Genomic DNA, 220,790 nt, shown 5'->3' on the forward strand with positions numbered 1-220,790 from the left:
GCAAATACAATCAAGAACATAAAGTATTTTCAAACCACTGTATCAGATATTCAAGCAAAAAATGCAATATGACTTTTGTTATAGAAAAGTCATGGCAAAGCAAGCAGGACCAACCAGGTTTATTTCTCGGCTAAAAGACAAGTTTCCAATTCAGAAAGCGTTACACAAATCAGGCTGAACTACCTCTCATGCCTCCTTGCCATAAAGCAATTGGTTAGTCACAGAACAAAAACCAAAATGGTATCCTGTCTCTTACAACTGGATAGACTCACCATTTTCTTTCCTGGTCAGCAGGTAGAGCAGGTGGCAGACAAAGGGGCACTGCAAAGAAAAGGCAGAAATGAACTGTCCTGCTGGTGCAGATGCAAACCAGGATACCTTAAAAGCAACATCCAGGCTTCACAAGCTGATATGGTGCCATTCAGTTGGCTGCCTCAAGTCATCACTGCGTCCCCACCAGGGCAGAGCAGACCTTACTTCCCTTAGCAAGTAGCATGTTTTTTTACATATTGCATATGTCAACTTTATCTAGAAACATTATCTGCACTGTGAGCAGTCCCTATAGTAATTCAAGCTATTCACTGAGCTTGAATCTTGTTTCTTGGGACATGGTATTTCAGGAGTCAGCAGTGAAAGTACAACTACATTTTCAAAAAGAAAAGCACCTTTGAATCAAAATAATTTATTACATTAGAGCTTCTAACTACAGTTGAGGCCGTAAGGAAATCAATTTCACATCAACTCTGGTGCACTTTCCAATTGGTCCATCATGCCTGAAAATGCTATAAAACAGTAAGAACTTAAACCCAGTTTTAAGAAAAGATTATCATTAATGTTGACTTAGAACCATTAAAAACCTTACAAGAAACATAACTCAGAGCTTCAGGAACTTTAGGAGTCAACCACAAAATATCCTAAATTGAAAGAATATTAACAATTTCATATTTGTCTAACATGACTGCCGAGATCACATTAATATGAACTGAATCAACTCAGCATTCTAGCACCTGAATTTCAGTTGCTGTATAGCAGAAATCTGATTGCTTGTTCTCATTTAAGCTACATTTCAAATCGATTAAGTAGAACAGCACTTAGAGTTTCTTACCATTAAATAAATATTGCTCTAAAAGGGTTTTTTTCTTTTTGCCCAAGGTATGCAAATCACTTTTTCCCCAGGAGCGGGAGACTTTGCCTGCTGATGTTTGACAACAAAGGCAATCCCAGAGACTGCAGCATCATTGTTACTCTTGGGAATTTAGACAGAATATCCTACTGCTCTGTCATGGGGAATAGTAATTCCTTGAAACATGCTTAACAAACCAGACCACAGCACTGAAACTAAAATAATCCTACAGTACTTCACAGTTTGAATCTAAATTACGCAAAATGCAAATGCAAAAAAAGGCAAAATGAAGAAAAAAAAGAAAATAAATTCCAGCGATTAGAAAATGCTATCTAACCAACAGCTGCTCCAGACTAATTCTAACATTAATGTGCATACTACTAATGAACATTCAGGTTTATTTTGTCAGTTCCATGTATTCTTCAGCTCTCCTTACCATCTTCTCATCTTGCAGGAAGGAAAAGAAGAAACCATAGAGGGCATGAAGTTGTTCTTTGTGATCAATGAAGTCAAACACTGTGATCAACCATTTTAAAAAAAGCAGCTGAAAATAAGAAAAAGTCATATTACATTAAGTGATGGGCAAAAGCTAAGACCAGTCACTAGCCAATTTAAGAGACAATTATTAAGGATACATCTCACTCTCAAGGACAACCAGATAGCTACAGATGAACAGTACAGGGGTAATTCAGCTGTGGAAGAAAGCCTGCTAAGAGCACCAACTGCCACATCAGAATGGAAAAAGCAACTCAGTTCTGAATATGTGCTAATCCTCAGATGTGATCTGAGGGCTCCTCACTACAAGAAAGACCTTGAAGTGCTGGAGAGAGTTCAGAGAAGGGCAGCGAAGCTGGTGAGTGGCCTGGAGCACAAGTCTGATGAGGAGCGGCTGAGGGAACTGAGGCTGTTTAGCCTGGAGAACAGGATGCTGATGGGAGACCTTATCACTGTCTACAACTACCTGAAAGGAGATTGTAGTGAGGTGGGGGCTGGTCTCTTTTCCCAGGTAACAAGCAATAGGACAAGAGGAAATGGCCTCAAGTTGCACCAGGGGAGGTTCAGATTGGATGTCAGGAAAAATTTCTTCACCAAAAGGATTATCAATCACTGGAACAGGCTGCCTGGGGAAGTAGTTGAGTCACCATCCACGGAGATGTTTAAAAGACATATAGACATAGTGCTCTGGGACATGATCCTAGAACCAGCATCAGGCCACAGGCAGGAGAGCAGGCAGGATCCTCCTCAGACACCAGCCATGGACCAAGAGAGTCCAAGACCCTCATGATCTCCCAGCTTTAAACTGTGCATGACATGGAATACCTTGTTGGGCAATTTGGATCACCAGTTCTGTCCGCATCTCCCTGCAAGTACAATCCTTTTATGACCCCTCACTTATTGGACATAATAGGTCTATCAGTGACCTTGGCTGCTATAGCAACAAAATATAAAGCTGGGCCTTTTCTGCATTCCATTCTTACGGTTAGCTCAGCAAAACTGTAAACAGCAGGTGTTGTCGACTCTGGAGCAAACATTGTTTGAAAAACATGCAGCCAACTTCTGAAAAGTGCAGTTACTTAAAAGAACTCCACTAAAAGGAAAATTCACTAAAAGAGAACCGGTCCTGTTTTTACAGTAGTGCCCTGGTTTTGGTTAACATGTACTAAGTTACCTGGACATTGCCTGAGCATTTGCTGACACAGAGCCAAGATACAGATGAAACCACAGAATCTTCTGGTATTACTGAGGCTGGAACCAGACTCTTCAGTAAACGAGTATTCACTGTATCAGCTGAAATCCAAACAATTTAAAATAAGATGGTGCTCATGTACCAGGTTCTTTGATACGGTTTTGCAGCTTAGGTCAAAATTCCCTCTAGACAAGATTATTCAGAGCTTCATTGCTTAAAGTAACAGTGCACAAGAATCTAGTAGGGACTTACCTATACCTCAAAAAATTATGAGAAATGTTTTTTCCAGCTTAAAAAGAAAAAATTGAAAAATCAAGTATTTTAATACCAAAATAGCCTTTAGACTCTTGGCAAGACAATCAAAAGTAACACAAATTTCTGGCAATATTAAACAACCAGTTCCTTCAGCAAAAGAGTATATGACTGTCAGCCAAATATCAGCAGATTACTGTTCTGAAGATAAGCTAAGTAATTTTAAATCAAGAAAAGTAAACTACTTGCATAATGCAGAAAGAATCCCATGTGCACCTCTTGGATTGGAGCGAGAGGTTTTTTTAGAGTTTTTTTTTTCATTGAATATTTCATTATTTAGAAGTATAAATGGTGGCCGCTATTTCTAAGAAAGTGGCATGAGGGTAGCACTAACACTGCTGAATTGACTGTTGGGATGATATTTTAATTTTAGAAAGTTTCACTAATATGTCAGTTTGTTCAATTATTGTGAACTTGGGGACAAGAAACCTACACAAACAGTTACAACAAGGAAAAGACACAATGGTTGCTAAGGACACACTTTAAGCCTTTCAGAGACCTGCAATTACAAACAAAGGAAATAAGCTTTTCAAAAAGTATTTGTAAGAAGCCGTAATATTTTTCTGGGTATCACTACCCTGTAGCAAGAACTGAGATTATTTTTAGCATGAACTTAGAAATTCCACTGAAGCATGCCAGAAAGATTAACTTTACACTAAAGTACCTAACAAAACAGTCACCATAAACACATTATCTCAAGCAGGTTTGATTAGAAGGGAAAGAGACATTCACAGAAAACACACAAGTATGTATATAAACATTTTACCAAATTTTCCACTGAGTGCCACATTTAGCAATACATTAAATCCTTCAGGGGGTAACCCTCTTTGCAGGGCAATGCTTTCCACAGTAGTCAAGTGTTTCTGCAGAATACTATTTTTCAGTGAAACACGGTCTTGAACTAGGGAAAAAAATACGACAAACGTAAGGATGAAACAATTTCTGAACTTAAAATGAACTATTTGGAAGTTCTCTGAACTGTCTCTACATATATTCCTTTTCGTTTGGTTCTTTACATAGTAATATAAAGGGGAAAACCTTTGAACACATTATCGAAACATTACAAAGCTCAGGCATTAAAGAGGGAAAACAGGTGGTTTTTAAATTCTTAATAACAATAATTTAAATTATTATCTTTTCAATCCTGTATAGCTAACCTTAAAACTGTTCTTACCTTCCTCAAAGTAGCAGAAAGCCTGCTTAAGGGAGTCTTGCTCATTGTCATTTTTCTGATCATTAGGAGATTGATCCTGGACACTTTTTTCAGGGTCAGTTCTCCCTTTTTTTCGCCATGCAGACAGATCAGTTTGATTTGTATCACGAGATTGCAGAGGCCGCTTTGGGGTCTTAAAACTATGACTTCGCTGCATCTTTTCAGACTCCCAGCGGAGACAGGAGAATTTTACTCATTTGTCATATGGGTTCCAATCCTTCACTATGAAGAGGCAAGAAAATAGGTCAACCTCCAATACCTGAAGAACATCAGAGGTGGTTCCCGCAAGTAAAGAAAAATTTATTCTCCTAAGAGATTTTAGAGGGATCCCACATAACAGAGTAATTTCAGAGGAAATCATTTAGAGCCATCTGCACCCAAAAAGATCAAACAATATACTCAGAAGGTGCACAGACAGTGTATAGAAACTCCATCCTTTCTTACGGTAAAAAAATTGAAGAAGAAATTCACAAGTAAAAATTAAACTCTCTTCAATTTAAGTTATTTGATAAAATTTTATATAGTATTTTGATCCAAAAATTAACATAAGCAGAAAGTTAGCAAAACACAACCAACAATTTTCTTCTGAGTTTATTTTATGCATTATCAGTTTCAGTACTTGTATTGTGTATGCCAATGTAATCAGTCAGCAGGTCATGATTTCCTGAAAGGTAACACACAGATTTTTAAAGGATCGTAACAACACTTATCTTCCTATTTTAAAAAAATGTAGGTTGTTCTGCAGCCTTTCTATCTAGTAGCTAGGACTGAAAAAAAATGTCATTTTGGTAAACTTCCGAATGAAGGCAAGAGCTACCAACACTGAAAAACTGCCAAGCTCTGGGTGAAATACAACCATGAAAAGTGGCATTTTCTCCTCAATATGCTGGAGAGATCAAACTTTTACCCACAAAATGTGAAACTTTGTGTGGATTTGGTAGCATATGCATGCATGTCCCTGGATCACTGTAACCTATCTTTTGTTCCTCCTCTTTCCTGATGCACTAAACCAGAATGATTTTCAAGTCATACTCACTCTTCAGCTCCCACTTCCTTGAGATGTTAGAATCATCTTTATGCTCCTACAGCTTTGTTTGTCACTAACCTCCCTGCGCAGCACACCAAGAACAAGTCTCTTGCTCACCCTGTCAAGACCTCTGAAGCACATACTGATGTTCACACACAGGGCATTCACAAGTGAAATCTACTGACTGCAAGTGAAATGCTCCTCCTCAGCATTAAAGGGCAACACAAGCACATCAGAACTCCCACAAAGATGTGTTGCATATCAGTGACTAAGAATAACTGAGGTGCTTCAAAACAGTGAAAATTCCTGATAGCGGATGGTTAGATCGACATGAGTTGCACTGACATGTAAGATTTGCAGAAAACCCCAGAAAACTCTGGAATCTTGCTTGCTGCAGTGCAAATCACCTGAGCACACTGAGCAGTTCGGGAAGCAGATGGAGCTGACAGGCCTCGGTTGCCACACTCTGGAGCATAATGAGCTTTCTCACAGACTCCTAGGCACCTGCCCTATCTGTATTTTTTTTTTCTTTGTCTTGCAGGAGTTCTACCAGAAAGGTTTGGTAGAGCTTAAAGCAGAACTAATAGACAGGCTGGAAGGCCAGTTCTAACAGCGAGCCCAGCGCTGCACAGCTCTTCAGCGCCAGACACTTCCACACGGGTATTCGGCACGGACATGCCTTGCCCTCCTCCCCACCCGAGGCACACACCCCCTTCTCCCTCCAGTTCCCCACAGCGGCCCCGCCGGACGCCCCCGCGGAGCTCTGTAGAGCTGAGGTGAGCGGCCCCGGGGAGAGCCGAGGCCTTCCCGGCCCAGCCCTACCGCCACGCCGGCTCCGGGGCCCCAAGAGCGGCAGCAAGGGCCCCTCTCCCCACGGAGCAGCCGCTTCAAGGGCGCCCCCGGGTCCCGCCGCAGTTACCTCCTCACACAGGGGACAGCTCCAACCGCCGCGCAGTTCAAACCTCCGCGCCACTTCCCGCGCGTGCGCACTTAAGGGCAGGCGGGGCTGCGGCGGCCAATGGGCACGTCTCTCAGCCGCCGGGCCCCTCCTCCTTTTGCGCATGCGTAGAGCCACCCACTGAGGGCGGGAACGGCGGCGCTTCCGCCCCGTTCTGGGCGATCCTGAGCATGCGCGGTCTGCCCGGCGGCGGCGCCTGCGCAGTGGTGTCGGCGTCTGTACGGAGATGGTGGCGGGCAGGGGGGCGGTGCTAGAAGGTGCGTGCCGCGGCAGGGGCTGCGCGAGGCTGGGGGCGTGCGGATAAAGAGAAGAGACGGAAGTGCAGGGTGGCGGGGGGATGCGTTGAGTAAATTAGCATCGTGCTTTTGCAAAAGGACTAAATCGGTTCTTGGCGCCTTATGACCTCTAGCAAGCAAAGAGGACTGGTAGCTTGCAAAAATAGTTTGCGAATACTGGGGGGCAAAGATGGAGGTCAACCCGATATAGATAAATACAGAATTCTTGTTACTGGGCTCCGAGAAGAGTCTTGTCTTCCTCTGTAATAAAGAACATGTAGCCAGTGCTGCAGAGCAGTAATTCACATTGTTGCAACAGGGAAAAGGGGACGTTTCTCAGAATTCACAGCCTGAAGCTTTTGCAGGGACAAGCTTTGCTATGCAGAAATTCTACATTCATTATTAAGGCATCGATACAGGTTTTGGTAAAGAACGTTACAAAAGACAGACACTAGTTTCCAAAAGTTCACTGAGCCAGGCGCACACAGGAGGCCCAAAGGCTGCAGCAATTCAGCTGAGTACTTTGCACAGGAATGCCTGTCATGGTGTAACTTCGAGTTGGTGGTGTTTTAATTTGGTTTTGAGTTGAAAGGTGATGAATAACTCCAGTCAGGGCACGGTAGATGAAGTGTCTTTCAGGAAGTACAGTAAATTCTGTATACATTTGGGATGACCTGGGGGTAGTCTGTGAAGACGAGAGATTGTCTAACAAAGGTGGCCGGTCGGTAATTTCCTTTGTTCAGGGTGCACGTCTGATAGGGGATAATCAGTCACTCTTTGGGGCTCTAGGAGGAAGATTTTTCAGCATATATGTATTCAGGACTACATCTGTTTCAGCAGCAAACTCAACATAAGAAAACTGGATATACTGCATATGAACATCCATCATCAATCATATAGAAATGTAATACTGATATTTTACTGGAGTTTTAATATCTTTTCTTGCTGCCACATTGTACAGAAGTGGAAATTTATCTGAGACTGTTTCTTGAAAATGTTCAAACATCTCTTTTAAATTCCTATGGTTGTTAATTTATAGCCCAGTACTGTTCAGATGGCTCCCATCCTGCATCACCTTGTCTTTGAAATTCCCCTGATGTGAGTCTGCCCATTTTAGGTGCAGTGTTTGAGCAGTGGAAAAATATTTTCAGATGCATCTCTCAAGAAAAAGAAATTTATTTCCGTCAAGACATTTTTCTCCAAATTTCAAAAACTTTATTGTCATGAATAATTAAGAAAATGAGGAAAAACTGAAAACAGACATCAAGAAAAACAAACATACTCAGAGGTAACACATGCTTCTTGTGACACTCTGTAAGATTTCAGGTAGAACACACAGGGATTCAGGCTCTGGTGACAGGACTTCCCCCCACTCACCAAAGCTGCATGTGGAATGAACTGGACATACACAGACCCTCATCTATCAGCAATAACCAACAATTCTATAAAGTTGCAGTAGTTGTGGAAAAAGGGATTTTTCCTCTTGCATGGAAATAGGGAACATGATGCTATTTGCCAACAGCAGGCATATTTCGGAGTTCTTTGGGCAGTTCTGCTCCCCCTCACCAGGGATCCTTACTCTCTGCCAAGAGGGGTAAAGAGATGCCATTGCCTCATGTGATGCAGGCAAAAAAATTACTGTTATTGGGCCCTTGTCCCAGTTTTAGAGCCTCTGCAAAGTGTGGAAATCCAGGAAGATGCAGGTATCGCATCCCCCGTTTTCCCTGGATAACCAGTCCAAAGAAAGGACTGGGCGCAGAGGTAGCAAAGGCTGAGGGAACCCTCTCACACACAACAAACAGCACTTTTGTGCTTGGTAGGGTCCTTTTCCCCCTTGGCTATGGAGAAGGAAACGTGGATGGGGCCGCACAAGCCCCATCCCAGCGACATCGGGTTGCATTCTACCAGCTGCTGTTGCCGAGGCCGCCGTGCAGCAGAAGTGCATCCAGGCCAGATGTCGCTGCCGCGGGGCTCGGGGCTGGTGCTCAGGGATTGATCTCCCCGCTGCAGCTGTCCCAGTTGGCACCACTGCCTGCCCAAGGCCCTGCCCGTGCTCTCCGGCTGGTCCGGCAGCTCCTGCTGGGGCCAGCGCTCCTCCAGCCAGGCTGCTAACTGCCTCCGAGCTGTCCTGCTGAAAGCTAGCTTGTGTTTTTCTACATAACAGGGCAGCAGCAAAAGCAAGACTACAGTGTAGACATACCACGTGTCTCTCAGACCCCAAGTGCAACTTTATTTAGACAGACAAAAAATATAAATAGGTAAATAAAAAAACCAAATTTTCTGGGTGATTTTGGAGAGAGCTGCCTCGAGGGTCCGTATTTTTCACACGCACTCAACTAGGAGACCTTCATTTTGCCTTTTTCAGGAGCTGCTTCATCAATGAGTGGCTGCTCATCCCCATTCATGGACAGGATCCTCTTTTCTGGCGGCTGCTCCTCAGGCTGGCGGGCAATCAGCAGACGGCAGGTAAGCAGGATCCCAAAGACCAGGGCATGGGCGTAACGCTTGAGGGGATCCCCCACAAGCTGGTGGAAAAAGAGCACAGCCAGCACAAGGAGGAGGAGGAGAAAGTTGGCCACGTCTTTGGGGCGACCAGGCACCAGTGTCATGACAATGCCACACGCCACTTCTAGGGCACCAATGCTCTTGCGGAGAAGGATGGAGCTGACTCCCATCTTCTTCAGCATGGGGAGGGCCCGCACGTAGCTTTTGTATGCTCGTTTCTGAAATCAAGCAGCAAGAGTGTGGGACACCATAAGGTGAGAAAGTAAAGGCAAAGGTGACTTCCATTGAAATAGATTGATGTGCAATATGACCATTTCAGTCATCACAGACCCCTCTGGCACAATATCCAGTCTGTACCCCTAAAGCTCCTGTTGGAGGGGTATTAATACCATCAGCCTGCAATTCCGCCTTTATAAGCTGTTGTCTCCTCGCTGGAAAAGTTCTGCAACCTAGCACCCGTCTTTGGAGCTAGGAGCAGGCCAGCTATACCTTCTCCAACAACTGAAGTTATTAGAATTACAATGCAGAACCATGTTGTTAAATTAAAGTACCTCTCTCTAAGAGTAACTCATCCTTTATAATTAAATAATACACCTAGTCCCTGCAAAGCCAAGGCACAGCAAGTAAAAGCAGAAGTCTCTTCCTACCTCAAAGCAACTTAAAATATCGCAGTGTTATGGGCAGTATGACATTCGCATGGGACTATCCATCAAAGCTGAGACTCACCAACCCTGTCCTGTGCTAACATACCTTTATGATCCTTTCTTTCCTCAGATTAAAGCAAGCTGACATTTGACATCCTTTGCTCCCTGGTTTATGCGGGATTAAGCAGCAGTATAAATTGCAAGACTCGGCCTCCTTACACATCTGCCTCATTGTTTCAGAGAAGAAACAACCTCTGTCCTTACACACATTAAAGTTCTTGCATTTGAACATTGGGTGCTCGTGGGATCATTGGTTTTTTGTTTTGTTTTCTTTTTCAATCAAGTATTTCCTTTATATTTTAATATAGCTTCTAGTTATTGGAGACACTGAAACTATTTCCACTTACACTTCAGTATGTGATCCCTGCAGATGTTCTTGCCATTGTGTTCTCTGCTTTCTAATCAGGGAGAGGGAAATGGAAGCCGAATCTCAGGTACAGAGTTGTTCAGCTCTCACAGGCACTGATCACATTGTAGATTTCCTTCCATGTGATTTTGGAAACCTATACTACAGACACACAGAACTTCCCCACTTCTTTGTAAATTTTACTGCTTCTTTCTAAGAGGAGCCAACACTTCACATGCAGTTAAAAATATACAGCATTGTCACTCTTGCTGCTAAATAATTGAAGATGTCATGACACACTCTAAGTGTATGCATTGTAAGGATGCATTTTAAACTTTCAGTGAATAAAACCTCTCCTCAGAGCAGAGTATTTTTAAACAGTTGTGAAAAATACAGCTTTATAAAGAAATGTACAATCAGCATGTCCTAGAGTACTCTGGTATTTTAGTAGACAAACTAGTGTGTCTGGTTTTTGTTGAACGAAAAACTGCAAGTTCGGTGCTGTGGGTAGATGACAGAGGTTCTGTATTTGCTCAGGGCAAGAAGCCATGCTTATTGATTAGGAAGATCAGGTTTTCACTGTCTCCATTACATGACAGACTACCCTGGTATGCAGCACAGCAAAAGCATAAAAGCCTAATGAGCCATGAATATGGTACAATATGCGCTATTAGGAATGATGATGCTGTGTAATATCCAAGTGCCTTTGCTTTCTCTTTGTGAAAACGGAGATCATTCCTACCTGTAGGCCTGACACTTGGTATAGCAGAAAGGGACAGAAAAGCAAAATATTTTACAGAAGAAGGGGGTTGCAATGCTTCTAAAGTCTCAGTGCTTTTTTTCTGTCCCTTATGTAGCAGAAGCTTAAAAGCTCTGTTTTCCAAGCATTTTGACTCAGTCTCTAGCTCCTGAGTTACTTCTTGGTGATTTTTCTTTGTGAGATCCCTGTGCTGGGCTGCAGATGAGGCACTGTGATTCAGATGTTATTTGAGAGCTAAGGAAAAGCAGCTGGCCAGTTGGAGCAAAAGGAGAGAATAGAATGTGCTGGAAACTTCCAGCGCTATTTTTTTTTAGGGGCATAAAAATTATACCAATGCTTTTCAGCCACTGCAATAAATATGATGGGGGTCGGGGGGGGGGTGGCAGGAGAATAAACAAACACAGACAAGGAAGCAAAACATGGCAGCAAGTCCCCTGCCTGCAGTTCCCAGCCAGTAGAGCTCTGCAGCAGGGCTGGCCCTGGCCAGGGAGAAGCACTAACTGGCTCAGCAGCTGGGAAATGCACAGCGACTTCTCTTTCCTCTCCTCGCCCCTTTCCCATTAGGCAAGAGGAGGAGAGGCTCATTTCCCACACTAAAGAGAATAACAGGACAACCATTAATAATATTTTCTTCTGCTAGCTAAGAATCTTAGAGCATTTCACGGTCATTGATTAATCCCTGCACAAGTCGGGTGAGGTAGGGACAGCCAGTGACATTATCCTTGCTTTGAAGCACAGAATTCTGAGGGTGATCATCTGGCTGCCAAAGCAGGCACCTGCTTTTCCTACCCCCAGTCCATAGGGTAGTTATTCTCCCAGGGACCAGCTGTACCTGCCTGCTACATGGCTGGCACTTCTTCAGACTTGGCTTTTCAGAGTCCCTTGTGTCCCCATCTTTTTTGCAGACATCGCCATGCTGTGCTATCCCATCCTCCTCCCCTCCTCTGCCCGTCCTTATGCACAGAAGGTTTCTCTGGGGATAAGGCTCAGACAGAGCCAGGATATCCTCGGCACTGCGTATCATTTGTTTCTTTCTCCATCAAATAAGGAGACAGACAAGCTTCTTCCTTCTCGCTCCCATCGCTCAGGGCTCCGGAGCGGTCAGCCTCCGTGCATCCCCCCACAAACACGGATTCTGCTGCAAGGTTGAGGGGAGAGAGCCCAAATGCATCTCCGTCCGTGCTGCCGCTGCCATACTCACCATCTCGTTGTAGGCATCTCTACTGAGCCGAGGGGTCAGTTTGATGGTCCCCATAAAGACGAAGAAAAGCCCCAGGGCCACGGAGAGGGCGACGATGGTGATAGTCCTGGGAGATGCCATGGAGCCGCCAGGAACCTGGCCTGGGAGCCGGTCCTAGCGAGGCTTTGTGGCTCCGGCTGCCAGGCTGGTTGCGAGGTAGTCAGTCACCATTGAGGGAGGAGAGGGATAAAGCTGCAGAGGCTGCGGGGTGACAGCGGGAGACGGATGCGGCCGCCTCCGCTCAGCGGCCGCCGGGTCCTAGTGCCCGGCAGCTCCGGCACCTGCCGAGCCACAGGCGCCCCCGCCGCTCGGCCCGTGCAGTCACCCTCCTCTTCCCTGCACGGGCCGTAAATCACCCACAAAAAGCTGAAACTGAACCAGTTCTAGGGGTGCGGGGTGGCAGCCAGACGCATAGCATTGCTCACTAGTGGGAAAACGAGACATCGAGATGCTGGAGGGAGTTCAGAGAAGGGCAACGAAGCTGGTGAAGGGTCTGGAGCACAGATGTGATGAGCTGCTGAGGGACCTGGTGGGGGGTCCAGCCTGGAGAAAAGGAGGCTGAGACCTTATCGCTGAATGCAGCTACCTGAAAAGGAGGTTTTAGCGAAGCGGGGGTCCATTTCTTTACCCGGGTAACAAGTGATATTACGAGAGGAAATGGTCTCAGGCTGCGCCAGGGAAGGTTCAGATTGGATATTAGGAAAAAATTTCTTCACGGAAAGGGCTGTCAGGCATTGGAACAGGCTGCCCAGGGAAGTGGTGGAGTCACCATCCCTGGAGGGGTTTAAAAGACATAGAGATGAGGTTCTGAGGGATGTGGGTTAGTACCAGAGTTAGGTTATGGTTGGACTTAATGATCTTAAAGGGTTTCTTCCAACCAAAATGATTCTATGATTCTATATTAGCAGAGGGCATGGGAGTAACCTGCTGTGGAGGGAGAGTGGTTGGAGGTCTCTTGTACATAGGCTGCTTTCAGTTTCAGATGCTTTGACACTAATACACAGCAAACAACATCTTGCTTAATATATTTGCCCCAGAAAAGTAAAAAAGGTGTCTTCCCCCTGTGGCTCTCCTGGAACCTGATGCCCGAAAGGGACAGTGAGGCCACTGTGCCACCCTCCTCCATTGCAGATAAAACCTGTCCTGTATATTTAGCTCTCCAGAGACTAGTAGAAAGGTTTCCTGATCCTCTGTTATTTTCTGATTTCCAATCATTATCTCTCCCCCTCTAATTTGCAACAAATTTCCTTTTGGCAAAAGCATAGCCTGGCTAAGCAGAAATCCATTCAGATCTCACAGCGAGAAGCCATGGTATAATTACACAAACCAGAACTGCTGGAAAACTGCATCCCTCCCTATAACCTGAAAACATGAAGCTGTAACAGTGTGCAAAAATCTTACACTCATGGGATAGTACCAGAGAGACACTTCCCATGCCTGTCAGGGATCTCCTCATCACCTTTGTTACTGGTGTAGCAAGTCTCAAGCCCTAAACCCATGTATTTTAGGCCCCCATGGCTGAAGAACTGGTGGTTGTTATTATTGTTCCAAGCTCAGTGTTCCTTAGGACTGTCATTAGAAGTCTGAAAAATACAGGCAGTTTTCCTTGTTTCCTTGGGAGCTTATCAGCCATGGTTCACCCACATCAGATAGAGAACTCCTCTTTCAGAGGAAAGAGTCAAATTTAAAAGCTTGACTGTAGAAATAGGTAATTTCAATACCACATAAAAGTAAAAATTAAAAAATAAAAGGAGCCCTCAAAACAACATGGAGTCCACAAAACAAAAGGGAACTCTGCTCACCTGGACCTACCTCCAGGTTGTAGCAGCTCCATCTTTTGAAGAGTTGGAGAGAACTTCACGTAACATTGAAGTTCACAGCTTGCCAGTCAGTGAGCAGGGCAGGACTGATACAAAACACACTAAATTTTTCAATTGGCTATTGCAGAGCAACCTGATGAGGAAATAACTTGTTGTTGCTGCTATTTTCACAGGGCACTTCATATTTAGTTATCAGCAGGCATTAGTGGAGAACGAGGAGGCAGGTGTGGAATGAGAGACACTGAAATCTGTTGTCCATTTCATTTTATAGCAAAATCTGTCTCATTGCCTCCAACTTATCCACATGACTGACAGCAATTCAATATTGGTTTTGGAAGTTTATACAGGAAGTATTTCCCTGACACCAAAAGTCAACATTTTCCCAGTGAGGTATGAAGATTTCTAGTTCCTACAGTTTCTTCATAGCAAGTTTGCTGTCAACTTGAAAAACACCTGAAATATCTTTCAAGCAAGCAGAGAACTAATGGCATGGCAGTATTAGAAAATACAGTGGATCTCAGTATTTCATATTCACATTTTGATGGCAAACACTCACCATCAGGCTGAGGGTATTTTCCAGGCTGCTTTAACCAGCAGCCCAAGAAAAGGTTTGTCGGGGAGGGAAGGGTGGTGAAATGCTACGGAGAACTTTTTCACCCCAGAAATCCAAGTGTTTCCTTACAGAACAGCGTCATTAGGCAACTCTAAGTAAGATCAAAAGCAAAATTATTTATTTTTATACAAATTTCAAGAAAATAAGTTAAAATCCTAACTATATCGACTCCAGTCTTCAGGACAGTAGGAGATTGCTTCCAAGCTCTCAGAGCTGGTGTACTTGCTTCCTTGTCAGCGGGTAAACAGCAGCACCAGCTCGCAATGAACAGTATGAGGAAACATGTCAAAAGGTATAACCAACGTGGGGGTAAATGGCGCTCCTGCCAACTTCTTCTGTGGGTCAGGTGGGCAGCACAGCCTGTGGAAAGCAAAGAGAGCATCCTTTAGACCAGCAGCAGAAGCCTTCCCACCATTATCAGTAGCACAGTAACACAGAGGATGCACTAAGGCAGTATCATGTGTTTGCCCAATATCCCTCAGTCTGCAGCTGACACTGGCTGAGATCTGGAACCATCACTACTGAATCCCAAACCAGCTCTGAAAACCCCATGGACAAGCTGAAGAGTCCGTGGCACGTTTAAAGCTCCATTTCTCACAAGCCATCCCTGCTGAAAAACACTTAATATCCTTAGGAAATAATCCTCTGTTCTACAGTACCTTCATTGGTTACCTGCAGACAGATTTATCACCTTTAAATGGGCCTGCCCCGGATAAAGAAGTAGCTATATGATTAACACTGAGCAGGTGACTAATCCCCTTGGCTTCACTTCGTTGGCTCGGGGCCAGCCTTCCTGCAGTGAACCCAGTGGACTCCATATCCCATCTCCAGATGTGCTGTTTTGTTGGGGAGGGATGCACAATGCCATTGTAGCACGCTTGCATTATTTGCTGTTCCTTACTGATGCACTAAAGCATCCTGCTGGAACATAAACCCCAAAGAATACCCATTACCTTTAAGCGAGCAAGTACAGCTTGCAGGTAAACTCAAAGTAAGGCAAAACATAAACCACTTCTGACCACACACTGCCTAGTCCTGGATTGCACCTGCAGAACTCACCCAGTGAAATTCAGTCGCAACAAAAACCTTCCCAAGCCAAGGTCAGATATTTACATCCTTCCCTGGACATAATAGGGTCTGTCACTAAGATCAGCAGAAAGGAAGAGAGGAAGGTGCTCACTCAAGAAAGTTCCTCATGGCTTCACCCTCTGGCTTGCAGGAGATGTAGAGCAGCCTTCGGATGGACTTGCAGTTCCGGATGGCTCGCACGACTCTGTAATCTGCAGAAACAGACATCATGCTTTCCCACTGACCCACTACCACCATGCACTCTCCAGAAGGAATTATTGCACAGCGAGCATCACAGAACTGCACTGAACTGTCTAAAATACGGGGAAAAAATAACACAGGCATTTTGCCATGTCCAGTGTCAGATGCAGGCTCTTAGAAGGCCAAGGACATGACCCACGCTGCTAACAGCTCAGCCAATTTGGCAGGGTAGAGCAGTGGGAGAAATCCCTCTGCTTCCCAGGAGGATGAAAGATGAGAGAAATATTGTTACGTAATTAAGCAGAGGCACATAAAATCTTCCACACGCACTTGTGAGACATCTGGGTACCAGGACCAGCTTACACTGGAGTAAGCACAGTGGAGACCACTAAGACATTTAGAGGGCTGGGGCACGGCATGCACAGGGAGAGTGTGAGGTCTGGGGTTATTCAGCCTGGAGAAGAGAAGGTAAGCAGAGATCCATCTTCTATCTTCAGGGGCCTCATGGAGGATTACAGAGAAGATGGAGCTACAATCTTCTCAGAGGGGCAGGAGAAGAGGATGAGAGGCAACCGATGCACTGTGGCAAGGGGAAATTCTGATTAAATATATTAGGAAAAAACATTTTCAGAAGAGGATATCCACCCTTGGACATATTCAAACCTCAATTGGCCTTTACAGCCCTGTGCAATGCTATAAAACTCTGAAGTTGGCCTTGCTTTAATTGAGAGACCTCCAGAGGGTCCTTCTATCCTAAATAATTCTGTGAGCCTATGAAAGATGGAAAAAAGATTAGAGCTGTCTGCTTTAAGCAGAAAGCAGGATAAGGGCACTGAAAACTGCAGACTCTATGGGATTTTAACTGCTGTCAGCAACAACGTAAGAAACTAGTGACTAAGCAAGCAGAGGGTTTGGAGCGAGTGTAACAGGTCTCAGAGAACTTGTTCAAAATTCTCTGTTTTCAAGATGAAAATAAATAGCATATTCTCTCACGGAGCCCAGCCCGAGATGGGTTCACCACAGCAACAAGGGGTCGGGCACCCTCCCACGATGACAGGAGTTGTGGTAACACGGCCTCTGCTTTTCCTCCGTGAAACTCACAGTTGGAAATTCCTGTGAAGCAAAAAGCAACCACATGGACCGAGCTGTGTCAGTCTCCCGAGACATTAACGTATAACATGAAGTACTGCCCTTTGCTGCCTAGAGGTAACCTGTTAGGATCCCTCCGCTCACTTCTGCTCTTCTGCTTCCAATTTTTCAGCACTTAGTTCGAAACTTTCTGCCACAGCAAGTTTGAACTCACCGTTGAATGCTGCATTCCACCTGGCATCCTCGATTGCCTTTGCCACCACCTCAATACCGATAACCTTGGACACTCGGTGAGCCAGAGAGAGACCAATTGTGCCTGGAAACAAGGGATACAAAAATACTCCACACATCCATGCTGAAGAAACAAGCCTTTAGATAGAGGGGATCATTGTTGGGACACAAAGCACCAGCCCTGGGAGCCAGGTTCACACAGCTACTGCTCACCTGTTCCACAGCAAATGTCGAGGAGGACGGTGTCCCCACCAGCCTGGCTCAGCTCCCCAACCGCCTGGTACAGAACTTCTGCTCCACCTGTGTTTACTTGGAAAAAGGCATCCGGAGAGATGCGAAACTTCAGGCCGAGCACTTCTTCAAAGATGTGCGGTTCTCCGTGAAGGAGCTGGAAGGGGGACTGCTCATGGGAGCAGCGTGTCATGGTGCTAGCGGAGCACACAAAAAACAGCTCTTAGAAGGCCGCAGAGAGGCAGCTGATGTCCTTTTCCATTTCTGGGTGCTCATGGGCAAGGAAGGATGGTTTTTCCCCCACCAACTTTTATTTCACGTGAACCTTTCAATAGGATCAAATAATTTTTATTCTTTGTAAGGGATCTGTAATTTGCACAGCCTAGAATTCATTAAAAGGATCAAAACTACTTTGTAGAAGGCAGCAGTCCTAGGGTCTATTTCCCATTTTCGCTGCTAATGTGATTTACTGTCTTGGGAAAGACACTGTAGGTTTCTTTAGTTTCCCAGGCTCATAACTCCCATGAAGTAGAGCCATAGTGTATTCAAGTACTTCAGGTCTGGAAAAACAAAAGATGTGGCCATCTTAAAACCATGTCTGCAAGAGGCATCCAAACATCTGTCATTCTCTTCAAGCACTCCCTGAACAGGTAGAATTTGAATTTGATCAGAGACGGGGGGGTAAAAGGAGCTGGCTTGGTTTCCACTCTTTCCCTCCATCAAGACATATACCTCTCTTGGAAATAAAGTGAAGTCAAGGCACAGACTCTTCCAGGTCCACAGGTGAAGAACTCCTTAAGCAATGCTTTCTGCATAGCCAGTGCCTCCTGTCAAGAGTGAGAAAGGAAAACCTGGCTGTTTGGGTAATCTGATGAAACACCTCAGCCAGACACCTGATGTGTCTCTTGCCAGGGGCCCTGTTCCCCACGTACTCACCTGGCCCAGCTCCTGGGGGTGGAAGGTGATGATAGCCATGGTGTGGCCATGGCTGGTGGTGCGCACCACGAGCTCCCGCCAGTGTCCACCTTCGTGGAAGAGGATGCAGGAGTCCAGGGGGGAGTGACGGATGAAGTCCTCATAGCACTGAGAAGAGGGGAAACGGCACTTGTAGGACAGCGGAGACAACTGCCCTGGTCTTAGCATAACTCTGTGGACCCCAAATGGGTGGCACTTCCACCAGCATCACCTGCTTTTTCTGTTTGATTCCAATACACTGAGTGAAAGCTCTTTCCAAGTTCTTGGAAGACAAGACATTTTAATAATGTCAATTTGTGATTCTTCTGTATTTCAATAGATTGGCAGGAATTCACTGTCACTTGATTAAATTCATTTGTTAGGACAGTTTAGAGGGCTGCAATATTAATATGCAAGTTCAAAAAAAAATATTTATCCATCAACCAGAGCCAGGCCTGAAACTTTTCAGAACATGAAAATGGACTGGAAAACCCAGCATAACTAAAATTACAATGTTCTCCCAAATAAGAGTTACAGCAGTCCCTCTATTCCACAGTCTAAGGACAGACATGACCTATTTATTTACCTGGGCTACTTGTTTATGTTTTGAGGGTATGTTCTCCATGTGGTTGGCTTTCACACAGACAATATTTCTTGCTGGAGAGAGACAGACAGATATTTACTTGTATTGTTTCAGGGCATGTAAACCGCTGTAGGATCTGACATGATGAACTTTCCCCTGAATTCTTCCATTGTACAAAAAAAAAAAACCAAAAAACCAAAAAACCAAAAACTGTTATGTAAGTGCCCTACTAAATCCTGTGATGTTCTGGGTACCCACAGCCTGCAGGACCTGCCAGAATTCCCTTTGCCAGTGACAACTGTCATTAAATGCCATGAAGAGACCAGAGCTCCAGGGGCTTTTTAAATATCCTCTAGCAACTCCCAAAGGAGCCTCTGCACTGTTCTTAAACTAAGGGAGCCAGAGCAGAGCAAGCTGGTTTTCTAACTGGAGAATAATGGTGTGGGCTTCCAGCAGCAAAGCAGTTGAGGTTGCCTGGAAGACAGCATTCCCACATCAGTTTAAATGCTAAAGTTTGCTGTCAGAGGTCAAATGCATCCATGGAATTATTTTTTTTCAATGAGAAAAGTACACAGTGACCACCCCAGAGCCTCTTGCTATGGATGTTGAGAAGCAAAATCTAGTATCGATGGTGTGAACAAGTTCACCACTGAGCAGCTTGCAAGGGGCACGTAGCTCACATTTGTTGCACAAAACCAAGCTGCCTCATGCACCCCAAACACACAAACCTCACTCTGCTGCCTATGGACATGTGCAGTCCTACATGCTCTCCCTGCTCAGCACAGGCTCCTGGAACATGCCAAAAACATGCAAATAGCATAATTAAGAATAACAAAGCAAAATCCTGGAGGGGCTGCTACCACAGCTGTCATCCTTACTGCTGTATTTAGCAAACTAGAGAAGCTGGCGTTTCTTAAGAAGCTAATGAACTGAGGTTTTAAAATTGCTGCCCCGGACTCGGTGGTGTTTCTGTTGGCAGTCCCCAGGATTCAGGCTTCTGACTCCGGTGCAGGCTGTCACAGCAGAGCCTTGCCTCAAAAACGCCAGCAGTTTCTACCCAGCTCCTTGTCCTGCGCTGACCTCTGCCAGTTCCCACATACAACCCCACGGTTTTGGGGTTCCCATCTGGTCCTCGGTTCACAGAGAAAGTAGATTTGTTTCGGTAGCCAGTAATGACGGGCTGAGGGAGAAAAGAAGGAAAAGTAAAGCCTTGGATGTAATGGAGTAAAAAGTAATGGAGAAAAGCCAAACCCAGCCTGGTTGTTCTGGTGGCAACACGGGAAGATACACAAGAACATGCAAAACGCAGGAACAGAACTTGTGCATGAAACCTCCAGTACTTCCCCTTGGGAAGAAGAAATGGCTCTCTATGGCAGAATGGTAACAGGTTTATCAGGGAAGGCTTGGGGACAAAAAAGGGCTCCTAAACACTGGGCTTGTCTCACTCTGCAGCAGTCACAGGCTGCAAAGCAGAAGCTAGCAAGGACTGCCACAGCCACATTCTCTGCAACCAAGCAATCCCCACCATGAGACTCTTCAAGAGTTGAGTGACAGATGGTTAGTGGCTCAGAGGAGACAGCGTTCCCATGGCATACTCACCGAAGGGACTACAGGCTGGAGAGGACAGCAGAGTCCGTCAGGTTGCTGCACATCTACACCCAGCTCCTTAAGACGAGATGCCAGTGTCTGCAAAATCTTCCTCTGGCTTTCATATTTCACCTGCAGAGGAGTCCTAAGCCAGTAAGACTCTCACGCAAGCACGCGATGGCGGGCAGCAATTCATCACCCACCTCTGGGAAGGCCAACAGGAGGGAATACTGCAAGTGGGATACAGACCCAGAGGAACCCTGCATTTCTCATCACTGCAGTCACTTGGAGCAATGGGGAGAGAGAGGAATCTTGTGTCTGTGGTCCCCAAGTGCTGGCCTGGAGTGCCTGGTCCAACTTGAAGCCCCAGTGAACCAGCTGTCCCACACTGGACACGATCACTGTGCAAGTGCCCATCCTCTGTGCTGTTCGTGATCACACCCACCACCCACAGGGAACCCCCCAGTTCTATCCTCCACAATAGCTGAAGAATTAAAGCAGCAGTAAATAGGGTCTGAAAGTTTACAGCATTAGGTGACTAAGATGATAGGGGCTATTGCTCAAGGGGAATATGAGGGACAGTGGGGGCAACATGACAGAGAAAAGTCCAAGCAAGCACATCTTACCTGCAGCTGCTCTTGATAGGGAAGTCTCCATAGTGGAGTCACCGCATTTGCTAACCTGGAAAGCACAACATTGTGGTAATGGCCAGAGCTACTCACCTTCTGATACTTATGGCATAACATTCCTGCCAGCTGCTTCCTGGGCAGGACCATTCTGGTAGAAGTTCTGCACCAGGGCTGGCTGTGAACATACAAACTCCCTTTTCATGGCTCCCTCCTGGTGCAGAATACTTGCGGCTGGAAGAGGGACCCAGGAACCACAATTACCAGCTCTCCAGAGGACAGCCTGAGCCTTTGGCAGAAGATTGACCAGTGATGCCCAGGTGTCCTGGGTAACACAGTTCTCTTTCTGATCCCCCTTTAGAGGACAGGAACAGCATTTCCCCTGCACAGGGACCCAGACAGGCCAGGGGAATGAGTATTCAAATGTTACTGGGGTCAGAGCAGAAAAAACGCAAAGTGCAGGCAGAGAAGGGGGGAGTGGGTAGGGGGAAGAGACCATGTTGTGGCTTCAACTGTACTCTGTTGCTTTCTGCCAGTGAATCAGAGGCTTTGGCCATCCCTTGCTGCTCTGAAGACAGCCTGAGTCCCATCTCCCCAGAGTTTTCCCCTAAAACAGCAAGATGCTGCTCTCATCACTCGACGCATCCATTTTGCATCATCTCCCTGCTCACATTTCCAGCCACTACTACCTCTTTTTTGCTAATGTTGTACAAGATTAAATCCACCACAGCGAAATGCACAGTTTGTGTGTAGCAGGTAGGGAACTAGAAGCTGCCCACTCTCACTGACCCAGCCACCCATGCAGTGGCAGTTTAGAGATAAACCTCGGAACTTACCATTAGTGTATCTGAGGCAGGGTGAGCAAGAACAAAACACATAAAAATTTAAAAAGACAGAGTAAGGGGTGAGGCTGATATGATCATATCAGCCTCATAACTACCCATCAACTACTGACTGATTGAACCCACGGAGAACCTCACCCCACAGCGGGATAAGCTCCTGTTATTTCTTACCGGGATTTTTGGAGCTGCTTCCAAAGCGCCCGGCACCAACTGCTTTCAGGCACAGAAGTGCGATCAAATGGACCATTACTTTTTGCTTGCCAGTATGGCAACTGCTCTGCTCCCAATCCTTTCCTCTTAGACCTTTTCATTCGTCTTTTCCATTATTCCTGCCCCCAGGCTGAGCTCCAGGGAAGCCAGCTGAGCCCTGGCTCTTCTATTCCCACTGGCAAGAGCTGTGTGGAGGTGAAACGCCCAACCCGCTGCTCTAACCACTACAGATGCCCGGTGCTTTAGAAGAGCGCTTGGTCAGTTTGGAAGAGCCATACCTCTCCTCCCAGGACGAACCTGGCAGGCTGCAGCCCTCCCTGGCCTTTTTCTTCTCCTTCCGCTTGGCTGCTCTCTTCTCTCTCAGCAGGCTGTGGTCCCCACCAGGCAGGCTGCTCAGGAGAGCACTCAGAGGGCGAAGGTGCCGGCACGGTAGCCTCAATGCCCAGGACAGAGCCATGGTAGGAAGGAGATGGGCTGCACCCCTGCAAGCAGCACGGCGAGCCCACCGTCCGCCACCACGGCAGCTACACACCTGGAGGCGGGACGAGAAAAACAACATATTTGTGGCCAGCTCTCCTTCAGAAAGTAAAACACTTACTTAAAAAAAGACCAAAAACCAAAACCAAAACAAAACCAAACACGGCCGGTCTGGCCGAGCGGGTGCATTTTCGCGTTACCGAGAGCTGCTCGACAGTGCCTGCAGCGCACCCAGAGCCTCGGCCGGGAGCTGCGGGGGGGACAGGCAGTTCCAAGCGGCACCAAGTCCGCACCGCCCGCTGCCTGCCCGGCGTGTCCCGGGCCCCGCCGGAGCCCCCACCGCTCCGCTCGCGAACACCTCGCTCCCCCCGCTCCCGGCCCATCGCCCGCCCGGGCGCTCTCCCCCCGGCGGCGGGACGCGATGAGCTGAGCTCCCCGGAGAGCTCCCCGCCGCGCTGCCCGGCGGCCGAGCCCGCTGCCGGGGCGCCGGGGCCAGCTCCCCAAACCCCACGGGCATTTCTCGGTGGCGAGTCCCGCTGCGCTCCTGGGGCCCGTCCTCACCTCTCGGCGCAGCGACCGGCGCCCTGCGCTTCCCGGCTCCCGCAATGGGCCCGACCCGCTCCCCTCGCCGTGCCCGGCGCACGCCAGCCCCGGTGCGGCTCGGGGCCGCCACGCTTTGCGCATGCACAGCGGACCGGTGTCCCGGGAGCGCCTCTCCGCTGGAAACGCTGCAAAGGGTGCGGTCAGGATGTGAACCCACCCTACGGAACAGGGCGAGGGGGCTCCTGCTTATCCCCACCCGCGGCGGCGGCACCCGTGAGTGTCACCGCAACTTGCCCCAAATGGTCTCTGCCCACTTAGGCACCTGAAACTAAGAGGGCAGCGGCGGGTGCGGTCAGGCTCCGATCCGTTCTGTCCCAGGATTTAGGCGTCCTGACGAATTCTGCAGAACAGCCGTCGTGTAGCTCCCGGGATTGTAGGAGAAGGAAACTGCCCCGAGACATCCACCCCACCTTGAATCCTGTTTGGGGCCCCTCATCATAAGAAGGACATTGAGGAACTAGAGAGAGTGCAGAGAAGGCAATGAAGCTTGTGAGGGGCTGGAGCACAAGTCTGATGAGGACCGGCTGAGGGAACTGGGGCTGTTCAGCCTGGAGAGCAGGAGGCTGAGGGGAGACCGTATCACTGTCTGCAACTGCCTGAAAGGAGATTGTAGCATGGAGGGGGTTGGTCTCTTCTCCCAAGCAGCAAGTGATAGGACAAGAGGAAATGGCCTCAAATTGCACCAGGGAAGGTTCAGATTGGATATTGGGAAAAAATTCTTCCCGGAAAGGGTTATCAGGCATTGGAACAGGCTGCCCAGGGCAGTGGTGGAGTCACCATCCCTGGAGGGGTTTAAAAGGCGTTTAGATGAGGTTCTTAGGGACATGGGTTAGTGCCAGAGTTAGGTTATGGTTGGACTCCATGATCTTAAGGGTCTCTTCCAACCAAAGTGATTCTGCGATTCTATGATTCTATGTGGGTGAACTCTTATCCCTCGCACCCGGCCGCCGTTGGGTTCACCCGACAGCGCGTGCTGCCCTGCGGCGGGGCCAGGACCTCCCAGCCGCGGGGGGGAGCTGCGCTGCCAAGACCCGCCCCGTGTCTAGGGCGGGGCCCGCCCCGCACAGCCACGCCCTCTAATGGGCGTGGCGCCGCCGAGCCCACGGATCTGTTTGCCGTAGCCTCGTCCGCGTGACCGCGGCGCAGGCGCCGATTGGCCGGCGGCGCGCGGGGCGGAGCGCAGCGCAGAGCGATGCTGGCGGCGGCGGGCGGCAGCTCCGGCCCCGGCGGGGCGGGCGGCTCCGGGCCGGGCCTCGACGGGGACTTCTTGTCGCGTTACCGGCTGGTGTCGGCCAAGCTGCGGCGGCGGTTCCTGCGGAAGCCGAACGTGGCGGAGGCGGCGGAGCAGTTCGCGGCGCTGGCGCGGGAGCTGCGCGCTCAGGAGAGCCTGCCCTACGCGGCCTGGTGCCAGCTGGCCGTGGCGCGCTGCGCCCAGAGCCTCTTCAACGGACCCGCCGAGGCGGCCGCCCTGGCCGAGGCGGCGCGGCTGTTCCTGCGGCAGGAGCGGGACCTGCGGCAGCGCCTGGGGCTGCGCGGCGGCTTCGGCGAGCACGTGGCCGCAGCGCAGAGCTGCGGCGCCTTCGCCGCCCGCCTGCACCTGGAGCGGGGGCAGCCGGCGCTGGCGGCCGGGCTGTGCCTGGAGCTGGCGGCGGCGCTGCGCGACACGGGCCGGCCCGCCCGCGCCGCCGCGCCCCTGCAGCGGGCGGCCGAGCTGCTGGCGGCGGCGCGGCTGCCGCTGGAGGCGCTGCGCTGCCTGGCCGAGCGCGCCTCCTGCCTGCTGCTCGGCCGCGACTACGCCGGGGCGCTGGCGGCGCTGACGCGGGCGCAGGCGCTGGCCGGGGCCGGGCTGGGCGGCGCTGGGGGAGGCGGGGCCGCGCCCGGCGGCGCCTTCTTGGACGTGCTGGCGCGGTGCGAGGTGTCGCGGGTGCTGCTGCTGCTGCTGCTGCAGCCGCCGCCCGCCAAGCTGCTGCCCGAGCACGCCCGGACGCTGGAGCAGTACTGCTGGGAGGCGGCGGAGGGCGGCGCGGGGCCGGGGCCCGGGGGCGGCCCCGGGGCGGGCGGCGGGCTGCCGCCGGCGGCGAGCTACCTGCCGGCCGAGCTGTTCCTGCTGCTGCAGTCGGCCGTGCTGGCGTGCCAGGAGAAGGACGCGGAGGCGCTGAAGGCGCTGCAGGCCGAGCTCTGGCCGCTGCTCAGCGCCGAGCAGAACCACCTGCTGCACCTGGTGCTGCAGGAGATGCTGAGCCCCGCCGGACAGGGGCTCTGAGCGCCACCGCCTGCACCGACGGGCCTCGCCGGGCTCCTGTGGGGCGGCAGGGCCGGGCTGGGACTCGTTACCTGAAGCGCTTTCTGTACCAGCGCACCTGTCAGCTCTTTATTTATTTTTACTACATATTCTGTGACAGGCAAGCAATAATTGATGAGCGAATGTGTTCAGCTACTCATTTATCTTGTGTCTTAGTAAACTACTCACGATACATTCAGAGTTGTCAAGCTTGAAAAATTCCTTTGTGGTGTTGGCCCATCACGTGGCCAGCCTGACTAGCTGAACATTGTTGGGTATGTGCCGGTGTGTACGGTCAGGCTGGGTGGTGTCATGGTAAAACACGTGGGGGGATGACAGCAGTTGTTAACCAGATTGAGAAAATACGGGCAGTTCCAGGAATACACATGGCAGAAAAAAGGATATTGTGAGGTTTTTTTCTCACATGGTGGAAGTTTTCTGAAGCAAAAGCCGAACAGGAGGTTGGAGAACAACTGTGAGCATACTGCCCATTCCAAAGACTGCAAATTGATTATGTTGATGTACCTCCTGTGATTGGATTTAAGCCCCTGCTGGGAATTGTGGACCAAACCTCATGATGGGTAGAAGCTTCTCCCACCAGCAAAGCTGATACTGCAGGAGTGGCCAAAGCACTTTTGCAGGAAATCATTCCTGGATACAGAATACCTGAAACCATAGAAGCCAATAGGTGTTCTCGTTTTTCAGCATGAATACTATATATATTTAAAATTTTAGGAATACAGCAACAACTACATGTTCTGTATCATCTTCAGCCATCAGGACAGATGGAAAGAATGAACAGGATTCTCAAAAAGACAATTGCTCAAACTTGTAAGCAGATAGGTTTGAAAGAATAAGAATAGTGCCATAGGACATCAGAAGTAGCCCTTGCCAACCTCGAGGGTTTTCACTAGCAGAAGTGTTTAACAGATATTTAGCTGTACTGGGACCATTGTCCCTGCTAGGAACAGCTGCTTAAATGGAGATGAATGAGTTACCAGATTTGTATTCGGGATACAAAAAAAACATGGACAAGAAAATAGAGCACAAGCCAGATGGTTTCAAGCAGAACCAGCAGGACTGCGAGTATGTGACATCCAAGTATTGATTAAAAGTCCACTCTGGCGAAACAAATTTGGACCGTGAATGGCAGGTCTGTGTGCTGTGTTACTAACTTTGCTGTAAGGGTTGCAGAAAAGCGCAACTGGATTCGCCGTTCTCACCGTAAACGACGGCCGAGCTCTCAGCGCGCTGCTGCCGGCGGCCGAGGAAGGAACCGCCGCTTGTAGCCGCCTGTTCCCCCCGCAGCTCCCGGGGCTCTGGCTGGGTCGGACCGGTGGCGGCGGGAGGGGGCGGGGCCTGCCGGGGGGCGGGACCGAACGTGGGCGTGTCCTCATGGGCGGGGCGGTCGGTACCGCGGCCGCCGGCAGGGGGCAGCGCCGCGCTGGGCGGGGAGCGCTCACGCGCTGCCGCGGGGCTTGTCGGGAAGGGGCGGTCCTTCCGGTCCCTGCGCGGCGGCGGCGGCAGCACGCGGCGCGGCCATGGCGGACGGGGACGGTGCGCAGCGGCGGGAACCGCGGGGGCGGCGCCCCGGCCCGCCGGGCGCGCTGGGGACAGGCGGGAGGGGGCTCCGGGGGCGCCGGCCGGCCGGCGGGGAGGCAGGCGGCCGCGCGGGGCTCGGGGTCGCCGTGGCGCCACGTGGGGCAGGGTCGGCGGCGGGCCCGGCCCGGCGCGGCCGGTAGGGCCTCGGCGGGGGCGCTCAGCGTGTCGCTCCCGCAGGTTCCATTGTGAAGAAGCGGCGGAAGAAGGACAAGCGGGAGCTGCCCGATGAGGACGTAGCGGTGAGCGCGGGGCTGCCCGGGGCCGGGCTCGGGGCGCCCGTGATACCGTAAAATCGGCAAATTAATAACCTCTTAAACCCACGTTTTTGGGTTTTAAAAGGAGCATTTCTTTATTCGGTACCGGGGCCGGACAGGGGGTGTCCCTCCCTATGTCCGCTGCCGACCAGTTGGTCATACATGGCATATATTGACAGAAAAATTACATATTCATTACAATTTTTGACAACCATTAACGTATTCCACGCCTGTTCTAACACAAGCTATCTTTTAGGCAATGCTAAGCAACATTTGCATGTTTCTCAGTTACTTCTCAGTTACCTATTTTAAAACAATACATAGTAAATCTATGTCAATTTTAAGAATAAGGTAGGACTATCAAGTGCAAAGATTCTGTGGTTACAGGATTGGTTGATCTTTAAAGGTTGCCACCTTAATATTCTCCTAAACGATGAGTTCTATAATTCCTTAAAATACAGTCTAATAATTAGAAATGCAGGTATCACCCGGGCCTTCCCCAGCGCGGTGGGACGGTCCATCGGGCGCGGGGGTCGGGCGGTGCCTCGCAACGTGCCCAACGGGCTTCCCCCCGCGGCACCTTGGTTCACGGGCCGCGTGGCAGCGGGTGGGAGCGTGGGCTGCCGGGTTCTCTCATCTCATCCCCTGTAACCTCATCCGCCCACAGGACATCCAGCACACGGAGAAGTTTCTCATCAAGCCCGAGTCCCGGGTGGCCCAGTTGAACACGTCGCAGTGGCCCTTGCTGCTGAAGGTAGAGCAGTTACAGACACCCTGGGGGCCTGGCCCTGCTCCTCCTGCTCTCAGTGTAGGCCTGTGGAGGCTGCAGCTCCTTCTGTGTGTAACCCTGCTGCTAAGAAACCACATGTGTGACACTCACAGCAGGGGCGAAGCCTTTGCATGCAGAAATCTTATTATAAAGTTTATCCAGCAATATTATTTGCATGCCTGCTTGCTGAGTTTACCATCTCTTGTAAAGACCCCACCAGATTTTTTTTTAGCTATTAATTTTGGTCTGGCAGTAGTCTATATAGAATTCTGAGTTGTTTGTGCTGAGTTTCTGAGGCACACTGGGTTTATTCTGCATTGTAAAGGTTGGTGTTCTCCTGCTTTCCCATCTCATTCAGTGCAGGATTTCTGTTTTTCTCTTCCTCAATAAACATGGTGATGGTTTTGTTGTCAGGTCATTTTCATTTTGGAAGAGGCTCTTTCACTTAAATATACAAATCAGATGTTGTGTAACTTGGAAGATGTATGGGGGCAAAGTAACACTGAAACCAGGGTGAACTCAAGAACACATATCTTTCGCTTGGCTTTTCTAGAACTTCGACAAATTAAATGTGATGACAGCACACTACACACCTCTTCCTTCTGGTGCCAATCCCCTGAAGAGAGAGATTTCTGACTATGTTAGGTGAGTGCAGTAAGGGCCAGAGTGGCTTATTTTTCTTTCACAGTTAAGATCTTCAAGTTTCTGTTCTATATTCCCCGTGTACCTTCCTGCTTGACTTGGTGCCTTGTCACTAACCAGTAAATGTCTAAATAAGACCTATGGGTCACTTCCTGTAAAGTTTGTTTTGTTCTGGGGTTTTGACTGGTCTGTGGACAGACATGGAAATACTTGAGGAATTTTTGGGGTCTAATGGAGAGTCCTTTGGCCGGCTAGGCTTTGAGACTCTGTGGAGTTTGTTCATAGCATTTGGTTTAAGTACAGAGCAGTCTGGGAAGAAGAGAATTCTTTGACTGCGGAATGTATCCCTTGCTGTGCACAGAGCAGCTGTGAGGCTCAGCTTCATTTGCTGTATAGAAACACATTTCTTTGCAGCCATGACAGATACTGTCAAAGTTTTTGTGCTCTTGCTGGGTTTGCCCTGATGCTTAGCTCCTACTCTCCATTTTCCTGCTCTATAGGTCTGGCTTTATTAACCTCGACAAACCTTCCAATCCATCTTCCCACGAGGTGGTCGCATGGATCCGACGCATCCTTCGGGTAGAGAAGACTGGACACAGTGGCACCCTGGATCCAAAGGTGACTGGGTGCCTCATTGTGTGCATTGAGAGGGCAACGCGACTGGTCAAATCTCAGCAGAGTGCAGGTATGTTCGTTGCCTGGGACCATGTACAGTCTAAGTCACTGGGAGTCACTGTGGAGTTCTTTTGGAGACAAAATGGATTTCCAGGCTTTGAAGGGACTACCCTTGGTCTTCAGTGCCTTGAGCTTACAGATTGCTTATCCTTCTCACTCTAAACCAGTGACAGCACATCCATGCTGTCACGAGTTTTTTTTCTTTTATTGTTTCTGTGAGGCTTGTGCTGTTTTAAGTCAGTGAAACACTTCTGACAGACTGAATTCATTTAACTAACTAAACGTACGGCCTCAGCCTCCACCAATCCAGTGAAATAAAACTTGGTTATTCTTCCAACAAAATAAATCTAAGCTACGTTTATTTGTTCACCTACTCCATAATAAACATTGCTATCGTGGTTGTGAAAATTTCCGGGCTCTGCGGGTGTGTGGCTGTGAAGCAGTGTGGACCTTGAGGTCAACATTAAATGCAAGTGGCCACTCCTGACTGCTCTTGTCGTTCTTTCAGGCAAAGAGTATGTGGGAATTGTTCGGCTGCACAATGCAATTGAAAGTGAGGCTCAGCTTGCCAGGGTAAGTCTGGGCATGTCTTAGCCAAGCTAGCACTTTGCGTGCAAAGTGTTCAGCATCGGTGGGAGACGAGAGGGTAGGAGCAGAGTTCAGGTGCACTCTGTGTGAGGTGATGACGAAGTTTATCCATTCTCTGAGTGCAGTGGTGCTGCCCTCCTGCAGCACCCTGATTCCTGTTCTAGGGTCTGGGTGTTGTGCAGCCTCCAGACACCCTCCAGTCTCCCAGTGTCCTGCTGGGGGCTGCTGTAGTATGTGTGGGGCTGCCTGCAGGAGGGAAGTGGTGCCGGCAGGATTGGAGCCCCTCTTTGGGGGGCTCCGTCCTCGCTGAGATGAGGGATGATGTCTGATCACATACTGCTACCTGATGAAAAAGCCCAGCTGTGCTCACTGGCAGCTGGGGTAGCATTTTGACCACATCACTGGTTCAGATCGGCTTTATTAAATATAACATCACAAATTATGATGAACCTTGTTATTTCTCACTCATGGAAGTGGTTGTAGTTTCTGAAGTTTCCAAGGTGCTTCTACATTAGGCCACAGGTATGAGCTTTTACTTCTGTTTCTGCCCTCAGGCAATAGAAACTCTGACAGGTGCACTGTTTCAGCGACCACCCCTCATTGCTGCTGTCAAACGACAACTGAGAGTCAGAACCATCTATGAAAGCAAGCTGGTGGAGTACGATCCTGAGAGGAGATTAGGTAAAGCAGAGATTTCTTGCCTTCATATTAAACTGACAAAATTTCCTGTGTGATGGGCAGATTTCTATTCTTGGCAGATGTCTTAAGACATAAATCCTTGTCATCATCAAGCAGTAACTGCTTCATGCATTACGTTGGTGTGCTGAGAAGCAAATCCAATCTATTTTTTGTACTGCTGTATCCTTCACTGAAGAGCCAAATGATGTCAATTAGATGGCATTAGCACTTGGTGCAAAGATGACCTTCATCTATCACCCCAGGCTGATGGCTCTCTGAAGGGCTGGACATACAGCTTGTCTCAGAGGCAATTTCTAGATGTGGTTCATTTCTAGGTATGTATTTAAATACTCTTCTTTCCTGCATTTCAGGTATCTTCTGGGTGAGCTGTGAAGCAGGCACATACATCCGAACACTTTGTGTTCACCTTGGTTTGCTGCTTGGTGTGGGGGGCCAAATGCAGGAGCTCCGCAGAGTGCGCTCGGGCATCCTGGGAGAGAAGGTAGTGGTAGCTCTAACTATAACCAGCAAATCTGAAATTGTCATAATTACAGGAGTTCCTTGGGGCTGCATTAGTTTTCCAGTGTCCGAAAACATGGGAGCTCTTATCATGAACAGTCTGTAACCAAAGCGTTGAGTTCAGTTCAGGGTGTTGTCCCTGTTCTGGTAATTAAGCTTTGGGACAGTGAGTGACTGGGAAGTGCACCATGGTGACTGAAAGTTTATTTCATGCGACCTGTGTTTCTCAGCCTACAAACCACACGTGTGCTGTGAGTTTGGGCATGTGAGCTGCTGCATAGCAACGTGACCGCTTGGTGTCAGGACACAACGCAGGGAACATGCTTCATCGAAAAGAGCCTGGGAAATGCGAGCTTGTGTGACTTTGAACACCTGGACAGTCTGTCTTTTCAATTTGGTCATAGCCGGGTCCTGCTGCTTGTCCAAACTCCAGAACCAGTTTATTTCCTTGCAAAGCAGGAGTATCGGAGTGCAAGTGCCTCCCCACCCATCTGTGCTCTTACCACAGCTGTAATCACTGGCAGTCATTTCTGAATTCCAGGTGTTAGGTGCTTACAGCTGCTTCAAGAGTTTATTCCGTGTCACAGATTGAAGAGCTGGTTAATTTAGACTTCTCACTAATTTTTGTCGAGATGTCCCAGGTATATGTTTTAACTTCAGTCATATTTCAAAGTTTCCTGTGGACAGACCTTATGTCCAAGTGCTGTCTGAGATTAGGAAGGTTGATGTCTGTGGTAGCATAAGTCAGGCTGACCTCAGGCTGTTGATGAAAAGTGCTCTTGCCTCTTTTAGGTTGCTGTTTTGATGCTTCCGAGTTGGGCATCTGTTTTCTCCACTCCCTTTCAGCACACTATTTTTATTGGACTTTAGCTGATTTCTCTTGTGTGTTTGGAATTGGTGACTGGTAGGAGAGTTCAGAGGAGTTGTGTCTCTGCAGGACAACATGGTGACTATGCATGATGTACTGGATGCACAGTGGCAGTACGACAACAACAAGGATGACAGCTACCTGCGAAGAGTTATCCTGCCGTTGGAGAAACTGCTGACTTCACACAAGCGGATAGTCATGAAAGACAGTGCGGTGAGTTCTGAGATAGTGCCAGTTGACAGCCAGAGACTGCAAAGTGTCCTCCTAACTTGGACAGTTAATTTAATAAATGAGGGATCAGGATGGACATGGCGTCCAGCACTGTCCTGCTTGTGAGCTGTGTAAGAGCTAGTGGCAGAGAAGCTGCTCTCCCTCATTTCAGGAGGATGCTGATGGTTATGAGATCTGCCTCACGTGTTGTTTGCTGTGATAGGTGCTGTGCTTCGCTTACTTTTTCCAAAGCCACCAAGTGTTATAGTAGACAATAAGAAATAGATACATAGGGATGTAATTGCTGAGACAGTAATGGGAAGCTAAAATAATTATTAGAGGGACTTCTTACCTTGTTTTTATTCTCTAATAGTTTGTAAGCCCTCTTGTTCCCTACATGTTCAGGTTAATGCCATTTGCTATGGAGCCAAGATCTTGCTGCCTGGTGTCCTGAGGTATGAAGACGGTATTGAGCTTAATCAGGAGATTGTTGTCATCACCACGAAAGGAGAAGCTATTTGCCTAGGTATGAAACTCCTAGTTCTTCTGATGCCCAGCTAACTGCAGAAATAACAGACTGTGTTCCAGTAAATGCACAACAGAGTTCCCATGCGCAGAAGGTTTAAATAGTGCTTCCTGACGGGGACTGTGGTTAGTATGGCCCGAGGTGGCTGGTGTTGGGCAGGATGTTAAATAGCGGCCACATCAGTCCTTAGCAAGGTGTGAAGAGTTCTTCAGCCTGATTTCAGCTGCGTGATGCTCAGGTGCACTCTGTGTGTGAGGTGATGACGAAGTTTATCCATTCTCTGAGTGCAGTGGTGCTGCCCTCCTGCAGCACCCTGATCCCTGTTCTAGGGTCTGGGTGTTGTGCAGCCTCCAGACACCCTCCGGTCTTCCAGTGTCCTGCTGGGGGCTGCTGTGGTGTGTGGGGGGCTGCCTGCAGGAGGGAAGTGGTGCTGGCAGGGTTGGAGCCCCTCTTTGGGGTCTCCGTCCTCACTGAGATGAGGGATGATGTCTGATCACATACTGCTACCTGGCACATCGCACTTTCTGAGCAGATCAGTGTAAAAGCACTTCAGCAACTACCGTCTTCTGTCAAGTGACTCCAAAGGGTGCTTCGTTCTAACCAGGGTCTTCAAAGAAGCCGTGTAGGTGGCATGTGCTGACGTACTGTACAGATTGTCATGGCGCTCAAGTGATGCATGGCATCAAGCTCTGTCCAGACCCATGGGACTGAGTGGCCTTGAAGGTCTAACACAGCCAAGCTGTTTGACTCTGTTGTTAGGACAGCCTGCACTCTGGCCATCTTGGGAATCTGGCAAGAAAAACATAATTTATCAGTAGGATTAGTTTCCTCTAGTTTGGCTGTGCAAGTTTTTGGGAGCTGATGAAGGAGCAGCACTGCTCCTTTCTGTAGTGACGTGGTTCCTTGAGCTGCCTGGAAATGCTTCAGCTGCTGCTTGTGGAGTTCTTCTCCATCCAGTTGTGGCGATGGTGCTGTTCTGGGAAATGGTTGGTCTTACTGTGTTCACTGATCCAGAACTTGTCTTCTGGTGTAAGCCGGAGAGGCCCGTGGTTAATCCATCACTGACGCACTTGCTGCCTTTGAGCAGGGCAGCTCTCTGAGGCATTAGTCCAGAACTTATCTCCAGTGAGGTTTTGGGGTGAAATGTCACTTGCAGGGGATGTTGCTCCTCTTTGTGCTGACAGAAGAACAGGCTGAACGCAGCAGGTTCCTGCATCGCTGTCACAGTTCTTCTGTTATACAGTTAATGAACTCTTTCTGCTTCTGCAGCTATTGCCTTGATGACCACAGCAGTCATTTCTACCTGTGACCACGGCATTGTGGCGAAGATCAAGAGAGTGATCATGGAGAGAGACACATATCCCCGCAAATGGGGTCTCGGTCCCAAGGTGAGTGGAGTGGGGGTGCTGTCTGTGGAGCCCAGTGGTTGGGATGTGGGACTCTGGGCCCCTTGGGCAGAGCTGCACCTCTGTCTTCTCCAGGGGCTCACTGTAATTCTGCTGTGGTTTTCTGGAGCCACGATAGTGGTGCTTCCCAGTGCTGGAGCTGTGCCAGCCCAGTGCTGATGGGAGCAAGGCTTTCCTGGGAAGGCTTTCCCTTCCAGCAGCTCTACCCATGGCCCAGCTGGGGTGGCCACTGGTGCACAAGCGTGGGCTCCAGGTCTGTACAGCACCAGCCCTCGCTCTGGTAATGAGCCAAATGATGTGAAGTGGATGGCATTAGCACTCTGTGCAAAGATGACCTTCATCTATCACCCCATACTGATGGCTCTGGAAGGGCTGGGCAAGGAGCTGCTTTTCCTTCTGGTGCAACTGCAACAGTGCCAAAGTGCGAACTGTCTTGTGAGACACTGAATTGTGCTTGGAGGACAGGAGCAGCGGGAACACCCATCCATCGTCAGGTTCCTCTCCTGTCTCAAGCATGTGATAGTCATGGAAATCAGCAGGTCAGCAGTAGTAGCTTAACTGCAGACAGACTTGAAGCTCAGTGTCAAGTTGCTGTGGCTTATTCCATTCCTGTGGTTCAGGTGAATTGTAGGAAACTGTGGGGATGCATGCATGTCTATCTTGCAGAAAATGTGAGGTAATGCAGGCCAGGTCAAGCATCTCAGAGTCTTTAGCAAAGCCTTGCATTTGCAGCTGCAGTGGTTCACCTGAAATGTGACAGGTAATTAAGCTGGAGAAACCCAGTCAAAGATCTGAGCTTCATGATGTGCAGAGTCATCTTACTCTGCTGTTGTTACTTTCCCCACAAATTAGCCCTTATTTACTGATGAAGATGCCTTCTGTCTGAGACTTGTAGGCTGCTGTGCAGGGAATTTTTTGTGTGATTTGTTAGAAGGTCCTTGGAGAAATGTTAAATCAATAATGCTGTAGTTGTTGGCTTGGCTTGTTCCTGGATTAACTCCTCTTAGACTGAGTGGCTGAAGCCCCAGCCCCTGGAGCTGCAACCTGACTTGCTGCATGTTGCTTGCAGGCCAGTCAGAAGAAGATGATGATCCAGAAGGGTCTGCTGGACAAGCATGGAAAGCCCAATGAGAAGACACCGGATTCCTGGAAGGAGGATTATGTGGATTACAGGTGGGTACAGAGTGTGTGGCTCCTGCATGGTGGGCGGGGTGGAGCCCCGTGCAGCAAGGGCAGGGCTGGGTGCTGCCCTTTCTGCTCAGATTATGTTAAGCCTGGCCCAAGGCTGTTGGCTGTCCGGACCCATGGAGTGCAGTGGCATTTCTTGCAGTCCCAGGGAATGTGCTGCTGGTGGGCAGTGCTGGAGGCAAAGGCCCTGAGCAGACAGTTATCCCTTTCTAGCCTGTGCTGGTGGTTTTAGAGGGAGTCAGTCTGCTAAATTAAATGGGGGGACCTTGCTGTTGCCCAGCCCAGCTGGCCCTGGTGCAGGCTGCAGGTCTTCCCCACACCAGTCTCCCCACCCAGCGCCTGGTGCCGGTTATGGAGCCATTGCGAGGGGAACAGGGCTTTGTACTTGTTCTGCTCAGCCTGGGGATCTTCTCTTGCAGGGATGCTTCCAAGAAAGAGGCAGCTGCCATTCCCCGAGCTGTTTCAGAGACGGAGCGGGCTCCAAAAGTGAGTATTAGTGCTTTCTGGCTGTAAGGTTGGTTGGGCCCTGATGAGGAGTGGATACACACCGGTTCCTTTAGGCAGTTGGTATCAGGCGCTGGATTGTGTGCTGCTTTGGTTGGTTGTTTCACAAGGGAAGATGTTTCATATTCTGGGAGCCTGGTGCCTAGTGTGTGTTGTGGTTGCATGGCGCATGAGCTGCCTGTAGGGTGACCTGTTCAGGGCCTGACCACTGAGTGTTTGTCTCTATGATGTTGTACTTTGGGTACGAGTCCTGTTGCACAGTGGGAGAATGAGGAGCTCTGACCTGTGGTGTACAAGCTGCAGCATCCAAGGAAACACAGGCTGAGAGAGTTGGGGTTGTTCAGCCTGGAGAAGAGAAGGCTCCAGGGACACCTTATTATGGCCTTTCAGTACTTAAAAGGGGCTGATGAGAAAGATGGGCACAGACTTTTAGCAGGGCCTGTTGCGATAGGACAAGGGGTGATGGTTTTAAACTAAAGGAGGGAAGATTCAAGACAGACCCAAGGAAGAAATTGTTGCCCCTGAGGGTGGTGAGACCTTGGCCCAGGTTGCCCAGAGAGGTGGTGGATGCCCCATCCCTGGGTGGGACTGGATGGGACTCTGAGCAACCTGATCTGGCTGAAGATGTCCCTGCTCATGGCAGGGGTGGGACTGGATGAGCTTTGAAGGAGACTACTGACTGTTGCAGAAATGTGCATGCAAGAGTTGCATTTCAAGTTCCCTAACTCAGGGCTTGTGCTGTGATCTAGGGATCTAAGTTGGGGCTTGTGCATGCTCTTGGAAAGGCACAGCAGTGTTTCAAACTCTGGAGCACTGGGAGTACAGGAAACACTAAGAAATACGGGGTGCAATTCCGGCAGAAGCAAGTCCTATACAGTATATGCTGGAGTCTGTAGTTCACCCTCCCATTCAAAGTATTGTTAACTGTGAAGTTTGAATGATTTAGGCAAAATAGTTGCAGTGGCCTTACAAACATCACTTGAGTTCCTTTGGAAGATGGCGTGTCTGACAATGTGTTCCCTTATCAGAGGAAGCGAGAGTCGGAGAGTGAAAGTGAGGAGGCTGTGACCCCACCATCCCCTGCCACTCCACCACCAGAGGAGCCGAGCAAAAAGGAAAAGAAAAAGAAGAAGAAAGAGAAGAAGGCCAAAGAGGCAGCAGAGAGTGGGGGAGAGCAGATAGAAGTGGTATGTAACCAGGCACTGCCATGATACTGTCCACACATGGGAGAGATTGCTGTTTCTCCCTAATACCTCCAGGATAAACATACCAGTGTCCTGCTGTGCACGTCCTCAAAGTGCCTGGCTTCCCATAGGCAGAGAAAGAAGTCTATATAGGTGCATTTGGAAACTGAACTGGTTCAGGAGGTGGGAGATGAGGCAGGTGAGGCTTGTGGGGGTGGGTGTGCAGTTGGGTGGGGGTGGCGTGAGCAGCCACCTGTGCCCCAGGGCAGTTGGTGGGTACATGTGGGTAACACCTCTGTGCTCTGGTGCCCTGTGACAGGCCCTGGTGGCAAGATGGTGCCTGGCACAGTGGTGGCATTCGCTCAGTGTGGTCGTGAGGGAGGAGTGCGGCCACGGGGAGTCTGCGCGGGGTCTGGACTGGGGTTGTTCCTCCTGAAATGAGCAGCATGGTGTTCCTTTTTCCGATTGCTTCCTGACCTCTCTAACCTCTTCACAGACCAGTGAGACTAGCACCAAGAAGAAGAAGAAGAAGAAACAAAAGGAGGTAGAAGAGAGCTCGGAGTAAGCGACTGGATCTGTCCAAAGCAGGCGACCTCGTCAGTAGGGAAGGAGGAGTCTGAGGCCTTGAGAGAAAGAGGACTGGCTGCATGGCAGAGGGGCGAGCAAGTTCCAAGTTCCTTTTCTGCTGTGTGTATGAATGAGCGGGTGTGTTTGCCCAGGACACACCTTGCTCAGATACCCCTCCTCATCCTGTTTTAAGGGTTGCCAAAGGAGTGGAGTGTCTGACTGCCCCTGCATTGGATTCTTCTCAAAAGCAGAACGCCATAATGCCAGTAGAAGTAGTATCTTCAGGGAAGCTGTAGCTCCTGGCTCTTACTTGGTGTCTCTGTTTTCACCTCGAGAGGGAGGAATAACATTTCTCCCCACTCCTGTCCTGCCTCTTTCTTCCTTTTCTTCGAAGGTTGGAGCTGTTATCTGACAGTCGCAGAATGTGGTGTTTGGAGGACTGGCTTTGTCACAGCCCATCTGAATGGATTTGGGTGGGGACAGTCAAATTGGTTATTTGAAGGGTTCTGGTTTGTTTTAACCTGGCCATATGCTTGGCTTGGCCCTCAGATAGACAAGATCAAGTAGTCCACCCAGAAATTCTTCAGTACTTTTTTAAAACTTTATCATAAATTGATTAGAACATTAAATTGCTGCTTTTTGCTTTTTAGTGCGGGGACCTGCCTGTTAGTTGTAGGTTGATCCCCAGCCCCAGTGACCTTGTCACTGCACACCTCTTGCTGGCTCTTTGCTCTTTTCTACCCAGTTGTTGGAATGGAACTGCAGCGCTTTCACTTGCCTTCCCTGGTTTTGATATCTCATATGCTCTGAAGGCTAGAAGCAGGGTTGCTGCTGGGTGGCAAAAGCAAATTGACCAGAAGGTGGCTGTCCAGTTTGCTTTTCTAAAGGGCTGTAGGGACTGGAGTCCTCAGGAGGAAAAGCTGGGCCAGAGGCAGCTCTGCAAGGGGCACTGGGTGTGGGGAGAAAGACTTGTCGTAATTTCCTTATCTTGGGTGGCTCACTGCGGGCAGGAGGTCTCTCCTCTGTCACAGGGGTAGTGCTGAGCCAGGACTTCAGCTCTTTTTATTGGGGAAGGCTCCAGGCTGCTTTGTTCTGAGCTTCATCCCTGCATAGATTCTGTAACATTTGTCTTGGCCTCACGCATTGCTCATCTTAATCATCTGACTCTTCTACCTTCCAATGCGAGAGAGACACACCGGTAGTGGGGCCAACCGCTGGTGGCTGTCAGAACCCGAGCAGAAAAAAAAGTCCATTTTTATTTACTCTTTTTTACATAAAAATAAAAGCCCTATTTTTGAATGGGTGATTTTCTTGCTCATCCAGCTCCTCTAAGAGGTCAGTGGTCTGTTTGTGGGGAGGGGAGGCAGATTAACATGTGCATGCTGCAGCTGAGCAGGTAAATTGCTGCCCCTTCTGCCCAGCCTTTGCTGCTCTCCTGAAGAAGCTGTTGCTGCAGAGAAGTTCTGTTGACGTGGATCATGGCTAGAGGGGCCTTTGTTGCTGGTCAGGACTTCGTGGGTGTTTGGGGCCACCCTCTACTCTGGTAAAAGCCACAGGGATGTGTGCCTGGAAGTTGGGTGTTTTCTTTCCTCCTCGGTGAGCTGCTGGAGAGGTCTGGCAGTGGCTGGAGGGACCGTTTGGTCCTGGCCTGCGTAACCTTGAGAGTTCAGGGAGGTGGGACAAGCTTCCAGCTGTGAGCAAGTGCTCAGCCTAAGAAGTAAAACACCAGTCATGGCAATGTTTCAGCACACGTTTATTGCTGCTCATTGTTTCCCTGCAGTGGATCAGAATGAAGGTCCCTATTGCACATCAACAGATTTTATTTTTTGGCATCCTTAAAAAAAATTGCACAAGACTTTGTAGCCCCCCTTCCCCTAGCTGACTGCTGAACACACAGATGAGATTCTTTCACCTAAATGATGGCTATGGTTTGTCCAGGAGCCATGGCAATGCTTCCCACACATGGTCATGGTGTGTTTGTGCATCAGTGCACTCCTGTAGAAGGAACCCCTTTGTGTAGGTGGCTTTTATGTTTGCATGCAGTTTGCGAGACACCTTAGACTCTGGAAAACACACCTGGATGATCTTTGTAGAGACACTGTTTCTACTGCATGCAACAGATACTTATGGTTGGACCTAACTGACCCATTGAACTGGCTCTCTGGGGTTTGGTCTGTGGGACTTCTGCAGCTGCTGCTGAGTTTCTATGGCCAGACAGTAACAATCCAAGCTGCATGGTGAGAATTTAAATACAGTGAGTTTCTACAACTATAGTTGCACAGGGTGGATCAGAAAACTCCAACCTCAGAACGCAGGGTGAGATCTGCCTGGGGGTGGTGTGCTCTGCACCACCTTTGTCAAACCCACATGGCTTTTTCTGCTCTAACCCATTTGTGAGAGGAAACCCTTGGATATAGGAGCTCTGGTGTGGTCTGTGTGAAGCCTCCTAAGCTGTTGGCTTCCTTGAGGACACCAGCCAGGCTTTTGAGGTGTCTGTGGCATAGTGTGCACTCTTGCAATGGCAGGGGATGCCTGCCTGGAAAGCCCCCACTCTACCACTTCTCTTGGGACTGATGCAGAGATCAGCCGGGTGCTACCACAGAGTTGTGCTTTCCCTTGCCCAGTGAGGCAGGGAGCTGTGCTTGGAGCTCGTGGAGAGCCCTGGGCTCTGCTGTCGCTTCTGACTTAGCACTGCAGCGCTTCAGGAGGCGGCCATCCCCTGTCCTGCCTTCCCCCAGGAGAGGAGATCTGAAGACCCTGTGTGCGTGCCAACCAATTGAGACCATGTCCGTGGAGCAGCAGAGGAAGGGAGTTGTGCTGGGCTGTGTGTGGATCAGGGGAAGCTGAGGAGGTTCTCCTCACGGCTGCAGGATGGTTGATGGGTAGCGGCTGGGGCTGGGTGCCCTCTCAGTAGACCCAGGAGACGGGCACCCACTGTGGAGAGTTGCAGGCCTGCTCAAAGGCTTCCTGCAGCAGCTGGAGGCTTTCTTCCACCCCGTTGTTGACCAGCGAGAGGTCAAAATAGTGTGCGTATCGGCTCCGGATGCTCTCTGAATCCTTCCGGAGCTGCTCCAAAGCTTCTGACTGCTAGAAATAGAAGAGAGTGCTCAGGAGGTGGCTGAGGAGGGGAATTTCACAACCCACCCCTACAGGCAAACTCCCACCACCAAAACAACTCAAGTGATTGCTAAATATCAGCACAGAGCATCCCTGCAGCTTGTCGGACAAGCTGTTGTGCAATCTGAGTGTCTGTGGGTCTGGGGCTTTTGCTGGACTTTATGCAATGCTGGGAGCATCAGGTTACCTGCTACAGCGAGGCCAGACCTGCTTGGTCTCATATTTATCTCCTTGGAGGAGAAGGTTCACTGAGCCAGCAGGCTGCTCGTTGCTTGCTATGCAGTGTAGCAGCTCAAGGCCTAAGGCTGGTTTCAAGGTAGGATCCCTGCAGGCTGGTCCGTCCCCACTGGCTTTTGACCAGAACAACATTGGCTGGCAGAGCCACAGCAGCCTCACTACTGGTTTTGGCTGGGAAAGGGTTACATTTCTTCATAGTAAAAGCAAAGCTTCCTGTCCCCTCCTGCCACTGTAGGCAGTTGCACAGCTCCCCAGCTGGCAGGGGCATCCCAGGAGTGTGTCCCTGCAGGCAGCTGTGCCCTTGACAGCACATCCAGACCAATTTCCACACTTCTCTCTAATGGAGCTTGAAACGCAGGCAGCTCCCTGCTCCTGTGCCTGAGGGGGGTGAGCTTGGGGTGCTGTGCTGGCTGCAGCTCAGCCGTGTGATGCCTGGCAGCCCTTGGGGATAGAGAGGGGAGAGCAATGGGAGCTCTGCTGGGTCATGTTTTGGCTCTGCTGCATCTCTGTCTGTATGTATATAGTGCCTGCAGTGCTGGGGCTGGCCCTGCCCCTGCAGCGGGAGGTAATTCCTCTGGCTGGAGGCAGCGGGGGTGACAGGATGGAGGTGGGGGCAGCAGGCTGCCTGGCTCCCCTTTCTGCTCTGACACTTGCTCCTTTTCTGACCCCAGCCTGCAGCATCTGGTTTTACAACCCTCTGCAGCTTAATGTGCCTCTAAATGCCCGTAAAATGCTTGCTCTGAAGGCTGCATAAATATCCTCCCTGCAAACTATCTGTGTCTTAAGCTTTATGAGCCCCCAGTTAATAGGTGGGAGAGGTGGCTTTGGCTGGCCATGAGTCCAGGAGGGCCTAGCTCTGTGGGTTTCCCTGTTCTCCCACGGCTTCCCATCTCCCCACGGAGGAGAGCCCTCTGGGAGCTGGTCCAGGCTGCAGCAGGGCAGGGTGGGCAGCACAGCTCCATGTCAGGGGCTTCCCGGGAAATGGCAGCGTGTGGCTGTCAGCACTGCGGTGCTTGGCACTGTGTGAGTTAACTGCACTATCGGTGCTGCTTTCATCCTAATTTTGGAGGGATGAGCATCTTAATGAGGCGAGGAATGAAAGGAGCTGCTGTTTTCATGTTCCATTTGCATAGCTGATGGCAGGATAAATGTTCCTGCTCTGCAGCACTACTGCAGCTGGAGATGGCGCTGGGCTCTATGCCCCACTGCCTTAGTGGCTGATGATTATGTGGGGATGGTGGTTACTGGGGGGTGTCAGTCTGGGAGAGAGTCTACAGCTGCAGGAATCATCAATTCCTGTTTCTCAGGTCTGGGCTGAGGAAGTTGCCCTGCTCTCCTGGACCACGAAAATCAATGCAGGCAGGAAGAAGCTGATGTGGAACAGGGAGAGAGCCCTGGGCTGCTGCAGCCTGCTCTTCCCCCCTGCCGTGGGCAGGCAAGCTGGACCTGGGGAGGCTCAGCCTTGGTGCCCTGCCACCCACCTGCTCTGCCTTGTCTGTTGGAGCGATGAAGACTATGAATGGGGAGAGCTCGGCCGTGCGGATGATCTTCAGGGTCTGTGGAGAGGGGGGTGTAGTTACCAAAATGTGCCAATTCCTCAGGGTGGGAGCAAGTGCAGCTGCCTGGCTGCTGCCCCCCACTACTCCACATTGCCCCCCACTGCCCCACCGTGCCCCCCATCCAGGGTGCAATGGTGCCCATGGTGCAGTGGTTGGCTGAAGGGGCCAGTTCTAGTGTGGTGCACGGGCTCCCTGGGTGGACTCCTGAGCCTGGGGGTCGTCGGGTGATGTGGGGGCGGTTGGGTGAAGCTGGAGCAGGAGTCCCAGTGTGGCTTCCCCTGCACCTCATGGGGGAGGATATGAGGGCACCCCCAGCCCTGCTCTGGGCTGGCTGCTGGGCACAACTGCCACTTGGCAAAGCAGAACCCACACGCTTGGTGTTGGAGGGGGAAAAAGGTCCCTGTGCGGGGCCCGTGCTGGCCCTGCACCCCCACGGCAGCCTGGCCCTGGCCTTGCTGTCACAGCCAGGTGTGCGCTGTGAGGGGGAACACCCTCACTGCACCCGTGTCTTGGGAATGGAAATGTCACCCCAGCAGTGGCTGTGTCTTTTGGTAGGGCAGGTGGGCAGTGCACTGTGGAGGGCAGCGACAGGCACACCCAGCACACAGGTAGTTCAATCTGTGCCAGCCCATCTCCTGCCCACACCTTGCCCTGCTCCCTACCTGGGGTTCAATGTCCAAAATAGCGACTTTGTCCTGCTGGTGGATCTTGTGCACTGTTTCAAACTTGGTGCCAAACATGTTTCCCTGGTAGCTTCCAAACTCCAGGAACTCATTGGCTGAGATGTCCCGGGTCATCTCCTCAGTGGAGACAAAGTAGTAGTCCTTCCCGTCCACCTCATTCTTCTTCTGGGGGCGTGTGGTGTCTGGGGAAGGAGAGAGATGGTGAGTGCTGGTCCCCAGGACTGGGGAACAGAGGAGAGTGGGCAGCCTCTGCTCTGGGTGACCTGGGCATCTTGCCTTCTCTTTTTGAGCATGGAGGACCTGTCTACCTCAAAACTATGCCATGCTAATCCCCTTTCAACTCCTGCTTGGGACAAGGAGGGATCTCAGCTAGCCCAAGGGGAGTCACTGGGATGTGAAGAGCAAGGTGTCTCCACAATATGGGCAGTAGCAGCCATCTGTGGTTAGGTGCAGCCTGTGGGACAGCAGGCAAGGAGGCCCTACAGTGCCCTGTGTGGTGGCCTCTGACACTAGGGCCTTGGTGGCACTAGAGGAATATCTCATCTCCCATCTGCTGTCAGAAGGTCCTGGCTCAAGAAGGTGAGAGAGAACACACCCTGGACCGTGCCCTCCACCCTGGCTGGGTACTTACATGGGGGTGGGTACATGAACTTCTCTGGGTTGTTGCTGAGCAGAGCATTCTTGATGTGGCTACGGCCCACACCGCTGGCCCCTGCAGAGGAGGAGGGATGGATGCTGGAGCTGGGCTCAGAGAAGCCTGGCAGGAGATGCTGGGGCCCCTCTGCAGTTCTGGGTCCCAGCCCCGGTTCCACCCGGGACCCACCACACGCAGCCCCTGCACTGCAGAGGATGCCTGGGGCAGGACCTACCGATGAGCACCAGAGTCTTCCTCTTGAAGGCAGGCAGCCTCACCACCTCCTCATACGAAACCACATCCAGCTGGTCAAAAACTGTGGTGGAGATAAAAACGAGACAGTAAGTGGTCAGAGCTGGCTCAGCTACAGGAGCAGCAGCACCGTGCGCGTGTCTGACCAGAGCCAGGTCCTTGGGCAAACTGGATGGAACAACCAGGGCTGGGAGCTCATCCCTGTTTGCCTGCTGGGGTAAAAGGGCAGCAGTGTCAGCAGCAAGCAGCACAGGAGGTGTGGAGGAGATGCTGGGGAGCTGGACCAGCAGCTGCCAAAGGAGAAGCCAGGGCTGCTCTCGCTTGGTAATTCTACTCAGGACAACAGGACCGGGGAGCTGCGGGGGGGACACAGCAGGATGCTGCAGGGAGCTTTATCTCACTGATTTATGGCCTTGTTTGTTGCTGGTTGGAGCTGCAGGCTGGGCTGGGGGCCAGCACATCCTCAGGCACCCACCTTTGCTGGCCCGTGCATGTTTAGCATGGGGTGTCTGCATGAGTGGCTGTGGGGCTGGCTCCCTGCCCCACCAGGGACACAGCATGGCAGCCATGGGGAGCAGTTTGCAGGGTTTGAGGGCCCAGGAACCCAACCTCCCAAGGAGCTCAGGGCCAGGAGTGCCAGGGGTTGTCACCACAGGAGAGCGATGGGTGATCGGTGCCTGGCTCCTGCCTGAACCAGCCCCAGCTTTGTGCACTACAGAGCTGCAGAGGACACAGCTGCAGCCACCTGTGGGGCATGAGGACTTTGGAGAAGGGACTCAAAAAAGCTGCCAACACAGCTGGGCCATTTGGTCTGAGTCCCATGGAGGCCAGACCCATCCCTGCACAGAGGCAGGAGGGATGGCCAGGGCTGGGCATGGAGCCCATGGCCCTGCTCACACTTACTTGAGCTGTGCTTGGCCAGGTATTTATCTTTGCACTTCTTCTTCTTCCCAAAGGGGCTACAGCTTGGAGATTCAGTCTGACTGGACTGGGTGACGCTCGCCACACGCCTGCCAAGAGAGGACACCACCATAGTCCTGCTGTCACCCCGAGCCCTGGGGGAGCTGCAGGATGGTCCCTCAGACATGCAAGGGCAAGAGGAGCAGGGTGGCTGCTGGGACAGATAAAGGCTCAACCTGCAGCAGATGAAGGGGACGTTTGCCTCCTTTTCCCAGCAGTGATGCTGGTGTTACCCAACACAGTCACTCCTGGTAGCTCATGGTCACTGTTCCCACTCTGAATTTGGCCAGAAGGGCTGGATTTCAGGGACCTACCACTCTTGCAGCTCCGGAGAAGGGATGAGTCCTGCCGACTCGGTGCAGGAGCCCTCCACCCGGCCCTGCCACCAGTTGCTGTCATCCTTGTTTATTATTTGAATCACATCACCGATCTGAAACTTCAGCCCTGCTTCCTTGCAGGGGATCAGGTTGTCTTTTTTGGGGTCGTAGTCAAACTGTGCCCTCATGAACATCTGCAAAAGAGAGTGTGCGCCCGAGTCAGCATGGCCATGCAGAGTGGCTGAACTTTGCCATGTCCAGCTCCTGGCCCCACATTACACCCCCCAGCAGTGACTGCAGAGCCAGCTCCAGGCACAATGTCCCTGCTCCAGGAGGGACCCCAGCTCTGCTGCTTTCCAGGCCCCACGAGGCTGGGTGGAGAGAAAGGAGATGCGCAAAGCCTTGGGGGAAGCTCCTGGGCATGGAGCTGCCATGAGATGTGCTGGTGGGTGAGGGAGAGAGACCATTATCTTGGCCCTAGTGGGAGCCAGTTTGAAACCGCTGCTGCCCCCAGGCAGGCCTGCACACCCCACACTAGTGCTCAAACCCCAACATGTAGCCCCTCTGCAAGTCCCCTGGGTGCTGCATGGTGCTGCTGAGCCAAGACAGCTGGAGATGAATCCCACCACCCAGAGCAGCACAGTGCACAGCCACTGGGGTCTGCAATGGGGTGAGCAGAGAAGAGGCATCGCAGTGGTACACCCCACAATCTCATGTCCTGGGGACCCCACAGAAGGCCACATCTCAATCCCCAGCTGCTGTGTGGCCTCTCCCCAGCACCGGGCACGCCCCTGCACAGCACGGGGCCCTCGGGGAGCCAAGGCTGCGCTGTCACGTCCATCCCTGCCTGGATCTGTCCTGGCCTCTTCAGTATCAGCTACTATTGCTACGTTACGTCCATCACAGCTGCAGCTGGAAAGAAGCTGCTGCCACTTCCCAGGCCACTGTGCCACCCTCCTGGAGCTGGGGGAGCCCTAGGGACCAGGAAGGCGTGAGAAAGTGGCCTTTCCCTGTCTCTTCTGCTTGCTCAGCCCTTCCAGAGGGAGACTACAGCACCTGCTCCCACCGGGGCAGCCCATCACACTGCCTCCTCCTGCCCGCAAACCCTCCTGAAGCCAGCAAGCAGCCAGGCACCCCGGGCTCTCGCTGCCCCTGAGCATTTTTGGGAGGTCAGGAGAGAAACAGCACGTGGCTTTCGCACATGGACCTTGTTTTCCAGGAAGGCTGTTCAGGAAGAACAGACTGTCAGAGAGCAACAGGATGGACGAGAGTCACCTGTCTCTGGGAGAAGGGCAGACCACGCGTGTGCACCCAGCGCTTTCTGCGCTGCCACTTGCTCTCGGTGCCTGGATGGAAGGTTTCTTGTCTAAAAAGCCACTGCAGCTGCAATTTGTCCCTGGCCAGCATACCCAGCAAGATCAGGACCAGGTCAGGACTAGGGTGGGGGCAAACCAAGGCAGAGTATGGAGGGTGAAAGGCAAGGTTTAGGGAACAAAATCAGGCTGTGGCTAAGTACAGACCTCACACTGCTCTTGTTCCACTCCACGGGCAGGAGATCCTTCTACAGGGGCTGCAGCACTACCAGACCCAGCCTCCTGCTCACACTAATGCAGGCTTCTCCTGAGCACAACACTATCAAGTTATTTATCCCAAAAATGCAGCACATAGCAAGCGGGCAAAGGGATTCACGTGGGGTGACGCCTACGTCCTGTCCTCAGATGTAACAGGCAGGGCCTGGAAAGTCATCCTCCCTGGGCAGGATAGATCATACTGTCCTTGTTCCACATTAAAACCATTTCCCACAGTACGTCCTTCTTCAGCAGTGCTGCTGGAGGCACAGGGCCAGCAGGACACAAACACAGTTCCCTTTCACTGCCAGAAAAGCAGAGCATATGGATCAAGCTGTGACACAAGATCTCTCACAATGGAAGACAACAAAAGTGGAATCTCCTTTCAGGATAAGGACTGATGCTTGCTTTGAAAGCACTCTCTGGCACCAGGAAGCTGCTCATCAACACAGACACACAAGGGACAGACAGCAGGTAGTGCCCGGGCACCTGCACCAGCAGCCCTGATACCCCAAGCCAGACGTAGCCAGGTCACTTTTGGAAGGACTCTCCCTTACACCAATTAGAAGTTCGCATCAAACAGCTCCAGGCATCGCCCATGGACTGCAAAGGGCCAGCTCCAAATGCAAGTGATTTCCCCGCCTGCTGCCAGCTCGCTCTCTGGGGCTGGAAGCCCAGGTACTGAGCAGGCTCCAGCATGAGAAGCCCTGGTCTTTAAAGTCAAAAGGCTGCAGTTTGCACCTGGGAACAGGTTGGAGGTGACCTTGAGAGCAGAGTGCCCACTGCGTCTTCTCATTAGGATCCCCCCAAGCAGACCTGCTCCAAGAGACACTCAGCTGGCCTCAAAGCGGCTGCCAGGTTGTGGGGAAAGCCAGGGCAGGGGGGCATCCTGATGCCAGGATCTGCACTGTCCTGCTTGCCAGGCCCTGAAATAGAGCTGATTATGGGGATCCAGGAGCTGAAACAAAATCAGAAGTCCACTCTTGGCAGTGGACTGCAACAAGCAGAGAGGCAGGCAGGCCATGAGCTGTGGTTCTGGAGAGCAGACAGCACCACAGCCCTGGACACAGCACGAGGGAGGACAGCTGTTGCTGGGAAGGAGTTTGTCCCTGAGCCCATGACCAGCCTTGGGTGAGCCATCAACTCTGTTCTTCTCAAAAGTAACTTTTCTCCTGGCACTGAGCTGGCTGGGTCAGGCCAGGGAGGGCAGACTGCCAGCAGGGAAGGGCAGACATGGGCCAGTGTTTAATAAACACACACATGCAAGGCTGGTTGAGCTGGAATGGGAACAGCATGGGGTGAGCAAGAAACCAAGAGCTTTTACTTGCCACCATGTTCAGAGACTTCAGCTTCTCTGGGTAAGGAAGGAGGGTGATGTGGGCTCCCCAGCCCATCCCAGCACCATCCAGCCCCCACCCTGCACACAATGGCCAGGCTGCGCTGGGGCTGGCTCCTGCACCTGGAGACAGGACAGCATCCCAGCTGCCATGCACTGAAGTTCTTCCCCACTATCCTTAATATTTTGGCCACAGCAGGACTTCAAAGGCAAAGCCAAGCAGGTGTCACCCCCTGCCACAGCATGTCACCCCCACCGTGGCAGTGGCAGCAGGCAGAAGGAGCTGCCTTCCTCTCGCCCACCGCTTCCTTCCTCCCGCTTGCTGCTCACAAGCGTGCTGGCAGCGTCCGCACCCACGTCACCCTCCGTGCAGCTGATGCACCGGGCATCAGTGACAGCAGGGAGCAGCGAGAGCCCTGCAACGTGATGTGGCTCTAATGGCCGCGGCTCTGAAGGTGGCAGGAAACTCTCTCGTGCTTCCTGGTGAGCCCACACTGCTGCTTTCCGGTCACCAAACACGGCACACAGGTATCACTGTGGCTCAGGCATCCCTGGCCCACGTTCCCACGTTTGCGGATTGAACTAGATGATCTTTGGAGGTCCCTTCCAATCCCTAACATTCTGTGATTCCAACATACACACTGGGTAAATACATCCACACAGGGCCCATATGTGCTTGTTTGCAGTGACGTAAGCACAGGACAGATCCCTTCACCTTCCAGCAGCTCAGGCAAAGTGACTGGGCAGCCGTCCCCTTGTCCTTCCCCTGGCTCAGCACAGCTCTCTCCCCAGCACTGGTCCCTCCTGGTTTGCTCTGGTCCCACCCGGCCCCACAGCCGTGTCCCTGCACAGCGCGCAGGTCTGGAGGCTGCACTTACCTGGAGAGCAGGGAGGCGGCTTTGTTGGTTGGGAATGACTTTTATTGAGACCATCCCCTTGGTTTCTTTCTAGTGAACAAAGGAAGGGGAGAAAGAAGAGTTGGAGGAGGTAGTGCCTGGAGGCAGCAACAACCTGTGCAGGGAGCTGCTGAGTGCCAGGACCGGCAAAGGCAAAGTTCCTGGGTGCTCCAGCCATGCGGTGATGCTGGGGGATGCCACAGCCTGGCCAGGAACAGCTCTGCTGGGGCTGGGCTAAGAGCCATGGCAGCATAGCTTTGCCATGCTTATCCCATCCCCATGGGGGGACACCAAGAGCCCCAGCAAGGGGCTGGCTGTGGGCACTGCTAAGCATCATCGGAACAAACATGGAAATCTGTATCATCTCTGGCCTGGCTGCCCCAGTGAGGAACCTGGGAAGAAAGGCTGGTTCTGCCAGGTTGCCTCCATCTGTCCCCTCGCTTCTGCCCTCCTGGTGACATTAGAGACACAGCACTCCCTTGTCTGCCACAGGCCAGATGCACTGTTGTCCCATGTGCTTCACAAGACCTACATAGTTCCTTGGGGACAACCACATTTGAAGGCTTGGAGGGGCCTCCTGGGCCAACCACTCTTCTCAGGAGGCAGACAGAGACAAGCTCCTCCTTGGTCTCCATGTTTGGAGCAGGGACATCCCAGCACCAGGCAGGAGAGGACCACAGCAGTGCAGCAGGGCCAGGCTTCCTGCTTAGGCTGCTGTTGGGTGTCCTCAGCAGCACCACCACCTCCCTCCGGCCAGGTCCCCTGTGATGGGTATTGACCAGGATGGCCTCAGTGTGTGAACCCAAGGCAAGTCTGAGACCCTGTGCAAAGCTGTAACTAGCAAGGGCCTGGCAGGATCACCATGACCTCAGCAGCAGAAAATGGCACCAAGGTAAACTGCAGGAGCAGCTTGGGTCTGTGAAAGCAGCTCACCCCTGGGCTGGGGTTGCACATCAGCCTTGGCAAGCAGAGGTGATTTCCAAGCCCGACACACATCAGCACATGCCAGAGACCAGCCAACAGCCTTCACTGCTGCTCTCAGGAGGCCAGAAACAAGCAACAAGCACAGCCCACCCAGCACTTGGCCACATTACAGCAGCCCAGCACAGCAGCCCTGTCTCCTGCTGCATCGCACGGCTGCAGGCAGCTGCATGTTGGCTCCGGTATCTAGGAGGGGGTGAAGGCTCAGCCAGCGTGCACATCTGCAGGCCAAAGGGGTCTTTCCCAGGGAACAGCCTCACCAAACACAAATACCTACCAGCATCTTCTGCAGCTGGTCAACCGAATGGTTGCTCACACTTTGCCCATTGATTTCTATGATTTCATCACCCACATGAAGCGAGCCTGCCAGCAACAGGAGAAACACGAAAATGTAGGACTGGACAAAGTCGCTCACCAAACCCAAACTACGCAGTTCCACCAGCCTCCCAACCCCCTGAGCAAGCTGCGGCCAGGACACTGCGGTGTTTGCCTGGGCAATGCTGGAGCCACATGTCACCTAAGCACAAGGGGAATGAATTCTTCCCCCTCCACCCTATACACACACTTCCATCCAGTCTAAAAGTCACCAGGTTGCTTTCCGCTGTGTGTCCTTCAGCGCTTCAGACTGGTCAAAGCACCTGTTTCAGAGTTATTCAAATCTAACCCCAAGTACCTCACCTGAAGCCAAATGACAGCCTCCTTACAGGGCCCTCAACACAAGCATTCTTGACTTTGTGTGTTTTCAGTTTATATACCCAGCCAGATTACAGCCTCAGATATGCTGCTATAAATCAGGCTCCAGTAGTGTTATTGGAATGGCTCCTGGGTTATTTTGGCAGGGGTAAGCTCTGACTTCCCACTTGGATCCAAGGCTGGAAAAGGGGCCTCTTCTTCTAAGCACAGAACATCTCATTTCCATGCCCCCTTGGCAAGGACCAAAACCAGAAAATAGCACCTATTAATATCTTTTGGCACCTTCTTTTGATCTGCAGAGCCAACCCACAGCAAGCCTGTCCCACCTGTGCACTTTAGGAACAGGAAGAGCTTTCCCCACAGTCTCTGGGGTATGATCCATCTCTTGTTACAGTGACCCCGTCACGAGACAGAGACAGATGGTCTCTGGTTCTTTTTTGGGAGAGCCCTTCCCCCAACCCTTCAATTCTCCCTGAAGCCTCCAGTGTATAAACATGACAACCATGCAGAGAGACCAGTGAGTCCTGAGTTCCTAACGTATCCCTAGCAGAGGAATGGACACGAATGTCCACAGAGGAAGGCCAGCAGCGCCGGGGGGCTGCCTTATCTCTTCACAGACAGAAACCAGCTGCAGACAAGCGCCCCATACGCTGCCTCTACGAGGGCCTCGTTACCTTGTCTGTGAATCATGCCCCCGTGGAAGATCCTGGCCACCATGCAGCTCTGCTTGTCGTTGAGCTTCAGTGTGATTCCCTGGAAGACAGGAAAATCCATGACTGCTCTCTGGAGGGAAGAGCTCCCGCACCCTCAAAGTCCTCTCCAGGCCCACGTCCACAGAAGGCTGTGCAGGGGCTGGGGAGAAGCCCCTGGCTTGGCCAGCCCAGCCTGCTGCAGCTCCTCTTGGCACAGGCATCACCACCCGTTGATGGGGCTCGCTCCAGGTCCCCAGGCAGCAGCCAGCACCCTCTTCCCATGGCCGAGGTCTCCAGCGATCTCCTGCATCCCCTGAGGCCAGCTCGTTGGCATGGCTCTACCTGCCCCTCCGCCCCCCTGGGTGCCATCAAGCTTTGGGATCTTGCCAGCTCTCACCATGGGCTCCTCCGTGACCTTCTCGAACTGGACAAGGCGTATCTTCCGCACCTCACGGCTGTTGCTGTGGGAAGGGCTGCCCAGGGTCGCTGAGCCATTGGTATAAATGTCCTCAGTCATGGCGTTCGGGGACTGAGTGATGGCCTGTCAGGGCAAAACAAAGACCAGGATTTAAGGGCTCCAGCTGAACGGGGCCTTGGAGTGCTGGATCCCTCCTGCGGGGCTGAGCTCCTCCACCATGTGAGGCTCCTGGGGCACAGGTGGGACACAGGGAGAAGAGAGACCCATGTACTGGAGGATTGGACAGTAAGAGCAAGAAAAGAAAAAGAGCAAAAGAGCTTCACCCTGGAAGATGCAGATGTGGGCTTGATCTGCAGTTTTCCTGCCTGGGAAACACAGGAGGTAAGAAAACTTCGGAAAAGCTACAGGTAGCAGAAGCCAAAAGAGTCCACAGCTGATCATCTTCTGCAGCAATGAGTCCCAAACACTACTTGTGTGTCACAGCAGCACTTCGCCCACAGCTGGCTTGTTGCAGAGCATAAAGCCCAGGACAGCTTCACCAAGTGAATGGAGCAGTTTGGGCCTCACCTCTGAGAACCGGGGCCAGGCTCTGCTCTTGCTCAGTTTGCAAGTTCAACATTTTCTCATCTATGTCAACGGGCAACCGGCATGGTGCAGAGCCATGTCCACATCTGAAGGCAACATGCTCCCGAACCAGTCAGAAACTCCCTGTTCCCCTCTCCAGCTCCCAGCTACAGGCCCGTTCATGCTGGCTGGCACTGGGAAGTCAAGTAGGGGCTTTCAGCCATGGGGAAACCTCTGCTCCTTGTCTCCAGCAGGCACTGGCACTGGAGCAGGTGGAAGATGCATGGGGTCCCGGGCAGAGACCTCCTGCTTTGATCTGCAGCCCCTGCCCACCTTGTTAGCAAGCTGAAATCCCCCCGCCAGCCCACGAGGCAAAGCAAACACTCCCGGCTGCCCCACTCCCCACCACGCTGCCAGCTTTACTGCCCAGTTTGCAGCCTGCACCCTCTCTCCCAGCAGCACCCGTTGGGAGCCACGGCCAGCAAACCTGCAGGGACACCCAGCAAGGTCCTTGCTGGCTTTAGTCCCACATCAGCGAAGAGACACTTTATGCCCAGCCGGCAGAGCCAACACTTCTCCCCGCTGCACCCTGACTCGTGAACACCCAACCAAGCACCGAGCCCTGGGCCTCCGTGCCAGTGGCTGGGAAGCAGCAGTCCCATGCCACCAAAGGCCAAGCCATGGGGAGGTTTGCGCAGTTGTAACTGGGGTGAAGAGCATTTGCTGGCGGGGTGCAGCCACAGCACTAAACCACAACAAAACTACTTTTGGTAGGGATGTGCTGGAGTGCTGCCGGGCTGAGGCAGCAGCCCAGCCCTGTGCAACGGCCAAGAGCAAGGAGGGAGCTGAAGGCAGGAGCAGCAGAGCCAGGACTAGCCAGGCCAGCGGGAAAGGTGCTGGCAGAGAAGGACAAACAAGCATCGAGGCACGGGCACTGTCGCAGCCTTGACAAAAAGGGCACTGGTGGAGCTGGGCCAGGGCAGCAAGGGCGCAGGGAGCCACGTGCCCACGCTGCAGCAACAGGGAAGATGCAGGATTTATTTTTAATCCAACTACTTCTAAAAGAGCCAACCAACCGCCTCCTCAGAGGAAAAAGGCAACCACATGGGCTCTGGCTGCCAACGGCTTAAAAGTGGAGGAGGCAGCTGAATCACAGCCCGGAGCAGCGCCTGGGCCAAGGACTCGCAGGGTGGAAGGAAGAGTGACTCGCAGCCTCCCAGCCTGGCCTGCCAGCGCAGCAGGACATGCTGCTACCGTGCCGTTCGCAAGGCAGAAGGACAGATACAGCAGTGCGGGTGCCTAGAGCTGGCCCTTGGCTCTCTGCCAGCTGTCCCAGCTCTGCTGAGACAGTGGGTGGGAGGAGGAAGAGGAGGATGAGGAACTTCTCCAGCCCTGCCCAGGGCCAATGTGCCCGTGAGACTGTTTGAGTCAGCACAGATCATGCTTACCTTGGTCATGCCTTGGGAAAGTGTTACACTGTGCAATCCTTGGCTTCAAACCTCTAGGCTCAGCAGAGCCCGATGACCCAGGACACAGCACAGTCTGCTCCAGGGGCTGGGAGTTCCCATCCCCACCAGACCTGCCAGCTGAGCCTCCTGGCCCTGACCTTTGCTTTTTGCTGACAGCTGGAGAAAACACCCGGCCCTCGATGCTGACGCAGCACCCGTGTCACCCTGGTGACTCCCAGAGAGCAAGTCTTGTCACCAGAGACTTGCTGCTGTGACTGGGGACAACCACAAGTCACCTGACGGCAGCTCTGAACCCAGCAGGGTCCTTCAGCAACTCCCTCTGCCCCAAACAGAGCCACGCTGGGATGGCGTGGGCTTTTGCTGAGCGCTCCGGGCGGCTGGTGGATGAGGATGGGAAAACGCCCGTCTCACGAGGAGGACCAGGACCCACAGGGTGGTAGATTCTGGCCTCAGTGTTGGGCATTCAGAAGCCAGAGACAGAAGGCATGTGCAGCTCTCACGCCCCGTGCACGTGAGCCAGCCGGATCACCTACCCTGCGCTCTCCTGGCAGCTGCCACACTCTCGGCTGGCTTGGCCCGGCATAGCCTGTGACCTCAAGAGCCTTTCAAGTCACGCTGGTGGCGGGCCAGACCCTGCTACTTATGTGCTGCTCTGCAGGAAACATCTGCGAGCGCTGCTAAGAGCCAGCTCCACGGCCACCAGCCACTGCCGGTTCTGCACAGTCCTGGGCTGGGTCACCGCTGGGACCAGCCTTGGGGCAGACATGGGGTGAGGAGGTTGGGGGGCTGAGCACTGCAATTGGGGTACTGGGTAGGGCCCGTTTGGCCCTGCCCAGCAGCCTTGGGGGTGCCTTGCAGCTGGCTGGCAACGGTACAAATCCTCATGCACAAATCCTGCTCCAGGTGGCAATACACAAAGGAGTCACCAGCTCCATGGGTCAAAGAGCTGCACCCCAGGTCCCTGCTTGCATTTTCCTCCAGACCCCAGATTTCTGCCCTGTATCCCAGGGCAGAGGGAAGGGCACCAGTTCCCCAGGCAGTGTTTGCCAACAGTGAATTTGATGAGCGTGGAGCAATCCTCAGTGAGGACCCCAGGGCTTGGCATCTTGTCCCCCAGTGGGGTCAGCGTCGTCTGCCAGGGTTGCTCCTGCTGCTGCGCTGGCTCAGCTGGGCTGCACACCACCGAGCAAATTAAACATTAACTGGGCAGCTTGTTTGCAGGAGGCTTGGGGAAAGCAGCACTGTAGTGCAAAGGCCACATTCAGTGGTTTGGTTCCTGGGCTTTCCTTGCTGCTCTGGCCAAGGGACTTCAATATTAGGTGGCCTTGGAAGAGCAGGGCTTCCTGACGACCATGCAGAAAAAGGTCAGATGCTGCTGGGTCAAGTGGGCCCCCAAAGTACAGCAGCTCGGATGCAGGAGGGAACCCTGAAACTGGGTTCCCCCAGGACTGCCCTCTCACCTGGTAGGGAAACACATTCTGCTGCCCACAGTGAGACACAAAACCCCAGCTCCCTCCAGGAATCATCACCCCTCACACAATAATCACCACGGGTGTGTGCAGGGAGGCTGGGGCACTGCTCGGTGCAGAGATGGGCTGGCCCAGCAACCTCGCCCCCCCTCGGCTAGTGCTCCAACCTCGCCTCCCCACTGTCCAGCAGACGTGTGCATCACAATCTCACTACAGCTTGAAAAACACAGCAGTGTGTAAAAAGAGCAAACTAGCTGGGGAGCAAGCGCCACGTGGACATTTAGAAGTAATTCATCTCTGCCTTCTGCCAGAGGCTACTGCCTGCTCAGGTCTGCCAGCAAAACCACAGGAGCAACCTCACCCCAGACCCCTTCCAGCAATATGATCCAGGTTTGTTGTGTTTGTTCGTTTGGTTTTGGTTTGGTTGGTTGTTTTTTTAAAAAAGGCATTTAAACCAAATAGGATTACATTGCTGACACTAGAAAAAGGCCCAGCAACCCCAACAGGGCTCAGTGAGAAGGGGAACAGGGAAATAGGTGGGATACAAGCGGTTGTGGAGGCCAGAAGATGCCGCTGGCTCTGTGTGCCTTTGCACTGACTCCACGTCATGGAGTGCTGCAATGGAGAAGGACCAGATTTTCAAGGGAGCACAGTTAGTTATACTGAGGCACCATCTTCCCACCAGGAAAGGCTGATGCAGCCTTCCAGATGTGTTTGTAAAACTGGTCACCTCCAAGGGACAGGCAGTAAAACCACAACACTGACAGAAAAAATCTTGAGGAGCTGCCCAGCTGCTCCATCACCACCTTCCACAACAAGCCCTGTAAAATGGCTTTTCCCCTGCAGCCATTACAGACTGGAACATGGCAAAATGCATTTGAGATGAAAAAGTTGGGACCAGCCCTCCCCACTTCATTTTGGTTAAGCCCAGAAGTTTTGCTTGGCTTTCAACCACTAGTTTTGCCCACAGCCACTTCAGGATTTGGTCCCTGGGGCCTGTGGCCTCAGTCTGTTGTGGAACTGGTGCCGGCTGGATGCTGGGAACCACTGCCCACAGGGAAGCGCAGTGTCCCCTCTGCACCCTCACGCTCAGCTCTCTCTAAAAGTAGCCCCCTTTTCTCCACTGGGTTCCCAAAGGTCACATTCACTGCCCGTTTTAAGGCTGAGGAACTGAGTCACAGCTGATAAGGGGACATGCTTAAGGCCACCCTGCCAACCAGGTACACAGCTGGGAATAAAGCCCACATCTCTTTGGTAAATCTGTATTTGCCAGCTGGGAGATAAGGCAAAGATATGCAGGCATGTGGTGGAGCTCAAGGGAAGAGGCCAAGCCGCTTCCTCCACTTCGGCTTGTTTTCTAGCAATGACATGGCTTCCACTAGTTGCGTGTTTGCGTGCCCTGCTGCCACGGGAGGAACGCAGGACGGCACTTCCCGAAGTGCGGCTCTGCCAGAAGAAATGGGGAAGAGAAACCTCCTGGCCACCCTGCCTGACTCCAGCCAAAGAGCAGCCAGGCAGATCCAGCACCGCTCCCGAGAGCTGCTGCTGGGCGATGTCCCTGCTGTCCCGCAGCATGACCCACAGCCACCGCGGGCCAGCACTGTCTCTGCACGCACGTGACACGAGGACAAACGCATGAGCGACTGGCAAGCTCAGGACATGTAAACCCAGTCAGTTGCCAGCCCTACAGACCTCTTCCCAAAAGGCCCCAGGCAGATCCCAGTTCGCAATCTCTCTATCCCTAGAGGAATAAATATACCATAACGCCAGGGAGCTGCAGGCCAGCTCCAACATTTTCCATTCCCCGCGGTCACTGGCGATTTACCCCTGCTCTGCCTGTGGCCAGGCAGGCACCCTCTGCCTGGATCCTGCAGGCAGAGGGATGGGAGAGCTCCTCCCAGCAGCTGCCTGATCCAGGCACTTTACTTTTAAAAGCTTTTTCCTTTTTATTCTTACAGCACTCTGTCAGGGTTGAGCCATAAAAAGCACATGAACCGCTGGTGTGGGACAGATCTGGCAAGGCTCTTTTGGATGCTGTGGTGTCCAACAGGGTGGGCCAAGGACAGTAGTTCAGGGACATTTCCTCCCTGCTCTCAGAGGTTCCCCATCGCCACAAGAAAAGCTCAGCCCAGGCATGTTATGCCATGGCTCCACCAGGGACTCCTGCTTTTCCCCTCTGCTGGGGGAAAGGCACCAGCTGCTTAGCACTGGGAACTGCTGACCTCCTGGTTGCACCCAACCTACCCAAAATGACACTGGCTGGGGAAGGAGCCCTCCCAGCACAACCGAGGAGACCGGCGCAGCCTGCCCTACTTTCATTGGAGATGGGGTGTGCGCACCCCCACCCCGGCCCACTCCCTGCCCTGGGGTAGGTGTGGGAAGGACTGGTTGCATCCTCCTTCTCTGGGGCCAAGAACCATCACCACCACCCCTCCAGCCCGTGCTGTGGATCTGGACGATGCTCAGCAGCTGAATCTGCTCATGTGACAGGCAGTTCCAGTTCAGATCAGCTACAACTTTGCAGCAAAACAAGCACAAGCTCCTCCGTGGCAGGATGCTGAAGCCTTCCTCCCCTCCACCCAGCTGCTTCTTCCCTGCCTGGCCATGCTGGCCGACTATTCCTCCAAGGTGCCCCATGTCCCCCAGCAAGGAGACCCGCTCCCCGAGTGCTGGGGACCAGCAGAGCCACATACAGGGCACGTACTCGGATGCCCACCTCCTGCCCGCCGTGGGGTCTCTGCCTTAGGGGCCCTGCTCCCCCATGCGTGTGCGGGAGGGACGGGATGGCGCGGGACCCCCGGGGGCTCCGTGCCGGGCCTGAGCTGGGTGCTGGGTGCTGGGCTAAGGGCCTGCGGGGAAGCGGGGGCACAAGGGACGTGGGATGGAGGGGACACCCCGGGGCTCTGTGCCCGGCCCCGGTGAGGAAGAGGGCGAGGGGGGGCAGAGGCGCGCTGTCCCTGGGGGTGCCGGGGCCGCCGCGGGGGCGGATCGGGGCTGGAGGACGGCGCTGCCCGCCGCTCACCTCGGGCTTGGCCCGGTTCTGCAGGAGGTGCTCCAGGTAGAGGTCGGAGAGCGCCGTCCGCATGCTGCCGGCGCTGGCGCTGCGCCCCGACTTGAGGGTCATGCCGCCGCTCCGCCGCCGCTCCGCCGCCGCCGCCAGCAGCTGCAGCCGGTTCCGTTGGCTCCAACAGAGCGGCCCGGCCCCGGCTCCGCCCCACGGCCCCGGCGCCGGCTCCAGCTGCGCCGCGGGCTCGACCCTACGCTCCGCCCGTGTGGCAGAGAAGGGAGGCGGGCGGGAGGGCGGCGCGGCGCCGGGCGGAGCCGGGGGCGGGCCGGGGGAGGGCCGGGGGCGGCTGTGCGGGCAGCGCCGCCGCACGGTGCTGTGTGCCCGCTGCGCCTCCCCCGTTGTCTCAGTGTCGCTGCCGAGCAGCCGGCGCCTGGCGATGCGGGGTGGGGGTTCCAGGAGTGGAAAGATGGGGCACGGCGTCCCCGCACCGCCGCTGCCGCTCGAGAGTCTCGCCTCCCTGCCCGCCTGGGGGGCTCTCCCCCCGTGAAACATTGTCCCCGTCGTGTCTCTGCTGGGAACAGCCCCTGGCCCTGCCAGCCCCTGGACGTGCCCGAGCAGCCGCAGAGCTGGCAGCCAGGGAGGGTGCTGACACGTCTGGACGCTGGTGGGACTCCACTGCGGGGAGCTGGCTGCACCCCTCACACCAGCTCACCTGGTTGCCAAAATCAGGGCAGGAGCCTGGATCTGAGCAAGGCTTTGTCCCCTCACAGCCAAGGCAGAGGCCCAACAATGATCCTGGGAGCACCTCTCCAAAGCAGCACTGGTGCACATCTGGCTCTCACAAGGTGACAGTCACCCCCAGGCCCCACTAGCGTGCAGAGCGAGGTGTGCTGGGCTCTGAGGTGCCTCCAAGCTGAGGAGACCCAAGGACTTCTCTGCCCTGCAGCTGGACGGCCCTGTTCGTGTGCTGTTCTCAGTCTTCCACCTCCTCATGTACCTGCCACTCGCATGGCTAGGGCTGGGATGACAGATCCCTGTGTTCATGAGCTGTGTGTGGTAGGAAGGGCCGTTGTCAAACTCTTTGTGTGCGTGCTATGAGTCTTACACACCTTGCTGGGGATCATGACAAAGTGGCAGCAGTTTATCCAGCAGTCAGTGTCCCACCAGAGCCTCTGGAAGCCACGGGCACCCACAGAACTCCTCCAGTGAGCGAGCAAGGAGGGCTTGCTGGAGGCAGCCATGGAAAGCACGATGGTGGCAGCCAGCCACAGCAGCAGGAGCATTACGGGAAGGAGATCATAGACTCATAGAATCATTCTGGTTAGAAGACACCCTCAAGATCATCGAGTCCAACTGTTAACCTAACATTGTCACTAAACCGTGGCCCTAAGAACCTCATCCACGCGTCTTTTAAACCCCTCCAGGGATGGTGACTCCACCACTGCCCTGGGCAGCCTGTTCCAATGCCTGACAGCCCTTTCCATGAAGAATTTTTTCCCAATATCCAATGCAAACCTCCCTTGGCGCAACTTGAAGCCATTTCCTCTTGTCCTGTCACTTGCTACTTGAGGGAAGAGACCAACCCCCCTCCATGCTACAACCTCCTTTCAGGTAGTTGTAGACAGCGATAAGGTCTCCCCTCAGCCTCCTGTTCTCCAGGCTAAAAGTGGAGGGCCAAAGCACAGTGCTGGGTCAGGTTGAGCAAGCACTGCCTCCCTGGAGCCACCAGTCCCCACAGATTGTGAAATGGATGCTGGGGCCTGGAGCAGGGCCTCCTCCCCCAGCCCTTATCTTTGCTGCTTCCTCCTCCTCCAGGGCTCTGCCTGGGCATGGCAGTACATGCAAAAACAAGCTGAGAAGCTCCGAGGCTAATTAATTACTAGCTGCTGGTATTGCTGACTGAGCCCCCGGGGACTCCAAGGCCGGAGCAGAGGAGAAAGTGCAGACAGATATTGGAAAATTACTGTTTAATTCTTCAGCATTACTTCTGACTATATGGCATCTGGTAGATGAGGGACAGGAAGAGGATGATAATGAGTTAGCCATCACGACAGCTCTGCAGGCCTTCTCCTCTCTGGCAGCAAGGGTGGCCAGGGTCCTGCAGGGCTGGCTGTGGCCCCGGTGACAGTTCATTAACCGGCTGGACGTGGGTCCTCGTCTGGTGCTGCCCGTGTCTGGCCCCGCAGCTGTCAGTACTCCTGCTGAGTGTCACAGCCAAGGAATTCTATCCGCAGGGCAATGTGGTTGTGCCACTGGCGGGGGTGTATCCTCACATAGCGGGCAAAGAGGGGGGGCTCCAGGGTATTCATCACTGTGCTGGTGTGGTCTTGGTTTGCCTTGAAAGTCTGGAGAGGAGAGAGAAGTCAAGGGTGCACTCTTCTCTGCTGGTATAGTGAGCCCATGACTTGAGGACACAACCAACCCACCACTTGGGAATGCTTTCGGGAAGACAAAGCACAGCCTGGCTCACTGCTCTTGCAAAACCTCCTGTGAGCATGTTTGCTGCCAAGGGCTGTTTTTGCTGCCCCGGGGGTGTCCATGGGTTGCCTCTGGCCACGGAACAGCTCTGCCTACCTTCTCCTTGCCGTCCTGCAGGACCGGGCTCCAGTCCACACCATTCTGGCTGCTGGAGACAGCAAACTCCTTCACAAACATGTGGGTGAAGACAGCTTTGGCACCTTGGGTTATGATCGCAGTCACTTTCTTGGTTACTTCGAAGTCCACCTGCAACCACTCACTGGGGCTGTTGCTCTGGGGAAGGACAGACTTGCCTTCAACCCTTCAGCAGCAATGAGAAAGACATGATCATTGCAGCTGAAGCCAAGTTAGCCCTGCACATAGTCCTGGGCCATACCTGACCTACCAGGCCTCTGGTTGGAGCTGCTGGGTGCTAAATCAGTGCGATAACTCTCCTGCTTGCCTGCAGGCAGCTTGCACAGTGCACGTGGCTGTACACGCTCCCCACACAGCCCTGGCTAGGAGAGGCTGCAAGCACCAGCCTGCCTGCTGGGATCCCACCTGCCTGCCCATGCCCCAGCTGCCTGCCTGGGCACCTCCTGGCATGGGCTACCTTTGGTCTCCACGCGTTGGTCCTCCCCTGCAGGTTCAGGCGTGCGTGGGAGGGTGACCAGCTGGAGAAGACACTAGTGCTGTAAGAGGATGCGGAGATGCGCTGGTCAGGGATCCCTCTGTCCTCCATTCCTAGGGGCATGGAGCAGCCTGGAAGAGAAGAGTGATGCTTGTCAGAGGGGGGAACAGACCCATCACCAAGATGCCTTCTGGCTGCTCACTGCTCCAGCCACCTTCCATGCACTTTCCCTGGTTACGGGTTCTCCTGTGCCTTGCTGCAGTGTCATGGTCCCTGCACTGCTGTGTGCAGCATGGCTCTGGCTGGCGATTGCCAAACTACACCTGCCATTAGTCCCACCTTCTTTTCTCCCTGGAGATTTTATCTAGTAGGAATGTGATGAATTTGTGCAACTGCCAGGACATAAGGAGAACCTGTCTCCAGGGGAAGGACACAAATACCTGGCAGGGAGCCACCCTGCACACGGTATGACCGGGTGTGCATGTGCACAGCTGCCTCAGAGCTGGCTGGCAGGCTTGTAGCATGGGGTGACAGCACAGCCGCTGCTGCTTGCAGCTGCTTGACAGTCCGTCCTGCTGGTGTGCGAAGCTAAAGAAAGGATCCCAGAGCACCACTGCCCCAGGTCACACAGTGGGCCAGAGCAGTCTCACCTTGGAGTGGCAAAACCAGAGGAAAAGCCAATAGCATCTGTCTCTGCTTTTTCCTTGCTCCCCCAGAATGAGGCAGCAGCTCCCCAGCTATCAGCTTAGCTGCTGCTGGAGGTTTCTGGTCGTTCAGAAAAAAGTGGTGGTGAGAGCTGGGCCCATGCTCTCCTTCTGGTATTGCTGTCTTTAAGACCATAATGAGATTTTCCAACTTTGGACCCCCAACATCTCAATGCCATCTCCAGCCTACTCCCTCCCCCTCCACAACTGCCTGGAGTGTCCTGAAACACATGGAATTGCCACTCAGGACCCCACTGGATCAGGTCCTGGGCTTGGGTGCTTGGTACCCGGAGGTGGGACATACTGTTCAGATCGCAGCCAATGAGCTCCATGCGCAGCGTGGTCCGGATGCTGTAGTGAGTGGGGTTAATGCGGATGTACCGGGCTATGATCGGAGGGTTGAAGCGATTTTCTTTCACTCCAGTTGCATCCACATTTGCAAAGAACAGCTGCAGGGAAAGGGAGAAAAAGGATTGTTGCACCACTGGAAAGAGAGCTAGATGGGACAAGGATTAGTGGGGAGAAGAAGATTTCTGTCTGTCACTTCTGTATCTTATCACTATCCTTACAAGGGAGAGGCAGCTCAGGGAAATGATTTGAGAAGTGGTTTAGACCAAAGAAGTATGAATGAGCCAAATTGGTGTGAACCACAAAACTGGAGGAGGAGAAACTTAGGGTCCTTGAAAATTGACATGTTTTTATATTTTCAGTAAACAGAGGGGAGAAAAAGAAGAAAAAAGTCACTCCTGGGACTTTTGAACCTGGGAAAGGTTTTGACCACAGCTGGTATACATGGTGGAGGCTTTTCTGGATACTTTTCTTCTCCTACTGGAATGATCAGCTTATGCATATTTAGGTTGTGGGTTTTTTTCCTAGTGAGTAGAGATCCTCCAAATCACCTGCATCTACACAATGTTTTTAGAAAGCCAAATTTGCCTTTGGGGTCAAGAAAGATATTCAGACAAAATCTTATGCCCAGGTCTAAGTAACATGCAACATAACATTAAGTGGTGGATCTCACAGCCACCTAGGGTGGTGGAAAGAAATAGCTCAGTCACTTTAAAATGAGATAGATGGACACAGACAGCAAGCCCCTTGTGGATCTGTGATCTGCAATTCAGTCATCCTGGCAGTGAAAGCTCACTGTTCCTGCCCTAATGAAGTATCTCAGGGGCTCAAGAGGCCTCTGCCTTGTATACAGAGCTCCCTGGTCCTTGTCAGCCCAAAAGACTCCATTCTGGGAAGACATGATCCTCAAGACCCTTTTGCCTTACCATCTGGGTGCTGGTGGCATTCCCCTTGTATTTCCTCCACCTTTGCCCATCAAGGCTGTAGAAGACAACAAACTGGGAGGTGTAAAGGCTGGAGAACTTTTGTCGAGCTCCTTGGGTTTTTATGCCATGAATAATCGTGAGATGCAAAAGGTCCACCTGAGAATGAAAATCAGGAATTCATTTCTGACAGAAAACCCAAAACATGTTCAGGGAATGCACTATGAACCCATGGAACTTGCTTCCTCATGCTGTAACTGAGCACAGGTTATGGAAGCAGTTAAAATAGTCGTTCATAAGGGCACAAATCACCCAACATCTGGGAGAAGGCAGGGGAGAGCTGTTTGGAGAGGTGAGCTGTTCTCTCTTGGTCTTTGGGGGACTTTTGCACAATCCAATGCTGCAGCCAGACCATCAAGTGACTCCTCTGAATGATGGATGCACTGAGGATGGATCTAGGGGTCAGGCCAGTTGCAACAATGACCAGACCAACTGCTATCACGGTCTCAGAGCTCCCCTCCCAGAGGAGAAGCAGGGGAAATAGCAGGACGTAGCTGGGGAGACAGTGGACAACCATGCGGGTCCTTCTGCACAGCTCAGCAGCCACGCGCGTGCCCTTGCAGTGCCCCCAGTGGTGCTTCCAGCCGTGCGGCCCCTCTTACCTGGATCCAGGCATTGTTGCCGTTGGTGCTCCAAGCATTGATAGAGCCAGTGTTGTCCAGCCTGGCCAGGTGAGGAGCCCACTGACCTGCAAGGAGAGCGCACAGATATGAGGCTGCTGCTGGTCCCTGGCACTGCCCAAGGCGAGGCAGTGAGAAGTCCACCTGCAGGAGAGTGCCTGAGGATCACCCTAGGCTTTAGTAGTCATGTACATGGTGGCAGAGCACTGACACAATGGGCCAGACATGCGAGAAGACACCTACAGGTCCTGAGTGGGACACTGACATGGGTGGGCATGGATGGAGGAAGGACCCTGCCAGGGACCTGGTGTAGCAGAGCCTTGGGCAGGCAAGCATGGAGCTGCCCCAAACTCACCTTCCTTCCTCACACAGCGACAACCCCTACTCACCATACTGCCCCGACGCTGTGATCTGAGAGTCTGCAATGTGGCCCGAGGCCAGGCCGAGGGCGTTCCGGCAGTCTGCAGCCAAATAATGAGAAGGAGGGTGAAGACCAGGGAGAGTTGATTAGATAACAAGGCTTTTGAAGGAAAAGCCTAGGTTGGGTAGCATCCTCCAGGCTCAGGGAGGTTGTCTCAAGCCTTCAGGAGCCCCTGGGCTTGTTTGTCTCACACCAAGTAGTGGGTTTCAGATGCTTCCACATCCACTCCTGAATTTTAGGAGTGCTGGAAGTTCTTGCTCCCGACCCCAATGTCAGCAGCAGAGAGTTCCCAGCATCAGCCACAGCAGCCTCTTGCCAAACTCCTGTCCCTGAGTCCCCAACCTCTCATTCCCATGTCCTGATCCCCCAGCAATGCTGAGGAGCGTCTCTTCCTTATACCCATGTCTTGCTCCTGGGCCTTTTCATTGCTAGGCAGCATATTTTAAAAACAAATACCATGTCGCTAAAGGAAAGTCTGCCTGACTGACTGTTTCTCTGTGGCTCTCTTCTGGTCTGCTGAGCACAGGGCTGTTTGTCTCTTATAATAACCATTATTTTAGTGACTTTTCACATCTTGGCATCTCCACTGCATGGCAAATGCTTCTGGGGAAAATGCAAATTCGAAATCTTAAGCACCCCAGTGCGTACTTATGGTGAGGTAGAAATGTATTGTTCTGGGGCTGTTTCTATCAGAGCAGCCTGTAGTCAAACAGTGTCACTCACTGCCTCCTGCCATCACTCTGTGCCTCAGTTTACCTCTTGACGTGTGGTCAGGCAGCCAAGCACTGTACCTTCCCAACAGTGCAGGCAAGCACCAGCAGGTGCATGCAGTTGCTGACGTAAGTGGGGTTTACGTGAGGTCCCAGAGACTCTCAATTTGGGAAAAGAAGAGCTCTGGGAGCAAATATTTGCAGGCAAATGAAGCTGGTCTCACAGCCTTCACCCCAGCCATGTCCCTGACTCTGTGCTCTCTGCTGGGATGCGTATGGTGGCAAGGGCTGAAGTTGTGACTTTCTTTCAGAGTGAAAGCCCAGAAGACCCCATTTGGGCCACCCCAGGGGAAACACTGAGAGCCCTGGGGAAGGGAGCTCAAAAACATGCTGGCTGTGGCCATGGCAGCAAGCAGTCCAGGGCGCAAAGAGGATCACTCACTTGAGTTGTACACGAGGAAAAGAGCGCTCATCCCGGCTTGCTGGTGCTCTCCCACTTTGCACTCTACCCGCCAGATCCCAGCATGTGAGGGCCACATCTCCACCGTCCTGAGGACACCTGGCCATGAATGGAGAGCGGACCAGAGGGCAGTTACTGGCTGTAATGGGATGCCACAGCGCCAAGCGCTGTGCAAACACAGAGCCACACTCTTCCAGATCCATTTGCCCTCCTTGCCATCCCCCTGCAGGCTTGGCATGTCCTGATGGGCATGGACATGAACCTCTGGCAGCTGGGATGTGCAGTGCCCGTGCTACATCTCACCAGGATAAAGGTTGTAGACTCCCATGCGATACTCCTGGCTAGTCCTGATGCTGAACAGCTGCCCATGAAAGTGGACGGAGTGGATATCCTCAGTGCTGCCCATGTTCAGGAGGTGCCATCGGACCCGTTGTTGCTGAGCCATCACCAGCCCGGGCAGCGTGTCACTCACGTAGCCATTGATGGCTGGGGAAGGCAGCGGTCAGGAGCGACTCAAGGCTCCAGGGTTTTTCCATCTCAGTATAGACTGTGGGATGGAAAGGGCAAGAGCAAGGGTCCTCACCGTGGAAGGAATGGTTTCTCTTAAAGTCAGGGTTGTCCTGCTGGATGCGGCAGGGAGGGCGGCAGTTCCTCTCCATGTTCTCCTGGAAGTACCAGCTCTTGGTCTCGTCAAAGATGGTGAAGAGGAGGGAGAACTCCTGCACAGCCAGCTGCCTCCTGAAAACGAAGCTCAGCACCCCGCGGCGGCAGATGATCAGTGGCCCAATGAGGCCTGAGTGCAGGTCCTTCTCCTGCCAGGGAGCCGGGAAAGAAAGGTTTGCCTCAGAGGGTGAGGCAGCACTGACACCCACAAACAGCACGGCAGTGAGGAAAGTTGTGGCTCCCTCTGCATCCCTGCCCCAGCTCCCACTCGTGCACAGGGCATGGTGTGTGCAGGGTGGGAAGGACACACTGGGTTCACTGGGTGATGCCCAATCTGTCTCTAGCTATGAAAGGCTGCTCAGCAATTGTTTGTACGTGCTTTCAAGAGAAGTGGTATCTGTCTGTCCAACAGTCCCTACCCCACTAACACTGGAACCTAGGGGCCAAAGTCAGCCAGATTTGGAAGATGGGTAGGAGACTACAGAATGCTAGTTCCCTGCAAGTCTCATAAGCTGGTACAACTGGGGAAAGAGGGAAAAACCCAATGAAGGGAAGGAGAGGAGGAGAGGAGAGGAAAGAAGAAGAGAGGGCACCAGCGTGCGTTCGTCACTGCATTAGGCACCTGAGAATCTACACAGCCATGGGCTGCTTTCAGCACGGCACTGTAGGAAAAGTCTTGACCTCACAGCCAGGACCCAGGCATGCTGTCCGTCTCTCCTTCCTGAGATGCCCCACGGAGCAGGCTCCCACCTACCAGGTCCGTGTTGGAGAAGTAAGCCCAGGCCTTGCAGTCAAACTCCTGTGTGGTGGGTGCCATCTGGGGCAGGACTTTCCAGGAGTACTTTCGGAGCTCACCGGGCTGCACCACCTCTCCACCCTGCATTGCACCCTCTGCCTCCTCATAGGCTTGCAGTGTGGAGTGGAAGGAGAAGGGCCGTGAGGCCAGGTTCTTGAATGTAACCTGCATCGGAGGGAAGGCAAAGCAAAGGGAGTGTGGGAGGGTGCTCAGTGCAGCGCTGAGAGTGCCCTGGACCTTGGGGTTAGATCCAGCAATGTCCCTGGTGCCCAGACCTCCACGTGGGCCCTAAGCAGTGGCCAGTCCCTGCTGAACCACAAGCTGTGGTTGTGCAAGTGTGATCCCCAGTAGAAAGTGCATCCTGATCGTGTCGGCAGGATGAGGCTTTCTCCTTGCTCAGTGGGAGCAAGATCAGCTACACTCAGGAGCCCAAATGTGCTGAATCCATCCTGGTGAAGATTTCAGTGAAAACTGGGCAACTTCTCCAGGCATATGAGTCCTGAGGGTGGTGAAGAGCCTTTCACCTCTTCCTTAGGTGGGTGCTGAAGGACCTTTGGTGGTGAGGGAAGCCCGAGCCTGCCCTCACGTGGAGCACCCAAAGAAGCTGTACTGAAGCCTGCTTAGCTTATTACCCTTTTTACAACATCTTCAACCAAAAGGTTTCCCACAGAGCCCAGAAGATGCTCAGGCTGTGCTGTTACGGGGTTGGGTCTGGCTCAGGTCCAAGGTTTTGCATGTGAACACTGAGGTTCCTGCTGGCCCATTCCTCCAGCCACTGAGGTCCCTCTGAATGGTGGCTCTTGCCTCCCGGTCTGGTGCCATCTGCGTGCCATGCAGGGTGCCAACAGGGCAGCTCCTGCCCCTGAGCCCTGAAGGTGAACCTGCAGGCATCCCAGAGCCTGCAGGCTCACCTCAGCGTTCCCTCTGGATTTCAGGTTTTATAGGAAACGGGAATTTTCAACTCACCATGATGACATCTTCAACTTCTGCCCTGATGTATGGCCCAAGGATGCCCAAATGCTCGTCCAGCTCTCCCCGCAGCAGCGGCTGAGTGAAGGAATCATCTAGGTACTCTCGGAAAACCACCTTGCGGTACTGCCGGAAAGGCTTCCTCCTGTCACTCCAGGGGTCCCTGCTGGGGTGAGGAAAGTCAAGCAAGTTGGTGATACTGTCTCATAGGGAGGGCAGCCATGGCAGGCCTGCTGCGGGGCAGGGGTGATGCAGAGCCTAGAGCATCCCTGACCCACTTGCAAGGAAGCCTGAGGTTGCTGGAGTTACAAAGCTCCCCAGGTGGAGGGTAGGTGTTGGGAGAACCTTCTCCTGGGCTGCTTGGCTGTGTCATGCGGTCATAGACCTGAGATCCTGCCTGCCAGGACATGCCATACAGTGCAGGAGGAATACATGAGGGACGGTCACACTTACGTGGCTTTTAGGAAGTGCTGGGGTCTCTGGTTCCTGTATTCCCACATCACCTCCACCGCTGCAATGAAGTATTGCCGTACTTCCCCCTGGAAGGAGCGCAGGTCTTGCTCCTCATCCTCATAGATGTCAAAATCCTCCATGGAGTGCTCTGTGCCACCATACTCATCATAGTCCAGCTTGTCAGCCTTTGGCTTCAAGGGGCTGGAATGGGTCCTGTTGTTCAGTGCCGGTCTCTCCATATGTCCTGTGGCATGGTCCCTCTTCCCAGCTGTGCTGTTGCTTTCCTCATCCTCCTTGGGCTCTCCTAGGCCCTGGCCCTCTCTCTTCCCCATTTCTCTGAGGACATCTCCCCCACTGAGCACCTGCCGTCCGTCTGGACTGGCTTGCACATTTTTGGCTGGTTTTTCGGTAGTGCTGTGGTTGTGAGCAGGACTGCCTGGAGACAGGGAATAGTTCTCTTTGGAAGCTGGTTGCATAGGGATTTCTTCTAGGCTTTGCTCATATGTGCTCTCAGGCACGTAGTCCTCTGTGGCATTGGCCTTGAACTGCTGAGGCTGAGGACTGAACTGACCCAGCTGCTCCACAGAGTTTGTCTCCTCCTCCATCTGGCTTCTCCCCTGACCTTGCATGCTCCCAGAAGCCCCCCAGACAGCACCCCTGCCCGGCTGCAGCTCAGCCAGAGCTGGGCTCTGCAAGCCCCCGGCGTGTCCCACTGCTCCCGGGGAGACTGGTTCCCAGTTTGAGGCCAGGTCTTCAGTCGCAACAGCAGCCTGTGTTTCTGAGCTGCTTGCTGCGATCGGCACCTCGCTCCCCAGTGCTCCCTGCGTGGGGAAGGAGCGTCCGCTGTGCTGGGCCCCCTCACTGCTGCTCCACGCAGCCCCATCTTTGCTTGGCCTCCCCTCAGGATGCCTCTCATCAGCACTACCTCCAAGCAGAGCCTGTGGAGCATCCCTGCCTGGGGGTAGTCTGTCCTCAACCATGTTCAATTTTTCTTCCAGGCTTTGCAAAGGCAAAGCATCTCTTGATATCAGGGACCTCTTTTTGAAGCGAGCACTGCAAAAAGGGGAATAAGGTCCACATGCCTTTGGGGTTTTCTTATTCACTGCTGTCTCAGCAGTCTGACTGGCCAGATTCTGCTCAGCTCTGTAACCCTCAGAGAGGGCGTCCCTGCTGCCAGGCCAACTGGTGTTGGGAAGATCCAGACCATTCATCAAGCCTTTGCTCTCCAGTGACCTGGCTTGTCGAGGCCTCCAGTCGGGGCTGCTCACACTTGGGGCTGAAGCTCTGTGTCTCAGAAACTGCTCAGGGCTGTTTAAGAAAGCACTTGGGAATGGCCTTGTGTCATTTGCTATGATGTTCGATTCAGAAAAGGCAAGATTGTCCATCTCTGACAATTCCTTAGCAGCTGTAGCATCCTGAAACACTGCCTCCATGATTAATTCATCCCTCTCTTCTGTCATTACATAGCTGGAAGGCTCAAGGTCATTGATGTGTGCAAAGGTGGTTTCTAGAAGGCTTGTTCCTTTGGCAAGCTCACGGGCTTCTTGTTCCATGCCACTTTTTGCAGGTAAGGAGTTACTCTCATCTGTGAGGTTTTGTTCTTGTACAGGTTTGCTGGCTCCCAGGTCTGAAAAAGAAACATTTTTCCCTTCAAAAGATTCATAAAAACCTTGTGAAACCACTTCATGAGGCCTTTTTTCCAGCCTAGCATTTAGCTCATTTGATGAATAATTGCTTTCTCTGGTGTGACTGTGAACCACACCATGAGAAGTCCTGTTGTCTTCTGTCTCATCTGAAGATGCAGAAGGATTGTCCAGTATCAAGGAAGAGTTATGATCGGTACTTAAAGCGGGTTCTGTATTGATTGTCTCCTTTGGCTCATATAGATTTAAGGATATTTTATCAGCCCCTCTTAGCAACTTGTCCTCAGCACCCTGTGAAGACGTGTCTTGAAGTCCCAGATTGTGCTCCAGGTGATTCTGGTGAAATGAGCTCCTGTTCTGTTGAAGAGGAGCTTTGCTAGAAGCAGAAACAATTGAGTCCCATAAGCTTGTTGCATGAGTCGTTGTCTTTTGAAGTTCTGCTTCCAGGATCTCTAATGTACCACCAGACTCGACCATTGTCCTTTTTACTGGCTCCTGCACCCCTGAGATTTTTGTCACCTCCTTTCTTGCCAGAGCATCTTCTGGAGCTGGCGTGGCTTGATGCAGCCATTGCTGACCTTCTTCTGAGCTCACAGTACCATGGACCCTTCCACTGAAACTCGCCAAGTGTTCTTCAGGTGGGAGAACTCCAAACCTTACATCCTGGCTGATGTTTCTTGACAATTCTTCTTCATCTTCCAGGAAGGATTCATAGTAGACTAGCTCATAGTTTGTCTCTGGCAGAGAAGACATGGAAATATCAGGTGGATGTGGGATTGTTCCTGAAAGTGTCGATATGTCATTGGAATTGGGATCATAAATCCTGCCATTGTTCGGGAGGGCCCCAAGTCTAGGTTCTGTCAAACACAATCTTGGCTTCTTTGTCTCATTTCTTGAAGAGGTGATGTTCAGTTGCTCATTCAAACATGGCCTGCGCCATCTCTTTCTTTTAGAGAAGCTCCTGGGTTGGAAGTCAAAGGCACCATCGTCCTCATAATCCATATAATCTTCCCCATCAGAGTATTGCTCATACTGGCACTGTGAGACCGTAAACTTGGCATGCATCCCTCGCTCTCTGAAATCAGGATTCAGGCACCCCAGTGTCCAGACACCTGTCTCAAGAGAGGACAAGAGGACACCATCAGCCCATCACAATGGGAAATCAGAAGAGCTGCCATGCCCATGCTGCTCCCTTGCTAGTGCAACCTGTATTTTCAGGCAGCCTCTGAATCATGGTAGAGATTTCATGTTCTCATAATCCCTAGAGTATCTTACAGCTGGACTCACAAGATATCAAGGTTGCTGGCAACATCAGAGCTGGTCCTGAGAAGCACCATCAGCAGGGCCAGTGTTTCCTGCAGAGCTTAGTGAGCTACACACACCTGCGAGATCCCAACAATAGCTTGGTGAGAACAGATAATGCACTGAGAACCCACAGAGCCTCCAGGATTATTGCCAGCAGGAGAGTAATCACCATAATCCACCCCCAAAGACATGCTGGTGCTGTCAAATACACCTCTCTCCCAGACACTCTCGTCATGTCTCTCCCACGCGAGGAGGAAGAAACGCAAAGGCTGCCTCTTGCTCACATCCCCAGCCAACGCGTCTGCTCCCTGCAGCGAGTGCCTCTTCTACAGGCACCACGAGTGGTGGTGTAATAACAGGGCTCTGACGCTGGAGAAACCTGTCACCTGCTGCTGGCTGAGCTGCCCTCCTGCTTCCCATCAGCAGGCAAAAATCAGAGCTCAAATGGATGCACTGTTTGGCTGGGTTTTAGAAAACTTCCTGGGGTATCTAGAAACCCTGTCAGCTTGGCTCAGGGTACAGCATCCATGACCATCATATCAGTGTTTGCAGTCACGTGGTAAATTCTGTGTTTCTTCTGTGAGTGAAGAAATAGTTAACAGCACCACTTTTGCAAATGCTAAGGAAAAAATGCTGAGAGAGGGAAAATAAGACCAAACTTTGAAGAAAATCCTTCATAGGGCTTCTCCACAGCTGCAATTTCTATCTTTGCAAATGTGTGGAGATAAATGGAGTGCTGTGACCCATGGCTGAACCCACAGCAGGGACAGCACTGCTGTTCCCCTTGACCTTCGAGCTTGGAGCAAAGGATGCAGATGCAAGGCGCTCGCATTACTGCAGCCAGCTTACTGGCTTGGCAGCGTGTATGGCCTTAACACACCCTGTTTATGAAGTAAAATACAGTAATTTAATTTCTTTGATCTAAGTTTTAAAAGGATTTAATCATTGTCTCTCACTTTGCTTTTCCAACAGGTTGTGCATCCCTTTGCTCTCATGGCTGCCCAAACACGATCGGGTACCAGAGATCTGGCTGGAAGTACTCGGTTATCTCTGCTGTGATGCCAAGGTTTATGGAATAGCCCATGTTACCAACCTGGCTTTTCCAAACTCATGAAGACCGTCTCTCCAGAAAACGGGAAAAGGGTAAGCACGTCCTCAAAGACCATGTTGCGCTTGAATGTGTTTCCAGAGAAGAAGATGGAGAGGAAATCTGTTTGGGCCCCAACGCTCAGGACATACCAGTACACAACATCATGCAGGCAGAGTTTTGATTGGAGGTTGTCAAACGCAAAGCCATTAATAGCTGGAAGAGAGCAGGGGTGAAACATTTCATCAGGACCTGATTCCCCCATGGCTGCTGAGCTACCGTGTGTTCCCTGGGGCAGGGCTGAGCCTGTGTCTGCTGGGGCTTTGCAGGGAGCCCCTTGCCAAGCACTCACTGTGCATCAAGTTGGAAGCATAAAACTGGGGGTCCTGGGTATCCACATGGGCTGCATCAGTGCAGAACCGCCTGATGTTCTCCTCCAGGTACCAGCTGCGGTTCTCATCGAAGACCGAAAACAGCACCAACCTTGTGTTGTCTGACATTATCTGGAAGGTGGAGAGGGAAGCCATTATTCCTGCTTTGATCATAGTGACCCCGGTACCCAGAGTAGCTGCCGGGTCCCAGCCTGGATGCACGGGGAACAGTTTACTGCTATTTCACAGGAGTTGGGGTCCAGGCTTGGAGAGAAGGTAGCATGCACAGGAGAATGGGGAAAGCAGGGGCAGTGGCACTGAGAACAGGACAGATAGATTTGGTTTTACCCAAATATTTCACTCACAGCTATTACTCCAGCCTTTCAGCCTGGCAGTTGAGGCAACAAAGGAAAGACCCACCTGATTTCCCCTCTGATCCATGGTCTTCTTAAAGCAGATCAAGAGGGGACCGATCAGGCCTGAGGCTGTGTCTCGAACTGGGTTGATGGAGCTGTAGTAGAAACGGGTGAGGCAGCGAGGATCTGCCTGGGTTGGTCCATCCTCAATGGTGATGCTCCATCTGTAGGTGAATGACTGGCCAGGGGGGATAGGAATGTCCTTCACTTCCTTATCTGGCAACACAGAGGCCAAGGGCAGATCAGTTAGGTCTGGGACGCTCCTGCCAAGGGTGACTCCACTTTTTAAAAGAGCTCAGAAAGGAACTTTTCTGACCATACAAGTTGCATAGAGAACTACCCAAACCCATGCCCACCCCAAGATGGCACACTGGCTGCTAGCACCTGCTTGCGTGTAAAGATGATCTAGACAAAAAGAGCCTCTGGGACCAGGTGAGAATGGAGAAGCATATGCTTAATTTTGAAAGTCCTTAGAAGTCCTGCAAACTGGAAAATTTGCCCAGTCTTAGCTGTGTCTGGGCTCTGGGCTGCCTAGAGAAGTTTACAGATGAAGGCAGAGAGCTGGGCAGGGATGAAATGGGTGAAAAACAAAGCAAGGAAAGAAATTTTTAAGGAAATACAACTAGACCATGAGAAAACCAAGGAGGAGATCTGGAAGGAACTGAAGAAAAACTCAAATGCAATTAAATCCCCTGAGCATTCAGCAGGATCTTGCAATGACGTAGCTTTAGGAAAAGACATTTCTCTGCTCCAAGTGCCCAGCTGAGCTGCTGTCAGAGCACAGTTTGCAAAGCTCATGTGTCAGTCAGGGTAAGAATAGCTCTTTTTATTTATACTTTCCTAAAGAGCATCATCCCTGTGGCTTCAGGACCATGACTTGTCCGCTTTCACAGAGCTGAATCGCTGGCAAAGCTGGTGAGCCATGTCTGGCTGGGGAATGTTGACAGAGGGGCAGGGACAGGACTCCCAACTCCCTTGTGTCACTTGGCTCCTTTAGTCCTGCCAGACGATGGGCTGCTTTGCCCTTTTGACTCTCCTGAAGGAAAACCTTAATTTAAGTAGTAACAGGTCACAAAGCTGACCTAGCTCGCTAAACTCCTTACCAACTGCCATCCTGGTTTTGCCACCTCTCCTGCAGCAGAGGAGCTTTTCTCCAGCGTCTGTAATTGCTCTCATCATGGTGATGCACCCAAAAGAGCAGAAAGGAGGAGGGGAGAGGGATGGGGCATGATTTTGGCCTGGTGGGATGTGGGATGGCCTTGCACAAGCCATGATCCTGGGAGCATACCAGCAGGGAATGAAAGCAATTCTGGGAAAGAGAGCTGGTAACTCAACAACCCCACAGCAAAAACCCTGAAGCTGCGAGAGGCAAAGTCCAAATCATAATGAATCCCTCTGCTATCTTAAAGCAGGGCAGGGGGGGCCCTAGGGAATGAGGACTGTGAGAAAACTGGCAAACACAGGCAGGATCACCAGGGTGGTTCCTGCCTCGTCAGAAAGTGGAGGCCCCCAGGATGGACCAAACAACATGGTCCCAGTTCCCTGGTTGACAATGGTCCTTCTTCCAGCCATCATCCAAGCTTTCCTTAAAAACAGAGTTACATGGCACCAAAGGAGACATGAACCAAGAATCATCATTATTTGGGATACAGGGTTCAGGCACTTGCGTGGATGGGTTAGACAACCAGTCTTACGACGGGCTGCAGGAAGCTCTCCTGGCCCAGAAGAATGGCAGTGGCCAAGTGATATCCCAAATTCTCATGGTCTGCCTTACCTTGAGAGGGCTTCATGGTGTAGTATGGCCTTACGCTGGTAAGGCCATGAGGGTAGATGTTGTACGGTCGGCTTGCCAGGTTCCTGAACACGATCTGAAATAAGGACAGTCAGCAGGAACGTTTAATCGAGGCTGCCCTCAGTGTCTTCATAGGGAGGGAAACACTGGGCAGTGGCTACCTGCCAGTGTCCAGTGAGGAGGAACTCAGACATGTCTGCGACCACAAAGTAGGACTCAGAAGAAACAACTATTTATTTCTCTACAAGTCTACACTGTCCATCTTTCCAGGACGTGCCCATTTTAGGAAGGGCATGAAAATATCATATATATTAAAGGGAAAGTTGCTGTCTTCAGTCTCACTTTGTATATGAGACAGAAGCAGTCTGTCAATCCAGGAGGCCTCAGAGGAACAAGACACTAAGTATGCACAGCAGTCAACAGCTTCAAAGTGCTTCTTACTTCACTGCATGAAGCCCTTCATTTATTTCTCTAAATAGCTCTTTCAGGGCTTTGCTACCTTCAGCTCCATGCCCATAACAGCACAGAGAACCCAAGGCAGGGAGCAGAAGCGTGAAGGTCCAGGACACCATCCCATTCCTCCTAGCAGCAAACAAGTCAAGTAAGTGGTCAGTAGAGGCACTTGAGACAGAAGCAACGGTCCCCAATACTGTATGGTAAGCGAAGGCAGATAGAGAAGAGTGGAGGATGAGAGGGCACTCGTGCCTCAGAGGAAGGTACTGGATGCCCTTTGTCATTGGTTGATTCACATAATTCCTAAGATGCCTGCAATGAAGTAAAATCAACAGGATGGGGCCATATCCTGTGCATCTCTGCTGATCTCACAAAGAATATTTAGCTTTAGCTTTCAGTAATATCTGCCTTTCTGGTGAACTGTGGACATTACCAAACATGATAGAGCACCTCAAGGACTTATATCAGATCTTAGCCACTAACTTAGCTATTAGGAGGAACAGCATCAAGATTTGAAGTTTTCCCTTCCAGTCCCTCTTTGTGGAAAGCAATCTCTCTCTTACCTTAAATTGATCTCCAACCTCGCCCTTAATGACAGGCCCCAGAATTCCCTTGTCCGGTTGATCTGACACCTTGCGCTTCATAAAGGTTGCATCCTCGTATTCCACAAACATCACTTTCTTATACTTTGAACCAATCCGCTGAGGGCCAGCCTCCAGGAACAGGCTCGTGATGTTTCTGCAGACAAGGCAGAGAAACAGCAAACAGCCACATGTGGAATGCTGTCAGAACCAGAGCAAGACCTTCCATTGTCCAAGGACACACACAGCCGCCCAGGGACTACTACTAGTGCACAGTGGGGACACCCATCCCTGCAATCACAATATGCATCCTGGGGAATCATGTTTCAAGTGATTCAATGCTTCTTTAATGGAGAAAGCTTCAACTCGGTTGCACAGTAATCCTGTCTTGGAGGTGACTGTGAGAGCTCAGAGAATGGCAGGTTGTCCTCTATCAGGGAACACCCCCAGCATGCAGGCAGAAGGCAACAGAGCAGCTGCCTTTTCTTGACCAATGCAGTTCCTTCCCAGGAGCAAGACCAGCCCTAAGCTGGAGAGGACCCCCTCTAGCTCACCCTGCGGGGGGCTGCAGGGGGGATTCCTGCCCCGCATGCCTTGCTCCAGCGGCCGCTGGCTGGGATCCCCATCCAGGGCAAAACCCGGTGACTCCACTACCAAGCCAGCCCCAGCCCACACAGCCTGTGTGAGCAGAGTGACATCAGGACTGGTGACAACTGCCATCGTCATGCAGTGCTGACTAAGGTACTTCTGCTGAGATATTGCACGTGCATCACCTCTGTCTCCAAGAAGTGGAGCAGCAGCGGGTGCTAATTGCCTCTGCCGTCTAGAGCAGGTCCTTCCAAATGGGGCAAGGGGACTCACAGTTTGGGGCTGTGGGCACATGACCTGGCTGTACAGGGCCTCCTGGCTGGAGGAGGAGAAGTATCACCAGGAATTGCTGCCTGCTGAGAAGGGGCGGACCATGGAGACATGGGCAACAGAGAGACAAATGCCCTGAAGACAAATGCCTCTGTGGGGCATTTGGTAAAATGGAGCAAAGCGAGATCCTGCCTTCCCATGGCCTCCCCAAGACCATCCTTGTCCTGCATCCATTCTGTTAGTGTTAATAAGAAAGAACAAAACTGTCCAGGTTGGGCAGAAGGAAAATAAATTTCTGGGGAAAAGGGGAAGAGCTGGCAGGGCTGCCTTGAGGAGCAGCCTCATGGGCACACGTGCCCAGTCTCACCTGTTCAGAGAAACTGGCTTCACAGGGGCATAGTCCCAGTCCAGTTCCTCAGCTGCGATGTAGTGAGTCCAGGTCACAGGCTTCTCTTTAACAAAAGACCGCACTTGGATGACGTGAAAAGATTCCTCATCTTCTTCAGGGTAGTCCATGTCCTCTGGCTCATCTGACAGCATCCCCATCTTCATCAGGCGCTCCTCCGGACACTCATCCACCTTCACCATGGCCTCCATGCCAGCTGGGTTCAGACAAACCGGGCAGAAAGGATCACACTGACATGCCAGCACCAGCACACGCTCCCCCAGGCTCTGCCTGGGACACGTCCTCTCCACTACTGTCCCCATCAAATGAACCATCATGTGGGTCAACCTATGCCATCCTGGTCATGGACCACGTTGCACATGGACATAACACTATGGAGCAGGAGGGGCCTTGGAGCTGCAGCACTGCACAGAACCCTGAGCCCAAGCCATCCCCTGAATTTCTTTTCCCCTGAGCTCTTGCAGAATAACGTTACCTTGCTGATGGGAGAGTATCTGGCAGAACACCCGAAACCAGCCAGCTGTTCCTGGCATGATCTCAGCTGTGAGATACGTGGCAGGGGAGATTTCTAGGCTGCTGAGACGGTGGCCTCTCACCAGGAACGTGTGGGCTTCGAAGAAGATGGAGTGGACTTCTGGCCCAGTGCCCAACCCGATCACGTGCCAGTGGACCTTCTTCTTGAGGCACAGTGTGAGACCTGCCAGGAGAGAAGGAAAGCACTCAGGAGTCAGCACCATGTCCATCCCTTGTCCCCTCTCTTAGTGTCATGGACTCGAAGCCTGACACGTGCTGAGTAGAGTCCCCTGTCCTGCCAGGTGATGGCTTCACGCTGGAGAAGTAGCACGTCAACGTGGAGTGTCTGAGCAAAACAGAGGTGCAGGCTACACCATCTCCCTGAGATGAGACTGTATTTACAGAGTGGTGGACTTCAGCAGGGACTTTGGGAGGCATGCTGACAGGGGCTCGCAGTGGGATGCAGTGCCAAAAGAGATAAATGTGCTCCTTGACTCTATAAATAGGGGAACCAGGAACTGGAAAGGGGAATCATTTGTCCGATGATAACACCGGCAAGCCTGATACTAAAACACTGCATCTTGGGCGGGGCTCCATCACATCCTCAGCAGTAGCTGAAGTACCCCACAAAGGGCAGAGAGGGGTCACCAGGATTACTTGAAGGCTGGAGAAAATTCCTTCCTCAGAGACACTCAAAGAGCTCAGTGTGCTTAGGAAATGGGAGAGGACTTGACCGCATTGTAAAAATATTTTCCTGGAGAGAAATCAGTGTGTGCTGAAGCGCTCTCTAATCTAGCAGGAAAGTGAATAACAAGTTCCTGGAAGCTGAAGCCAAACAAAGTCAAATACAGAGTCAAGCACTTGTTTTCAACACTTAGTGCGGTAGATGACTGGAACAGATTCCAATAGCCTGGGAGGAGACAGGGTGGAGGCTCCGTCCTGAGGCCCTCAGCTCTCCATTGCCACCCCTCCATCAGACACCTATCAGGCCAGGTCCCACAGCCAGACAGGGGCTTGCTGGGTGGAGGTGGATAGCTTCTCAAGGGGAAAGCCACTGTGCAGACAGAGCGGCTGACTGTGAGGTCTACATAGCTATTAAGCTCCATGGATCCACCAGGACAGGGAATTCAGGGGAGTTTTGCTTTTGCCTTTTATTGGAGAACAGCCAGACCCAGGTGGGAGCTTTCACAGTGTGGTTCACCAGGGTTGCTGATGGTAATAACTCTCCTGACAGTGTTTCCCAGTTTGCCTTGGAGCTTCTTTGCTCTCAGGCAGCTCTGGACCTTCTACCAGAATAAAATCATAAAATGCCAACTTTTGTCTTCACTGAGACCACAAATGGCCTTTTCTTTTGCTTTTCTGGAGAAAAGAAGGCTGAGGGGAGACCTTATCACTCTCTACAACTACCTGAAAGGAGATTGTAGCAAGATCAGTGTTGGTCTCTTCTCCCAAGTAGCAAGTAATAGGACAAGAAGAAATGGCCTCAAGTTGTGTCGGGGGGATTCAGATCAGACATTGGGAAAAAATTCTTCACTGAGTTATCAAGCACTGGAACAGGCTGCCCAGGGAAGTAGTTGAGTCACCATCCCTGCAGGTATTTAAAAAAACATGTAGATGTGGTGCTTAGGGACATGGTTTAGTGATGGACTTGGCAGTGTTAGGTTTCCATTGGACTGAATGATCTTAAGGGTCTTTTCCAACCTAAATGATTCCATGATGCTATTCACCAAATCCTACAGAGGTGTGTTGTCAGACCCAGGCTAGTGAGACCTGAATTTCCCCCTCAACGCTACCTCCAACCTTGTTCACAGGTTTACAAGAGATGAAACTCTTTGCTACCAGCACTATTCCTGGAGACCTCCGAGGAGGTCAGCTGTACTTGGCAACACAGACAGCCAGAAAAGAAGTCCTGCCCCACTGTAAATGGGCAAGGCAGATCAAGGAGTTGAGATGTGATAGTCCCTCTGGGGTGAACACAGCCTAACAGGTCCATCCCTTGGAAACTCCTCTTGATGTCCCTTCTCACATCCTTTCACAAGCTACCTTGAGTTTCCAGACCTGGCTGCTCCCCAGTTCCTAGCATCTCCCATGCCCTCCATCCCAGTCCCTGGCACACCAGGACTCACCGGGCAGTGAGCCATTGATGTAGCCATTGATGGTGTGCAGCTCTGTCCTGTTGTGATGCAGGGGCTGAGGAGCTGCCAGGGAGCCAGGCTCAGAATACCAGCTTTTCCCTGTGGAGAGAGGAGGACACAGACAGCTTTTCAGTAGAGAGCATTTCAAAGAAAAAGGAAACTTTCCCACTGGGGTGAAACAGTATGAAAACCAAAATGCAGTGAGGTCAGATGTGCGGTGCCTGTTGGAAATCCACAGCAGACCTGGCCACAGCTCTGCATGAATGTGGTGGTTGACCATTGCATGTAACATGGCTTTACTACCCCACAGCTTTAGCTTGTGTGATGGGAACAAGGCCAGGGCATGGATGGGGAGAGCTGGGGGGGCTGCAGGCTCCCTGCACCTGGGCCACAGAAGAAGGCGTGGAAGTACTGACCAGAAGCACATTGGCTGGGGGACTGTAAAAGGCTCAGACCCTTGGGAGGCAGACTGGGAGCTGAACAGCTGTGCTCACACCATAGCCAAAGCATGCAGCCCAAACAAGGCTGAATTCAGGGTCCAACATGGGTCAACATGGTAGTTACCTTCATCAAACACTGCGAAGAGCATCACAAACTCTTGCTGTGCGTCCTCATTCCAATTTCTCGCCAGGGTCCCTGCAAGATGCCATAGGACAGATCTCTTTAAAGGTCAGCAAGCACCATGCCTGTGTCCCCAGGGAATTCCCCTTGTGCCCTCCAAGAACTGGTAAATCAAGGCCAGGCTGTGGATCCCAATCCCGTCCCAGGTACACTTCCCTGTTCAACCTCTGGAAGGCATCTTTGATTTTTCTGCTTTTGATTCATGATTGCATGTGACCTGTCCTTACCAGGTCGGCACACAAGCAGGGCTCCGATCAAGCCAGAGTTGATGTCCTTTACGCTGTCAGTATTGGAGGAGTAGGAGTAGGTCAGACATGATGAGTCGCCATCCATCGGACCCTGGTTTTGCTGGATTTCCCAGACGTACGTGTGTGTCTTCCCCGGATCCACTCTGTCACCCTCCTTCTCTGGCTGACTGGTCTCATCCTCATACCGGGCACCTAAAGCCAAAGGAACGGCCAGATGTCACTGAAGGTTCATCCCAAACATACTGTGGCTACAGAAATGCATTTTCCTCCAACCCAGAGCACAGCATCTCTCCATCCCAGCCCCCAGGGTCAGCCCAACTCCCATGGGCAATGGCTGGTCTCAGGGTGGTGAGCAGAACTGTGCTGGAGACTTGCGTTTTGGGCTGTGCCCCCACCACCTGCCCTGATGCTGGAAGGCACAGTCTCCCTGGCCCTAAGCATCCAGCCTCAGTTTTAACCTGTGTATTACTCCATAACTGATATGGGTTTGCTCTGGTCTGTTTGCTCATCTCAGCTTGTTTCTGGGCTGGGCATGGTCTTGTTGTTCCCCCAGGCTAAGCGACCTCTGTGACCGTCTGTCCTCATAGAGGGACATGAATAGCAGGGCCAGGGAGGGACGTGCTCCCTCCCGGCAGGCAGGCAGCAGAGTGGGAGGTGCTGTGCAAGGACTTGCAGCACCTGGTTATTGCCCGACTCACCCTCTGACGCCTTCCAGTAGGACACCCCGATGGCATGGAGGTTGTACGGGCGGGAGGCCAGGTTCTTAAATGTGATGACCACTATGTCATAGACTTCTGCTCGGATGGTGGGGCCCAGGAGACCTGAAGGGAGGAACACAACAGGGTCAGGCAGCTGGGGTCAGGCAACTCACACCCAGCCATGGGCTCCAAAGGGTCTGGGCTTTCCACCTGCACAATTAGCGGTTGTCCCTCATGTAGCATGGCAGCATCAACTGCTCCGGCACCAGCAAGGCTCCCTTCATCCCCAGCAGCTCTGCCGTACTGGGACTCTGCCCAGGTCCTTTCCCATTCCTGACTGAGGAGCTGCCAGCAACCAACCCAGGATGAGTTTGGCTGCTGTCAAGGAGAGCTAGGGCTCACCACGCTGCAGGTGCTTCTTACCCATCCACGCTGGCTTGGGCTTGGACTGCGTGAACGAAGCATCGGTGTACTCCACAAACACAGCCTTCCTGTACTGGGGAGGGACACCAGGCTCGAGGGGCCGGGGGCTGGGGTGTCCTGACATCCTGCAGGAGGAAGAAAAAGCCAAGACTGATGGTGCAGCTCCATTCACGGATGGGCAGCAGCCATCCTCTTCCTCCCCTCCTTGCCAACTTCCCTGTGCTGTGCCAGCCCAGGGGATTGCTCACCCTGTTGTGTCCTTGGAGTTTCCTGACAACTCCCAGGTGTGTTTGGAAATGTTTTGCTCAGCTCATGGAAGATAATGTGGCTGTGATTAATGTCACGGTGTTAGCCACGATGGAAGAAGACACAAGGGCAGGTGGCACAGCGCCATAACCAGCTGCAGCCGGGAGTGGGCACAGCCACAGGCATCGCTGCCAGCCTCCCGCTTTGTGCCTTGCCCGGCTTCGTGCTTCCCTGCCAGCAGAGACCCAGGGCACGGTGAGTGCTGTGACAGCAGTGCGATGGCAGACACATCACATATAAACTCAAGCATCCTCCACAGCTGCCCCTGGCAAAGAGACTGTGTTGGGCTGCATGGCAGGTCATGGCAGTTTGCTCTGCCGTCTGAGCAACACCCCCACATTCGCTTAATTTCTGACCAAACTGGGATTTACAGCCAGCCCCTAAAGAAATTACTCCTTGCAGCAGGAGGATAAAAGATCCTTGAACATATTTCACACTCCACTTATCTTCACTGGACACTTTCTATCTGTAAGCAGCTTAACAAATTCATTTTCCAGATGCAATCCAGCACATTTATCAGGATGACAAAGCCATGAATTTCTCCAGGGATTTTAGAAGCTGGCTTATCAACCCTGGGACTGAGACCATTTCCAGTAACCAGATAGTCCACTTCCAGCCTTGTTTCATTTGGAGCAAGAGCCAGGTGTTATTTTCTTCCCTCTGATGAAGCAGGTAGGATTGCTCTCCCCCTCTGACTAAGCCTTCATTCAAGCAGCGGTTTCCTTTGTGACTCTTCCTCAAATCGAAGAGGAAGGAGACAGAGTGACTCAAATTTAGGAAAGGGCGATGCACACTCTCCCCCACGCTGCCGGCTGGAGGCCACCTACAGCTGGAGGATGCTGTGGGGAGAGTGGTGTTCACACTCCCTAGGGGCAGAGCAGGATGGGCGCCCACAAAACCCCCCCCACACCCAGCTCCTGCCTTTCCCATCATGGCTATAACTCCATGTTTGGGCTGGCAGGCTTGGCCCCAGTGAGCAGGGCCAATGCATTCAACTGACTTTGCCCATGAGCTGTTACCATTCCTGGCTCAATGGCAGGAGGGTCCAGATCAAGCTTTGCTCCCAAGGATGACCGTACAGTGGGAGGTGGCAGTGCCATGGGGTCACTGGTACCAGGCTGTCCACTGTCAGCTGTGCCTTAATCGCTAACTCACAGAAAGTCCAGCTTTGAAAATACATCCCTGACATATGAGGGTCTGGTCCTGCAAATCCCATGATGAACAAGGCAGAAATCCTCTGGAGCCAGAGGGATTTTGCTGGCATGCAGGAGTACAGCTGGGAGGAGACTTGGTGACACCAGGGCTCAGTGCTGGGTCCCACCTGGCACAGCAGAGCCCTTTGCAGGGGACGAGGAGCCAGAGCTCGGCGCAGAGATGTCTGATCCAAGTGCTTCTAGCCAGTCCTCTGCACTTAGGATCCTGGTGGACTTCCTACCCTGAGGGCAGCTGAAGCCAAGGCAGGGAGAGAAGTTCCTGGCGCCTTGGATCAGCATTGTTAGCGGCACTATCTCTTCATCTCTCGGAGCCAGGAGATGGCCAAGGTAAACACCCTGCACTGCCGAAGCACTCAAACACGGCTGCTGCTACACGGCTGCCAGCTCCAAGCCAGAGCTGAGATCCCAGGGGCTGTCGCAGGATGTGCTGCCCCTGGCTCCAACCCTGCCAGCAGGGTTGTGTTTGGGAGGAAGAGAAACTGAAATAATGGGGAAGGTGTAAGCAGGTCTAGCCTGATGCGCCGTAGCCCATTCATTTGGCAGAGCTTTCCACAAACGTTCCAGAGAAACCACTGGATACATACAGGGGGTTTGGAGGTCCTGCCTGGAGGTGCACCCTTGGGGGCTGCCATGAGATGCTGGTACCACGAGGGAGAATGGGTGAAGCAGAAGACATCCCACACACAGTTTGGAGGCACCCCAGCTCAGGCAGCAGCTCTGCTCCTGCCACGCTTTCCTGGCTCGCTCCTGCATGCCTCTTCTCCCCAGCCGCGCTGTTTTCCTGTGCCCTCCCCACATGGGGCAACTGGGCTGATGCTGCAGGGCCAGGGAACAGAGAGCATCATCCAGCTGCGAACGGTCACGCTCATCAAGCCTCGGTCCCCTGGGAGCTGCGCTGCCCAGGTGTGCCCTGCCTCTCTGGAGTAGAGCACACCTCCAAGTCTCTCTGAGAAAGCCAAAATCATCTTTCCCATTTTAGAGAGAGACAGGTGACCTCAGACTGCCCGCCGATGCCCTGCTTGTCCCTGAGGCAGAGCCAGGTCCCTGAGTCACTCCTGGGTCAGAGACAGTGCACGAGCACATCATTAAAGCCAGTGCCAAAATGGAAAGCCACAGGGTTGAATTATCAGCACGAGTGACCTCACCTCCACTGTAGCCTAATGGATCTGAGAGCATCCTTACTAAAAGCGGGGTGGGGGGGAGCATTAGTAAAACAGGGGGTGCTGGATGCAATTTTCCTACTGAAATAACCAAAGTACCTCTGATACAATGACTACTGCAGCTAGTCAGGCTGACCTGGCTCATCGCCGGAGGTCTGGTTTTCAGTGTCTGACCACAGCTGCTCAAGCCAAGGGTCTGAGATGGGGCTGTGGGCTGACATCACCCCAGCACAGAGCCTGGGGAAGGGCATGTGGCAGCAGGGCAGAGGGTCTGTCTCGGTCCACAGTGGATATAGCCCCCAGCTCTGCTCCCCACGCTGAGCTCAGAACAGCCCGTTCATAGCCACGTGTGCCCAAGCCAGCTTTGTTTCCAGACAACACTGTCCTGATGCCTGAGCAATGCAACTGACACTTTTCCTTCCTACTCCAAAGTCTTCGGGCAAAACCACCATGCCTTCCTCCCTCTTGTCACTGCGTACAAACAGTATTCGTTGCCCAAACACTAAAAATTATTTTCATTCCCTAAAGGAAAAAAATTCAGCCCCAGCAATGTAATGTACACAAAGATATAAATAACTAAATCTGGGTTTTACCAGGGCCAGACACAGTGGAGAGCCTTTGCTGCTCTGAGTTATGTCAGGGGGCAAAGCCAACCTCCCCCTGCAGCCCCCAGGCAGGGAGGCACAGGACCTCATCTCCCCTCGCACCCCGCCAAAGCTCCTAGGTTGCAGAACAGAAGAGAAAGCACAGGCTGGAGAACCAGCTCTTGGCTCTAGACATAGGCTTTCAATAGCCACAGACAAACAGCATTAAGATAAAGCAGGGTAGAGCAGTAATACAGAGCAAGTCTGCATCTCTCTGCAAATTTATTCCACCTGTGCATTATCAAGGCTTGCACTTAATGACACCCATTCCCAGCTTTACCAGTAGCTCAGTGCACCCACTGTGCCATGTTGCCCCCATGCACCTGCCTGGACCCAAACTCACAGTGCCAGGGTGGGAAAACACCCATAGCAGCGTGCTAGAATTGCAATAGAAAGAGCTTTACCCTGCAGGCGCTTGCAGCTCGGAGAGCAGGTCGCTGTGTGTGTAGTCCCAGGCGGTTTCCACTGCTCCGATGTAGTATCTTCTGACTTTGCTGATGCCCTCCTCAAGCAGGCAGAGGAACAGGAGGCCACGCAGGGCTCCCACCAGCATCCTGTGTGCTGGCTGGGAGCTGCTTTGGCTTCAGAAGGAAAAGTGAAAAGGAAGGAATGAGAAAGGAAAGAGAAGAGAAAAGGTTTTATCTTCTCATTCAGCTGTTGTAATCCACAGGAGATGATGATTTCAAGCCAGCGCCCACAGGCTCAGTCAGAGCCCTGGAGAGTTTCTCAAAGACATCAGGAGAGGAATCGCTCGAGCTGGTTAGTGCAAAGAGGAGTGTGCGAGCAATGGGCTCTCCCTCTCTTCCTCTGGGGTGGCAGTGACAGGAGGAGAGGAAAAAACAAAAGGAAAGGGAGGGCAAGCGCAGCCCTAAGCTCCGCTGCAGGACCCAGCTGGCTTGGTGTCCTGGTGTGTCTGGGAGTGAGGTGAGGAAAGGGAGGGTTGCAGAGGAAGGGGAATTTAGGTGCGGTCTCTGCCTGGTTCCACCTTCCCTCTCACCGCAGAGGGAAAGGAGGAGAGCGAGTTGCAGACCTGCTGCTGCCCAGGCTACAGGAGCCTTTATTTCCCTGCAAGTCAATATCTGCTCATATCTGGGTCTGGGGCCACTCCAGGAGCTGGCAGCTGCCTTCTGTCCATGCTAGCCCGCATAGCTTGAGGAAATGGTGATTTAGGGGAAAATTTGCCTTCAGGCTTATCGCTACAAAGCAGGAGAGACTGCCCCGTGCTGCCGAGTGCTGGGAGCCTGCAGGATACTTTGCATCTGCGCAGGCAGGGCGGGAGGTGAGGAAATAGCCAGAGATGAACATATGCACGTATATAGGTGGGTGTCTCTGTCCCTCAGGTGCCTGCACCCCAAGCAGTGATGATTTAGCCACACAGCTTCACTTGGAGCCACATGGGAAGGAGAGGGTTGGGGTGATCCCTGGGAGTCACCCTCCTGCCAGCTGCTCCTCACCCTTCTCCCCTCTCCCAGGGTCTTGCAGAACAGTTCAGAGAAGATACACTGAAGTGTTTTTGCAAATTTCTTCTGTTGTAAATTCACAAGTTTTAATATCTCTTTTTAAAAGCCCAGGAAATCTTTATCCCCACCAAATGCACATACGTGCTCATGCACACACCAGCATGGGGTTGTCCCTCAGCTCAAGAGGGCAGGAAGAGGAGGAGGAACACCCAGTATGGTCCCGGCGTCTGCTGGGTGAGCGAGGTGGGGAAATGTCACATAAATCACGCTGTAGGGCAGCAGAAGTGCAACAGGGGCAGTGACCTCTTTGGTGACAGACCCAGTGTGTGCAGAAGCATCCATGTCACAGGTCTTGCTGCACGGGCAACAGAGGGAAGCGGTGGGGATGGTTGAAGGATGGGTGCTCTGGGATCCCAGGTGTGAATACATAGCATAGGGCAGGTGGGATGGGTAGGGGATGGGACAGGAGACAGGAGCTGAGCCCCCCGCGTAGGGACAATCCCAGTGGATGCAGGAACACATTTCCCGATGTCCCACTGCCCCAGGTAGTCCAGCATAGCCTGGGAACGACCCTGAGCATCTCAGCCCACAGGCTCACAGTGCAGGAGCACTCCTTGTCTGTGGAGTTGGTGACAGCTCTCTGTCGCCCTCCCTCACACAGGGGCCAGTTCTCACCACCTCACTGGGGACACCCCCACTCTCTCCACCCCAGCAGCCCCGGGCCTGAGGGGGAAAACCATTCTGGGCATCTGTGTCTGGCCGGGGTTCCCATGGCAGCAGCAAGGAGCACCTGGGGGGACTCCCCCTTGGCCTGTGTAAAACCCCAACCCGCTGAGGGGTTCCCACTCCTTCCTGCACCCACTCAGGCGATGGCTGATGCAGCAGGAGCTGGGGCAGAAAGTGCTCCCCGGTCTGTCCCCCCCCCAGCCTGCTCCCGGAGAGGCAAAAAGCCAGTGAGAAACACATTTCCTCCAGCTCCTGTGCTGTCAGCTGGCTCAGTGCCCAGCCTGGGGCTCCTTTTCTTTGCAAGGAAGATGGGCAACAAGCTGCCCCATGTTTTCCAGCAAGTATTTGGGGGAAAAACAAGTGGTGTGTTTGCACTTGGGGATGCCCTGGGTACTCTGCACCACCTGCCCAGGCGTGTGAAGTACAAGGATATTATTCAGTGCTGGAGGGGAAAGGGTTGGCCAGAGGGCTGGGAGAGACGTGGGAGATCTGGGCTGTGCTTCTGGCACCGGTGTCCCCTGCAGCATGGACGTGACTTTATTCCAGTCGTCCCGTCTGGGAATCTTCCGCTACTGTACGACTGTGCTCACCCGGAAAGCCTGGAAAAGGTGTTTATTCCAGAAACGAGCACATAGGGAAAACGTCGCCAAGGAGACAACGTGACTGTGAAGAGGGCAGTTGGGGGGTGGCAGCGTGGGATGGACACACAGGGAGAGTTGGGGCTGGCTGTCAGGAGGGGTGCTCCAGCTCTGGGTGCTGGAGATCTGCATGGGATGGGACAACATGGGGATTTCTTGCCTCTAACCCTGGCAGGGATGCTCCAGGTGCTGTGGAATGACAACATCCATGGATCATGGAGGCGAGTCAGACAAAGCTTCCCTTGGAGGCTGTAGTGGCAGGAGCCTGGACACAATCAGAAATTAATGATTATGACACCGGCAGGTCCTGAATTGCTGGATTTAACCATTTTCAGCTACCAGGAGGCAGCTCCATGTTCCCAACCTAGAGACATAAGAGTAAATTGGAGAGATGGGATCTAACCTGAGGGAGCAGAAAGAAAATTATATTATAAAGATACTCAAGGCTGTGGGAAGGAGAATCCAGGTGTAAAACTGGAGGAAGGCCAGATCCTGGTGCTTGCTGCATGCAGTGGGTAGCTTTGTGCAGACACGCGGGAGTCAGAGCAGAGGAAATGCGCCAAGGACAGCGGGGCATCCACGGGGAGTCCGGCTGTCCCCCCGGCACAGCCTGCTAAACCAGAGTCCACACGCCCCAGAGCACGCATGGCCCCAGCAAGGGGGTTGGCATTAACAGCCCTGGCGCTTCCAAGGGCTCTGCAAACTCATGCGGGTGCCACTGCAAATCACCAGCATCGCCTGTGCCCAGCTGGGCAGGGCTGGGCCAGGCAGTAGCAGATAGCTGGGCCTTTGAGAGAGCCGTGGAGAGGCATCGGCATCCCCATCCTGCCTGGAGCAAGGCACAGCATGAGCGCATCTGCCCATCCCCAAACCTCTACATGAGACAGCACCAGGGCACTCTTCTCCCGCGCAAATGTGATGTGGACACCAGGACAGGCTCCTACCAAGAGTCCCAGAGAAACCTGCTTGGCCAGGGCCAAGGATCCACGTGCATGCAGAAAGTGCTGGTTGTTTCCCCGAATTGTGCAGTTCTTGGCTCAGTGCAGGGCTGGGGCAGATAAAAATGACTCAGAACAAAGTGAGCCATGTCTAATCTCTCCTGGGACTTTTTTTGTGTGTATGTGAGAGAGCAAGTGACTCATGGAAGCTTCTCAGGAATGCAGAGCGTCTCAGAAGCAGCAGCCACCCACGGGGCACTCACCCTTCCCAGCACTCACATGGGCAGAGGGCACCAAGACATGGCACTGGTGATGCAGCAGAAGGACCAGCCATGCCCCCTTGCACCAGCATTTTGGAGCTGGAGCATCTCCCACTGCTGCCTGTATCTCACCTGGCCCCTGCCTGCCCTGGGGAGGGCTCAGTTTTGGTGTGCGGCTGCTCCAGAAAAAGGAACGGCAGCCCGAGGTTTGGCAGGACACATCCCTGTTCTTCCACAGACGTGCCCTGGGCAAGTGCCCGCCGCGTGGGTTTGCCACGCTTCCTTCCTGTGCTGCCGGGCACGCGCTGCCAGCTGGCTCCTGCCCAGCCCACATGGATGCGTGCCATGCCATGCTGACCCATTTCACCAAACACCGCAGGAAATCCCTGTCACCTTTCCAGCGCCTCCCTGCACAGCTGGAGGGAAGGATGCTGCAGGGGTTTAGTCACAGGGGATGTGTTTATCCCGTGCAACCAGCCCCACTGCACTCTGCAAGGGCAGAAGTGCTTTGGAGGAGCTGCTTTTCTCAGAACCCACTGTCTCAGTTAGGAAGAAAAAAAATATTAAAACAACCCACCAACCCACCCGTGAATAAAAGGCATCTCTCCTGGTGCTTTTGTCTCCATCCAGGCTGCTGCAAAACCAGCCTAGATGGAGAGACAAACCTTGGTCCTAGTGCAGATGAACCACAGAAGGAGCAAAGCCCACACTTGTCCTTGGGGGACGAAATCCCTTCTTTGGAACCAAAGCTCCGGGCTGGAGGAGAACCTGAAGGCAGACCTTGCTCGGCTGCTGCACCCCAGCAGTGACGGAGCAGAGGGGCTGCAGCCCTGAGCAGCTCACAGACCGGCCAACCTGCAGGCAGCAGGACCCTGAGGGAGCAGCAGCACAGCGGGACTGACGGCACCAACACCCCTGAGTATCCAGCAAATCCAGCCCTGAGGTTCCCTAGCCCCGGAGCAGAAATGCCAATGAGGAGGTTCCAAAAATAAGTCTGGTCTCCTCCCCTGGCTTTCCCTGCAGTAAGCGCGTCAGTGGAGCATTTTTCCTTTCTCTGTCATTTCTCGCGTCAGAGGTGTCTTTGGATGATTCAGGCAGCGGAAGCACAACAGCCACACTCCTGACAGAGGATGCCCAGGGGGCTGCACCTGCAGGAGCTGGGGAGGACAAGCATTCAGGGGGTCTCACCAGCCAGAGGATGATCCCCACGGCTGTTGGCTTTACACAGCTGTTGCTAAAGGATCTTTGCTCCTCAAGTGCCAGAGCAGCCCAGGGAAAACCAGAGAAGCCTCCAGGCATACACATCCTTCATAAGTCATCTAATTACCCTGGCTGATTCAATGAAGCTCAGAGGAGTTGCTGTCCCCCAGGCTTGCTTTGAGGGTTGCTGCTGTTGGGTCAGCCTGGAGATGGGGTCACGTTCCCAAGGGATGCCTGGTTTTTGGTGTCTGTTGTGCACTATGCTTAGCTCACGTCCTGAGACACCCCAGCTGCTGCAAAAACTCCTGGAATAAGCGCCAAGCCCACAGAGCTGCTCACATTCAGCAAAGCTCCCCCTGCACCCCTCAAGAAGCATCTCCTTTCCACAGATGCTGTGCTTCAGGCTGCAGGGAAGGGACACGGTGATGCCTTGCCTTACCCGTCCCCCAGTGCTCACTGCTGCTCCACTGCATCCTTGCACCAACAGACCTCCTGGCGAGCCAGAAAAGGGGATAAATTTAACAATGTGAATTTAACAGTGCTCCAAAGGAATGTCTGTTAAAGAGAAGCACTGGCCCAGGAAACTTCTCTTTTGATCATTGCTGGGAAGAAAGGAGAACTGGATGCAGGGAGCTGTAGCAAGCTCCTGCGCAGCTTGAAGCTCTCCCCCCGCTGTCCCCAAAGCCCGGGCTGTGCCTGTTGCTGGGGCAGAGCCCTGAGCCTGAGGAGGCTGTGACAGCTTGTGCCCATGAGTGTCCCTGCACTGTGCTCCGCTTGTGCCCACATGCCCAGCCCAGGCTGCAGGGCTGGCAGGGGTGCCTGCTGGCCAGGCAGCGACAGGAGAGGGTGCAGATTCATGAGATGGAAGGATTGTTAGGAAAGATGGACCAGGATCCTGGCCAAAGGGGCAGAAAATGGGCAAGAGTTGGATGAGGAGATTGTGGCACATCCAGGAATTGTTACGCACCTTTTACAGCTTGGGAAGCTGCTGCAAGGAGCAGCAGGACTCACCCATGGTCACCTGCAAGGCAGCAGCAAGTCTGTGTCGCCTGAGCAACCATTTGCTGGGCTGCAGGCTGGCTGCGTCCATTCACTGTCCAAAATCAGCACTTCTGGGCAGGAGGGACGGTGCGAGGGGCAGCTGGGGGCTCACCACTGCTCTCAGCTGTGCCTGGCACCAGGCTGCTCAGTCTGCTCTCCTGATCCCTAAACCTGGCCAGCAGAAACCTCAGCTGCTGGCAGGAGGGAGCAGAAAGCCCCTTCCTTTGCAGTGTGAAAGTGGGGGAGGCTGGAGGAGAGCCCGTTTGCACTGAAAAGTCCCCACAGCAGCTGGGGGGGAGGAAAGGAGAAAGGCTGTTGCCTCCACCCGTACACACCAAGTAGCATGAAAGGCTGGAGCCCCAGTTTGTTTCATTTCCAGAAAATGAGAAAAGACAGAGAGACAGCAGCAGAGAGAGAAACCTTGCTGAAAATCCCCACACTCTTGCTTTGACGGGGCTGAGCTACAAATTTCCTTTCTGCAAGCTGCAGTGTGCCCCCGGCCAGCCACCGAGCCGGGGCTGTCCCCGTGCAGCTGCGTGACACGCACGCAGATGTCCCAGACCGGGGGAAGGGGAATTCAGACGTTGCTTCTCGCCATACTAAAAGCAGCGACACGGTGTTGGCCTCGGCAGAGCACTGTGCAGCCGGGACCACGAGGCTGGCAGCATCAGGGCCACATCACACTGAGACGCTGGAGCAGCAGCTTGAGAGCCCTAGGACACCGAGTCCCCCAGGTCCCCGTGCACTGGGGACACATTTCCTATCGACGAGGGACGCTGGCATCTGGTGGAGATGGCCAGGTATGGTGCCTTGCTGAGATGCCCAAAGGGGCATTGTGGGTTCATTTACAGAGCATTTTTGGGGGCTCTGCAAGGGGGGGCTTGCCAGGGGGACGTAGTTTTGCTGACCACGTTATTGCTCAGTACTGCTTGCCCTGACCGTGCATGGCCACTGGAAGCCCATGTGGGCTGGTGAGCTGTGGCTCAGCCCGGCTGGGAGGCTGTGGTGGTGCCAGGAGGGAGGGGAAGCCTTTGAGATGGGGAATGGCTTTTCGTGCCTGTGTCTCCTGAGCTGAACAGGGCTGCTTGCCAGGAAAATGCCTTGCAGGGAGCCCCAGTGGCTGTGGGGTGCCAAGGTGCTAGTGCTGGGCTCTGCCCACCAGCTCCTGTGCCACCCTCCATACCAAACTGAGCCTGATCCTCCTGCATAGCAGCCCCCAGCCCTGCAGCCCCTCCAGCTGCTTGTCAGCCCAGCTCCTTCCCCACTGCGGCAGGAAGTCGAGCGCCTGCCACAGGTGATGGTGCACGTGTGCCAGGAAAAATGGGGCCATGCTGCAGATGCCCAGGCCAGTGGGCGCCCCTGGGACCACGTGTGCAGAGAACCCCCCAGCTGGCACCAGGGTGGAGGCACAAGAAGAACCCTGCCTGGTCCCAGGGCATGGGGGCTACCTTTTGCCCAGGGCACAGAGACAAACCAGGGACACGTGCTGCATGGGGATGGGATACCACCACGTACCAGACATCCAGGAGACCCCAGTGCCCTGTGACATCGGTGTTCGGATGGGATTTCCAAGGTGAAACACTGCCGTTAGGCACCCACTTGCCCCCAGCCACCCCTCCCCACTGGCCATCCCCTCCCAGCCACCACATCTTCTTTTCCCAGGGAAGCTGCTCTGCTCGCTGCTGGCTCTGCCCAGAGCCGAGATGGAGACCCCGCAGAGACAATGGTGCTCTTGGCTGCTCAGTAGTCGGTGTAGGATCTGTCTGACAGTCTCGCTAACAGCTACATCTGATTACTGGGTCACCAAAGGGTGACCACACTGCACCCACAGGAGCTGCCCTCTGATCTGCTGGGGACAGGATGGCTGGGGCTCTCTGGGAGTGTGGTGGGAGCAGAGTAGACCCCTGATCCTGAGCAATGCCACGGAGCTTTGCCTGTCCAGGAGAGCAAATGCAGCAGTTTTCAAGTTGCCAGAGTGTAAATAAACCTTTGTGGAGTGCAGTCTCCTTCTCCGGGTGGTTATGACAGCAAAATCCACCTGGAGCATCCTGTCTACGGGGTCCCTGGGGCTCAAGGGCTGGGCACGGGGCTGGACATCCAGCTTCTCTCCTCCTGCACCCCCACGGTGCCCATCCCTCCAGCCGTGCCTTGTCTGGCCCTCGCCACCTCAGATGGCTCAGTCCCAAGGCCCAAAGTTGCTGTGGGCAGCAGCCACCGGCCCCCACGAGGTGACTGTGTGCAAGACATCATGCCTTGGCCCCCAGGGAAGCGCTGTCCCACCACTTCAGTTTGGGTGCACAAACACTGCTCCAGCCGGTTCCCCTTATCAGGGCAGCGCAGGAAACACGTGCGATGCTGCTACGGCTCCTGACATGTCCCCGCCTGCCTGCGAGGGGGAAGGAGGTGCTGGGCTGTTTGCGGGCGGGATGTCCCATCCACCACAACAGATTGCTGCTGTCGCTCCCCAGAACATTGTCTCTTCTCCCACCCAGCCTGTGCCGCCTGAGCTCCTGCTCCCACTCTGGTTTCTGTTAACCCCATAGGAGGGTCAAGCCCGCTCCTCCTTCACTTACAATCTCTCTAGGAGGATCTCTTTTTTTTTTTTTTCTGTTGAGTCTCAGGCTTTCCAACTTTCCAACTCCCTGGGCAGCTGCGTCCCCAGGTGGGAGGTAGGTGGCTTTTGTTCTGCAGGAATTCAAGCAAGTAATGGTTCAGAAATTGGAAGGATGGTTGTTTCAGGGAGACAATAAAATGTGTTCCAGCCAGGCAGCAAGCCTGAGCTGCCCAAACCAGCCCGCGGGCACAAGGGCAGAGCTAGCTGTGCATGCTGGACGCAGTGCCACAGACATGGTGCTTGCAACACATCCCCGGCCCCATCACACCCCCTGAGCCAGCATGGGAAGAGATGGCCTGGCCCGTGTGCCAGAGCTGCCCAGCACGGTTGTGTTTGTTGCACACGAACGGCAAGAGCCGCGGCTCCTGCGGCGTCACAGCTCACAGCCGAGCAAGAGCCTCCCAGTCAGAGCGAGTGAGCTGCCGCGGCCTTTAGGAAGCTTTTCAGATACCCGTGGAGCCGCCTCTGTCCCTCCCCTGGATGCCAGAGGCCCCCCGGTGCTGCAATGACACTTTGTGCCCCAGCCGGTTCTCGTGGGTGACCCCGCGGCAGAGCCACCCACGGCACCAGGACACCGGGGCTGAGGGGACCCACGGAGCCGTCCCTGAGCAGTGACGCTCCTGCAGCAGCAGCGGGGACAGACACCCGGGCACAGACACCCGCGCACAGACACCCGCGGACCCCGCCTGCCGCACCGCCGAGCCGAGCGCGCCCCCGCCCCCGCGCGTGGCTGGCCCCGCCCCCTCTCTCAGTGACGCGCGCGGGCGGGGCGGGGCGCGGCCACGTGGGGCGGTGGCCGTGCGCCTGCGCAGCGTGGTCACGTGCTCGCGGCGGCCCGGCGGCGGCGAGTTGAGCCATGGCGGGGTCGGGCGGAGGTGGGCCGGGCCGGGCCGGGCCGGGATGGGGGGGGTGGCAGCGGCGGGGGGTCCTACCGCTCCTCTCCCCCCGGCGGCGGAGGCCCCAGCTCCCCGCGCTCGCCCCCCGCCCCGGCGGAGAGCGGGGCCTGCGCCGTGCGCGGCGCCGTTTCCATTGGCAACGCGCGGCGGGCGGTGGCGGGGCCGGGCACCGCCTGAGGGCCCGAACCGCCGCAGGGCGCTCTGGGGGCGGCCCCGGGGCTGGGCTGCTCAGCCCGTTGCCTTTTCCTCAGGGCCGCGACGTGCGGGAGCACCGGGAGTTTGGGGAGTCGAAGGCCCTCGGGGGAGGGCGCGGGCCCGGAGGGTTCCCAGGGGCCCGGGGGGAGTGGAAGCCCCGTGGGCTGTGTGACTGGGCGGGGGTCCCGTGTCCCCGGGGAGGCTCCGGGCAGGGGGCGGTGGGGCGGCAGTCCCAGCACTGAGCCTCTGCAGGTGCCTGCAGGTGCGAAGGAGGACGCGGTCAACGTGCTGGACCTGGCGGAGTACACCAAGAACCGGCCCTGGTGGCGCAAGATCTTCGCTCCCAGCTCGGGGTCGAGCGCTGAGAAATACAACGTGGCCACGCAGCTGGTGATCGGAGGGGTCACAGGATGGTAAGATGTGCCGGGGTTGCCATTGCTGCTGCCTGTGGGTGCTAGCTGGGCTTTGGGGAGCGTGGTGACAGGTGCAGGGTGGTGAGCTGGCAGTCTTTCAGAGAAGGCAGGTGTCCAGCTTGCTCAGCCCACTGTGCCCTGGCTCGCTCCGCTGAACTGTGGGAGGTCTTGAACGCTGTTTGTAACGTGGAGCTGAAGAACTGAGACTAACTCCTAGGGAAGAAAATGGCATCAGGCTTTAATTTTTGAGGTGAGATAATTCTCTTTAACTTCTGGCATAAAGTGGTGGTGTTGGATTTAGAACAGGCAGGTATGAGTCTCTTGGAACAAGGATTCACTGGAGCTGGATGCGCTTAAAAGCATCTGCAAAAAAAATCCTGTAGAGGTGGTGTACTGTGGCTGTGGGCACGGTTCCTGGGGCTTCGTGTCACTTGTAGCAGGTGCTGGGGCTGGTGGCTTGTGGCTCTGTTTGCAACTTCATTCCCACAGCAGCATTGTTTGAGTTGAAAACTTGGTCTAATCACACTACTTTGCTTCTTTCTGTGCCCATTGTCTTCATCTGGCACAGAGTTACCCATTTGAAAGTATATGGCAGATCTTCACTTTCTGATAAAATATGGGCTGTCCACCTCTCTTTTGTACCTTCACTAAATGTATATATTCAGAAGTGGGTAAGAACAGGTTACCGTGTTGTTCTGCAATGTTGAGAAGGAAACTGTGGTCAAAGTCAAGTCTGGTTTGGGTGATACAATACACTTGCCCTTTGCTGCATGACTGAGCAGTGCGGTGGCACCTGATGGAGTTCTAGTGACTGCAGTGATGTTTTTCATGTTGAGAGTGTGTAACCCAGTTTGGAGACCAGTATAGCTTTAGACCACTGTTGTCAGCTTGTTTCAGCTTTTTTATCCTCTGAGAAATGAAAAGGAAAAGTAAGTGGTTGTTCGGGCATGAAAGAAGCTTGCCTTGTGATTTGCTCCCCGTGTTCTACCATGGAGCAGCAGCAGACTTGCTGCCTGATTTCCTTTCAGAGATTATACCTGTTAAAAAACAAAACCCCCTGAAAAAACTAAAATCACATGTTGATTTTGGCGAAACGATGTGTTTCCGATTACTCTTGTGGAAGAAGGTTGACATTGAATAGATAAGAATCAAAAGGCTGGCATGCACTAGTGAGAATTAAAAAGCTATAAAGCTTCACTTTTGGCTGGGCGCAAATCCTTTCTCTTTCTCTCTGGTTTTACGTGGGTTTCTTCTGCCGTTCATCAGGCTGTCTCCGAGTCTTGGGTAATTACTGCCAACAGCAGCCTTGCCTGTGGGAAGCATGCCGAGGAGTGTGTGTTTGGTATCTCATTCTCCTGACTGGATCCTGGTTGATTTGTAGGTGTACTGGATTCATTTTCCAGAAAGTTGGAAAGCTGGCAGCGACAGCGGTGGGAGGTGGCTTTTTCCTACTTCAGGTGTGTATGAACAGCGGACTGGGCTTTCCAAGAACTGTGCTGGTGGGGACAAAGGGCTGTCTAGTGATCGGTACCTGTTGGGGCGTGTGGGAACAGATCCCCGCTCTGCCAGGAGCTCTATGTGGCTGTGGATGTCACGGGTGTGTGCTCCCCGGGGTACACAGATGCAGCAGCAAAGCGGGATCAGCGTGCGTAAACTTAAGGATTGCCACAGGGCGCTGTCTGCTTGGGGTCTGCAAATAAGGGCCAGGCCCAAGGCAGGTGGGGCTGTTTCTGAGTGAAGCGGGAGGCAGCCTTTGGCCGCAGCAAACCACTGCTGCTGCAGGACCGCCTGATCAGAACTGGCTGCTGTACTTAGTCCTGTGCCTGTGGAGATGTGTCCCTGGAGGAGCAGCCGTGAAAGCCAGGAGCGATGTGTCCATGTCTGTGGTATGTTTCCTGTCAACCTGGCTACCTGAGGAGTCAGGCCAGCACAGATGGGGCTCTCTGTAAAGTGTCGGGGATGAGGAGAGAAACAGAGATCTCTCTCTGTCCTCAACCATTTCTCCCGGTTTCCAAGAACTCTGGTGCTGAGGGGAGCTGCTCAGATGTGGGGAACTAGTTCATATGTCCTGCAGGAGACAGAACAGCTCTCGGGCCTCGCTCAGCAGCCTTACATGTTTTCTTCTCAGGCGCTGTCTTGCGTGACTCGTTCTCCCCACTTTTCTGGCTCTGCTTGTTCTGCTGAAAGCCAAAGCTTGATCTGAGCAGGGCGAGTTTCACTGCTGAATCATCTTGACCAGATAAAATATTTCAAGAGGAACAGGCTATTAATAGCTGCGTCCACCCACGGCAGCGGGAGAGCTGCAGAGAGTCCCAACAGTATACATGGCAGTTGTGAGGGGGAGGTGATGCCAGCTTTACATTAGAGAATAGAGGCTGAAACAGGCTAAGCTGCAATGTGTGCCCTGCTCTTAGGGGATTACTGTGGGAGGCAGATGTTGCAGGACAGTTAATACAGCTACAGGGGTGGTCCTTCATCCAGTTTTTAATCTAGTGTGCTCATCCTCTCAGCCCACTGGACCAGTGTGTGTGAGGTGGCTGTGGTCAGGGAAGGTGGGTGGGCAAGAGGGATCTGTTTAGCCCTGGTCACTCAGGACTTCACTCCAGGAACGTTCTTTCCATGTCTCAAAACTCCAGATTGCAAACCACACAGGATACATCAAAGTGGACTGGAAGCTAGTAGAACGGGACGTGAACAAAGCCAAGCAGCAGCTGAAATTTCACAGCAGTGGTAACAAAATGTCTCCAGAAGTGAAAAGCAAAGTGGATGAGGTGAGACAACTCTCTCAGGGCATGTGCAGGTGCTTGGCTGGAGAGACAGCAGAAAATGAGATTGACTTTAGGGCTCTTATGGATCTTACATTGTGCCAATACAAGGAGGGAGTGCTTGCATGACGGCACAACTGGAGAGATGGCAAAGCTATCTGTGTGTATTTGAGACAACCAGGGCAGCTTCTAGACATGACACCATCTCACCATGTGTTGCTGCAAATTTCTTGGGGTTGGGCTAAAACCTGCTGGGCTTGTGAGGAGAAGTCTCTTCAGTCAGACAAGAAAAGCCAAGCAGATCTGGCAGCAGAGTGGCCTAGTTAACCTGGGCTCTGCTGGACCTTGGTCTGGCACACACAGCAGACTGACCGTGCGGGGTTTAGAGAGCCCTGGAGCACGTCAGCTCGGGCTGCAGCTCTCAGAGGATCCAGACTGCTGTGGGACTGGGTCAGTTCAGGAACTGTATGCGCAGCAGGGAGATTGGGGAAGGGGGAGGTCATTAGGTAGGATACTTCCCACGCCCGAGCAGTGGCCTCTCTCTGAGCATCACTCACCTTGGAGAACAGCATGAGCAATGTATTCTTATGGGGAGGGTGGGTGGGTGACCTGCTGTTGTTGAACACTGTTGGCTCTTCTCTGCCCTGCTTAGGTGATCATATTTATGAAGAAGAATGTTATCCTGACTGGAGGGTTTGCTGGAGGATTCCTGCTCGGAATGGCATCCTAGAAACTGCGCTCCACTCTTCCTTCATGCCCAGCCTGCCCTGCCTTCTTCTATGGCTGTTCTCTCTCACTTAGAACTCAAAGGATGTTGCTGGCAGGCTCAGTCCCTTCTGCTCACAGGTTCCAGCCCTTATTTTTTACAGCTCTGCTTATAATTTCCAACCTTTTCCTCTGTCTGGACTGTTAGGGTGCTGGGATCAGTCTTTATGTATCATTGTGATTCCTTTCCCCACTAAATATGCCCAGTCCCAAATTTTCTGATGAGTTACAGCCTCATAAACATGTAGTGGCAGAGAAATATCTTAAATGCGCTTCTCCTCAGGTGCTTAGGGCTGTTACATGTACCTGTCTGCCAGTATATGTGTACAACAGCTGTCAGCTGTTCACTGCTATTTAGCTTGCACTTTTTCTACCCTGGTACCTAGAAAGCTCTGTGATGGTGTGCACAATTCAAAATGTGCTTGGCTGACCTTGAGTGGCAGCAGAAGTGTCTGAGAACAGTCTGGGCTGTGTCCAGGGCAGGTGGATAAGGAACGAGTTCATGCTATGCGTGATGCTGGGGGTTCTGCTCTCCCCCTGCCATTGCACTGCACACAGATGGCTGTTTGGCTTCTCCTTTGCTGTTATTTATGCCCCTCAGTGGAACTGCAGCACTGGCACCACTGGTGGAAACTGAGTGCTGTGGGTGACTCTCCAGGCCCTTTCCTTATCGTGTGTTCTGAAATTCAGCGAGCTTCCTGCACTGTGGAGGTCTTTTCTGGCTTGCTAGCTTACTGCTCAGCCTTTGAAATGTGCTGAGGTGCTCTCTTATGGTGGGCAGCCTTCCAGCTGTCTGTGTCAGGCAGCGTGCATTTCAGCTGCGCCGCTTACTGTAAATCACCTCGGTCCTCAGACTGGCGTTTCAAGGTCTACCATGACCTTCTCTGGCCACTTTGGCATCATGATGCTTTTAGAACTGTAACCATGCAGCACGGGATTGTAGACAGGAAATGCACCCCTGTTTAGGGTACATTGCACTTCTCCAGGGTCCCTGTTGCCAGCTCAACTGGACTGATGGTGGGGGAAGATGTGCAATCTGGAGTGCAGTCCTTTACCTGCCTCTGCGGAGCACAAACTCTGTCCCCTTGGTCTTTGCAAGCAACTGAAATGACAAAACTGTTGGGAAAGCCAGGTTGTACTCTTGTGTGAGTGGCTGATTTTCATACTTTCTGTCTTGGTTATGTTCCGTCCTTCTTTGCATTTACCATTTCCACAAAAAAAAAAAAAAGCTGCTTGCCTAATTCCATCAGCCGCAGCTCTTCTCTTGCAGGGGGAGAGGCAGCCTAGATGCAGAGCTCAGCTGGTTTTGGACAGTCTGTCCCAGTGCAGCTGTGTGCAGAGCAGAACTCAAACCTACAAGAGAAAATTCAGAAAAAAACCCCAAACCAAAACCTTCGAGGTGTTCTGAGGTGTTCTGCATTGGGTGTGCTGGGCTGGCATTGCCACTTTGCAGAGTGTGTGGGCTTCCATGGTGGTGGCGAGGTGTCCTCCAGCAGGTACAGGTAGGAGTTCTTGCCAAGAATGTTTTTCTTATGTGAAAGTCAGCTCATCCTTCAGTGGGAAACATGCCAGGGAAGGATGATGTGCGTGGGTGATGGGAATGCAGCACCTGGCTCAGTGGCTGCACCCCATCTCCAGTGCTGTGTGTTGCCTTTCTGATCATCGCTCCTGCTCGCGCTGTGGCTATAAATGGGGATCTTCCCCGAGAGCTGCTGGAACGGTGGGATTGTCCACCAGAGGTTTTGGGATGAGCGCTTGGAGTTGTTAATTTTTTTTCAGCTCTGTTGATTGAAGTGCCAGTGTAGCAACACATTGATTTAACTGAGGTTTTCTCCCCTTCGGGATCTGAAAAGGGGCTGCAGGTAATCAGGAAACAGAATTTGATTTCTTTGCTCCTGTTCTGCCGTACGTGGCAAAGGAGAATGAAGGAGCAGGTTGGCTCATGTCCTTTTAATGATGGTCTTCCTAAAAGCTGTCCAGGAGTGATGTGATGCAGCACATAGGTCTTCAGTAAATTGGTGTTTGGGAGTTGAGTGACAGGTGGTGGGGGAGTTTTTTTGGTGTTTTTTGTTGGGATTCTTTTGGTTGGTTGTTTTGTAGGAGCCCTGCAGGGCTGAACATGCATGAATTAATACATTTGTATTGCAGGGCATCTCTTGTTCCTGTAGGAAAACAGCATTGCTGCCACTCTACCTGGTATACTGCATAACACAACTTCTTCTGAGATGCACTGAAGTCCACAAAGCTTTCTCCAACGACAAAGCTCAAAGTAAAATCATTAACAGACCTTAGGGATGTTTTTCAGGCTCAAATAAGTCACTGTTTCTGCCCAGCCCCAGGGAAGGGTGCACTGGGTTCTCCACAGGGTCCCGACTTGCTGCTATGGAGGGAAATGGCCCAGAGAGGGAGCTAAAACGCCTCAATTGCTGCCGGAAAGGGAAAACAAGTGACAAAATCATGTTGAGTTTGATGCGAATGCAGGCAGGGAACAGACAAGGACATCAGGATCTGGTGAATCTTTCTGCTGTGCCAGTGTTGGGCTGGTGGCAGGTACCATTTGGTGCTGCGGGCCCACACCGGGAGCTTTGATGCTGCATCGGCCTCTGCGGGGATGCGTTTTCACTGTTGCAGGTGCCAATATGAGGTGTTTCTCCCCCGCCCCGTCCCCACCCCTGCTCCTTTGGTCTTGTTTCAACAACTTCTGGCGTTGGTTCCAGTGTAAGAACGTTTAAAACACACTAGGCTTTTAAAGTGTTTTTATATATTGTATGTAAATGCTTGTTGAAGTGATATTTTATTAAACAGTTTTGCTCTAATAGCTTCTATGTGTGAGGTCTGTTGACTTCTTGGGAGCCAGCATGGTTTTATCTCGCCCTGCACATTGCATTGGACTCATGGGAGCAGTTCCAGCATGAGGCCAGCAGCCTTCCCCCTTCTCTGCAGGTAACCACGGGCTGCCTTAACAAATGCCTCTCTTGGTGAGCCTGGCACCAATCCTTCATGTTCCCAAAAGGTGGGATGCTTCTGGGGCAGGAGGTGATTCTGATGCCAGCCTGGCTTCAGAACCTCCCTGCTGAGCAAGTTTGCTCCACCCAAGTAGAAATGGGCATGGAAATGAGGCTTTTAATAGGTGTAACAGATGCCTAAATATTTTTTTTTTAATTGTCTATTAGTGACTTTCTTTCCACTGCTCCTGTTCAGATAGCACCAAAGGGAAAAATGAGCAATGTGTCAAGTGTTTGAGCTGCTTCAAAACCTTGTCATCACTTTCCCCTACTTTTCAAGAATCCTAAACCTGCTATTTTGTCTTAAGGCTTTTTTGGTTTTGTTGTTTTTGTTTGTTTGTAGGAGGAGGTAAGGGGGGAAAGGCTAGCCCTGAATTATTCTTGAGCCTGGTTATAAAAATATCAAGCAGCTTCTATTTAAACGTGATGATATCACATGAAACTCTGGACTGTGAATGGCAGCCAAGCCGTCCGGCTTGCAGCTACGTTGTATCCTCAGTAAACAACCAAACTGAGACTGCAGTTTGTTCCAGTAATTTATTTTGTATTTCAGAGCAGTGAATACAGATGGTTTGCTTTTCTAGGCTTCAATACACTCAACTATTGTGCCTAGACTACAGTGGTCTGTTTATAGAAGCTGTATTTTGTAAGTAAGTTGTACTTGATCACAGCACAAAAGTCCTTTACGGCTAGATCTAATGACAGAGTTAGGAGCCTAGTGGGTTTGAAGTCTGAGATTGGGGTGCCTGGCCCTACAATGGACCTGGCACCCACTGTGGTGCCTGGACTCCTGCTACAGGGGACGGAGAGACTGAGGCAACTCTGAAGGGTGATGCAGGAACCTGTCTGCTGAGCTCTTCCTACAGGTCACAGGAAATTCTGCTGCAGGGGTGAGAGCTTCTGAAAAGCCATCTCTCCCTGGAGTCCCGACACAGCCGGCTTGTGAGTGAGTCTGGAATGCTGTGTTGAAACCAAGTGCTACAACTGCTTATTCAGTAAGCAGCGCCTAAATCAGTTCTTGGATCTAGCCCAGGGCTTTGTGACAGGCCTCTGGGTACCAGCAGCTTGAACTACGCTGGGTTCGTAACATATTGCTTAAAGGTGTTCAATTGTACATAAATTTATAAATTTTATATCAACAGTCAGATCTTTCAAATGAATATTGCTTTTTTAAAAAAAATCCTATTCCTGTAGCAATCCCTGAAATAATGTTCCTGTAACATCTTTGTCATGCAAATAGCAGCGTGTAGGCAATTCAAATATAAAGTAAACAAAAGTCTGTCCAGTGGGAAAGTGAGGCACTTAGGCAAAGTGACGTGTAGTCACTCGTGATCTATGCAAGACCTAGGAACAATCCCAAGACCTGATTCCCATTCTTGAGCTTGAACCACTGGACAGGCAAATGTTGTCTGGAACTACTGCACAACGGCAGCAATACCTTTGCTGTGTCAAGATGGGCTTGTGTCATGCTTAAACTCACTCACTCTGCTGAGCTTATTTCCTGTACCTCTCGCTCCAGAAGCCAGAATAACTTGGTTCCAGTTCTCCATTTTGTGAGCAAGGATGGATTAGAGTAAGGTAAGCATTCTAAGAACATCAAATTGATTTTCCACAGACACAAGTGCGATGCAAAGACAACGTAGAGGATGTTTTGGTACAGAGAATAAAGTCTGTTAACCAGGCCATCTGTTGGTACTGCGTTATACTTTTTGGTGTGCCGGTTGGTGTGTTCCAGGAGCGATCTGGCTTTCCTGAAAGTCTAAAGAAGGCTTGAAAAAACACACACAAGCTCTACAGGTGAGTCTGTGCTCCGGCACCTGCTGGAGCTGCATTGTGTTACTGAGGTGGTGGGGGAATTCGTTCTGAAGTCGCCTTAAGCTTTTCTCTCTCCCTTTCTTCTTTCTCAAACCCTGAACAACAGATGGATCTGCCCTTGGGGTACCGGGCACAGCACTTGCGCATCTCCTGAAGCACGGTTTCACACTTAGACTCCATGTAGTTGTTCGCTGGAAAATAAGAAGGAGACACAAAGTCTGCAGATGGGAACAAGTTTTATCCCCAGAGGGGACACATCTAGCCCAGCCCTTCAGCTGCTGCGCAGCATGTTTTTCTGAAAAGCAAGAGCTGCTTACAAGCATTTCATCGCTTTCTCTGCCTACAAAAAAATCTCTAGTTTCAGCTGTCTAAAGCCATGCAAAGGCAGCCTTGCTGTTGTGGGTGGGAGCAGCTTCGGTCCCCCAGTTTTGTAGCTATCACATCTCACTACAGTAAGAATGAGGTTTCCCTTATTGCTGCCCTTTAGTGTGCGTGCTTTTAAGCTGGATCTTGTCATCCATGGTCTTCAGCCCAGCTGCCATGTCACTATAAGGTTTACACCTGAGTGTAAATATAAGAGCATCCAAAGAGGACTTGGTATAAAAAGGGACAGCCCTATGGGGTTTGTAAAAGGAAGGGGAGAGGAGCACGACTGCCAACCTCCTCCCGGCAGCCTGCTGCGGGCAGGCTGCAGGTCTGCGGTGTAGCCAAAGCGGGCAGCACACTCACAGGAACACTCAGCCAGGCACCAGCAGCCGAGCCCAACTGCACAGAGCCAGCAACACGACCACCTTCCACACAAAGGTTCCACCTCTAGCTCAGGAGGTCCCTTAGCCAGACAACTGTTACTTGACCTCCTCTCACTCTCCTTCCTGGAGTTCTGCTCTTGGACACTGCCAGAGCTGGGACATGCGGCTAAACAAGCTCCTAGTCTGACCTGGGATCCCTGGGCTCACGTCTTTGTGCACAGAACAACTACACCCACCTCTGTACTTTCTCCGTATTACCTTTGTTTCAGGCTGGGAGAGATTTCACAGCCCCGGCAGCTTTAGGCACTGCAGGACACAGATGATTTCTCCAGCATCCTTTCTGCCCTAGCACTTTGCTGGCTGAGGTGGCAAAGCCCACAGTGCTTTGCAGGGCTGGCTACCAGGCTCTCGGAGAGAAGCCCCAAAGGTATGTGAGCAGACTGAGTCTGTGGCTTCAATTAACAACTACCTGCCTGTCCGCACAGAAGCACAGGGCATGCAGAGCTACCCACTCTGCCTTGAGTGAGCTATGCAACCTCTACACAGCTGTACTCTCCCCCAACCTGCCACTGATTTTTAAAAGGCTAAAAGAAGCAAGAGCAACCCAATGTCAGACAAACACAGCACCCGTTAGAGAGCCCAGAAAGCAGCAGTGAATGCCGTTAGTGAGCAAGCCAGCCCGGTCTGATGGCTGGGCTATGAATTCCCTAACTGGGTTGGTGAGTGACCTGTAACACAAGCACAGAGGTCACCCCTGAGAAAAAAGGTGATGGTGATGTTACTTCTCTGCGCAAGCTGGCAGCCTGGGAGGCAGGGCAGGCCCTTGGAAAGGACAGCTAATCTCTCTCCAGAATAACCTGCCGATTATGAGCACTCCAAGGTTCTCCTAACGGTTCCTCTGTCTGTGCAGGTTTGTTTCTAAAACCACGGCTACATACAGGCACATCCTGCTATTAATATCTGTCAGGAATGCATTCCTGAAAAGGACAATCATTAGTTGTACAATGGATAGCAAAACAGAAGAGAGATTTACAGTGGCATTCAGTCTCACAGAGGAAGCAGACAAGATCTTTTGGAACACTGACCCACTCCAAAACCAGCCTTTGAAAAGCCAGCATCTCCCCAAATTTCTGCTTCTGCCCTCTATCCTCTGCACTGTGTACACTCTATGTATTTGTCAGCTAAAGCTCTATACACGTCCTCTATGGCATTAATTCTTACAGGGAAAAATTACTTTGCTGTCTGTCAACTCAGCTGCTTCATCTGTGCAACTCAGACATCTCAGTAGCACAATAATCCATGAACAACAACAGCAGTCCAAAATGATAGCTAGAGAAGCGGTGAACAGTGGAGTGTGCATGTAGCAGAGTCACAGAGCTTCTTTGCTAACACTTAACCATTCAGAGCAAACCAGTACACAAACCCACACAGGTAAAACGCTAGGAATAACGTCCATGAATGTTAAAAAAGGAACACTGTCACAGATGGGACCCAAACAGGGTCAAATATTAGCTTTTAAGTACAGTTATTATGGGGAGAGCAGGCAGCCCTTCAAGGGAGAATGCTCCAAACCTGAAGACAGTAATAGGTACCATCTAGACAAATGCTGGGGACATGTAGAGGACGTGTTACTTGCACAGATTGCAATCACTGTGTTTGCTGCAGCTTGCAAAGCCATCCCTCTACTTCCCCAGCAAGACTCCCTCCCTGCTATATTTTAGCTAACCTGTTTGTAGTCTGTTAATAAATTAAAGGCATAAATGAGGTGCTGTGGAACTGGCCTGGCTGATTTTAGCATTGCTGGTCTCCCACCCCATTGTCCCAGGGCTAACACTAGGAGTTATCTCGTAAAGCTCAGAGCCCAGTGGCTCAGGGCTCCACGAGGAGAGCCAGGAAGAATTCCTTCCTATGTTGCTGAGCTGCCTTGGCACAGAGGAATGTTTTCTCTTACTCATTCTACAAGGCAAATCCTTTTTCAAAAAGCAACAATTAAAAAAAAAAAATTGTCCTCTGCAAATAACAAGCCTGCTCTCCCCAACTCAGGCTCCCAAAGCACATTATCACATACCCTCCCTTGGCCATACAAATATTTAGCTAAGCTAATACAAAACAGCTGTTAAAGGTCTCCAGAGGGAAACAATCTCATACCTTTGGGCCAGATCACATATACCTAACCTGTTCCTGACAGACATCTGTCTGACCTGCTCTTAAAATACTCCTGGAGCTAGAAGCTCTGCAGTCTTTTCATACAATCCACCCACTAACTCACTACCCACTCTGTAAGAGTTTATTCTCATGTCTCGCTCTCCCCGCCTACAGCTGAGTCCCAACACTACACATGGGATCTCACTACCAGCACGGAGAACACTGAAATAGGCACAACATTATTGTTACAAACACTCTGTTTTGTACTAACGGTGTCTCGTTATTTACGATCAAGCACAAGGGAATTCTAATAAAACCAGACATTATAATTTTGTTTGATTTGCAAGCAGGTGATGCTAATGTGCTTGCTTGCTTTCAAGGCGAAAGGAGAAAAGGGTTAAGCTAAAAGAACTAAGTTCCACCAAAAATCAAGACACCAAAAAGACAAAGTGACACTTGGTACCTTGCAAGCATTTCTGTATTTCACAGGCTTGTTTCTGGCAGGGATCCTTCTGGGACATGTTCAGAGAACTAAAATGATAGGAAAATGTTACTGTAGAAACAACATGCTTTCCAGGGGGTGGGGGGGCAAGACACTGTCTTAAACCCAAGGCTTTTAAGAGCTCCCAATTTCCCTCTCTGTCACAGACAGTTCAGAAAAATGTATATTGCTGCTTGCAGATGCCTGCCAACATATGCAATAATTCTCTGTGTCTGGCTAAAGGATGATAATGTGGACAATGAATACAGGAAGTTTTATGTTGCTAGGCTTGAAGGCCTTTTTCTTTTCTCTGGTCAAAATACGTCCTTTTCCACTTGGATGCACAAAGATACCAGCAAAGACCCAAATTAACACGGCTGACCGATTTTTAACAGTTCTGTGCCTCCAGACCTTAAACTAAAACACGTATGTGCAAAAGCCCTCCCTGTGAGCTCTACACAACCAAGGATTTGGTGTTAGTCGTATATATGCAGCTGGAGGAGGCATTTAAAAACGAACAAAACAACTTAGTTGCGTATGTCCCAGAAAGACAACGATAAGGGCTTTTTTCTTTTTCTCCCCAGGATAAAGTCTCTTAGAAATCCCGCCCCCGAAAAAACAGACCAGAGGACAGCCCCATCTTGTTCAAATCCCTACAAAGCAGTATTTCAGACACTCAGTTTGACTCTGCAGCTGTGACACCTCCAACTGTGATCTTCCCTGAGAGATCAAAAGACAAGCAAAAACTGGTGGTACGAGTAGTTGGACAGGAGACCTCTCCAGGAAAGCACCGCTGCCACCGAAAGCAGTGGTGGGACTTCAGCTCCTGCCCCTGCCCAGAGCCAGGCAGGTGCTGCCTTTCAGATTTCTGATAATTCCCCAGCCCACAGCACTTTTCACTGTTGCTAGGACATTATTTCCAGCATCCTGGCCAAACTCCACTTGGGGCAATTACATTCTGCCTACCTAGAACTCCCCCTGATGTTTCACTTGGACACAATACTCCTCTTCACTGCCTGTCCTAAACTCTTGTGTGATGTTGCTGTGTGTTGTTTAACTGCTTCCACCTCAGAGGTGGCTGCATTTCAGTGGAGAGAGAATCATTTATTGTACAAAATATACAACGACATCTTCCTAGAGCCACTGCTCCTGAAAGACAAAAATTCATATTAAAGAATGACTGGGAATAAACAGAGCACAGTACAAAGCAGGGGTAATGTCTACACATACCAGATTAATCACCAGGCACGAGTTTAAGCAGCAGTTCTTCAACACCACCAAGCTGTAAGCGACAAGGAAAAGTTCAATACGTCTACAGGTACTGTGGCTGAGCTAATGGACTTCAACAAAATAACAGTCCTTTGCTGTCCCTCAAGGATCTCAAATGACTTCACAAACAGGCATGACTATGGTCTATTGTTGCCACCATCCTTACCATGAGATGGTGCTCTATCTCCCAAACGCGAGAGTTACTATCCCTGTACTGCTCACCCTGGGACAGCTGCCACATATGAGGCAGCCGGGATGGGGGGAGCTGGCTGGGTCGCAGCGCCTCACCCAGGGGAACCTGAACTCTTTGGATCCGAGCCCTCAGCATACCTTCCTCCTGGGGGAAAAGTAACAAAAAGAGCAGGCAGTTACTGGCAATGCAGTACAAGCACCTGCAACAGCAAAGCTACAACCACTGGGAAGCTCAAAGGACACTTGCCTCTTCCGCAGCCACAAGCCACGTTTTGCGGTGCTCGTCGCAGTAAACACCTACGCGTCGCACCCACAGCCGCACGGGAGGAGCGCCAGCGTGCCCTCCCGCTGCCATTCCCTCGGCCGCTCCGGGACGCTCCTCAGGTGGACGGCATCAACCCGCAGGATGCGCGCATGGTCTCTTTAGCTCTGAATACATTCATGGAGAAAGCTCTCAGACCTGAAAGGCACCTCTGGGTGACGTCTGTGTGAGATGCTATGTGCTGAAATGTCCCTAGAAGTCGGCTTGGGAAACTAAGGTGGTGCCTAAGCGAACAGAAATGTCGTGAGAGGTTGTACGCTGAGATGCGCGTGCTGCGTGGCGTTTGTAAGGCATTCTGGGGCAAAAGGTGCTATAGGTACGAAGTTAAACCCTGTGAATATTGGCTTTGCTTATTCCACTAACAGTCCTAATAACAGTCTCTGTGTAAAATGGGGGGGGGGACGGGGGGAGAAGAGTGATTTACACAGGAGTTCCGTGGCTACTGATGGTCTAAATCCCAAAAGCAAAACTTGTGACAAGAGGTGAAATTAGCTTAACAAGAACGAAGATCAGTCTGGAGACAACGCATGAAACTCCATACGCACGACTCTCATATTTGGAACTTGCAGAGCTGTCATTGTGACGGGTCCTTCGTCTCATCTCTCAAGGGGACGGCAGCATTGTCCATTCACATACAAGCTTCTTGGGAACAGCTCTCGTGACTTTGCGTAGTTCGGCTTTTAGATGGTTACAGGGAGCCACCGGCATCAGCAGGGGCAAAGGAATTTTGGACATTGAGGTGGTTCTTCCTACCGGAATTTTTGTTTAACAGCAAGTTTATCTGTGTACCAGTTAGATCAAGCTGAGCCATTAGCAAATGAAGGTCAGGGGAAATGATTCTCTCTTTGAACCCTAGAAGAGGTAATCAAAATGGTACAGACAGTCTTCATTCTTTATCTAGGTTTAAAGTAGAACAGAGTTAAGCTGTAATACATATAACATCCTTCTGCTACGAAGCAGATGCAATATTCCTATCCCAGTGAAACACAGTGGTCTTCTGAAAACTTGTAAAGTTACAAGGCACATTTCAGACAGGAGCAAGAAAATCTGGGTACAAAATAAAGTAGGGAAAGTCAGGGAGAGAAAAAAATTGTTATACATTGGGGTACATATATAACAGGAAATACATTTCTATGTTGCCTTCTGTATCTTACATCAGTGCTTCTCTACCTTCTCGAATCAAATGATCCCTCAACCTTTTTGAAAACAAAACACCAACCACGGATCAGCCTGAACAACACTGTTTCTAACAAACTTTTGAGTATTTCTCTATTATTTCTTTTTCTCCCATTCTGTTTGTCTTCTTGCTTGATGTGTGGGAATGTGTATGTGCATTATAAAAAGCATCACTGCTCTGAAGACCACCCTGTGATTTGGTACAGCCATTCCAACCAATGCCCCAGCAGCTGGATCACTGGCATTTAGAGGGATGTGACAGCAGACTGACACGCCTCACAAGGCCTTCAAGAATAAACTATGAGGGTTAAAGGGACATTCCTGTAAACCTTTTTCACTCTGCTTTACCCTAAGTCACTTAACAAATTTAAGCCCATGTCTGGAAATCACTTTGCCCAGCAGCAAAATGCAGCAAGCACCACTGCTCGATTTCAGCCAGCTGAATGTAATCACCCAGGTTGGAATTCGGCCAGGATACTCTCCTACTCTGCAGTAAACTGCCAAAAGCTCCATCACGACCAAAAATGCCCAAGGACTTGCTTTTATCCCGTTCAAAGCTGGAATTTCTACAGCCCATCAGCCCCAGGCCAAAAGACTCAAGACTCAACACTTCAGTGCTGGGAAAATATTACTCGTTTAGTGAACACTATTTCCTACAGCAAGTAAACTCTCCTGGAAGGTCTCTTATCCAAATACTGACCTGGTTCAGTCTTGCTAAACTACAGCACAGCATGTATGTTTGTGTGTATTGTGTATGAACATGGCAGCAATGACAGGCATAGGACTGACAGAACAAGGTCTCATGCAGAGGACAGTGCAGAATGGGCAGCAGTTAACATGTGTTTTCACCCTTTGCCCCGCTAATTTGTCCCAAACTTCCTCCGAACTCCACAGCTCTGAGTTCAGTTGCCAAAGTTCAAAGGCCCAGTCTGGCCTATCTTTTCAACAGTCTCAAAGGCTGACACAAAGGTGCCCAGTTAGTGCCACAAATAAAATACTGAAGTCAGGCAAAACCGTCAATTGGGTTTGAACTAAGACAGGTCTGTCTTTAGCAGTCAAACATACAGAAGAAACAGGAGATTTGAAAAAGCACGCGCTTAGACATTTGCACCTGGAACTTTAAGAAGAGAAAAACACAGACAATTCCTATTATTGCAGACTTTATCAGAAAGCAATAAAAAAGCCTGAAGGAAGACATAGACGAAAGGAGAAGTAAGCTTACTTATATTTAAAACAAGTTGTAAAACCTGTTTCTCACATTGCTTGCTTCATAATCGATGAAAAAACCCACCATATCCAACAAAAAACAATCAGCTTAAATTTGGAAGATTGCAGCGTCATCCTTTGACACAGATTTTAATGTTCCCATCAACATAATTGCTGTTTAAAGTATTGATTTGGGGAGATTGAAACCCCAACCCCCAAGGACAGGACCATGACTTGCAGGTATTCTGTCCATCTCTCTCCTTAGGAGTTTAATGCTGTTCTGGGACCTGGGTGGATTTCTGAGCCACACAATATACGAATAAATGTGCAAAGGGCCAGGAGGAGGACTGCATCTTGTGGTGAAGACAATTTATTTCCTTTTCAATTAAGTACATTAAAATATTTTATGAAAACAGTTAAATAATTTTTTCCAGCTGCTGCTTGGACCATCCTGAGAGCTGGAGCTCAGCGTGCTAAACAAACTCCACCCTTTATTACCTTTTTTTTTAAAAAAAAAAAAACAGGGGGGGACTGATTCAGATTGTTAGAATTGTTCAGCTGCCATTGAGGCGCCAGGGATCAAAAGCAGTGCTGAGGCTCAGTGGCCCAGGCACAGCGCTGTGCTAACAGCGCTGACAGCACTAACAGCCTGGCAGTGTTCAAGAAGAGACTGGACAACACCCTCAGACACACGGTGTGGACTGTGGGGTTGTCATATGCAGGGACAGGAGTTGGACTCTGATCCTTGTGGGTCCTTTCCAGCTTAGGACATTCTATGATTCTAATGGGGCTGCAGAGCTCTGGACCCAGGCTGGCCCGTGCACAGCTGCCCACACACCCTGTGCAGGAGGGGGCTGAAGGGGAGATGAGCTTCCCCGAAACACCCAGCAACAGGTGAGGGATGGGATGGGCTCCCTGCCGGTGCTCGGTGCTTGGGCGGGTTCATTTGCTCTGCAGCTTCCCCCGGGGGCTCGGGCTGTGCCCCAAGCGAGCAGCTCCGGGACCTGCTCTGCCCGCCCTGCGGAGCCTGCGGGCTGCTCACCGGGCAGCGCTGGGGAGGGTGGGCTGGCTGGGGATGAACAAAAGAAATAGGAAGACAAAAAGAATCATAAAATCATTTCAGGTGGAAGAGACCCCCAGGATCATCGAGTCCAACCATAACCTAACTCTGGCACTAACCCATGTCCCTCAGAACCTCGTCTAAACGCCTCTTAAGCCCCTCCAGGGATGGTGACTCCAGCACTGCCCTGGGCAGCCTGTTCCAATGCCTGACAGCCCTCTCCGTGAAGAATTTTTTCCCAATATCCAATCTGAACCTCCCCTGGCGCAACTTGAGGCCATTTCCTCTTGTCTTATGGACAAGTGCCGGGGGAGGGCGTGGAGAGCGGGGCGGGAGCCGGGCCCGGTGCAGGGGTGCGGGGAGGGCCGGGCCGGGCCGGGCAGGCCCCGCCGCCGCGGCGGGCGAAGGGCGCAGCGCGTCTCCATAGCAACCGCCTCCCACCCGGGCTGGGCCTGCGGGGCTCGGCGGCCGCGCCTCGGCGTGAGACGGCAGCGGGCGGAGCGGGAGGCGCCGGGCCGGGCCCTCGGGCCGCCCGCCCGTGACCTACCTGCAGCCCCGCGCAGGTGACAGCCAGCGCCGAGTGCACCGAGCAAAGCCTTCCCCGCCCTCCCCCCTGACCCCGCCGCCTCCCTCCGCCTGATCGCAGGCCCCAATGGCCGGCGCGCAGCGGAGCCCCGCCCCGAGCCGGGTCAGGTCGCGCCGCCCCGTCCCGTCCCGTCCCGTCCCCCTCCGCTCCGCCGCCCGGGGCAGCGGCCGCAGCGCGGAACCCCGGGGCCGCTGTTCGCGTGGGCGACACGGCGCTTCCGCCGCGCGGCACCGCTCGCCTCTCCGGAAGCCGCATTGCAGCTGGGGCCACGGTGATTAGCTGGAAGGGCCAGCGGGCAGCGCTGGGATTGGTCCTGCTGCCGATCGTGGGCGGGGTAAACGGGGGGCCTGGTTCCCTCCTACTTCCGGGGTGGTGGGGTGAGGCGGCAAGATGGCGGTGCAGGCCGTGTACTTGGAGGCCGACGCGTTCCTGGTGTGCCTGAACCACGCGCTGAGCACCGAGAAGGAGGAGGTTATGGGACTCTGCATTGGCGAGGTGCCGGGGCTAGGCGGGGCGGGGCGGGGTGGGAGAGTCAGCGGGAGGCAGCGCTGCCCGGGCGGCGCTCAGGGCCTGCGCCGGTGCGGGCCGTGGGGCAGCGGGCTCGGGCGGGGGGCGGCGTGCGGGGCTGGGCTGGGCTGGGCTGGGCTGGGCGGGGCTGTTCCCGGCACGGCCGGGCCGCTGGGCCTCGGGCCACCCCAGGCCGGGCTGGTGCCCACTCATGGGTTCCAGCTCTGTGTTCAGTTTTGGGCCCCTCATCATAAGAAGGGCGTTGCGGTGCCGGAGAGAGTGCAGAGGAGGCAGCAAAGCTGCTGAAGGGTCTGGAGCACAAGTCCGATGAGGAGCAGCTGAGGCAACTGGGGCTGTTTAGCCTGGAGAACAGGAGGCTGAGGGGAGACCTTATCACTGTCTGCAACTACCTGAAAGGAGGTCGTAGTGTGGAGGGGGTTGGTCTCTTCTCCCAAGTAGCAAGTGATAGGACAAGAGGAAATGGCCTCAAGTTGCACCAGGGGAGGTTTAGATTGGTTATTGCGAAAAAATTCTTCATGGAAAGGGTTGTCAGGCATTGGAACAGGCTGCCCAGGGCAGTGGTGGAGTCACCATCCCTGGAGGGGTTTAAAAGGTGTTTAGATGAGGTTCTTAGGAACATGGTTTAGTGCTAGAGTTAGGTTAGGTTATGGTTGGACTTGATGACCCTGAGAGTCTCTTCCAACTGAAATGATTCTATGATTCTAAAGTCAAAGCTTAGAGTTGGGGAAAGTTCCCTTCTGCATGCCTGGCTGTGCTCTGCTGCGTTCCTGTGCCTTCTTTGCTGGCCTTTTCCTTGTGTGCAGTTGTTTCTTTAGCAGAAAAATGATTTTTTTTTTTTTTTTTTTCCCTTCTGTGTCATTAGGTTGACACCAGCCGAATTGTTCACATCCATTCCGTGATCATCCTGCGCCGCTCTGATAAAAGAAAAGACCGTGTGGAAATTTCGCCAGAGCAGCTTTCAGCTGCTTCTACTGAAGCGGAGATATCCTTTAGTAGAGACAACAGCAAACTCACCAGTGAAGTGGTTTTACCTCACACCTCTTTTTATGTGCTGTGCTTTAGACTTGTTCTGGTTGGCTTGAAGTTGTCTGCTGCTGCCCTCCTACACCTGTGTGGTTTGATGGGCTGTGCTGGCAGTTGTCATTCTCTGGAGTCTTTGTTGGTTCCAGCATTTGCAGTGGAATTCTCTTATAACTGGTTTTTATAATTTCTCTGTATTTTTGGCAAGGCTCCGTTTCCAGGTGCACTGGAGAGCCTTTTCCCTACAGATACTCCAGGCCACTGTGTTGGACAGCTTGGTGCTGTGTCACTGCCACGTGCAAACAAAATCCAACTTGCTTCTGCAGCCGTGACATCCTGCAGTGCTGGGGAAGAGGCTTCTGTCAGCTCCCTGCTGTGTCTTGTCACCCTTCTAAAGGGATCTGGAATTCTTTTGACTGATGAGAAGCTCTTATAAAACTCTGCTGTTTTTCCTTGTACAAAAAACTTCTTCCATTTACTCTGTCGGTTTCAAAAGCACCTTGACCCGCACACAGGTTGGCTGAAATGACGGGACGTCCCATGAGAGTCGTGGGCTGGTATCACTCTCATCCTCACATCACTGTCTGGCCATCGCATGTCGGTAAGAGCAGCCTAGGTCCAGGTTCTATATGAAAACTCGCAGCTGGTTAATTGTGTTATTTAATTTACTGGATTTTCAGAGCTGCACATCCCAGCTATCTAAGTTTGTTTTCTCACATGCCTTCTGGTAGGACAAGATTGTCTGGGTGGGCTTCAGGAACCTCTGCCAGTGTATCCCTGTTCGTGTCTGTGTGCTCCAGGTTGCTCAAACTACCTGTGACTCAGTCACAGATCAGCTATTGCTGTTCTTCCACACAGGAAAACTAGACCTAGGGTGTGGGCAACAGCAAAATAAGCTGTGGGAACTGTAGGGCTGCTCTGATCATTTTTGACACCTGTGAATGTTAATGCAAAACCAGAAACATTTCTGAAAGAAGCGCGTGAGTGTCTTATACATGTTGGACATTATGGCTACATAGTGATCTGCGGTACCAGGCTGATGCAAAGATTATTTCTTGTTTTGTTAACTCATCATATGTTTTTAATATTTGCTATTTAATTACATTTTAAATTGGGGGGGGTTGTTGTTGGTTTTTTTTTGTTTTGTTGTGTTTTTTTTAACCTGCAACAGTCTGTCCAACAGGTCTGTACTTACCTGGAGTAAGTGGTTTAAAATGACCTTTGTTACCCAGTTCCAGGTCACCCTTCAAACGGTGGCAAATATTTTTCTCCTTCTTCAGGTGACCAGTGCAGTTCTTATTCTCTTGTTTCTTTGTCCGCAGATGTCCGCACACAAGCTATGTACCAGATGATGGACCAAGGTTTTGTAGGGCTTATCTTTTCCTGCTTCATTGAGGACAAAAACACAAAGGTAGGCAGCTTAAAAATAGCAATAAACCCTCCAAGTAGCCATGACAAACATCAGCCCCAGGACAAAGCTGAAATCCTTGGATGCAGCCGGCAAGAAGGGCTGAGCTCTGTTTGGAGCACAGTCAAAGCAGAGGTGGAATGGTGACGTTTGGATCGTAATCCCAACGACAAAAGAATGAGTTATTGACGAGGCTGCGCTTAGCCACCGTCTGGCTCTGCAGCCAGCAGAACTGGGCTGGTACTGGGGTTCTGGGGCTGCCTCAGATGGGTGCAGTGTGTGTGTGTGTGCTGACGTGTGCATGCATGTGCTGACACATATGCTGATGCGTGTGTGTGTGTGCGTGCACTGACGTGTCAGTGCCCTTCGGCTGCTCAGCCCGGCAGACAGAGCTGATTGCATCTCTGGCTTCCTTAGATGCTGCTGTAGTGCGAGTGCTGTGTCTTGTCTAGGTTTTCCAGGTAGCTATTGTTTAAGATTTTCTTTTAATGGTTAACGGGTCTGTCAATATCTGCTTGTAAAGAGTTCTGGCGTCCCAGTCAAAGCGCAAAGCACGTGCCTTTGCAACCTGTTAAAATGCTAATTGAAAGCATATTCTGCCTCCTAAAGGATCTTGTGTTTTTAGATGATTTTTTGCTCTTGGAATCTGACTTTCTGCTGTCTCTTTTAGACAGGAAGGATTCTCTACACCTGTTTCCAGTCCATTCAGGCCCAGAAAAGCTCAGAGTGAGTACAGCAGGAAAATGTTATGTCCAGCATCAGACTGCATTTCATCTTCTCTCTCCTTTCTGAGTTGTCTCAAATAAGTGGCTTCTAGACTCATCATGAGGAGCAAATATTGCATAGAAGTGCCTGAACAAGCTCTCCTTATTTCTGTTAATGCAGGCTGCTTGAAGAGAATCTAAAGATTAGGACTGATTAATTTAACCTAGACAATTTTGTATCTTAAGATTTGGTGCAGGACACAGTAGTCAGAGTTTGAATTTGTGCTGTAATGTGTGGTGCAGAAGGCCCACCCTTTTGTTTTCACCTCTAGACATCGAGGCTTCAGCTTGCATGGTGTAGAGTCCCTGCCAACCATGCACATGCTGTGCATCACTTTTTTTTTTTTTTTTTTCCTCCTCTACTGCTTTGAAATTAATTGTCGGCTACCCTTTTAGGTATGAAAGGATTGAAATTCCTATTCATGTTGTCCCTCACGAAACCATCGGAAAAGTGTGTCTGGAATCGGCTATAGAGCTGCCCAAGATCCTTTGCCAAGAAGAGCAAGATGCCTACAGGAGAATTCACAGGTAACAACCCTGAGGCTGCAGCCCTCTCCACGACTATCTTCGCTAACATGTTCTGCTCTTGCTGTAAGTACCATAACCTTAGCAGGGATATAGAAAATAAGCATTAGCAGCTTGTGTAGGAGAACTGATTGAATACCTTCACATTAAAGAGTTGAAGTTCTCTCAGCCTTGCACACAAGAGTGAAGCATAACTTCTCCTTTGCTGCAACCAAAAAAGCCAGACCATGTTTGAGCTAATGGTGGCACTTCAGTGATGTGTGTGATAGTAATTAGTGTTTAACCAGGGTAAGAGTGCTGAGAAGTCTGAAAAATGAGAATAAGTACCAGCTTTTTTTTTTTTTTTTTTTTTCTCCTGCCTCTTGTGCCCAATGCTTGTGTTTCTGTGCTGTGGGATCTTGGTTATCCTTGTGAATGTACAGGGCTTAAACAAGTGAAGAGGTTTAGATGTACCTGCGGTGTCAGTGACTTATAGGTAGCTGGTTCTGTGGCCTGGGTTTTCCTAATGTGCAATTCACCGCTGCCTTGTCACCAACCTGTGTCCTGTTCATTCTCCTAGCCTTACCCACCTAGACTCCGTGACCAAGATTCATAACGGCTCAGGTAAGGATTCCTTTTTTGCGTGCAGGAGCCCAGGGAGCTGCTCCCAGAGTCAAAACAGGAGAGGCTTGAGCAGGGGTTGGCTTGGCTCTAACTTCAGGGGACAGTAGAGCACAGCTGTGTAACAGACCTCCCTTTGCCATGAAAGGCACTAGTAAATAACTATTAAAGGACAAACTTGTCTTTTTAGTTGTCATACAGTTCATTTCCAGTTTCCTTGTTGCATTAAGTCTACTGGAGGAGCAGAATTGTAACTGAATGCTTTAAAGGAAAACATCAAGGGCTGTAAAATAACCTAATCCTGGGGTTTCTGAATGCTGTTGTATCCTTTGACCTTTGTACCATTGGTTAAAATTACAACAGACTTTGGGGATTTTTTGGATTTATTTTTGTTTTAGAACAGCAATGGGATTTTGGATTTCGTGATTGTTAAAGTAGTGTCTCGCTGATCTATATGCATTTTTGCATCTCATGGCACTTCCTCTAGATTGTGTGCGTATGACTTCTTTGCTTTTGCCACCAAGATAGGGTGAATCCTAATCCCGCTTCTGTTCTGAGATAAATACCCCATTGTCTGTTCTCACCTGTTCAATAAACAAGGCATTCTTTGCTTTTGAATTTAGAAATTAACTAGCATCAATGCTGACTTATATGCAGATTTCTGATGTAGGTCTGTCACCCGCCCTGGGTGTCTAAAGGTCAGATGGAAGTGCCTTGTTTCACAAGCTGCTAATTCTGACTTCCCTGTGGGGATGTCTGGTTGCCTTGGCCAGGATGTTGGAGGGTTTCTGTGACTGTCTCTATCGCTCTTGATTTTGGGGTTGTTCTAGCAAACTGAGCCTTTTGTGTGTTTGCACTGGTGTGATATGTTCTTGCCCTTCCCAGTGTTCACAAAGAACCTCTGCAGCCAGATGTCTGCCATCAGTGGGCCGCTCCTTCAATGGCTGGAGGACAGACTAGAGCAGAACAAACAGCGGGTGCAGGAGCTGCAGCAGGAGAAGGAGCAGCTCCTGGAGGAACTAGCTGCTTTAGAGTGATGGAGGAAATACAGACTGTTCAGAAAAGAGACATGAAAAAAAACTGTACAAGACCTACTCCTGGCTGAAGGGTGGCCCTGCATTGCCTTGCGGTGAAGATCCAAGCTGTGTCTCTCCTGCCCCACGCAGCAAAGAGCACTTGGACAGGATAAGGGCTTTCTCTGCCCCAGCTTGGTGGAGAGTGATGGTATCTCTCCAGGTGCTGCATGATGCAGTGGAACTCTAGCTCTGTGGTAGAGTTGGGCAGCACCTGAAGAGACTTCAGTTCCGGAGGACACACACCATGGAACAAGTTGTTTCTCCCTCCCCTATATTTTGTCAGAAGTCTTATTGCTTTACATGTATTCCAGGAGCCTAGAACAGGAGGGTTAGAGAGGAAAAGTGTGTCCCTGCAGTCATATCTGATGCTGCCAACTTCTGCCTTCTTTTAGTAGCTTCAGTTGACCGTGATCTTAGATCTAGTAATGTTCTGGATTACTGGTTATCCACCCAGTCAGGTAAGAGGTGGAAGGGAAGACTGCAAACAGACCTGGAAAAACTTTGACGTAGGATCTGTGTTCAGCATACTTCAAACCAAATAAAGAATTCCAAAGCCAGAGCTATTTGGAGTAGAAATGAAATGGATGCTACCAAGTGCCAGTGCCTGCATTTTTGGGACACAGTCTGTTTTTCTCTTACTCCATGTAATTCTGTTGCATGCCCAGCACTGATTTTCTCTACAAAGTAGCCTGGTTCTGCTGGTGCAGTGAGAGGACTGTGGTTCCATTCCAGAGGGGAAAAAGGTTAAGATGCTGAGAACTGACAGATATGCAAGCCTGTTATTGTTACATGCTTGACTTAATTGCAGCAATTTCATTAGATTGAAATGGAATGAAATACCTGTTGAACAAACCCTTTAAATGGTCTTGCTGATGCATTTCAGAGTATCCCTCATCATGTACATAGTCATCTGCTTTCTGTTACGTGAAGTCTGTCTTGTGTGAGTGAAGGAACCAACAGCACAGTTAAAACTTTTGTTTTGGCTCCTTGGTTTTAATCTAAGTCCTTATGTGCTCAAGTAGATGAAAATGAGCTGCCTGAATTACTGCAGTGGAGGCTTTTCAAAGGCCGGTGTCTATTCCACTGTTACTGTTTTCTAGTTCAAGTGCTCTGTACCTTAATCTTTCCCGGGGCAGCAGGTGCCTCACTGCCCCTGTCTTGATGAGAGCTCCTTGGAGCTCAGCCAGCAGCCCTGAGCCTCATCACCTCTGTGCAAGGGGACAGGGGCTGCCCTGTGGCAGACAGGGCTGGTGACAAGTGGTGCCAGCTGGCTCTGCACTGTCACTGAGGCTGGGGACACCTCTGGGACAATGTCCAGTGAAGGACATGGGTGACAGGGGACACCAGAGGTGCCTCCCAACCCACACCCTGCTGTGCAGTGCCATGGACTTTCTGTCATCATTACATCTTGCTCATTCTTGCCCATTTTAGAAAAGCCCCTAAAGGCTTCTTTATTAGAAGTATTCAATGCTAAAATATTACAGTCATCTGGAATCCTCCAAAGCACATTCTTGGACTCATGTACTACTACCTACAAAATTTAAGTAGCATCAAGAAAGGAAGCCTACTGAGATATCACAAGGAATCTTGAAGCCTAGTTTTTAAAGCAAAATCAGCACTGAGTTTCCGCATGACTTCGGTGTGACTCAGCCCACGCTGCTCTCTTTTAGTAAGTCCATAGTTTTCTTTCACATACTTTGCAAAGGGCGTTAGTTGCGTCCTGGCAGGAGTGCCGTCCTTCCGCATGGGCTGGCTCAGGACCAGCTCCCCCCCGCAGAATGCACACACGAAGCGCTCTGTGTCCAGAGACTTGGAATGACGGCCAATCCTGAAATGGAAAAATGAATACCTTGATTTCCCACTTGAGGTAGACAGTACTTGTGGGAAAGGGCTCTTTGCTCTCTGCCAGGCTACGCAGGTCAGATTTCTAAGCTGGCATTTTTGAGTGGGAAACAGACCGCATGCTTCACACAGCAGAACGATCAAATCTGTATTACACATTTCTCCACCCTAGAACTTTTCCAATGCCTTTTCAGCTTGGTTCCTTGGAAATACCACCCCCTACCAAAAAGCCTATAATAGGATCAGTGTTGATCATGAAAACAGAGATGAGTGGCCAAAATTTTTCACAAGTTCATTCAATATTAATTACAGTAGAAAGTGAACCCAAATTTACATTGTTTGAGCAATGCTTGAAAAGTGAGAGCAACCACATGGGGTGTGACCTTTCCCTGCCATGTTCTTCAAAGCTGAGACATATTCTGATCTCTTACTGCTTCCCAAAGACCTTCCATCATCACCAATGGTCCTCAGAAGACACTTCTGCCTGTCCTGACCTCTGAACTGGAACTGACACTACCTGGAAGCAAACGTGGAGTCGCATGTTGAAGTTGTGTGGGCTCAGGAAACGTGAAACGACCGCTCAGAGTATCCCAATTGCTTCACAGTTTATAAGAGATCCGTGATTTTGAGACACAGGGCATTGCCACGTTGGAGACAAAGTTAATACACAGTCACATGCAAGATCAGAACATTACTCACGTAGCTTTGCACAGGACACACACATAGGTGAATTTGTAATTAATTTCATAGCTGTGGCATCGTGTTACTACTGGCAGTTCTGGATGAATCATCGCTGATTTATTGGCATAGAATCTCCAGAATTGTCCATGTCCGTTGCGAACACCATTGATCAGCCAGGTGGCTGCATGACAAAGCTCATGAACTAGCGTGTCTCGAAGACGATCTTGGGGTAAGGCAAACAAAAAAAAGAAACTAAGATCAGTCACGTGTGGGCAAGTACAGGCTTTCAACCTTAGTCACTGCTTCTGGCCTTAGATACTAATTCTTTATTAAGATGCAAGAGTTATTTTGGAGGTTAGAATTACCAATGTGGTGGTGTTTTATTTTTTTTAATGAGTCCTGAAACAGTTATTTAGGCCAAGACTCATTGATTGCTTTTCTAACACTGATATTTTTCATCCAGAAACAACTAGAGCTCAGCACCGAATTGTCTCCTCAATTAAAATAGAATATTTCAGCTGGAAGGGACCTGCAATGATCTCACTTTTTAAAAATCTGCCCAGCCTCTTAGAAGGGTTGTGAGGACAAGTACTACCATTAATAATTTATTCAAATTAATAGGAAATTTCAAAGCAGGGTTCAGTTCCAGTTCTCTTAGGCCTCAGATTCATGTTTTTATCTCTGTAACTCACTTTCTCAAAGAAGAAAAAAAAAAAATCAACATTTCTTTTACCTACCTGCAGAGTCACAGACTTTCTCTGAAAGTTCTATGCGAGCATAACGCTTTGCTTCAGGACCTTTTGTCTGTCCACTTACACAATATCCTGCTGTTTTTCTCATTTTCTTATTCCAGATTATTACCATTTTCTCTGGTAGCTGAAAAACAAAACAGTACGTGTAATCCGCCTTTTTCTACCTTGCTTATCTTCTTCTGGCCCTCTGGCTTCCCCTTGATATTTACTGCAAAGCCAGTACAGGATGTCTCTGTTAGTGCCCTTAACACTGTTGTCACTTAAGATGCAAACCCACCCTCCACGGCTTCTTATTCTCATGATCAGTTTTTCTGTAACCAACACCGGGAGTTTCACACTGCAGGATGAGACAAAAAAATCCCTTAGTTCCTCTGTTCTGCCGCCAAGAGTGGCTACACATGCTGCTTAAGAGGAAATACAATGACAGGTCAGGCATAAACTAGAATTTCCGCTTTAAAAAAAGTACTTTTCCCTACTGCTACTCATTTGCAAGACAACACCTCACTGAGCCACAGGTGGTTCCTTTGCATTAAATAGCCCTTAAAGTTGTTTTCTGGTGTTTCGTGGAGAGAGCGTGTGTATATGTTTAATACATGTGCTTTATGAGCATCCACAATAGTCTGTGATCAGAAGTTCTACACCTCAATAATTTACAGGTCAAGCACCATCTGCTTTGGTTGTTCTGAGCTTGCAACTCGGCATTTTTGATTTGATGCATGTTCACACTGCGAGAGGGTGAATGATCTCCCCTTGCTTATCCTCTGTGCTGCTCCTGACTTTATAAGTGCTCATCAGATCTATCTTGGTTAGCTCTGTTCTTTTACCAACAGTTTTCTGTCATCTCGATTAGTTAATGAGCTGAAGTACATGGTCCAACAGTGGTAAGTGCCAGCACAGGTACAGGGCTGAAGCACTGGGGTGAGGATGTTTTGCTTTCAGCAACAGTGAGCCTGTTCAACTCAGCTCGATGTGAAATCATAACCTCAGCTTGTCCTTGGTCAGCTCAACGGTATTTTCTCAGCTGAACAGAAACATTTTCCTTCCTAAACAACATTCTATTGACATTACTGAGGGCAGTGTCCTTCCTTTCAAGGATGTTTCTCACCAGAAGAGGGTCTCCAGTATCCCAGAACATGTAAAGGTCAAGACAGCGTTTCTCTGAAATTGAATTTGGAACTTACAGCTTCAGGTTCACCCAAAACTGTTATTCAAAGGATAAGCGGCTTTTTAATCTGTTCCAAAACAGCAGACATGAACATGCAATAGGAATGAAGGCCACGTGCGGCATGACTAAGCATGAAGCAACAGGCCCCAACAGCAAAGGGAAATAAATGCTTTTATCCATCAGCTCCCCGACGTATGCTCCCACCACTTGTCTTTGTCAGCTGCAGGCAAGAGAGTTGTACTACAAGTAGCGATTAGGTTGTGGTAACGCTGCAGAGGTCACTAGTACACGTTACTCCAGTGAAAGCTGAATAAGCAACGGTGGTTAAGCAACCTCGTGGTTTTTACAGCAGAAAGCCACAGCTGCCTTTGCTGGGGTCTGCTACGAGAGGCAGCAACAGAAACATTCCTGGGCCGCTGAGCTGATGACAATGCAGGTGCTAGGAAATACATGAAGATAATTATCTGTCACCTCTTCAAACTGATCCAAGGCCCCTCACGTAGCAGTTTCTCTCCTCAGGAGCTCTGGGACACCATCCAGACTGCTCACTTAGGGATGGTACAACCATTGCGGCCAGGAAAGTGAGCCAAGCTGAAAACCGCTGCCGTGGTGACAAACCCATTTCAAAGAAACTGCTTGAACTAAGTCATTGCTATAAAGCTTAACTTGTAACTGAAGAGGATAAAGAGCTATCACGTCAAAAAATGAGGACCAACACATTAACCAGCATTTTAGAATTGTAGTTTTTGTTTTGAAGCCAACCTTCTGCTCAAAGATGGTACTATTATACAGAGAGTAGAGCTTCTGTGCCAGCTCCTCCTTATTTTTCTTGAAATACTTCACATAGTCAGAAGACGGATTTGAGAGATCTTGCAAGAAACAGCCGGGCACTGAGCACACCCTGAGCCTGCAAGAAAAGCCATAAAGCAGTTTACTGAAGTACAGAGATATCACATTGAAAAATAATGGCCACTTTATAGCCAATAAAGATCTCTGGGGTGCTGCTGCCAGCATAAACCTCTCCTGACTCTCTTCACTGGCTTGCGCACGTGCTTATGCTGTCTTTTTCCCCTGTCAGGGGCATGAAAGGGCAGAACTCTTGCAATAGTTCTGCAGTTACATCATTAATTTACAAAACTAGATTATGAGGACTCCTAAGTAGGAAAAGAGAGTGGTTCAAATCTTTGTGACACAGCGAGCCACAACCATACCAAAACTTGATCAATATATGAACAGCCTTACATGATCACCCACAATAAAGGTATATTTTCAGAAATATAGCCAGAGATGCTCTGGGAATCCTCAGGAATTCATTGAGGGGAAGGAGATATTCCTCTAGGATGACTAACAGCAATACTGCAGCATCCTGACAAAGCATCAGTTTGAAGACATCATTTCAAGGTTTTGTATTGGTATACACAATTATAAAATAACTAAAAGAAACATCACACAGCTAAAAGGCAGAACAAAGGCAGCCATTAGAAATGAAAGATATTCTGAAAAGCTTAAGCTGCATCCATGTAAAGAAAAAGAAACATGAATTCTGCAAGTTATAAGGATACACATAAAAAATATCAAGACAAGCTTGTTGAAAGGCATGAATTCCTAATAGACTCAGTTTTTATACATTTTCAGAGGCAGGCAGCTGGATAAATAGAATCTGTAGGGCCAGTCTACATTAGAAGTCTGCCGTACCAAGACAACAAATAGCAAGAGAGCTCACACTTCCATAGATTTGACATTTGTCAGATTTGTCATCAACTTCTCTAATAAGAGATTAGCTTCTATTCTCCCTGTCACACCTGAGAGTGAAAGCTTTGATTTCCCGCTGCTTAACCATTAGCAACTGCTGAATTGGCAGCAGAAGTTCCCTGGTACCAGAAAAATCACATCATCATCCTAGGCAAAATGCTTAGCATCTCTTTGTCAATCTAGAACAGTCCTAGAACCCAGTAAAGATGGAGAATCACTTACTTTCTCTCTGTCTTTGCTGATTGTGAGCAACTGACTAATTCATTTCTCGGAGTTCTTCCAGAAGCCACTGTCCTGGAAGGTGTTTCTTGAAGTAAAAGGGAGTTCGGCCTTGGCGTCTTGACTCCCTCCCCTTTCAAGCGCTGGGCATCCTCACAGGGTGGCCTCATGTTTTCTAGTTCAACAGAAAGAGTCACAGGATTACACACTGTCCAGTAATCAGGAGCACAGATGTCAGCAACCAGGTAACGGACAAAGGTGAAAAAAGTCAAATATTCCCCCTCAGTGCACACATTCTCACTGCGCATACTTGAACACAAAGGCTTTTACAACTGATGGAAAGGTAATTGCTGTGATATACTACAAAGCTGCCATTCCACGAAGGAGAAGCAGACTCCAAACTTTCAAACATTCCCTCTAGGAAGCGGAGGGAAAACCATTTGTGACTTCGCTCAGACATTTCCGTGACATTGCGTCAATTCAAAGTCATCACGAGCACGTTGGGAGTGGTAATGCAGAGACACCATTTGAACAAAACCATCGTTCTGACCTGTCATGTACCAGAAGGCACATCGTTCGTTTTCCAGGCAAGTTCTGATCAGGTCACTGCCTATTTCCCCAGTCCGCATCCGGACAGATCGCTAAAACGAGTGACCCCAACTCCAGAAATCAAGGACAGTGTCAAGGTTTGCAGTTTCAGGAGATGTTCTCTCCGCCAGCTCTTCTACAACTGTTCCCCTGTTTGGGCCACTTGTTTCCTTTCACTATTCAACCATCTACAGAGAAGCCAACGCAACTGCCAGTTCACTTCTAGAAGATGTTTTCTAGACCACATTGACAAATTCTAATAAAAGTTAAAATTTGCTCTTTCCCAGGCCGTATTTCCATGCTGTCAGGCATCCTCTTCCATAGGTCTCCTTGCCCTCAACTAGTCCTTGTTAGCGAGGAGGGCACCCTGGGTTTACTCTTCTAGAAAGAGATTTGCTTTCACTTGCTTTTCCTCAGCAATAGCCCTTTTTCCCCTGCAGTCTTGCAGTTGGAGCTCACTTCACTTAGTTGAAGGAGGGAAGGAGCTTCTGATTCAGGAAATCCTCATTATAAACTGTATTTTAAATAAAAACTGCTCAAAATTTCAGTCTTATCAAAATGACAGCTTCGCATTAACTGCTATCATCCATTAAAAAATTAGTTATCATTCAAAAATCACCAATTAGATTTGTTTTCAGAACAACTTTAAGAACTAAAAACATCTACAATTATAGGAATTGTAAAATCAAGCCATAGTGAAAAACTTAAATCTTGATACCACAAGACTGGTAGAATCACCTTTCAGAATGCTCAGAAGAATAATTTCTCATTGCATCAAATTCAAATGCAAGATGCCAGTTGCAATTCTAAAGCACAGGCCACACAAATGAACATAATTAGCTAATTAGCAATACCATTGCTACCAATAGGTAGCTCGCAATTTAGCTAAGAACAATTGCTTACCAGTTGCGCTTGGCTGATAGACAGTTCTGCTTGTGCTTAAGACTCGTTGTCGGGGTGTACTTCGTTTCTTTATCCGTTCTATTAATGATTCAAATTCATCATCTGAGCTGCCTGATTCTACCTCTCTACTTTGTCGTGGTGCCGCACTTGGCACTTCATTTTCTACACCCTTTTCACAGCTGCTTGCTTTCCTTCTAACAGGCAGGTCTGGGCTGCCTCTGGAAACGGATTCTCGTGGATTTTGGGGAGGTGGGAGTTTTATGCAGCTCCAAATCTCTTTCGGGTCTTTCACTCCCCACTTTTGGTAGCCAGGCCATGGACTTTCGACGAAGACAGAACGTCCAGTGTCACTTGAAGCCTCTGGATACTGCAATTCTTGGCAGCAACTGTTTTTCTTTCCAGGAGTCATCCACTTCTTTGGGGTCTGAAGATCCTTCTGTGCTGCAATTCAAAACAAACAGCCCAAAGTTTTGATAATTTCATTTAGAGGACCTGTCTTCTTTCTTTACTCAGCATCTTTTGGCTACAGAATGACTTGGTACAGCCATAGCAATGCTGGTTTGCATACCCAAAGTCCTCTCTCCACAGCAACCAGTATTTGCAGCTCAGTCTAATCAGCCATGAGCTGCTGCTCTTTCCCCAAACCCAAATACTAGCAGATCATCCACAGTATCTGGAGACCTACAGCAACACTTTGGAACGTACACTTGTCAGAACAGTAGGACCATGCTTCCCTCTGTTACCTCTAGAGGAAACAGAAAAGCCTCTGTCACCCTCAAGGAAGAGACAAAGTGACCTTACGTTTAACAAGCTCTCTCAGAAATCTATGACCTTAGCAATAAATGCTTTTCCCACCCATTAAAATTCCTGCTTCATATTTGGTGTCCGACAATTACTTGCCATTCTTTGTTGTGCTCTTTCGCACTTTCAAGTCCAAGAAGACATCATCTGAGTCATCAATAAAGTCCTTCAAACTGTAAAACAAGCAAATAATGTGAAAAGGCAGGCATGAGCAGGGAAACAGAAGAGTAAGTTTGCCTTACTAAAAAAGCAAACCAAAAAAAGCCACCCATTATACCATCATCAGTTGCTCACAGGAAATGTTACCAGCTACGTCCATCAGCAGGAATGGTCGTAGAGAATGCACAGCTCCAAACACCCCATTTTACATTTGACCTGAACGTACAGATTGGACACAACAGTTCTTCTGTCTGCACTCACTCCTACACACATATCTGCCTCTGAATCACTAAAACTTTTGATTATTTTTCTGTGTTCTGAATAGTAAACATGATACAGAAAACTAATATATAAACATTGAAAAGTAATGAATTACAGCACCCACCTTGCTTCCGCCTTTTTAGAAACAGATTTGGGAGTTTTCAATCTAGCTAAAACTGAAACAATAAAAGATTAATTAAGAATAAGCTTCTGTTTCTTTTGTTATGCATTTTTTAAGAGAAAAGTTTGCAAATAGTAAAAATTCAGTCTAAAGTCTTAAAAAAAAACCCCAAACCAAACATAAGAATCCTTTACATAGAATTCCAGCTCTTAATTCCTCAAAGCTGAGAGCAGCTGTCTGGCATTGCCTTCATTATTCGATCCTTGCCCAGCACAAAGCCCCATAAGAAGTGCTGTTATGTGTCTTGCACTATCCAGTGTAACCTCCTCGTATATGTGGGTCGTTGGGGGTGGAATTGAATTTGGTTTATTAATATTTTCTCCAAGCATTTCAATGACTGCGGGTAGCAGTCTTCCTACTGCAAAGAGTTGTCCACATGCTTATTTCACTAAGTGACTCCAAAACAAACGTTCAGACAAAACAGTAACAATACTACCCCACAGCAGAACAGCAATTCAATACTACCTCTCAGAAATAAATGTGTTTTAATCACTCCAGGAATACTGAGGTGACTGCCAAACACAGAAAGCACAGCTCAGGCAGTGGTATTGCACATGCTTGAAATAGTGACTCTTAAGAGATTATTAGAAATGCCATCAAAATTTCACACAACATCATTCTGCGAGATTCAGGAAAGCCGAAGGGGAATAAATTTCATTAATGCATAAATCAGGTTGGGGAGAAGGGAAACTACTGTCCTTTCTTCAGAACATAATGGGCCAAAATAGCAGTTAAGGAAGGTTCATTCTCACAATCTAAGGCTGCATGGATGACTTCAGTGAGATTAAAAACTTTTACACTATGCCATAAGCCCCAAAATGAAAAGATAAGTTTGCTCAATAAAGCTTTAATGGCTGATCGGTAGATTCTGGTACCAGGAAGGGCAGGTGAGCTACACCCAAATGCTACCCTGAAAACACACCAAAAGTTAAAAAGCATAAGATAGGGCTAAGTGTTGTCCTCTTAGAAAAGCACAAGGCGGGGAGGGCAAGAATTCAAGACCTTGAAGCTCACAAAATATTTGGAGCATTAAGTTATTTTCATTTTTAGCACTCAGCAGTCTTCCCCGCTACCTTCATTGCAGAAGTAAACACGGCATCTGCCGCCTTCGAGCCACCGTGTCGAGGTGGCTCCTTGAAGCCCAAGTGGCCAGCAGCTTTTCCAGACAACCATAACCACAGCGCTCCTGCACCAGGAAGAAGCACCAAACCAGGGAGGCTGACAGCTGGTCACAGGAAACCAAAAGCTTACAGAAAAATATGACCTGCTACTTAATAAATAAATTATTTTCAGTTTCTTGTCTCTTGGCACACAGATATTTTCATTTCACTCTTTCCTACAGCTGTCGCTATAGCATGGCAATAGAACAGCTTTGCAAATATTCTGCTCCAAGCCCAACTGGTTACTCCCAAATACCTCCCACAGCAGAGCTGACTCGTGACTTTGGGGCTCGACAGCCTCCTGGATGGAGAAGGCAAAAGGAGAGCAGGGAAAAAAAGAGCAGACTGTCAAATATTTAAGTTTTTAAAATGACAGAAAAGTGAACAATGACCTAAAAAATGGACAGTATTGAAATATTTATCAGATTTAAAAGCCCAGAGGTAGCACAGGAGCTATACACAGCGCATTTTAATTCAGCTAGATGTAAGCAGTAAGGCTTGACAATGCTTAAGGATCATTCACGTGGCACTGAGCTGGAGTACAGCACGAACTCTAAAGTAATGAGAAATCTGCTTTAGAAGGATCTGGACTAACACAAGAGTGATACGCAAAAGTCAAAATAAAGAGATACGACATGTTGCCTTACCATTTCAACCACCTCTGTTCAAAGGTTGAATACATAATCAGGAACATATTGCAAGATTTACAAACTTTTAAATTACTTACCAGTCTGAAACCCACTTGAGATGTAGTAGAACCATGATTAGTCCATCTAAGGAACAAGCTAAACAGAACTCTTGCAACAGGAAAAAAAAGCAGCGTGTACTCAAGCACCCTCGCACAAAATGATCGTCATAACGGCTATTACCAAAAAGGAAAATACAAACTTCATGTTTTGTACGTACAGGCTAAACATAAAGATAGGGAGTTACGCACAGCAGAAGCCATTGTGTAAAATTTAGTATTCGATTCTATCTTACCAGGACTTTGAGCCACTACAGAAGGCCAAAAACATCTCTCTGACTGGTTAAGACTCATACAGCAAAAGCCGTGACATGTAAGAGGGAATTCCGAGTAGTTTAGACACATGTTTGGAACAGTAACTGCTTAGAGAATACGTTTATTCAAAGATTCTCCGTAGACTAAGAGGAAGCAAGTGACAGGGAACAGACAAAACTACGGCAATAAGAAAAAACAAAGCAAGGCAAAAAGTATCCAAGATTGAGACACGAGATTCAAGAACGCTCCCTGCGGCACAGAGCTCCCACCGCTCACAGAGAACATGGACTCTGCAGCAGGAGCAACGAAAGAAAGTCACGTGTAGAAACTGCTTCACTATAACAAGGTAGAAATGTGTCCTTTTAATACTTTTTCAGAAAACCAACTAATATGTGCTATTACTTACACATTTCAAATTCCTCATCATCACTGCTGGAAGAGAAGCACAGCACACTGCTGCAAAAAATGAAATGCAGAATAGTATCAAGAGCGTTAGGTCAGCAGCAGGTAGGTCTGTATCTCCAGTGGTCTGAGACACCTGTGAACACTGAGAGCCAAATATACACTGAAAACACACTGAGCGTCTAAAATAGGCTGAACTGTTTTAAATTATTTAAAATAGAAATATCAGAACTTGTATATTAAAATTTATAACAACCATATATGTTCAGTATTCAAGTAGCAATCAATCGCTGTCAAAATCTGAAAGACCGAACCGTTTGGAGACGCAGGCTTAGGATGCGACATTGGTTTAAGTTCAAATTGGGTGTCAGAAGGGACAAAAAGCTTGTTTCTCATCTTACGTGTGGTATATGATAAGGTAGAGAGCGTCGTGTTGTATTAAGTCTGAAACCTAAAACCACTAAACGAGAAACAAGCTGCTCTTGTGTAACGCGCACTTCGATGTGCCCGCCACGAACACCGAGCGGCTGCGGCAGCTTTCACGAAGCTGTTCCTGAGCCGCAGAACGGTGCCTCGCCACTCGCACTGCGGTTCTCATGCGAGCCATGATACTCTATCTATTTCATTTTCTGACAAAACCCAAACGTTAACAACTTGAAAAATACACTAGCAAATGCTTAAAAATATGAATACGGCTTCTTTTAACCACATTAAAGTTACCTAAAGCTTAAAGACCATAATTCTGAAACATGCTAATACCTACCTATTATCATAAAACATTTGAGGGCGCAATCTAACGTTATATTTAGATATGATCTGTAACAACAACGCGAGGACGGGGCTGCTGCCCCCCGAGCGCGGCCTCACCTGCCGCCCCGCCAGCCCCGGCTCCCCGGGCAGCGGGACCCGGCCCGGCCGGACTCCGCGGCCTCCCCGCCGCCACGTTCCGCGGCCTCGCTGCCCGCCCGGCCCTGCCCGTGTGCGGCGGCGCGGCGCTGCCCGCCCCGGGGGCTGTGCGGGCCGCTCTGCTGCGGCGGGAGCGCGGCCCGAGCCCCGGCCCGCGGCGCGGCGGGGCCCGGCGGCTCCATCGCGCTTCAAACCGCCCGCGCCCGCCGCGGCGCTTCCGGGCAGGAGCGTGCGCGCCGCCCGCGCCTGCGCACTCGGGGCCGGAGCGGCGGGTTCGCACCGAGGCGGAGCTGAAGGGGCCAGAGCGCCGCCCTGGCCGCAGGGCTGCTGCGGGGGTAGCGGCGGCCCACACCCAGCACCGGCAGCTGCAGGCCGGGCACAGCCGGCCCGGGGGCACCGCTGCACCGGGCACGAACCGAGTCTCAAGCCGAGCACAACCAGGAGACAAAATTAGCCGAGACACATCGGCAGCACCCCCAGCGAGGCTGACACCGGCTTCAAACCGCAGTCCTTGCCGCACCGCAGAGCTGCAGGTGGGGAACACGGTTGTTGTTTATGCAAAACAAAAATCTGAACGGCTACGCCAAAGGAGCCCGAAATGAATTATTTGCCCTGAGACCAGCACCTATTCAGGTAACTAAGTTAGAGGGCTCTGTATCTCCAACAAAACACTTGTGAGGAGGAAGAGTTTCTCTTTTTCTTCCAGCAGACTGGAAAAAAATGTTGAAGGCTCATAGTGATCAGTAAGCGAGAGAGACTTCTTAGGGCTTAGCATATGCGAGGCAAAAATGATCATTCTGGTGAAGCGGTGTAGTTTGGGTTTTTTAATGTGCTTTACGGGCAGTTGACTGTCCTGAAGAGAACTCCTTAGCTCTCTGAGGTTCCTGCACACACTGGAGTTCTTGCATTAGTGAAAACAAAGAAAGGGTAGTTGAAGCCGTTGTGGATAGTGGGACCTGCGATGACAGCACTGCAAAGGCCAAAAGGAACAAGCTACTGTGAGGCCCCAAAACATCTGCGACTGAAGCACACATGCGCACCAGAGCTTTCATGTTCTGCTGAGTTTAGTCTAAGGCAGTGGAAACAAAAACCATTTATGTACAAGATCTAACCTTACCTGGGATTACTTCTGCTGAAATAAACAGCATTTTATTTAAAAATTACTGAAAGGGAGGTGAAAGGTCAGCAGTTCAGAACACTTTTCTGACAGCAGCACAAAAAAGGCAGCAGAAAACATGAAACGTTGGTCAAATCAGTCAAACTGGCAAACCAAAGCTTTATTTTTTGTTTAAAGTCTTTGCTACAGTACCTAGGACTGCGCCTCTATACATAATTAACAATCATTCCTGAAAGATCTGTATTTGGCACCAGTTTGTGTTTACCTCAAACACTTGCAGGGAAGATTAATTTCAAATCAAATTTGGTTTTTCAACAGAATAGGAGCTGCCATCATGAAGCCAATTAGCTGAGTTATTGGAGAAGCTTAAAAACAAACAAAAAAACCCCCAAAGTCCTTATCTAAACCAACACATTACAGAGAGCTCCAAAACAGAGGTCAAACATTAAAAGGCTGATATAGGCTCAAGTGGTTTATAAAACCTATAAAAAAGACTACACCAGCAAATATGCCCTTTCAGTCCACACAGTTTAGAAATGAATGCAGGGAGCAACACTCGCTAGCTGGAAATCTTGTCATGGGAGAACCACACATATACCAACAGGAGTACCCAAAATCAAATGTTAAAACGCTCCAATTCCCAATCCACATAAAAGGAGAGAGATTCATAGGAAGATTAAATCAATCCAAGAAATCAGAAGTGGTCAGGCAGTTCAAGCTTCCCCCAGCAACCACTATGTCACTCATACACACAGGCTCGCATACACGGCTCAATCCCATTCAAATTCCTCATGGAATAAAAGGATCCCAGGCTCTATTGAGTCTTTCCCTATCATGCAAGAAATAAGTCTGGCTGTGCTTTAATCACCATCATATATTACTTCAGCCACAGAGTACCAGGCAGATTAAGTAGAAATGCACAGTTTTTAGCTCATCTCCTCTGCAGAAGTGTTTGAGAGGCTCAGTTCCTGGAGAGTTCTGGGGGGGCACACGGACAGTCTCTCTTCATGCAGACTCAGTGGCCTCTACTGGCTTAATCATGTGGTCTGGTTTGTTGCCGGCAGCGTAGTGATCCCACATCTGAAGATAAAGCCGCTCCAGGTCCGTTGTGTACTGTTTCGTGTTGAATAAAGGACTGGATATTCTCTGCTTCCAGACTTTGCCACGTATTTTTTTCAGGCTACAAAAAGAGTTAAAGCAGTCATGAGAGGTTCCAGACACCACCAAATACTGCTTACTTTTGAAATCCGCTACTTTCAGCTAACTCAGACCTCTCAGTACAACTGTTTCAAAAATATCTGCTCCCCTACTTCCACCAAATTCATATCACTATTTCATCCCCTTATCATTTCTAGTGCAGACCAGGTGTGACCACTTCAACTCAGAAGAGCTGTGACATTAACGCATTAACTTGTTGCATTATCTGTACTGCAATAAGTTTTTACAGCGTGTTTTTAACTTGCAGGAAGTGACAAACTGCTTAATCTTCAATTTATAAACAACAAAAGGTGAACTATAACACACTTTTTACCAGATAAGAGCCTGCATATGAGCAATGTCTTCAGAACAGGCAGCATTGTTACTCAGCTGGGAGTGCTGATAAGTTTACTGTAAAAGCTGAAGCTGAGCTAACTGCAAGACAAGAAACCTCAAGATGTGGATTCCCTAGCTATTTTAAATATTAAAATATCTGCAAGATTAAACCTACTGCTAAGTCTCAGCACTATGCCCAAATACAGCACTTTACATTCTCGATGTTAGCACATTACACAGGACAAATTTGCTTACTATTCCAGATCAGTTCCCAGTTTCACAGCAATATCCTCATATTCCTGTCTACTTTTTGCAATGAGCTCAAGACAACCCAGGCAAGTAAGCTGGGAGGCAGCAACTCGTGATGCAAGAGTCTCACCTGTAAAAAAAAAAAAAAAAAAAAAAAAAACAAACGACAACCTATAACAAGTAACATACTGCAAAGCATGAGTTACTTTTCTTCTGCCTCTGCAAGAGGCAAAGTTTGTTAGGCTTGCCATTCATTATTAAAAAATTAATAGTATTCAAACCCCTTTGTTCTACGTGGGTTCCCTGCTGCATTACCTGGCATAGTGACCATTGGGGTCCCAGCCCAGAGCACATCCATGCCAGTGGTGTGCCCATTGCAAAGCGGAGTGTCTAGGCAAACATCAGCCAGTTGCCCTCTCCTCACATGTTCTTCTTTGGGGGCAACAGGAGAAAAGATGATTCGGTTTTGGGAAAGACCCAAGTTTTGTGCATATTGTTGAATATTGGGTTCTCCTACAGCTGGGAAACGTAGCAGCCACAGCACGCTATTTGGAACTCTTTTTAGAATCTGTAACAAAAATAAAGAAGCAAATACAGAGAGTTTGGTCAGGAATATTTCCTTTTCCAAACAAGAAGTTACCACATGACAAAATGAGGCAAAAGGCACAACCATTTGATACTTCAATCTTCTGAGGTACAGACCAAGAAAAAAAACAGATCGCCATTTTGAGTGGAGTAACTAGGATTGCATTTCTAATCCTACTGAAAGAGACAGCAACTCTGAGCAATAGTTCATAGAGCAGTACTTAAGAGAGTGTACTCTCTAATTTATATAATTTTTTATAGACTCATGCTATGGAATATAAAAAATTATTCAAGTAACTGTCAGCAATACACTATAAACTGAACCTTGACACAGACACTCAGTGCCCAGATCTATCAGTCTACCAACCACCGAGGCCAGTTATGACTTAATTGTGCAGAACAGAGAAGACAGAACTCATTTCACAACAGAATATCAGCATGCTTATGCTGTCCAAGACAAATTTCACTAGCTAGAAGCACAAATATGACATTAAATCAATCTAAAAAAAATTCTATATTCTATTAACACTAAGTCCTGCAACATGAGCATTGTACAGATTCAAACAGTTCAGTGACAATGTTTTCCACAGAACAATTACAGGTTTAACTTGCATGGTTTCTGCTAACTCAAACGGAACAGCTTTGTTCCAAAAGCCTGACCTTAGATTTCATACTAGACACAGATACTCACATTAGCCCACATCTGTAAAGTGGAAGGATCGATCTTATACAGCTGGTTAAAGTTACAGTACACAACAGCATCCTCGGGTAAGCCATATTGAGAACGGGTAGTAACAATTATTGTCCGTGGAACTTCTTCGCCAGTTGCTGCTTTGTTGTTAATCTAAAAAAAAAAAAAAAAAAAAAAAAAAGCTATTGGAACACACTAATTGCAGAAAACAAGATTATGCCCTGTGGAATTATCCCGAGACACACTGCAACATTTGTTAGCATCATGGTGTTACTGTAAGCATACATTTGGTTTTGTTATATGAAAACAAAATTGGCTACTTAGCCATAACAAGAATTTATCCGCTATGGGCTACATGCTTGTGGATGCCACAATGTTGCGACCACCAAAGCACAAAACACTGGGCATTTTCACACCCTTGCTATAGCTCCCTGAAATTCCAAGTAACCGGAATAATTGGAAAGAAGAATCATAAAGAGGCATTACGCATGGACTACTTCCTCTGCTCCTTAAGGTCACTTTGTTTCCTTGAGACCAAAAATCAAATTAAGACTTCAAGAAAGAATAAAAAAGTATTTAGAAAGCAATGGGGTTTTTTTGTTTGTGGGTCTGGGGTTTTTTTTGTGGTTTGTTTTTGTTAAGATAAAGGACAACAGGCACAGAAGAGATGAGACTCAAGACTGAAGACACATTAATATCAGTACAGACAGGGCAAAGCAGGTACTTGGAGTGTTCCCTTTATAAATTTATCATACACATACATTTAAAATTTAGCTCAGTGGCACTGTGGCCAGCCAAAACAGGCATACTGTTGACCAACTTGACATGAATGACAATGACTCACTGTCACTGACCCTGTTAGAAGATGCACAAGATAATTTAGTTCAACAAAAGCTGGTAAAACTGCTACTTATCCAGGTCACTGAGGAGACCTAAAAACCACAATGCACAGTCCTCCTTGACCTACGCCCAAAAGTAGCTGAGATCAAATTAAAATGAGCACAAAAAAGGGTTACATCAGTGTGATCAAAAGATATAAATCCTGGGTTTAAACTGCACCAACCAAGCTTAGATAGTTTCATCTTCGTGGTGGAGTGTCAAGACAAGAATTCTCTATTATTCTCAGGGCACAACAATTTCAGGAAAAAAATGCTAATAAGCTTACTGACCAAACTAAGACATAACCTCTTACCAACTTAAAGGAAAATCTTAGCTGTGAACAAAGGAGCTCATAAAAAGAAACCAGGTCATGAGATTATGGATAGTGATAATAAAAGGTCTCATCAAATGACATTAAAGTGTCTCCTGAAGGACTGACCGTAAACTGAATAGAAGTCACAAGTCAAAAGAGTTACACTAATGTTAAAATATGTTTTTTTTTTTTTTTAAAAGGAAGAACCGTTGCGCAAAGGAAAAACACGACTGAAATTGGGTAACAGCTCACAAACGCCCTGTAGGCAGCAAGCAAAGAGCAAATCTTGCCTTCAAATTCTGAACTATCAAGTTTTTTCTTTATGCAACAAGATTCAAATTCTTTGGATTTTAGATACCTCTTGATATAACCCCTCCATCTTTGGGGGGAAAGATCATCTTCCAGTACATCTGTGGCTTATAACACAGTTGGGAGTTTCCTTCAGTATGAGAATTAAATAAATCAACATGACAGAAGACAGACATTTGCTTAGAGGTCTTTCTTCCTTGTTATGTTAAACCATAACGATAGAACACAAAACCCAAAGGAACAGCATCTTGAGGTGCCTCACCTGAGTAGTTGCTAATCCATTACTGATGTTGAATCCATTGATAGTTATCTGAATTTGCCCACGATTAATCATCTCGATCACAGCTTCTGCAATTGTGTTCATAGGAATGACTGGCATACTGAGGGCAGCATTGCCATCTGCATTGTCACCACTGTCAGGACACTTCATCTGTGATAAATGACATACCCATCAGACAGAGTACTGGCTTCAGTCTCCAAGACTAAACACACAAAGTAGTAGCTCTCACCTTAACAATCTTGACATCGGGGAGGCTGTCAAGGAAAGCCTTCAAGTCAATGCCATTCAAAACAATTCTGTTATCATAAATATGACCATTGGATTTGAAATCAATGACTGCTTTTTTCTGTAAAAAATAAAAAGTTTTTAAAAGTTACCAAGTGCTATATTAAGTACCATTTTATAAAGACAGCTATAGAAAATGACAACTTTTCTTGCCCTATCATCCTACCTACCTTCAGATGGGGGAACATGTTGGCGTGGTCTCCAATAAAGAAAGTGTTTGGCATGTAAGCTAATTTCTCTGAATACTGCTCAGCCACCTCAACTGGGGAAGTTTCTTTATCTGTGATGATATAATCCATGAACAACGCCCCACTGGTTCCAGGATATCCCAGCCACATTGCCTAAAAAACAAGAAAGCAAGGCTCCAGTCCCAAGTGCATCGCAAAAAAATAAAGGAACTTAAAACTCAACATGTTTCGAATTTTCCACCTACAGATTCAAGCTCCTTCTTGTGCTTTATCAATTGAGAAGCAACCGGCAAACCCCAACTTTCACTACTGAGACAGCAAACAGTTCAAAGATGTTCTAGAATTGATCTCCTCAGCAAAAGGCCGAAGTACCCAACTACGTGCAGTTATAGCAGAACACACACCATCAGTGATTACATCTTGTCTTAGCTGAGACAAAACTTCTGTAGCCTAGAGACTGAGGCTTTTCTCCTTCTCTTTCCATAGGCATTTTAGAAAATCCTTAGTCAAAAAAAACTCCGACACTGATTCTGACTTATCCTAACTAGAATTTCGTTAAGCCTAAACAGATTAAACCACAATAACTAATTTCCACAACTGTTTCAAATACCCTTTCTTTGTTTTCACTAATGCAAGAACTCCAGTGTGTGCAGGAACCTCAGAGAGCTAAGGAGTTCTCTTTCAGGACAGTCAACTGCCCATAAAGCACATTAAAAAACCCAAACTACACCGCTTCACCAGAATGATCTGATTTGCCTCACATATGTTAAGCCCTAAAAAGTGTCTCTCGCTTACTGATCACTATGAGCCTTCAACATTTTTTTCCAGTCTGCTGGAAGAAAAAGAGAAACTCTTCCTCCTCACAAGTGTTTTGTTGGAGATACAGAGCCCTCTAACTTAGTTACCTGAATAGGTGCTGGTCTCAGGGCAAATAATTCATTTCGGGCTCCTTTGGTGTAGCCATTCATATTAACGAGAATGTGTATCCCATCCTGATGGATGCGGTCTGCTGCTTTTCCATTACATGGTATCTGAAGAATAAATAAATACATAAAAGTTATTTTTGTTTTCCATCTTTCAGTAATAAATGTGGTTAGTCATCAGTGTACCAATCAACATCAGCTGCATAATTTAGGCGAGTCTTAAATCTCATTACTCCTGGTTTTACAGAGGTATAAGTCATCAACTCAATCAAAAAAATCCCTGTTGAAGCAAAAAAATACCCCTGTAAGTTTGCTAGCCACAGCTGAAACAGCTGCTTACAGAAATTTTAACTGTGGTATTGAAGATTGCCTCTGCACATTCAAATCAATGGAATGATACTTAGCGTTGCCAAGCTCAGAAACTCGTGCACAGAAATATCACAAATGCACCATGGAAGGAATGTGAAGCAACACTGAAACTACTTTAGTTCTTGGCTAAATTAAAAACAAAGAGCAGAACTTCACGCAAGGTATTACCAATGACTTTCAAGAAGAACAGCAAAGCCTTGGAAATTACAATTGTGTCTCTTCCTGTCTAATACTGAAAGGTAAACAATTTTCGGTTTTAAATTCCTCCAAGAATTAGTTATATAATTAGTCATTACCTACAAGCAGATAAAATATTTGATAGATGTCTCTAGTTCAGCAGCAGTAAAACAAAACCCAAAAGCTAGAAACTGAGACTATACAAAGCAGAACAGCCTCACCACTACCACTCCTGTAAGGCTAATTAATGATCAAAAGTAACATAAGGCAAGTTGTAGATTCCCAAATTAAGATAATACACTTCAAACTGAAGATCACAAGTAAGCCAATTAACTACTCTGCAGCTACTGCTAATGCTAACTTGCTCTACAATTAATGTGCACCATGAAAGTACTTCGTTTTTGTAAAAAGGAAAAGCTACTTCACATTTTACAACGGTGTAAACACATGCACATGGACAGTTATATCTCTGAGTGGACAACAATCTGAGTTCCCACCTCAGTTTAACTTCCAGTAATTTACACTGCTGATGCAATGGATCACAGCAAACTGTTTCTACCTGTTTGACCCTCCTGTACAAATCTCTAAGAGTTGCACTGTCACCTAGAAATAGGAGTTTGATGCCTCAGGAATTTTAAATATGAAAACTCAGTGCATCAATAAAGGCAAAGGAAGTATTTTTTCCCTAGATAACTGTTAAATGCAACAACAAATATGAAATTGCTGCCCTCTTCTACCATGACCCAGGGCTTTCAAACATCCACAGCTGCAAAAGCAGAGGGGGACAAATGGCTTTCCACAAGTAGAGCTGAAGCTCATTATTCTAAAAGAACATTTTAGAAGATCAACTTGGCAAAATCCATCCCAAATAGCAATTCTGCAGACATTGATTTAATGTTGTTACTTATGACAGCAGGTTCCGAACAACATCATAAGTTTTAAAACTACATGAAAGTTTATTTATCACCTAATGTGGGACTGTCCAGGTGCCACTGATTATCCCATGTTACTTTAGGGTTTTGCCAGTTATCCTGAGATATCATAACGATTTGACTTCTGTGTATACCAAAATCCCCATCAGTTTGCATATGGAACTCAGAAAAACCCAAACCCACCTCTAAGTGTTACCAAAACAGCGTTGGGATATAGAGGCAAAATCCCCCCCTCTATCCTGCTTCACTGTAGTAAACCAAGCTCAAATATATTTGTAGCAGTAGCATCTTGACTTATCCATAACATTTAGACATGACTATTACCTGAAGACCTAATGGAACAGTTATTCAGTATTGTCAATATTACTTTTTAATAATCACATGGAGGACACCGCATCCCAGGTAAGGCATCATACCAATATATCTACTAACACCAAAATCTCAAGACTAACATCAGCCTAATTCAAGAAGTGATTGCAACTAAAAATCTCAAACTACAGGCTGATCTCTTTCTTCATTCAGGGTTTGGTAAAAGGTCAATTCATCTAAAAGCTCACCTGAGATAAGTCAATGAAATGATTTGCTTCAGCCATCACTTTTACACGGAAGTTTGTACCATCATCAGGACTCAGAGCGTAACAGAATACCTAGAATATGAGGCACCAAAAATTGAGTATCTGCAACAACTTGCCAACAAAATAACTTTGCTATAAAACATATGGTATTGCAATTTTAAATTACATTAGCAAAATTACACCTAGTTTCATACAAATTATATTTATTTGTGTGGCATTTACCAGCTGAGAAAGAAGTCCAGAGAAAAAGGGGTACTGGGCATTTTGGACACCAGGCCTCAGTTTTACCTAGTTCTGGTGTTGAGAGTACGGCACTGTGTCTTGCACAGACATATATAATGTTCTCAGCAGTCCGAGGTATAGTAATTTTAACAAACGGATTTGCATAAGCACTTAATTCTCTAAGAATGCCTTTTACAATACACCTTTGAATGCGTAATTAGTGAGAATCATAATAATGAACTCAGGCTGAACAGACAAGCTAAGCCTTGGGGAAGCTTTCTAACAGATTCTTTAAGGAGTGACTAGTTCTCTCCAATTAAGAAACTGCAAAAGTATCTGAGAAACTCAAGGTTGACAGGTTACGTAAATAGGCATCTTTAGCTAACCTAGCACATATATAGAACAAATAGAACCAATATCCAAATAATATATTATCTTGCAGGACAAAAGCATGGGTTTAGCAAAAAAACGCCAACACCACCACCACCACCACCAAAAAAACCACACAAAACCAGAACACGAACAAACGAAAAAACCTAACCAAACACACACACCAGATAACTTGTATTTAGTATTTAAATTAAGCACTGTAGAGCTTTACAAATCCCGAACAAAACAGACTACCCTTTGTCTGGAGCTGATTCAAGGTTAAATGGTATATTCTCCCCACATCCCACATACTCAGACCACCCAATTGTTTCATGAAAAAACCCTACTTCTGAGCGCACAGCTTTGTCATAAAGGTTTCAGACTACAAAGACTTAATGACCAGAAAAAAGCAAGAAGGTAGGGGGAAAAGCAGCCCAGAAACAAACAAACAAATTAATTAAAAAACCACTTCTGCAAGAAGGAAATTTTTACAACCCTTTACAAAGATAAGCAAATTTGCATGCCTTGGAAAACAGGAGCTCAAAACCAAGGCAACTTAAACAGTCATGGGGCAAATTACATCACTGGGAATTAGTTCTATTTACAGCCTCAATCATTTAACATGACACCCAAATAAATATAGATGTGACTTTAGGATTGCTAAGCTGCATATGCTCCTTCTGGAGTAAGTGTGGTGTAACACTTCCTTTTAAAGAAGCAGTAGACAGACCAATATGAAGTTCATGTTTGTTATTCACGTATCCCAGAGAAAAATACACGTAAAAAAATAAACCCCAGCAGCACAGAGTGAACAAAACAGATGTCTATCTGTACATCAGACATAACCAGGCACTAGTACTTTGATGTTGAAACATCTACACAAAGAACAGCAGCTGAAGCTTAAAAAAAGAGTTTTCCATGGGCCACAAATCCTAACTACAGTAATTCTAAGGACAGGTATCTAATTTGCCTACCTTCTAAAGAACATTTCATATTGGTAAAGGAGGCTAACTCTGGAGGAGTTAACATGCTGGAGAACTCTTCAATCAAAAACAAACAAAAAACATAAAAACACCAACCCACACCATGAGAAACAAAAGTTTGCCCTTCCCTAGTTTACCTGCCTGCACCAAGAAAAAGGAAGTGTCACTTACAGCCATATTTAAAGTATTAAGCATGCCATTTATATTTTTACCTCAAATTTGTCTGAGTTATGCATGCCTGGGATTGACTGCATTAGGTGTGAGGTTGGATGGTTCCCAAAATCAGAGCTCACATAGCCAATACGAAGTCGACCTTCACTAGCCTTCAAATCCTTGGGATGCTCATATGGTGGCTTATGAAGAACATTAATCTGTCAAGAAAACATACACAACTGTTTATAAACTTGGCAATCAAAACAAAATGCTAAACGGAGGCACAAAAAAAGCCCCCAAGAGTTTGTAGAATTAGCTTTATCCCACATTTAACTAGGGGCTCTGTGGGCAATCTGTTGTTTGAAACCTGAATTATATGTATTTCCACTGGAGCCACACGTAATGCCCACAAACTGGGTTACCAGATCTCATATACCTACATTCAGCCAAATAAAGACAGACATCACTACTGCAAGTTGACATTTCTGCCTTTCTATCATAGTTTCTGCCGTAGTTTATCTGTTAAGTATTCAACCCCGATTATTAAATATACTGATACCACACCACTATGACCAAGCAGTTCTCAACTACAATCCACATGTGACCAGAACAGCGTTCCTGTGAAGCACCACAGCATGCTTTCTATTCTCACACTCACCATCTTCCCCAGACATCAGCTTGTAGCCACTATCACTGACAGGATTATCAGGCTATTAAGACAAACCAGTTCAAAAGCTAAGTGCTACCTTCTGAAATTTGAAATCCTTACATTAGCTAACCAGACCCTTCCACTGGCTGACAGTGTATTTTCAATTTTAATTGGCAACCTGCTCAATTAGTCCATCTAAACATTCATAAGCACTAACAGCTATGACTCTGGATGAAGACAAAACGAAGTTGCATCAAATTTTAAGCAATTTGCCATCAGCTGCACTCTTGGCAGCTTGAGATGCTGTGCAGTCTGTGGAAATGGCACACAGTTACATAGTTGCAGCAACAGAAGATAAGTTTTTGGAACAATCTGTTCTACTATGCAGAAAGTACTCTAAAACAGAATCACAATGAATACTCAAGTATTTCCTACTGTGATGCACCACCCTCTAGCATTGCTGCCACCACCACTAAACCGAGTGCATTTGGAATTCCCAGAGCCAAACGAAAAGCTCACGCGTTCCAGCAAGGATTCACTAGAGGCAAGGTCAGGTTCCAAGCGCTACAGATGCTGGATAGGGACAGATTTTGAGAAATGCTATCACGCAGCTGCCTGGATCTGTTTTACTGTCGGGAAAGAATAATTTACTCTGCTTTTCCAACACACCCCTTGCATGTGCTTTGCAAACTAGATGAGTAGCGCTATGTCATATTCCTCTACAGGTCAGTGACTCAGAAACCTTACAAAGGCCAATACTAACCACATAAGCATTACATTTTCAGCAAGAACAGGCAAATCCACAAAGCACTTGAACCACAACTGACCTGTATAAAACTTCTTACCTTGTCCAAACACAGATTTCCATGTCTCTCAGCAATAGCCTTCCTAAAACTGTGAGAAAGGGGGTACAGCATGCTGTGATGTGGGTGGACAGAAGGCAGTCTGTTTTTCTCCAGCTGATCAGCTACAATGCTAACCAGCTTCTTCATTCTTTCATCATAGTCTGTCCAGTCACAGACAATCTAGAAAAAGTAAAAATTACAAAAGCATTAGGACAACAGCTTCCTTTGATCTATATCAGATATTTCACAAGTTGAGACTAATGCTTCTTCCAAAAATAGAAGTGAGAACTTCAGTAATTACTGTTGATGACTGTATAATCTTCTGATTTAAGACTTAAGTCTACTCTTTATGTTTAAATTAGTGATTGGTTGAGGTGGTCAAGCTTAGCATTTGCTGCAGAGGAATCCTAGGAATTACAATCAAAACTTCGTCTTCCCCACCTGCAAACAGTGGGCCAAGTTGCAGTAGGCATCTGGGAAATCAGGTTTCAGCTTCAGAGCAGTGCGGTAAGAGGCAATGGCTTCTGGTATATTCCCTGAATCCTGTAGAGATACAGAAATGAGTTAGCAGATAAAAATATACTCAGGGTAAGTACTCACAGTACCCAGCATACTCTAAGAGTGAATCATTTGCATGTGCTACCTTGTGAATAGAGGCCAGGTTGCTGTGGGCATCAGCAAAAGCTGGGTTTATCTGAATGGCACGGGTGTAGCACTGCAACGCTCCTTGAACATCCTGCATCTCCTTCAAAGTATTTCCCATATTAGAATAAGCATCTGCAAACGTGGGGCTGATTCTGAGAAATAAAGATCATGTATGTCATGAGCAATAAAAGGTCCTCCTCCCATGAGAAACCATACCCATACCCAGACTTTTTGGTTTGCAAAGCAACTACCTAAATTAAAATACAGTACTGTAAGTCACTTTCTGTACAAATCTACGACACCTTCCCATTATGAAAGGCTAGGATGACCACAGATAGTATCCACTTACCTAATAGCCTCTTTGTAATGCATCAGAGCTTCCTGTAACTTTCCTTGCTGTTGCAGAACACTTGCTAAGTTTGAATGTGCAGCGGCAAACTCTGGAAATACCTGGAAGAAAAAGAAGTAGAACCGGTCTCTCAAATGCCCCAAGTAGACCACATGAAAAACAAACACACACACACAAACCAAACAAAAAACCACCACAAACTGGTGCATTTCTTCCTTTTCTTTTTATGTAATTCAGGTCTCTGAGCAGACGTTTCTCCACTTATGACCAAATAGGGAGAAAACCTATGTCACATTACACATTTCCAACTTTAATTCCCCACCCCTCCCTCACCACATTCAACTGTACCTCAAGAGCCTTCCGATAAAGACGAACAGCCTCCTCAATATTCCCCTGTTCCCGTTTGATGTTTGCTAGATTGTTGAGAGAATCTGCATGTGTGGGACAAAGTCGAAGAGCTGTATTGTAGCATTCTTCTGCTTCTACCACCTTCAAAAAAAGGTATACTGTTAATATAGCAATTTGCTGTAACAGCACTTTTTATGAGAAGGCATTATACAATCACTTTAAACACGTTCAAGGTGGAAATTTCCCAAATTATTCTTCCTTATGACTAACTAACTGAGGGTAACATCCCATCTTAAAGCTGGTGAAACCCGGTGTCTAAAACAAACATTCGCTGTACTTTTAAAAAATTTTAAAAGGAAAAGAAGTAGTCCTTACACTGCCTTTCTCCTTCAAGGCATTGGCCAGGTTACAATAGGCATCAGGGAAGTGAGGTTGCAGCTCGATAGCCCTCCTGTAGGTGTCTATTGCCAGGTCTATTAGTCCTTGCTCGTAATACACACAGGCAAGGTTGCCGTGCACAACTGCATGATTTGGACTCAAACTCAAGGCTCGCAGATAAGCTGCTACAGCTCTGTAAGAAGAAAAAGGAGGTAAACAATTGCCCACGGAGCAGCAATTATGTTTAGCTTGGTCATAAAAATGACCTACATAAAAACTTGAAAGGAATATGTATCATTACCCACAAAACTGTCCAGTAAGATGTTACTGAAAACACAGAAGAGTACTGACTGAACTGAAAGCCAAATCATAGGATGAATTATTATTATTCATGTTAAAGTTATGCTCAATTCTGTAACGACTAGCAGACTAGAAGAAACACTGTAATACAAACAGGAAATATTTTCCTCCCACCTGATGCTGTATAGTGATCAACATTAAGTCTTCCGGAAAAAAAAAAAAGCTTTTGTCTAGTTTTCTTACGCACTCTTCATTACTAGGATAAGCATGAGACCTTTGCTCCATTTTTCCACAGTTTATCATTCAATTGTAACAATATGAACAGTATTGTATTATTACATGTCTTTATTCTCTCTGCTAACCTAACGCATGTATCATGCTTTACTTATACTTCAAACTTCGGTTTGTTCAAAAGTTAAAGACCTTTAAGTATATGCTCCTGTAGCACTATATAAAAGACTGATGTATTCAAATCTGACTTCGAGAAAAATCACAACAGTATACAAAGGTGATGTAAAGCCTAAAATTATGAGGAAATGTGCCCGTTTGGCCCATTACTTCATAGTTAAAACAAATCACAGAATGATTTACACTGTGTGCAATGCAACTAGTTAGAGTAATTAACCCATCCCCTGCAAGCTTTTATTAAATTTGGAGCTGCAAATCACAGCTACCAGAAATTATAATCCAATTAACAGATGCAATATGGTACACTGCATATAAACAACAGAGCCTGGATCTTCTTCCAGAAACAAAAGATCCATGCATCAGATCAGAGGTCTCAAAAAAACTAGTTCAAAAAGACAACAACAGTACTGCAACTGCGTGCAATAACATGATGCTGACGCATAATAAATACAGAACAGTCAATCAGGTGCGTGGCTGAATTGCCACATTTCAGCTTGTCTTACACAGAAGGAAAATTTTAGAAGAGACACACTTGTAGATCATACCCCAAATCACACAATGAAAACAGAGAACTCAAGGGCTTGTGCCTTTCTCAGACATCTTATCTTCACACCCCGCCCCCCCCCCAGTCTTAATTTCAAATCTCCTTTCGTCAATACTTTCAGAAAGTCTCAGTTTTAACATTTTATTAAGTACAGGAAGGATACATAAAAGAATACATTCCACAGGAATTTATTATTATTATTCCAGTAACCTGCTCTATGTGCATTTCAAAGCCATTTGCTTGCTTAGCTTACAGCAGAAATATTTGCTATACTGTCCAAAGAGATTTTACATCAGGAACCTAATCTGTATCTTGATACATCTGACCGGACACTGACAGAGTGACAGTACTTATCTGCTTACCTGTCAAATATCCTTGCCTCCTTCAGGACATTTCCCAAATTGATGTAAGCATCCAAAAAATTTGGGTCAAGCGTTACAGCCTGAAAATATTTTTGAAGTAACAGTTATGAGTATTAACACAAAAACATTCTCTATACGACCTAGTTGGTACGGTGTGTTTTGTGCATGTGGTTTTTTGTTGGTTGGTTGCGGTTTTCTTAGATTCGACAAACCCAATCTATAAGTATCTAAGACTTTACCAACAACCTAGTAATGATGGAAAACTTAAGTTATGTAAATCATAGAACAAAGTTATTTATCTGTAGAAACAACAGTGTACGCTACCTTCAAACTTACTCATTTGCTTACGCAGCCAGTTGCAACTACTACAGAATAAAGCATTAACCATTTCTGTTAGGCTGATCACGTTTAACACTCCTGCCTACCTATGCTATGCTGCCTTTAGTTTGTTTTTAGGGGAGAAAAACCTAAAAAACCTGATCCATATGCTGTATCTACTCTAAAAACAAGACAGCATTTAAAAACTTTAGCAACCCAGGAAAACAGACAACTTCACAAAAGCAAGAAAAGAATAAATACATCATGTGTGTAGGGAAAATTCAGTAGCCATTTAACTAAAAGAAAACACTTTCACTCCTTTCCAAACTAATAAAATGCAAAAACCTTATAAACAATAAAGTTAAAGAAGATGCATTAATAAGCTACATATGACAGGCCACACTCTTATAAAGTCTCTCTCATGGGAACTATTACTTCCAAATTAAAATACTTTATAATCTAACACTAACTAAACACAGATCCAAAAATATCCTGAGCAGTTAAAATTATTTTTTGTAGATCTCAAGTCATAAATATCAGGAAGAAACACTCCACCACATCTTAAATCTGGTTTTAGGTCACTTTAGAAACTTAAGAGATGAGTACAAACTGAATTAGGATGCTAACCAGTTACTAACTAGAAAGTATCAGACAACTAGTTCATGACACCAATCTAGAGAAGTCTGAAAGAACAGTGACGAAAAATAAACCTGGAGAAGAGGAATTAGTGTGTCACTTAATATCGCTCTCCTCAGTTACTCAAAGGAAGGTAACACCTGAAACAAAATTACAATGAAAAACAAAGCAGAAAGTTGTTTCTCCCTCTCACACATGAAACATGCAAAACATTACTGCCATCGAATCAGATATTTTAAAAAAATTTCTGGAAAAGGACTGTAAAACAAATTAATGAATTTTCTTATATTTGACATGTGCGTGAAGTCTTTAGGGCAATTTTAAACATATCCCTCTAGTGGTATACAGGTAGTCTGAAACATCAGGAAGTAAAAAAAAAAAACCAAAAAACAACATAGGATATTAACTAACAGAATCATAGGAAGTTCTCTGCTGACCAAAGTATTTCTATCATCCACAAGCAGACAACTGCACGTATGTTAAAACCTAGCAGTGATGCCTGGTTGAGATAGTTACCTTTTCGAAGTGATGAATTGCAAGCCAAATTTCTCCTTGGGCATTGAAAACACAGCCAAGATTACTCCAAGCCACTGCAAAGTTTGGTTGAGTCTCAATTGCTTTTAAGTAACAGGCCTTGGAACAGTTAAAGAAGAGAGATACAAGGGAAGGGGAATATTTGTAAAAAGAAAAAAATGAGAAAAAAAAATTGTTAGTATGCCTTCTCTAACCAGCCAAAAGTGACCCTGCAGTATAGGCTAGCTTGCGCCAAAACTAATGCGCTGCAAACTGTTGTTGATCCTGCGCCAGCGCAAACCAAAACCCAGGTGCAAGCCCACCATTTTTCAGTTATGCTGATGACAAATTAACACGCCTTTAGACATGAGGTCATGACAGAAAATAACCGTAGAAATAATTCAAGTAGTTCAGTGGAAACACCTGCCACCCTGAAGTGCATAAAAACAAAAAAATTAGTGTGTAAAAGCAACTTTGTACTAAATAAAATTATTAATTTGCGAAATATTCTAAAACAGATTAAAATTACTTTAAAAAAAAAAACAAACCCAAACACCTAGAAAAACTACTGAAAAAGTGAAGCCATTCTTCGCTTGCAAGTGTCCTTGCCAAGAGAGGTGACATGCCTAATCTGCATCCTGTTTCCCAGTTTCTTCAAATACATTCAATCATCTGCAGCTTCAAAACCTCAAATGACAGGATTGCACGAAGGTTTAGGTCCCTGTAATGCAAGCGCGAGAAATCGCTGCGCATCCTAACCAGCACGGCGCCACGCTATCGCTGCGAACTGCTTTGCTCTATCGATTGCCCCTAGGTCCAGTGAACGGCCAACCAGAATCATTAATCTACCAGACAGGCCCATACAGAAACTTGCATATTAAATTTGATGTCTGGACTCTAAATGCATTGCAACCCAATTTTATCCAAAAGGCTACAGCCTGGAGCTTGGGCAGGCACCCAATCAGAGATTAATCATCTAGTCAACCGTTCACGAGGGCTTAATCGCACGCAATGCGCGTTACCGCTGCGCAGCCTTTGCGCTACTGCAGGATCACAGCGCATCATCAGAAGAGCAGAACGCTGCAATCCAAACAAAGAAGAAAAAAGGAAAAAAATGAACAACCAGAAGAGTTAGAAGCTTTTACTGTTAACTATCTCCAATTATTTCTTTAAAAAAATATTTTAATTTACTTTTACTTTATTTCTTTGAAAGAATTTGTGGCTACTAGTATAAAATATTCTTACATTACTTGCTCGTAATTAAATATTTTAAGCTGTTTCTGAAGCCACAAGACAGAAGATTCAGGCATGGAGGCAAATGGTTTTGCTGTGGCAGTTACAAACCCGTTACCATATTTCTCATCATGTGACTTTTCGGTGCGTTCCTTGCTGGAAGAGGAGGAGGAGGTGTGTGTCTGCCCTAGATCCAGGCCTCGAGCTCCCTTCAGCGAGGCACCTTACGCATGGAATAGGAGGTTTCACCCACCTGAAACCTTCTAAATACAATATCAGTGGTGAAAAACCAAAAACAAGAGAGAAAATAAAACAAGATCATTAGTAAGAGTTCAACAAAGCAATTGCATTTTTTTGGATATGTCTTAACACATGGGAATGAGGACAATCTGTCTGTAACAAGGGAGACATGCAGAAGGGAGAGGGTTAATCAGGGCAATTGCATACAGCAGGGACTTTTTTTTTTTTGGAAGAAAGGCTCTGAAATATCTAAAAAGAAATTAAATTTTAGTTCAAACTGTAAGGAATCTGCTGGCTTGATCTTTCGAATGGACTGATAACCAAAGAAACACATTGCAATTTACTCAAGATGTTTTTCCTCGTTTATTAAGTTCTCACAAAACGGAATAACACTTTCAAACTAGGTGTCTCCAGAGCTCTGAAACAAAGAAGTCAGCAACCTAAGGCAGGCGCAGTGTCTTGGCCTATACCAGTCACACTAAAGCTGCAGTGAAGTGCAATTCATGTTAGCTGTCCGCTTGGTGGGCTGAGAACCAAGTGTCTCAAAGACTGTTCAAACTCTCAATGTAGCTGCACAAGTATTTGCAACCTGGATCTGACCATATCAATTCAGCTGCCCTAGGACGGTACGCACATCCAGGCTGTTAGGAGAAATCCAAAAAATCATGAACTTTGAACCTGCATTCCCATTACCCCCTAAAGATGAGAACCCTCCCCAGCTGGTGCTGCAGCCAAACAGACAGCTACGCTGTTCATACACTCCACTTCTGAGCATGCGCGTGGGGCTTGGAGTGACAGACGTGGAGTCCAGAGTGTTTCCGATTTCTCCACACTCCTCACCCCTGCAGCGCGGACGCGTAAGGTGGCTTGTAACAAGACAATTTATTTGTGCAATCCAAGTTTTAACATGCCAAGAATTTTAAACTCATCTTGGTGTTCGAATTCTCATTTTAGGAAACACAAGACTGCTAGAAGCCACCTTTCCACTACAGCAAGTTTTCTTTCGATCAGTTCATTTCCCAAACAAACCAGCTTTGTCCTTCCGATTTTTTTTATTTTGCGGGAGGGTAGAGGGAGGACATGAAGAAAAGATATTGGGGGGGTTCGCGTACTGCAGCTATTGATCATTTACTAGCCTTTCTTCCACAATCAAGGGAAGGGAAAAGTTAAAAGAATAAAAATCTTTAAAAGCCAATATTACAAGGTAACATTTGGATAAGTTTCTTCTCCACTTACAAGCCACAAAGGACTTTAGAAGAGCAGCATTTTCAATAGCACCTGCATCGTACAGGGATCTCGAGCTAACCACAGGCTCTCTGCTTGGCACCAGCAGGCAAGCCTCAGATTTGAAGGACTGTTACTTATTTCCAGATAAGAGCATGATGGAGCCCCTGCCCAATACTTCAGAATGGTATCGGATAGTCTAGTTCAGCAGAAAGGCTTGGTAATGTTCCGTTTCTTGACTTAAACCAACTTTTAAGCATGGACATGCCATATCTTGCCCTGCAACTACTCTGGGGTGTTTCAGTGCCTTCAGTTTTCAGCAGTTTCTCAGACTGTCTGTAGATCAACGCAGATTTGAAGACTTGGTGCAAAGTTCAAGTTTTCAAAACACTGACGTTTACATGTATTCTACCCAACACCTACCTTGGCTTCTTCCAAGCGACCCAGGGCTTTGAGCAGGTTCCCCAGGTCACTACGAACACAGTACAAGTCCTGAAAAATCAAAGTCACGCTCTTAGTTTCAGGACTTCAGATGCCCCAAAGGCCTTCACAGAGAACCTGCAAAGGAACGCCCCAGTCCTCTACAGCTTCTCTTCAATTCTTAATAAATACATCGCAAATGTAAATACTTGACCTAACATTACAGACAACAGATAATCTAACTGATTTTAGTACTGTAAAAATACAACCATAAAAAAGTGAGAAAGTAATATTTCATACAATTCCTCTTTATACAGAAATATAAAAACAACAAAAAGATGCCCCCCCTGCAAGCAGCTTAAGTTCTTTTGTCATACATAAGTATCTGAAGCCCTTTTTAAAGCATGACTGCAAATCTGCATTAAGTTACACCATTGCCATTATGGCTTTTAAATACATCATATATAGTGATTTTGCCTCCTGTATCCCCAAAGCAGTTTTCCTCCCTGTTTTTCCAACTAATCCATCAATTTTCAACAGCCTTGCCACGTGTTCTTGTTCTTTCATTTGTAACCACAGCACAGGGTGCAACTGCATTATCTAGCAGTAAAGACCGCAAAGAATAGGGACGTTTTTGTGAATGTTAACAAAAAAAGCTTCTAACCTAAACAAAACTCGCCTCCTGTAAGAAAACACCATCTTACAGTATTTCTAACTAGTGCATAAACTCCACTAGTCACATCACTTTGCATAAACAAGTTCACCTAGGCTGAATAAGACAGAGAAACAAAACTCTGAGCTCTTGTTAGACTGTGTTTGCATTTTCTCTTCCAAAGGAAAAAGGATATACTCTGTTTCCTCGAAAGTAAGCCCTAGCATGATTTTTCAGTATTTTTGAGGATGCTCAAAATATAAGCCCTACTCCAAAAATAAGCCCTAGTTACAGTTAATTTTAAAAAGTCAATTTAAATAGGGTCCAGGCAGCCATACATGAAAAAAAACTACACATCTTTTGGAGTAAAAATTGTATAAGACCCTGTCTTATTTTCAGCAAAACAGCGTATGAACACCAGACAATGCTGTATTTTAAGTATTTTTTGACAAATCATCTGACCAAATAGCAGGCAGATACCTTCATCATGCTGAGTAGCACTATACAAATTATTTGAGTACAATGCAAAATAAACAGAAGACAGCAGTCTGATACATTGTTTACTTAAAATGTCAATTCAAAACAGTTAAAACCAAAAATCCAAACACCAGATCTATTTTATAGGAGTCACAGACACAGTCAGTTTCAGCCTATAAAACACAAACCCCATGCTCCTGTAAACCAGTCCACAGTGGAAAACTAACCAAGGCAACTCTCATCACCATGATGATAAAGTAATACCTGATTATTTTTCAACATCTCGCTTTCAAGTCTGAGCAGTGAGCCTCTCACTGTAATAATACTACCTTAAAGCACACAAAGCTAAATATGAGGTTATTCACTGAAACTTCTGACTGGAGGGAAAAAAAATATTCCTGGCTTTTCTGTTATCTCAACAATACAGATAAGTACACAACCAGCAGCCTTTACTGCACTACAATATAAAACTTTTTGCGACACAAGTTTTTCAAAGATCCTGAAGAAAAGTATTCAGTATGTCAATAAGTCATGGTGTACAGGCTAAAGGGAAGGGTTGTTACTTGTCCATTCTTTGAAACCTGATATTTGTGTATCCTTGCACAGCAGTAAAGTACAGAGTTCTCCTATAAAATAAAGTGCTACTTACAGGGTTGTACTGAAGGGCAGACACATATGCCTGTACTGCTCCTTCCATATCACCTGCAGCTACCAGTGCAGCAGCCAAATTAATATATCCATCAATGAAATCTGGTTTGAGGCGCAGTGCATGTCTATAATGTTCGATTGCTTCTTGTAGCTGCCCACGTTCCTTGTACACATTGCCGAGATTTGAGTAGGCTTCAGCCAGCAGCGGATTCTGTTTAATGGCCAAAGTGCTGAAGTGAGCAGACCTGGAGAAAAATCAGATAAGTTAGCGAGGGAAAAAAAAAACCCACAACAACACAAAAACACACACACAAAAAAACCAAACACAAAACACACAACATCAAAACCAAAAAACCCCATACAAAACCAAAACAAAACACCCACCCTTGACTTCCAGTGTTTGCCTGTTTAGTTAATGAACATTTATGCTTAAGTAAGCCACCATACAGCCAACAAATCTGGACTTAGGAGCTGTTATGTATGTCTAGCTTCTCCCAGCTTAAACCATCATTCTTCCCTGTTCTTACTTTAGATTCTACTGAAGAAAGACAATTCTCATTTACAATCAGTAGGGTGCAAGTTGTCTCACCAAACCTGAGCTCAATGTAATCGGAGAAGACACTACAGAAATGCTGTGAAGCCTCTTCCAACATGTGTATGCTTTAAACAATGCTCCACTCGATACTCTTTTCCAGCAGCAGGATATAGCTGACAGATGTAGACGCAAAATTCTCTTGAATCCTTCCCCATGTTATTTTCTCATATCTGAACTGTTACTACAACTTTATTCAGAGCCTATATAAAATAAACCTCAACCAAAAGTTCTTACTTCCTTCACCAGCACACACAGATTTACAGCTAGAACAAGTTCAAAATGCTTGAGGCGTAGAAAGCAAGATTGGGAACAGGCAACCAGAAGGAATATAAACACAACTTCCAGATGACAAAAATCCTTAACTAATCATGCCATTTTGCAGAAAACAATCAATCAGTCTTGCAACTCAAAAAAAAAAAAAAACCAAAGCCAAACACAAACCCCCACACTGCAGGTGGAATAAAGAAACAAAAGCTTTTGTTTGCACATGTAAATACTCCCACCACACGCAGGTGTGGCTGACACTCAGATATTAATGTGTACAATATCAAAATACCATTAGAATAATGGCAAGATCTGTTGATTGTTGTAAAGCTAGCTGTATTTCTCTTACCCTAACAAAACTCAAAAAGGAAGAACATTATTTTTGACCAGTCCTTACTGCTATCATAAAGTATTTGTGTTCAGTGATTAAAAAAACAAAACAAAACAAACCACCCCAACAATCAATGTTAGAACAGAACTTCTGTCAGCTATGCTCAGTACTAGTATTGGTACAAACTCCAAAGCAAGCTCGACAGAACACTTCAGGTCTCCTACCTGTCCAATCTGCGACACTGGAAGTGAATGGACGACAGTAATAAAAGCACACCAGTGTTATCAGGCTCTTGTCTCCAAAGCTGCATGCAGTGTCTCTCTGCTGCTTCAAAGTCTCCTGCCTGATACTCACGATGAGCCAACTCCGCTAACCCTTGGAAGGAAAGCATACGTTTCGTTGGTTCTGGAGAATCACCAAAACATTTAAGGGGGGAAAACAAAAAGTTAGATAATGGGAACAAAACAACAACAACCAAAAAAACCCACAACACAAAACAATGAGAAAAAAAAAAGCATACACAACTGAGGGATGAAAACATTTGAAATTACATTAAACACCACAGGACATGGCAGTTTGAACTCTCACATCTTCATGCCCCAACCTATTACTATGATATTTCTAACATTATCTGTACAAGTCCATGACTTGATCAGCTAATAATAGAAAACACATAGACTGTAATGACTGTGAATATTTGTAAGTCAATCATTTTCCATTAACCTGAAATATATTTAAAGAGATTCCTGACGTGATATTGTACTTCGGTTCGTGACAGTAGAAGTGCTGTTAACAGAGCAGTGACTCTCCTCACTCTCCCCCAAGACTGTAAATCTTATGCTTTGTAGTATTAAAAACAAGTTCTAAAACCTTAATAGGGAAATGAGGACAGCAGACAAAGACTTCAAAGGACTTGAACAAAACGAAGTTTTGCTGTGCCAGTAATGAAAAGCCCTTTAAAAAAACCCCAAAAAACGTACAAAAGCAATGTGTAACATTTCTCAAATCCTCTATACTCCTACATTCTCTGCAATATGTAAACATTGCTTCACAGAAAAAAAAAATGGCCTTAGAACAATATCTGATGGGTGACAAACACACACTCCAATGATTCTGCAACTGGCCTACAGCAGGAACATCAAACAGACAGGGCACAGGGAAGAGTTACTGTTTCTGGAGGCTTAGCTGGAATGGGAGTGACAAAATGGGTTTAGTATTTAAAATACAATCGTGGAGAGCAAAATAGTTAAATAAAACACCACCTGTTTTAGATAAAACAACCTTAAGAGTGAAAAGCAAATAAAATTTCTTACAAAGCATGGTTCTGTATTAAAATATAGACAAGTGCAGCCTGGAAAAAAACACAACCGTTCATCCCAGAAAGACATGTTGGCCTTTAAACTCTGCCTTTATGCCAGTGACTCTTACTATTAAAAGGTTTGATTACTGCAAATATCTCATATTTTTCCTCCTGAAGTCCAGCATTTCCAGTACTCTGCAGTAACTTAATTCCATTCATGGAACACTTCCCACCTGGACCTACTGTTTTAGAATTCTGAATTTAAATGAAACAGATAAATCGTTCAAGGATTTATCTTCCTACAAGGAAGCACCTCAATATCTGAGTACACATATTTTTGTAGTTGGGTACTGCAAAAATCCTCTGACACTAATTATTTTGTGAGAGCTTGAAAGATAACAAAATAATCACAACACGATTAGGTACAGAGTTACTATCTAGTGTTACTTTTATGAAATTTGGATTGATGTAAATTATTGAAATTATTTCAAAATTGCTTTTTTAGCACTAGCAGGTTTTGAAGATTGGAAACACTACATTATGTAACTAAAGTTGTTTCTCCAGACAGTATATTGTCTCTGTCAGTGTTAAAAACTGTTTCACAGTAATTGGAAGCAGCAAAGCTACTTGCTTGCAGATACTTGACATGATTAACCAAGTATCTTCAACCAGATGAGATTCCTGTTTTCTAGGAGCCTAGCTTAACAGTTTTCCAAACCCCAAGGGAAAAGTCAACTTCACGTATCTGGTTAAACCTACTGGCAATAAACAGACACCACTGTTATTCAACACAAGAAGGACAGCACTGTTTCAGAAAGGTGCTCATGGTACTAACACCACCAGAGCACCCACACGCTGCTCCTCACTCCTGAGCGCTCACGCAGGTTTGGCCCTTCTGTCGGCTGCTGTATTTTCAAGTTCTGCTGATGGCAAAAATATAGGAAATCTGGACAAAGGAAGAGCACGTTCCACAGACCTAACAATCAGTTCTTCAAATAAATTTCAATCATGTTATTAAGTTTCAAAGCTAGAGCAAAAAAACCTCCAAAAGTTTAGACTTAAATTCTTACCACTCCTTGGAAAGAAGCTTCCAATGGTTATCTAAATGCTACATTTTGCCTACTTAAGCAAAAAGGGAAACTGGAGTTGCAACTCCCAGGACAAGAGAGAAGCCAGTGCAGAACTACTGTATTTAACACCTGGGAATAAGAATCGCTAAAAAAAGCAAAAAATAGGCGAAACATTACAATTTTCTTTCATTTATCAAGTCTCTTCATAGAACAAATCCCCTCAGAAGAGAAAAAGAAAACCAATCACTCAACTTAAAATAGCCAGTTATCTACCTCCAAACAAGTATTTTAGCAATGATCCTCGAGAAGTTCATTGAAAAGCAGGAAGCTGACAGTTGTATCGCAATGTTCAAAATGAGCTGGACTTTTAACAGACAGTTGGCTAGAAGTTCTGCAACCCAAAGAATCCATAACACAGCCATTAATGGTTACTCATTGAATCCAGTTCTAAAGAAAATAACTGCAGTGAAGAGTCACAGCCAGAGGAATCCCTTATCGAGTCTCGCATACGTGAATTTACTCATTAAGGCTAACTTGTGCTGTATGTTTCGACTATGACCTTGGAAACGCCTGGTACGAGCTACGACAACGACCTTTCCTGAGACTTCTGCAGAACACACGCAAAATAAAAACCAGCACAGAACTATCAGAAATACACCCAAAGCCATTTTTTTGCCCCAGAAATAACATCCTACGCACTCACCATCCACTCAAGCTCAACCTCGTGTTTAGACCCAACCTAGGCCCAGCCAGGAGCAGGTGCCAGCTCCACCTGGGAGGCGGCGGCGGTGACAGCACGGGAGGGTCCCCGATAACCACCCGCTCTTCCCAACCCCCGGCTCCCTGCGGCCTCACACTGACACGCGCTTCTACCCCAGGAGCAACAAACTGCCATACTGCAGCACTCAGCCTCTCCATCCCCACCACTACCATTGCCCTTCACATCCCCACCTCAGCATAGCTATCCCCTCTCTTTCTCCACAGATCCTATTTTTTTCTACTCCTTTTCCCAGACGTCTCTTCAGCTTTTCATACTCTGCCTCCTGTCCGGTTACAGAAACCCACACAAACCCGGAGGATAAAGCTGTGTTGCCCTGTCATCCTTTCAATAAGGACAATACCTCTTTTTTCTGGCTCTACAGAGGAAATGAGATTTCTCCTCTCACCCATCCTTCGATTTCTGGATCTGTACAGCAACCACAGGGCAGAGCCTTTCCCAGCCAGAGCTGGGACAACCAAGGCAATTAAACTAAACGGTATTCCCTGAAAATAAAACAGTTTCAGAACAATTTGAGGCCTTGATACTTATTTTTAAAGCGTTCTTTAAGCTTCAACGATTGTTTGCTGCTACCCTTATCTACAGTCATGCTGAACAAAGCTACAGCTAAATGGAAAGTTAAACGTATTCACGAGGTGTTAATGTCTCGATCCAGGTCTGACCGTCCGGAAAAGCACCGGACTCCTCGGTTATGCCACGCAAGACCTGCTCCTTCAATGGACTGAGATCTAAAACCCCTCGATGTACGTTTTGGGTCAGGTTTTCACCCTCCAGAAAAACGCGGTGGCCGGCAGCACGGGCAGTACAGCGCCGAGAGCAGGGCGCCAAGGCCCGCTGCAGGCTGCAGGCCGCGCCGGGCCCGAGGGGACGCAGCACAAAGGCGCCGGGAGCCGCCGCCTCCCCCAGGCCGCCGCTTCTGGAAAGTTCTGCCGGGAGCGGCCCCGGCGAACGGGGAGCGCGGCGCTGGGCCGAGCGGGCGCGGCCCCGAGCGAGGGCAGGCCCGGCCCCGCAGGCTCCCGGCCCCGCGCGTCAGCCCACGGTACCTGTGCTGTCAGCCACGTTCCCCACGGAGGTCGCCATCGGGAAAGGGGGCCGGCGAGGCGGCGGCAGCAGAAGGGGTGCGGAGAGGCCCACTCGGCTGAAGCGGGCGGCGCAGAGCCGAGCTGCCCACGGCCCCGGCGCGCTGAGGCGGCAGCTCCCGAAATGGCGGTGGCGGAGACAGCGAAATACCGAATGGCCGCTGCCGGAACTAGCTCCCCCGACAAGTAGTCCGGGCGGCGCCAGCCAGCGGACCCGTGCGGAGCCCCCGTGCGGCGGAGGGAGCCCCACCGGAACTTCCTCCGCCTTCTTCCGTCACGCCCGCCCTCGCCCAGGCAGGGCCGCCGCCCAGCGCGGAGACATCTTGTCGGCTCAGGTATCCCTCCGCGCGAGGCCGTTGCGACAAACGCGGCGGGACTGCGCGTGCGCAGCCGCCCCCGCGGGGCTTCCCCCGCACGCGGGACCGCGGGCAGCGGGAAACCGAGCGCCAGAGCCCCGGGTCACTGAAAAGGAGCAGTCTCCAGTGAATAATGAGCCTTCCCGAGGCCTCAAAGTGCCAAATTCTGATTTCTGGGACTGGAGGCAACTTAAAAAAAAAAAAAAAAATTTAAAAAAAAGGGCAGCTGTAGGGAGGTGCTTATCCAAACCCGTCTGGGGTGAGACTTGCAGCACTGGTCCTGCCGTAGGCCCAGAGAAAAACTTTCCCTTTATAGAAATTGTTTCATAGTTGTTTAGCATCAGCAGGTATTTTATTCTGAGCCTTTTTTCCTGACAGATCTGCATGTACCCAACAGGCTGGTATTGCTGAGGAATTATTTCACATCTTTAAAGGCTGCAGAACAAACCATACAAACCTTCAGGTGGATTCTGGAACTACTACAGGCTATGGCCACCCAAAAGTTCAGGAGGATATGCTTGTTTAAAGCTTGTTTTTCACCATTTACTGAAGTCACATGACATGTTTTATAACCAATAAAATATTATATATATTTAAAAAAAAAATCTTGTTAACGCAGTCCACATAACACTGTTCCCCACGCCGAAGTGGGACAAGAGAAATGGGAGCGCGGAGTCGCCCCGGGTGAGCACGGCTCACTCATCCGAGTCCAGGTCGCTGTCCCCTGCGATGGAATGGAAGTCCTCGCTGTCCTCCTCGTCCTCGGACAGATGGACCTGGCTCAAGACGCTGGGCCCACAGCGCTGCTGCTCCTCCTCCTCCTCCTCCTCCGAGATCTCGTACCCTCCCATGCTGCTGAAGCTGGTGTCTCTCGTGTTGGATTTCGGGTCTGGTTCTTCGTAGCTGCCGTAACTAGGAGAAAGGAGATGCTGTTACTGTGCCATCGTTTCAAAACGGCCGCTGATACTGACGGTTCTGTATTTAACTCCTGTAAAAGGTCCCTGGTGTGAAATCCTTGTGGAACACTCAGAGCCACTGTGCACTTTAATTCTGTGAATGGCCAGCTTTTAAAAATAAAACCATTTCTCCTGATGAAACAATTGTCTACCAGCCTCCTCATCCCACTCCGATATACTCAGGGCAGGAAAAACGGATCGCTCCAACACGTTCCATCTGTCACCTTTAACACAGACAGCCCCTTATCATCTCCTCCAGCGTTTTCTGTTGACTTTGTCAAGGCGCTGTGCTGGAACGACCATTTGCCTGACCCAGCACCTGTACGATTATTTATTAGGCAAATATCAATAATAGTATTAAGGGCCTGAATTCCATAAGCAGAAAAAGAACAGAGGAAGAGTAGGTCAATATTCTCTCAAGTGAATGCAAAAAATAAAGCTGATATTGCTGTACTTGTCACCTTCTGATAATGGAACTCTTCCAAAATACAGAATATGTATATTTCTATTCTTTTGGACTTCAACTAAGCAGTTTCCTTTCAAGTAAGGAAATGCTTATTCTTAGAGGAAAAAAAAACCCACAAAGTTAACCAGCTAAATAATCCTTTAACTTCAAAGGCATCTTGTAGTTTCTGAGACAACCTACAAAAACCTTTATTTGTCCTGCCTTCAAAAAACACTTTGTAGAGGAAATCATCTAACTTACAAGAAATAACTTTTAAAAACATTTAACTAACATTTTTGTTAGTGAAAATCTAACAGCAAAGCCAAATTACTGTCGGTAAGAAGTAAATGGCAATTATGGTAATTATGGTTGCAACACTAAACACAGTGACAAAATAAAGATATATTCTTCAGCTTTATATGATAAACATTTCAGAAATCTTTAAAAGAAGGGGTTATGTTTTGAATAATTATTTTAACAAGATTCTCAGCTCTAATTACCTGATATTACTGTCTTCCATAACATGAGAGGTTTCCCCAGCGTCTCCTTCATAAGACATCATGCTTTCTTCATTGTCCATGCCCATTCGCGTGTTCTCTTGAAGAACATGAGGTTGTTTAGGTCTCACTGCATTGGGCTCCACATCGGAGTCGCTGCCACTCTCACTCAGTTGGATAGCTGTGGAATGAACCAACATCTGGTCACAAATCAGCAGTTTTGTTCTGTCAGTGACTTGCCCATTGTCTTTGTTTAAAAGCTACAATATTGACTGGAAGGAATGTCTTCAAAGTGGTGTCTCCACAAGGCAGCAGAAAAGGTTATCTAGGAGGTGATGCTCCTGAATTCTGATGTTATTCAAGAACAATCTCATTACCACCATTACCCAAAAAAGGCCTTATTTGCTTGTCTACTCTGAATAATTCCTCCTTCTTCCTCCCTAATGATTTTCAGAAGCCATCGCTAAATACCACTATAAGCTTTTCTGCACAGCAAGTTTTCTTGTAAAACAGGGAAACAATCTGAAGAACCTCCAGACACCTCTTCCAGTTCTTGATAACATTGGCCACACTGTTTCACATCAAAATAAACACTGTGCCTTTACTGAACTGCCCATTGCTGGCTCTGCACACCAAATCGTGGTCCCAGCCTTTTCAGAACCATTTGCAGTTTCACTTTATGAAATAAAAGCAACCAGATCTTGCCTTAACTCTGCTTTCTTTTGTGTCCATACTTACGGCATTCCTATTCCATTCTGTTTTCAGTTCCATTTATGTTCATCCAATTTTCTCACCTTGCCCTTTGGTCTCTTTTCCTTTTTGAGTACTAGACCACCTGGCCTACATATCCCAGTTATGCTCTATGCTCTCTACTGCACGTTTTTGTGATGGAAGCATGAGAAGATTAGCTGGGTTTGTGAACAACCGGTTGCTATTCAACCTTTTAGAAAAAAAAGGACACCTACATGAGAAAGGATTATCTCCCTCTTCATCACTCCCATCATCATCATCCTCTCCATCCGACATGAGCAAATCTTCATAGAGGACACTGGCCTGGGGCTGCTGGGCTGATCCTTCTTCTTCATCAGCAAGGTCACCATCTGCATCTTCAACTTCCTAGCTCGTACAGAACAGGAATAGTGAAGATCAAACAACATAAACTACTGCTGCCATTTCCAGCACACACCTATTATTTATCCCACTGTTCATTCTGAAGTATTTACTCATTTCATAATGCTAACGTTTCAAAACTACATTCAAGAGTCTCACTATTGCTATGAATACTGCGATCTTTCAGGGTGGCAGACAACCCTTACGCTATGGAGACTTCTACCACAATTATGCAAGTCAACGCGTAGCCTGTGGCTGGGATTTCTGTAAATATACTCACTGGGGCTGGAGTCTTAGGTTTCCCATCATCATCGTCATCAAACCCTTCAATATCTACGTCAGAGTCTTCCTCACCCAGCCTACCTCGACCCTGGCGCATCTGAATGGGGAACACAAACAGCGATACCGTTGAGGAAGGCACTACTGGACAGGAACCAAAGGGTATGACTGACATCTGGACCACATTGATGGGTGTGGGTGTACGGGGCAGGAGGGGGGAGACGAAAAGAAAAGTATACGTATATCACTTTCAGAGCAAGGATCCTCTCTCTTTATTCTAAGATTGGAGAGCACGCAGTTTCTACACACTTTTATCCTGATGTGCTCATCCCTGAGAAGGGAATCTCCAGCCTTACAGCACCAGAGTTCTTTGTTTACCTAGCTATTTCTGGAAAATACCACTAGATCTTAAGAAATGCTTATTTTCACAAAATATTTTAAAAGCACATGGCAGTTTCCAACAAATCTTCTCCTCCCCTTCTCTCCCCTGTTCTTCCCTCAGTCACCATGAATCCAAGGTAGAGAGGACATGCAGATTCTGTCCCAAAGACTATAAATTGAAAGTCTATAGAAAGCTTGAAGACTTCAAAATCTAGAAGGCATTCTCAAAGCTACAGACAGCCACAATACTAGATGGAAACATTCATATTCAATCTGTTTGTCTGGATTGTTCAGAATAGCTCTCACTAGTCTCTCTGGTACCACCTTCGGTCTTGTGGCTCTTCTCATTTTTTATTTTATTTTAATGGTTATATTACTGAATCTCCTTCTGCTATTCCTTCTCCTCCAACAAGTCTTTTTTGTTTAATACAGAATAAAGACTAATAAAAAAATGTTCTCTGGTTACTGTAACAAGTAATTTATAATGACTGAATACCTTTAACCTGTCTGCTTTTTTTTTCCTTTACAACTGTGAAGTATCTACAGTCACAACCATCTCTTCCTAGGTGTTTGTACAGCTTCTATTCATAACTGGATGCAACCATAATAATCTCGTTATCATCTTCCAAATCTGTAGAATATAGTTCACCATTTCGCTATTCAGAATCAACAGGAGATTGCATATTAGCCCTTTGTAGCATGAGTCACCAGGTTTCTACTCCCAGAAGTAGTGAAGCAAACAAATATCTGGCCTTAGGCAGATTCTTCTGCAGCTTTTGATTCTCTGTTCTTTGTTTTGCAGTGTCTCAATTCCCAGTGCTGTTTAAATTTTTCCTTTTCCCTCAGAGCAGTCAAAATGAAGGAAATTCCATAACTTTCAAAATGGATTCCCTCCTCTGCTTGGGAAACCTGCTGATCTTTGTCACCTGTTTCCTACAAAGTAATTGCCTCTTTTCAGTAATTTCCTTACACAACCCAACTCTCCAACCACATGAAAAAAATCACAGAATCATAGAATACCAGGTTGGATTCTGACCTGAGTTCCTCGCTTCTCTGGGGTAGTGATGGGAGTGTCCATAGCAGACAAATTGCTCTCATCTTGATAGACTGAAGCATCATGTGACATACTGAGGGAAGTGTTGGTGTCATAGAAATCAGGTGGCTAAAGTATATGTGGAAATAGGAGACATAACATTCTCAGGCACTGAACTGAGACTAGAACAGTATCTTGAGAGGCAAGACTGGGACTTCAGGACTAAATGCAAAAAGCATTTTTTTGGCATGGTGTTTATATTATTGAAGACCGCTTAATCAAAACAAGCTATTTATTCTTTAAAGAACAAACATGGTAAAATGCAATAGCTCACAACCTCAGGTTTGAAGATTGCCAAACAGCAGATTTTAAAACAGAAGTCAGTACTTCCACGCAGTGCAATCCTACAGAGGCCAAAATCGTAAAGGGACTCCAAAAGGATTAGACAGATTTATAGAGAACAGGCCTCTCTGCAGCTCATGAATACAACAGTCTAGATGCAACACCAGTTTACGGTGCCTGAACAGCCAACTGCCAGGAGCAGAGAGGCTTCGGTGAAAGAAGGATCACCGCATGTTTGCATCCACTTACTTCTGGACCCTGCCAGAGACAGAATATTTGATTACATCAATCTTTGGTTTGACTCATCAGGGCCCTTTTCATTTCCATTCCTACAAAATGGAAATGGTGTTGCAACCACAAATGCTGCTATTAGAACTGGAAAAAGTCTATCACATATGAAACACCATAGCAAAGCTTCAACTTACAATCAATTCTATGTAAATCACTGTCTCAAGAGTCTCTAAAGCTGACAAAAGCAAAAAAAAAAAAGCGGGGTTTGGATCACGTGTTCTAAAAGCCAATCTGTAGCTTGCATGCCAGTTGACCTCTGAAGAGTTAATGAGGAACTACAGGTTAGGATTTTGACAAAATGCCCTTATAATACACAGCTTATATATTATTACAATCCTGAAAGTGTTAAGAGCAGCAGCAATACTGTTTAAGCAAAACAGGCTTCCTAAGAATTTAAGCAGACATGTAAACCAGACAGCTCTACTTGCTGCATTTGCTTCTTATCCTGGAGTCCAACTCCTGAAGACGCATATGGGGAGATAAACATTAGTCATCACAACTGCATTTGAAATAAAGGGAACTAAAGCCAAGCAACCATCACCAGGCCTGCCATCTGTGACAGCTCTGGGAGCGTTACCTCCAGCCAAGAAGGGAAAGGGCAGCCTTTAGATGGCAAGTTGGAGGAAGAAGCTCCAGAGCTCTCTGCTTTAGCAACCACAGAGAAGGAGCAGACAAATCACAGGCAGTTCCCTGCTCAGGCCTCTTCTCCTCTCTCCTGATCAACGTGGAAAAAATCTGAACAGGTAATACTGCTCTTGGGAAAGAAACCATCAGATACAGAGAAGAACGGTATTTTTGTCCCTCATTCTCTGAGGTACTGGGATCATCCTTGAAATGTGTCAATAGTTTCAACCACTGATCTCCAAAGACTCCCTTGCAGCCCGACACTTCCCATTGCCAGGAAGGTCTTTTTCTACGAAACTCAGTTTCAGTATTCCCAACCCATTGAATTCAATCATCACTTCCAGCAAGTTCTTTCTAGCTTCCTTTTTTTTTTTTTTTTTTTTTTTTTTGGTGGGGAGAGATGGATGGAGTGTGTTGTGTGTTAGATATTGCCCCAAAATTGTTTGCTCCAGCCATATAATCCTGGTATACCTATTGCCTAAAAATAATTTAAACTCATTTTTCTCTTAAAAATAATCTTTATAAGATGCTAAATTGTTCCTTGGACTTCAAGCCCCTCTTTTCTGCTCTGACTCTGCTAAAACTAAATGCAGCTTTCCAGATGTAATCACACCAGACTTGCACAGAACAGAAAAGTTATTGGTCTACAATCGGGATGAAAAACTGCAAAGAAAGCTTTGCTCTGCCATTCTACATTGGGCATACAACATTTGAATTTCAATCATTCAGTTATTAGCAAAGATCTTTTCCGAGGCTTATGAACTTCAACAGTTTTCCAAATATACAAAAGGCACATCTCAGACACCAGGATGACATTGCCTGGACCATTACCTAAGTTATCAGGCAAATTCCAAAGGCAATTTTCTTTTTCAGGAATGAACTTGTCATTCCTGGTGAAAATTTTTTACTGATGTTTTTAAAAACAACCAAACAGCCTGAGGCAAGAAGCGGCATTAAAAAAAAAAAAAAAAAAAGCCTAAATGGCTTATAAAACTTTGCCAAACTGTAAACACTGACAAAGCAGTCTGTCATACAATCTCCAGTCACAATTATGCTTCCAACTTGGTCTATAATACATACAAAATAACTGACATACCCAATTGTTGCTATTAAAATAATAATGACGAATTAAAAAATGTATTTCTATTAGAATCAAAATAAATAAATATAAAGAATCCCACCAAAGAATGCAGAGGAGCTGTACTTCGCTGACCATATTAGGCAGTTTCTTTGCTCATAGCAATAAGCCTCTTCAACACTGCCCCACCAAACAGCTCTCTGGCTTCTCAGCACCACAGTATCAATGTTTTCTCCTCGTGTGCTCCTTACCCTTTCACGGCTTGCCTTCTGGGGATTTCTAACTGCTACACGTGTGTCTTGGTTTCAGCTGGGATCGAGTTAGTTTTCTTTCTACCAGCTGGTGTAGTGCTGTGTTTTGGATTTAGTATGAGGAGAATGTTAATAACACACTGATGGGGTTGTTGCAGGGTAGTCAAGGACTTTTTCAGCCTCCTGTGCTCTGCCAGGTGCACGAGATGCTGGGAGGGAGCACAGCCAGGACAGCTGTCCCAAACTGGCCGAAGGGCTGTTCCTGACCATATGACATCATGCTCAAAACTGGAGTTGGCCCAAGGGGGGCAAATATCGCTGTTTGGGAACTGATGGGCTATGGGTGTCATGAGTCGTGAGCAATTGCAATGTGCATCACTTGTTTTGTATATTCTATTAATATTATTATTTTCCTTCGCTGTCCTATTAAAACTGTTATTACGTAAACCCACAAGGCTTTTTTCCCCTTTTGATTCTCTCCGTCATCCCACTTGTGGGGTGGGGGTATTGAGTGAGCAGCTGCGTGGTCCTAGTTGCCAATTGTGCAGTCTTTGAATTTCCAGCCAACATTCAGTTGTACCTGCCTGTATACAGCCCATCTTGAGACCAGTTTTGCATGTTGCTTGGGAAATTACCTTCTTTGTCTAGGTAGCTCACTCCCTGAAGCATCATAACTGCTGCTCATCTTAATCCTTAAAAAATAGCTGTGAGCACACCATCCAACAAGATACTCTACTAAAAGACAAACTGCAGACAGATGAAGAACATCCAGGAGATTGAAACTAGAAGAAAGCAAAAACTTTTCTTGGTCACTTGCCTGTGGAGTGTAGGGACCAGGGGTCATAGGATCAAGACTTTCCAGATCTGCCTCCTCTAGTGCTGCTTCCTTAGCAGTAGAGATGTCTCTCTCAAGTTGAGTCAGGTGCTCATCATACTAAGAACAAAGAAACTTGCTAAGGTTGCAGAACAGAAAATTCAAACATGCAAAAATATTACACTAGAGTTGTCCACATACCTCAGCTAAAGTTTGATAACAGATGTTTACAATCTCCTGGGCTGTTTTTGTATACTGACTGTCTGGCCCTGTAGTGAGAAACAAATCTCTTTATGCATTCTGACATTTGCTCAGTTCCAGCTGCTGAGGCAGAAACACTGGTTTTCATTACACAGCTTGCATGACACAGGTCCCTAAATCCCAACACCTTCTGATCTATTAATAGGAAGAAATAAAAAGTAGGGTTCATATTCAGCTAATAAAGAGCAACCAGTTTGTTCTAGCATTAAAGATATGATTTAGGAGACGGGAAGGTTGTACCCTGTCAATCTCAAGGAAATTCCCTAAAATCACTGAAGCAGAGATGTGCAGCGAACAAGTAGAAAATCTTCCCCAAATGTAACTGCCCCATTCAGCACAAGGTAATAAATAAAGCACCACGTGACAGTGAAAATGTCACTGTTTAAACATCTCTTTTCTCAGCAGGAAAGGAAAGCAACAATCAAGCTCAGGATTCACAGCTTCAGGCTTTGACAGCACTACAGAACAGGGGCCCAGATGTATTCATTTAAGTACAGAAGGCAGCTGAAGCCTTATTTTCACCACCTACCATTGTACTTTATGCTGTTGGCAAGGATGAGGTTAACATCATCCAGGAAAGTCTCTCTGTTCTGGTACTTGTGTTTGGAGATATTCTGGAAGAGATTGTCACCCAGTAAGTAATCAAGTCTAAACATGTCTCAAGTGGCTTCTCAGTACAAGCTACACACCTTGCGGATAGTCTCCAGATCCATTGGATTAGCAATCACCTTATAATAATCAGGAACAAACTTTTTGTTAACTGGATGATGAAATGGCCAAGACTAAAGGAAAGAAAACGGACAAGTTTAGAAAGCTTCTGTGCACAATTTTTAACAGTTTGAGGTACAAATTTCATAAAGCAAGTCTCCAGAACTGATTAACACCCAAAATGTATGGAAAGTATTTATCCCAAGGCATCTTGATTCCAATCATTTAGCTTCAGGAGGGATGCAGAAGAAAGATCTACCAGTTGGATTTTTAACTGGGCCTGCCGATACCCATTTGACAGTAGAAACATGTAATATGAAATAGTAATGACTTTTCTATTTAATATCACTGTTTCCTCCACAACACGACTGCAGTGTCCAGCAAGAACACTCATTGCTTGTACAATAAACAAAGAACATAAACCTATGTCTGATCTCTCAACAGGGTCTACACGTACCAGTTTAACAGTTCATCATGTTGTGATGGCATAGAAAAACTCTAAAATCTGCTTCTAAACCTCAGATATCAGAACAGGTATCTGAATAGAGAATGGAACCAACGAAGTTTTAAAAAGGGCAGGCATTAAGCCCTCTCTCATTCAAGTCTAACCACTCTTGTTCCTTCCTCCATTCAGACACAAAACACATAGATGAGTAACACTGAAGTCTTTATCTGTGCTGTTTTATTTGGTAAGCCTAAGGCTGGAGGGGTTTTTTGTTTGGAGTTTGTTTGGTTTTAATACTAATGAACTAGTACAAGACTTGGGTAAACCTGATAAATTAGAAATCAGCTTGTGTTTCATTTGCACCTGAAAACTGCAGCTTTGCAGAGTGCTTCGAGATCTACCAAAGCAAGTGCTTAATCAGCAGGAGAAGAGTACGTTTTACAATGACCATGCTTAATGAAAATCAGTGACTTAGTACTCATGGGAGGCTGACACAGGCACTATCCAGGAGTGAGAGCAGCAGGAAGAAAACCTGGAACCCAACCTTCACTTCTGGACCTTTGCTCCAGTGAAGGGGGTGAGTACAGGTATGTCTGTGCCAGTCAGAAAATCACAGGCTAGCTCCCTGACAGAGCACTTTTGGTTGTTTGGTTTGGTTTTTGGGGTGTGTGTTTGTTTGCTTTTTGCGGTGCACTAACCACCACAGTGTAACTATACAGCCATGGGACTATAATCTGCACATCACACACACTCTACTCAAACTACATACATCTGGAACTGCCATCATCTTTTGAGTGACAATGTTATCCAAAATGAAGGAAAAGGCCACTTGATCATCATCATCCAGGAGGGGATTAATTGCTTTTTCTAATCGAGCCAGTTTATCTTCTTTCTGCAATAAAAGTAAGGAACTTCAGTGGCTGACCCTAGATTAGTAACTGTTAGTATCAGGATAATCTGTCCCAAAGAGACCCTCATTCAGCTTTTTATGAAGACACTTGGTAAATAAGAGGAGATAATAGTCTAGATATAAGAAAATGCAGTTACTTAGAAGAAACTTAACTGAAAGGAAAAATTACTAAAAGAGAACTGGTCCTGTTTTAGCCAAAACCAGGACACGTACATACAAGATAAAGTAATCAGAGTAACAAACAAGCATCTGTTTTTTGAGAAAAACTCCTACGTGAGCTGTTTATAATTATAAAAGTTCAAATACACTGCAGGGTGGGGGGAGGAGTTCTCTTATTCTTCTAATCTCCGTAAAGCCCTGTGTTTGACCTCCTCGCATCTTCTATCTGCAAACTCCACAACCACCCCGGCCATCCCGCCCTCTCTGCTCTGATCACAACTCATTCACAAGACTTGCCTCTTTCAGCTTTTCATCACACAGGTCCAGCATGGACTGAGATATCTGTGTCAGTGAGTGCTTTGGCCCTGCAAATACACAGAAAGTACAGTGAGATACTCCAGCCTGAGTAAAAAAGGCCAATTATGTCACAATATTAATTAATCTTTACTCCTAAAGCATCACTGATTATATTTCTAGCACAGTTGGGAGTATATCCTCAAGTATACTCTCAATACATAGAATTACTAAAGTTTAGTATAGATTTTATATAAGAAAAGCTTATTTGCAGCAAATATTCACACTTCTGCTATACATTCTGTTAAGGTTTGGAAACCCTATCACAGGGGTGTCAAACTCATTTTCACCAGGGGCCACATCAGCTTCCCGGTTGCCTTCAAAGGGCCGAATGTAATTTTAGGACTGTATGAATGTAACTACTCCTACATTTATACAGTCCTAAAATTACATTCGGCCCTTTGAAGGCAACCAGGAGGCTGATGTGGCCCCCGGTGAAAATGAGTTTGACAGCCTTGCCCTATGGGAAAGCAGCTGTGCCTGGGGAACATTGGTGTCTAAGCCCTCCATCTTTGCCAAACTTCCAGAGTATAAGTCATGATATTTCTGTTTCCTCCACTAAATCCAGTCAGTGAAGCAGAACAGCTAAGGCAGGCAAGATGGACATTGAAGGAATATTCAGAAAACCACAGCTTTAAATAATTTCACAATTCCTCAGACATGGAAACAAGTATTTGCAACAGAACTATGAACAAAATCTCATTTATTAGGATAAAACAGGGACTTAGCTGTCAAAATAGTAAAGGAAGCAGTAAAGGCACAAAACCAGTGCTGTCAGTGTCCCCCTGAATGCTGCACAGCCCAGAGAGATTGAATGCAGCTGGGAGGTTTTTGTAATCCATCAAATGGATACTTTTTGGACAAAGACCTTTCTATCAGCAGTCACAATACAGCTGACCTATAGTTGCTCAACAAATCAGCACTTTTCCCCAGCAGATACATGCTCTGCTGCAGAATCTACTCTTTTTTGGTTTTTAACTAGCTTTCTGACTTTTCCAAATGGGGCAAAAATTATTGCAACTAAGAAACAAAAATATGCAAAATCATTACGGTAAACTCTATAGAATGCTGCATGCTCCAAGGCAATGCTTCAAGAAGTGTGAACTACTTCTATTTGTATTGAAAGATTAATTAACTAGAGCATAATATTGAGAAAATAAGCTCACAAGTATCTCCCCATGGATCCATGTCTGAAAGCAAAACGGAAGGACACTCATACTGTAGCCTGCTGAAAATAAAGTTTTGCTTAGCTTCACTCTGTATGAAGGCGATATGCAGGACTTTGCTTCAGTGCCATCTGATTTAATACAGGCACCAGTGTCTTCAGTCATCGAGAGGTCCATAGTTGAACTGCAGTTCCTACATCACAGTTATTGTCAAATGCTACGGTCCACTTCTTTCTTATTTATGATTAAGCTCATTAACCTTAATACAGTCTTCCAGGTATATCTGGAAAAACCTGTTTACTGTTGCCATCTGACAGTGAATTTATTCTGCTTTTCTGTTGCTTTCGTTATTTCTAAAAGATCCACGCCTCATGCATGTACAGCGTATTAGCAGAAACGCAGTTTCCCTGCATTGTCAATAGCCTACCATTGTACGTCGCGCTGTTCTTAACAATTAGTTCCAGATGTTCCCTGAACTCTTCTCGGGATGGGTACTGCCGCTTACGAACATTTTCACGCAGGGTCTGTAAATCCATGGGCCGAGTAATGATCTTATAATAATCTTTGACAACTTTTGGATTTACAGGTGTATGAAAGGGGTAAGTCTGAGGATAAAAGAAAAAAATGCATGCTTATTAACACATTACTAGCACAGGTAGTCTCAGTTTAACCTCCACAGTTGAATAGGCACTAACATATGAAACCTTTACACAATTAGTTCCTTAACTGCATCAGGGAAAATATGCTAAGCCCCATGGTAGCTATCACTTTCCTCTACAAAATGTTCTTTAATACCATTATAAGAAGTAAAATCTCACAAAGAATTCTCAAATGGTATTTTTTGTTAAGCAGCTAAAAGTCAAGAAACAACTTTAACTTCTCATTTCAACTCAAATCTTCCATTTAATCCTTTGATTTTGCAAGCTTCTGGTAAAATCTGGTCAGAAGCGGTGAAGCACACAATTTTCTCCAGTGCCACTTATATAAAAGTATTCCACGTTACTACATCAAGAGTTATACATATTTTTCTGGTTTTGGTGGGGTGGGGGGGGGACGGGAGGGGGGACACACAAAATCACACCCCAGGCTTTGAATATGTATCCATACAGAACTATTTGACCTTTTTTTCTGATATGGATGTTTTAATCTCAAAAAGATTCTGAGCTGAGGTAATTTATGAAATAATGCACACAAACTGTGTGCAGGGCAGGGGAGAAAGGAGTGGCACACCACTGCTCTGAGAAAAGCCTAGCCTAATTTTGGCATCTACAACACATAACCTACTTCAACCATATTGCTCAAGAGACAGGCTTTTGGTCTCATAGCTTAAACTTACATTAGGAAGATCCCTTATGTCATTGATGATGCCCTCCAAGATGGATGACAGCGTCACCATGGGATCTGTTCGCCGTCGGTGGATAGATTTATGAGGACGCTAAAGAAATCAGAGGAAGAAAAATTAAGGCTGTTCCAAGATACAAAATATTTATCCACAGAAATCCTAGGCAATTTAGCTTATTCATTTAATTATCAATTTACTGGGCAGGTAACTGTGCTGGATGTAGAGGAAGCCCAAGAGTAGTAATGTAACTGGCCAGCAGGTACAAACAGAAATAGAGAAGCTGCAATCAGCTCAGTAACACTTTCACTCACATTCAGATAATCGCAGTGAACGGTTGTCCCTACTCGCCGCTTCTTCTTTGGAGGAAGCTGCTGTTTAGGAAACTTCAGGACCAGTGATTTCCTGCGAACCTCATCCGCGCTAGGTAAAAACAAAAAAGCGTAATATGTTCTCCAGCCTCCTTGTGAATCAAGACCATTTGTCCCTCAGTATTGGCTCTGGCCCCATCATACCAAATACACAAACGAAATACTGTAGTAATAGTCTGTGTAAAGCCCTGTCACTGTATTGCTGTGATTAATATACGTATCAGTATTCTGCACTAAACTCTATTTTTTTTTCTTACTACCCATCAGTATCTTTGCTTCTTCCCTTACCTCTCAATCAGTTGTTTTCCCAGGACAATTTTTGTTCCTTCCACTTTGATGAGTTCTTCATTATCATTGTGAATGACTGTTTTCTCCAGCTCTTCCTCCTGCTCCTCTGTCATTGCAACAGGATTAGAAGGTGGGGCATTTGTTTGGTAGTAAAGAGGGCAGAACTTATTAGTCCTCATATGGCCAATTGCACCACATGCTCCACATTTTAGCTGCAAAAATATAAGAAAGATGACAGATCAGAATTCATACATAGACTCCCAGTTTAGAGGCAAAGCATCATTAAAATCCCCTTGTCAGACCTTTCGTACATCACTAGAACAGAAAACTTCTGCAATACCCAAGACCTGTTAATGTGCTTCACATACAGATATGCTTACTTTCAAGTCTGGACGCTCTTTCATCTTCTTGGGTTTCTTTTCTGGCGGGCCCTTGAGTTTCTCTTTTTCTTGGTTCCTTTTTAACCTCCGTAATTGTTCCTGGATCCTGCGCCGCTCCTTCCGCATTTCCTCACGGTGCTGTTCGTCAAATAAAGCAAACTTTCGTCTGGAGGAAAAAAACCAAAAACCACTAGTTTTTCATCTAAATTGATAGTTTACCAGGTACTCTTCTGCCAGGTCAATCACTGCACAATATTCATAATACTCTCCAAATGGACAGCCATTAAATCTCTCTCTCCACACAATTACAGTGCTGGGCTTCTACCCTCAATTCTACGTTTCTTCATACTGCCAATAGAATGAAATAGTCTACAGACAAAGTTCGAAAAAAAAAATCATATAGGCCTTACATGAACTCTTCATCCTTGGTAGTACGTATTCGGCAGTAGGCATCAATAACAGCGGGCTTCCGAACTGTCTCACACCTCACATATTCTTTCCCATCCTCATCTCTAAATGTGCGATAGATTTTGAGGCGGCGGCCAGTGGCAGAGGAATTAAGGCTGGTTACAGAGGCAGTGTCATCATCTTTGTGAGAGTTTGCTGAGGCTCCTGAAGCTGATGCAACAACAGAGTGTTTTATTTAATTTCTTTCACACTGTAGAAACATCATTGTTTAAATACACCAGATAGTTTTGGCTTAAAAACTTGGAAGACATAAATTCAGGAAAACCTAAGCAATAAAAGTCTCTCCCTTGCTTTTTCATGTTCTCTTACTGTGACATGTATCACTCTGAAACGAAGGTAAACTGCTATATTATCCACATGGATTATAAAGCCAGAACAGCTACAGTCAACAAGGTGCCCAAGTTCAAACACTTTTACCTGCCAGTTAGGGATCTGTCAAGTTCTCTTTTGGAATGCACTTAAACGCGTCTCCTGGAGATCCAAATTGGGCAGCTGCCCAGTTACCTCCCAAACATGCTGCTACAGCACACAGTATAACAGACACTGCTATCAGTCTACATATTGTGCCTCTGTTTCATATACATGGCTGTGTTTACACACAAGATCCAATTAGAGTACCATAAGTTGCAGGAACTATTTGTGAACACTTCTCGAGAAAACTACTCAAAAACAACCCCCATCCCCCCTCCAAAAAAAGGAAAACTTAATCAGCAAGCAGCAGTGTATATCTAAAATAATAACAGAGTTTATAGTTCAAAATAAGCAAAGCTATGGGGCAAAGAAAACACTTTAAATGCATTTTCAGCCACTAACTGCTCAGGAGAAGAAAGAAGCCCCAGACAAGGATGTTTGTATATTCTCCCTATGAGGAATCCACACTCGCCTCTGAGAGGCCAGATCAGCACATTTTGCAGCCTGACACTAAGTTCTGCATCCCTTCCCAGACACATTCTGGTGGTTGCAGTTACTTACATAGCCCCTTTTTGTCTCTCCTGTCCTTTTTGCCCCTCTCTTTGTCATTGCCACTGTCTTCTCCCAGGAGCATCCTTTGCAATTCCTTTCGTTCCTGCTCTTCTCTTTCCCGAGAGAGCTGAGAACTAGTTTTCTTGTTCTGTAACATATTCTCAATATTCTTTCCCATCTCTTCAAAGTCACTGTCTTCAGCTGAGCTGCTATCCGTGTCTGTTGACAAGATCTCAGTAGATTCCAGAACCCTGAAACAGGAGGAACCTTGAAAGTCAGTTAGGTCCCCCCACCCAAAAAAAAGCAAACCAGCCTGTTACCTTCACAGAAATACAAAGGTAAAAATCACACAAAGGTTTGAAAATTAATGTTGCAAATCACTACTACAAGAATAGGCATAATATATTCCCTCCTCAGTCCTCCTGTAATCCCCATGTCCAAAAGATCAATTGCTCCAAGCCAATCTTTTCCAAGTTGATCTCTTCATCAACAGTACTATATTTGCTCCCCCAGGGTGGTGAACTATTGATCAGTGGACAGCAGAACACCTCATGGCAGACTATGAAAATCATTCTACCTTTCCAAAAGGTCTGTGCCACCAAGACAGTAAGGCTAACCCAGAAGTTTCTATTAAGGGCCAAACTCTCTTTCTCAGTGCTGGATTTTGTGGGCCCAACCAGTTGAATCAACATCTTTACCATCACATATCAGTGAGCCCCAGGCACACATAGTTCTGGACTTTTTAAGGTGGGGACTGGGTGGAGTTCAAGGCTGTAAACACTGGATAAGAACTTACTTATTTTGTAAATCAAAGATGCGCTGACACTCTTCTTTGTATCTCTCCTGATGTTCTGCTACAGAAAACCGAGACCCACGTGCAAATTTGCTCATAGGACCTTCCCCCGAACGAGCCTGCTCTGTGGACATCGTACGTACCACATCGATCACTTCCCACCGGGACAACTTCTTTATCTGGAAAGAGGAAGATGGACTAGAAATGGCTTTAGAGATATACAACTGAGGCAGCTGACTGTGGATTTCAAGTCCATTACACACAAAGTCAGAGTAGATACGTTTATGTCCCTTTCACCTCCAGCTGCTGAATCTGTTAGTGAAGAGAACTCTGCAACCTGCTCACCTCTTCTTCGGGCACTCCAAATTTACGCAGAAGCTGTTTGGCATTTTTGAGAGAAAGTCGTCGCAGATCAGCATCTGTCCCAGTCACTGTCTTTTTCACTGGCTGAGGTTCTTTATCATCCTGTTCAGAGGAAGGTGCAGCCTATTAATGTCATCACATAATAGTCTTTCCTAGGCTCATCTTCAGATATTTTCTCTTCCTAATGCCCCATATTTAATCCATTTCTCTTACATGACTTTCCAGTTACTGCTCCTTGTCCGACCCAACCTTGGGAACTGTACCTTCTGCTGAGTTGGTTTGTTTGGAATCTTCACATAAGAAAATCCTTCACCACAACCAGTAGGATCTGCTACACCAGTCACTTCTAGGAGGCACTTGCCCTTCATAGCAGCAATGAAGGCTCGTGTGGTGTTCCACGGAGCTGTGCGCACCTGCCAGCAAGAAGAGAAACATGTCCTCACAATCCTGACACTGTCAAGCAGAATTCCAAGCTTTATATTTTGTATTCTTCCAGTCATACTGAGAACTTTTCAGTGGTCATAATGAGGGTCAATTCCACTTCTTGATCCTTTAGCAGCCCTGATAAAACCTCTAAGAAGAAACAAGGTGCTAGACAACTCACAAAAGGCATTTAAGGCAAAAAGCCTCATCCTGAAAGGACATGGCAAGAAGGATCCCCAAACACAGGTGTAAGCTTGGCAGCAGAGTACCCAGGAAAGTCACAAGAATGTTTGATCTACTGAATCCTACTTTACATATGTCCTTTATATTTAAAGATCTCATTTCTCTCCTGCCATGCAGATTTATATATTGGCATGCATACTCATACATCACTCTGACAGTACCTCATCATCAATCTTCATTTGGAAATCCTCTTCATTCTCCTCTTCCGGCGCAAAGAAGGATTTCTCCCCATAACCTGCATCCTGCAGAGAAATATTAGGAAAAAATGAGAACCTGAAGTCTTAAAAAGGTTACTGGAGAGAGAACTAGAAGTGTATTATGAATCTCCTGTGGAGATTTGTCATGCTGAACAAGCACGCTTCCACAGACACTTGTTTGCAAAATTCACTGTGACCTACAGTATCACAGACATCAAACTGCCCACTATTTTGACAAAACTCCATAACTAAATATTGCATTTGGCTTCAAAAAAATAACCAGTCTCTCCCATAGCCACATACTGGTTACTTTCTGCTGTAGAGCTCCAGGTAGAAACATAAGCCCTTTCTCATACCTTCCCTTTACTACCTCTGAGCATAGCTAACTCAATATCTAGATCATAGGTGGTAAGAATATAATGTCTCTCCCTTCAAGAATTTAACTCCCTTTTTACAGAGCAGAAAACTTAGCAAGCTGCCCAGTAGTCAGGGCCTAATTTTCCTAATTTACAGCAAAATCAGCTTCAGGCAGAAGGTGTTACCTCGCCTCACCCTTCACTTGCCAGTAACTTGCCTTACAGCCTCCAAGGACCATTTACCTTCAGTCGCTGCTCAGCTGCAATCATGCTGTAATAAGCACAGCACTGTTCCGGGGACACCATCGCTCTGATCTCTTCCTCTGTTGGCAATCTGAAATCTGGCTTTAAAACCCACCAGTTTGAGTCCATCCCTGAAAAATGCACAGATCAAACACTGATTAGTTTCCCACAAATGTTGGATGCCATCATAATCCTAACTGTATTTCAAGATTTGCTGCAAGGCTGGCAAAAGTAGCAAGTATGACAAATCTGTGACACTTAGACCACTAAAAGTGACAGGCTTTTTCATTCTGCATGTCTAAATCAACATCTCCTAACTCAGTGTGTTATATCAGGAAACTCTCATACATTCATGCTCATTCAATGTATAAACTACATTCCAAAAAGCATCTAATCCATCTTTCACTTCCTCACCTCAAACTACTTTTCCCTGTGGTTGTATTGCAACCTGTTTATCATTCTGCATACACAAAAATCAGAACTCCAGCTCTCAGAGCACTATGGGACTCATGAAGATGGGACAAGCTTCTACTGGCATGCATTTGCTTGGAAAACACAACATAGCCATACACAGAGGGGAGGGAATGTCTGTGTGTTGGTGTTGGACATTGTTACTTACGAGTAAACCATTGTCCAAAGAGATATTAAAAAAAAATATGCCCAAACTGTAGTTATTTATCACCATCAAGCAGACTTGTGCCAAAAGAAAGCGCACATTCGTAAAAATTAGAACAAAAAAATATCAGATTACATTTCAGTTCTTCAAATAGATGTTTTCAAAAACCATTTATGAGGAGGCAATGCTGTGTCCTCCTGCTCTCTTGGAAACTCCAAGAGCAGCAAAGAATAACTGACCGACACATAAAAACTTTAAATACCTGTGCGTTTGAAATCAGCACAAAGCTTTAGCCGCTTTCGGATGCTACTCTCCGAGTGTGAGGGAAAGGCCTTCTTGATATCCTCCATGCGAATTCTCCGAGGACGGTCTCTGCTTTTCCAGAAGAGGCGATAAATAAAAACCTACAAAATATGACTCATTTGTGACATCCAAAGAAAAAATACAACAAACCTGCAAAGACAATATAGACAGTGCTGTTTCTAGTGACTGCTTCAGACTTCCTACTTAAAACCCATTGTTTCTTATAAATTTACTTACTAACTTTTCCAAGCCACATGTCTGCTTCAGGTTCAGATATTTTCGAGAATGAGATGTGGAAAAATATTTGCCTAGAAATTTTGTATTACCATATTAGAAATGTTCAAGCTTTGGTACAGAAACTTGAACTACAAATACCTCTTGAGTTATAATTTTGAATTAAACTGACAGTAGATTTCTAGACATTTTCTCCAAAATCTAAATTTCGGGATATTTATTTGAGTGGTCTGTGACAGTTCCAAAGCTTAACTGCCTTAAGATGTAGCAAATAAAAAAAGACCTATCAAGCAACTCTAAGTCTGTGCTATGTAATAGGACTGTGATAAGATCCCTTAATTGCCTCTTAGTAAAACCCACGTAACTGTCATTTTATAAAGCACAACCACTTCAAAGTTCATTCTAATTTATTCAGTTTCCTGCACTTTTATATAATCTTATAACCTTTTATTTTGGCTAATAAAAAGCCTCCATCATATACTTATCAGTTAGGATGCAAGTGAACAGAAGCAGCATGCTTTAAATCATTGGTTAACTGACAAGCAAAGTGGTCTGTGTGGTTAACATCCAAATCTTGTAGTGCTCTCATCTCACAACAAAATAAAAAACACAAAACAAAACAAAAAAGAGGAGCCATAGCAGGGCAATGAACCTCTCAAACCGCGGCTGTCCATGTCAGGCCCGTGCCTATGCCATGGGCTTTCTCCAAAGACCCCTCAGATCCCCAAATTGTCTCTTATCACATACCTGCAGAAAATCTCTGATGTGGGTGTTAGCTCGTTTAGAGTTGGGGCCAGGTACTTCATAAAGCGGGCACTCCTGACCAACTACAAAAATATCCACTAATTCTCGAACATAATAGCCTTGTCGTGTCCGGATAATCAGGAAATCTGTTTCAGGCATCTTATGCAAATAGATAGGGGCCCGGAAAAGGTTGTTTTCAAATGCCTAATACAAGAAAAAAATCAAAGTTTGAAAGTCAGGTTCGGGTCAAGTCAGGTTGATCAAATTTTCTGTAACTTAATCTACAAAAAAGATGTTAAAAAACCCCCAGTCATTCCAATAGTACACCATCACTTATATCCCAATATATGTAGATGTGCAGTCAGAACATTCCTTGCTTACGCAGAGAATAACCAAGGATGAAGCACAAAAGCATAAGAAAACCTAGAACGAGTGCAGAGAGAGTCTGAAAGGCTCTTTGGACTGACCTTTAAGGACGTACTTTAAGAAGGGAAAGAAAGAACACATATGCAGAAGAACACTATAGCCACAGAAACCAGCCTGGGACACACACGGAGTCTGGGAATGGGAGAAGGCAACAGAAGCAAGGGCTGAAGACTTTGCTCAGGGAAGGAGTAGTTTGTAAGAACCTTACCAGAAAAGCAGAGAGCAGCAGAGTTCAGCATTTAAAGGTAAGACAGTTTAAACTAGTACCAAGGAGGCACTGGACTGTGTGGAACTGGAAAGACCATTCTCTTCTATAAAGGGTTTTCTCCACCCGCAGGGCTTCCACAAGCCTTACCCACTGCTACTCTCTCACTACCACCATCCACGTGGCAAAGTTTGCCCTGAGATGGCCCTGTCCTCACTTCAAACTTTCCAGAAGTCCTGTTTTATCCATTATGAAGTCCTCTCAGGCTTGAATTATTAGCGCTGACAGTTCTGTGATTAATCTCCAATATCAACCTTCACCTTGCTTTTTTCCTGTGGTACAGCATGGATGGAATTATTGCGGCAGCAAGAGCAGCTAGCATTAACTGAAATAGATTTATTTTTACATTTATTATGGATTTTGTAGACAGGTGGTCCTTACAACATTTTAAATTCCTCTCCTCATCTCAACTGTATGTATTTCAACAACAGAGAAAGCCTCATAAAAGCAGAAGTCTACACACCTGAGTAGTAACTGGCACCTACCAGACAACTAGCAGTGCAATTCTCAGAAAGTCCACTGAAGGTTTTGTTCACACATCCTGGACCGTTATAAATCCATGGTTTTTACCCCCTGCAACACCTATTTACTGACCTCCCCAACATTCAGGCAGCTTTGGCCTTCCACTCAGTCCTCTCTCACAGTGTTTCTAATGCTATTACAAAGCAAAGTAGCAAAAATTCATTTCCTGCAATTCCTATCATTCCTACGATTTTGAAAAACATACAAGAGAGATACTAAAAAAAAAGCCAAGAACTGAATTATTATCAGTAAACAGACTTAAAATGGAAATGAAACTGAATCCATGTTTTTGGAAGTTGAGCATTATTTGTGACTCAATAAACAGGGCATGAAATATTCTGCCTATTACTCCACGTTCAACTTTTCTGTCTTCTTATGCTTGCTTTTCTCACCTGCAGTAACTGGCCTGGATGCAGAGAACCCAGGAAGGGAGAAGTGTGGCAATAAACAGTCTCTCCATATTTACAGTCTGGAGCTCCCGGATCTTTGCCAGGTTTCTGCAACATGCAATGAAGGCGCAGTTAGCACTCAGTGAGAGGCAGAAGAAAAAAATCACTGTTCAAAAGCAAAACGTCTATACTCACCCTTTTGTAGTAATTTTTAATCTTTGTTGCCATGCCCACCTGCATCATTAAAGGGGCATTTTCCTCACTGTATTCAGCAAGGATGAGATCTCCATCCTTGCCAGTTAGATCCTGTGGTGTGCGCATGAAGAACATTTCACCCCCGCCAGAAGCCTGGCGCTCCTGCTCTCTCATCTGTGCCGGTGAAAAGCCAGTGTTAGGAAAACAGCACAAATGGATCTGCTGGGCAAACGGAGCCACAGCAGACATCAGATACAAATAACTGTACCTTGGCTTTCTTCTTTATGTGCTTCAGCAGAGGTTGCACAGCATGGGGCCCTGGTTGGGACAAGGCGCCAAAAGAGTATTTCTTCAGGGGAGGCCGATGAAATTGTCGGAGCTTCATAGGACCCATATGGGTGGGAAAGAATGGCTGGCGAAGTTCCACCGCTGGGATGGAGTGCTAACACAGGAACAAAATGTGTGTTAAGAATGACACATCATCTCAAAGCCAAGATCACGCTCCTACGCTGCTAACTCTCACATAACAGAAGCTAGTAATATTTTTAGGTCTGCTAGCAGTACTACTACTGCACTGAAATTCACTTTTTATCATATATGCTGCTTTTTGACAGAAAGTGCTTTGGTTCATATATAGATCTTTCTGTAGAGAGACTACTTTAATTTTACTATTTCAAACGGTACCCAATGAGAGAAATTTTTTTTTCTTAACTAGGAGCATACAAAGCCATTATCCCTTTCAGTAGGATAGAAGTGCATTTGGAATTACATACATTTTTGCCATTACAGAAGGGGCTGGAATGAGACAAGATTTTAGAAGAGGCCACTGAATACCACAATGAAGGAGGAAAAAAATATCACCTCTTCACCTAGGGCTAGTGGGCAGTAGTTCAAATTCATCATTACCCAAATAATTTTTATAATATCCAGACTAAAACACACACTAGTAGCAGAAGTACAGCCTCACCTCTTGACTATCTGCACCGCTTCCCCCCCACACTTCTGCTTCAGAAAAAGTAATACAGAGAGAGACACCAAACAAAAGCACAGCAAGTACGATACAGGAAGATCTATTATACAAACTAAACGTCAGTTTGATGTGGCAATCAAGACAGGTTAGTTCAAAATCCTTTCTAATAATTTTAATTAAAAAAATTTCAATTTCTTTCATGAACACTTAACTGACCTGCTGTAATCTAAATTCTGTTTTTCTACAAATCCTAAATCATACCCTCAGCTAGAAGCCTCCTACCAAGACACTCTATCTCTCACTCTGCAGCAAATGCTGCTCTGACTACCTGAATGATGTTGCCTCCAAAGGTTCCTCGAAGTCCTTGCTGTTTGGGGTAGTAAAACTCATCATTGGAGAGGTTCCAGGGATCCTTCACCTCTGGCTGAGACATGTTCTAATTCAATTTTAAACACAGAGAGAGAGGTGTCAAAAAAAAAAAAAAACAGCAACACCACCAAACAAACCTCCTTCCACATCTTTCCCAACCTGCAAGGTGCTAAAGCTTACGCTGACCTGCTGTGGTTCTTCCTTGATGACACCTGTTTTTCCCAACAGGATTCGACTCTTCTTTAAAGAAGATTCTTTCTTGTTCTCCTTGGATGGAGAGTTCAAAGTCATTTCTTCCTTTTCATCAGGAATTTCTAAAAACACAAACAATCACACCATAGGACGCTTGTCCCAGGGTTCCCTTTTCAGCACTGTAACCTCCCACTCAGCTGCAGCTTGGTTCACACATTTTAGCCTTTTTGTTCAGTTTCTGGGGTGACTGTCCTCCCTCTACACTCCTCTCCCTTTTCCTCCATACATGCCTATCCTTAAATTACATTAGGCTGCCTGAAGATTACCAACACACAGATCTAAGAGAAAGCAGTGAATTTAGTGGTCCCAAGTAAGACAAAAGTCTCTCCAGCTTGTAGCAATGTAAGCAGGGAGTACATTCAAATCAAACTCCAGGAATAGTAAGTTCGCAGCAGCAACAATAATGCTGACAGGTATTATGCAGAGTCCCTGCTCCCATGTGTCATTACTGTAGCCTGAAAGAGGCTTAAGGAATCTGCTGCTTCAGGCTTTGAATACAAACCATGCTGAGAACGGCACGGACTGGTTTCTGGTTTACTTCTCTACCTTTCCTCTTCAAACCAACATGCATGCAAGTAAAATTAAGACAGTTGCTTCTAAACACACCAAGAGTCAGATTAATTATGTTAAATTTAAGTTTCAGGACATTAAATTTTACTCTCCTGTTACTGCTTTTAACTTGGGAGCTGAAAGTATATACCGCACCATTAGAATTATTAGTGTTGCCACCTTCTGCTTAGGCCTTTGATTACTTGCAAATTATCTTCAAAAGCCAGAAAAAGGAAAGGTCCCAGTCCATTTAGTTCCATTACAGTGTGAGCAGAAATCCCTGCTTCCGTTTCCTCTTGTCTTTTCCCATTTGAGTAAAATTTCTGGATGCCACAAACATACCTAGAATTATGTTTTCATCATTTGGATCAAGTGTTAAGACAGGGGGAACCAAGTAGGTTTCCATTGCTTGATCATCCCAGATGATGTTGTCTTCCCAACGACCATATACTAACTCTTCATTATCAATTGGGAAAATAGAGTACCAGGGCTTGTCTTCATCCAGGGAAACTGCAACAATCACAAGGCACAATCCTTAACAGTTTTATACACTACCTTGGCAGAAAACCCCTTCAGAGCTCATCCCCACATCCTGTTCCCTCAACCTTCCACATCTTTCAGGGCTTTCTGAGGCAGGACCTCTAAAAGGCAAAAGAAAACTCATCTTGGAAGCAAAGAGGAAACAGAGCCCCAAGTCTCAGATTTACCAATGCTTAGAGATTTTGTTCAGCTGAAACAAAGAGAACCTCCAAGAATGAAATAAGGCCTCTAACAGGTTTTAGAGCAAACAAGTATCTCTTTTCTGTACACCTTGTTGCCAAAAAAAGGACCCTGCTATTACACAGAACACAAGTCTATACAGAAACATGCGTCACATACGCCTCCTCATAGGCCAGAGACTGACATCCCCGTTACCTTGCTGTTCAGGGACCTGCTTTTCTTTGCCCTTTGCTATACCGAGGACTCCTGCTACATTTGGTTTCTGCACTAGTGGAATTGGTGGATTGAGCAAAGAGCCACTACGGTTCAAACCTAGAGAAAAGAAAAACAAAAGTAAGGTTAGTTTGAGTGGGAGGGTTCAGGGGCATTGCGCTGCCTTAAATCAGGACTTGGAGGTTGCACAGAGAGAGAATTCCAGCCTGAACCAGGATGGGCCAACTGCTCATGTCACAGAGAGTGTCGTGTGTCATTAGTACAGGCAAGACTTAGAAAAACATGTTCACCCACAGCTTGGTGCTGGAGTCTGCAGCCTCTTCGAAGTTATGTTTGGCTTGCTTTGCATATGCTGCATGGCAATGCTTGTGGCGCATTTCTGCACGGTCCCTATAAAAGTGAGAGGCCTTGAGCAGAGACCTGCCGTTGACAGAACAACTGGTCTGGCCTCCAGCAGTTTCCTGTCTTATGTCAAACTGTCATAAAAAAAAAGCATGGCCAAGCAGAGCTCAAGGGATCCTTCTGTGGATGCAGCTTTTCCCAGGGGGCAGACCAACTTACCTACGCTCACATGTCACTTATGTCACTTAAGTTAATGCTTCTGGAAGGTGTAAGACCTAACACGTGAGCAGACCAACCACTTTTAACATGCTACTACAGCTTTTGATTGAGACTCAAACACAGTGAGCCAAGACCTGGATAGCCCAGGCGTAACTGTGCTGAAATGAAAATTATTACAAAAAGCTATTTCCAATTTACCTGCCCAGCTCCTCAGAGTGTGTTGTACTCATAGCTGAACAGTAAAGGATTGACAGTAGTAACCAATAAAGATCTGACATTACCATTAGTCTTTCCTTGTAGAAGCAGGAAAAGATGCCTAACAGACAATAAAGATTCATTCTACACAAGCAATTTAAATTTAAAATGCATCTGTGTCTAAAAGAAGTCTGAGGCTTGCAAGAATTGTTACTTCCTATCTAGGAAAAACAGAATACCATTATCAGTTCAGGAGAAACTTCAGACTTTTACACAATTCTTCCAATCAAAAAAACCACAACATATAAAGAAGATTCTATTGGCCTATAAACAGCAGACATCATAAACAAGCAGCACTGCTTGCTACTAATATAGGTTGATCTAGCATCTGGTATTCCACATAGAGAGAAGAAAGCCACAGTATTTTCTTTAACAGAAGGGACCTACTTCTGTTTTCAGAAAGAAGGTGTCTCGAAATTCTGAATGGAACTGTGATTTTGCCAAAAAACATTCCCTGACATGAAGAATTATGTTCTGTATTTGAGACGAAAGCATGCAATGAGTCAGCTCAACTACAGCAAGTACAATTCCTATCAGACCATTGATTACCTTGTTGGGCATTGTACGCAGTGGCATTTCTAGTCATGCTGGATGGCAGCCAGCCTGCCAAACTTGCCCGCTGTGTCTTCGTCCCTTTGTGCTTGACGTCTTCTCCATTCCAGATCACATCATCCTCCCATTGGAGCTGTGTCACCATAAGGAAGTGCTCATCGGCCAGCAGATCATCCTTCTCATCCATCGACCCTGCATCCTGGAAGGAAAGAATAGTTGCTTGAAGACCTGCATTGACTTTACACTTTCAAACTAAACGAGAAAAATTAAAGTCTCATTTTGCATGGTGCACAATCATGCACTGGCTCATCACCAAACTCTCATTGTGCAGCAATTCCCAAATCTCCACACCTTCCCCAACAGTTCCCCTCTCACCACCTCATCTGTGTGTCCTTTAATCTCCTGCTCCTTCTTCTTCTCTTTCAGCTTGAAACCATAATCAAATCCACTGCCATCTTCAGGGATCCCCAGCATATCATACCAGAGCTGTGCTGGCCCATAGCGCCATTCTGCCACTTTAGGCTTTGTATCTGTCACTTTGTCTATATCACCAGTTGACTGGGAAAATTTGGATTCCACAGGTGCCATCATGGTAATCTGGAGCACAGCAAAGGAGGGAATGGTTACACTGATGCTCTACCCTAAGCGTCAGTAAGAGGTTTCTTCCTTCCAAGTTTCCCAGCTTATTCTCAGAGAAGAAAAGTATTTCTAAGAAGTGCTCTTCCATACTTACTAGCTGCCTTAAGAATGTTCTGCAATTAGACTTCCAAGAACACAGAGATTTCTTCGTCATACAAAGAAGATAAGCTCTCCTATTGATCCTGTACCACGGACGCAGCCTTCTCAGCAAGAAGCAACCACCTGAAGTCACTGACTAGTACCTGGAGAAGAGCTTCTGCACAGCTGGAATACAGGCCAACCCTGTCCTCCAGTTTTATTTTGGAGGAAAATCTGTTTACTCTCAAAGTTGCTGTCCAATCCACTACTACCCCCAGTGCTAGCCGGCGACCCTCTCTAAGTCTCAGATATCCCACCTCATCATCTGAAAGGCACTGCTCAGGAGGGGGAGGAGCAGCAAACTCATATTCCCAAGGAGATTTTCCTTCCATTCCACTCTCAACTACAACTTCACCCTCCTTTATCTGCACTTCTTGTGCCAACTCCCGATGTTTCTTCTTGCGTTTCCTTCGGGCACTACGCCAAACGGATGGAACGTTCTTTCCAGGGCCAAAGAGACGCAGGAAACGCAGCACCTAGAATAGGAAAAAAAAAGACAGTCAGAAGAAAAAAAAACAAAACACCACCACTCTGGAATGCTTGTCTGTCTTTCCCTCACCTGAAAAGCAGTAATGAAGAGAGAACTCTGAAATTCAGAAGCCTGGCCTGTACTACAATCCCAACCACTGATGCAATCGATCAACAATCTCTTGGTTATACCTGGTAAAAAAGTTTCTGATCCATCTGTTTGATAGATCCTTCCCTTTCAAAATGATTTATTCCTCATTTCAGACACAAACTCAGAGGGAAGAACGATTGCCTTTACCTATTGGACACATGATAAGACACCACCTGGAAATGACTATTTTCATTTTGAACAATCCACAACTTTCAGAAAGACACGTGGAGACTGAAGAGTTGACAAAATTATTAGCAAAAGAGGTAAAGCTAGGAGACACTTATATAAAGTAGAGATTTCTTAAGCAAACAGATAAAAATAAATACCATGGTCCAGAAATAATACACTCATTTTTATTTCCATCATAATGCAGTTCCCCTACATGCATACTGCACATCTCCAAAACCTGAACTAATGAGAATGATAAACTTTCTCTTCTGTTTCTTCTATGATTATGATTGCTGGTTTTTAAGTACTGACAATTGTTTCTTCACAGCGCTCTTGTAAAGAGCGAAAGCATTACCCCCAATTAACTGACAGATTTAGGAAACAGGAATTAGAACCAAAGACTTGTAAAGAGACATCCTATTAATGTTCCCTGTTAATCTGTTATGCTAATCCCCAAATTAAATAAGGTTTGTATGACCACTCTGTCCAACTCTGCCGACATCCATGTTATCTTTCTTCCCAAATTTCCCCCAGATTACTTCCGAATCCTTCAGCCAGTTTCAATGACCTTTCACCAAGAGCAAAGGTCTCTGACATAGTCAAGCTGCTAACAGTTTAATGAAAACACAAAGTCTGCTTCTCCACATGCTATTTTAAGTGGTTTCACCAAGAAAAACACTGCTACACTAACATGAGCATTCTCAGACACCAACAGCGAAATCTACAGGATTTCAGGCTTCAACAGCTCTAGTGCTCATGAATTAATTACGAGAAGTGCTCAGCATTAACAGCTTGCACTGACTCCTGCACCCACTGGGCACGTTCAACACCGAACCAGTCCCTGACATTACATGTTGAACACCAAAGAAACGAACACACCAACTGATACAAAACACAGTAACACAGGAAACGCCAAATTTGCAAAAGTCAAGAGAGCACCTAGAAGGCTAACTTCTGTGCTAGAGCCTCACCTTGACTTCTAATAGACGTTAGCTAAATCATTAAAACATGACATTTAATTATGCAAATTGCTCAGCTCCTTACACAAAGCCTGTGATGGAGGCACACACAAAAACAAGTTATCCCGACTCAAAACAATCTGTTTGGCAACTATAAGTTCATCTCTATTCCCCTTCCCCTCCCATGTTTCCTCTCCTCTTGATAGTTTTAAAACTTTCAAAATAATTATTGAAAAACATCAACTACATTTGTTACTTGGGAGAATTTAGGAAAGTATTGTAATCAATTCACTTTGTGCAAAAAAAAGATCAACCAACTTGTTACTGAGCTAATTTCTGTTCCTTACTCAGAGCAGTTTTGAGGGAGGATTAAGTAAAGGATACAGATCACAAATTGTTTCAAGAAGACACCAAGTTCAGGACAGCATGAAAGGAGAAGCAAACATTTGCCAGAAAGCAGACAGATTAGCATCATGGTTTTTATTCATTTGGCAAAAGTATTCTCTACTACCTCAGAAAAACAATTTTCATAAATCAACAGGCCTGTGCTATGATCTCCTAGAACAGCAAGACATTATTTCACACCCGGATTTATATGACGCCTTTTAAGAAGCTCCTGCAAATGGCAGGAAAAGCATTACATGTTACACAGTCTGGAAACAGCAGTACATAGGAACTACAGAAAGTATAGAGGTGAGCAAGAACATCTATACGATTACTTACTACATACCCTTAGTACTATACGAGTCATGTTTAGAGGGCTTACATGATACAGTTTCTGCCACTTCCACGTATCTCTTACAATACCTTGCCTGGTCGAAATTCCGGGAAGAGCTCTGTAACACTTGGCAACTGTTTGGTAGCATCTCGCTGCATGATTCCTGCAAGAGGAAGTGTGAGTTTGCCTTCCTTGGATTCTGCCTGCCTGGCTTCTTGAGGTCCCATCTCTGACTCAGAATCAGAGCTGCTGCTGAAATCCACCTTGTCGGAGGCAGCAGAGGAAGGAGCAATGATGGAGGGCAAAATGATACCGTCTCCATCTTCAGATACTACAACAGAACAAGCACCTTATAAACAAACAGGTTCCTTCCTGTACCCTAGTACAACCCGATAATGACACATCTACCGTTTATACCAAGTTATGCAAAAATTAAGCCTCTGCAGGTGTTATGAGTACCATTCTGGTTTAACCTTTCATTCCAGGTGAATTTCCCAGCCACAACTGAGAGGATGAGATAAAAAAGCAGTTTCATTGTCAATATCAGTATTTTAACAACCACTGGAAACAATATTTCACCCTGCATTTCAGACAATCCTGTAATATTTAATATCAGGACAAAGACCCACCTTCAGATGCAGTTTGCAGATCGAATTTTGATGACGTGTGGTGCTTGGCGCAGGATGAACACAGCAGCGTGTGCTTCCTTCAGACATTCTTATTGTCAGAGAAGAAGAAGAAAGTCCTCACTCACCAGTTGCAGCTGCATCCTTTTCATCTTCTTTCTTGCCAGGTACAGGAGGTGGTGGTGGCGGCGGCATCAACTTGGAATCAATGTCTTCACAGTCAGCATCGTAATCATCCTCATCTTCATCTAACCAGTCAGGAGACAAGATTGCATGTTAAGCAGACAGCAAAAGCGAACCAGGCGCCCTTCCCATTTATACTCTTTCATAGACATCCCAACCTGATGAGAAGGCCATGTCTTCTCACTAGTAAGGAGGTCATTCTCATTTTGTAACTAGATGCAAAACTGAGCTTCCTGCACAAACTCATTTGTAAGAGTGGGAAGGAGGGAAAAAAGCAAACTGACAGAAAGATGACTGAAGCACTTAATACATATATTCTGATATCACCTCCCCTTATTCATCCCTTGCAGAGCAAATAAAGCTGCTAAAGAAGTAAGAAAAATGTGGTTTAAAAGCCAAAATCACCTTTACATCCCACTAACCACAGTACATCAATAGAAAGGTTAAGTGTAAGGCAGATGTAAGCAATACGCAAAGATTTAACATGTGCATGAGCAGCTACTGAAAGGGAAAAGCTGCATGTTTTTAAAATCTGTTCTAGGCCAGACAGAGATCCCTGAGACTGTCAAAAGAACCAAAGTGCCTTCTGCAGAAAGTCATTTCAGAAAAAGAATTTGAGGGTAAAACAGGAGAGAGATATTGAGACTGAAGTGACTCTCTAAGGCATCAGGACCTTATCACTATGTCTGAGTATCTCTGAGAACACTGGGCCTCCTGCATAACCCTCCTCCTAAGAACACAGGTTAGAAATACAAGCAGGTATTGGGTATTCTCTGCAGGTGATTTCAGAGCAAAAGGAAGATCCTGGTTTCTCTTCTGAGCATAGTTTGACTCTAACGAGCAACTAATTCCTTAAAAAAGGAAGCTATCAAGCAGTGGCTTCGTCCAGTGAACAGTTTCACAAAAGCTTATACTGGGTTCTTGAAGCAAGTCGTGAAAAGGCACAGAGTCACCCGTATAAGAGACTCTCAAGGCCCATTGCCCCAAAATACCTTCCACAGCTAGAGCTGTAACACCAAACCCACTTACCTGGCCTTCGAACAGGCTGCAGGCTGCCCATGGCCTGCTTATACCTACGGCTCTCATCTTCTGCCACTTCATTAATATCTGAATAATCAACAGCATCTTCTGTGCTCTTAACCCAGCCTAGGAAAAAAAAGAAATCTAGTCACACAAAACTTTATCCTAATATATAATACTAACTTCAGACTTCGCTCTGTACAAATAAATCCTTTCTAATAATTCTCTTTCTTAGAGAAACAAAACCATCTGATTAACATCCCCCATCAGAGTATTTTTCTTCTCATTCCAACCAAAAGCTCCAAGACCTCTTAATTTCCCCTAAAGACTGGTAAGTAACCAACTTCAGCACAAGGAACACTTTCCACTTACTCAGTTAAACTGTTCAACAAGCTCAGAACTAAGAGAGACATAACAATACTGTGCACTAAAGGGGAAGACATGGAATAAACTTCTTTATGAGGGAGAAGAGACAAGTAAAAAACAAAACAAAACAAAAAACACCTTATAAAAAAGGAAAAAGAACAAGTGCAAAAGCGACCACAAGATAATGTGGGATTCACTCTGGTAAGAAGGCAGCAAGGCCTTTGCCAGAGGGCCTCTGACTAGATAATAACATCACGATATTCCTTGCAGCTCCGGACAACCTGGGTGCGTTTCTTCCTCTCCAGCAAAAGCTCTGGTCCTGCAACCCCTCTGTCCTTTCCCTGCAGGGCCCCGCAGTGCCTCACCTTCCTCGTCCAGGTGGGCTCCATCGGCCTCCGGGCTGTCCTCCTCACTGGCTGTGATCTCCGTTATCAGGTTGCCCAGTCCCAGCACACCCAGCCCAGCCAGGTGCTTCTTGGATTCCTGGAGAGACCAGAACCATGTTCCAGCTTGGGGATTCCACCGGCTCCACCAAACATGCTGGGCCAAGCCCCCTGACCACCTGCTTGGGCCCGTCCTGGAGCCCATCCTGTTCTCGCGGCTTAAAAGAATGAACCCTGTCTGCAATTGCTAACCTAAAGATATGTAAATCCTTTCAGGTTTAGGTTGGTCTGCTCATATAACAAAAAGTGACTTGCAAAACACCTGATCGCAAACTACAGACACTACTGACCTTGCAGCTTTAGACCTTTTAAAGTTGCACAATTAGTTGAGTTTTGCTTTAACACGTATCTTGAGACTGTTGGATAAAGTGTATTTTGGTTGAATGTTGCTCATTATACGCTAAAAGGATTATGTAATGCAATATGCAAATGTGTAACCAATTGGCTCTTTAGGGTGTGAACGTAGCAATAAGGTTTTGTATATAATGCCTTTCACTTTTCTTGCTGGCATGCTGGCTTTATTCCAGCATCGTGCAACTCTATAAATAAACATCTCAGAACCACAGAATCATTTTGGTTGGAAAACACCTTTAAGATCAAGCCCAGCCATTAACCCAACACTGTCAAGCCCACCTCTAACCCGTGTCCCTCAGAACCTCGTCTAAACGCCTTTTAAACCCCTCCAGGGATGGTGACTCCAGCACTGCCCTGGGCAGCCTGTTCCAACGCCTGACAACCCTTCCCGTGAAGAAATTTTTCCTAACACCCAATCTAAACCTCCCCTGGTGCAACATGAGGCCACGTCTCGTCTCGGTGTCCTAGACTGGACTCATTTGTAGGCACACCGGGTAAAGAACCCTACCTCAGGGACATCAGCCCCATCGCAGCCGGCGGCACCGACACCCCCTCCCCGCGGAGGCCCCGGTTCCCCTCCCGCCCCTCAGCCCGGCCCGCCGCAGCCCTACCGTGTCGAGGACGCTGTCCCCCTCCAGCTGCCCCGCCTCATTGATGTTTCCGAAGAGGAAGCCGGCCAGCGAGAAGGGCTCGGCCCGCCCGCCATCCGCCTCCTCCTCGCTCTCCGAGTCCGACATCGCGGCGGGGCCCGCCCGGAAGCGGAAGCGTCAACCCGAGTGGAGTCGCCAGCAAGCCCCGCCCCCCCGGCCGGCCAACGGCGCCCCCTGGCGGCCCGGCCCCGCCCCAAGGAAGCGCGGAGGCGGCGGCGTTCACCGAAAAATCGTTTTATTGCGTTTGAGAAACGGGGTCCGGGCTTTCCACAGGAAAGAACTACGTTTAGAACAGGTGCGTTACAAACAGCTTGGCGAGTTAATACGAGAGTCAGAGAGATGAGGAAAGGTTTATTACAACTTAATTCCGCATAATTAAAAAAAAAAAATCCTTTAAAACTGTTAGCTGTAATACAAATTATAGTAGAAAAATCAAGTTGCCAGTGTATGTATCAGTACCACACTTAAGAGTCTTGGGCTCCCCGCAGCCCCCGGGGCCGGGACCCCCATAAGACCCACCCGCATCCCAGCGACAGCCCAACAGCACCGAGGTTCTACAGAGCCGGGCTTAGCGCTCGGGCAAGCCACGGCCAGGCTCTTCAGTTTAAATTCCATAGAAAGAGCTACAGCTGTAAACCAGAGAAAGCACTTGTACATCTAAGCACGCCTTGTAACATCCTTTGGACACGGAATTCCTGAACCGCTCCGCTCCCTATGGGTGGCTTCAGCTGTATTTTAAAAAAAAACACCACTGAAGTATTTCAGAAATCATTCACAAACTGAAAGATTACAAGCAGTCTCTTCATAAAGAGTCTCTTCTGTGAATTAAGACATACATGCTGCATTTCTATTCGGTAACGAACCGAGGAATCTCCAACAGTTCGGGAAACACACACAGCTTACCCTGGTTTTCCGATTCCCCAAAACAGACAAAATCCAGCCGTGGGGTTGTGTGAAGTCTGTATTTGTTACCTGCCCACAGAAAAAAACAAACCACCCACACACGTGGGAGGAACAGAATGGATTGTAGACTGAAGCACTGGATTACTTGCAATAAAATGCATCAAGAATTATAGGGGAAAATAAAAAGGCATGAAGATTACGGACTGGGAACGTCTGCTGAATAGAAAAATCGAGATGGCTCCGTGCGCACCCGAGGCTCGTTCTCCTGAAAAGCCATGGCCGGAGGACACCAGCTGCCAGCGGCAGGATGGCTACTGCTGGCGGCAAGGGCAGAAACACGAGGCAACTAAACAACTACTAATGAGGTACTCTAAAGTCAGTAAAAAGCTTTTGACGGTGTCCAAAGTTCACTTTCTGCTCATTTTCATCATCATCATGCTACTCTCCTCAGTACTGTTGTGCAATCCATTTCTTAAGTAATCTAGATGGGGATAAAGTATTCTAGCATAATGTAATCAATTCAAATAAATCAATTAAGTAGTTGAATTTTATCTCACCATACTGTCTTCCAGTTAACACCAGGATGGCTGCTGTGCGAGCCTACAGGGTGGGTGTGTGCAATAACACTCACACGATTTCTTCTCCACAAAATTATTGTAATCCAGTTAGGAATAACCACAAAGGATGCAGAACTTAAAAAGATTTCAGCATGTAAAAAAGTAAAAACTTCTTAAAACAGTAGTAGCTTCAGTACAAAATCGCAAATGTATGTAGCCAAAAAAAAAAAAAGAGGTGCCTGTTGTTGAAACTAAAAATCTATTTAAGAGCAGTTCAAACATATCATAAACTTTTTAAAGTACATCTCTGAATGAAGCAAAAGTTATGGGCTTGCACCAGGGTAACTACACAGTTGATTTAGGCCTGACTAGCGTTAAAAAACAAACATGTGCTCTGGCTTCAATAAATACATTTTAAACATTTTAAACTCTATTTACTTGGTTACTGAAGTTTACCTACAGAAAATAATCTTGAATTACAAGGCACAGAGTTAATTGCTGCCTGCAAGTCAAGCCCACAGTGAAGGCCGACTGCTGAAGTAAAGGCAGAATGTGGTGAGCAGAGGTTACTCCTGCACCCTCACAGCTGCAGCAGGAGCCACATCTGGAACAGCACTTCTTCTGCAAGTACAAGAGACACAAAGACACTCCAGGCAACCGCACTTGGTGAAGAAAAATATGCCAAGTCTCTAGGCTTCTGCAAACGTCAGGCATAGCAGGTGTTTTGGTGTTGCGTGCGGTCAGGCAACGCTTGGAACTCGGTGTTGGGTTCACTAGTCACATATACCAGTATTTGGATTAACTGCTATAATCTATAGGCTGCAGTTTGCTGAAGCAGTATCAGTACGAGCATACCTCAGATATACAAAAAATACAGTTAGTGTCAGCATCAGTTACACCAGCTAAAGAAAGGCACATCCTCTTCAAAGAGGGGAATTAGGGCACAAATACCAGTGTTTCTATCCACCTGGTATTTTCGCCTGTATCACATAAAGCAAGGTCAAATTAACACAAGATCCTAATAACCTTGTTGATGCATATTCTCTTATCTTGCTAAAATGAAGCGCTTTTTTTCTGCCCAGGATATACACCAGTACAGATTTGCATGTGTGGGAATCACAAGAGAGCAAGTTCTGAATTACCAATTGAGGCTGCATCCGGACAAAGACAGCACTGTCAACTTGAGACAACAAAGCGCAGTCCAGCACCATTGGTTTCACACAAAGTATCTTTGAAGCAAGCTGCTTTCATACCATCAAGCTGGAAGGTTAAGTCTAAGGAAGGTTTCATGTGCTCACTCCTCAGCTGGTCCCAGAATCACACAGAAAGAACAGTGCACATCCTGAAAATAAAAGCCAGCTGCCACTCACTAGAACTGCTAAAGAAAGCTAAAAAGGACACGAATAGAACTTCAGTTAAACTAGTTTATAATAACTGATCACCTAGTAGCAAGGAGAAAACTGTCCAGGTAAACCTATCCAGTGACTGGCTAACGATGACAAATTTAACTGAAACCATCAGTGAGTTGCCAGGAAGAAATGTGGATTCCTGGTTCCTGTAAATAGAGCTCCAAATTTTCTGCCAGTGTTCTCCTAGAAAAACAAAGGAATTTGCCACAAAAATCTCAGGTGGTGGCCCCAAGAACACTAAGAAATGAAACACTTCATTTCTCAAGAGCAAATGAACTGCTATCAGGTCTCTGGGATTCAAAGGATCACACTGAAAATCTCATTTTGAGAAATGTCATCCCAACTACCTCAGTCCAAAAAGGTAATTTAATTTATTCTCAGGGTGTAAAGTCTCTTTAGAAAGTGAAATAAAAACTCGTTTTAGAAGATTATGGAAGACTCGCATCTAAACTACTCTTCCACCTCTCAAAAAGTATGAAAATCACTCATTTGAGTGAGTCATCATTATCTTAAGTTCCTCACATTAGGAGAAATCAGCTCCTGCTTCTACTAATAAAATCACTGCAGGTGTTCCCAGGGCCTTGCTTATTGCATTAAGTATGCCTTACACTAACTCTTCATCTAAATGATCACAGTTCACTATAAGGTGAATCTCAGTAATATTTCAGGCATTTTTGCATGTAAACAAATTGTTTTCAAGCTTTAAATTGACAAAACAACTGGACAGCCAGACTTCTGTTTGTAAAATAAATTCAATCAGTAAATAAGGGATAGGTAAAGCAGCAGTTACGCATAAAGCAAAGTTATCAGAATTTGTGCTTTTCAGCAAATCTAGTAACTGATGGCTATCTAGTAAAGAAATCTGGCTTCAAAGAAGTCCCTTTTATTTTCCTCCACTAAATAAGGACAGAAGCCAAGTGATCCCTGGAGAAGCTGGACACTGGAACTTTAGAAATAAAGTAGATATTTGACCTCTCAGTTCGAAAAAAAAAAAAGTGTTCTGTTTCAGTTTCCCTGAAGCAATAAGACTGCAAGAATATTCATTGCATAAACCATTTCTGCTTAGAGCTGTTAGTGCAAGATGCAAATCTTCAATTTAACTAATTAAAGAACCCTCCATTCAACTTCGAACATCCATCCCCCGAGGTAACTACAATAAGACACATTTTCTTGTGTTCTTCTTTGTCACAGGATACAGAACTGCACGCACAGCTTCAGCAAACACCTCCCGAACACCCTCCTGATTCAATGCTGAGCACTCCAAATATTTGACTGCTCCAATTTGTTTAGCCAGCGAAGTCCCCTGCTGCGGGGTAGTGGGAGCCAAGCTTTGCTCTTTCAACTTTTTAACCGTTTCCAGGTCATTTCTCAAGTCTCTCTTCGTGCCCACTAAAAGAATGGGAACATTTGGACAGTGGTGAGAAACTTCAGGATGCCATTTGTGCCTCACATTTGCATAGGAAGAGGGGCAACCAATGGAGAAACAGATGACGAATACATTGGTTTGAGGATACGAGAGCGTGCGCAGGCGGTCATACTCCTCCTGGCCTGCAGTGTCCCAGAGATTCAGGCTAACTGTCCGCCCATCAACAGTCATTTGGGCACTGTAGTTGTCAAACACGGTAGGGATGTATTCTTCTGGGAAGGCATTGGTGGTATAGCTGATGAGGAGACAAGTTTTTCCCACAGCACCATCTCCAACAACTACGCACTTTATAGTCTGCATTCTTCACCCAGCAACAAAGTCCTGCATAAAGCAAGTAAAAAAGTTAGGAAAAGCACACTCAAGGATAGCCATTTTAAAGATAAGCTTTAGCAAGTGTTTTTAATATTGCTAACAATTCTTATCACAGCTAGACACCCTCAGTTTCTCAGAGGCCATTACGAAAGAGCTCACAGGCCAAAAAGACAATAGTGAAATGGAGATGCAATGAGTTGAGAGCTTAGTGACAACTGGCTGCATTCCAACCATGTAAGTACAAATTAGGCGAATTCCCACAGTCTTGCCTTACTGCCCATTTCCCACAGGCAAAGGGACAAGTCCTTAGAGGTACCTGCAAGTGGAAAGGCATCATGACCTCAGACCTAGTAACAAGATACTCTGTCATTGCTGCATTCACACACACACCCCTCTTCCAAGATTCAAGCTTCTTGTCTACATAATCTACTGCCTAAACAGTTTACCACAAAGAAAGGTCCAAAAATTATAAAATAAACCGGGATGCCCGTTAATGGGCTGCACTGCTACTGTTTACTATAATTCGCTCAACTCTGGATCAGACCTCAAGAAACTGCATTATTTAGAGGACACCAGATGAAAGGTTCAGAAAGTAGCACATACGAGAAAAGCTGTTCTTTGAAATATAATTAGCCAGAGTACCCAGTATTAGAATACATAAAGAATTTTTCTAAAGAAGCCAAGAACAGATTATTCTCACTAATCAGAGAAAGAACAAGCAGAACTTAATAGGCTTGAGGTACAATAAAGCAAGCTTATACTGGGCATTAGAAAAATACATGTTGTAAAAGATCAGCGATTAAACAGCCTTCTTAGGCAGACTGGGGAATTGTTACAGGAGATATCTGACACTTAAAGGCTTCCCTATCCCTTTCCTGGTATGTGAACAGTAGGTTTGGTAATCAAATAGATATAGCCTAAAACTCAATTAATTCTAAACTTTCATCACATGAACAGCAAGAACTTTGAAAACAGCATGGAACAACTACAAGCCATCATTTGTTGTACATTTGTTGTATGCTGGAGTTTGCACTGCTAGCCTGAACAAGAAGGAACTTGCATCTGCCTTCTCACCCAAATGCCTTTGAGGCACTATCAGTAATCCTCAGCTTGCAACCAGCAGCAAATACACTGCCTCAAACAAAAGAAACAAACAGTGGGAGGAATTATATTGCATATTTCAGAAAGATCACAGCTCCAACACCATCAAAATAGCAAAGGGAACATATGACAATGAGCAATAGTGAAGAACTTAACAGAAGTTGAAAAACCCTCTCTCCCCAACTTCCTCTTCAAGACCATCCACATAAATCAATATCTCATTACCATTTAAGTCTCAGCTTTGTCCTTATTGACAAAGTCTTTCTCTGTATCCACACACTGCTGTCTTCCCATTGGGTGTAAATGATTCTTCTGTACTAAGTGAAAACAGACTACCTGAAGCTTTGGCAAATTTCCACAACGAGCAACTCGAGGGATATTGACTGCGGTCACTACAACATGCAGTGCTTAAGGAAGTAGCAATGTATGTACACGTACACTATTGAAAACCCATCCATAGTGGGAAGCAGGGCAGAAACCTTGCTCCAGAAAGACCCACCAGGACATTGGAGGGGAAGAATGTGGAGGAAATCAAGCAGGAGGAAGATGCAGAAGCAGCTTATCCTTTTTGAAAATGGCAGGAATTACATTTCTAAAACAACATGAATCACTTGAAATGAAATCTGGCAAGTACTTCTGAGCTTTGGCAGAAAAGCACACATGTGAGTTTCATCAAACATCAAAAAAATGAGTCATCCCATTTCAAAGCTCCAGTCAAATGTAAAGAGAGATGTGCATGCAACTGCATATTGTAAAGGTATTCAGTAAAATCAAGAACAGCACTGAGCAGCAAAAGCTGACAGCAGGACTGCTTATATTATTCCAGAACAGTTGCACTAAGATTTTCATTTAACAGGGCTGGGGGCGGAAATTAGTAAGTTCCATCAAATAAGAGGCTTAAAAACACATCTTGCATTTTGCAAACCCCAAAGGTGAAACTCCTTTTTGTGTAAAATTATTTAAAACATTACAAATTAAACATTTTTAGCATTATATTATCAATAGAGGTGGAACACACTTACTTGCAGCATACTGCATAGTATTTCTGAATACAAAGGGTCTATGTGCTACAAGAAGTGCAGAGGAGCATATGTTATTTTAATACCATAACACTGTTCTAGCTGAAGACGCAACCGTAACTCCCCATCCTTGTCTCTGCTGCTGTCAGATCGCTGCCACGCTGTCTCCAGCAGCAGAGCTGCCTTCAGGCCTTTCCAAACCCTGTTTCCCCTTCCCACCCAGGCAGCGCACCACCTCCTCAGCCGTGACCACACACTGCGAAGAGGGTGAGGAGTTGTTTCACCCAGTTTACCATGCAGTACCACAATCAACTGTGTTGGTACAACCAAGCCAGCGGTAGCACACAGTGAATGAATCACAGGGGCGGAGCACCAGCTATTGCTGCCCAAGTTTCACTGGACTGCAGCATAGAGAGCAGGTTTTAAAGTTTATTCCTGCATTTACTTCAGACCGCTGAAGTACTAGAAGATGCTGCGCCAGAAGCCTTAGTGGTGACCAACAGTTCCAGAGCAAAAGGTTTTTTTCCAAATGAACTACCAATGCAACAGACCGCTGTTTTGATCAGTCAATAACAAGTGACATCATAGAGATGGCAGAACTAAGTCATTTGGATACATGCGATAAAAACTCAACTATAGCAACAGAAGTCTTGTGGAGAATGAGATACACAAAGCCTTTTGTATGCCCAGTTCCTAGTTTCTAAAATAAGCAAATTGCAAAGACTTGGAAACAGATCCCTCTTTAAAACACAAACCACAAGCTCCCCCAGGGGCTTGCACCTCTGTGCATTTCCGTCTTTTCACAGAAAAATGGGGTATCCCAGAATTGCACCCCTACCTGCACACACCAGGCACCACTATCTGGAGGGTCATCACGCCAATTTTGTAATACAATACAAGCAATTTCATATATTGGTATACTACAAAGCCACATATGTCCCGTAGCATCAGCAGCTAACATAGTTTCATTCAAACTGATTTAAGATTTCTAATGAAAGTGTGCTACCCAAAGATTATTTTCTTGGGGCTTTATTTAAGAGGTCATGAGATTTGAGTTCAGAGAACAGTAGTAAGGCAACAAAAGAGCCTGGAACATGAATGCTCTTTCACAAAACTAATATCTTGAATGACCTGACTTGGGCTTGCATTTTAGAAGAGCAACATTTGCAATAGGAAATAACTCCATGCAAACATGACAAAGCTTCAGGCTAAGTACAAACTACACAGATACAATTGAAGAGCTTGTAGGCTTTTAAGTATGCTTCTCTGCAGGGCTCCTTTAAAGTTAAGTTGTCTTAGCTGAAAGGGATCACATGTGCCATATGCAATACAGAAAAACAAACACCAGGATATACATTATTTAGCACCAAAACACAAAATTTAGAGAAATCAATCACAAAAAAGTAGAAAGAAGCTCCTATACTCCAGAAACCTGTATGTTGTAAGCAGGTGTAATTCAGTTTAAAAATTACATATGAAAGACAAAGGGTTGTTTTGTTTTAATTTAAGCCACAACCAAGCAAACAATATTACCTCCATCAGGACTTTTCCATTAAATGCACATATGGCTTTGTTCAAAATGTATAAAGTCTTTATTTATCTTTTCTTGTAAACAATTTGCCTAGCAATAAAACTCTTATAAGATAGCAAGAAGCTGGGGTTCAAATTTGCATGGAAAATTATTTTTATTTCTCAAGCACCCTTGAACTTGGCAATGCATGCTATGTGAATACAAATGTACGCTGAAAAAAAACATACTCTGAAACCAAAATTACCAACAAACATTACCAAGAGTGGGAAAATTGGTTTAGGGTTTGTTTGGGGTTTTTTTTGTGAGCTTCAAAAGAATTTTGGGGGAAAACTTTAGAGAGAAAAACTCTACGTACAACAGGTAACAAGAACTGAAAAAGAGAAAAATACAAGACTGACACATCGACACATCAAAAACAAGACTTAGAATTCAGAAACAGAAAGCTGGGTACAAGCTTCAAAGCCAAGTTTAAAATTTACTCAGCAAGAGAAAGGACTGAACAGAAAGTCCAAAGTAGTGAGAGGTGATTCGCTTCGCTTAGTCCTGCCAGGGAAAGGATTTTCATTGCATTTAAGGAAGAAGATCATCAGAACATAGAAAGTTCTAGCAGTTACAGCAGAATAGGAATAATTTTCAAAGAACTTAAAAATCACCACATACAAACCAACCACCCCACAAAGGAGTGTTGTGCAAAAATATGTAAATGAGAGTTATTTCTATCTTGTCCATCAGTGCCTTTGAATTAGAAAACTGGCATTCCTGAGTGGGTTAGCTTCCTTCCCAGAAGATGCTGCATTTGCCTTCGCTGCCTGCACACCTGGCACTACCTTTGGAATGTGCAAGATTTCAATCGACGTGTCGAGACATTGTCTAGAGAGCTGCTCCCGTTCAGACCTAATTACATATTTTCTGGTATCACTAACATGGACAGCTTGCTCTCCCATAACTCAGCCAGTCATTTGCTGAGGAAATTCACTACGTGGATTGCACCTCCCCTCCCCACAAAGCTATCATAAGTGAAATCAAGAATAACTTCATCTTGCATCCAGATTTTTTTGTGGGAGAGAAAAAACTTCTAGACATTCCCTTTAATACTTCTGAAGGAAAGTCTGCTGAGAGAAGGGAGAAAACAGTGACAAAATATGAACCTGAATTCTTCTGGGGCTTTCCAGATTTATGCTTTTTGTACTTCCTGCACTTCAAAAAATTATTGGCAGAGGAACTACTCCTTAGCAGGGTATATCTTTGCCCTTGCTACGTTAACATCAGATGCTTCTTTGTTAGGTGGATTTTAGCTTTGATACTGGTCTTTGATAAACTCCTTTTCACAGAGTTTGTCAGGTCTTCCCCATCTCTTTTCAGCTGGACAGGGCCCCATTTGGCCAAAAATGAGCAGAAAACACCAGCAGTTCCGATGAAATCATCTATACTAAGCTGTGTCCTTCTGTTCAGCCATCACCTTTGATCAATCCCTCCCTGTTTTGCAGGCTCAAAAGTTTGATACTGCTTTATCGGGAGCAAGCAGAAGTTAAGAAATCTAAATCACTTAATTGCTCATCTTTCAGTAACAAAAACAAAATCAGAAATTATTCACTCTGTCTGCCTGATACATGAAGCCTGGCAGGAACTTTCAACAACGAATGGATAAGGCAGTTCTAAGTATATCCTACCATCCTCACCCATGCAAAGGAGTTAAAATATTCTTCAAGTGTGCAGCTTAGTCACCCGACCTGACAGGGAAGAGAAGGAGGCCCTCAGCAATTTAATCAAGACTGTGTTACTATTCCACAACAGCTCAGCTTACTTGCCATTGTTTTAGGCAAGCGCCAAATGAATGGACAAGTGCCAGACTTTCAGAATGCATGCCAAGAAAAGAGTAAAAAAGTTAAATAGGAGATCTCATCCCTAATACCCTTCAGCAATGAATGACCTACTTGGACTTCTCAGTGCCTTTCAAAGTTTTCGCACCACTTTCTGTCCTCCCATTTACCTGAAAGAGAAACAAAACACACGGCAACAGCCTCAGTGGCAGCACAGGAGGGGAAGAAAAAAAAAGGAGAAAAAAAAAAAAAAATCAACAAGCCAAGCCAGATTTCAGCAGCACAACAGGAATCACACATTCCACAGCCCAGAGCTCCACAAGAACAGCAGAATCAAGGAAGCTCACTTTCTGCAGAGCTGGGCCTGGAAGTCCAGCTCCCATGCACATATTACTGATGCCTAACAAGCATGCAATTCTCACTGGTTGTTCCCTCAGTGTGAATGCTAGAAATGCCTTACCCCTTTCGGCACAAAAAGCTGTTTCAAAGAAACACGAGAAACCACTCAAAACCTCCCATATAACATTATTAAAACTGCCACCCGTGTCAAATTAGGCTGAAATTGGTTTATTGATCTAAAGATTTTTTTTTTTTTTTCACACATGAAACACACATAAGCTTTACCACATAAGCAGTATTTCTTAGGGAACCACAGTGAAAACAAAGTGGTCTGCATGAGGTATTTAGGCACCTCAATGACAAAACCTCAGTGTATCAACACTCTTACTACAAGCACTCATCATTGCTCTCCTGTAACATTTGGCATACATTAGTGACCAAATATTGATGATGTTAAATTCTATTAATCCAAAATAACAATTCTTGGATAATAAGTATTTCCAAAGCGTAACAGAAACAAACTTGTGAAACAGTTGCACAGCTGTGAAACAACACTATACCACAGTGCAGCCGCACAGTCATACAGGAACTAAAAGCTAGGACTTCACTAGATATCTGAATCCCCAGTATATCAATATGACAGGTACCCTGCCATAATCAAAAGCTGCAGAGTATTAAACTTGATTTTCCTCCTACAAGCACATGCAGAAGCATGGATTCATCAAGACAGGTATCCTTCACAATTTATTCAAACATAAACAACCCTGATGCGCTTCAAGTGTGAGCACAGTAAAGGTGGAAGACAAGGAGCTTAGAGTGCAGGGTTCTGCGCCCAGATCCACTAGACACCTCCTGAGTGATACAATCAACTTGCAGAGGTCCTGGCTATCACAGTCAGTTCATAAAAAGTGAACAACATATGTCCTTCCTACCTTTTATAGATTCCTGCAAGGCCTTATTCATTACTGTTGGCTAAAAGAGAAAAAGACAGTACGTCAGACATGAGGTTCTGTGAAGAGAAGCATTAAGCACATTGCAGAATGAATGATAAATCCAGTTAAAGCACCCCTGATTCCTATTTGAGGTGGAAAAAAATGCTGTTAGTCTATCTTCCTATCATCTTTTGTCACCTGGTATTCATTAGCACTCTAAACACTCTATTTTTAAGAAAAGTTATAACAAAGCCACAGTTGTATTTGAAAGGCAATGTGTATACTGGGAAAATCTAAGCTTTCCCCTCAAGAAAGAAAACACACACATACTTTTTATCCTCTTTGATTTCTCCTCCTCCCTCCCAAATTTCACAGGGGCAAAGCGGGGTGGGAAGGAAGGCACTTGGCTCAATCACTAACAGTTTTCAAAAATGTCTTTAAATAGTTTAGATATTATTAAAACACAAGTTAAAATGTGCACTCAGTGTGTGCTGTATCATGGCTTGTGCGCTAACACTGTTACCAGTGGCAAGGAGTCTCTTGGCAATTACACATACAGGCATAGGAGAGTAAAGTAAAAAAAAAAATACTCCTTTTAAAGGTATGGATCTTTACATGATACCAAACTGTGTGAAAACACTTTGGACTCCAGAAGAATTACAGCCTCATCATGTAAGCAAATCAAACTGCATATTCAGTTTCCTCCTCCTAATTGCAAATCACATATTTCACTGTTTTTCCACGCTCTCTGTAAAGAAGAACATTTAAAAGCATCTTTTTTATGGAAATAGTAAGCTAATACACCAAATATGCCTCATAAGCTTAAGTTCTCTATCAAAAAACTTGCATGCAGCTGAACACTGGCAAACTGGCTACAGGCTCCATGATATGTATTTTACCTTTGACACAGAAGAGAATGTAAGCTTTTTAAAAATTAAAAAATAAGCTTGGAAGAAAGAGCACACAGCTCATGATGCTGGCACAAGGAGCACCACACTCCAGCATAGGACACATGTTCCAAGCATAGGGTACACATAAAGAACAAAAGCGTTTAAAGCTTCTTTATAGCTCAGAGTAAGTATGATGGGACTCACAACTGTTTATAAAGAGTAAACAGACATCAACTACTCATTGGTTCTTTCAAAAAAAAAAAACCAAACACACGACAAAACAAGAACAAAGGGGCATCAAATTAAATCAGAAAGAGGGAGGTTCAGAACAAATAAAAGGTAGCGTTGCTTCTCAGGATTTGAGGTTAAACGAGGAATTCCTCAGTACAGAATGTTAAAAATACTGAAGGTTTATAGGATTCAAGAAGAGACTGTTAAACGTACGAAAGAGAGCTCTGTAACAGCTGCTACATGAGACAATACCTGTGGCTCCTGAAATCCCTCAGCACTCACAGTATTTTAGGGCACACTCCCTTGCTCTATTCTTCCGGAGACAACAGTTTGGCAGTTTTCAGAGAGCAGACCAAATATGACTGACTACTCCTGCATATCCCTGTAAAGAAAGATTCACTCTCAGCGCTGAAACAAGACACTTCAGAAAAAGGCTACCTCATCCTATGCCAACCTTTTATATCTACTGGGAGCAGAGATCGCCTTAACTTTGTCCCCGTCCTCCCAATGCGGATTAGCATCAGCCCGGCTTTAGAACAGCCCGGCCCGACCTCTGCACACCGCGGGAGGGGGAAGCGAAGGACCGGCCCACAGGGCCATTCCCGCTTCCCCCACATCCCTGAGCGAGAAATGGGACCAGAGAAGAGCTTGCTCCAAAACGCCCCATTTCCCCCACGCCTCCAGCATCCCCGTGCCCCCTGACGAGCACAACCGCCCCCACGGGCAGAAACCGGGACCCCGCCACCCACCTCCCGCAGCCTCCGGAAACGGGAACGACCCGCCCCGCGGCTGGGGGGTTATCACCTGGCTTCTCCCAGGCTCGCCCTCCCCTCCCCCGGAGCCGGCTGCTTCCCCCGCGGGGCAGGTGTGCCGAGGAGCCGCGGACAGCACGAACCGACCCCTCCGGCGCGGAACCCGCGGCCGCCGCGGCGCCCCGGCCGGGAGAGGCCGGCGCCAGCCCCGGGCCGCCGCCCCGCTGACAGGGAGGGTGGCGGCGGCCGGACGCGAGGGATCTTCGTCCCCAGCCCGCCGCCCGCCCCGGCCTCCGCCCGCCGGCAGCGCCGAGGAGAAACACCCGCACCCACGCGGGGTGCCGGGGGCCCGCGGAGGCCGCGCCCGCCGAACCTCAGTTCACCTCACGGCCTCTCAGGGCCCGCCGCGGGCCGCGCCGCCGCACGCGGGGAGCCCGGAGCGCCGCCCGCCCGCCGCACAGCGGCCCCGCGCTCCCGCCGCCCCTCCCGCCTCCGCCAGCCCCGCGCTCACCTCCCGCGCCCGCCGGCGGCCGCTGCTCCCGGGGCGGCGGCGACGCCCCCGACCCGGCCGCACCCCGGCGCCCGTCCCTGCCGCGCGCACGCGCCCCGCGCCCGCCGCGCGCACGCGCCCTGTGCCCCGCCGCCTCCCCCGGAGGACCCGCCAGGGGGCGCCGCGGTGCGCGGGCGGCCCGGCTCGGCCCGGCCCGGCCCGGCCCGGCCCCCGCACCCGCACCCGCACCGGCAGGGCGGCCCCCCGGCGGCCGGGTTTTGGTACCGGAATATTTCAGTGCAGTCGGCAAATGGTGTGCGCCGCCTTCCCGCCCCCTTCCCAGCGCTGGGAGGTGTTACACAGCGAAACCCCCGGGGCATCCCCCGCCTCCGCGGGCTCCTTGCGTTTCGCCGCTTGCTCGGTATCAACCTTCCGCCCCCGGGCAGCTTCGCGCCCGTAAAGGTCATTTCAGAGGAGGACGTCATGTCCCCGCTGGAACCGCAGGCGGCGATGACATTTCCCTCGTGCCCGCAGTCGCCATCTCACTCGCGACACCCACCGCGGAGGGGCTGAGGGGCGGGGGGGTTAAGCTCAGCTCACCCCGCTGCCCCGGGGCTCTGCACCCCCCAGAAATGCCAGGGTCAGGCAGAAGGCCGGCCAGGCTGGCTGAGCTGCAGGGAGGAGCTCGTCCCGTTGTCCTGCCCTGGCTGGACACAGGAGAAGGAGAGATAGATGTCAGGGTTCAGCCTGCTGACGTTTCTTAAGCGCCTATCAGGAATTTCAGAGTGTAACCTTTGCTCTGGGTTTTTATTACTTGCCCCTTCTGACCGGGGCAGAGGACGTGCTCCTCTGGAGCTGTTCCAAGGTCCTCGGCAGCTCAGGAGCTGGAACTGCTCAGCTGCTGAAGCGCTCGAAGGTCAGTTGGTCTGTGTTCCCATCTCCAGCTCCTCGTCTTCCTCCTCTGACCAGCTCAAGCTGTCATCTGAGTCCTCCTCCTGCGCTGCCGCGGGCTCCTCTGCGTTGGCAGCCTCCTTCTGCTCGCCGCGGGGGTGCGACGGGCTTTGGGGGAGCTCCAGCCTGGCCCAGGAGCCAGGGCTGGCTTTGCAAAGTGTGATCTCCACTTTGGTAGGGACCATGCTCACAAAGCTCTTCTCTATTTCAATGACCTAGAGAGAGGGAAAGGTACAGTGAGCTGGGCAGGGGAGGGCAGGCAGCGCATGTTCATCCTTCACCTTACTGGCAGGGCCCTGCTAGAGGAAGAGAGGAGAGATCTCTCCTCGTATGCCAGGAGACAGAGCAGGGTGAACCCTGGGTGTTAGGTCTGAGCAGCACAGCAGTGCTGGTACGGAGCTCAGGCTGGCTCAGCCCGCCACAGCCGCGCGCGCAGCTGCGGTGCAGCCCTGCAGACACAGGCGGACCCACAGCACGCTCTGCTGCCCACGGGTGCAGGCAGCACGCACCAGAAATAAAGGCGAGAAATGCACATGCAAATTCCCGAGCCTTGCTGCTCCTCCCCAGCCAGCAAGCAGCTGAGAAATCAGAGTGAGCCTCTCCCATCACACGGCTGCCTGCCTGCAGGCACAGCAGGATTGCAGGGGGAAACAGGGACCTTCTGGGCCAAAGGCCCTTTGGGGCAATCCAGGAGCAAACCCAGAACACCTACAGAGCCAGCAGCAACATCTAGCTGTGCTCTTAGTCCAGGATCAATTGGTGAAGCCACCGACAGCCATCAAAACAGCCATTCTCACAAACAGCCCTAAGGCATTTCCTAGCAGAGGTGGCTATAAATGCTCGTACCTGGGTGACCTGGCGCCCAGATGATCCCAACAGGAGCAAGCCAGTGCTCTGGCAGTGTTTAAAAGAGAGTAGCCAGGGTGCCTCAGGTGGCACAGAGCAGTCAGATGGGCACCGAGCCCAAGCAGAGTCCTGGCACGGCTCCCAGAGGGTGCTACCGCTATGAGATCAATAGAAAAAAACCTAATTTCCTCATCAGCCTTTGCTGCTATAGAAAACTGGAGCTGTGGAGATAAACGGGTCCTCTCTGCTGCGACAGCCGTGTTCTCCGCAAGGCTTCAAGAGCTGGCAATGAATCCTGCCCAGGGTGGGACTATGAAATGGCTGTTTGTTTGACAGATGTGCCAGCCAGGGAAGAGACAGCATCCCAGGGGCCACAGTATTTCTATGCGATAATACAGTCAAAGTCTGCCTCATCCTTCACGCACAGGAAAGACTGTGCAGAAATTGCAGCAATGACCATTTTGCTGCTTTTTCAAAAGTCTGAGAATCCTCGCCCTGCAGAGAGTAATTTTCCTCACTGGGAGCCTGTGTTTGGGGCTTCAAACACTTCTGCCAGCGCACAGGCTGCTTCGCAGCATTGCAGCCCAGCCCCATGCTGCAATAGGAAAAGGGAAACCAAAGTAAACAGGATCTTACCCCCCAGAGGTCCAGTTCTGCCTGGAAAATCTTATTCCCTTCAAAGACGATGTGAACCTCAAGCTGAAAGATCAACAGAAAAATATCTGATTGGGTAGAACAGCGCTGCCAAAGCTCTTCCCCCAGGCAGTGCGGCTGCCTTCCAGCACAGTAACACATCGCGTGTCCTGGCTGCAGTGTAGCGGTCTGGCGATCCCTTGGGCACCTGGGAGCTTTTCACCCCTTCAGAGCACGCTGGGTTCAGCTCTGCCACCAGTTGAGGGATTCAAGGCCAGAAAAGCCACCCACTGAGGCTGAAAGCCACCAAGCCAGAGCGGTCGGGCAGATGCTGCTGCAGCAGCGAAGCCGCCGGGCTCTCAGCTTGGGGACGACAGGTTGGCAGTGCTAACCCCAGCCGCAGCGACAGACCAAACAGGCCACCAAAGAGCAGCAGGCAGCCGACCGGCTCGTGCCTGTTGGCTCATCAAAATGAGATGCCATGAAAACATGTGTCCCCAGCCCAGCTCCGCCGGCCCCACTCACCGTGGTACGGTTGGCTTTCACGCTGCTGTGGGCGGGCAGGGGGTTCTTGGCATAGACTGTCACTACCACCTGGCTGCTGGTTTGGTGCCAATCCTGCCGGCACGACACCGCCTTCTTGTCCTGCCAGGAGAGGAACCTGTCATGGCACAGCATCTCGCCCAAGCACACCCCAAACAGAGGGGATATCTGTGCTGGAGGACGCTCCTTCACACCTCTCCTTCACCTTCTCCTGAGGTCAGCATCAGCTAAGCAAGCTCAAACCCTGCCTTTTGTGCAGGTTTTTGAGGGGAGGTGGGTTGCGCGAAGGTGGACAGCCCCCGCCAGGCTGTCCCATGCAACATGGGACACCTGTGCTGTGCTTGGGGTTGCTCCAGAAGGATGTGTTAAGACCAAAGACATCCCCTTCTTGTTCCATAGTCATTCTGCTGTGTCTGAGCTCATAGGTGCTGAGCACAGTCAGGAGACTCAGTCTGGAGGGCCGTGCAGGGGCTGTTGCTGGACATGGATCGTGCCACCATGCTAGATCTGGGAGCCAAATGAGCCCAAACTGGCCCCATTTCACCTTCCTCCCACAGGACCCACACCTTGTCCATGCCACAGGTAGCTTTGGCCCCACTAGGCATTTCTGAGCATCACCAGGAAACAAACTCCGTGCAGCCCTCAGCATTGCCAGTCAAGGAGATGCCCCAGGAGCAATCCCAGCCCCAAACTCCAGTGACAATTAGCACAAAGCGTCTGCATCATATCACAGTTCATTCACTGCAGCCTCCTTTACGTCCACTGTATGTTTTCTGCTCCAGGACAAAGAACAAACTGGGCTCAGAGGTGGTTGCTCAGAGCAGTGCTGACTCAGAGGAACATGATGCACTTTCAGGGATGTCCTGGGCCACTTTGATGCACCTTTCCCAGCTCAAGCCTGTTTCCAGCCAAAGGCTTTCCTGGGGAAACTTACAGACACATACACAGTATTGGGAATTGGAATCTTCCCCTCATTGCCCTGCCACACCACCATGTCACTATGTAGATGAGGTCCCTCCTGGGAAGAAGTTGCAGAAGGAAAGCTTCATTAAAACCAAATTCAGTCATCTGCAGTCACCTGTCAAAACTATGGGGTTTTTTTAGCAGGGCTTTTCCTGTGCTCAGCTGCCTGTCCCTGTGCAGCAGCCTGCAGCTCTGGCTGCGCCATGCCCAGGGCCAGCTCCTGCCTCATTCTGCTTCCTATTGCACATCTGCCCATGGGGTGTGAGAACTGACACATTTTGTGAATGCAGAAGCAGCATTTTAAACAGCAGATGGGTGAAGATTAGGCATTCACACCCTGCGCAGTCGTCTGTCAGCAATTATGAAAATTAAGAGAATTAAATGCAGAAACCCACACGAATGCAGAGCAAGGGAAGGAGCACGCCTTGGGTGCTGGTAACAGCACTTTGTTCAGACGAGTCTCCCCTGCCCAGAGCCCTCTTACCCCCTTCACCGTCCAGCAGTGCCGCCCGCTGCGGCAGCCCAGCTGCTCCAGGAAAGCACTGAAATCCGTTGTTTTGACTCCACAGCAGCTCCAGTACTTCATCCTGGGGAGAGTGAGGTGACCTGAGCCTCACTGCGGGAGGCTCACTGCGGGAGCAGGAGAAGGGACCACAGCAGGGTTCGGGGTGGCAGGAGAGGGGCTTGGAACCCACAGCTCGCCCTGCCCAGCTGTCACCTGGGGGTGTCACCCACGGCTGCACCGGCTGTGCTGCTGGGGCCACACAGCCTCGCTATGCAGCACGTTCAGGCCTCAGCAGGGGCAGTTTGCTCCCTGATAAAGGGTTGTTTCTTACCCCTCATGAAAGACAGGAACTCCAGGATGGAAAGTACAAACCTCTGTGTTGCTCTCAGGGCCCTGGTAGATCTGTGGAGTGACAAGCAGAGAAAAGTTTTCGGCTGTGCCTCTAACACAGCATGGCATGGCGCAGCCAGGCGTCTGCCTGTTGGTGCCCATCCCTGCACAGGGCACAGCACGATGCCCGACATCACCCTTTCATGGAGCCCAGCATCTGTGAGGACTTGCTCTGGGACGATACCAGCACTGGCCCCTGCTCCCTGCTGGCAGGGCAGCCACCCCAGCTTCACCGGGACCCCCGTGTCATCCCCATGACCATGGCAGCAGCCCTTCTGTGTGCCCTCTCCCAAACACAGCCTGGTCCCAGCCCAGGGCCGGGCAGCACTGGGGCAGTGGACAAGTTTGGACACCACAGAAACTCACTCTGAGGTGCAAGGGGCCATTCATCCATCCTGTTCCTTCCCCTCCTTCCCAGAACATGTCAGTCTCATGTCCTCATCCACTTCCTGCCTTTTGCTCCCTGCTCGCTCCCCTCTCTGCTGCTTTCAAAGCATGCCAGCCCTCCCAGGGTCCTACGCAAGGTTGCCTTGGGGCAAGATGGAAAGTGGGCTGTGCTGCATTAATTAACTGCTGGTGGGAATTATTCCACATGCATTTTACCTATATGCCCATATCCTGAATATATGCTGTATTTCATTGCAAGCTGTTAGCAGCAGTGAAATCCAAATGTACCACCAATGGAGGAATCTGGAAGCCTCTCGCAGGAATGTGGCTGGGAGGTGACAGAGGCAGCCAGTCCAGGGAGAGGATGAGCAGGAGCACACAGAATGGATGGGCATTGCCACCTCCCACCCAGCCAGCACCCTGTCCCTCACCTGGTGGCAGCTGGGACACAAGCCCTCGTGCCAGTCCTGCAATGCTCCGGGCCCCACAGGGCAGATTGTGCAAAGATGGGACCGTGCCGGGTACTCACCGCCTTGCAGGCTGTGTTCTTGCAGGTGGTGCCAGCTCTCACCTGGGCAGCCGCCTCCCCTGCCAGAGCAACACAGCTTCACCCGGGGCGTGCGCTGCCCACGCCTGCTCGCAATCCCCCCGCAGCCCCGCTGCCAGCTCCCGAGCTCTGCACAGCCTGTTGCAATGCACCTGGGACGCAGCTGTGCGTGCTTGCAGGTGGCTGAGCACACAGCACCTGCCACCCAGTGCTGAATGTGCCGTGCAAAACCCCATGCTGAAATTGCCACATGCAGCCCTGCTGTCGTCCATCAGCTCGTCACTACCTGCACAACTGCCCTCAGGTGCTTCGTCCTTGGAGGACAGGTTCAATTTCTCCAGTGCCTGCTCCAGAGTCCTGGATACTTTAATTGGCAGCAGTCGTCTTGGCTCATCAGAGCTGGGAAACAGCAGCAGCAAAGGCCAAGTGGGTTTTGGTTTTTTTTTTGCATTTCAAGTGTCGTTGCCTCTCCTGAGGAAGCAGCAGGGCAGGACACGTGCAGAAAAAATGGCATGGCATGGTGACACTTTTAGCTGAGCCCGTCTCACCTTGGTCTTTCCCGCTGCATCTTCTCAGCTGATTTTGGTCCTTGGATGATGAGCTCCTCTACTGGTTTGGCCTTTGGCTTGTCTGAGGTGTCCTCTTGGCTGAAAGGCTCAGGGGGCTTCTCCTTGCTGTGAAACCCCTTTGTACATCCCTGAGCAGCAGAAGCAAGCCTGATGCCCACTTCGCCCTCCCTAACCTGGCGGCTGCTCCCAAACCCTGTGAGTTTTATGTGCTCTGGTGGCTCTGTGTCCTGCAGGGATGGGGTCTGACCCTGCACCAGGGCAGGGCCTGTGTCCAAGGGGATTCTCAGGGAAAAAGCAGGGCAGCAGCTTCACTGGGGTCATGGCAGAGAAGTCTCAGCGATGTTGCAGCCCAGCATGGCAGCTGAAGGGCAGACAGAGTCTCCCTCATGTCCCCAAGCCTCTGCTGCCTCCTCCCCCCTCCCCAGATTGCTCAGGCATTCACAGCTGTGCTGGCGCTGGGGGGATTTGTGTTCATCCCACAGGACCCTGCTGCGGGTTCCCTTTCGGCACCCTTCTCTGGGAGGGCCTGCCCTGCACTTTGGGAGCAGCACCCTTGCTCGCAGGGTCTATGGAAGCAGATAGGAAATCCCTGGCCAGATGGGTAAAGGGGACAGCCTTGGCACGGGATGAGGACAGGACAGGGGGAAGGAGGAGCGGACAGGGGAGCAGCAGGTGCATTTGAGCTGGCAGGTCGCTCACTTTTATGGAGAGGAACTCGGAGAAGTCTGTTGTGCGTTTCTTGCAACAAGACCAGCCCTAGGCACCAGGAGATGACAAACCGGTTAGGTGTGGGCAATCCCACCGGGCACAAGGTCCCTCCCTGCAGCTGCAGCTGCGGCTCCTGCCCCACTCACCTTCAGGGCATCGTGGAAGATGGGGACGCCCGGGTGATACAGGCAGGAATCTGAAAAGGGAAAATCGGGCAGAACCTTTCAGGAGGAGCAATCCTGCCCACAAGCCACTTGTGACCCGCAGCAGCTCCTGAGCCTGCTCCTGTCACACTGGCTGCCCGCACTGGGCTCGGCTCAACCCTGGGCTCGGCTTAGCCCTGCTTGGCAGCTCAGACAAGCTCAGCATGGTGGCCATGGCTGCAGACCAGGAAAGCGCCATGAGGTCCCGCTCACCCCAGTGTGAGGCAGAAAATCCTACTTACCCTTGGTGTTGTGTTCAGGATCAAACCTCTGCCCGCAGCCCTTGTTGTAGCACAGCAACGCCATAGCTCAGGCGTACTGACGGTGTCCTTCACTCCTTCCACAAAAATCCCATCAATCTCACCCCTGCCCGTCATCCCCCCCTCTGCTTCCCCGCAGTTTCCAGCCCAGGCGCTGGGAGGTGGCTTTGCCTATCTTTGGAGGCAGCTGGAGGAGGTGGCTGGTAACTGGAGAGCAGGCTAAAGATGGACACAGCAGCTCAGCAGCTGATGGGATCCGGCGCCCACGTTATCTGGAGAGGCATTTCTGTCCTGCCCCTGCGGCCAGCAGGGGGAAGGGGCGCTGCAGGGTGGCTCTGCAGCTGGGGTGGGCAGAGGACGCCCCAGCAGCTGCTGTCCCACCAGCGTCCAGCGCGGAGGCATCAGCACCGCCACCAGCTCGGGGCAACCTGCGACTCCTCCTGACAAACTGTGCTCAGTTTCTTTAGTGTTTGTAGAAGCCGCCGAAGGTTTCCTGAAAAAAAAGAGAAGAGAATTCCCAGCATCGCAGGGAAAAACCTGTGCTGACCTCCCACAGCCCCAAAAGGCACAACAGAGGCACCAGCAGACCAAAGCAGTGAGTGTGGCCAAGACATCCTTCCATGCAGGGTCCTGTGCAACCCAGGGATGAAATCTGTCCCCTGGAAGATCATTGTAATCACAGAAGAAGAGCGCAAAATGTTACATGTGCACCCTGTGCCCAGGGGGGGATTGTCTGAACTCCTGCTCCCATTCTGGGACCCAAGAGTTTTCCTCCACAAACAGGAAGCCCTTTTGAGATCAAAGGTTTCACTTAGTTCCTAAAAGGATCTAAACCCAAACATTATTTTCTTTTTGTTGTTCCTGTTTGCAGAAACAGCAGTTTCCCGGGTCCTCCCCTGACCCGCCGGAGCACACGGGAACGGCTCGGACAGAAGCCCCTGGAGCCGTCGGTGCGAAGGGCAGGTCCTGCAGGCAGCAGCTGCCCAGGGAATCTGCTCGGGACAGGAACCCACAGGGTCTGCCATGGCTGCTGTAACCCCGTCCCTGTCCCACGATGTTTGTTTAGCCTCGTTCATCCCCCTAGAACAGCCTGTAGGATCTGCTGCCTCCCCAAGGGGATCTCCAAAGTCCAGAGTCAGGATGAACCCTTGCTGAAATTCTGGTGCTTACCTGGGAAATTACTCCAGACTGATGGGGCTTTTCCTTGTCGGGAAGGAAGATGGCCCCGCAGGAGGGGAGGACAGGGATCACCGTTTGGCCTCTTTATACCTGGGCAGCCTGTGTGTCAACCCACATCCAACCCAAAAACTAGGAGAGAAATGTGAGCACACTGGGGAATCGTCACACGAGCATGAGCCACGTGGCTTCAAGCTGATACCTCCCTCACAGGACTGCAGTGCCTCAAGACACAATAAATGACCCAAAGGTGGGTGAAAAAAGATGCCACTGGCATCCAGAGACTCCACTCAGGTGGGAGGGTTTACTTGGGACCCAGGTAGAATTTGTGGTCCCGGGGGCTAAGCAGAGCTATAGGGTTTCAGATCTCCTTGTCCTTTCCACGAGCACCCAGCAAGGCTGCAGCTGTCACCATCCCCGTGCCAGTGAGAATCCGGAGCTCGGGTTACCTCGCATGCCTTGGAGGAAACACCCAGAGGATGCTGTGGCTGACCCACACACCGAGGCACATCGCAGAGGGACCAGCAGATATCTGGGGGGGCACGGCTGAGCGGAGCCCCCTCAGCACCCGAGGAGCAGCAGCAGGCAGCCGAGAGCACGCAGCGGCACTGCTCTGCCCTCGCTCCTCTGCTGCACATGTCTGCGGGGAATGAGGTGGCTCAAAAGACAGAACGTACTGGGAATATAGCACAGTGACACATGGCAAATTGGGGTGTCCACAGCTCCCGGCCCAAGGGGAGGCTTCCCAGGGAGGACAAGGTGAGGGAGTACGGCTGGACAGACAGACACGAGACACCCCCCGCGGAACGGAGGTGAGCTCCAGGGGAACCGCTCAGTTGGCCACCAGCAGACTCAGGGCCTTGCTAGAGCTGGTGCTTTAAAAATTAGCAGAAAAGAGGAGATGAGGTTCAGGTGATGGCAAAGAGCATCCTGGACTGCACATCCATCACGCAGCATCTGGTTTGATGCTGCGGCTTCTGGCAGTTGCATTTGGGCCACAGGGCTGCGTTGCTGAGTCCAGCCCTCCCCTGGGGCAGAGCTCCAAGTGAAGCAAAGTCACCGTGTGAGCCGGCTGAGCAGAGACAGTTGTGACCAACCCCTTTGATACCACTTGCAAGGAATGGGCCAGCTGAGAATTGAAAATAAAGCCTGTTTGGTTTATGTGCAATTAATTTGATATATAACAGAACAGAAAGGAGGTAGAAAAAAAGGACCAAATGATTCTCAAACCCAGCTCAGTGTGTTTGCCCTTGAAAGATCAGGGTCAGTGTAAAACAGCCCCCCAGAGTCCTGGGGAGAATGTGCTGAATGCCTCTGGAGAGAGAAACGCAGCTGCCCTCTGACCCGTCAGTCATTTGGGATGCTCTTTGGGGTCCGGGTAGCAGGAAGGGAGTGCACGCCTGCAGCATGGGGTAGTTCCTCCACAGAAAGGCTGGTTAGGAGAAGAAAAATCCCTGGTATACATGTTACTGCTATGTATTAATATGCTACACAAGGCTATTAGGCAGCATTAATGTTTTACTTATTTGGGAAACAAAATCTTCCCCATGAATATGTTCTGAGCAATTCTCCAGCAGTTGTTCTGCCCAGCTGCTCTTCTTCTGACAGCGCTGCTCAGGGGTTACGTACCAGCTGTTGTCCAAGAGGTCTGCACAGATTGTACTCAACAGCTCAGAAAACAGGTTTGAGAAAGACCAGAAAACCATCAAAAATGGGGATGTGGGCCATTTTCATCTCTCCATCCATGAACGCTGCCCTTCAGCAGCTAGGGTTATTACAGGGTTACTGCCCCAACACCCTGGTCTGAAAAATTACACCTTCAAACTGTAATCAGCTGCCCAGCTGATGGGGATTTTCTCCCTGTAGCTCAGGCAGTGTCTTGCTCCAAAGAGATAACTTAATCCCCTAGGAGCTGAGCTGCTGAAGGAGCCCGTTTACCCCAGTGCTTACTCTGAAAACACATGCAATATTCCTCATCAAAAAGTGCACTTTGGTCCTCAAAAGTGTTCAGTCTACTCCTAAGGCTCAGTTTTCTTGTCATTAGCTGGCATCCACAATAAAAACCTGCTGCACGAAATAGCCTGAACCAGCTGAATGTGTGGGATTTTACAGGTTTTCCTTTGGAGGGTCCTATTGCCTTGAAGCGTGGCCGTTGTGAGCTCAGGTAGAGCCAGGCTGTAGTGAGGGAAGAGTGTCCCAAGAGCAGCGTTGTGCCTGGCTGAGCTCCCCGTTTCTCCCTCTCCTTTTGGCCACCTCTGGCACTCAGGTGACCCACCAGGTAGACAAGCAGGTACCTGAGCCACGACCCAGACAGAAGAGGGAAGGACGGCTCCCTTCAGCAAGGCCATAGGAATTCACGTCCTTCTTCCAGCTCCCAAAGGTAGCTCCCTGGAGAAGCAGTTTAGCATATTCCATCACTTGTACCTTTCTATGATAAATGACAGCTTCTAGTGAAATGCACTGTGCCAGAAAAAAAAAAAATGTTAGTCTTCTGCTTTGATGTGACAAAATTACCCAGGTACCAGTTGGATTTTTCAGATTTATCTTTGATTCTTGCAAATGCAGTCACTGTTGTTTAATAGGAAGCTGTGTAAAGCACAAGATGTAACTTCTGAAGCTGACAAATGACGGGGATTTAAAGCTAAAAGCAAAGTGATAAGCACCAGGCTGCTCATCGGTCCTTGGTCTGATATGAACTGATACTGCATAAGTGCATTTTAAACAAGCGGATCAGACATAGCAGAAAAAGGCAAGGGTGTCTCTTCATCATAGTCATAATACTTAATCAATCTGCAACTAGATAACAGCCAGAGATCAGGAACAGCACGCAGAGGGAAGCATTCCCTTCTGCACACTGGCTGAACCTCAGCACATCACAACAGTGCTTGTGCGCGGTCCAGCCTCGGGAGCTGCCCTCGCTACCTGATCCAAACAGCACAAGCTCCAACAGCAAAACCCAAAGTGCTTGAGCAGCCCCAGCACGAGTGTGTGCTCTGGAGCGAGGCGGCCTTGCTTGTTCCTGCGCCCAGCTGTCAGTCCTTCTGCACTATGACCAGGCCCTGGTGCCATTTCTCCCTGCCGCACGCCTCTGAAAACCTTAGTAACAGTTTGCTTTACAATTTCCTTACTAGACCCTGTCACAGGTTTTCAGTCTCCTCACATAAAGCAAATGAGAATAGTTACCTCTAGCGTTCACACCAGAGTGTTTAGTTTTCTTTGTTGTCACTGATCTTCAGTTTTCACCTTGTACTGGTCTTGTGGTCTTGTTAGATGGAGTTTTGAGCAGTGCTAAATTCTTCCTTCCCCATGATTTTACACACCTATCATTTTTCTCCCACAGAAAGGCAGTAACCAGACCCATCCTCATCTTATACTCCAGCAGGATTGAGGCAGCAGCACAGTGCTGCTGAACATTTGAGCTCTGCCGTTTCCCTTTTCTTTTGACTGCTCACTAACCAGCAAGCCAGGTGAACAATGGGCAGGACAAGAGACAATACAGACACCTGGGTGCAACTTCGCAATTTCTTCTCCTAATATTTCACACTTTGGAATTAAACAACGTTCTTACAAAACACCCATGGAATGAGTGAATGTCTGCTCACCATGTTCCGGACACCAGCCACAAGACCAGATGCATCCTCTCTGCAGGGCAACAGAAAAGCTAATCAGCATTCTCACCAATTTTTTTTGAGATCTTGCAATATTTAGCTGTCCCAGAAAATGCACCAGGTGAAAAACATCACCAAACTCTTCATACTGTACCTACATCCAAGTCACAATGCCCGTGATAATCACCATTAAATACCATATCACCTGAGCAAGCCAGCTACTAGTCCAGATGCTTTCAAACGTGGAAAAAAAAAAACTCGCAAAAGAAACAAAAGCACCAGCTGCTGCAGTCTCTCCAACACAGCTTCTTATCAAGCATCCCATTGCAGGCTAATTATAAGCCATCAAATGACAGGAGTAAACCAATAAAATCCTTCAGAGTGACTATTTCATCTTTCCATACTTACAGAGGGACTAAACTCTTAATTTTTTAAGGTTATTACCTTGGTAACATTAGGTATTTGAAAATGTTTTCATCTTCCCTACTATTTCACAAGTCTGTAACGCAGCTTCTTATGCTGTAACTCTCATCTAAATTTCCCACCTACATTTATCTTTAAGCTTCTCTCTGTCCCCCCTCAACTCAAGAGTTTCAGCACCAGAACACAACTCTCAGAAGGCTCCTGCCCCCCAGATTCCCTCGGGTATGACAGAAGATGACGCGCGACTGTCACCACTGACAGCTACAAGTCCTCTGCCTCCCGACCCAGCGCGGGAGCTCAGGGCTCTGCAGGAGGGTTTGCAACTGCAACACAGGGCAGACAGACAGACAACTCTGTGCTATGCAGATGGGACAAATCAAACTCTGCGCTCCCAGGGACACATGAAGAAGTCTCACATCTCGCTTC

At 48.1% G+C, this 220,790-nt stretch overlaps 15 protein-coding genes, 1 long non-coding RNA gene and 6 other non-coding genes across 39 annotated transcripts in view; 11 read left to right on the forward strand and 11 right to left on the reverse strand.

Annotated features, from left to right (window-relative positions):
- CENPI (centromere protein I) overlaps positions 1-4,492 on the reverse strand; it is a 14,641-nt gene extending 10,149 nt beyond the window's left edge. The window contains exons 1-5 of the mRNA XM_065643438.1: positions 4,297-4,492; positions 3,889-4,023; positions 2,793-2,911; positions 1,560-1,667; positions 273-321 (exon numbers count right to left, since the gene is read on the reverse strand). Of these exons, the coding sequence (XP_065499510.1) occupies positions 273-321; positions 1,560-1,667; positions 2,793-2,911; positions 3,889-4,023; positions 4,297-4,492 (607 nt within the window). The remainder of the gene's footprint in view (positions 1-272; positions 322-1,559; positions 1,668-2,792; positions 2,912-3,888; positions 4,024-4,296) is intronic.
- A 2,014-nt stretch (positions 4,493-6,506) lies between these two features.
- LOC135993533 (uncharacterized) lies at positions 6,507-10,033 on the forward strand. The gene is made up of 3 exons (XR_010606885.1): positions 6,507-6,577; positions 8,961-9,061; positions 9,875-10,033. It is a non-coding gene; the product is annotated as an uncharacterized LOC135993533 (long non-coding RNA).
- On the reverse strand, positions 7,865-12,315 carry TMEM35A (transmembrane protein 35A). The gene is made up of 2 exons (XM_065643457.1): positions 12,112-12,315; positions 7,865-9,318 (listed from the first exon to the last, which is right to left on the reverse strand). Exons 1-2 carry the CDS (start codon positions 12,229-12,231, stop codon positions 8,932-8,934), a joined length of 507 nt encoding a protein of 168 aa, XP_065499529.1. The 5' UTR covers positions 12,232-12,315; the 3' UTR covers positions 7,865-8,931.
- Positions 12,316-14,679: 2,364 nt separating this feature from the next.
- TRMT2B (tRNA methyltransferase 2 homolog B) lies at positions 14,680-23,366 on the reverse strand. The gene is made up of 13 exons (XM_065643255.1): positions 23,244-23,366; positions 22,484-22,737; positions 21,154-21,208; positions 20,540-20,659; positions 20,021-20,120; positions 18,944-19,014; positions 18,340-18,486; positions 18,136-18,230; positions 17,386-17,600; positions 17,156-17,257; positions 16,846-16,965; positions 15,764-15,863; positions 14,680-14,943 (listed from the first exon to the last, which is right to left on the reverse strand). Exons 1-13 carry the CDS (start codon positions 23,364-23,366, stop codon positions 14,817-14,819), a joined length of 1,629 nt encoding a protein of 542 aa, XP_065499327.1. The 3' UTR covers positions 14,680-14,816.
- A 1,108-nt stretch (positions 23,367-24,474) lies between these two features.
- LOC135993517 (40-kDa huntingtin-associated protein-like) lies at positions 24,475-25,761 on the forward strand. The gene has a single exon (XM_065643443.1). It carries the CDS (start codon positions 24,478-24,480, stop codon positions 25,546-25,548), a length of 1,071 nt encoding a protein of 356 aa, XP_065499515.1. The 5' UTR covers positions 24,475-24,477; the 3' UTR covers positions 25,549-25,761.
- A 1,295-nt stretch (positions 25,762-27,056) lies between these two features.
- On the forward strand, positions 27,057-39,045 carry DKC1 (dyskerin pseudouridine synthase 1). Its single transcript, XM_065643164.1, has 15 exons — positions 27,057-27,123; positions 27,346-27,407; positions 28,090-28,176; positions 28,745-28,836; positions 29,334-29,518; positions 30,017-30,081; positions 30,651-30,777; positions 31,146-31,276; positions 32,231-32,374; positions 32,777-32,897; positions 34,167-34,285; positions 35,373-35,476; positions 35,911-35,977; positions 37,024-37,182; positions 37,676-39,045. Exons 1-15 carry the CDS (start codon positions 27,108-27,110, stop codon positions 37,742-37,744), a joined length of 1,548 nt encoding a protein of 515 aa, XP_065499236.1. The 5' UTR covers positions 27,057-27,107; the 3' UTR covers positions 37,745-39,045.
- LOC135993709 (small nucleolar RNA SNORD17) lies at positions 30,183-30,429 on the forward strand. The gene has a single exon (XR_010606907.1). It is a non-coding gene; the product is annotated as a small nucleolar RNA SNORD17 (small nucleolar RNA).
- Positions 30,972-31,047, forward strand: LOC135993713 (small nucleolar RNA SNORD83). The gene has a single exon (XR_010606910.1). It is a non-coding gene; the product is annotated as a small nucleolar RNA SNORD83 (small nucleolar RNA).
- Positions 31,398-31,532, forward strand: LOC135993705 (small nucleolar RNA SNORA36 family). The gene has a single exon (XR_010606904.1). It is a non-coding gene; the product is annotated as a small nucleolar RNA SNORA36 family (small nucleolar RNA).
- On the forward strand, positions 33,149-33,394 carry LOC135993708 (small nucleolar RNA SNORD17). Its single transcript, XR_010606906.1, has one exon. It is a non-coding gene; the product is annotated as a small nucleolar RNA SNORD17 (small nucleolar RNA).
- On the forward strand, positions 34,591-34,666 carry LOC135993712 (small nucleolar RNA SNORD83). The gene has a single exon (XR_010606909.1). It is a non-coding gene; the product is annotated as a small nucleolar RNA SNORD83 (small nucleolar RNA).
- On the forward strand, positions 35,681-35,813 carry LOC135993707 (small nucleolar RNA SNORA56). The gene has a single exon (XR_010606905.1). It is a non-coding gene; the product is annotated as a small nucleolar RNA SNORA56 (small nucleolar RNA).
- Positions 39,046-39,482: 437 nt separating the features above from the next.
- MPP1 (MAGUK p55 scaffold protein 1) lies at positions 39,483-58,849 on the reverse strand. 2 transcript variants are annotated; one of them, XM_065643166.1, is made up of 12 exons: positions 58,614-58,849; positions 52,069-52,212; positions 51,654-51,732; positions 50,564-50,649; positions 49,288-49,356; positions 45,503-45,699; positions 45,132-45,238; positions 44,212-44,292; positions 43,974-44,054; positions 43,322-43,524; positions 42,582-42,656; positions 39,483-40,830 (listed from the first exon to the last, which is right to left on the reverse strand). In XM_065643166.1, exons 1-12 carry the CDS (start codon positions 58,713-58,715, stop codon positions 40,654-40,656), a joined length of 1,401 nt encoding a protein of 466 aa, XP_065499238.1. In that variant the 5' UTR covers positions 58,716-58,849; the 3' UTR covers positions 39,483-40,653. The 2 variants fall into 2 exon arrangements, with proteins under 2 accessions (XP_065499238.1, XP_065499237.1); XM_065643165.1 differs by having other exon boundaries at positions 39,483-40,833.
- A 1,739-nt stretch (positions 58,850-60,588) lies between these two features.
- Positions 60,589-86,596, reverse strand: F8 (coagulation factor VIII). 2 transcript variants are annotated; one of them, XM_065643261.1, is made up of 26 exons: positions 86,092-86,596; positions 82,364-82,488; positions 81,941-82,063; positions 81,222-81,434; positions 80,938-81,009; positions 80,365-80,472; positions 78,201-78,422; positions 77,687-77,921; positions 76,444-76,618; positions 75,410-75,503; positions 73,640-73,851; positions 73,201-73,351; positions 72,855-73,064; positions 68,814-71,568; positions 68,358-68,523; positions 67,350-67,556; positions 66,516-66,744; positions 66,236-66,418; positions 65,915-66,031; positions 64,731-64,802; positions 64,324-64,409; positions 63,665-63,820; positions 62,695-62,839; positions 61,669-61,817; positions 61,173-61,349; positions 60,589-60,943 (listed from the first exon to the last, which is right to left on the reverse strand). In XM_065643261.1, the coding sequence occupies exons 1-26, from the start codon at positions 86,238-86,240 to the stop codon at positions 60,788-60,790; spliced, it is 6,687 nt and encodes a 2,228-aa protein (XP_065499333.1). In that variant the 5' UTR covers positions 86,241-86,596; the 3' UTR covers positions 60,589-60,787. The 2 variants fall into 2 exon arrangements, with proteins under 2 accessions (XP_065499333.1, XP_065499332.1); XM_065643260.1 differs by having other exon boundaries at positions 68,358-68,526.
- Positions 86,597-95,336: 8,740 nt separating this feature from the next.
- Positions 95,337-102,416, forward strand: FUNDC2 (FUN14 domain containing 2). The gene is made up of 5 exons (XM_065643031.1): positions 95,337-95,439; positions 95,918-96,068; positions 97,450-97,525; positions 98,705-98,839; positions 99,486-102,416. Exons 1-5 carry the CDS (start codon positions 95,421-95,423, stop codon positions 99,561-99,563), a joined length of 459 nt encoding a protein of 152 aa, XP_065499103.1. The 5' UTR covers positions 95,337-95,420; the 3' UTR covers positions 99,564-102,416.
- Positions 102,417-103,137: 721 nt separating this feature from the next.
- CMC4 (C-X9-C motif containing 4) lies at positions 103,138-113,619 on the reverse strand. Of its 4 annotated transcripts, XM_065643032.1 has the most exons (5): positions 109,285-109,354; positions 109,024-109,075; positions 108,760-108,942; positions 107,776-107,843; positions 103,138-104,609 (listed from the first exon to the last, which is right to left on the reverse strand). In XM_065643032.1, the coding sequence occupies exons 4-5, from the start codon at positions 107,831-107,833 to the stop codon at positions 104,440-104,442; spliced, it is 228 nt and encodes a 75-aa protein (XP_065499104.1). In that variant the 5' UTR covers positions 107,834-107,843; positions 108,760-108,942; positions 109,024-109,075; positions 109,285-109,354; the 3' UTR covers positions 103,138-104,439. The 4 variants fall into 4 exon arrangements, with proteins under 4 accessions (XP_065499104.1, XP_065499107.1, XP_065499105.1 ...); XM_065643035.1 differs by lacking the exon at positions 108,760-108,942 and having other exon boundaries at positions 109,285-109,355; XM_065643033.1 differs by lacking the exon at positions 109,285-109,354 and having other exon boundaries at positions 109,024-109,173.
- Positions 113,620-113,978: 359 nt separating this feature from the next.
- On the forward strand, positions 113,979-120,665 carry BRCC3 (BRCA1/BRCA2-containing complex subunit 3). Its single transcript, XM_065643335.1, has 8 exons — positions 113,979-114,099; positions 114,995-115,114; positions 115,666-115,753; positions 116,475-116,563; positions 117,231-117,286; positions 117,721-117,852; positions 118,409-118,452; positions 119,335-120,665. The coding sequence occupies exons 1-8, from the start codon at positions 113,995-113,997 to the stop codon at positions 119,484-119,486; spliced, it is 786 nt and encodes a 261-aa protein (XP_065499407.1). The 5' UTR covers positions 113,979-113,994; the 3' UTR covers positions 119,487-120,665.
- A 385-nt stretch (positions 120,666-121,050) lies between these two features.
- On the reverse strand, positions 121,051-132,479 carry GCNA (germ cell nuclear acidic peptidase). Its single transcript, XM_065643419.1, has 10 exons — positions 132,259-132,479; positions 131,396-131,445; positions 128,773-128,824; positions 128,328-128,401; positions 127,428-127,868; positions 125,940-126,111; positions 124,728-124,872; positions 122,786-122,924; positions 122,067-122,271; positions 121,051-121,353 (listed from the first exon to the last, which is right to left on the reverse strand). The coding sequence occupies exons 1-10, from the start codon at positions 132,477-132,479 to the stop codon at positions 121,101-121,103; spliced, it is 1,752 nt and encodes a 583-aa protein (XP_065499491.1). The 3' UTR covers positions 121,051-121,100.
- Positions 132,480-133,553: 1,074 nt separating this feature from the next.
- On the reverse strand, positions 133,554-160,277 carry OGT (O-linked N-acetylglucosamine (GlcNAc) transferase). Of its 6 annotated transcripts, none has more exons than XM_065643041.1 (22): positions 160,000-160,277; positions 156,033-156,183; positions 154,620-154,863; positions 152,845-152,913; positions 149,728-149,844; positions 148,258-148,337; positions 146,641-146,836; positions 146,266-146,406; positions 145,918-146,018; positions 145,567-145,720; positions 145,365-145,466; positions 144,924-145,103; positions 143,489-143,647; positions 141,685-141,774; positions 139,632-139,757; positions 138,709-138,879; positions 138,483-138,599; positions 138,236-138,403; positions 136,473-136,625; positions 135,512-135,764; positions 135,203-135,326; positions 133,554-134,594 (listed from the first exon to the last, which is right to left on the reverse strand). In XM_065643041.1, exons 1-22 carry the CDS (start codon positions 160,034-160,036, stop codon positions 134,420-134,422), a joined length of 3,108 nt encoding a protein of 1,035 aa, XP_065499113.1. In that variant the 5' UTR covers positions 160,037-160,277; the 3' UTR covers positions 133,554-134,419. The 6 variants fall into 6 exon arrangements, with proteins under 6 accessions (XP_065499113.1, XP_065499112.1, XP_065499110.1 ...); XM_065643040.1 differs by having other exon boundaries at positions 156,033-156,213; XM_065643038.1 differs by lacking the exon at positions 160,000-160,277 and adding an exon at positions 159,300-159,363 and having other exon boundaries at positions 156,033-156,213.
- Positions 160,278-160,733: 456 nt separating this feature from the next.
- Positions 160,734-194,038, reverse strand: TAF1 (TATA-box binding protein associated factor 1). 6 transcript variants are annotated; one of them, XM_065643379.1, is made up of 40 exons: positions 193,902-194,038; positions 192,859-192,976; positions 192,137-192,253; positions 191,053-191,172; positions 190,388-190,461; positions 188,092-188,310; positions 187,433-187,654; positions 187,055-187,256; positions 185,672-185,788; positions 185,099-185,266; positions 184,142-184,269; positions 183,915-184,022; positions 182,885-183,058; positions 182,617-182,790; positions 182,425-182,529; positions 180,823-181,023; positions 179,801-179,942; positions 178,923-179,053; positions 178,288-178,368; positions 177,724-177,873; positions 177,443-177,562; positions 177,101-177,276; positions 176,314-176,555; positions 175,284-175,491; positions 174,874-175,039; positions 174,494-174,705; positions 174,149-174,257; positions 173,832-173,930; positions 172,923-173,100; positions 171,273-171,340; positions 170,676-170,798; positions 169,443-169,535; positions 169,283-169,367; positions 168,694-168,761; positions 168,496-168,612; positions 165,096-165,221; positions 163,680-163,778; positions 163,255-163,405; positions 162,293-162,470; positions 160,734-161,303 (listed from the first exon to the last, which is right to left on the reverse strand). In XM_065643379.1, the coding sequence occupies exons 1-40, from the start codon at positions 194,025-194,027 to the stop codon at positions 161,087-161,089; spliced, it is 5,712 nt and encodes a 1,903-aa protein (XP_065499451.1). In that variant the 5' UTR covers positions 194,028-194,038; the 3' UTR covers positions 160,734-161,086. The 6 variants fall into 6 exon arrangements, with proteins under 6 accessions (XP_065499451.1, XP_065499449.1, XP_065499448.1 ...); XM_065643377.1 differs by having other exon boundaries at positions 187,436-187,654; positions 190,388-190,629; XM_065643376.1 differs by having other exon boundaries at positions 190,388-190,629.
- Positions 194,039-194,171: 133 nt separating this feature from the next.
- Positions 194,172-207,732, reverse strand: LOC135993478 (rho-related GTP-binding protein RhoG-like). 3 transcript variants are annotated; one of them, XM_065643383.1, is made up of 5 exons: positions 207,674-207,732; positions 206,663-206,792; positions 205,290-205,329; positions 204,133-204,188; positions 194,172-198,556 (listed from the first exon to the last, which is right to left on the reverse strand). In XM_065643383.1, the coding sequence occupies exon 5, from the start codon at positions 198,533-198,535 to the stop codon at positions 197,960-197,962; it is 576 nt and encodes a 191-aa protein (XP_065499455.1). In that variant the 5' UTR covers positions 198,536-198,556; positions 204,133-204,188; positions 205,290-205,329; positions 206,663-206,792; positions 207,674-207,732; the 3' UTR covers positions 194,172-197,959. The 3 variants fall into 3 exon arrangements, with proteins under 3 accessions (XP_065499455.1, XP_065499456.1, XP_065499457.1); XM_065643384.1 differs by lacking the exon at positions 204,133-204,188; XM_065643385.1 differs by lacking the exons at positions 204,133-204,188; positions 206,663-206,792; positions 207,674-207,732 and having other exon boundaries at positions 205,290-205,338.
- Positions 207,733-208,440: 708 nt separating this feature from the next.
- Positions 208,441-215,334, reverse strand: ITGB1BP2 (integrin subunit beta 1 binding protein 2). Its single transcript, XM_065643417.1, has 11 exons — positions 215,140-215,334; positions 214,841-214,890; positions 214,686-214,742; positions 213,966-214,114; positions 213,704-213,816; positions 213,400-213,458; positions 212,425-212,495; positions 212,073-212,175; positions 210,608-210,727; positions 210,086-210,148; positions 208,441-208,818 (listed from the first exon to the last, which is right to left on the reverse strand). The coding sequence occupies exons 1-11, from the start codon at positions 215,201-215,203 to the stop codon at positions 208,570-208,572; spliced, it is 1,098 nt and encodes a 365-aa protein (XP_065499489.1). The 5' UTR covers positions 215,204-215,334; the 3' UTR covers positions 208,441-208,569.
- Between the last annotated feature and the right edge of the window lie 5,456 nt (positions 215,335-220,790).

The sequence above is a fragment of the Caloenas nicobarica genome, chromosome 12 (assembly GCF_036013445.1).
Source record: "Caloenas nicobarica isolate bCalNic1 chromosome 12, bCalNic1.hap1, whole genome shotgun sequence".
NCBI classification, from domain to species: Eukaryota; Metazoa; Chordata; class Aves; order Columbiformes; family Columbidae; genus Caloenas; species Caloenas nicobarica.

What these genes read in the sequence shown, in the direction of transcription:
- TMEM35A (XM_065643457.1), bottom strand. Translation starts at nt 12,231, where the DNA reads ATGGCATCTCCCAGGACTATCACCATCGTCGCCCTCTCCGTGGCCCTG. An exon ending in GAGATGCCTACAACGAGATG is followed by an intron (nt 9,319 to 12,111) that starts GTGAGTATGGCA and finishes GCTTGATTTCAG; the next exon opens with AAACGAGCATACAAAAGCTA.
- TRMT2B (XM_065643255.1), bottom strand. Translation starts at nt 23,366, where the DNA reads ATGCGCAAAGCGTGGCGGCCCCGAGCCGCACCGGGGCTGGCGTGCGCC. An exon ending in GTATGTGGGAACTGGCAGAG is followed by an intron (nt 19,015 to 20,020) that starts GTCAGCGCAGGA and finishes GTCTCTCTCCAG; the next exon opens with CAAGAAATATTGTCTGTGTG. An exon ending in GCCATGAGGAACTTTCTTGA is followed by an intron (nt 14,944 to 15,763) that starts GTGAGCACCTTC and finishes TGCTTTCCACAG; the next exon opens with GCTGTGCTGCCCACCTGACC.
- LOC135993517 (XM_065643443.1), top strand. Translation starts at nt 24,478, where the DNA reads ATGCTGGCGGCGGCGGGCGGCAGCTCCGGCCCCGGCGGGGCGGGCGGC.
- DKC1 (XM_065643164.1), top strand. An exon ending in CGATCCTGAGAGGAGATTAG is followed by an intron (nt 30,778 to 31,145) that starts GTAAAGCAGAGA and finishes CCTGCATTTCAG; the next exon opens with GTATCTTCTGGGTGAGCTGT. An exon ending in AGACGGAGCGGGCTCCAAAA is followed by an intron (nt 35,978 to 37,023) that starts GTGAGTATTAGT and finishes TTCCCTTATCAG; the next exon opens with AGGAAGCGAGAGTCGGAGAG.
- MPP1 (XM_065643165.1), bottom strand. Translation starts at nt 58,715, where the DNA reads ATGACCCTCAAGTCGGGGCGCAGCGCCAGCGCCGGCAGCATGCGGACG. An exon ending in AGGTCACGGAGGAGCCCATG is followed by an intron (nt 51,733 to 52,068) that starts GTGAGAGCTGGC and finishes CCTGTCTTCCAG; the next exon opens with GGAATCACACTGAAGCTCAA. An exon ending in TTTTGGACATTGAACCCCAG is followed by an intron (nt 42,657 to 43,321) that starts GTAGGGAGCAGG and finishes CCCTCTCCACAG; the next exon opens with ACCCTGAAGATCATCCGCAC.
- F8 (XM_065643260.1), bottom strand. Translation starts at nt 86,240, where the DNA reads ATGCTGGTGGGAGCCCTGCGTGGCCTCCTGTTCCTCTGCCTGCTTGAG. An exon ending in GCCCAAGCCAGCGTGGATGG is followed by an intron (nt 82,064 to 82,363) that starts GTAAGAAGCACC and finishes TCCTCCCTTCAG; the next exon opens with GTCTCCTGGGCCCCACCATC. An exon ending in CATCAATGGCTCACTGCCCG is followed by an intron (nt 78,423 to 80,364) that starts GTGAGTCCTGGT and finishes CTCTCCTGGCAG; the next exon opens with GTCTCACACTGTGCCTCAAG.
- FUNDC2 (XM_065643031.1), top strand. An exon ending in ATCGGAGGGGTCACAGGATG is followed by an intron (nt 96,069 to 97,449) that starts GTAAGATGTGCC and finishes GTTGATTTGTAG; the next exon opens with GTGTACTGGATTCATTTTCC. An exon ending in GTGGCTTTTTCCTACTTCAG is followed by an intron (nt 97,526 to 98,704) that starts GTGTGTATGAAC and finishes TCAAAACTCCAG; the next exon opens with ATTGCAAACCACACAGGATA.
- CMC4 (XM_065643034.1), bottom strand. Translation starts at nt 107,833, where the DNA reads ATGTCCCAGAAGGATCCCTGCCAGAAACAAGCCTGTGAAATACAGAAA. An exon ending in AATACAGAAATGCTTGCAAG is followed by an intron (nt 104,610 to 107,775) that starts GTACCAAGTGTC and finishes CTTATTTTCCAG; the next exon opens with CGAACAACTACATGGAGTCT.
- BRCC3 (XM_065643335.1), top strand. Translation starts at nt 113,995, where the DNA reads ATGGCGGTGCAGGCCGTGTACTTGGAGGCCGACGCGTTCCTGGTGTGC. An exon ending in CAGGCCCAGAAAAGCTCAGA is followed by an intron (nt 117,287 to 117,720) that starts GTGAGTACAGCA and finishes CTACCCTTTTAG; the next exon opens with GTATGAAAGGATTGAAATTC. An exon ending in CAAGATTCATAACGGCTCAG is followed by an intron (nt 118,453 to 119,334) that starts GTAAGGATTCCT and finishes TGCCCTTCCCAG; the next exon opens with TGTTCACAAAGAACCTCTGC.
- GCNA (XM_065643419.1), bottom strand. Translation starts at nt 132,479, where the DNA reads ATGGAGCCGCCGGGCCCCGCCGCGCCGCGGGCCGGGGCTCGGGCCGCG. An exon ending in TCAGCAAAGACAGAGAGAAA is followed by an intron (nt 124,873 to 125,939) that starts GTAAGTGATTCT and finishes CTTTTCTTGCAG; the next exon opens with GCTCAGGGTGTGCTCAGTGC. An exon ending in TGTGTCCTGTGCAAAGCTAC is followed by an intron (nt 121,354 to 122,066) that starts GTGAGTAATGTT and finishes TTTCCATTTCAG; the next exon opens with GATTGGCCGTCATTCCAAGT.
- OGT (XM_065643038.1), bottom strand. Translation starts at nt 159,348, where the DNA reads ATGGGTGAGAGGAGAAATCTCATTTCCTCTGTAGAGCCAGAAAAAAGA. An exon ending in GTCGCTTGGAAGAAGCCAAG is followed by an intron (nt 149,845 to 152,844) that starts GTAGGTGTTGGG and finishes AACTGTTCCAAG; the next exon opens with GCCTGTTACTTAAAAGCAAT. An exon ending in ACTTGGCCCACTGTTTGCAG is followed by an intron (nt 145,104 to 145,364) that starts GTGGGGAAGACG and finishes TACTTTTTCTAG; the next exon opens with ATTGTCTGTGACTGGACAGA.
- TAF1 (XM_065643376.1), bottom strand. Translation starts at nt 194,027, where the DNA reads ATGTCGGACTCGGAGAGCGAGGAGGAGGCGGATGGCGGGCGGGCCGAG. An exon ending in CAGCTGAGCAGCGACTGAAG is followed by an intron (nt 178,369 to 178,922) that starts GTAAATGGTCCT and finishes ATTTCTCTGCAG; the next exon opens with GATGCAGGTTATGGGGAGAA. An exon ending in GAGAGACAAAAAGGGGCTAT is followed by an intron (nt 175,492 to 176,313) that starts GTAAGTAACTGC and finishes TTGTTGCATCAG; the next exon opens with CTTCAGGAGCCTCAGCAAAC.
- LOC135993478 (XM_065643384.1), bottom strand. Translation starts at nt 198,535, where the DNA reads ATGCAGACTATAAAGTGCGTAGTTGTTGGAGATGGTGCTGTGGGAAAA.
- ITGB1BP2 (XM_065643417.1), bottom strand. Translation starts at nt 215,203, where the DNA reads ATGGCGTTGCTGTGCTACAACAAGGGCTGCGGGCAGAGGTTTGATCCT. An exon ending in TCTTCCACGATGCCCTGAAG is followed by an intron (nt 214,743 to 214,840) that starts GTGAGTGGGGCA and finishes CCTGGTGCCTAG; the next exon opens with GGCTGGTCTTGTTGCAAGAA. An exon ending in CCGAGTTCCTCTCCATAAAA is followed by an intron (nt 214,115 to 214,685) that starts GTGAGCGACCTG and finishes TCTGCTGCTCAG; the next exon opens with GGATGTACAAAGGGGTTTCA.